Consider the following 288,358-nt stretch of genomic DNA (forward strand, 5'->3'; position numbering starts at 1 on the left):
GTTTAGCTAACAATTTACTTTTGCTCTTGATGTTAATGAGCTATGTTTGCTATAAAGCTAAAAATTAAAACATGAATCAATAGCTATTATGTTATGCATACATATTTGTAATGCCATCGGTCGACCTTCACCTGGCAAATTCCATTTTTAAAATTTTCACACTGATTTTCCCCAGCTAAAACCCAAATATAAAGTTTCGCACCAGTCTGAATATCCTATATATTAAGTTTCATGTCTGTACACCAAAAACTGACAAGGGAGTTTAGGAGGGAAAACTTTTTAAACAGATATACGCATACATAAATATATATAGAAATAGGTTTGTGTTTACTATAACCTTTTTATGCGAATATTACGCAAGTATAAATCATATAGAATATCTGCACAAATATAATTACACATAATTAACTAAAGATAGTCATTCCATAAGATGATAAAAAAAAAATCGGAAATTAATTAAAATGAATGTTTTAAAAATATGCAAATTAGCTAGATCTTTGGCAGATGACTGCAATTCCATGACCCATATGTAACAAAGTTGTATTTTCTTTTTAAATAAATAGAAACAAGTCGCGCATGCGTGGTCCTCCTCTAGTGCTGCTTATGAGATGATGCCACAAAAAATAGTGAAGAAATGACGAATGTGAGCAGTGTGAAGAGCCAATGTTGCCTTCACATTTTCGCCAAGTTTCAGAAAAATCTAATGGATTGGGCAAAAGTGTAAATTTTTGCAATTTGGGGCATTTGTGACCCTTTTTGAGCAACTGGGGACACCAAATCCCAGTCTAAATGAATAATGGTGCAGTTTCACGCCTTAAGACATGTATATTTGAATTCAGTACCATGGAAAACCACTATATAGGCATACATATAAAGTTTTTTGAGTAATATGAAAAAAGAGCTCAAAAAAAGGCATGTTTTTTTAGCCTTAAAAGTCCCAGACGGATGGGAACAAGAATTTTGCCAGGGTCACCCATACTGGATTTATATTAAGAACAATGGGCTCCACATTTTGACCAAGTTTCAGAAAAATCTAATGGATGGATCAAAACTTATGGAGCAAAACGTGTAATTTATGGCCATTTGAGGCACTTTTGAACTCTTGAGCTCCTAGAGACACAACGGGAATTTTCGCAAAAAGAAATTTTTTTTACTGTGCACATCTATTTAATGAAATACAATTTGTGGCAAAATTTCAGGAAAAACTAATGGACGGTTATCTGCCAATTGTTGAGACTAACGGATGCACGCAACTGAAAACAAAGGTCCCTCTCCAATAAAAAAGGGTTTTTAATAGGAATATTAATACAAAAAAAATTATAGGATTATAGATTTTGGTAAATAATTCATATCCAGTAAAAGAATAATTAGATAGCATACATTCTTGAAAAATAAGCGAAATCCATAACAACTGTGACGAGCATGTGCAAAAGTGCACAAAAAGTATGGGTTGTGTGTGCCTGCGTCGGGGAGCGAACCTGGGACCGTTAGATTACAAAGAAAAACGTTTGTGAGCAATACTTGCATTACTGCGACAATTGGGTTCGCCGACGGCTATAAAAAGTCAAGCCGAAACAAAGATTGCAAGTAGTTTCTTTTTTTTCGTCGATCAACGGTTGAAAAGAACTTGCTTGTGAAGAGTGCGACTTTTTTTTGGGTGGAAACATTTTAGATTTCACCGTTGCAAAACACGCTCGTTATTGATATTGAAAATTAACGTTTGTTTATTATTTAATTTGAAAACAATGATTTAGGCTTAATTATTTCGAAAGGAAAAACGAAAAAGACTTGTTTAAAATATATATTATATTTCAATCGTCTGCAGTGAATTTAAACATAATTGTTTTATCTTTTTTAATTTGTTTTTCTATTAGTTTGGTGCAAAAATAATTGCATTTTTTGACGTTCAAAAGAACGTCAAAAACATTATTTTTGCACCAACCTAATATTTCCCATCAAATTCTATTTGAAATTTTTATTAAAATATGGTAATACTCCAGTTTTATATTAAAACAACAAAAATATAGTCCATACAATTTTATTCTACACATTCTTTACGAAACATAACCACGTAAATTTTTAAGTTTTTCTACTTTATAAAAAATACTTTGCAGAAAATTAGTGTCAAATTTTAATTTCTTTTATTTTTATGGAGTAATTGTTTTTAAGCAGTGTTTTTCTCCTAAAATTAAAGTTTTAAAATCAGATAACCCACAAAGATTAATATGAGTAAATAAGGAAACTCCTTTAAAGGTTTTTCGCTATTTGTGCATCTATGTTATTGTGCTAAAATAACTTATTTAGAAAGCCATTCTTAATATGGGAAGGAGGTGGTATTGTAACTATTCTGTACTTTCACCTAAAAATTTAATAAACAAAAATTTCATAAAAATTGGCATTTCTTAGAAGTTAACTTAGAAAATTGGGCCCTTGAATCAAGGAAGATGGCTAACATAAGCCACAAGGTTAATGTGTTTATGCACCAGAGTTGTCTATCCTCAAACACTATGATAAATTAAATATTTTGGCCAAATTTATCATCCAAGTATATGCAGTTAGTTGGTTTGAGATCAAAACCGACAATATTTTTTTTTAACCAACAACGGTATATTTTAACATGATGCAGAGAACAAAACAGTTAACTGAAATCCAAATTACTGTTTTAAACAGTTCAAAATATAGTGCTTTTGTACTACTTCCGGAAAATATAATATCGATGATAAACTCAGATGAATTGGATGTGAGAGAAGAGGGCATTCAAACGATTTTGTCCATTAGGTAAATAAATATTTATCCATTAAATTTTATTAGTTTTCTTAATTTACTCAAACAATAGTTAGTTTTATTAATATTATATCGCAAAAATATTTAAAAAAAAAAAGTGTTTTCAAATAATTGTTTTGTTTTTTTGTGTTGTTTTTTCTAGAAATAGTGAACAACTCAAAAAGATTACTGCTATCTATTTTGCAGCCACACACTGGTCAAATTTGATTAATTTTTCTCAAAAAGTTGTATATGGGCAGGAAGCAAGACATAGACACATTACAAAGTCATCGTGCCCGCAAATTAGACCTTCATTTTCCACAAAAGGAAATTATACAGAACAATTTAGTTCTATAAGTTTATATTATTGCGTTTAATAAAAAAAGTAAAATACATGGTTCTGTAACTTGTATCAAGTTGTTATATTGTGAAAAACATCTCCACATATCTTTTTGAATTGTGAAATTTAAAAGACTTAGTTACTAATTAGCTTTTTTTACAATTTTTTTAATGCAGTAAAAGTTTATATATTTTGCTAGTTGTGATTCATAATTAAAATTATAATTCATGTATTTATTTTTCTTTCAATGTATTTCATATAAGTATATCAATTTTAATTGAATATTTTATAAAAATAGTGAAATTTCAAAGTCAGTGTTGTGAAAAATGTTATGAAAATGAAGGATTTTTCAGCATTTTTCTACACGATTTTTAAAATCAAATGCTCAGTTTTCTGTTCAAGATGGGAATCTAATTTTTGGTATATGTTCTTATCACATCAAATTCCAACTATCATCACCAGTGCCATGTCGATTTTCTGAAAAAAGTTGCAAATTGACCTGTCCTACTGCCCAGCATTGTCGTATGTGTTATCTCGAGATCAGGGAGGAGTGTGAGTGGCATGCGCAAAAGCGCACAAAAAGTATGAGTTGTGTGTGCCTGCGTCGGGGAGCGAACCTGGGACCGTTAAATTACAAAGAAAAACGTTTGTGAGCGATACTCGCATTACCGCAACAATTGGGTTCGTCGATGGCTATAAAAAGTCAAGCCAAAACAAAGATTGTGAATCATTTCTTTTTTTTTTTCGTCGGTCAACGGTTGAAAAGAACTTTCTTGTGAAGAGTGCGACGTTTGCAAGAAGAAAGAAGTCGAAAGAACTGATTCGTTCAACTTTGAAAAGAATTTCTGGCGTGTATATCGCTTAACATAAATTACTTAGCTTTCTCCTCCCTTGTGCTGCGACAACAACTTATAACTTTCGTACCTTATATACAAAAGCACCCACAAAGAACTTATTAAAGAATTAAATAATACTGTAGATCTATCTTTTGCAGGCCGTAAAGGTAAATATGCAGACTTTTCCAAATCAAAAGCCTTTTAATGTAAAACAAAAAAATGGTAAAACTAGTGTTTCCAAACAGTTTAAAAATACTAAAAGCCATCTTATTAAAGAACTATTTTCAAATAGGAAGTAAAATTTTACTTCAAACTATAGGCACTCCTAAGAGTTTAGATCCTGTACCTTTTTGAGTAAATGTTTATATACATATATATATATATATATATATATATACATATATATATATATATATATATATATATATGAATGGCAAAAGTCTACATTACAAATTTCATGATGTTGGATCATCTTACAATTTATTCCTTTAATTCAGTGGACACATACAATTCTTGACAGTATCTGTTTCATAGCACAAAATCAATCACTTAATTCTTATATTAATCAGTAAATCTATTTTACCCTTAACTCATTAGAAGGAAGAGCAACAATCAATCCACCAAAAAGGAAATAAAATGCGTTTGGACATGATTAAAAAATCTGAAAATTGGAAGAGAAGCTGCAATTATCTTATAGTTTTCTTATATTACGCCATTTTGAATTTGAATATACTCATATATGCCATCATTAATTAAAAAAATGTATATATCTAGAACATATGATTATCATTGTTGTTGGAGATTTATTGATGACCTTATATGTATAAATGACAATGAAGGATTTGATAAAAAATAAACATCTGATACATCCAAAAGAATTAGAATTAAATTGTGAACAGAGAAAAAAAAACTACATTTCTGGATTTAGATATAAAAATTGAGGATGGAATTTTTATCTATAAAATATTTGATAAAAAAAAATCTCATTCCCCTTTCAAATATTTCATATGCCACAAAAATAGCACATGTCCCATGTATATGCTTTACGGGAGCATTATGTCCAGATTTTTAAGAATAGTTTGTGTTAACTTAAAATTAATAGATTTTATAACCTCAGTCTCTAGCTTAGTAATAAGGATGATCAGCGAAGGTGGTGATAAGAGTAAAATATTTAAACAAATCATTTGCTCGATCTCCTGATGCTTTTAAATCATAAAACTAATCAAAGATTAATAGAAGAAATCCAAAACTACAATAAAAATCTTGTCTATGTATTTATATTTTTAATCTATATGTATTAGTTTTTAAAAATATATAAAGAGATTATGAGTAAGAATGTAAATATATAAATATGAATAATAAAAAAGGAGGTGATAAGTAGTATGTGTTCATCTGAACCATATAAATGAAGCAGATTTATAAATAAAAATACTCTTTTTTGGAGACAAGGATGAATGACAGTTAAGGAAGACTTGTTTTTTTATCATGATATGGTTATCGTAATTAATCCTGTGCAAAAAACTAGATCGAATATTCAGAACACTTTTTGTTCTTTTGTTTAAAGGAGGTGGTGTTTAATCAACACTGCTGGGAGGCATGATTTAATATACTGTTTTGTTTTTAAATCCCTGAAACAGTGTTTCATGGTAAACAACTGATGATCCCTGAAAACTTAGGACTATTGGTAATTCAAAAAAGCAAGTTGATTCAGTGATTGCACGAGATTAAACAACTTACTGACAATTTTCCAATGAAGGACTAAAAAATGAAATTTTAAATTATTTTTTATATAGTTTTCAAGGTTGAAAAAGTTCCAAGATTTATAGATTTATATATATATAAAGTTATAAAAATCAGGTTAGTTTGGACATACAAACATAAAATAAGGAAAGAAATCATTTTTTAATTGTTTTTATTAATAGAATTTTGTTATTTCCATATATCACCATGAAATAAGAATCCAATATTTTGAAATTATACAAGAAAATGACCACTGGTCAAATGTATAGCATAAAAAATATCAGTTCTGTATTTTCTTTTTATAAAATGTTAAAAAGTAGATACAACTAAATTATTAGTTATGAAAAGAAGAAAAAAAAGAAAATTTTACATATGTATGTATTAATATAAGGCCAATTCTTCAATGAAACGCTATATTAAAACACATTCATCATTAATAATACCAAGATTTGCCATGGACGTACCAAGAAGGTGGTTAGTTACAGACACAGAATACATAGACACACACACGTGTGTAAATAATTAGAAGTCAATACATTTTATTTTTACATGTACAAAGATGTACATCAATTCTATCAAGTAAAGCAATGTAAATTGCCCACCAATGAGAAGTGAAACCATTAGCAGAAACAGTATTAAGAATAGGCAAATCATTAAAAAAAAAAAAAAAAAAAAAATTCTTGATGGTATAAACATCAATATCATCCTGTCAGTCATACATAAATACTCCATTCTTTGTATTTTTATACATAAATTTCCCATGTGTGCATTCCAATAAAAAAATGTTTCAAGTGATTCACAGCTACAGCTTTGTATAAATAGCAACAACCTCAACCAATGGCTTTCGGTCAGAGGATCAACACTGCCAAGTTTTATTATCGTGTTAATAATTGTTCAGTACTTTGACACTATTCCATTTTTGAGCAAAAAAATTGTATATACAGGGCATAGAGGATAGTCTTTTGCAAATTTCAACTATTAATTTCATGCATTTTTTTTTTTTTTAATTTTATTGTTAGTCTGAACTCGTGATGTATTTTAATTTTTTTTTTTTTTTTTTTTTCCAGAATAATTGATCATGGATAATTTTGAATGTCAATATTTGTGAAAGAGACAATTCTTGGAATCTGCACTAGAAGGATAAATAAGGAGATTTCAGACTTTCAAACTTCTTCAGTATTAATAGTGGGATGGTAAAAAACTTCTTCAGTATTAATAGTGAGATGGTAAAAAAAACTTCAGTATTAATAGTGGGATGTAAAAAACTCAGAGAAAGGAACTGATAGATTGAGATTAACTAAGGTAGTGAAATCTTGGATTAACCAGGAAACTGCAAGTAATGTGTATCATCAAGACTGTTCTGCTGGAAAATCTAGACCTGGCTGTCAGAGAACTTTGTTACCTATACTTCACAATGGCCTCACAGTACATCTGACTGTAAGCTATTTGCCTTCTTTGTGTAGAGCGTAGTGGAAAGAAACCAACAGATCCAGCTGCAACACTAAGGACAAGCTAAAGGCCAGCTTCACTATAGCCTTTGGGGGCCTAAGTCAGGAGACTGTGACTAGTTCTGAAGTCATTTCGAAACTATCAAAACCAAACATGAGTGAAATTGACTAATAAATTATGAAGACAAACTGATGCAAGTTTGATGAATAAAACAAATGAAACTATTTTTGTTATTTTTTTCTTAATCATCATGCGAACAAATATTGTCTGCAATATAGAGAGGTCATCGAATGTCGGATACATCAATGTCTTTTAAGTAATGGTTATTTTCCATGCAAGTGTACGTAGAATCAGTCAAGGACAAGTCTGGCAGGATTAAAAAGATTACATTAGTTAAAATGTGAAAACGTAAGGAAGAAAAATGGAACCGGATGAGAAATGATATCAAGAAAGAATTGCTTTGTTATTAGGTAACAACTAGGAAGCAAGTTGTGAAAACGTACAAAAATGTGCTCTAAGCAAGAAGTAATAGTCTGGTCTCTCCCTTGTCGTTTCAACTTTGCTAGACACAGTAAAGAACAGTTTAGTGAAAAATTTACTTTTTGAATTTTATTAGTTTACAAGTTTGGTTGGGTTTCATTCAATTAGAAATTTTTTTTTAAATGATTGATATTTCAGCTTATAAAGTAGCTCAGTCTCATTGTATTTCCAAAACTCACTAGATGATCATATAATAGCCATCATCAGGATGAAGATATAACATCTTCAATCATGATCACATCTATTACATAAGACACACACACATTCTCTTGGTAGATTTCCTATATTCCTATTCCCATAGATGATAAACAGTTTAATTTATTAATGAAACTATCTACACAAACACAAATACAGGATACACATAAAACAGAAATGTAATCCATTGTGTACTTAATTACAAATTCATTGCATTTCGGATATTGATACAAATCTGAGGAGGAGATAGGTTTCATTAAAGTAAATAAACATTACCCAGGAAACAAGAGATTCAAGTTATCTGTAGAAATATGACTCGTTTGACTGTATGATCAATTGGGCAAGTGGTTAAACAGACATCAGATTTATGAGGTTTGCATCTTCATAGAAAGAGATTCTAATTCTGTTTCAACCTAATTTTCCTGTGGATTTATCATGCCAAAAAAAGTAATAATGGTATTACCTATGTAAACGAGCATGTTCAACAAAAAGCAGTACAAAAAAGAGAAATAAAATGTTGAAAATATATGTATCTATATATCAACACATATACTCTCCTATAAGTGGAGCACGTGATGGAAAAAAAAAAAAAAAAAAAATGAACGTTTCCCTTAAATGTAAAGTAAGATACTTCCATAAAAAGAATTGAATCCTTTTGCTTAATAGTATTATAAAAAAAATTGTACTTCCATTTAAAACAAAATTTCTTCCACTCCAAGCAATTAATTTAATGGCCCAGTTGAAAGGAGACACACACAACTTATAATATAAAACATTGTGTCTTAATCAAAATTTTATTTTATGAAACTTAAATTTAAATTGCAACATCTAAAAAAAAAAAAAAAAACTAAAAAATAAATAAATAAATAAAAAAACTAAAAAAACTGTATATTATGTTTTTGAATTTTTGAGATGAGGATTTATGATTTGGATTATTCAAACAACTGTTCTCATCTTGAATATTAATCACACAATGTTTTGAATGATGTAACCTACAACCTTCTTCAAGTGCATATTGTCAGGAATCTACATGGAATTTTGGACAGAACCTACGGAGATAGCATGCTCATTTCATCATTCAGAACCAGGTAGAGGTCTGTAGTAATTCCCAATTGTATTCTCAGTATCATCTGCACTGAAGATTGAACCATCAACCTCCAAAATTCATACTAGAATTGTCTACAAGGACCATAGCGTAATGGATCAAGTATTAGTTAAAATTCAGTTCTAAGTGAAACTTTTTCGGAGGTTGAAGATTCAATTTTCAGTGTGGGCGATATTGATTCTGATATAAATCAGAAACAATCAAAATTCAAGCAACATAGGAAAGTATTTAGATATAACATGAAAAATACAGATTTTTCTTATTAAGGAACTTCTGACAAATTCAACTCATTTGTCAATATAGAGAAAAAAAATTAAATTAAAAAAAATGAATTGTATCTATATATATATATAAGTGGCTTGGGAGTCACGTTTTTTGTTTAGTTGTTTTGCCATATCGATCTTTTGCATGTTATTTAATGCAGAATGCAATAAGTTTCCTAAACTTACTTAATTCCTAACTATTGAAATTACACTAGAACCTGCTCCACCCTGTGCTCCAAAAGGTATCACCAAAGTAATAAAACTTTGCAACAACCGCAATAGATTTGCCATCCAAACTGTCTACACATCTGAATTCTTATCCATCGCTTACATTGTCTTACAATGCACAGAAACTGGTTATCATCCTTCAACTCATCTGTAATTCCACTGCACTTCTCGTATTTAATCATTCGTAATTTCTAGATATTACTGACAAATCACTTGCTAACAATATTCTTAATAATTGTGATGCCATCATAGGATCTTAGTTACATGGTGTATGGCCTATTATGAGTACAACATTGATGTACATCTATTTAATTTAGACTTAACAGCTCTTGGAACTGCAATAAAATTACTCATTCAAATCAGCATTCTTTAAAATGTTTTTCTCTTCTAATTATAGAAGACCTGTACAGATTTTAAATCCTTTTTCTTAACTTGATAGGGAAGTGGCAGTAGCTAATGACACAGATTGACAAACTGGATGTGCCAAGTTCGAATCCAGTCAGTACCATAGCACCACATTCACCTATGACTGTTGGAAACCATCACATGGTCTCACCTGTGAGTAACTGATTCTAGAAAGAATTAGAAAAACCAGTGCCAATAACAAAATCAAACTGGTCAAAACAAAGTCATATCATGCTGGTTTACATAAAGTTACTTTATAACTTGATGCATTTAAAAATTTTTTTTTTATAAATGGAAAACCTATTTGCAGTATTTGTCAATGTGATTTATATATATATATATATATATATATATATATATATGAAGGACATACCAAATTTGTCAGTTTGTAATAAATTTAGTAAATGAATTCAAAAGTAGAGTAGATATAACAGAGTAGTATTGTAAATGACACACAGACAAGGTTTCTCTCATGCATTGTTTTCTATACGAAATCAGATATTTTTTTTAGATATGCTTATTGTTGTATGAATTATGTGTTGATTTGTGGAAAAGTTTGCAACTTGTGTTTGCTTTTGCCATTTTGCATGACAATGAGACATGGACCGCAAACACTTCTGATCTGCAGTGGCTTTGACTTAACGACCATAATCAGTTGAATGTGTGGCTGTAAACTGGAAGAAAGGATCTTTCCAATCTTCATCAGAAATTTGGTATTGGGGAGATTTAGGATGCCTTACATATTTGGTGTCTTCACTAGTTCAGACATATACATTGTGCAACTCCTACATCCACTCTATAACACACTGGCATATTGCTGGCATTAGGCATAAATGGGAGACCAAGGAAGACCTGACTTGAATTCATAAGAGATACGAGTGTATGCACTCTGACTGATGTCAACCCTTTGACCACATGCAGAGCAGACTTGAAACACTACCTGATGTTGCTCATCCCAAGGTTCAGGACACTCACAGCACACTAAAGTGGGTGATGATGATGATAAGATAGTAATCTTAAGATAGAAATAAGGTTAGGGGAAAAGAAAGATATGAGATGAAAATAAGTGGGTGAAGAGCGATTTCTAAAAGACAGATTGACCATCTCTAGGGCTAATCAATCTTTTATAGACTCTTTCCTTTTAATTGGTCCAATAACCTACCATCCTATGATTATATATAGAGGGCCAAATGTGTGTATTGCTCATAAGGGTTATCCTCTCCAGACATCCATCCTCTGATCTTCATAAATACATATCGCTGCAAGCCATATACAATCAATAATACATTATCACATGAAGAAATAGAAAAGATTTACACGAGACGTAAACAAAAGAAAACAGTTTAAAATAATAATGTAATCCTTTTCTCTTTTATTGTACACTTTAATCAACACTCAATCTCTAATCATGAAAAAAAAATTATTAGAAAGAGACGAGAACATTTTGGTAGCAAAAGTAACTAATGGTGCCTGTTTTTTGTTTCTTTCTTTACAATGTATCCAGAGAGAGACAGAGAGGGAGGAATTAAAAAAAAAAAAAATTAATTTTGTGATTTATGTGTGTGTGTGTGTGTGCATGCATGTGTGTGTGTGTGTGTGTGCATGTGTACATGCAAGTGAGAGAATATTGGTAGTTGAAAGTTAAATGGAACCATCAGAAGAGACAAGTATTGTAAGTAAATGCAAATGTACAGCCGGAAAGAGAGAAAAAACAGGGGTGGGGTTAGCGATCCTCTATCACAGTTTGGTGGATGTTTTTCCATCACAAATTCAAATACGATAGTATACCAGGAAAGACTTGAGGGCCAGCGGTAATGGCAACTGCTTTATTTTTTCCTGCAAATATTTACTTATAGTCTCTCTGGGTTTTTTATCTTCCTCGGTCTCGTTAATATTATCCACAGAGCCGTGCGACCAGGCACCACTGTCTGTACCAGGGGATTCTTTATTGCTATTAAGCCCGTCCTTCCCACTGTCTATATCAGAGTGGTCGCTCATCGTGCTAACGCCGGAGGTCTCAGATGTGTCAGCACTGGCTGTAGAAGAGCACCATACTTTCACTTTGGTGGTGACAGGAGGTAACGTACGTGCAGCAAACACGTTACGCTTCAACAGTTTTGGGTTGGTGAAGCCAAAATTCTCATCCTCAGAATCTGAATCCTCATCATCGTCATCAGAGATATTTTCGTTAGACTTTTTCCTTTCATTGTTTGAGTCTTTCTTGTTAGTAGCTGTGGTAGTGGACGAGGAAGCAGCGGCGGCAGCAGTAGGTGTACCTGCCTCTTCTTCATCTTTCTCCTCATTGGCACCCAAAGTTTGCCCAATCCGAAAACGGGTGCGATAGCGAGGCAGCTTTTTCACAGGTGTGGATGAGCTGTCACTCTGTTCATCGACCTCCATCTTTTCGTTTAAGCAATTTGATGATTTAGGGCAGGCGCGTCGCCGCACTCCACCAGGTACTGTTTGATCAGAAGATTCCTCCTCAGGTGTATCATGTTCAGAACTGCCGCTTTCTTCAGAACTTGAGGGCGATATGACACTTGGAAAATACTGGTCATCATCATCATCGTCATCCTCATCGTCATCATCACTATAGCAACGCTCAAGCATCATCATTTGGAACTGAATCCGCCGGTCTTTGGCGGCTTTGCTATTTTTACCATTTTTGCTAGCTTTGCGTTTCGTTCTGTGATTATTACACAGATTGGGATATTCTTTGAGGACATTGGCACGCAAGATGCTACGGATGGCAATACGAGCAACATCTTGAAGACTAGGCAGATGGACATCAGCTAAAAAAAAAAAAAAAAAAAAATATTCATTATAGTCAAAGAAGCATCAAAAACATCCTACATTTTGAAAGGATATAAAAAAAGATTTCTAAAAAGAATAGAAAAGTTATATTTTAATAATCAAGAATTTCATTTTCTTCATATTATTAGCTTTCAGTCGCTTTGTTAAAGTGTTTAAAAATTACAGATGGGATAGAGGTCTGATCAAAATGAGGGTTAAGAATGTGTTGCATGGATAGAATTGATATGAAAATAATTTAAAAAAGACAGACTAAGATTTGATAACCTTAGAGGAAGATTAAATCTGGACAGATTTGGAAGATGCATGCAGAACAGGAGACTTTGATGGTATGGTTATGTTGAAAGAATGAATGCAAGTACTTGGATTAGTTGAGGTAGCAAGGTCAGTTGGTGGGGAGAAACCCAAAGAAGATCTGCTATGAAGTGATAATTGATTTGAAAGAAAGAGAGATAAATAAATACCTTGCCTCAGATAGGTTAGTTTAGAAGTGAACAAGTGGATAGAGTAGGATCAAGAAATTTCTGACATTACGAGGTAGTTTTTTAGGTTAGTATGCACAGAACAGGTAGCAGGATCAATCCGCAGGGGTAAACACAGGAAAACAGGGGTGTAAGTCCTGGCCAGAAATAGGTCACTTTAAAAATGTCAATTTCTTAAAGTGACTTGCACGTTTAGTCAGTTGAGGCTTGAACTCCAAGGTGGACGGTTGGAGTTTGAACGCCACTGAAGACAGATCATGGCTTGGACCATGGCTTGGAACCCTTGAACTAAATCTACTAACTGAAGGAGACGGCCTTGACAGTAGATATAAATGTGGACCTCAGTATGTAGAGGGCAGTTTCACACACACCCAGATTCCAACTGATATGAAGTATCAGGGTCTGTTTTTCTTGTGTTTCTTTTATTTTTCTACTTGTGACCTCATGTACATCCTCTTCAACAGTTGCTAGTAAACAAGATGATATGGCCATAAGATGAACGAAAAATCCACGGCTCACACATTTGGGGTTGGTGGCCTGTCGGTAGGCAATGTGGGGTAACACACATACTAATTGTGGAAGATCTTTATGCCAACCATGTATATATTAAAAATAGATTAAACTGACAAAAATAGAAAAGAATGAATTTGAAATGCCATCAAATTAATCAAATACTAGCGGGACCTGTGGAAATTCCATAAGGGACTTATCCATATGTAATATATTGATGTTGGCATTCTTTAGATGTTCAGTGTAAAAAAAAAGACACTGATATTATTGTAGCTATTTTTGTTAAAACTGCAAAAGTATTTATCTAAGCTAGTACAAACGCCCAAAAAAGCCAGGTCATAAAGTATGCTTAAATATGATATTTTAATTCTTGCAGATTTCGTATATATTATTAGAGAGTTAATGTTCTATCAATTTTTATATATTATAAAAGATTTCAAAAATAAAAACTATATCTACATGACTTGGGTTCATTAGCTTAAATCGAAACCAAATCCCAAACTTATGAATATACATATATATAAACTTATGAAGAGTTCTTCATAAAATTATTTATAAAAAAAAATAGATTACTAAGGTGCTATCAGCTAAAATCAAAACCAAGACTTATGTAGAATTCTAAATAAAAGTGTTCTTAAAAAATAGATTATTGGAGTGCCATTAGCTATAATTGAAACTGAAACTCGAAGAATTTTTGGTAAAATTATTTATTACAAGAAATGGAAGTACATAACAATTAAACAACCTGGATATAAGCGCGACAGAAAATAACACACATGCTATCGTATTAATCTATCTACATATCTATAAAAGTGAAAGTGTGTGTGTGTGTGTACATTTCCCTATGCAATAACTGTCAATTTTAAGTCTACAGACTCGAAATTTGATATACAGGGTATTGAGATTTGGGAAAATCGATCACATCGATTTTCGGCCAGAAATTTGGCGATTAAGAAGTCAAAGTTCAACGATTTGACCTTTGAGTACTCTACCAAACTCTGACAATTTTCGGTATAAACACTTGAAATTTTAGATATAGGTTCAATGAACATGGATCTAACTTAACTTAATTTGAGCCCAAAACAATAAATTTTAAGGGGTCGTAATAGGGGTCAAAGTTAAAAAAATTGACCACTTTTTTTTGTTTTGCTCAACATACATCTCCAAATACCAAGGCAATGCCGGGCACCCATGCTAGTATATAGATAATAGTCTAAGTTTGCATAGTTGTATTTATAAACCAGAAAAAGTGTCTATATTTGCAACTTGCAGGATAATAAGGGAGGAATAGACAGATGAAGACAGAATTTTTTTTTAACCAATGGAAAGTTCTTTATAATGGAGTTATTGTCTGTAATAAAAACTTTCAAATTATGTATGGCTCTGATGTCCTTTAATAACAACAGTCACCATACAAAATTTCAGCCTGATAATAAAATAGTTTTCATAGTATAATTTTGGGATTACTTTATACAATATGGAGAAGTAAGACCCATATAAGAATTTGGTCAACCAATATATTATCAAGTTGATGTATGCAGTCTCACAGCTTATGTTCTTGTTTCATATTGAATTCAATAATTTTGCCAAACGGTTTCATGTAAAAGTTTTAAATATTTTCAAATATTTATTCATGGTGTTTACTTGAACTTGACCGATGTAACTGCTTGTGCATATGAGCACCAAATACATGCATGTCCTAAGCAAGACTGATTCTATATAATCCATAGATGAGATTCCAACAGATACTACCATTCCAAGTCAAAATTGACCTGGGAGTAATGCCAATTAGTGGGAGACTTCTTGATTAGAGCTTCACCATGGAATATATTTTAATCTCATACTCTGGATAACATCATTAAAACAAATGTGTAAAGTATTAACAAATATATAGAACAATAAATAATTTAAAAAGTGGCTTCTCTTATTTTAGTGTTGCTTCACGACAGAAGTGTGTTCACATCAGACACATCTGTATACATTTGAATACTAACACAAACTAGCCAGAATTGAATTTTAAAAGATTTCAAGAAAATAAAATGTAATGAAAAACGTAAAGTGAAAATGAAGTCAAGAAACAGAATGATTAAATTTTCGTTATATGATGTCTTTTTCTTCATTTCAGAATCATTTTTGTTTAGATTTTTGGTCTGATGAAATTTAACCATTTTGGTTAGTCAAAACATATGCATGTATGTATGTAACCAAAAATGTCTGTATAAATAAACAAATATACATACGAAAGCTGTTCCAAAACTAATACCTCCTATTTTTTTTTTTTATTCCACCTGAATATCGGAGGAGATTGCAAATTCCATTATTATGATGACTGAGCTTAATGCATTCATGATCTGAAAGTTTAATCTCTCTGTTGCAGATATTGATGGTGTGAGACTAAGAAAGCAACTGCTGTCATGGACGCACATCAGAAACAGAAATGTATCATTCAATTCCTGACAAAAGTGCATGGAGAATGGTGGTGATGATGGAGAGAAAAAAATCGCTATCTTTAATGGTACCACTCCCTACTTAGCTCTTCAATTTGCTGAGGTTGGAAAAAAAAATATAGGAGGCTTTATTTTTGGAATGCCCTTAGTATATTAGAGAAAGATTTGAAAAAATGTGATTAAATAGGGAAATAACACCATAATTTGAATATAAAATAAATTTCAATTCATACAAAGTACATTTCAGTTCATATAAGTATGCACATAAATACTCACGTAACTCAACAGTTTCATCCTGACTGCCTTTTGATGGCAGAACAAGAGATGCAAAGGAGACAGGAAGTACATTTTTGGTTTCCCAGCTGGTTTCACTTATTCGACGAATCTGTAATAACTGGAAAGGAAAAAAAAACAAAATTTATTGAATGAAATATTAAAAACTGACATAAGCTAAATTAGATTAGTCACTTAATCTCCTAGGCCATTTGTTGGCGCTTCTCAACTGGCAGATTTTATTTTGTTAAGAAAAAAAAAAAAATGAAAATACATTGGCAATTTATGCTACTATAATTTTTTTTTTTGTGCATTGATATTTATATTATAAACCCTTTTTTCTATTTATTTAAAAAGAAAATACAATTTTGTTGTATATGGGTCATGGAATTACATTCACCTGCAAAAGATCTAGCTAATTTGCATATTCTTTTAAACATTCATTTTAATTTCCTATTTTTTTTTTGTTTTCTTATGGGATGATTAACTATTATGTGTAATTATATTCATGCAGATATTCTACATGATTTATACTTGCGCAATATTTGCATAAAAAGGTTATAGTAAACACAAACCTCTTTCTGTATATATTTATGTATGTGTATATTTGTTTAAAAAATTTTGCCTACAAACTCCTGTCAGACATAACACTTAATATATAGAGTATCCAAACCTATGTGAAACTTTATATTTAGGTTTTAGCTGGGGAAAACTGGTGCCAAAGTGAAAATTAAAAAAAAAAAAAATGAAATTTGCCAGGTGATGGTTGAATGACAGCATTATGAATATGCATGCATAACGTAATAGCTATTGGTTCAGGTTTTAATTTTTAGCCTTGCAGCAAACATGTCTTCATAGCTTAGGCATTAAGGTCAAAGAAAAAAGTAAATCGTAAGCTAAACATTTTGGTTTTGATTCTCGGTGGCACAAAAGTTTTTTTTTTCTCTTTTTAACTTTTTAAAATCGTTACTATCTATTGAGTCCAATATAATGTAATAATACATACAAAATCTGCATTATCAAAATATCATATTTAAGCGTATTTTACGACTGGGCAATGCAGGGTGGCTTTCTAGTAAAAAACATTGTACTCTTCAATCTAAAATAATAATAGAACAACCAAGGTAATACTTAGGATCCATAACAGAGAGAGCTTGCAGGAAATTGAATTACTATTACTGAAAACTTTTGTTAGTTTTTTTTTTTTAATTTTAGAAAATAACTCATTCGTAATAATTAGTTGATTAGTTATACATAATAATCACCTGACAACAATAACAATGATTCACTTATACTCATAAATACAAATGGGAAAATGTGAGCGAGATGAAAAAAGTAACCTCCTCTAATAAAACTAAATTCATCAAAATCAAATACAACCAAAATTAAGGACATTTTTTAGATGCTAAAAATAAGTGAATTTGTTTATACTAATCAACTAAAGTATAGAAAATAAACTTGTATCCACTTATATGGCTATCCCTTTACTAGGCCAGGCAATCATACAACTGGGATCTTTTACTAAAAGGTGATGTAAATTTTCTAACATAATCGAGATAGCAGTTAAAAATATAGCATAGTGTTTGACTTCTGGATAGTTCAGTCACAAGGGGAAGGAGTTTTCTAACTAATCTGTACTTACACCTAACATTTTAATAAACAAATCAGATCATAAGAAATGGATTTAATCTGAAAATCCTATCTAAAAATCTATCACAATCTGTCTTTTGTATATGTAAGTACAGAATAGTTAACAAAGCCTCCCTCCCAAATAATGTTATTATTTCAACATGATCCATTGGCATGCAATTGAATGTGATCTTAAATGAAAGCCACAATAAAATTTCAGCATTAGAAATTTTATTTGTTTGAATAAAATTCACATCAGAACAAATTGACCAATCATTATCAATTTTGGAGCACAACTGCTAGGCGCAGAGGGGGGGGGTTGTTGTCTAAATATGATTTTTAATTACTTTGTCTTAGTATCATCAGAAAGAGGAGGAAACCCCTCTTAAAAATTTAGGATCTGTATTATTCAATTGCTTTATTTACAAATAAACACTTTTTTGTTTACTTTTATAGCCCCAGGAAATGCTAGGTAACCCTGCTAGTCCTTAATATTTCTTGAGATATTCAATGTCAAACTGTGCCTAAGACTTTTGGAATATCCTGTATTTTCATTTTAGAAACGTCATTTTATGCACATCAGAAATAGTTACCTAGTTTTATGATTTAAAAACCTTCAAAAAGAAAACTAACAATTCCTGAAAGTTTGATTAAAATTGGATGAAGTGAAGATGTAGTATTATACATTTTCAGAAATGTTTACTCCAGTTTTTATTCATATAAGTTTTCTTTAAATTTTTTTCAACCAAGTTTTCTTCCTTTCGTTTCAAAGAAAGACATGTTTTTCATAGTTTATTAATAGAGAAATATAATAAAGTCACATCAAACAAAATAATATCAATTAACACCTGTAATGTGTTACTGGCTATGTCAAGTTAACACCTTTCCCCATAAAATTGAGAATTCGTTTTGAAACAAAAATTAGGAAAAGAAACAATGGTTAAACATTTTTATTAATATCATGAAAAATTTTAATATTTTTGTGAATTTAAAAAAAATGTTAATGAACATGATGCATCTTTATAGAAAAGACATGAATGGCTGTATTATAAATGTGGATGTAAATTATTATTTTGCTTTCACAAAAACATTATATACAAGAAAATAAGGTATATAAATATGGATAATTTTGTTTAAAATGGTTGAGAGAACAAAAAGAACAGAAGACAAAGTAACAATAACATTTAGCAATCTTTTTCTCATGCGATATGTCGTTTTGAATGAAATAAGTTAGTTGGAATGAGTACCTACCAATGGAGATTTCCGAGAGTGTCCAAGAAATTCAATGGATCACAACTAAAAGTTTTATACTATTTTTTTTTTTATTTTAAAAACCAATTTTAACCATTCCTAATTACCTAAATTGACAAAGAACAAAGTTGTTTTTTCCTAAAATGAAAAATAATCCTAAACAAGAACATTATTTACACTTTATTTTGAAATTACTATTGACAGTTTTGAAACCTTTAAATTGATAGATAGAAGGTAATTTTTATCCAAATTAAAGTTTAGACAAAGGCTATGTATCGTGATTCATTTGTGCTCCTAGTTCAAAAGGGGCATTTTTTTTATCAGTATTTATATATCAAAATAGGCATGATATGGCGTTATGGAAGGAAGAAAAACCTGTAGCCTTTTAAGAAATCTTCAATGTTTCATTCCCATTTTCAGGAGACATTTAAGAAATAATAGTGATGATTGAGGAAATAAAATATACCATGATGAGCACAAAGACCTTCGAAAATGGGGACAAAACTTTGAAAATTTCCTAAAAGATTCATCCACACAAACGAGTCTGAAGAAAAATAAAATAGAAATGTGTAAAAGAAGATTGATCCAAACTTGAAAGTTTAAAGCTATATTCTTGGGCAATTTCTTTTCTGATTTCTTTGTTGGTTCAAAAGTTGTTGAAAGGAAAATGAGAAGTAAAAAGGAACAAAAACATAAGATTGAGATTAAAAAACAACAACAAATAAATTAACAAATAAAATAGTTACCTGGTCATTGAGAGGCATAACAAGAATACCACCAACACTAATGAGATTTCTCATGTAATTTTCATGTTCAGCCGGGCATGCTGCACCACAGTAGACACGGTCATAAAGGCGTACACCAGAATTCAACTGAAGACAATTGCCAGCCACAAATTTTGGTTCACAAAATTCAAATTCATCAAACATTTCTGATTTCAATTTAAACTCTTCAAGACGATCAAAGGCATACTGTACGCCATCATCGTGTAATTCAATGCCATGATTTATACCATAAGGACCTAGAATAAAAACAAATGTGGTCAATAACAAGATAATAAAATAGATTTTTACAGTGAATCTACATTATTTATCAACTCCAAGTTTAGATCATAATTCTCATAACATTAAATAGTTTTGTGCTAAACAAGTCAGATTTGAATGTTGGGGATTTTCTAAGTACTTTGAGAGAAGTGATATCATTTAGTTTTATGTTTTGCATGCTAGCATGTATTGAACAGCTTTTAGAAATTGGCTATAAAACTAACTAAACTCTGGTCAGATTTTTATCTCTCTCAACTCCATCTCTACCACTTATTCCTGTTTTCTTTGGTTTTACCCTGTGAACTGAACCTGCAATTGTTCCATATCTACTAACCCAACTAACTAACATCTATTCATTCAATGTGACCAAATCAACATGCCTGGTAAACTCTACCCTTGATAAACAATTACAAAAGTTCCCTGAACTTACTCCATCCACTCTAACAAGTGTTAGCTGTTTGTAGAAGTTGAATACTATTTTTCAAAATATAGTGCTGAGAGTAAAAGATTTCAGGATATATCCAACTCATGTGAGGCCTGGATTGATCCTGTTCATAAAAAAACGAGGCAAGTGAACACACTAGGATGCAGATGACTAGACAAATCCAATTTACCAACCCGATAATATTTTCTACCCATTGTTTTTACCAAGACTTAAACTGAAAATGTTCAGTTCAAAAATTCTAACATACAAAACTTTGTAACTTTGTATAATAGTGCAGAAACAGCTGATAAAGACTTTTGTAAAACTTTTTTTTTTTCATTAAATAGAGGATATATGTAAATATTAACCTTTTTTTCTTTAAAAAGATGGTTGAGTGGGCAACAGATTTATTGGTGCAGTGATGCTGATTCCCCCAGAGAATGCAATGAATTCCCAACTATAGTTTCTTCATAAATTCTAGTGTTAAAAAGGTTGGGTTCCAGACTTAATTTATTATCCATTTGAAATGTTGGCTTGTATTAAGTAGCTTCCAAACCAACCAATCTCTGGCCAGGTCTTTATTACTCTTTCTCTAAAATTACTTTCTATGTTTAACTGACCCTGTTACTTCAACTGTTCTATATTTAACCCAAGAACTCTCTCTTATTCATTCTTTCAATATGACCATACCATTAAAGTCTCTGGTTCTGTACATTTACAGCTATACTATTCAGATTTAATATCATCTGAGGTCATCAGATCTAATCCCTCCTTAAGACACGTTACACATCCATCATATTCTTGCATAATTTTTCTCCATGCAATAAATACAATTAACCAGAAATGAGAGAAGCTAATGGCAAAAAAGCTTAAAGACAAGTTTCAAAACCTGAGAGAGAGGAGTATGCCTTCCCTGTCATGAATTTGCGTTTGAACATTTGCAATTGCATGATGGTTGTTCATTTTAGACTTATTCTTAGACAAATCTCGTGGGCAAAATTTTGTGGAAAACTGTTTTTCATGCCAAACTCAAGTAGGCGAAATATTTTTCTCAATGAAATCTTGTGAAAGCATGACGTGTTGTCTGTTAGATCATGAAATATTCCAATTCAACATTAACAGCAAGCTAGGAACTCAAGCGCTGTTATCCCAATATGGAAACTTTTTATATTTCAGTTTGGAAACTTACTTGGACTATTTCTAGCATATGATTTGTTATGATAACCAAGCAAGGTTTATTAATGATTCGAAAATAATCCTTCCTCAGTCTAGAAGGATTATTTCTCCTCTGATAAGGGAACTTGGATTGTTATTTCTCCCTCGTTAGGCAACATTACTCAATAATGCTCAAATAACTGTCATGGATAAAATTGAACATTTCAACTTCCTGCAAAAGAAATCAATATCAACAACCCTCCCCTCACCAACGTTGAAGGGAACTAAGAAAAAAAAAAGAAAAAAAAAAAAAGAAAAAAAAAAAAAAAGAAAAAAGAAGGCCACTTAACAGATTTGAAGGATCGAAGCTAAACTTGCCAAAATTTTTGCAAACATCCTGAAAGTTACAACTTCAAAGTAAGTGTTCACTTTAAAAATTTGAGCCTTCATGATACTTTTCAGTTGAGAATGACCAAATCCCCACATCCCTATAGAGTGTTGTTTTTTTTCCTAAGCAACTCTAAACTAAAAAGATGAAAATTAAGGAGGATACCGAGTGTAAGGGAAAGAGACAGGATGTCATGCTTTGATAAAACAAATGTTAGCCAACTTTTCTACTCCTTTCATGAATTATTTGAAATATTCACCTTCACAGAACGATTAATATTTTCAGTTTTCAAAGAGAACAGGAAAACAAGGAAAGCAAGACAGAAAAAGATAAAAGCAAATAAAATTCAATCAAATAGTGCAAAAATAAAAGTAAGGCTTTAGTGATTTGGCAGAAATCAGTTTTCTTATTTCTTATTAAAAAAGAAAAAAAAAAAATAGAAAAGAATGAAAAAAGAAAAAAAAAGAAGCAGACTACTCACATCCATGAGATGCTCTAACAATATAAATTGAAATCTAGATTTTTCTGGATTAAAAATAGAAGAGAACACATTTCTCTCAACTCATTATCCAGGTTTCACTTGGAATACATCACTCAACTTCTAGTTTATGTAAAAATTAAAACCTTTCTTAAGGGATCTTAAAATTTGAATTCAAACTAATTATCCATAAATGTTAGTTGCTTTTACAGATTTAAAAGCAATTATTTTTTATAGCAATTTAAAGTAAAACCATTTTTTCTAGTACAGTCTGTAATAAAAATGAAGATCTTTTTAAATGAGTAAAAAGGTTTTATTCAACATAAAATACAACCAGTAGGGATACATAATAAATGGATTACAAACAGAACGAACACGCCAATTTCCAACGTTATTTTCAAGTCTATATGCCGCATGTGTACTCACGCTACCCATTACATCATAACACTCAACATGTAGAAATGGAAAATCTGGGAAAGTCAGATAGACAGGTATTATAGGTAATAATGGAATAAAAATGCAAGTTGAACAAACCTAGAATGAGACCAGCCATGGTACTAAGGTAACCAGTACCACTTCCAAGATTTAGAAACGAGAGCCCTGGTTCCAGTTTGAGAGATTCCATAACCTCAGAATAGATACAAGGTGCCGACAAGTGTAAGTGTCCATGTTTCCAGGCAACATCTTTATAAGCATTGTCACGGTGTTCGGGTAGATAGTAATTGGCCCTGTCAACAGCACGAAATACCTTCTCGATCAATGGAGTACTGATGTAGTTGCCGTTCACTAAATTGTCAACCAGTTCATCGTTGTCGTCACCTGTACTCACGACTCCACCCATTGTGAATCGGATGCTTCTGCAAAAGCAAAAATAATTTTGTGTTTTATTTTTACAAAATTTTCAAAGCATTAAGCTGATATATACAAGGTGCCTTCAATAAGTTTCCAGACTCAGTATCTACGTATTCCTTGTATTTGTAAGATGATTATGTCCAAAAATTACGAAACTCGATAAAGGTAGAAAATTATTTATTAAAGAAAACGATTGTAAAACACAAGAGAATTCAAAAGGGTGGTAATTTTTCGTTTTGGTTTAAAACAAGATGGCGACAATTTTTTTTACTTGCTAACACAATTAAAGCTGTTTTCTTTAATAATTCAGTAATATTTGGGTAATTTTAACTGCATAATTTGGAAGCTACGATTATAACTTATTAGAATTGACAAAAAAAATCAGTTGAAATCATTGTTTTTTATCTGAAAACTCCATTGTTTAAAACAAAATTTTTTATTTATTTAAAAAAAAAATTTTTTTTTTTTATTACATTTTCACCCCAAACAAGGCACATTGCCACTTTGGTGTAGGGGGCTACAATCAGGGGCAACAACTACTGGGGTACTATGTATGGATTTGGGCAGCAAGATGTTGGTTCACGTTGCACTTGAACTTCTGCACATCAGTACAGTTGGGGAAGCAGGGACCTGGAATGGAATTCCAAAGTCTAGCGGTTCTGGGGAAGAAACTACTGGAGTAGAAAGATCTTTTACATCTAGGGATCTCGACAGTGTGGGGGTGGGATTTTGCAGCCTGTTGGGTCTGTCAAGGGTGTTCACGTCGTGGGGGCACAAGTGCTTGCAGTTCGTCAGAGCATTCACCATTAAAATACTTGTAGAACAGGCAGAGGGATGCAACGTTTCGTTGATGGGACAGAGGCTGAAGCTTAGATGCCAGTTCAGGGCCTATCAGATTTGCGACTCTTTTGAACCTTGTCAAGGAGCAAGAGACTAGTAGCCGATGCACCAACCCAAATATGACAGCAATACTCCATACATGGGCGAATGGTTGCCTTATAGAGGTACAGGATACTTTCGGGTGTTAGTAGTTTTCTAGCATGGTAGAGAGAGCCGACCTTCCTTGCAGCGGCCCTGTTAAAACTAAAGCATATTGGCTGATATTTAAAGAATTTTATTTGAAAATCAGGTAATTAAAATTTCATTTAACTTAATGAAACATTAAATGACATAAGTAAAACAAGTAAAAACAAAGAAACACCTTTTTAATAAAATAAATTAACTGGTTATATTTAGTCGAAAAACTATAAATTAGAAATTATTAGAAAGCATTTGTTCTCTACAATGTCAAAAAAAGAAATTATGGTACAATATGTTTTCAATTTCTAAACTATTACAAAATTATATCTTCTACGTAAAATAAAAAACAAAAGAACAAAAGATTATTGGTTCTTCTTATTGTAGTGAAATTCAAAAATTGAAACATTGAATTTCAAGTGAATTAATTGTCATGTCACAGTAATATATATATATATATATATATATATATATATATATATATATATATATATATATATATATATATATATAAATATAAAAAAGGCAAAACATGAGTTTTTGCATGTCCAGCAAAAGCTTTTTTTGGGGGGGGGGGTTACTATCGCTTAGAACTTCTTATATACCGTGTAGATCATAATATGTACAAATTGCAAACGCGCATCTAGATTTATTTACGTCAACTTTTACAAAATTATTGCTATTTCGGCTTCTCACGTGTTGCTTGGGCTTTTTTGTACAAAAGAAAAACTGATGTGAAACTAAGGCACAGTTCTCGGCCTATGGGCCAGGAGCGTCCAGAAAGCAATGGATGTTTGATCAATATCTGTGAAAACAGTCATATCAGACAATTGCTTTCATTTGGACACTCCCCTAATAAAGGGGAACTGGTTTTCCCCAACGTGTTGTGGAAACAAAACCAGATAAAGTTGGGTAAAAAACAAACCCAAAAGAACTACCCTGCAGTTAAAATTAAGTGCGGAACTTAATTTCCTTTGACCTAATTAAATTTTTGCTTTTTGCAACGAAGAACGAAAATTTGTGTTGTATTTTTAATTTTTTGCCACTGTCTTGGAGCAAAATTGGGCGAGAAGAAATATCTCACATTATTAATGAAAATAGTTTTTGAAGACTATTAGTGAAAATTAAGTTTCGCAAAAAGAAACCGGAGTGTTCTAATTGTAACAAAAGGAGGTAAATATTTTCTTAAAACTGAAAATCTTTTGCCAATTTAGCAAAACTAAATTTTCACTAATTGTCTTTGAAAACTGTTTCCAGTCAGTGAAAGTGTGATCCAATCCGATATTGCACTAGGTTTTTGTGTGTAGTTGTTTCATATGCCCACAAATATATTAATCTTATAATTATAGGTAGCTGGAGATGGGACCTCTGGAAAAAAGTGCCATAGTGCAAGGAGGTCCAGTATCTATTGACCATTACTGCACCTCCGGCCGAAACTATCAATTATGTTTTGTTGTTTCAAGATACACTTTTGCCAACATTTTGTGTATCTCCTCTGTACCCAGCAGCTGGCTTTTCTGAGAAAACACGAGGACCGTTTCCAGAAACTTATAATTCCAGACCGGAAGTGTTCATTTTCCTTCCTTGTCACAAGACTTTTTGCTTGAAACGTAATGATACCCATTCCGTTCTTTCACTTTTCTTTGAAGTACAATGAAACTATTTCCTTCCTTTCTTTTTTATTTCCAATTTTTTGCCGTCTGTTCGCGTCTCTTTTTGCTCACTCAGTATAATCTGGTGGTTTTCATCATTTGCCAGGAAAATGGGATTTAAACTGCAGAAATACCTGCATTTGTTTTGTTTTTTAACTAAAAGTTACGCAAAACTTTCAGATCGGGTCTTCTTGAATTGTCTTCCCTTAAAGAAGTTAGTCAAAAATGGAAAGTCCAAAAACTAATTCCCAAAAGAGTATTTTTCGATGGCACCACTATTCTAGCAAAGAACCTGACTTCTGCTTTAAACTTTGCTTAAATAAATCATGATAATAAAAATATGTGGGCCATTTTTAATATTTTTATATTACAAATAGTTGAAAGTAATTTTAAAGTCTTTAAAGGTGCCAATCAGAAAGTAACTTCTTAACTTTCTTTTTCTATGCCAAATTCAGTAGAAAAAGGAATAATATTGGGGGGAGGGAAAAAAAAAATAAACGAGAATATAATATATTTCTGGTTTCTAAAAAATTTCAGAAAAATTTTTTTGGAAAAAACAAAACGCAAGTTTCAAATTAGAATCCACTGTCCCTAATGTTGACTTGTTAATGTTAGTAACGGATAATATTAAGAGTATGTGTTTACAATGCCTCCCCACGAGGGCAAAGTTAGACACCGGGGTCATTTTTTAATGTGGAGAAAGGAACAAAAGAGTAACAGCATATTAAAAGAGCGTCAAAATCCTATGGGGAAAAAAAATATTTGCCAGAGGACCGAGATAAAAAAAAAAAAAAAAAAAAAAAAAATACATAAACATAATTACGAGCAAATGTATTTTTAGAGTATGGGAAAGACATAGAGGGGAGGAAACAAAACCAAGCAAAAATTTATTTTGTGTTTTAAATATATAGTATAAACATTTAAATAACAGCGTTTCTTTTATTACTTAAGTATCAAAGATTTTTTTTATGATCAAACTTTGTTTAAGCATCAATTCTAGCGTTTTGAAAAACTTCCTGCACCCCCCCCTCCAAACTTTCGATATTTTGGTTTCAGAGGACAAATCTAATAAAATCGTATTCCTTTCTGTCTGTTCACAATTTCATATTAAAAAAATAGTTTCACAAAATTTTCATATTGAAACTGACTTTTACACTGTTAGTTTTATTTCATAATTTTTATATATACTATTTATTCAAAGGAAATCTACACTAAAGTAGTTGAGTAGTTGCCTAATTTACATATTGCATTAAAGAAAATATATTTTAATAATTAGCTTTGTTAGTAATTGATTTTTGTTTAGGAATATTATTGGAAATTGATTTATTTATTTTTAATTATTTGCTAAAGTCGATATAAATAAAGCTTACTTCGGTTTCAAAACGTAAATAACGTAAGACATGTATATTTGAATTCAGTACCATGGAAAACCACTATATAAACATACATATCAAGTTTTGGAGTAATAAGAAAAAAGAGCTCCAAAAAAGTGTTTTTATTAGCGCTAAAAGTCTCAGAAGGATGTGAACCAGATTTTGCCATAGTCACCCATACTGGATTTATATTAAGAATAATGGCCTCCACATTCTGGCAAAATTTCAGGAAAATCTAATGAACGGATCAAACGCTATGGGGCAAAAAGTGTCATTTTGGCCACTTTTGACCTCTTTTGAGACCCTGTGGACGCCAAATCCCAGAGTAAATGGATAATGGTGCAATTTCAGACCTTAACACATGTATATTTGAGTCGACCACCATAAAAAAATCACTATATAGTCAGACATATCAAGTTTTTGTTGAGAAATATGAAAAAAGAGCCACGAAAGGAGGCGTTTCAGCACTGAAAGTCCCCGGGAACACAAACCAGAATTTTGCCAGGGTCACCCATACTAGATTTATATTAGGAACAATGGGCTCCACATTTTGGCCAAGTTTCAGAAAAATCTAATGGATGGATCAAAAGTTATGGAGCAAAAACGTGTCATTTTTGGCCTCTTGAGGCCCTCGGGACGCAACGAGAATTTTTACAAAATAATTTTTTTTACTGTGCACATCTATTTAATGAAATAAAATTTGTGGCAAAATTTTAGAAAAAAATAATGGACAATCATCCGGACTAACCGACACACGGAAGCACGGACGCCACTGAAAACATAGGTTCCTCTCCGATAAATGGGGGGGGGGGGACCCAAAAAATATTTATGAATGCATTTCTTCAAACTTAATTCAGCAAAACACAGCTCACCTGTTAACAGAGGCACATTTAAAGAGGAACACAAAAATGTGCGTGTGTGTAAATTATAATAGACAAAAACCCCAGAAAAACTATGTGGTCTTTATTCTGAAACTGCCAGTCAACATAGCTAGGTCAATCTTTGAATATTGTTAAACTGGACTTTGAATTTAGTCAGCTAAGTTCTATTTCAATCACGTAAAGAACAAACTGGATTCTGCTATCAACTTAGTCAAAAAAAATAACGCACTAAATTATAAGTTTCATCATAAATATTTTATAATGCATTTGGTTTAAAAATTGAATTTTGTACATTCTACAAAAATCTCTTCGTTATTTGAGAGGTACGTATAATTGTACCAGTACCAAAATATTAATTTTTATAGATTTTCATAGGATATTAAAAATTCAAAATAGGTTTACAATTTATATTTTTATGCCTTTTAAAAGGGTCTTATGGCTGAAGGGGTTAAAAACCAACTTTTTGTTTCATTGAAAACTAAATTTAGAGTTTTTTTTTAAAATCTTTTTTACACAACTTCAATATTACATTCAAAAATTATATTGCAAAAATGTTGTATAGTTTAAAAAAGAGAAGAGACAAAAATGAAAGTAAAGATTCCCAAGCAGTGTCGACTCAATATACTAAGTATTGTGAGAAATTCTACAATTATAAGCAAGCCCCTCATTGGCTGATTGGCCACCCATTACCTTTGTTAAGACTAATCAGATTGGTCGAGATTTTAATCACTAAGTGATGAGCTTGGCAGGTTTTTGTATACCTTTTCTTTCAGTTCCTGATACAGCAGCCGTAGAAGAAACATGGAACTCAACTCTCTCTGGATATGAGGCATTTGGGCGCCTCTACCCCTCGTCTCCTTGAGACTATTTTTTAAGCCTTAATGATTAGGCTAAGTTATTATTGTATACGTTTCCCCAGAGACTTTTTAAGGTCAAAATTATTGACCTGTCTTTAATGACAATTCCTTCAAATGAACATGCTGATGTAAACTAGTTGAAAATTGAATCCATTATCAGAAGGCATCATACCAACCCCTTCAAACGGCTGTAATTAATCTGATCTTCAAACAGTTCTGAACCCAAATTCCAGTTCCTGCTGAAGATAAATGCTGTTACCAGCTCTGCTCAGAGGCAAAAATAGGCATTTCTTTTTTCAACGAAGAACAAATAAAATTTGTGTCAAACTTGTAATTGTTAATTTTTTGCCACTGTCTTGGAGCTAAAACAGGTGGGAAGAAAATTCTTACAGTATATCAGGTGTGTTCAAACGCAATGCCGGGCATCCTTGCTAGTTTATTAATAAAATCACATGATCATTTCTCATGTGTACGTGTACTCCTCTCTTGTACGAGACTTACACTTTTTAAATAGTACTTCTGCAGTTTAAAGACTATCTAGGATGTTCAAGTTAAATTCAATTTTATGGTATTTTTCGTTTATTAAATTTTAGGTGAAGGTACAGAATAGTTAACAAATCTCTCCTCCCAATGTTAAGATAGTTTCTATAAAATATGAAAGTATCTTTTTATCCTTATCTTAACCATTTATTGAAAAGACTTTAAAACGAACTAAACCACGACAAACCGTCATATTCCTCAAGGTAAGTTATGCTACTATGCAAACAATATGTAAACAGGTTTAAATAAGCAGAATGTCTTTATCAAAAATAAATAACTTTAAAAAATACTTTTTTTTTTTTTTTTTTTTAAATTTTAAATATATACAGGACTTGTTTTAAAAAATTTAATATGATCACACATTTAATTAATAATTATTAATTTATGATTATTTATTTATTTGAAAGAATGTTACTTTTTAAAGTTATAACCGAGAGCGTTCGAAAAAAAAAAAAATAAAATAAAAAAAAAATAAAAAAAATAATGGCCGAAATCACCTGGTAAATCAAAATTGTGAAATATGAAACGTCGGGCATATGAAACGAAACATGTTCCTGCTATTGAAAGAGAATCGTTCATTTAACAACTGGAATTTGAATAAAAATAGCAAATATATAAAATCGACTTTTTTTTTTCATTGTAAATCTTTTTTCATCCGATTATTTATTACGTACGAAGAAGTGGTAAAAAAGAAAAAGAAAAAGAAGCAAACATATAACAAATAAATGTTATCAAAGGCCAGATAAGTTACTCTTCTACCTTGTCGGAAATTTATCCTCTTTCAGATAAATTCGACGTGAAAATAACTAGCCTGCAAAAAAAAATAAAAGCATGAAATAAAAGGGGGGGGGATAAAGAATAAAATATAATGGTCTTGTTTCAAAACAAAGAGATTTTATTTACAATTACGTTGGTTGCAAATTTTTCCCTTTCCAGGCATTAAATTCAAAAATAAAGAACGCCAAGGTAACAACATATAATGAAAAAAAAAAAAAAAAAAAAAAAAAAAATCGCTGGTTCTTATATTGAAGATGTCGTATCCATGAACGAATACAATATAATTCAAATAGTAGTTCCTAATCTCTCATAAGCAATAAATTTTAGGAACGTACTCACAAATTGATGGCGTCAGGCATGTGCCTTTTTCTTTTTTTCTCATTTTAAAGTCCTTTTAAAATTTCTCTCCTTCCATTTACGTGCAAACCGTAGCCACATAAATAAGTCCTTAGAAGTTCGGGTATTCTTGCTGGGCATTCTTCTTCGAAGGAGGCTTGTCAAAATAACAGCACCGGGCAATGAAACCATGTCCAATATCCTCGTTGCCGGAACCAAAAAGAGGCTTAATTTCGCGCTGGGCTCGTGACGTCATCAAGGAGCTAGCATTGCTCTTTTCTTTAAATTAAAGGGAGTTTCGTACGAACCCAAAATATACGAAACTAAGAATCATAAAGGATACGAAATACAGAAAATCAAATATAAGAACCAGAATAAAAATATAAATGTAAACAGCGGGATGCACTATTGGTACAAAAATTCCAATAACCTATCTGAACAAGTTTTTAGTGTTTTTACTTTATGGCCAACAAATGGTCGCTACTGGACACTTTACGTACACAATTATTTTTTAATCTAAATCTTTGTTATTCTGACTAATAAAATAAATAAAATTAACTTTTTTTTTACCGAAATATTTTGCATTTAACAAAAAGTTAAAACATTGCAAACGAAAAGGAAGTTATGATTAGACTCGTTCGTTTAATTTAAATTAAAATTTTTGTGAGATAGTATTTATTTAAATTTTTTTTATTAGTTTTTCTATGGGTTACATTTATTCCAAAAAAGTAGTTTCAAAAAGCCAAATAAAAAAACAAACAAAACAAAGCATTTAAATGGTGTCTTTTTGAAATAATATATTCGTCTTTCACAAGATTTTTTTGTCATAAATGGGTGTTGTAAAAAAACTTTTTTAAATTTGTATAAAAATAATGCAGGAAGTTTCGGTTCCATAATTCAATTAAAATGAGCTATTTTGCTTTATGATACACTAGCATTGATGCCCAGCGTTGCCTGGGTGTTTGGAGGTGTGTTGAGCAAGAGAAAAAAAATAAAAAAAGTGGTAGAAGGCAGCAAGCTTGAACCTGTACCGCGAAGGAGAAAAAAGAATGTGAAAAAACAAAAAAAACGTAACGTCTTTGCTGTTGCGCCCATCGCCAAACTGGAAGTGGTGAAGGTTTAAATTAAGGCTAGACAATCAAAAAGAGATGACTTCCGAAAATATCGGCAAAAAAAGCGATCCCTCATAGAAAAGTGCCTAGTTGAGGGTGAAGGAATTAATGTTTTTAGCCAATTCTTTGATATTTGTCGCTCGAACGGAGCTTCAAGATGATACCGATCCCGTGAGGATCCGTCGCCTATGTTGAAAGTTTTAGGTAGACACACATACATACATACATTTAAACAGACAGGTGAGATACATATTATAGACTAGCGGGGGGTACCCAGCGTTGCCCGGGGTGTTTAGAGGTGTGTGTGCTCGGGCAGGGGGGTGGGTAAATCAAAACAAAAGAATATGGTAAAACTTCTTAAAAAATCGACCCCCCCCCCCCCAAAAAAAAAAAACAAACGTAATGCAAAAACAAAACAAAAACGATGTTAAAATTTCTTAAAATCGGAAAAACAAAAAGAAAACGCGAAAGTGATAGTGATGGAATAAAAACAAAAAAACGAACGTGATGCAAAACGAACGATGTTAAAGCTTCTGAAAAAAATCCGAAAAAAAAAAAATAAAAATAAATAAATAAAACAGCAACCGTGAAAAATGGCATAAATAAGCCTGTTTCAATATTAAAATTTAAAAATTGAGAGAAAAAAAAGAAAGGCATCTCACATCATGATTTGAACTTATGACGCCGCGCTTTAATCAACTGAGCTACGAGGACGTTGACAAAATTGGGTCGTTTTTTTTTTTTAATATTTAAAAGAATTCAAGTTCTGACATCATTTGCATATGCGTAGAAGCTATCTTGTCATGAGGGAACATTTTTTTGCTATCCCTCCCTGTACAAAATCTGTCGCCTCTGTCGAAAGTTTTTGTGAGACATACAAACACACACAACCACATTTTGGCTTTTATATATATAGACTAGCGGGGGCACCCGACGTTGACCGGGTGTTTGGAAGTGTATGTATAGTGGGGGGGGGTAAAGAAGAAGAGAAGTAATAACCGTTTAAATGTAAAAAAAAGAATCGGAAAAAACAAAAACAAAACAAAAACAGCAAACGGATGTAAAACTTCTTTAAAAAAATCGGATAGACAAAAAAAAAATGGTATAAATAGCTTTGTTTCAATATTAAAAGTTTAAAAAAAAAATATATATATATTTGATAACTCGGATTGATCCTGCAATCTTAAGATAACGACACTGTCACTTAATCCATGGTGCCATGGATGCGTGAGCGAATGTAGGTCAGTTTTTATAATATTTAAACGAATTCAAGGTAGTCTTTTATGTGTGTTGACGCATGCATAGAAGCCATGTTGTCATGAAGAGACAATTTTTTTTCCCCCACCCCTTCCTGTAAAAAAGCGAGCCATTGAGGATGAAGGAATGAATGTTTTTGGCCAATTTTTCGATATTTGTCGTGTGAAGGTTAGAGCTTGAAAATGATACCTATCTGGCGAAAATCCGTGGCCTCTGTCGAAAGTTTTTGCGAGATATACAAACACACTCACACACACACACACACACACACATTTTGGCTTATATATATATATATATATATATATATATATATATATATACTAGTGGAGGGTACCCGGCGTTGACCGGGTGTTTGGAGGTGTGCATGTTAAAAAAAAAAAACGTTGGCCGGGTGTTTGGAGGTGTAAAAGAAAAAAAAAAAGTTTTAGTAGGAAGGTAGGGTTGAGCCTTGATGCGAAGGTGAAAACGAAAGGAAAAAAAAAAAGCCAACCACCTAACCATCTCAGCCGCGAGGGGAGAGAAATTGATAAGCATTAAGAGTTAAAAAGCGAGTCAAGTCAAAGAGGTTTGATTGTCAGGTGGCCGCTTAATGAGGTCATGGCGGGAGCGTTAGGATGACATGGCAGTTTTTTTTATATACTGCGGGGTAGTTTTTGGGGTTTGTTTACTTTGTTTCAATGCGAGGCAGTTTTGGTTTCCCCAGCTCCTCTTTTAAAGGGGATTGTCCAAATGTAATAGCAATTGTCTGATATAAGGAGAAACTCTGCATTGATCAAAGCTGATTGCTTTTGGACGTTCCTGGCGATCGCAACCGGAACAATGATGCCTCCGAATTAGTTTTGCTTTTATTATACGAAAAAAACGAATTCACACGCAGCGATCCAAAAATGTAGAATATTTAGCTTTTCAAAGTCGGGCAAATTAAATAGACAGGCGACCCCCGTTGTTAACTCATAGATATTATGATTTCGACGTGATATAAAAAGTTTTAAGAATGAGCGACAGCCTCGAGAACCTGCCGGAAAAAAGCCTTTTGCAGACATACACAAAAAGTGAACATACATACATACATACACACACACATTTTCGCTTATATATATATATATATATATATATATATATATATATATATACTAGCGGGGGGTACCCGGCGATGCTCGGGTGTCTTGAGGTAAATCAAAACTCCGGGGGAGGGGGGGGTTAAATAATTTAAAAAAATGTTTTGGTAGGTGAGTATGAGAATCGAACCTGTACCCTTGAGTTGGAAATTAATGTGTGAAAAAAAAAAAAAAAAAAAAAAAAAAAAAAAAAAAACGAGCGACGTTAACCATTAGGCCACCGCGACATCCACCATACACAGGTTTGAATTTATTTATTTCACTATAAAAACAGGCGTGCGCAATAAAAGTTAACTCTGCTGCTTCCATTTGACCTAATTAAGAAGGTCAAATAGAAGTTGTTTACCCAAATTTGACTGTATTTTTCTCCAACAGATGTTGGGGAGAGGGAAACCAGCTCCCAATTGTCCAGATTGAATAGCAATTGTTTGATGTACAACATTGATCCAAGCTGATTGCTTCTGGACATTTCCCGGCGCAATGCCGAGGACTTGTTAACTTTGAATTAGTTTCGCTTTTTATACGAAAAAGTCTCATCAACACGCGAGAAGCCAAAATAGCAATAATTTTGTAAAAGTTGACGTAAATAAATCTAGATGCAACGCGCTTTCCCAAATCGTACATATTATTTAGGACCCATATAAACAGTTGTAAGCGATCGTAACGACCCCGGAACCGTGTGCGAGAAAAGCCTTTTGAAGACATACACGAAATGGTCACACACATTTTGCCTATATATATATATATATATATATATATATATATATATATATATATATATATAGATAGATAGATAGATAGGTAGGTTACTGTTCATTTAGTGTATGTGTGTGTGTTTTTTTGTTTTACTAATACGTTAGCGAAACTTTAACGCTTTGAATTGTCTCCCCTTAAAAGTCTTCAAAAAAAGCGTGTGCTCTATCCCAACTATCATCAATGGACCTGAGGTAATCTCGTCAGCATCAGACAAAGCCAAACTCCTTGCCAAGAACTTTGCAGCTAATTTTACCCTTTGGGACCAAGGCCGCCAATATTTCCTCCTGTATCAGAAAACACGCTATGTGATATACATATATCTGTACGTGATGTTGCCAAGCTAATCAAAAACCTTGATTTCAGTAAAGCAACTGGCCCTGACGGTATTCCAATTATAGTACTCAAAAAAACTTCAACCAGAACTAGCGCCCATACTTACAAAACTGTTTAAACATTGTCTTAAGGAGAATTGCTTCCCATCACCCTGGAAAATCTCATCAGTATGCCCTGTATTTAAGAATTCAGGTGATCGCTCATCCCCCTCTCAATACAGGCCAATAAGTCTCCTGTGCGTCATGAGTAAGTTGCTGAAATCTGTTAAATAGAGAAGTAATCAACCATCTCAGCAAAAATAACCTTAGTTACACACAATATGGTTTCCGTTCTGCTAGATCTACAGCAGATGTGCTTACAGTTATATCTCATAGGATTAGCGAATCTCTCGACAGAGGCAACCTTTCTAGGGCAATTGCTCTTGATATATCAAAGGCCTTTGATAGGGTATGGCATAAAGGTTTACTTCACAAGATCTCCAGCTATGGTATAGCTGGAAATGTCTTAATTATTAAATCATTTCTCTCTGATAGGTTCATAATAGTAGTTGATAGGCAAAAATCAGAAGCTCACAGTATAAATGCTGGAGCCCCTCAGGGGTCCATCCTGGGCCCAACTCTTTTCCTGATCTACATTAATGATCTTCCAAATCACATCCTTACATCATTTGTAGACATTTTTGCTGACGACACTACCATCTATGGTAGCACATCTAAGACAGTAAACGACCAAGTTCTCTCCGATTCTCTCTCCTCTGATCTTGATCACGTTGTACAATGGGGAAAGGAGTGGCTGGTTACTTTTAATGCATCTAAAACCAAGCTTCTATCTTTACATCATCAACATTCTGATCCTCATCTGGCACCATTAAAATGAATGGCTCTCATTTTGGGGAGGCCTCAAGTTTTGACAGGCTTCTGGGCTTGACCTTTACTCCTGATCTTAAATGGAATATGTACATCAAATCTGTTGCCAAGGCCGCTGGAAAAATGGTCGGATCCTTCTATCGATCCAGTAGATATCTCACTGCTGATGCATTTCTCTATCTATATAAGAGCCAAATACGTCCAAGGATGGAATACTGTTGCCACATATGGTCAGGAGCTGCTAGAAAAGACTTGTCCTGCCTTGATAGGGTTCAAAATAGACTTCGTGGCCTGGTGGGAGATGTCCTTTCCTCTTCGCTGCAACCTCTATCTCACAGAAGAGACGTTGCGAGTTTGCTTTATCGTTATTTTCATGGAAAGTGTTCGACTGAGCTTCAATCTATGGTCCCCCTCGCCAAACTTTCACAAAAAACATTCGACTAGCTGAAAACATTATCAATAATTTTCCACACTCTTTATCTGTGCCTAAACCTAAACATAGATTCCATGATCAAAGCTTCTTTCTTAGAGCTGCACGCCTGTGGAATTGTCTTCCGTTTTCCTACTTTCCAGCTGTCTATAATATGGTTGTCTTCAAGTCTAACGTGAACAAGTTTCTGATGAGCCGTTCCACTTAAGTTAACAAATTTACCGAACTTCCATTACTATCGATTACTATATTGTCCTTTTGACTACTGTACACTCTTTAACCCTTATCCTTGAGTGGCCTATCGGCCTTGATAAGTGGTGATGCCTATGTAATAAAAAAAAAAAAAACCCACTTCATAGATATGGATGACCTTTAGCTGTTTCCAAAAAGCAAAAACAGAGCTGGAAAAGCTGATAAACCCAACTAGAATATTCAGCCAAGACACTGAAATGGAAAAGTGTGCACTACTGGAGATGAAAAGAAAAAACTAGAAATATCACAGGGCATCCAAATTGCTCAACCAAGAGAAGAGTGTTTGGTGAAGGTGACAGGTATTTGGATATTCTGAAAGCAGACACCATCAAATCTACAGAAATGAAAGATTGGAAAATAGTACCTGAAAAGAACAAGGAAACTCTTAGAAACAAAATCATACAGTAGAAATCTAATTAAAGTTATAAACACATGGGCAGTATTGCTAATAAGGTACTCTAGATCATTCATAGGCTGAATCAAAGAAGGACTTAGGCATCATGATCAGATGAAAAAAAAAAAAAATAATGAAGATAGTTTTGGTTGATATCACAAAATTATTATGAAGAGTCAAGGAGGATAGAGTGCAAAGAGGATTGGGACCTTAGGAAGTTTTATTGGCACTCAAATCCCAGTGAAAAGCAATGGTCACTGCTAGCAAGACATCAAGGGAAAGTGGCTGATGTGATAATGCAAAGTCATTTGTAAAGGTTATTGCAAGCAGTGAAGCATACTGGAAATCTTGGGAGACTTGTTACCCAGACTCCAGGGAACATCACTAGTTATTATCAGCGAGTAATCAATCTCTGGTAATGTAAATGTGCGAGAATTCAGGTGTATATATATATATATATATATATATATATATATATATATATATATAAAACAAAACAAAAACACTATGACCAAAAATAATCCGAAACAATTTGTTTTAAGCTATTAAAAAAAAAAAAAAAAATGTTTTCTGGAGTTATTTAAAAAAATTGTAAAAAGTCATGTGTACAGTATACATTTTAAATTGTGGAGTTTTATTTTTTACAATTAAAAAGATATACATAAAACTAATAAAATGTCTGCACGGATGAAAAAGATAAAAACAAAACAAAAAATACAATGCAAAAAAGTTTAAAAAATGCAATATTTCAGCATTTTTTAGTGTGCTTTTCATTTCAGGAACTAAGGTTTCATTTTGTGTAGTTGCCTTTCCACTGTAGTAACTTATTGCTATGATTTACTGAATCAATATAAGCCATGGAAATTGATCTATCTAAACACCAAAATAATAGTAATCTTTTCGAGTACAAAAAAAAAAAAAAAAATCATGGAAACGATGAAGGAGAGGGGTGATGGTAGAAATTAAGCAAATGTCTCATTTATGTTGGAGAGCTCATGCAGCTGTTACCCCCCCCCCAACACACACCTTATTTTTCTATTTGTATGATTTAATGATGTGAATAAAACTGATTTATAACTTTTAGAACAAGGAGTTATTTTTAGTTTTTAATTTTGGCCGATGTACCCCCTGACATTCAAGTTTCTATTATTCATCTCCAGTTCGGTTAGGATCAAAGTGCAGTATCTATTCTATCTAAAAAGGCCATATTATCTATGGATGTGTACGTGCGTTATGTGTTTAACTACGTACATCTCTGAAAAACATCAACAAAAGTCAAAAATGATATATCTGTCAACGTTTTTGTCTTTGTATAACACTTTCTATGATAACTGATTCCAAGAAACACAGAAGTCAAAATTTGAAAATATAACACGAAAAGGTTTTGATTGTTATTTTCAAAATGAAACCGACGTTAAAATTCAAACTATGCGGTACATTTTATAAAGTTGAATGAATATATATTTTATATGTTAAGTTTTTGTTGAGAATGTATTGTAAAATAGCTAACCTGCATCTAAATTCAAGTTCTATTTAGTATTAGTTTGCTGATTTAAAAGATAAATTGGAGCCATTATATCGTTTAATCGTGTTAAAATTTATTGAGTGATGATTCAAGTCTTTGCCAAGATTTCTTTGAAATAAATTTAATGAATATATCTTGTTTAAAGTTAAATGAATGATCCTATTGTAATGTGAGATTAGTGCATTTAGGAAATTGTTATTTTTCATATATCATCAAGTTTTTCCTTAAGCTTTTGTTGACTGACCAACATACCCCATTGCAATTATGGGGTAGTATATATATTTCTTCTGCTTTAGATGTGGGTGTCTTAAAAAAAAAAAAAAATTGTTTTCTGTGTTTGTTTTATGGTTCGTGATGTAGTTAGTGTTAGAATTTCTAACTGAAACTAACTAATTGAAATGGATGGCTCTCATCTAGGAGAAGCCCCATGTTTTGACAAGCTTCTGGGTTTGACCTTTACTCCTGATCTGAAATGGAACACGTACATCAAGTCTGTTGCCAAGGTCGCTGGAAAGATGGTGGGATCTTTCTACCGCCCCAGAAGATATCTCACTACTGATGCAATTCTCTATCTATATAAAAGCCAAGTACGTCCAAGGATGGAATACTGCTGCCATATCTGGGCAGGAGCTGCTAAACACAGCCTATTCTGCCTTGACAGAGTACAAAATAGACTTTGTGGCTTAGTGGGGGATGCCCTTTTCTCTACCTTGCAACCTCTCTCCTACATAAGAGATGTTGCGAGGCTATATTTGTTTTATCGTTATTTCCATGGCAGGTGCTCGCCTGAACTCCAATCTCTGGTCCCCCCTCGCCAATCTTTCACGAAAAACACCTGTCTAGCTGAATCCACTGTGAAAAATTTTTCCCACTCTTTATCTGTGCCTAAATCAAAACATGGATTCCATGAACAAAGCTTCTTTCTTAGAACTGCACGCCTGTGGAACTGTTCCGTCTGCCTGCTTCCCACCTGACTACAACTTGGATGTCTTCAAGTCCAACGTTAACAAATTCCTAATGAACCACCCCCTTAAGTAGACACTTCATCAAATCTCCACACTAACGTACTGTACTTGCAATAACCCTTATCCCTGAGTGGCTTCCGGGCCTTGATAAGTGGTGACCACCGTGTAAAAAAAAAAAAAAAAAAAAAAAAATTATTTAGAGTGTTTGAGTTATTGTATTAACTGTGTGGGTAAGTAAGTATTCAAGTTTTACTTATTGCTTCTGAAAAAAAAAAAAAAAAAAAAAAAAAAAAAAAAAAAAAGAACTTTTTTTGCATTTAATATGAAATATGTACAGTCTTAGAATGTTTTGATATGTATGTGCATGCATGCGTGTCAGCTGTCATTTACTGTTAGAAGGAAAGCAACAGCAATGAGCAAAATCAATTGTTAATGCAGGAATATATCTATTTCGTTAGTTCTAAAAATAAATCTGAAAATTCTACGTTCTTTCGTACTTTTCCTTCAATTAATTTCAAGTTTGTGTTTCATTTCCTTCCAGATCATTGCTTTAAAATATAAATAAAATGGAGGGCTCACATCCCTGATAATTTATATCACATCATTGCTAACAAAAATTGCCTTAAAGAGAAATATAAATGTAAACAAAGATGCCTCATACTAAAGTATTTGCATTCATGGTAGGAGATGCAAAATAGGATGGAAGACTTGCAATGGAAATATTAAGAAACCATTACATTGGAAATGGCAAGTCAAGAATTGTAGCAGTGTACACAGAACAGACACCATTAAAAATGAAGCTAAATTACACCATTACAGATTATATAAACGGCTGAGAATGCTGTAGCATCAGTTAAAACGGTTGGTGAGAACATAATGAACAGTTTATTAATTGTAACGTTTTTTTTTTTTTAAAAAGGGTCGCAAGAAGTCTTTAAAACTTTTTTCTATGGTGTGAAGAGAAATGAAATTTAATGAATTTAAGTAACGAGGAGACAGAAAAATGTCAGAAGACAGGCATATTGGAGAGCACATAAACGAAAATATCCATATAATGTAAAAACAAAAAGTACTATAACTAGAAAAACCGGGCATTAAGCTTTTGAATGTAAAAATAAAAACATCTAAATTTAAAAGAGGATGGTGTTAACATTGTAAGACAGGGATTTATGATATAGAATATTGTAGAAGAGATAATGCAACTAATCGATGAAAGACACAAAACAACTTATTTTTATTTGTAATAACTATCAGTGTAAACTGCTCACATAAATCCAAATTTGTTTTAAATTGATAATTTCGATGAATCAAAGCTTATTAATTTAGCTGATGAAATGTGCAGCATTCATTGACTAAAAGAACCATTGAATTTTATCCCAGACGATAATGGCAAAAAATGTAATAAAAAAAATGTTATACTCCTTCATATAGACAGAATAATTTTTCAGTAGAACCACCGACTGAAAATGACACCTCAATCTATTTTTTCCAAAATAGTATCAATTTAAAGATCTCGCACAGAAGTACATACTATTTAAAAAAGGAAACCTTTCTCAAAGGTATAAAACATCAAACATTATCAGGGATGACATGAAATTTTAGGACATTATTTTAAATTTAGAAAAAGCTTAAAGGCATGAAGATAAATGAAAAATATTTTTATGAAATCTGTGTCAAGGCTGTTATGGGTGTAATAATTAAGAATACAGAACGCGACTGATAACCTGTAATTGAGGCTTTATTCATCAAGAAACACAGGTATGTAGGCTGTAATAGAAAAACAGGAAACTGGTAAAAGTTTACATACTGTAAACAATGTTGTTAATGACATTCGTGCCGAGTGGAAAGTGTTCAGGGTGAGGTTATGGAATGATACACAACGTTCAAGCATTTGTTTCTTAGATGATAGGAATAGACACGTTTAAGAATGAGTTCTGAAAGGTTTTTATCAGGCGTTATATCAGTATGTGAAGTTCCACGAGGTTCATCAAATACACCAGGTTCAAATAAGGCACCCGTTTGTGGAGATTGAGCTTCTGATGAGATAACGGTCATTAACATTGGGTGACATATCTTGTGGTTTGGGGGCAAGTTGTAGCAGCAACACTGTTTCCTTCTTTCCAGTTGAAGTCTAACATGGCATATTGAGTATTGCATTCTAGCAACTCTACTTCGTCGACAAATGGTTTGTATTTAGACCACCATAGGTTACGCTCCATCAGGAGCGAGCCTGGATTCAAAAGCCATCATGGAAGAGAGGTGACAGATGTTGATTTCCGACTGTACTGGAATATCTGCTTATGAGTTGCAGTATTAGTGACAGTATATAATAACGAACAAATGGAATGTAAGGCATCATGCAGAAACCGTTTCCAATGTGACTTGAATGTCAGACATTGTTTTCTATAAGGCGGCATTTAGTCATTCTACCTGACCGTTTCCCTGCAGGTTATATAGGTGGTTGTGCAGCTCATTACTATTCTCTTTCTATGCAAAAAATCTTAAGTTCCACCGAAAGGAACAATAGACCTCTGTCAGAGTGGATAAAAGAAGGTATACCAAATAGCGAAAATAGTTGACAGAAACAATTTATGACCGAGATCATATCTTGACAAGGAAAGGCAAAAGGGAAGCATGAATATTCGTTGATAATTGTTAATAGATATTTGTTTCAACTTTTAGATAGCAAGGGAACTTTAAAATCAACACAATTAACTTTTAATTTTGTTTTTCAGAGTGTTCACATGTAATCGCCTAAGAGTATTATCTCATTTTTTGGGGGAAGGGGGTACTTTTTAATGGAGATATAATTTATCCTTAATTGACAAACTTTTTAATGGTTTCCCTTTATATGTATAGTATTCAAGATTTTTCATCTATATTTTTCCTTTGTGCCATTTTTTCCTCTTCATCCACTTACAGCATTTTTACCCAAATTTGCATACTTCAACCAATAATTTGGACGGACACTATTTTGAGGAGTTAATTTGGAATGAAGAAATAGAAGGAATATGAAATACATCAACAAGTCTCATTTATTATTCCATTCATAAAATTGAGAATCGTAAAGTAATAACTGTTACTTTTGACAGAATAAGCCAAGCATATGGGGTCCCCTCCATGAGTGAAAAATTTTCTTTCATCATGATTAATGTTTGTGCAAAATTAAAAAAAAAAAAAATCCAAGGCATGGTTATTGAGAAAATTTCGAAAAAAAAAAAAAAAAAATATAAATGATTTGAGGGCAATTTTATTCCTATAATGCTCCCTGGGAGGAGGGAGGGGGCAACCAGAGTTATCCTGAAAAATCCGTTCTGGCAAAAATTTACTTTCACCATGACTAATGTTTGTGCCAAATTTCAAAAAATTCAAGGAGTAGTTAATGAGAAAAATGCTAACAAACAAACGGGAGTGAATTACTAGGTTCAACCCCTCCTTTTTCGGGGGGGGGGGGAGACTAATAAAGCATGTGTGCGTGTTCACATAGCAGTTATCAATGATTGATTATGGTGCAAGAAAATTACTCTGAATAATTTTAAACTGCCACAAAGGAAATAAAAGTAGTAAAGCACATTTGGGTCGAATGACTAAAAACACATTTCAAATTTCAAAGGGGCCAGCTATCTGACACCTATTAACAATGATTGTCTCCAACTTAATTGATGTAGACTAAGATATGTTAGATTAACCATGAAGAATTATTTCAAACATCAACTAGAAGTTATCTTCTTTGTTGCTTAGCACATGGTTTTTTTGTTTTTTTTTCATCAGACCTTGAGTCAAGAAATAAATTAAATATCTGGATTTCTGCCAGATCTGAACTCCATTATGATTTTTATTCTTATTTTTTTTTAATTCATAAAATTAAGTAAAAAAATCTTTGCTATTTATAAACGTCTGGTATGAACAGAACAGTTAGCTCCTCCAATACATTAAATTAAGTTTTAAGTATATTTCATATTTCATTGAATAACTAGCGGGGGTACCCGGCATTGCCCGGGTGTTTGGAGGTGTGTGTGGTGTTAAATACAAAAGAAACTGGGGGGGAAGTTGGTAGGATCGAACCCGAAGTCCTGAGGCAAAGTTTGAAAATAAAATCGGTCAGTCAGAATGAGTTACTGAAAGATGTTTGAATTTATTTAAGTAAGAACCAAATTGACAGGTGCGCGTACGGAAGTCGTGGGGAGGGGTAGTTAATAAAAACATCAGACCCCCCCACCCCCAAAAAAACTAACGTAAGGCAAATGAACGATGTTAAATGTAAAAAAGAAATGGCTTAAATAAGCCTGTTTCGATATTAAAATTTAAAAAAAATTGGTGGGTACCCGGGTGTTTTGGGTGTGTGGTCGGGGGTGGATAAGCAAAGTAAAAAAAAAAACAAAAAAAAAACAGAAAAACGACCGTTACGTGTAAAATGGCTTAAATAACACTGGTTCAATATTTAAATTTAAAAAAAATCGAAAAAAAAAAAGAAAAAAAAAAGACATCTCACACCACGATTCGAACCCAAAATGTTTAGATAACAAACGCGTTAACCAACTGACCTAACGCGACGTACTTGAAATTTGTTCAGTTTTTCAAGTATTTAAAGTAAATCAGGTCATGACATCTGACGCATGCGTAGAACCGGTCGTCGTCGCGAGAGGACCGTTTTTGTTGACCGCCCCCTGTCGAAAATTGTCAATTTCGGGGTGAAAAAAAATGAACGCTTTTGGCCAATTTTTCGATATTTTTCGAGCGAAGGATGGAGCTTCGATATGATACGGAGTTTGTGAATTTTCGTTGTCTGTCGAAAGTTTTTAGCGGACACACAAACACACAAACATACACACATTTTCGCTTTTATATTTATAGACTAGCGGGGGTACCCAGCGTTGCCCGGGTGTTTGGAGGTGTGTGTGGTGTTAAATAAAAAAGAAACATTGAAAAAAAAACAAAAAAAATCTAAAGTAAGGCAAACGAACGATGTTGAAAACAGAAAAGCGAACACATGAAAAATGGCTTAAATAAGCCTGTTTCGATATTAAAATAAAAAAAAAAAAAAAAAAAATCGGTGGGTACCCGGGTGTTTTTGGGTGTGTGGTCGGGGTGGATAAGCGAAGTAAAAAAAAACAAAAAAAAAAACAGAAAAACAACAGTTACGTGTAAAATGGCTTAAATAACACTGGTTCAATATTTAAATTTAAAAAAAATCGGGGGGGGGGGGGAAAGAAAAAAAAAAAAAGAAAAGACATCTCACACCACGATTCGAACCCAAAACGTTTATATAATGAACAATGCGCTAACCAACTGACCTAACGCGACGTACATGAAATTTAGTCAGTTTTTCAACTATTTAAAGTAAATCAGGTCATGACGTCATCTGACAAATGGGAAACATGAATCAGCAATTTTTGCTGTAGTTATCAGTCAGTTTTTTCTCCTCAGCAGACTCTCTCACCTTATGCAAGTCATTCAGTCATTTTAGAAAGGAAAAATTATTTAAATTACTTTATAATTAAAATTATATTGCAGGGCAAGGTAGGATTTTTAAACCTATATAAAAGAAGTCGCACATACGATACATAAAAAGCATCCTATAAACCCTTTTTATGCTTTTCTAATGATGCATCCATTAAATTTGCACATTTAATGACGAAAATACTATTTCAAACTTAAATGTGGCAGAATAACAGCAGACAGTGGACTATGTGGATGCAATTAAAAAACTTGAATATAACCGATGTTACAAATGGCTGTGAAGTGTCGCACAAGGATATGCATTATTGCCAGATACAATTTTCCAAATTTAAATAGAAATAAAACATTCATTCCAAAAGTTGATTTTAGAGAAGATATTGATAAACACAGTATATCTGCTAAAGAAACAACAATGACAAAAAGAATATATGATTTATTAACAATACTAATAAAAATAAAATAACACTTGAAATTTTAGATATAGGTTCCTTGGATATGGATCTAACTTAATAACTTGATTTGAGCCCAAAACAAATGTTAAGGGGTCATAATAGGGGTCAAAGCTAAAAAAAATTGACTTTTTTTTTGTTTTTTTTGCTCAGCATACACCTCCATACACCTGGGCAACGCCGGGCCGAACTGCTATTCAGTCTGTTTCTTTACCACAATACCTTTCTTCAGAGAAAAGTCAATGTTTGATTTGGGTTTGTCAGTTTTTCCTATGGATCATTGCAGGATGTTAAGAATAAAATTTCATTTGATTTAATTCCTTCCAGAAAATATTTCATTTTTAGGGAGAAACAGGAACTACTTCCTCTAAAGATGCTGTGATTGTGAAGGTGTTGCTCCTAGAATGAAATGTAAGATTTTATTAAAACGATTAAATGTGTCTAAAGTATCATTCTAAAGTTACATAAGATAGTGGCTAATAGTCTAGGCATAACCTAACCTACGGTACTTTAGTCCAGAGGAGAATTTCTGCAATCAAAATATATATATGGAGACGAGTCCGGTTGCTTCTATAATTACTGAAATACTCTGAAGTATATCCCACATTGATATTAATGCCCCAAAACCATGTGGTAGGTCACGTTAAGATATGAATGGAATCAGTTGATTTGACCTCATCATGGAGAGTGACTCAAGCAAAACGGCAACAGACAAGGGAAGTTGACAGTTACAAAACTAATCTCGACATAAAAAACTTAAAATAACCATTTTTAAAGTAAGTATCAATGTTTTGAAAACACGAAAATCAATGATCATCTAAAAAACTATAACAAGTAAAATGAAGATATAAAAAGATCAATTGTCTTAGAATCACTTTCACTAATTTTTGGGGTAGGTATGAATCGATATATCTTTAGTTCACCACCTCGCAAAAGCAAATCTTATCTCTGACAAACAGTATGGATTCAGGCAATGTCGTTCTACTGCAGATATTTTAACAGTCATCTCTGAACGCATTTAACATGTACTGGATAAGGCGGACGAAGCCAGGGCTGTAGCCCTTGGTATATCCAAGGCCTTTGACAAGGTTCGGCATAAAGAGCTGCTAATGAAAATTAAATCGTATGTTATAACTGGACGTATACTAAATATAATTAGATCCATCTTAGACAATAGAAGCATACAGGTTGTCATTGACGGATGTACATCCAAGCAGCATAACATTAATGTGGGAGTACCTCAGGGGTTGATCCTTGGACCATTATTATTCCTGATATTCATAAACGACCTCCCTAATAAATATTGTGTCCGAGATGGGTATATTTGCTGATGATACAATGCTCTATAACATGCATTCGGGAAGAACAGATGTACATAAATCTAAGACAATGGCAGAATTGTTAGAAAATGACCTCCAGACTATAGTGGTATGGGGCCGTAAATGGATGGTAACATTTAATGCTAGTAAAACTAAGCTGCTCTCCTTTAACAATTACAAGACACCTCTCCAACCCTCTATCTATGGCAAATAACATCCTACCTGGAAATTCTACCTTCAAACTTCTCAGCCTAACATTTGCGGGCAATATGAACTGGAACATATACATAGAGGACATTGCAAAGGCTGCTGCAAAGAAGGTTGGTTCCCTCTATTGAGCTAGAAGACTACTCACACCTTTACAAGGCCACCATTCGCCCATGCATGGAGTATTGTTGCTACATCTGGGCTGGTGCATCTACCACTAGTCTCTCCCTCCTACATAAAGTTCAAAAAAGAGTTGTCAATCTAATTGGTCCCACTTAATCAACTAAGCTCCAGCCCCTGTCTCATCGTTGCAATGTTGCATCACTGTGCCTGTTTTACAAATATTTTAATGAAATGTGTTCTGATGAACTTGTTTCACTTGTACCCCCTCGACATACATATCCCCGACAAACTCGCTTAGCAATAAGATCTCACCCCTTCATTGTTGTTGTCCCTAAATGCCAGAAAGCGGTCTATTCTAATAGTTTCTTCCCTCAAACAGCTAGACTTGGAATTCCCTTCCTGCTGCTTGCTTCTCTAGCTGTACTGATATGCAGAAATTTAAATGTAACATAAACAAATATCTTGTTAATCTTTCCTAGACGTGGCCCCAAATGGTAGCCCCTTACGTCCAAGTGGTGATATGCTTTGTAAGGGAGTGAACATGAGTAAAAAAAAAAAAAAAAAAAAACCTTCCCTCCAGCTATGGATTTAATAATAGAAATCTTTCTGTTTATTCTGACACGGTTTGCAGTCATCCTAAACTTCTTGCTACTGAATTCATGTAATGTCGGTTCAGAAGTCATGGAGTTAGTGATTGTGTGACTTTTGCTCGACTATAAAAGTCTGGAGACTGAAAGGAAGTCAATATATAATTTATAAACTTTGACATTGGGTAATAATGTTTTTACTTGAAAATAGATGACGTCATAAAGACATTCTTTGACAACTTTTAAAGAAATACAGCTCATTTGAAGTCCTGATCCTATGCATTATGCATTATCAAATATTTATGGCAAATAACATGGGCTCATTACAATTTCTTTTGCAAACTATGATTCTCACTACTTCTCTTATTCACCTTTATTTACATTATTTTTTTTTGACGAGCAAAATCAATTTCTTATAGTATACTAGATTTGAAGGACCTAGATGATCCATCTAATATATAGATATATGTCACTGTCCACAGAATTCTTATTCAAAGGGTCAGAAGTCGTCTAAGTTACTTCAGTTATATTCCTTCACTTATGATGTAATAAAGGATCTCCTTTTAATGAATGACGTCACAAAAGGATGAAATCAATTTACATTATCAGAAAAGTTTTCCTGAGATCTTCCACTTGATTTCTGATGTCATCCAGTGTGCACTTGGAAGGAAACTTTTTTTTTTTTTTTTATATAGAAATCACTCCAGGCAATGCATGAAGCCACTTGATGTAAGATTAAAAAAATAAAAATAAAAAACCTACTTCAAGATCAAAAACTTGCCAACAATAAGTGTTAAATGGAATAAATTCTGATCCAGAAAACATACAAGATAATAAACAAGATTCACAGAATTTTCATAGTATATAGACATGTCAGCAATTATGGCTGCTACAGCTGCTTTCAAACAATTATACTTGCCCACAGACATTATACATATACACTCTGTACTTAGTCAACACTTGTTTGGAATGCAGTGAAGTCATTTAAATATTTTTTATTTGTTTGCACATTTTAAAAATATATACAGACATAAAAAAAAGCGCATCGAAGCACAAAAAATAGGAACTCGAGACTTCTGGAAAATCTACAACAGTGTAGTAAATAATGGGCAATCAACAATTCCCCCACTAACCAACAATCACGAGGTTGTCTCCTCAGCAACTGACAAGGCTAACATGCTTGCCAGTCGGTTTGCCTCAAACTCCACACTGGACCCTTCCAACCACCCCTACCTGACTTTCCTATGCGGACAGACGCCACACTAGACGATCTGAAAACCACCCCTGCTCAGGTGCAGCTATCATAAAAAACCTTGACACCTCAAAAGCATGTGGACCCGATCTTATCCCAGCTGTGCTATTAAAAAAGTGCTCAGCCGAAGTAGCTCCAGTTCTCTCCAAACTCTACAACAAATGCCTTAATGAAGCTTGCTTTCCGGGCTGTTGGAAAACTGCTTCTGTGGTACCAGTATTCAAGAATTCTGGCGAAAGGACAGACCCATCAAATTATCGCCCCATTAGCCTCCTCCCACTTTTTGCCAAAATATTTGAGACCATAATTAACCATGCTCTAGTCCATCATCTTACAGATGCTAAACTACTGACTGACAAACAATATGGATTTAGACAAGCCCGTTCAACAGCAGACATCCTGTGGTCTCTGAACGTATATACCATTCACTGGACAAAGCGGGGGAGGGCAGAGCGGTAGCTCTAGATATATCTAAGGCTTTTGACAGGGTATGGCATGAGGGTCTCCTCAGTAAAATCAGATCATACGGTATCACTGGTAGAATACTTAACATAATTAAATCCTTCTTAGATAAGAGAAAAATCCAGGTTGTCCTCGACGGTCGTACATCTAAACAATATGATATAAATGCGGGGGTGCCCCAGGGTTCTATCCTTGGACCTCTATTGTTCCTGATATTCATAAATGACCTCCCCGACAACATTGCCTCTGAGATGGGTATATATGCTGATGACACTACACTCTATGGCAGGCATGACAGGAAGACGAATGAACACATTTCTAAAGAAATGGCAGAAACACTAGAGGAAGACCTCCAATCTGTAGTGGAATGGGGACAAAAGTGGTTGGTCGCGTTCAATGCTGCCAAGACTAAACTAGTTTCATTCAATAATTACAAGAAACCCTCTCTACCACCCATAGCAATGGCCAACGACTCTTTATCTGAGAGTCCATCTTTCAAACTCCTTGGCCTAGCGTTCACAGGAAACATGAGTTGGAACAATTACATTGAAGGCATTGCCAGGGCCGCTGCAAGAAAGGTGGGCTCTCTCTACCGTGCTAGAAAACTACTAACACCCGAAAGTATCCTGTACCTCTATAAGGCCACCATTCGCCCATGTATAGAGTATTGCTGCCACATCTGGGCTGGTGCATCTGCTACTAGTCTCTCGCTCCTTGACAAGGTTCAAAAGAGAGTCGCAAACCTGATAGGCCCTGAACTGGCATCTAAGCTTCAGCCTCTGTCCCATCGACGAAATGTTGCATCCCTCTGCCTTTTCTACAAGTATTTTAGTGGTGAATACTCTGACGAACTGCAATCACTTGTGCCCCCACGACGTGAGCACCCTCGACAAACCCGACAGGCTGCTAAATCCCACCCCCACACTGTAGAGATCCCTAGATGTAAAAGATCTTTTTACTCCAATAGTTTCTTCCCCAGAACCGCTAGACTCTGGAATTCCATTCCAGGTCCCTGCTTCCCCAACAGTACTGACGTGCAGAAGTTCAAGTGTAATATGAACCGACACCTTGCTGCCCAAATCCCTACATAGTACTCCAGTAGTTGTTGCCCCTGATAGTAGCCCCCTACACCAAAGTGGCAATTTGCCTTGTTTGGGGTGAAAATGTAAAAAAAAAAAAAAAATTTAGTTATAAGGGGACTGCTATATTATTTAATGAATTAAAATACAAGTTACTCCCCTTGCTGATTTTTGGTTTTGGTAATTAGTTAAAAAAATGCTTCATATTATCAGCTGTCTGGGCCAGAGGAAGTTATTTAAAAAATAAATTGTAGCAAAGTATGTTATAGTATTATATTATAAACTAGCAGGACCCATGTACCAACATTGCCTGGTGGAAATCTGACCCAAAGCCAGAACAGCTATGGTGAAGCCCTCTCCCCTAAAACTATATATATATATATATAAATATATATACATATGATTATCTAGTACATTATCAAACAACTAAAAGAATAACACTAAAAGATGGCAGTAGTTCAATGAAGAAAATTTGCAGACAGTACCCAAAATAAAAGCATCTGGCTCCTACTGTTGTGCATTGTCTGGCAGTGGCAGCTAGCAAAATCCACTGGCTGTCATTGTTGGCACTGGTGGTTACTGTTGCTTTTAGAGTTGCTACTTGCCTTTACAACTATCACCGTCGTACATAGCACTGTCAGTTGTTGCTATATTGAGGTGGTTACTTGTGGGCACTGAATGCCTTAACAACTCTTTGTCACCGTCATTAAGTGCCAGAGAATGGTGGCCATGATCTTCATAGTGTTCGCTGCATTGGTGTAGATGTTATAGCGCAAATGTTTTGTGTGTATGCATAATACGGATCCTGCTATGTTTTACATAATGTTCAAGTAAAATCAAAGTGTATGGTAGATATTGTTTTTAGAATTGTTAGGTGCCTCTCATGTTGAGAGTGGGTCAATAAATAACATTATTTTAGCACGGTCTGTAATCTGCATAAGTACACATGTTAAATGTTAAAAGTGATCAGACATTTAAACCGATTGTATTCCTAAACATCTGAAAATCTGCAATAACTGTAAAAGTATATGCCCTATAATAAACAAATAATCACATCTAGCAATTTTTTTTTATAACACTCAATTATGTTCCGTGAATGAACATGAATACCTGCACAAGCTAGTCATGTTATTAAGCAATCAGTAAACTGTTTCTATAATACATATCCATGTCCTTAATTTGTTTTGACTAGTTTTAATGTTTTTTTTTGATAATGTTCAGAGGTAAAATTGAATGGAATATTGAAGTTGAATCAAAAGATGTTTCTGAAAAACCCTATAATCAATCATTAGCATGGCGTTTCAGCTGCACTGTAAGAAATTGTTTAGAAGGAAAATAATAAAAATAAGAAAAAACAAAACAAAAAGTATAAAAAACAAAAAAAGAAAAAGAAAAAGTAAAAGAAATAAAAGATGAAAGTAAAAAAGATAGTTAAGAATGACTGGTTATAATACCAAGATATTTGTCCGAGTGCCATTTTGTCATTCTGCTGAACTCAGAACTGAAAGGGATCATTTCGCATTCTGTAATGTTATGCCAATGTAATATGTATGAAACTAATGTATTTAGTAAGTGGAATAATTGCCCGGTGTCTTATAGCAAAGTTTTACTTTTAATAAAAAGAACCAATGATTTAGAGCTTTGTAGGAGGAATAAAATTAAATAGGGAGAAATATCTGCTACTAGAATTATGAGATTATGTTAGAGAGTAAGTCAAGGAGGAGAAAATATAACTTATGGAAAGATGAGGAAATATGCATAGTCTTGTATGAAAACATGCTGCAGTATGAGTTTGGAATGATGAATGTAGAAGCTTTGCATAGGAATTGCCTTGTTAGGTTCCTTACAATGAAAAATAAATCATTTTATTATATTAGAAGAGAATTGGCTTATTGGGAGCAAAGTTTGATCTGCCAACTTTAAAGGCTATTTGGATTCATTTAAAAACATCTGACAAGATAACTTTGCTAAATCTTGTGTAAAATTGAGCAATGTTGTGCCACTGTTGTTCTATTTGTTTCAGAGTAGTATATTAATTAAACTTATTTATATTCAAAAAAAAAATCAATTTTAAATTTAATACACATGAAAACAGAATAGTAACACTTTCTAGCTCTGTGGTAAGGTTTTTGTTTTGTTAGAGGAATGGAAAATGAGTTCAAATGCATTTAACTGATGCGAAATTAATGTTAACAATATTTTGTAGTAAAGCATCTTAAATGAATTACAATCTGAAAATTTTAATTGTAATTTATTACAACTAATTCAGTAGATCTGATCAAAGTGCCACCAGAAGTCAACCACATACACACACTCTTTCAATTGAAAACTTTAACACTGAGTCATGAAGTGCACTGTCGTTTGTTTAAAATATTGCTCCATTGCAATTTTCATTCAATACATTCGAAACTGAATAGAAGAGTAATGCTTAATGAAGAATGTTTAAAGATTTAAATAATTAAATTTGTTTGGATTTATTTGAAATCATTCGCTGTTTTGTATGTGGGGAATATAGTGAAGGACTTCAAATCAAAACAAATATATTTAATTATTTAAACCTTTAAACACTAAAAATTAAGTGACTTTTATGAAAATTTAATTTTGAGCATGCAACATAAAGAGTAATGTTTTATTCGACTTACCCTGCCAAGCTCAATTTGGTTTTCAATTTTGACTCCCCTTAGCAGCAATTTTTGCCAGCTAAAAGCCAAATCCAAATTGTGCTACAGGCCCAAATATCCTATATATCAAATTTCATCTCTAGACTAAATATATTCAGAGAGCAGCTTGGTAGAGTTTTTGCACACACACTGACAAGATCACTTTATATATACAAAATTTCCATATGCTAAAATGTTTTCATTTTAAATTCAATGCAATTATGCAGTAAACAATATGCATGAATAGAATTCAGCATAGGTGAAATCAATCATCTAATAAAAAAACAAAAATAATTAACGCTCGTTTTCCAAAGGAATATGCAAATTAAGTAATCTTCATGTAGTTGCTTGCATATGACCGAGTAGATTAAGTTCGTTTTAATAATATTTAAGTAGAAAAAGTAGGCTTTTAATATCAAAGTGAGAAAACACAACTACACACACACACACAAAATGAACTGGTTGTCCACTTTCTCATCTAATGCAGGCCTTAAACCCATACAAAAAAAAAAAAAAAAAAAAAAAAAAATTATTTGTATAAATGTGAAAAAAAAAAAAATTACCTTGAAACTTTTCAAATAAACGGGGCTAATAGTGTGTGTGTGTATAAGTATTGAATAATAATTTTATATATAGATTTACCGTCATATGCAAAGAAACGATGAAAATCTTAATTTACAAAGCTTTAGTGTTACATATCCAGTCCAAATTAAAATTATTAAGTGCTAGATGGGTGACTTTCTTCTATATATAACACATACACACGATGATATAGTCAGTTAACCTTTGCTCCTAAAACATGTAACTTCTGACCTTCACATGCATCTTTACAAATTTAGGAACCTAATAGTTTCGCTTGGAAATCTTTTAGAACTTTGGAACCTGGACAGAATTTTGTGTTCTTATTATGTCAGCCATGACCAGGTAGAAGTGTTAGCTGACAAAATGACAACACATCTATTGACATGGATTAAATAAAAGGTTCTGTTTGACATTCTTTAAAAAATTCTGATGTCCAAAAAGATGTACTTGAAGGTCAAAGGTTACATCATCCAAAATGCCTGAATATAAAAATCAGGATGAGAATAGTAGTCCAAATTATTAATCTTTGTCTTGAAAAATGTAAAAACATAAGTTATTTTGAGTATTTTCAAAATTTGTCTCAAATCGGAAGATAACTTACATAACCTTGTTTCAAAGTCCAGGAAAATTAAATTAGAAATAAATACAAATTGTGTGTATAAGAAATACTTTCAAAATCGAACATGAATGCAATATGAAAATAGTTTAAAAGACATCACAAAAAATTTTAACCAAACACAACTCAAAAACGTTATGACCTACTTTATAAAGAACATCTATAGAAATGAAATAAATTGATATTTCAGTGTTTGTTGAAATACATACATTTTTACTGCTAAAATAAACAATGAAAACGTTCTCTTGTAACCTTAAGCTCAAAGTTCATTGCATATAAGATAGATGGTAAACAAGAAAATGTGGTCATTTAATTGGTGCTTTTGTGATGAAAATTTAAGCGTGACAAACTGACCGACAGAGGTTCTTATAGTAGATATTCCAAACTAAAATTTTGGTATCACTACATTGAAAAACGTTTAATGTGACCACATATGTATTTGTAAAACAATGGTTTCAAACTTATTTTGTTAGCACAATTAACCACCAAATTATGAGCATTCAAATTTGTTAAATACAATTTTATGTCTTCTGTGTTATTGGTCCAGAAGCCACATTTTAGTGTACAAGTAAAAATTAAAGCTTCAGACAAGTGAAAAAAAAAAAATCCTTACAAATGTAATGTGATATAACTGAAAATTAATCATAATGGAAGCAATAATCAAATAAGTCAGCAACATCCCATTACCTCTTTCAAAAAAAAAAAAAAAAAAAAAAAAAAGAGGAAATATTGAAGGCTGCTCCTTTCTCTCCAAATAAAAGACATGTCAAAAGAAGGACTCTTCGCAGACCAAAGCAAGTTGAATTCGATCAAATATTGTACGAGTGGTTTGTAGTAAAATGGAATGAAGGTGTAGCAATATCTGGGCCCATGTTAATTGCTAAAGCAAAATCTCTTAAGGAAGAGATGAATATCGCAGAAGATATGAAGTTCAGTGAAGGCTGGCTTAGGAGCTTTAAGAGTAGACATGGTATAAGACAATTAACAATGTCAGGCAAACAACGGTTTGCTGATACACACATAGCATCAAATTATTGTGACAAATTCAAGACGATAATTGCCGATTATGGTTTAACACCAGAGGAGGTTTACAACGCTGATGAAAGTGGCATAAATTGGAAGTGCTTACCTACAAAAACATTAGCCGGATCCGAGGAGCAGAAAATAAAAGGATTCAAATTAAATAAAGAAAGACTAACAGTGATGGTATGCGCTAATGCTTCTGGAACTCAAACTTAAGCTTCTTGTCACCAGCAAATCAAAGTGTCCCCGAGCATTGAAAGGAGTTTCGCCTTTGCCAGTATCCTATTATTCTTCACGAAATGGATGGATGAATCAACAGTTGTTTAAAAAATGTTTTTTGCAAGAATTTGTGCCAGTTGTCCAGAGGCGTTTTCTTGAATTAGGTAAACCTGATTCAAAGTGCTTGCTTCTGTTGGACAATTGTAGAGCACATCCTCCTGAGTCAAAACTAGTGTCATCTTGCGGGAATATTTTTGTGTGCTACTTACCACCTAATGTGACTTCTCTCATCCAACGTATGGATCGAGGGATTATTTGGAACTTAAAATGTTTCTACAGAAATGATTTCATGATGAATATGATAAATAATACCGTGAGTATAAGCAATTTTCAGCGCCATTTTACTATCAAAGATGCCATATTTTCTCTCGCAAGGGGATGGAATCAAGTTCGAGCAAGCACATCAACAAAAGCATGGGGTAAATTATGCTCAGCGCCAAAGGCTTCTGAATTGAAAGAATCAGAGAATACATCTGGTCTAAAAAAAAAAAATCTTGAAAGCAAACGTTACCAACCAACCACGCTGTTCTTAAATCACTTAATGCAAATGATGTTGAAATGTGGGTCCAACAAGATGAGGAAACTACTGATCAATATCCTGAAGGCAGTAATGGTTGAAAATAGCGACAGCTCCCATTCTCTTGACCCTAATGTAAATAACCCAAGAACACTGATGAAGCAATATCATGGGATGATGCAGAAAAGTCTATGGAGACGGTTATAAAATTTCTAGAAAAAAGTCCTTACTTTAGTGACAACTATGTTTTGCAAGCAATGTCACTCCGAAGAGATATAATCATAAAGAAGCTACAGAACCAATTGTAGATTTTCGTGATCGCTTACGGAATACAATGGCAGCGTCGGAGAGCTCAAGCGATGAAAATAGAAACTGCAATGAAACTCATTCAATGAATAATAAAAAAACAAAAACAAAAAAAAAAACTGTATTTTACATAAATGTATGATTTCTGTAGATGATAACTTAGGTAATAAATACCTAACAAGTAAGAGTAGATTTAATTTATTTTCAATGTTTTTGTTCCTGGTAATAATATTTAACAATTCTTACTTGCAATATATCGTAAACTCAACTTAATATACACTTGAAGTATCATATAGCAATGAATTTCATTTACTATTTCTTAATTCTTAGAAAATTAAAGTTAACTGCAGCACATTTTTTTTTTTATCACAAAACTTGAACAGCATCCTCTAATTTGAACGAAGTGGATGTTCAAATTATAGGAGTAAAACTGTACCTTAATTCCTGATACAATCCTCTATCTATAAAGGTTTGATACACTAAGAATTTTTGCTGTCTTGACATAATATAATATCGACCTTGCAATCTTGTGGGAGATGATATCTTCTTACAGCTATTTTCTCACATTTTCCATAGTAGTGTTAAATTAAAATAACAAAAAGTCAGATGTTTGTAATAATTTGAAGGAAATTAATTATTGATTATAATTTAATAATTAAAAAAAACAAAACAAAAAAAAAGACAAGTAAAAAAAATCATATATTTAAAAATGAAATAAAAATCAACATTTAAGATGAAATAGATCAAGCAATGATGGAAGTTAAACTTTTTTTTTAATAACAAACAGAATTTTTTTTTTAAACTTAAGCTAAGGAACAGAAAGTCGGATGTGTGTAGTAATTTGAAGGAAATCAAAAATTGATTTTAAAACTGAAAAGAAAGTCAGAAAAAGAAAGAATTGGATGTTTAATAATGAAATGAAAGTGATCACTCATCTATTGAATTATGACAGAGCAAATAGAATGTTTTTTTAAAAAGTTTTTGTATTTAAAAAATTATATCTTTAGATAATTAGTAAAGAGTGTCTTCGTAGTGCCAATCCTGAATTGGAATAGGTATTCCTTTTTAAACCAAATTCTAATGAAGTGCAACATGGCACAACAATAACAAACGAAATTGGCTAATCAGAACCAAAGTTTGATTTTCCAGCTTGAATCCTACATAGGTGCAACTTAAAATCTGATAAAATAACTTTGCATGTTAGAAAAGAGATGTACTCAACCAAGTTTGCGAAGATAGAAGGAAGGTATAAGGTCCAGCTGATTCCTAAATTCTAAAGTGTTTGGCTCTGAATTTTATAAATCTAATATTCAGTGATAATCAGAGTCAAATTAAAAAAAATCTAGTACCCACTCCTAGCATTCTTATGAATCTGATCGACTTCTTTGAAAACGTCCAACTACTCAGATTTTACAAACCTGAACTCAATTATATCAATCTGGAATTGACTCATGAAAAATGAACTCAATTTCCTTTTTAATTTTTTCTTATGCAGCTAAAATTTATACTGATGAATTTGAGAGTCTCTAATTTACTTGCCTTTCCACATGAGACAGACAAAACATCAGTTTAAAGGCACATTTTCTTACAAAGTACTATTTTTCTTTAATAATTATCTTTGCTAACTGAAAAACGTTTATCATTATCTACAATAATTGGAGTCTGAGTTTGTTGCGTTAGGATCACAGTCAAACCTTTTAGAGCTAAGTATTTAGTTTACAGACTTTGCAACCCTGTTTTCATCGTGCATAACATAAAAGTTATAAATACACATAAATACACATAGATGCTGATAGCTATACATCCTACAGGGACATATAAAAACAAAGAACAAATAAAATCTCATCCATGTATCCCAAAGCATACATGTTAAATTTTTTCCAAATAAAAACAAGATGCACAGTGTTGTTTATTTTATAGGAAGTTTATAGCTACATATTTTTTATTTCCCTACCATTTCAAGGTAACTGTAAAGTCAGTTGACCCAAACTTAGTACCATTTTTGTTTTGTAACAGAAAAATTGTGTGAGAAAAACCAGTGAAATACGTTAAAAAAATTTCTTTAAAATAATACACTGGGTGGGCATAATATCATTTTAACTTGTTTTAGCCTAGTTTACAGAAAAAAAGGTAAATATGAGGTGCCTTAAATACGTTTCCAGACTTTTTTGTACAAGCATTTAAAATTCTTGTAGATTCTTGAAAATCCAGTGTGTATTATTGCCATACATTTTATGAGATGACTGACCAATTTTTATGATTTCAGGTTCAAATGAACAGCTACAGTAGAAATTGGAATACATCCTACTAAAGCCTAATTGTCACAGTGAATTTCAAAAATGCAATCTGGAGGTGAGGACACTTTAAAAGAACAATATTCAATAAAATTATTTTAAATTTGGAAAAATGCCACAGAAATGTATGGAATGCTTCAGGTTGCTTTTGGACTATCTTGCATGAATCAACCATCAATTTTTGAGTGGCATAAGAAATTTAAGAAAGGCAAAGAGTCTGTGAGGTGTGAGAAGATTTAGGAAATCAGAATACCAGAGTTGATTAGCCAAATAAAGAATTTCATCAATAAGGACTTGTGTATCTATAGAGACAATAAGTGCACAGTGTGGAAGATTTGTGTGAATTTTGTCCCAAGAGTGCTCAGAGAAGATCAGAAAAAAAAAAAAAAAACGTCATGGGCATTTAAGACCGTTCTTCCCCCTCTCTATAGTCAAGACCTTGCTTTTTTAAAAAAATTTTTTTTTTACATAGGCATCACCACATTATCAAGGCCAAGAGGCCACTCAAGGATAAGGGTTAAAGAGTGTACAGTAGAAATTGGACAATAGAGTAATCAGTAGTAATGAAAATTTGGTAAATTTGATAATTTATATGGAACGGTTCATCAAGAACTTATTTACGTTAGACTTGAACACAACCATATTGTAGTCAGCCGGAAAGCAGGAAAACGGAAGACAATTCCACAGGCGTGCAGTTCTAAGAAAGAAGCTTTGTTCATGGAATCTACGTTTAGGTTTAGGCACAGATAAAGAGTGGGGGGAATTATTGATAGTGTGTACAGCTAGACGAGTGTTTCTTGTGAAAGTTTGGCGAGGGGGGACCATAGATTGAAGCTCAGTCGAACACTTTCCATGAAAATAACGATACATCAGAGACAAACTCGCAACATCTCTTCTGTGAGATAGAGGTTGCAAGGAGGAGAAAAGGACATCTCCTACGAGGCTACGAAGTCTATTTTGAACTCTATTAAGGCAGGACAAGTCCTTTCTAGCAGCTCCTGCCCAGATGTGGCAACAGTATTCCATCCTTGGACGTACCTGGCTTTTATATAGATAGAGAATAGCATCAGCAGTGAGATATTTACCGGATTGATAGAAAGATCCCACCATTTTTCCAGCGGCCTTGACAACAGATTTGATGTACGTGTTCCATTTAAGATCAGGAGTAATGGTCAAGCCCAGAAGCTTGTCAAAACTTGAGGCCTCCTGAAGACGAGAGCTATTCATTTCAATTGATGCCAGATGTGGATTAGAATGTTGATGATGTAAAGAGAGAAGCTTGGTTTTAGATGCATTAGAAGTAACCAGCCACTCCTTTCCCCATTGTACTACGTGCTCAAGATCAGAGGAGAGAGAATTGGAGAGAACTTGGTTGTTTACTGTCTTAGATGTGCTACCATAGATGGTAGTGTCGTCAGCATAAATGTCTACAAATGATGTAAGGATGTGATTTGGAAGATCATTAATGTAGATCAAGAAAAGAGTTGGGCCCAGGATGGACCCCTGAGGGACACCGGCATTAATACTGTGAGCTTCTGATTTTTGCCCCTCAACTACTACTCTTATGAACCTATCAGAAAGAAATGATTTAATAATTGAGAAGACACTTCCAGCAATACCATAGCTAGAGATCTTATGAAGTAAACCTTTATGCCATACCCTATCAAAGGCCTTAGATATGTCAAGAGCAATTGCCCTAGAAAGGTTGCCTCCGTCGAGAGATTTGCTAATCCTGTGAGATATAATTGTAAGCACATCTGCTGTAGATCTAGCAGAACGGAAACCATATTGAGTGTCACTAAGGAGGTTATTTTTGTTGAGATGGTTGATTACTTCTGTATTTAACACAGATTCTAGCAACTTACTCATGACGCACAGGAGACTTATTGGCCTGTATTGAGAGGGGGATGAGCGATCACCTGAATTCTTAAATACAGGGCATACTGATGAAATTTTCCAGGGAGATGGGAAACTATTCTCCTTAAGACAACGTTTAAACAGTTTTGTAAGTATGGGCGCTAGTTCAGGTTGAAGTTTTTTGAGTACTATAATTGGAATACCGTCAGAGCCAGTTGCTTTACTGGAATCAAGGTTTTTGATTAGCTTGGCAACATCACGTACAGATATACGTATATCACATAGCGTGTTTTCTGATACAGGAGGAAATATTGGGGGTTGGCGGCCTTGGTCGCAAAGGGTAGAATTAGCTGCAAAGTTCTTGACAAAGAGTTTGGCTTTGTCTGATGCTGACGAGATTACCTCAGGTCCATTGATAATAGTTGGGATGGAGCACACGCTTCTGTTCAGGATTCTGTTTGCTATTTGCCAAAACTGGTGGGAACCAAGCCGCTGCTCAGCTACTTTGGACTTAACAGATTGAGCATACAACTCTCTTGCGTTCTTTATTACTTTCTTACAATGGTTGCTGGCAGTCCTGAAAGCGGCTTTAGTTTCCATACATCTATTACGTTTGAAGCAGTGGAAAAAGTGATTTCTGTGCGCAATGGCAGCAGCACATTCTGGAGAGAACCATGGCTGGCTGTTAGGTTTTTGCTGAAACTTTTTAGAGGGTATAAAACGGTCAATACCTACAATTAACCATTCCGTCAGGTCTAATACTATAGATGACACATCCTTTTTAAACATGGAATGCAGAGGTAGATCAGATATAAATGTACGGAAGCTATCCCAGTCAGCCTTAGTGTATCGATAAATGTACGATGGAGAGGTACGTCTGGGGACTTATTACATTTCATTTTTATCTTAATTGATACAACAGAGTGGTCGGAAGATCCAAGAGGCGACAGAACAGAAACTGAACATAGTTCAGGGCAAGTTGTGAGAAAAAGGTCTAGTAGGCTCACATACTGGCCGTCATTGTTGGGCACACGGGTGGGTTCCTGAACAATCTGAGTGAGGTCATAGGCAATAGAGAAATCATGACAGAACCTCCCCTCATCATCGGTCTTATTTGAGTGGGTTAACCATTCGACGTTGTGAACATTGAAGTCTCCACATACGTGAATGTTAGCTGAAGGATAAGCAGATAGGACTTGGTCAATTTTCTCAGATATGCTTTGAAAGATAGTAACTCCGCTGTTGTGGGGGCGATAGAGAGTAAATATAAATGCAGTAGTGTGAGCTAAAGCAACCTGGAAGCATATATAGGGTAAGTTAGGATCTTCCCTGGAGATGTCCCTACCACATGGAAAGCTATCTTTAATATAGGCACATATTCCATGCCCATGGCGATTTTGGGGGTCAGATTTAGAAGTTAAGTTAGAGTATCCTGTAATTGCAAATTCTTCTAGGGAAATAGCCTGTCCAATGCCAGTTTCACTTAAAAATAAAAGGTCTGGTTTAGTCTCCTGTAATTGGGTTTCAACCTCTGGAAGGTTAGAACGTAGACCCCTGATGTTGGAGAACGAGACATGGTAGTAGGGGTCTAAGTTGGAAGTTGGAGAACCGGGTTTAATCGTGTATTTTTTCTTGAAACTTGTCATGATGAAATTTTGGAATTTGTGGACTAGGTCGTCAGATTTACTTAGAGCAGAACAGAGAGGGGAAACTAAGAGAGAAAAAGAAACGAAGAATTTTTTTTTTTTTTTTTTGTAGCTAATGATAAGGTAAAGCCGTAACAATTACCCACTAGTATGGCATCAAGAGGCCCCACCAGAAGCTACTGCATGGTCCAGAATCCATTCACCAAATGGCAATACAGCAGCCCCAGTACTTTGCACCTGCTGATAGGACAGCCTCCTTAGTGGTTAATCCAAGGTTCGGGTCCCTGACTATCAGGCGGATAACGTCAGCCCAGACAAAACGTTTACCTCCAGCACCCTTACTAGTGACATGGCTACAAGGATAGACATAGAAAATTTCCACCATCTCTGCCAACTGTTCGCGCAAAATACTGCCAACCTAGAAAACAGCTTTTTCTTCTCCCTTTATCAGAAAAATCACTCATTAAAAAATGAGGACTGAGGGACAAATAAGAAGAAGCGAGAGTAACAGGAGCTGCCGATAACGCATCCACAATGCGTTTTCTACTCTCCATTAAAAAAAAACCCAGAGGAGATTACTTCAAAGGGGACTAGAGTTTTATGTGTATACTATCAATAAAAGTGCCTATGCGAAAAAAGTCTGGAAACTTATTGAAAGCACCTATTTCAGGGGTCAAAATGTTTATACATTTTAGGGATTGTTCATTTTGCACATACCTAATTACAATTTTTACCACATTTGAAAAATACACAGATTAAGAAAAATTTTCAATTTTAATTCTTACCTATACCCTCTGAAATTTTTCTTAGAAATCGCAAATTAGCTGTAAGAACATGATTATAATCCATTTCACTTTGAATCCTTTTCCTTTCCTCACCTGCATGCCCATAGATTTAATTAAACCTTACAAGTAATGATCAAAATAATGGTTTAAAAATATTCATATCTCAGCCGTTTTTATCAAATAGAATTTCATATTTGAATCTCAAAGAAAAATAAATAATAACAAATGAAGGTATTAACGATGAGGCTCTTATTTTATCATACAATTTAACCTTTATTTAACCTTGTTTTCAAAGGACTTGGACCAGATTAGACAATTTATGTGTGGATACAAAAATTTTGAGATACAAAACCCAAACAAGCCAGAACCAATTAATTTCATATCTAGAGGTTTCACTGCACTTATTTTGCAATAAATATCAAGAGTTCAGTCATGACCATTTTTTAATTTTTTTTTTTTTTTAATGGATTTTGATTGAATTTCATTTGAAAATAATGAACAGACGATCTTTTTTGTTCACACTAGATGATTGTATTCGTGCCATTTCATTGATTGATTTGAATCACGTGACAGTTTTAAACTGTAAACACTGGCAGACAACAATTTTACAAGTGTTGGGAAATTGATTCTGACTTGTCAAAATCTTAATTTTTCATCTCCATAGATACAATTTACTTATGTTATGAAAATTGTATTTACATAAATTATTTTTCTTTTATGATAACTCGATATAAGAATGTTAAGATGAATGCACTTTATCATACCGTATAAATATAGAGAAGTTGAGACAATTGATCTTTAGTAGTTATGTCATTGTAACTTTAAAAATCATATTTTGGGCTGCAGATAATTTGTGTGAAATCGAACAATTTATTTCTTGAGAAATATCCGAGAATTAACAAAAAAAAAAAACAAAAACAAAAAAAAACATGTTGACAGAGTCAATATTTAATTTTGTAAAGTGAAGATACTTCAAAGTTATTTTCTTGGAAAGGATTCGAGAATATAAAAAGATTGTGGCAAAAAGTAATTATTAAAGTTATATTTGGAAAAAAATCCAAATAATTTTATTCAAAGGAAAAAGATAACAAATGTCAATTAATGAAGATTGTATTTGGAAAATATGAGATAGAAACATATCCAATATTGAAAATATCCGAATGTTTTGTACTTTAGGCAGAATGACTAATAGGTACCTCTAACGTGCGCCACAGTTTTAACACCCCCCCATATGTAATATGATGTAACTGTAATTTAATATTATCATCCTAACTTTTTGACCATTTAAAAGAAGCTTCAAACAAACTAATATTTAAAAAATTTTTTTACAGTATACAAAAATAATGAAAATGCAAGACTAAAATCGTGTCTAAAAATAACGCTTTAAAACAACGTTCCTATGTAGTGATGATTTTGAAGCCGTAAACATACTTGTTTTAAAAATCTAGCAAAAATCAAACATTTTCCTGAAATTTTCGATACTTATTCATTTTTAAAAGAACTTGCAGAATGAAAGAAATTTTTTTTTTTTAAAGTGTTCTACCCCCACTATATTTCATGTTACGAAAACTAAAAATAAATGTAGGTCCATAAAAATTTCCACACTTTAAAACTGAAAAGATCAAATAATTAAAAAATACTTATTTATATAAAATCCCATTTATTTCACTTATCTTAAAGTTGTAAGTAAAATTGGACATAAAATCAATATTATGTTAAAAAAAACAAAACACTTGATAATTTTTTTTCTTCAATATAATTATTTCGAATTACAACAAAAATCAGAATTCTAAAAAAATATTTTTAAAAAGCTTTAAATGATATTAATTCCAATATTCTGTTATATGAAGTTAAGGATTTTTTTTAAAATAGACTTCCAATATTAAAAAAAATATTTATAATAGAATATATGACTTGATATAATAAAAATCAGAAATCCAAAATTGGCCTAAAAATAAGAATTTGTTTTGATTTGATTATTTGAATTGATAGAGTGCAAACTTTATTTTTTTTCCAAAAACGTATGAAAACTTTTAAACAATATTATCATATATAAGTGTCACCAGAAGACAAAATTAATTTTATTAACTTGTCTGTGTAGTTTACTTATATTTAAATAGATTTTTTTTTAACAAACGAGACAACCTATTTTTTTCTTGTTTGTTTGAAATACACTTTCAATGCAATTGTTAAAAAAGAAAAACTAATGAAAATAAGTTTCATTTTGCAGATGATAGAATACATTTATTTATTGTATAGGGAAAATATAAGCCAAATGGATTAATAAATACATAAATATTCGATTATTAATTTTTCTAAATCAATATAATATATGAAAATTCAATAGCAAAATAAAAAAAAAAGTTACTTTCTAATCCATTATAGCACCAATGCCCATCCATAGAAATTGACACAGAAAATAGTAAACACACGAAATGATAACGTTGCTGTTAATGTGTACAATGCTGACGTTTTACACAAAGCTGTGGAGGTGCCTAGTGACTAATTATTTAAAAGTGTCATTGAATTAAATTCGTTTATCCAAATGATAAATGAATAAAGAAAAATATCTTTATACATTTAATTTAATGTCTGCAGCCCAGAAATTCTTATTTCTTTATCAAAAAAGAAAAAGGAGAAATTATTTTAAGAAAATTAATATATTAGAATTAGGTTAGTTTATAAATATTCTATTTATTACTTGTGAAAAAAGAAACAAGGAAAGAGAAGAAACATGAACCAGAGAGTTGCCCAATATTTCAACCAACTCTTTCAATTAACTATTTTCTTTAAATTTGTCCCCAGTCGTACAAAATTAAAACAAACTATTTCTTAACATTTTTGTCTTCAATTGTGAAAGATTTGCAAAAGAATTAAATTAAAAAAATACTTATCTGGCAATGAGAACCTTTAAATGAACTTTATAAAAAACAAAAACTAGACAAAGACAATTTTTTTCTCTCTTGTTTTTGGATTTTTACAAAGTCACCATTTATCAAGGTTTGGAGGCCATTCAAGGATAAGGATTAATGAATGTACGGAAGTCAATGGGAAAATATCGTAATCCTTAGTAGTTAAAATTTGGTAAATTGGATTACTTAAGGGGACGGCTCATCAGGAACTTGTTCAAGTTGGATTTGAAGACAACCATATTGTAGTCAGTTGAAAAGCAGGAAAATGGAACAGAGTTTCACACTCGTGCAGTTCTAAGAAAGAAGCTATGTTTATGGAATCTACATTTAGGTTTAGGCACAGATAAAGAGTGGGGGAAATTATTGATAGTGGTTTCAGGTAGACAAGTGTTTTTCGTGAAAGTCAGAACAAAGGGAATATGAGACTGGAGCTCAGACGAGCACTTGCCATGAAAATAACAATAAAGCAGAGACAGGCTCGCAACATTTCTTCTATGGAAAAGAGGGTGCAGGAAAGAGAAAAATGCATCCCCACAAGACTACGAAATTTTGAACTCTGTCAAGGCAAGATAAACTAGCATCTCCTACCCAGATGTGGCAACAGTACTCCATCCTTGGACCTTATACAGGTAGAGAATTGCATCAGCAGTGAGATATCTACTGAAGCAGTAGAATGATCCCACTATTTTTCCAGCAGCCTTGGCAACAGATTTGATGTATGTGTTCCATCTAAGATTAGGAGAGGTCAGACCTAGAAGCTTGTCAAAACATTGAGCTTCCAAGACGAGAGCCATTCGTCTTGATGGATGCCAGACAGGAATCAGAGTGTTGATGATGTAAATATAGATGCTTGGTTTTAGATGCATTAAAATAAACTAGCCACCTCTTTCCCCATTGCACCATATGCTCAAGATCAGAGGAGAGAAGAGAGAATCAGACAACTTGGTCGTTTATGGCCTTTGAAGTGTTGCCATAGATGGTAGTATCGTTAGCATAAATGTCTATGAATCATCTTAGGATGTGATTTGGGAAATTATTGATGTAGACCAGGAAGAGAGTTAGGCCCAGGATAGACCCTTGAGGGACTCTGGCATTAATACTGTGAGCTTCTGATTTCTGTTCATCAACTACTACTCCTATGAACCTATCAGAGAGAAATGATTTAATAATTGAAAATTGGAGATTTTGTGGACTAGACTATTATGACCTTTCAAAGGCCTTTGAAATGTCAAGACCAGTTACCCTAGAAAGGAAGCCTCCATTGAGATTCACTAATCCTATGAGATATAACTGTTAGCACATCTGCTGTAGATCTAGCAGAATGGAAACCATATTGCATGTCACCGAGATTATTTTTACTGAGGGGATTGACTATTTCTCTATTTAACAGATTCCAGCAACTTACTCATGACGCGCAGTAAATTGATTGGTCTGTACTGAGAGGCAGATGCCCAGTCACCTGAATTTTTAAGTATGGGACATACTGATGAGGTTTTCCTGGGTGTTGGGAAGCATTTTTCCTTAAGACAATGCTTAAACAGTTTTATAAGTATGGGAGAGAGAATTCTGGTTGAAGCTTTTTCAACACTATAATAGGAATGCCGTTAGGGCCAGTTGCTTTACTGGAATCAAGGTTTTTGATTAGCTTGGCAACCAAGATATTTGTATGTCACCTAGCATGTTTTCAACCACAGAAAGAAATACAGGTTGGCAGCCCTGATCGTGTCGGGTAAAATTTGCTGCAGAGTTCTTGGCAAGAGTTTGGTTTTGTCTGATGCTGATGAGATTACCTCAGGTCCATTGATGATGATTGGGATAGAGCACACGCTTCTATTCAGGACCCTGTTTGTTATTTGCCAAAACTGGTGAGAACCAAGCCGCTGCTTAGCTACTTTGGACTTAACAGATTGGGCACACAACTCTTGCGTTTTTCATTACTCTTTTACAGTGGTTGGTGGTAATCATAAAGGTGGCTTTAGTCTCAGTACATCTACTACGATGGAAGTAATGGAAATAGTGATTTCTCTGCGCAATGGCAAAAACACATTCTTAATAAAGCTATATGTAATTGTAAAATTTCAACTGAGTATTCCATTACCTTTTTCTATTTTTGAATGACGTGAGCAAATATACATTGTCCATCCACTTTTAAAATTTTCAATAAATTTCTAGTTATTTATGTACAAGCTATTTCGTCCATTTTTATTTTAAATTGTTACCGAGAAAAACAGTGTACAAGACAGACACGTTATACTACATTAATTTTTTTGTGATAAACTTCGGAAATTCTGTACAGGTTCCTAAGTTTGAAAGATCTTGAACAGAATCGGAGGTTACATCGACCGAAATCTATATATAGAAAAGGCAAAATGTGTGTGACCATTTCGTGTATGTCTCGCAAAGGCTTCTTTTGCACACGCTCCCGGGGGGGGGTACTATTGCTTAGAACTGTTTATATACCCCCTATATAATAATATCTACGATTTGGGAACGTGTGTAGCGTATAAATTTATTTGCGTCGACTTTTACAAAAAAATTGCTATTTTGGCTTCTCACGTGTTGATTCGGTTTTTTCATATAAAAAGCGAAACTAATTCAAAGTTAACAGCCTTCTCGGCATCGCGACGGGAAACGTCCAGAAGCAATCAGCTTTGATCAATCTTGTATATCATACAATTGCTCTTCAATCTGGACAATTGGGAGCTGCTTTCTCCTCCCCAACATCTGTTGGGGGGAAAAAACAGTCAAATTTGGGTAAACAAAACCAAACGTTACGTAACTTCTATTAACCTTCTTAATTAGGTCAAATGGAAGCAGCAGAGTTAACTTTTATTACGCATGCCTGTTTTTATAGTTAAATAAATAAATTCAAATCTGTCTACGTTGTATGTCGTGGTGCCCAATGGTTAACGTCGCACGTTATTTTTTTTTTTTTTTTTCACACATTAATTTGCAACTCAAGGGTACGGGTTCGATCCTCATACTCACCTACCAAAACTTTTTTTTTATTATTTAACCCTCCTGAAGTTTTGATTTACCTCAAGACACCCGGGCATAGACACCAGTCTGTGTGACCATTTCGTGTATGTCTCGCAAAGGCTTCTTTCGCACAAGCTCCCAGGGTCGTTACTATCGCTTAGAACTGTTTATATATCCCCTATATAATAATATCTAGGATTTGGCAACACGTGTAGCGTCTAGATTTACTTACAGCGACTTTTACAAAATTATTGCTATTTTGGCTTCTCACATGTTGATTCGGCTTTTTTGTATAAAAAGCGAAACTAATTCAAAGCTAACAGTGTTCTCGGCATCGTGCTGGGAACGTCCACAAGCAATCACCTTTGATCAATTTGGGGCTAAACTCCTTATATCAAACAATTGCTAATCACCTTTCATTTGGGGAGCCCCCCCCCCCCACCATCATCTTGGGAAGCGAAAACTTCCCCCGCATTGAAACAAAGTAAACAAACCCAAAAAAGCTGTCCCCGCATTAAATAAAATACTGCTACGTCACCTCGTAACGCTCCCGCGATGACCTCATTTAGCGGCTATCTGTCAATCAAACCTCTTTCACTCGATTTATAAGCCTTATTTTGACACTAATAAATTCCTCTTACTCCTGGCCTAGCCGGTTAAGTGGTTGGCATTTGTTTAACCTCCGCGTCAAGGCTTCCGGGTTCAATCCCGCCTCCCGACCAAAAATATTTTTTTTTTCTTTTACATCTTAGGCAACGTTTTTTTTTTTTTTTTTTTTTTTTTTACTTCGCTTATTCTTTAGATTACCCCCCCTTCCTATATACACAGCGTTTTTTTGTTTTTTTTTCCGCTGTTTTTTTGTTTGGGTTTTGGTTTTTCCGTTTTTTTAAGATCGTTTCAGGGTTATTATTTACCCCCCCCATACACACCTAAAAACACCCAGGAACGCCGGGTACCCCCCGCTATTGTGAATATAAACAACAAAGATGAAGTAATCCGAATAAGTCAATTTGAATATAAATTCTCAAAGTTATATAAAATACTAATTTTGCAATAAGCATCGAGATTAGTGAGAAAGCTTCACAAGTAGTTTTTCCTTAATGACCTTGTTTAATGTTTATTTAATGGAAAACATAATCCAACAGAAAGAAATCGATGATCAAGAATAACAAAACTTGAATAGCACGATTTTTTAAATTTTGTTTTGAAGTCATCTAAAAAAAAACAAAAACAAAAAGTTTAAACTCCCAAGTTGTTTATCTTTTAACTATATTAAAGATTCATACTGCGAAAATGTAATAGTAAACTTTGTCAATGTTGTTGCTAGTGCAATTTCTACTAGTTTAGAGGGAAGATGAATACTGTCAGTGGGAGAAGAGAGCAGTTTAATTGAATCTTAAAAGCAATCCTCCTAACGTTCGTTCTGGTTGAGAAAGGGGAGCGATCGAGACGGTGGGGGTGGGGGTTATTTAACATAAAAAAAAATTCAATGATTTATACAATAAAATATCGCACCCATTTAGCTTAGGCATGAAGCCGCAATCGTTTAAGGAAGGGGGTCGGTATTATGAAGTTTTGCTAAAAGCTTACATCCACTGACAATCCTACTTAAAAAAAAAAAATATTAAAAACAAACAAAAAAACGACACGGTATACTTTAAAATATTTTTTTTTTTTTTTACAGATTTATTTCAATCCAGTTTGTAAACTGCACAAAAGTCGATATTTACAAAATTATGTGCGGTGAACGAGGGGGGGGGGGCGCTAGTAGCGACAAAAATCACTTTCTTCCGTAAACATACAACTTTTATCCGCGGCATATTTTAGAAATGAACTATTTTTTTTTTACTCAGTGAATTTGTGTGAAAGTCAGAATCCTTTAACCATCTATCATAGAAATTTTGTTCAAATTAGTTTCTGGAATAAAATAGAAAGCAGACAATAAAACAAAATATAAATTTGACATACAGAAGACAATACTGACAAAGAAACGCTAAAGACTGGAAATGAAAATTTCATTGTGCGTGTAAGAGAGGGTAAATATTTAAAAACAGTACAAAATAGAGGGAGGAGACAAAATATGTCCAAAAAAAAAAAAATCGGAAGGTGTCAATAAGTCAACATAATGAATAAAACTATTTTCATTAGGCATTTTATTTAACAGATTTTATAAGGTAAAATTTAACAAAATTAACAAGAACTAAAATGTGATTTTCATTTCATAATCTACGCATGATTTTGTGTTCATTACTGAAATCTTCTGAAACACTAATTTTGTGTTGTAAATAAGAATCCAGGGTACTGAATATTTTTCGGTGGTTGTACAGTTTACAAAACGTGCCACTTTTAAAAAAATTTTTTTTTTTTTAGATAGGATTTTCAGGTTAAATCCAATTTTTACTGTATCTTTCGTTCATTAAATTATGTGAAACTACAGAATAGCTTAAAAAAAAACTAATGTTAAGAATAGCTTTCTAAATAACGTTATTATTTCAACACGACTCTGCACAAGTACCTTTTTTTCTAAAGAAATTAAAATGATATTTGACGCAATGATGTACACTGAATAACTTTTTTGGTTTCAGTTTAAAGAGCGCACATCAGCGGGAGATAACCGGGAGAATCGAAAATCTCAAAAATACAATAACAAAATAAAACATTAATTATCTGAACATTTATTGAATTAAAATAAAATCAAGTTTTATCTCGTTTTTAAACAAAACAAATGCAAGTTATCAAAATGTATGGCTTATAATTTATAGTTATTAAAGGGATGTGTATGCTTTTTTGAGAAATTTTTTTCAAACATTGCCAAACAATCTACTTCATGAGTAGTGTTGAGTTCGAAATCCCGTCCACGTTCTATTTCTTAAAGATGCCGAAATGTTGTACTATAGTAATGTTCAATTCAGTTTACAAAACTAATATATATATTATTTGAGATTAATGTACTATTTTTCGATGCTTTATGCTAAAGAGAGTAGTGTAGTCTGTTGTGTTGCCTTTCCAGATATTAGCCCCTCCTTTAGGCAGATAGATTATGTCAACAACAAATTATCACAATCGGTTATTCATCAGCTAATAAGATAGGAGATTGTGCAAATCAACAAAACGACCACCAAGGAAAATAGTAAAAAAAAAAAAAAAAAAAAAAAAAAAAAAAAAAAAAATACAAAAAATAAATGTACCATAGTCAATAAAACCAACTCGTAAAAAGTGAATATTTGTGATGAAATTCAAACTACTTAACACAAAAATGAGCCAGGTAGGAAAGTAACTTTTGATTATATTGACATTTATTTTTTTGTATTTTGGACTTTTTTTTTTTTTAAACATGTTTTTAGTTTGTTAGCTTCACTACACAATCCCCACAAGATATGTTAGTAAAAATGTAAAGTAAAAGTGTTTAAGCATAAGCAATTTGTTTCTTTGATGTATAAGAGTGAAGATAAATTGAGGGTTTGTTTTACAATCCACAGAAATTCGAAAAAGTGATTAAAAATCAAATAAATAAAAGTTACCAAATGCAAAATAAGTTACTCTTCTGCTAAGCTGGATAAGTTTTTAGTGTTTTTACTGAAAGTAAAATGTATACCTGGCTTGAAAAACAATGGTCAATTAACAAATACATTGCGGTTATTTTTCTTTGTGCTCGTATACAAGTTGACATTAGTTGTTTTTCGAGCCAAATAAACATTTTACATTAAGTAAAAACACTAAAAACCTATCCAACTAGGTATAAGAGTTACTTATCTTGCCATTGGTAACATTTGTTATATATTTGAAATTTTGACTACTTTTTAGAATCTTTGTCGATTGTAAAACAAACCCTAAATTGTATGTCACATCACAAAATTTCTATGATAGATGGTTAAAGGATTCTGACTTTCACACAAATTCACTCTGAGTAAAAAAAGAAAAGAAAAAAAGTTCACTTCTAAAATATGCCCCGGATAAAATTTATTATAAAACTTTTCGGTGCGTCGAAATAGAGGTCGCAGCAGCATTTTGAGGAAATTTCCTTAAATGTCATTTAGTTATCTCCCCTTTTCCGAAGGGGAAAACACACACACACACACACACACACACACACTAGTTGTTTGCGAATACTATAAGTTACATAAAATAGAAATTTATCGACTTAATTATGCAAACCAAGTGGAATTGTCTACAACTCTACAATTGAACCACGAAAGTGATGGAGAGAAAAACGACAGAAGCACTTTTTTTAAAAATTTTAACTGAATAGTGAATAACAATAGATCAAAGTGTAGTATCTGTTCTTCAGATGCCGCATTGCCGCACTTCAATTTTTTGTTCTGTCAGTGGAGGAGAAATCCTTCACGACTGAGACAATTTTTATTTTTGTTCCTTTTCTCCACGTTAAAAAAACGACCCTGGTGTCTAACTCTGTCCCGTGGGGAAGCATTATAAATAGGAACAATTTAAATGTACAATGATTAAGATTAGATTTGATTGAACGAAAAGGGTGACAGGAAAACACGAACTTTTGAGTAAGTAGAATAAGGCACGAAAACGAAATAAGGGAACAATTAAATCGGCCTATAAACAAAACAAGTGTTCACGCACGCACACAGATCACCCAGTCGTAGATGGTGTGGAACAACAGATATTTAAAGGACACCAGTCAGCTTGAAACGGGAAGTCTATCTTCATGCGTACTTGTGACAATAAAACAATTCAGATTAGTTTACAGCATTACAAAAGATATCGATATTTAAAATCGGCAAACCAGAATATAACTCGATCATCTTGACTTCCAGCTTCGTAATACTTTGAAGGAAATGGTGAAATGTCACGTGTATTTTAAATCAACAAAATTAGAAATGTTTTGTAATTGCTAATTTAGAATTGTACTTTAGGGTAGTTTTAAACAAATTGTTAATAAAAAAAAAATCAAATCAGATATTTATTTTGAGTGTATGAAAATACAATAAAATATTTTTTGTAATGAAATTAATTTTAAACAAGTGCTGTTTCTGTTATATTGATTTAAAATATTTTGCAGACAATTTTTAGTGTTTATTTAAAATATGTAATTTGTATGTTTTTAGTGGATATTGTTTTTACAAAAAATAAATAAATAAAATAATAAATAATCAAATAGTTTGATTTTTTTAAAAAAATACATCGAAGCATTTTCTTTTTGATGAAAATATATTGTTTTACAAGTAATTGTTTTTAAGTTTATCATGCAAAATACTATACACATATACATTCAAATCAAAACTCGGAACGTATCGAATAAATATTACCGAAGATTTTTTTTTTTTAATAAGTTCTTTGATTCTACCCATAGTTTATTATTTGAACCCGTTGGATGTAAAATAAAACAGAATTTAGTGCTTTTGCAATTTGCGCACCGGATCTGTAATGTTGATTCGGGCTCGACCGGCAGCTGACGTAAACCGTCGAAATATGCCTAACGTCAATAAAACGCCCCCCCCCCCCAACATTTATCGGATACTACATAATTACAATGAAATAATAAAAAATACAATAAATTAAAATATTGCAATTTACTGTAAGTGTCAAAAAAAAAAAAAATAAATAAATTTTTTTAAATATATATAAACATTTAGGTTTTATACATAGACTACCAAAAAAGCATGCCTGTTCTATGAAAAATGACGTCACGTTATCATAGCGACATCTAGGTAATTTATTTTTTTTGTGCGTGATGAAAAACTAATTTTTTTTTCTCCCAATTTATTAAAAGTTGTTTACTTTGATTTTTATTGGCTAAGCGCATTTTTTTCAATAGCTTTTCATTGGCTAATCAACTTGATCAGCACTCAGCATATTCCGGCAGTTTACTTCAGCTGCTGGTCGAGCCAGAGCCAACATTTACTGAAGTCCGGTCAACAAAGTGCAAAAGTACCAACAATTTGACCGTTAACTGCTGAAATATTTCTAAACAGAAGTTAACGATGATTTATATCTCGCTTTGTCTTGATAGCGATATAAAAGTTGAAGTAAGATTTGGGAAAAGTGACAGGAATGACTCTTTCAAGCAAAACTACTAAGCTTCACAATATTTGTAAAATCTTATTTGTGAGATACTTACCGACTTGTTAGTTTATCCGCGTGTACGTGAGGGTGTGAGGCTTTGTTTTTAATTTACAATTCAACGAAAAAATAAAATTGCAGACTTATTTAAGAACTAGCAGGGCTATCTGGCATTGCTCGGGACAAAAATGTAACAAGTTTCTATTAAAACTTCCCTCGTTCTTTCTCCCGCATTACTCCTCCCAATCCCCTTCACCGCTCAACCCATTTCTCTAACTCAACACACACACACTTATATAATAGATTCCTATTTAAGAATGAGCAGGCGTTTTCTTCCCAAATTAGCCCATGATAACACTGAAAAACCACCAACGAAACTTGGCCCAGTTGATCCAAAGAAGGTACTTTTGCAGTTAGTGACCCAGTTTTCCATGATGTTGCCAATCATGTAAAAAGGAAATACAATAAATTAAAATATAATAACCTACCGTAAGTTTTATGAATTAATATCAAAGTTGTAAAAATTTGTTTTTGTGTGAGAGGGTGGGTGGGTGTAAAAATGTTTTCTTTTAGGTTATTTTTTTGAGGAGGAAACTCTTATAGGACAAGAAATTTCCTTAGGAATATTTTCGGTAAGTGGTGGAATAGGTGTGTCAGAATTTTTTGGGAATTTGACATCCCTAACACAAAACTGCAAATAAAATATAAAAAACTCGTAATTTCTCTTTTTAAAGTGGGTTGTTTATGTTCTTTGTCGAATTTGCTTCCAAAATAAACTCCTAAAGTTGTTTAAAAAATAGAAATAATTTTTATTTTTTTAAAAACAGTGTTTATATTTATGCAGCCATTTTATTTTTTACATAATGAAATCAATTTAATTTTACGAGTTAAATTTTTTTTTCAATTTTTAAACTTTAAATATCTATCCAAATTTTTCTAATGGTTCAATGTGAAATTTTATGCTCTTTCCAATAAACCGAATACAATATTCTAGATAAGCGTTTTTTTTTTTAAATTCACCCCCCCCATTTTGAAATGTCTATTCATTTAACAATGAAGAATGGAAGTACTCATTGATTAGTATTTTTTTTTTTTTAAAGGCAAGTGATTTTTTGGAATTTATGTTTATTATATTCGAAGTAAGTTAAAATAATTAATTTTCTCACTTCAAATTTATATATCACAAATTGAAGATAAAAAAATCAATAAATAAAATAATCTAATTTAAAACAAACAAACAAAAAAAAGAATAGTTTTGTGCAAATTTATCTGCAAAGTCAAAAGTTTAAAAGTTTTTTTTTAAACCACGTTGAATTTTTAAGTGAAACCTCATATTTTTTTACATTTTGTCCTGAAAAGATTGAATAGCTACAATTTTTTCTGCTTCATTCAATGTTCTTTTTTTTTTTTAAATTAAAAAAAAAAAAATCACTTCATAAACAAGAAATAGAAATGTATTAAATCAAAAACTCATGCATTTCATTAAGAGAATTAAAAAAAAAAAAAAAGGAAAATTCGAGTAGTTTTTTGTTTTTACGGCAAAAACTGATAAGTGAAATGTGGTCATTTTTCAGGTACAATGGCCCAATTTTTGTTTACAGCAAACACATGCCAGAAATAGCAAATGAGATTAATTCTAGCGCTTACAGGCCACCATAGTCCTCAACTTTAAGAAAGGGAGACGGTTATGTCCCCTTTTTTCCATTCGTGATGAGCTGAGTTTGCAGTATTTTTGAATCATTGCTTAAAAAAAATTATTTAAAAAGTACATTGAATATAAAATATAAATATGGATAAATTCTTAACAATGAAGAATGGAAGTACCCATTGATTAGTATTTTTTTATAGGCAAGTGATTTTTTTGGAATTTATATATGTTTATTATATTCCAAGTAAGTTAAAATTCGTTGATTTTCTTGAAATCTTTTTTAAAGAAAACCAATTAAAAAAAAACAAACAAATATTACATATTTTGCTATTAAACCTGTTATTTTAAAATTTGCTCTTTGCTCCTTTTATTAAAAAAAATTAGGGTTTAAATTACATTTTTCAAGTAGTTATAAGCTTTGAAAGACAGTAAGTCTAAATATTCAAGTGTTTACCACAAGTTTTTAATGATTTCTGACACTGCTAGTGGTGGAACCCTTCTCCTCTAACTTTTCTGTAGGCGTTTCAACAATTGGATATGATCATGGGCCCCAGGGAGGGGGAGGGGCAGGAACAGAAAGCTCTTTATTAGAGGAAGAAGTGTTTCAGCGTTACAGTTTGGTGCAACCACCAACTAACCCTCCTTCTGTGGTCTCATATGCTCCAAAGATCCAGAGTGATTAGAGGAGCCTACCAATTTTGTTTATTCTTTTAAACAAAGATTTATCAATTTTCACTGTGTCCTAAGCCGCTGATCTGTCGAGAGTTCTTAAGAAAATAATCATGGCAAATGTCTCAAAATTTTTCCAGATGGTAACTATCTTCTGATCCCATACCACATTTTCCCTGCAAATTTTTTGGTCATTGCTATGTTGCGACTACAAGTATATTATTTTAATAATGGTAGCTTCCAAATTATGCAGTTGAAATTACCTGATGAATATTACCGAATTATTAAACAAAATTTTAATTGGGTTAGCAGGTGAAAAATGGCCACCATCTTGTTTAAATCAAAACGGAAATTACCTCCCTTTTGAACAGTATTTTATGATAATTTTCATCAAATTCTATTTTTTATTTTCTTTAATAAGTAATTTTCTACTTTATCGCTTTTCGTAATTGTTGGATATAATCATCTTAAAAATACAAGGAATATGTAGATACCATCGTTTTCATGTGAAATTCAGTATTACGATTTCCAAAATTTCGTCCCAATAGTGTAGAAGTGCCAAATAAACTTATGGTAAAATTTGCAGAGAACGCTCTATTTAGGTAGGGCAAAATGAATGCTGACGCTCAAAATGTATAAACATTTTGACCCCTTCCTTTACTTAAAAGTACACCAAAAATCAAGAAATTAACCAATTTTAATAAATTTTCAGCATTTATCAAATAATGATCGGGGAATATAACAAACTAATTATTTTTATTTAAATCTTAGTGGAAATGTATTATTTTATTTAAACAAAAAATACTTTTACTAAAGTTATGGTTTTCAGTAGTAAATAAAAAATGCAATTTATTTTTGCTTTTTTTTTATATAAATAAAGTATCATAATTTGTAACAATAAAAATAAAATAATTTTTTACAGGAACATTACGAAAAAAGCCCCTAAAGTCCGTATTAATGAATTCGATATAACTCGAAAAAAATATGAATTTCTCGAGCTACCGATATTACCATTGAATTAAGCATTGTTTATTTAATATGTTCACAAAAAGAAAAAAAAAAAAAAAGACAAAAAAAAAAAAATTATAATAGCAAAAATATTTCTACCTTTTCTTTAAAATTAGATTTTGCATAATTTTTATATGCAAGATTTTAATAATTTCCCTGCTCGCAAGAATGTGAAACTTTCAGCGTAACATAATTTTTATATAATACTGGCCAATAATTAAAAAAAAAAAAAAAAAAAAAAAAAATTTAAACAGGAACATAGAAAAATAATTAAATTAAAAAATGTTAAAATTTATACAAACATTTACAATAGAAATGTACGGATGCCTGTCGGGGGGGGGGGGGGGCAGCACTCCTTCCTTTTAATTACATGACGTCATTCTCAGATTTTGGGCCTCCGTATATTCCGTATTTCCAAAACTATGGTTTGTTGTGGTGTTGTGAATGGCAAAAACACTCGGGGCAGCTATTTTTTTTTATTTATTTTCATTTAATTCAATATCTTAGGACTTTACTAATTATCTTTGAAATAGACCCAGAAAACTAATATTTATCTCTAAAAGGATTTTTACAATGTATTTAACTTCAAAATTTAGCTGAATTGGTTAGCTTGCGAAGAAAACATTTTTCATAACTTTTTTTTTTCACCTGTACAAATATTTATTTTTTTTTTTGGGGGGGGGATTAAGTTTAGTCCTTAATCTTTCAAATACAATCAAAAAGTATTTGAAAATCTACAAAAAAATTATGATAAATCGGCTTTCAAAACTAGGTCCACCCCCCATCCTTATTCGTTTATTTTTGCACATACCTAGCTCTATTTTACGGTTGTTTTAAAAATGGAAGGGAAATTTTAATTTCGTTCCGTTTTAATTTTAGTGTGGAAAAATCGATTGTCTGCCCCCTTTCTGGTCTTATATTCCAAACATTCCCAATAGGTGTCGCTAGCAGTGTGTATCATTCAAAAACAAGATGGCGTGAAGTTTTTCTTCGATAAAATGTCTCATAATATTTGATTTTCTTAAATAAAAAGAAAGCTACTTGCTCGATTTACGTGATTTTTGGAATATGACATTTTCAAGCAGTGACAAGTACGTACATTATAAAGATTTTTTTTCAGATTTTTATAGTAAAAAAAGATTACTTGTGGACATTTATAGACTTGCACCGAAAAACTTTCCTAGTGTTTTCATTAATTAAATGGAAACATTTCCAATTAAACAATTACGGATATGTGTTCTTTCACTTTATTTACTTTTTTTTTTATAGTTCTTTCCGGAAGTAATTGATATCTAGTTTAAGTTTTTTGTTATTTATATCATACTTCGGCCATAGTTCAAAATACTGATTTGTCCCCGATTCTAATGACAGGTGCCCGAAAAAAGAAAAGAAAAGAAAAAAAAAAAGGCGTCTCCACTTTTGGCGATAAACTGTAGAAGTACGAATTTTATTTTCATAAAAATTTTCGTTTTATTTTTATATATAAAAAGTACGATTGGTAAATGTTATTCTTTCGATTACTTTCGATTAAAAAAAAAACAAAACAAAAAAAAAAACCTGAAGAAGTTTAAATTTCTGTTCCCCTTTTAAAACAACAGTAAAATAGAGCGTTCTCCGCAAGTTTTTACCCATGATAGGACAGGAAATGCTAAAATTAAAATAAACTTTTGAAATAAAATATTTCGGGTTTGTATTACTGTACACAGATTCGAAAAAGTCGTCAAAAAACAAATATAGAACAAATAAATGTTATCAAAGGCAATATAAGTTACTTTTCTACCTAACTGGATATATTTTTTGTGTTTTTATTCAGTGTAACATGTTTATTCAGCTCGAAAAACATGCAGTGTTTACCGATGTATTGGAAAATTCAAAATGGCAGCCGACTCTCTCGGAGAGGGTACGTTTGGGAAAAGGTATTATAAATAATAAACTAGACAAAATACTGTTAGAAATTCGCTCAATATATGTTACCGTGACATAAGTTGACATGTATTCGGTTGTTTTCTAACAGTATTTTGTCTAGTTTATTATTTATAATACCTTTTCCCAAAGTACCCTCTCCGAGAGAGAGTCGGCTGCCATTTTGAATTTTCCAATACATCGGTAAACACTGCATGTTTTTCGAGCTGAATAAACATGTTACACTGAATAAAAACACAAAAAATATACCCAGTTAGGTAGAAAAGTAACTTATCTTACCTTTGATAACATTTATTTGTTCTATTTTTTTTTTTTGACGACTTTTTCGAATCTATGTGTACAGTAATACAAACCCAATATTTCTATATGGTTTCGTATTGCGTTTTACTGACTTTCGTTTCGTATTTCTCAATTGTATCCATTTCCGCCGTCTTAATTTTGGAAACGTAAATAGCACAATATAGTTACACAACTACCCCCCCCCCCCAAACGAGTTTCTAAATAATAACGTTATTATTTGAGTACGATAACTTCTTTGCATAAGCACCTAATGACATTATTTTAGCATGGTCCGTATTCTCAGAATACTAGGTACCTCCACAGCGATGTGTAAAACGTCAGTAGTACACATTTTAATAGTGACGTCATTATTTCGTGTGTTTGTGTTAATTTCTATGGATAAGCGTTCGCGTTATAATTATTAATGGAATAAGTTTTTTTTTTTTTTTTTTTTTTGCTATGGATAAAAAAAATATAAACCTTACCTTTTGTAAAACAAATACATTTTTATTAACGAACTACACAGACTAGAGTTAATAAAATTGATTTTAACGTATTCTGTTGACACATTTATTTAAAAATAATGTTCTTTACAAGCCTCCGTACATTTTTGAGAAAAAGCGCCAAACATAAGGACCACCCTCTATCAATTTAAATAATAAAATCCAAACGAATTTTTTAAAGGTTGATTTTGGATTTACAATTTTTATTATCTCAATAGTCTTATGTTCTTTTATATGAATACATTTTTTATTATTGGAAACCCGTTATTAAAAAAATCCATTTAAACTTCATATCGCGTAATATTTGAATTTAATATCATTTAAAGCTTTTTAAAAATAATTATTTTTTAGAATTGTTTTTTTTTGTTGTAATTCGAATAATTATATTACCGAGAAAAGAAAATTATCCAGAAATTTTTTTTTTTTTTTTTTTTTTTAAAAACATAATATTGAATTTATGCCCAATTTTATTTACAACTTTGAGGTAAGTGAAATAACAGGATTATATATATATATATTATATATTTATATATATTATATATAAATTACTATTTAATTATTTGATCTTTTCAGCTTTAAAAACTGTTGAAACTTTTAAAAGTTTCAACAGTTTTTCAACAGCTTTTATCAACCCACATTTATTTTGCTTAGTTTTCGGACCATGAAATATGGGGGGGGGGGACACCTAAAAAAAAATATTTCCGCTAATATATTTAACGAAACCTACTTTTATTATGTAAGTTTATTTAATAATGATTGAATATCAAAAACTTCAGGAAGATATGACTATTATTTAAATTTTCCTAGATTTTTAAAACATGGGTATGTGAACGGTTTAAAAACGTCACTACATAGGAACGTTGTTTTAAAGCGTCGATAATGTAAACACGATTTTTGTCTCGCATTTTCATTATTTTTGTATGCTGTAAAAAATTTTTTTAAAAATATTTGAAGCTTTTTCTATTAAAATGGTAAAAAAGTTAGGATGATAATATTAAATTAAATTACAATTACATCGTGTTACATATAGGAGAGGGGGTTAAAACTGCGGCGCGCGTTGGAGGTACCTACAGAATACACATGCTATTATTCTGCATAAATACTAAATCATTCGATGTAACTTACTTTCAGTCATTTAATACATGAGGATTTGCTTAGAATTTTAAAGACCGTTTATGACTTTCTAATCGACAGTTTTGGAGGCTTTAAAAGTTTACAAGTTTCAAAGGTTTACAAAATAATTGGCACTTCTGCATTATGCAGACGGCGGCAATTTTGTTTTTGCGCGTTTCACTAAACTGTCGCCAGATGGCGCTTCTCGGTCCAACAACAGGGGACAATTTTACAATGTTCGGCAAAAAAAAAAAAAAAATCCAATGTTGCTTTAATTCAGAAAAATGTTTCATTTGTTTATTTGTTAATAAAAAATAAAAATACAAACAAACAAAATTTTACTTTATAAAAATCCAGTGTTTGCACTGTTGCTTTCATTACAAAATTGGGTAAATATGAAAAATTACTCCACCCTAAAAAATTCCTTTAAAATTACCACTCTTATAGGTTTTCGGGGTCGCTGAAAACGAAAATAACACTTAAAATTACGGCAAACGAGTAGTTTCCAATATATAAAGAAATGTTAGTTCTAAAAAAGTGGGGGATCACTTTTCTATAATAATAATATATAATGACCACCCACTTTATGGCCACGATTTTTTTTTGGGGGGGGGGGGGGGGCTTTCTTTCCACCCTCGGAAAATCCTTTAAAATTACCACTAACGTTTAAAATTCCAAAGAACAAGTAGTTTCCAAGATATAAAGAAATGCACTCACTTTATGGTCACGACTGCCGGTTTGTTTATCGTTCTTTTTTTGGAGGGGGATATTCAATTATAGAACGTATAGTTTTTTTATAGGTCCTTATGCAGTTTAAACCGTTTTAACGTAAGTAACGTGCCGATATTAACAGAACAGAAGAACTGTTTAATATTTAAAAAAAGATTCTGTTTACATTTGGTGAGAGGCGGTGGAGGGGCGGCCGCCAAAACACCTCCCACCAAATGTAAACAGGTAATTTCAAAGGATTTTCCGAGGGTGGAAAGAAAGCCCCCCCCCCAATCATGGCCACAAAGTGGGTGATTACTTTAGGTTAAGTTAAAGTGATCCCCCACTTTTTTAGAACTAACATTTCTTCATATCTTGGAAATTACTCGTTTGCCGTAATTTTAAACATTATTTTCGTTTTCAGCGACCTCGTAAATCGTCAAAAGTGGTAATTTTAAAGGAATTTTTGAGGGTGGGGTAATTCTTCATATTTACCTAAAATTGTTTTAGGTACACTTGTACAGTTTAACCAAGACATTAAAAAAAATGAAAATATCGAAAAAAGGTTATATTGTACGTATTCGTTATGGACGAAGTTCTCCGAAAAAAAAATTTCACTTAATTTCTAAAGTAATTTTTATTTTAGGTACTAGTGCAGACTGCAGAGTAGAGTGATCCGGACGTAAATAATAACGTTATTTAAAAAGACATTCTTAACATGGGGAGGGGAGGGTGTTTTGTACCTATTCTATACTTCAACCTTACAATTGAATAAAAATCATATAAAACTTTAATTAAACGTGGAAATACGATTTAAAAAAATAGCGCGGATCGGATCACTCTCTGCAGCTGCACTAGCACCTTTACAGCGAAAAAACAATTTGTTATGATACCGAGCAAAAAGTTCGATCTTTAGGAAGAAAAGTTAGTAATAAAGATGGGGAGGGAGTGTCGGCGCTTTAACTGGAGTTATCTCCCAGTGGCGTGTTTAACAAATTTCATAATGGCTGACTTCAACGCGCTCCCATAAAAACGTGTTTTTCTGCTGTAAAATAAAAATACTTGATCAAATTAAATGAATTTTTTTTTCGGAGATCCTCAGTCCAAAACGGATGCGTACGAACCTTTTTTTTTCGATATTTTCATTTAATGTCTTGATTAAACTGTACAAGTACCAATAAATGTTTTGGTTTTCAAATATTTTTCCGTTCGAAAAAATAAAATAATTCTGATTTGTTACTTATTTGCCGTGTTATTTGACCAAGAAGAAATTAGAGTTATCGCCCCCCCCCCCAACAATGACCACCGTCCGCATACTGTAAAAGTGCCATAAAATTATTTTTTTTTTGTACTCATACAGAGAGTGATCCATGCTGAAATAACGAAAAGAAAAAGACATTCTTAACATGGGGAGGGGAGGGTGTTTTGTACCTATTCTATACTTCAACTTTACAAAAAATCATATAAAACTTTAATTAAACGTGGAAATACGATTTAAAAAATAGCGCGAATCACTCTGCACGAATTTTTTTTTAACCAGTAACACAAAATTAAAATGGCTGACTTGTTTACGCTAAGAAACAACAAAAAAAAAACAAAAAAAAAAACGGAAATGCATTCTAGTGGATTTAATTTCATAATAGCTAATGCAATTAAAAAGTCCGTTTCAGTACTTACACTATTGCATTTTGGATTCCAATAGATAATCAATTAATAAAATTGGCTGATGGTAATGAATAATTAACAAAACCACACTTCCTCCTAATGTTAATTATCGTTTTCTAAATAGTAAAGTTATTGAGAAACTTCTTATCTATTCTGTTCCAGCCTACAACTAGAATAAAAAAATAATGTTGAAGAGAAATACAAACACACGCGAGAAATCGTCAATTTTATCAACATGGAGATTGATAAAAAAAAAAAAAAAAGGCCGATTTGTTTACTATGGTCATCCACGAAATAGCAAGTTTAAAGCCCAAATTTAAGACAGAAACACAGTGACTAGAGTTTAAAGGGAATCATATAGTTCATTTGTGGGGAAACAGTTTTATAACGAATAAAACTAAAACTAAACATTTAAAAAACAAATCATTTTCAAGGTCTCGACTTTCCTCGGTTGTAATAATGTATTGCGACCGAATAAAAGAAAAGTTTATATATAAGAAAACAGAACAGAGTTTAATTATTCAAGTCATGCAGCAAGATTAGGTGCGCACAAAGATCACGCAGATAAACAATTTTCCGAAAATAAGCACAAGAAGATATTTTATGCCTAAAAAAAAAAAAAAAAATGAGTGTGAAAAAAAAAAAAATTCCATAACACCACTAACTTTTTGAAAAACTGTTGTTTTTTTCTTTTTTGTTTAATTTTTAGAACAAAACAATAAGAGCACATTAAAAAGGTGCCTATCAAAAGATGCAGAGTTTTTATGCTAATGTAATCGTGCATTTTCGATTGATAAAAGATAGAAAGATAAAATACAATTCTATTTTCATTCATCCTCCCTTTGAGCAAGGAGAGAAGCCATTGCATTGCTAGGACAGTTTGCACAACACATCATTAAACAGGACAGCGTGTCGAACAATGTGTCTGGCTTTGTTTTTTGTTCTTGACAAAAACTCACCATTAGAAACAATAAGACGAAAGAACAAATGTAGTAAATGCAAAAGACACTTACCTCTAAAGCAACAATCGTTATACGGAAACGAAGATAATGTATATTTCGATAAAACAAAATCAGGAGAATCCAAAATAAAAACAACAACACAGGGTCGACGTGACGTCACCATAACAATGAGATGCATCATGGGAAAACTAAAACTATATTATTTTTCTTCATGAATACAAAAATAAGTCTCATCTACGTTATCCCTTTTTAATATTTATTTTTTAATTTGATTTAATTTTATATTTATATATATAGCATATAACTATGTAAAAAAAAAAAGGTAAGCTAAACAAATCAGGTAAAATCCGAACATGATTTCGGTTTATTCCGCCTATGATCGAAAATGTTTTAGACGCATTTTGTTTTCATTTCATTTTTCATATGAATTGAATTTAAATTTAAATGAAACCTAATGCATTAAAAGTAAAAACAATTTTAACAAATTCACATATTTCTTTTAGCTTTATTTATAAATAGATAAATTAAAAACAATAAAAATAATTAATTAAAATTAATATTTTCAACATATTTAAAAGATGTGAAATCATTGATTTCACATCTTTTAAATATGTTGAATATAATGAAAGTAAATATTAAAAAGAACTCCCTGGGAGATCTTTCTTGAAAACTAGATTTTAATACAAAATTTAAGAAAAGTGTAAAGATACATAAAAAAAGCTATAATTTTAGTGAAAAATAAACAAAGACTGCCAACGGCAAATACGATAGTGGCTATAATTTATTTAAAAAAGTTGGAAATTTTAATTCTATATTTTTTAATCTAAGAAAAAAAAAGAGGGTGAAAAATGACGCTATAGCATTTTGGTCGAGTTACGAATGTAGTCTTAAAATTTTTAATTCATAATGTTTCGCTTCTTAAAATTTAGTTCGTAATAAATATTGAGAGAAAAAGTTTATTATGGGAAATTTTTACAAGCATTATTTTATTTATTGTCAATTTGTTTTTATCCGCTGATTAAATTCAACACGTCTCACTCCCGCGTCCGCCCCTACGTGATGAAGGGGCAGTAGTTAAGGGTGACTTCAATTACCGTAACGGCAATTTCTTGCACGCATTGGCTGTTCCAGTGGCCGCCCCCTGCTATTTTTTTTAATGCGTTTATCTCAATCAGCTCAAATATACAACTTCGATGGCGTATTAACGAAGAAAAACTGTATGTAGACAGACTTATTTGTTAATTTTATCGCCGACAACTTTGTTTAATTGTTTTGTTTTTCATTTGCATTTTGAAAACTATGTTTGTTATTCACTTTTATTTAGTCATCGAATATATCTCGTTTTGTTTTTTGTGCATGTTTTCATCTTTTCCAGTCGCGACAAAGCGAGCGAGCGCCCTTCTCTTTTTGCTGGTTTTTGGAGATCAAGTTTTTTTTTCCTTTTTGGGGGAAAAATAGAAAGTCGCACCAAAACAAAACCAGACGGAATTAAAACAATAGAAAATTCCGAATGGTTTATTGCGAGCCTTCAGCGCCTTTTCTGATATTTTCCGCAAAAAACAGGGGGGGGGGGGGGAAATAGCTTGACAGATTTTAAACTCACAACATGTACACTAGCTAAAAGTAAAGAGATGTATTAAACTCGCTTTTTCTACTTTTCTTTTAATGCATTTAATTTAAAAGTTAAACTTAAAAGCGTAAAGTATTTAAATAAAATGAAACGTATGTTAAAGATAAATATTGTAAAGGCACAATTAAAATCTATATGGTGACCATTCGCCGACCGCTTTTTCTTTGCTAGCATTAGTTTTTCTTTTCTTTTTTTTTGCCGGTCGTCCAATTAAAAAGTACTTAAAAAGATTTCAATAAATAAATTAATCGCATTTTTACCTTCAATTATTGAAGGGAATTCTTATTTTTTGTATGTTTTGCTGATTTTAATTTTGTACTCAAAGAATGTAAATGCCTACACATTTTCTTTCCTTTTTATATTCTTTTTACTAAACTAAATAAAGCCTCTTAGAAAATAGCGGGTATTTTTTTGGTATTCGCATATATTTTTAAGTTGAATAAATTTAATGATTTCAAATAAATTTTAAAATCATGTTTTGTTTATTTTAAAAAAATAAAAAATAAAGTTTAAATCGAAATAATTTTCTTTTCTCTTGCTACATGAGTGTTTTGCGCGAATCTTACATCGAAGCTGTTTAGTTAAAATTTTCGATTTTCAAATCGAAAACGAGGCGAAAAAGTAGCAAAAGGGACAAGTCGTAAAAATTTTGTTTTTTGGTTGTTTTTTTAAGATGAGGAAGGAATCCAACCAAAAAAAAAAAAAAAAATACAACAGTTAATTTATTGAAAAAAAAAAAAAAAGAAAGAAAATAAAGGAACTTAAGTGAGTTGGAATTTTATATTTATTTTGTTTAATATTTCTTTTTCGGAACTCTTTGAGAAGTAGATTTGGAAACCAGTTCCTTTATTTTCAACTGATGATTACTACTAGGGAAGGAACAAATGTACCCCTCCCCCCCCTTTATTATTTTTTTTCGCTTTAGATATTTGCCGATTTTATAATAGTTTTTTCCTTTCGGTTTACGTTTTAACAAATATTGGTAATCTTATCATTCCTACCTTCATAAAAGCCTGATTTTAAAGAAAATCATTAAAAAAAAATAGAATTAAAGTTATTTTATTTTTGCTATTTTCTTCAGAGATTATTCGCAATATTAAAATAGCTCGAAATATATTACATATCTGTAAATTTTGTAAATATTTTAATAAAATCTCTCATCTATTAGAACAAAAATTGAAATAGATTTGTTAATTTTTATTTTCGTATAGAAGAAAAAGAGTTGTTTTTTTTTAAACAAATACTTAATTACTTAATTCAAATTTTAGAAATTTATTAAAAAAGTTTCCTCTTTAAGGGCTTACGGAGAAAAAACATTTAAGTAAGTTGACACTTGTTTTATTTTTTCCTTTTTTTTTTACTTTTTGTTTGTAGAACGCACTTTGACTTTAGTTGTGATTACTGCAAGGAAAAGAAAAACGAAGTATTGGGATTGTTTAAGAAAATAAAAATATGAAGTAATTATATTTAGAAATATATAATTGAGTGACATCATAAAATAATAAAAAATACAGGAGATTTTTTTTAATACAGTGGAAAAATAAAACTGTTTTTGTTAGGTCATATTACTTCGTTGAAGTCTGAAAATTTTTATGCGCTCTTTTTGTGTTATATTGTGGAGTGAGAGAAAATGCGAATAAAAGCGATCGTTTTTAATCGTTTAAAGCAAACGATATTTGCATTTGTTTATTATCACAATTATTATTTCCCTATGTTAGTTTTAGTTTAAGATCGGTTTTAAAATTTTATTTTTACTGAATATTTTTGCGACGTTTGTTTGTTGCGGATATAATTTCCTCTTTTTCTTTACGACGCCATGCTAGTCAAACAAAACGGATTTTTTTTTATCCCAATAATATTTTTTTGCATTTTACGCCGATAATATTTAACTTAAAATTAACATTTCTTAATTGTTTTATCATATTGTAAGTATATCATGGGTATGTTTTTTTTTCTTTTTGTTTTAATTTTTCCTTTTTTTTTTTTTTTTTTTTTTTCAATTTTTTTGTTTTTAATTATCTAAACCACTTTTATAAGTTTGGATGACCACCGAATATGAATTTCATATGAAAAAGAAAGAAAAATAAACACAAAAAACTAATGAATAAACTTTTTGTTTGTTTTTAGTTTCTTCGTTTCTGTATAATTTTCATCCGTAAATAATATTTCGGACTGACGATATAAATCGGATGATTGAGACGCTTGCAAAAGGAATTGATTTTTAAAGCGAAAAACGATTATGCAACTTAGCGCGCAATACGACAGATCGAGTGTGATCCCCATCACTTATTGTTTATGCTTTGTTTATCTTTTTTTTTTTTTCCCAACAGCCAACATTTATTACAATGGTGAAGCTGAGAAAAAAAAAAAAAAAAAAAAAAAAGAAGGGACGTAAGCTTTTTTCCTGTAAAAGGGCGACATGGTTAGAGATCTGTAAAGAGCCTGTTGTTGTTGATGATGATGGTGATTCACATTATTTCATTATTGATAACTCAGCATTTTATTTCACTATTTTACAGCGTGCATACTGCATAGCATAGTATGTATGCTCTAAAACAATAAGTAAAACATTTAAAGATTGCAAATTTTTTATTTACCTTATTTACATAATATTTTCAAAAGTATACCACTTAATTTTAGTAGTACAATAAAGTTTGTTGATGTTGCAGCTAGCAGAAATTCTATCAAAAAAAGTAAAGGGAAAACTAAAAAAAATAATTTAAAATATAATTACGTAATTAAAAATTTTAGTTTTCACTTATTTTTTTATTTATTATTATGCTTAATAATTAAAAAAAATAAAAACATTCAATGTGTATTGATCAAAGTTACGTGTAGGCGAAGAAACACAGACGCGAAATCTTGTCAAATAGTTTTACAGAGATGATGAAACGTTTCTTGAAAGTCGCATTATAAAATCGAAATTTATAACGTGCGTGCGTTCAGTTTTATGTGATAAAAATAGATGTTTACATTTTTATATAAGGTTTTTAGAAATCTGTTCTAATTTATCCTCTATTTAATTTTTGACTTTAATGCATCTGTGTGTATTTATCAAAGTTACATAGAAGCGAGGGACATAAGCAATCTGTGAGTTTTATTGAATAGAGATTAGTTCTACTAACAACTTATTGTATAGTTGTTTGACCCCGAGGTCATTATCATTCAATAATGATGCGTGTTTTATCCCCCCCCCTTATTACTTTCCATTTCTTATATTTTCATTTGTATGTCCCACCCCACGCAGGTGTGTGTGACAGTGAGTGAGAGATTGCGTAGGGGTTCACTTTAAAAGTGAACATATTATGTCTAATATTTATTGCTTTTAAAATTAGGTTTGTATAACATAGAAACTGCTATTCTCTCACGTCTTAGCGAGCCTATGTTTTTTATTTTATTTTATTTTTTTATAACGTATCAAACAATAATCGAACAAGAGAATGGACCGAGAATTTTATGATTCGGGAAAACATGCATTGACAAGTATGTTTTTTTTTTTTTTTTTTTTTTCATATTTATTATTATTTTTTTTAAGAACATAAAATATCAAATGATAAGGAAATTCCTATGTTATAGATTTAATTGAAATTGCCGTTTTAAAGTAAATACAGTAAGGAGAAACCAATACATTTTTAGTAGATTTTTTTTCTTCTCGGATAGTAATGTTTATTTTGGGAGGTCAAGTCATTTTGACGACTTCATCGAAAAACACAAAAATCTTAGTACGCCCAAACTTAACACGTGTGGTTTTCGTACTGTTTTTTAGATTAGAAATAGAGGAAAAAAAAAAACTTATTTATTTGTCGTGTAGATAAGCTTTTAAAAGTTTTAATTACTAACCAGATATGTATTCGGAGTTGTCCTAGAGTTTTTTTTTTTTTTTTGCACGTTTATATATGAAGCTTGAATTTAACCTGAAAAACTATTAAAAAATAGCGCGGTGGCAAAAGTAGACAAGCACAATTTTTTTTTTTTTAAAGGATTAAAAACTTAATTTATTTGACCATTCAATTTATTAACTAAATTGTTATAAGACCAAAACTGATTTTTCTGGTAATGGTTTAATGTTTATTTATAAAATTATTAGATTAATTAATGCCCAAACTTATATGCTATTTAAATTTTTGGGTCAATGTTAAGTTTCTGTCCAACTCCTCCAAAAACATAAAAATGACGACTTGAAAGGTTTTCGGTGGTGCTGAAAACGAATATAACATTAAAATTTGGGGCAGATAAGTAGTTTTCATGATATGAAGAAATTACTTCTTCAAAAAGTGGGGGATCACTTTCCTATATAACTTTAACGTAAAATGAGCACACACTTTCTGGCCACCTAGTAATTTCTCCATATAAAAAATTTAACTGATATTCGTTTTCAGCACCCCCGAAAACCGGCGCTGTTTATTTACTAAGAGATTCGTGCATTTTTTCATTTCATAATTTAGGACGCTGTCAGTAAACTTACTGACAGCATTATTTACTGCGGTTTACAAAAACATTGTTTTTCGTTCCTTTTTTAGAGGGAGTATTCAATTATAGAACTTGTATAATTTTTAACAGGTGCTTCTGTAGTTTAATTAACCGTTTTTCCGTAAGTATGGTGCCGACATTAACCGAGCAGAAGAACCGTTTAATATTTCACAAAAGTTCTGTTTACATTAGGGGGGAGCGGTGGAAGGGCAAGGGGTGTTGTGGCGGCCGCCACCGCTCCCCCTAATGTAAACAGAATTTTTGTGAAATGTTAAACTGCAGAAGCAAAGCAAAGCACATGTTAAAAACTATACAAGTTCTATAATGTAAAAAAAAAAAAAAAAAAAAAAACCCGAAAAACGAAAGTATGTTCGTGTAAACTTACTGACAGCATTATTAGCGTCCTAAATTTGGAGATGAAAAATGAACGAATCTCTTAGTAAAATAACAGCGCCGGTTTTCGGTGGTGCTGAAAACGAATATCACAGTTAAATTTATTTATAAAGAAATTACTAGATGGCCAGAAAGCGGATGCTCATTTTACGTTAATTTATATAGGAAAGTGATCCCCCACTTTTTGAAAAAGCAATTTCTTCATATCATGAAAACTACTTATCTGCCCCAAATTTAAATGTGATATTCTGTTTAGCAGCACCAGCACCACCGAAAATCTATAAAAGTCATCATTTTAAAGTTTTTTGGGGGAGTTGGAAAGAAATTTGACATTGACCCAAAAATTTAAATATCATATAAGTTTAGGCATTAATTAATCTAATAATTTTAAAAATAAAGATTAAACCATCGCTCAATCTTAAAAATAAATAAAAACTTACAATGATGTAAGTTATGTAGAAACGAGGAAACAGTAAACACAAACTCGAAAAGAAAATTGAGAAACGGCAGCTTACCCCCCCCCTAAAAACACCCACACACACTTGTGTGAAATTCAAATGATTTTAATATTTAGATTGCTATTCTTATTATTATGGTTGCTATATTCACAACGTTTCGGTCGATGTAATTTCCGACTTTCTTCCCGTGGATATTTTCATGCATAAAAGTTCTCAGTCGGGTTTTACATCGGCCGAAGCGTAGTAAATATAGCTACCAAGATGAAAATAGTAGTTCGAATAATACAAATTATCAGTCCTCGGCAACATGTGAAAATCTTATTAGTCACGAACCCAAAATAATTGAATAAATAATAATAAAACATTTATTTTCATTTATTGACGCCCGTAAATAATAAAGTAATTAATTTCCAATAAAGTGCGTGGTTTTAGCAGCAGCAACAGTAGCAGAATAATCACTACTATTAATTATCTAGTAGTAGTCGTAGTGTGTTTTTAAGAAATCATGTTTTCTTGTAAATAACTAGTGTTATTTTTAAGCGCATTTTAATGTTAAAAATTGATGGAAAAGAAATAACAATTTCTTTGTGCTTTTAAACGACAAGTTTGTAATAACTCAAAAAAGATTATAAATGCTTCCACTTAAATTTTGTGTATAGCAATTTACAACTTATTTCTCAACTAAAAAAAAAAAAAAAAAAAAAAATAAGTGGGAACCTTTTTATTCATTTACTACATTATATTTTGATTTTTCTCAACAGTTTTAGTCATTTCAAAATGAATATTTATTCATGTGAGTGTCGTTTTCGCTTTGGGGGAGATTCCCCTAGTGTTGTTGTGGTGGGTGTACAATAATTTTGAGGATAGCGAATATTTTCTTTTTTAAGAATTTTTTTTCTATTCATGACCTTTTCTTGACATAAAAATAATGCGAAATTTGTCATTCTTCTTTTTTCAGTGTAATTTTTTGTAATGTTCAAATAAAATAAATAAATCACAGTTTAAAATGAGATTTTTCTTTTCGTACATGTCTTGTCTACAACTTATGATCTAGTGATCACGTGATTTCATGAAACCTGGATTATTAATTGGGATTTTTTTAAATAAAATTCTCCAACCACTTCTCGTGTGTATTTCACGCCTTCTTCATCATCATCATCATCATCATTTATTATTGATGAAATCGAAAAAATGCAATAACTTAAATTACTAAAAGCGCATTGTATAACATTATTATAAAAAATAATTTAATTGCGGAATTAAATTCGCCACACAGCATTTCTGTTTAACAAGTCAGCCATTTTATTTATTTCAGTTTATTTTTTAAAAGGAGAAAAAAATGAATTAATTCGTGACCATTTGAAATTTAACTTAAAATTCTTAGCAAATATTAAAAGATTTTGAAAAATTAAAAAGTTTTGAAAGCTATTTAAATTTAATCCAATAATTTTATAAGTAGACATTAAAAACGGTAAATGTTTACTTTAACTACAACAGAACACCAACCAATAAAATTTATTTTTTTGATAGGTTTTCGGCGTCGGTGACAACGAATCTGATATTCAAACCCGTCGCAAATTTACCGTTTGCATGGTATTAACCCCTGAACCCTCGCACTATTTTGTGCCAACTCACCACCATCGTTTATGCTTTTCTTACATGATGCATTCGCGCACGGACGCGCGTAATGTGTCACATCGCGGAAGAATTTTTTAGCAGACATTTGGAACAAGAAAGTTTTCAAAAACAAAAATGTGGTTCATTTTTCTGTGTTACGTAGTTTTTGATGCTTTTTAATTGATCTAAAAAAATTAAGTTTTCATGAGCGATTTGCAAAAACATTTTTATTTTTCGTTTTTTCAATTTTTTTTTTTTAGAGGGGATGTGGTTAAGACTTGTACAACATTTAACAGGTTGCGTCTACAGTTTAATTTACCGTTTTTCTGTAAGTAACGCGCCGACATACACCGAGCCACAAAAATTCTGTTTACATTGGGGGTAGGGCGGTGAAGGGGCAGGGAAAGGGGGGGGGACAGGTGGTGCCGTGCCCTCCACCGCCCTACCCCCCATATAAACAGAATTTTTGTGAAAAATTGAACAGTTCTTCTGCTCGGTGTGTCGGCGCGGTAAAACGGTGGGGTGGAGGGGGGGGGAAACGGTAAATTAAACTGTAGAATCACTTAAATGTTGTACAAGTTCTATAATTGAATAACCCCCCTCAAAAAAAAAAACGAAAAATAAAAATGCTTTTGTAGACCGCTCGTGAAAACCAATTTTTTTTTAGATCAATTAAAAACGCATCAAAAACTACGTAAACACAGAAAAATGAACCACATTTTGTTGTTTTTGAAAACTTGTCTGCTTAAAAATTCTTCCGCGATGTGACAAGTCACCTTACTACGCACGTCCATGCGCGAATGCATCATGTAAGAATAGCATAAACGATGGCGGTTAGTTAGTTGTCACAAAATAGTGCGAGGGTTTAGAGGTTAATACCATGCTAACAGTATATTTGCGACGGGTTTGAATATCAGATTCCTTGTCGGCGACCCTGAAAACCTATAAAAAAATCAAATTTTATTGGTCGATGTTCTGTTGTAGTTAAAGTAAACATTTACCTTAAAACTATCTTTTTTAACAAAATTATAACAATTTAGCTTAATAATTTCATGACCAAACGATTTATCAATTTGATCTTATTAATTTGGTATCCCCCCCCCAAAAAAAAACTCACAAATGAAAGTAAAAAGAATCCCGGGCAACGCCAGGTCAGTATAGGAGCTAGTTTAATATTACAGATGGTAGTTTTGTTTGTAAAATTATTTGTGAATTATTTTTTGGCGTACAAAAATGAAATATTAAAAAAAAAATCAATGCATGAATATTTATATAACATAACATAAATTGCGAAAATTTTAATTTTGTAAAATTTACCCTTTTTTATGCGCTAAATCCACGTTTATTTTACAAATTAAGTTATTTGATTTTTAAGAATTCGTGCTTTTTTTTCATATTTTATAATATAAAATTTTTCTCAACTGTTAGTGAAATAGAAGTGTTCTTTTTGAAATTTCTTGAATTAAATTTCAAAAAGTGGATTTTTTAAAAATTAAAATAAATTCGGTACTCCTTGGTTGTTGAGTTCCATGGCGACCAGCATAAAAAAAACAAGCGTCGCTCCCTTCCTGACGCAAGCACACATAACATTTTTTTATTTACTGACGTTGTTGTCGTAGTAACTAAACGATTATTTGTCATATTATTTATTTGTTTATTTTTTTTTTACAGATATTTGTTTTTTAAATGACGACTTTTATCGACTTTTTTTTTAATAGCATTTGCGGATGGGTAAAAAACGAAAAAAAAAATAACTAAACCATTTACTGAAAATTTCTCAGCATCTTAACTTTGATAACATTTATTTGTTAAAAATATTTGTAAAAGTGAGAAATTATCAGTAAATGGTTTAGTTATTTTTTTTTTGTTTTTTACCCATCATCCGCAAATGCTATTAAAAAAAAGTCGATAAAAAGCTGTCATTTAAAAAGAAATTAAAAAACAAATGTCTGTAAAAGTGAGACATTATTAATAAATGTTTAGTAACTCTTTTTTTAATATTCATAAAGTGTAAAACTTTTTCAAAATAAATAAATAATGTGACAAATAATCGTTTAGTTTTACTACAACGTCAGTAAATAAAAAAAAATGTTACGTGTGTTTGCGTCAGGAAGGGAGCGCTCAGCGCCGCTTGTTTTTTTATACTGGTCGCCATGGAACTCAACGCCCAAGGAGTACTATAAATTCGTTCGAACACATTGAACGTAAAAATAAATTAATTCAGAATTAGTTTTCTTCTATTTCGGAACTTACATCGGAGGTTACATTGGTTACAGTCAAGATGCAAATCCAAATAAATGAATTCAAAATTATTGTTTACTTAACTTTTAAACAGTTCTTTTGGAAATATGATTTCATTTCAAATAATTTTTTTTAGGTTTTAAATAGTTTTGTCAACTATTACTACTGTACGTTAAAATTTATTTTCATTATTTAATTGATTTATTTTATTTTAACCTATATTTACATTTTATGGTTCATATGTGTAGTGAGTGCTTAGTTAAAACTTGAAAACAAATGTAACGTAAAACGATTATCTCTTCTTTTTCTCAAATACAATTTCACTTCTGACTTACACTTTTTATTTACTAGTAATCGCATATTTATTGAAAAAAAAAATGCAATGAGATAAAAAGTACTAAATGAAAAAAATATTGAGTTTAAAAATAATTACGAAATTGCATTTTTGTTTCTCTGTAAAAATGCCAATCATTTGAATATGTTGTTAATAATTGAAAAAAAAAAAAAGAAATTACTTCGCGAAAGTGCTAGTGCATTTACTGATCCACGCTATTTTTTAAATCGTATTTTCAAGTTTAAGTAAAGTTTTATGATATCTGTTTTTATTAAATTGTGAGGTTAAAGTACAGACTAGGTACAAACCACCCTCCCCTCCCATGTTAAGAATGGTTTTCTAAATAATAACGTTATTATTTCAGCACTGGTACCAAAATATCCAATTTAAATTGGCTTTAAAATTCTTAGCAAATCTTCATGTATTAAAAGTTTGGGAAGCTTTTTTACATCCAATAATTTTACCTAAACTAAAACATTACTTAAATTAGAATTATTTGATTCAATTAGTACTCTGTTGTTGTTGTTGTTATTATTATTATTATTATTATTATTATTATAATAATAATAATTATTAAAAAAATATTTACCTTTCAAGATCCTATTATTAATAATAATAATTTGATTAAAAATAAAAACAAGCAAACATGGTTTTGAAAAAAAAAAAAAAAAAAAAAAAAAAGGAAGAAAAGTGAAACAAATATGAAATTAAAATAACTCCCGGTCAACACCAGGTAGGTTCAGTTCAATATTTTAATTTGATAATTTCCGAGTTAAATCACAGTCTTCTTTCTGGTTAGATTATTTCTTTAAAATGTAATTTGATTAAAACAGAAAAAAACAGCATCATACTGATGACACTTTTTTTTTTTTTTTTTAGTTTAATGTATGCAGGAATTACTTTTCAATGCAATGGATGGAATTCTAACGATCTATGCATTAAAAAAAATGCTTGGAAACATTGTTTTTTTAAGAGTAATTTTAAAATGAATTTTAAGAAAATCTCGTCTAGATTTAATTTTCTATATCGGCATTGCCCGGGTTGTTTTCTTTTTTTTTTTTTTTTTTTTTTTTTTTTTTAAAGTTATTTTGGTATTTAACGTGGCAGTTGTGTGTTTTAGCATTTTTGTTTTCGTTTTAGAAGAGTTCCGTTTGTGGCAAGGAAAAACTAACAAAACACTTCATATTAAGAATGGCTTTCTAAATTTTCACAGGAATGTTAAAATGCACAAATGCTTTTTACGCTATTGTAATTTTTATTTAAATAATTCATTATTAGTAAAATGTATTAATAATTTATTATTTACTAAGTAAATATTAAAAACAATGTAAGTCGCGCAGAGATGAGAAACAGTAAACACGCATAAACAGAAGTCGTTTGTTTATTGTTTCGTTTCATAATTCTATTAAAGTAGAGATGAAAATAACTTTTATTTTATCGTATGCATTTTTTAACAAACATGATTGTTTTTAATCTTCTGTAATTTTAATTTTCAGTGTTGTAAATTTAAATCTAGTATTTTGAATTCGAAATAACTTGTTGACAAGATCCTACTGCAAAGCACCTTTAACATTACCAAACGATTAAACAATAATTTTGGCGAAATTGGGAATCGTTTTCAAGAAAATTAGATTCATTAATAAAAAAACAACACCCAAACAAATATATATTTAAAAAAATCTTTCTAAAATATTTTGTGATTTGAAATGAGAATTGATTATTTGTATTTACTATTATTTTCATTTTGGTTGTTATCTTGGTTTCAGCCGATGTAACCTCCGACCTTCTTCGGGTAAGTCTTTCGAATGAGAACGTCTCCAAGTTCCCAAAGGCGCATCTCAAGAAGATCGGAGATTAAATCGGTCGAAACTAAGATTAGAATAAGTGACCGACTAAATTGAAATAATACTCCTAAAAGTAGTTTTAGTATTTCTATATGGCCACTTTATTTTCATGTCCTCGTAATCATCTTATAATACCCCCCTCCAAGAGAAAACGAACAACAAAAAATGCCAAGTTTTTTCCCATTCTTCAAGAAATGAAAATGTCTGAGGAGAGGGTACATTTTCATGTAGACGATTTCTTTTTTTATTTTCTTTATTTTTATTTTAAATATTTCTTTTTCTGTTTATAATTTTCATTTCCATTTCATATGAATATTTTATCCTAAAAATATTCTGAAATGTAACAAAAGAATCATATTTGCATTACAAACCAGAAAAAAACACTTTGTTTAATGTTTTTCCCCTTTTCCTAAGAACAAAAAATTCTACATTTAAGGAGAGACAGAGGAAGGATCATTGTATTATTTAAAAAAAAAAAAAAAAAAAAAAAAATGGCAAGTGCTTTCCCCGTCTGTGGTTGTGGGTAGTAGCTGCATAGCTTATATCGATGTTAGGTAATGGTGGTGGTGATGATGATGATGATGATGAATGCAGTTATCTAAGTTGCCTGGTGTGAAGCTTCCCAGATATACGAGAACAAAACTACTGCTACCAGCATCACCATCATAATCATGATCAGTAGCAAATGGCAATAGATTTCGGAAACTTGTAGCAAATCTATATGTATTTGCCTCATTTCCTAGGTTCACTTTCTTGGAATCATCACTCTCTCATTTATAATATTCGTTTCACTCTTGAAGCAGTACTGATATTTAACATTTAGAACTTAGTAAAAGCTTAGCAAACAATACGATTTTTTAAAAATTAATTATTTTTTTTACTTTAAAAACTTAAACGTTTTGACATAAGATTTATGTCAAATTAATATTAAAAAAAAATTTTGTTTGGCTTTCAAGAATTTCTAAATGTTTTAAATATATAAAACGTATTGCTATAAAATATGCTTATGGCAAGTCACCTACACAGAAGTGTTTTTCATTTCTGAGAGAAGCATCTTAGGAATTCGTGTATGTTTATATATTTATACAGTATTCACTCTTAAACTAATTAACTGATCATCATGAATTTTGGAAAACAGCTACTAGACTTAAGGTCAGATAATGTTGACTATTTAGTTTTCATGCAAAGGGGAAAAGAGGGAATGGAAACCCTTTGTGAAAATTCAGAATATTCTGATTTTTTTTTTTTAATTATAACAAGATATTATACATCAATCAACAAATATTCTCCAAATTTCAGTATCTATGGAGCATTGTAAAGAGTAGTTAGAGGGTATAATATGGACACAATGTTCCATTTAAAAATTTAATATTTCAGATTTGGATTCATTTTGATCCATAATCATTTAACACCAATTAAACAAGATTCCATGAATTTAAATTTCTTTTTAAGGCACATTAAACTTAAGCCTTAAATTTTCAAGAATCAAAATCATGTAAGATATAAACAAATGAATGCTAAATTTAAATGATCACTAAGCACCCATATATAACTTTAAAGACAGTTTTGTATATACACAAACAGTGTGTGTGTGTATGTATATATGTATATATGTATTAATACTTGAAGCAAAGAATGCATGTCGTTTCATTATGATGAAATGACATGCATTAATCTTGACAATACCTATGTGTTGATTTTTACATCTTGGAGTGACTTCACTTTAAAGTGTTGTATGATATTGACTTCACTTTAAAGTGTTGTATGATATTGACTTCACTTTAAAGTGTTGTATGATATTGACTTCACTTTAAAGTGTTGTATGATATTGACTTCACTTTAAAGTGTTGTATGATATTGAGAATCGTTTTGTGATTCTAAAATTGTGAATTAAAAAAAACAACAAAATATATATATATATTTTTTTTTTAAATTTTTTTTTTCATAATAACTAAATTTTAAAATCAAACAAAACTTCAGATTTTTTTTTTTTTACTTTCATTCCTATCATGTGTCATCTGAAGGATTCTGATTAGGTTTATTTTAACCTCGATAAGTGACTATCATATAGAATTGATCATTTAACACCTTTGACTGTTAGACCATGTATATATATCTGACAGAATAAGAAAAAATCAACCTTTGTGGATTAAATAAAAAAAAAAAACAGTTTTCAATTTTGTACATGAAAGCAGAAAGTGAACCATGGCATCCTTATAACTTTGTTTCCCCTCTTTTTTTTTTGTCTTTACTTGTCACATAGCATTGCTTTTTTTCCTAATTGCCAATGTAGCTCAATCGGTTAACATATTGTATAGGGGTTGTGAGTTCGAATCTCACTGAGGGCATAAGTATTTTTACTCTGATTATGCCCTAAAACAAACTTTAACATTTAAAATTGTAATGTTAAGATTTATATTATATTTTTGGATGTTACTTTCACATTTTGGTTGATTGTAACCTAATCTTGTTCTTGTGTATCTGTTGAACTCAAGAATTTTTCTGTTAAACTCGTGGTGTAATGGATAAAGTGCTAAAGTATTCTGGAGGTTGAAGGTGCAGATGATAGCCAGAATATTGCTACAAATTACAAAAAACTTGTATCTGGTCATGGCTGATAGAACGAGAGAAAATTACTTGTTCAAAATTCTGTACAAATTCCTGAGTTTGACGAGATACACCTAAAGGTCAAAGGTTAAAAATGGTCTAAAATGTGTGAATAATATCCAAGATGAGAATAGTGATACCTATAATCCAAATCCTAAGCCCTCATCTCAAAAAATAATATCAAGCATATAGGTTTTTTTGCTTTTATTTTGTTTTGTAATTTATGAAAATTAGGAGCCTGCTGGTAAGAGATAAGATTGAGAAATAATGAATACAAACTATTTCAAATTTGAAAAGCTGATTTGTTTTAATAGTTCTTGCAGAAATTGATCTTTTGAGTCATCTTGTTAGAATGAATATTGTATCAGGCGAAATTTTTTTTTTTTTTACCTCATTTTCTAGTTTTTATCTAAAAAAAAAAAAAAAAATCTATGTAAATAAGAGTAATCATGTTTGTTTTTGCAAACAATTTTGACAAAAGAATCTTAAATTACTGTGGATATAACCTTGATCAGGACTGTCCGCAAAGACCACTATGCTGACATCATACTATGTTTGCAACGTCCATAATGTTGACTTAATTAGATATATACAAGATGTTCGTATTATTTGAATTCTTTGTATTACTGTTCTCATCTTGAATGTTATTTTAACGTTTTGGTTGACCTTTTTCAAATGTACTTTGTCGAACTTGTGAATTTGCACAGAATTTCAAATGGAACCCTTTATTTAATCAATGGGAACCGCATTCTCTCGTTTTGTTAGCCATGACTGGGTAGAAGTCCTTAGTAATTTGTATTTGTATTTTGAGTGTCGCTTGCACTGAAGATTGTACCTTCAACCTCCAGAAGAGTGTAACTTATAATTGAATTTAACCAAGTATTTAATGCACTAACTTATGGGTCTTTACGAATTACTTACCCAGTCATGGCTGACAGAACAAAAACATGTTACCACCTTGTATTAGAGAAAAGATTCCATTCAAAATTCTGTCCAGATTTCTGTGTTTAACAGAAAAAATCTTGAATTTGACAGAAAGACAACAAGATGTATTCGAAAAAGATTGGAGTTTATATTAACTGAAATGTGGAAATGATACCCAAGATAAAAACAGTATCCGAACAATCTAAATAATACAAAAATCAATCCTCATCTCAAAAATTCAGAAACATATGAGGCGTGTCTGAAAATTAATGCAACTGAAGGTGTTATGTGAGCTGTGGTCGAAAAATAAATGAATAGCGTAATATCTTGAGAGGATATAGATTTCTACTTTTGTTTGATTTTGTTAACGTCTCTTTTTCGCTACAACAATGCTCATAATATTCTGAGCACCCTGCAGTTTCTTGTAGAGGATAATATTGCTATGCTGGAACAACATTCCTGTTTGCCTAAGTTTGCTTGGTGTGACTTTCCTTTACTCAAGATGAATCGGGTCATTAAAGAGATCTCCACAGTAGACATGAAGAGGGCAAAGATGAGAGACATTGCAGAAAAATCCTTTCATTGAATGACAGAAAAATAGGAAAGTCCGTTTAACACAACAGTGTGAAAAGATACTTTTAATGAAAAACCATGTAGTTTGCTGTTTAGAAATAAAATAAATTGTGAATTTTCAAACATTGTTATAATTAGCCAATCTTTGAACACCTTTCATTGTAGATCGACAAGGAACTTTTTGTCTTTTTTTTTTTTAATAACTTTTTGTTTGTTCTCATTGGTACTGATTTCATATCAATGGAATACATAAAATATACAATTGATATTTTATTTTTTAAACATTTTCGCCCATTCAAGTAGCCGTTCTCAAGAAATCCTGTAACATTAATTTTGAATAATATAATAAGAACAGAAAAATATTGCAAATATCTATTTGATTTTCATCCATATGATGACTAACACAGCATAGCCATTTTTTTAATTATTGTGTTACACAGAGACAAGACTCCTAATGTTGATATAACAAGACTGAAAATATGGCATATAAAAAGCTTTTCAATTGATTAAATGGCTCAATTTGTAGTAATCAACAAAAATCAAAGAAAAGCAAGTTTGATGTTTGACAAAAGCGTATATCAACAAAGTTTAGAAATACTTTAAAAAAAAAAAAATGGGCACATTTTCATTTTTGGACAAGTTATACTAAAAAAAAAATATTTTTTTTAGTTCTCTCTTAATATTTTCAGGGTCAATGTGAAATTTTATGCTCTTTCCAATAAACCGAATATAATATTTTAGACAAACATTTTTTTTTAAATTCGCCCCCCCCCCATTTTCAAGTGTCTATTAAAAAGTAAATAATTAATTTACTCACCAAAGTTTTATATATCATAAATTGAAGAGAAATAGTCAATAAATAAATAATATATTCAAATTTAAAACAAAAAACAAGTAGTGTTTTTTAGAAATTTACCTGTAAAGTCCGAAGTTTAAAACACGTTTTTTTTTTTTTTTTTTTTTTTTTTTAAATGAAACCTTGGTCCTTACTCCTTTAATTGAAAAATAAAATTATGGCTTGAATTACATTTTTCGAGGAGTTATAAGCTTGGAAAGATGGGGTGGAATTATTCACTATTTTTCACGAAATTTCTGACACACCTAGTGCACTTGTGTCAAAAAATGTAATGAATCTGAAATAATAATTTTGATAATCTTTGTAAACTTTATTCAGCGAGTTATTTTTTTTCTCACATGTACAGGAGAAGAAATAGTTATTTCACTATGATATTGTAGTAAGACGTTTTTTTTAAATGGCAAAAAGGAATCATAGTGACCGTTTGGAAGCATTAATAATAAACAATGTATGTGCTGGATTCCTATTCTTGTTTGCAGGTGGTACAATGAAGCTAAGATGGAACTGTTGATCCAAACAGAATTATGTTGGGCTCAGCATGCTATAGTGTTTTGTAAAAAGGAAGGAAAAATAACTGTCTTAAATGTAATGGATCTGAATAAGTCAGTAGTAGGCTTCATACTTCGTAACCAATATTTGACCTTAGGTCATGCCGTGACTGCGGTTTTAGATTTTGTACCCCCACCTCTTGCTCCTTAAAAAAAAAGCAACAACAAATAAAAAACGGATCAAATCTTTTACCAATAGGCACCCGTTGATACTGATAATCATACCTCAGTTTGTGGACTCTAATTGCATGACGTTTTAAAGATGTCGCCTTGGTAAGAAAAAAATAAATGTACAAAAATAATTTCACAAGAGGATCAATTGCATGTTATCACCTTGATATTTTTTTTCTTTTAGTTATGGTAAAAGAAAACATTGATAGTTTTATAAAATTGTTTCTCTGTTACTTTTTTGTCATGTATTAAAAAATAATAAAATCTTGTCTGAGAAAAGTACTTAAGTTTCTTAGCATAATGACTGGGTTTTTCTTTTATTGAATGATTTACTGATAATTATGGTGCTTAGATTTGTTCAAACCTGTATCTTATTTTGTTAGAATCAATAAGGATTGCTGCCAACAATTGGAAATGTTTTTTCTGTGTTCATCCCAAACAAGACGTATCGCCACTTAGAGGTAAGGGGCTAGTATTTGGGATCATATTTAGGGGAGATGAATGAGATGTCAGTTTACATTGCATTTAAACTTCTGCACGTCAGTACAGTCAGGGAAGCAGATAACAGGAAGGCAATTTCAAAATCTAACAGAGGAGGGGATTTAGAGCAGAAGGCTTTTCAGCATTTAGGGACCTCCACAATGAAGGGGTGTGAATTTGTTGCTAAACGGGTTTATCAGGAGTGTGCACGTCAAGGAGGCGCACATGCAAGTAAGTAAATATTTGTAAAACAAGGATGCAATATTGTGGCGATAAAACAGAGGTTGGAGCTTTGACAGTGCAGAACTTATTAGACAGGATATTCTGGTTTGGACCCTGGCAGTAGATGCACCAGCCCAGATGTGGCAACAATACTCCACGAATGGGTGAATGGTGGCTTTGTAGAGATACAGGATACCCTCATGCTTTGAAGTTTCTGTAGGAAGGTCTGATATCTGAACAGTTTTGATTGAAATTGATTTCAATATTTTTTGCCATGTTGCCAGTTTTAAATTTATTTAGGAAGATTTCTTTATTTTTTAACTTTTTTTTAAAGATGTTTTTTCATCTTCTCCATTTCTGATCTGTTATATTTCTTTTTTTTTTTACTTTTACTTTTCTTTATTATCCCCTTCATTTCTTTATTTTAGGTTTCTTTTTTCTTTTCTTTTTTTTTTTTTTTAATTTCCGTATCTTTAAAATTCTTCACATTTTTCGCCAATGTTTTATCTTTTTAATCTGTAGTGTCATTTATTCATTATTTTATTTTTTAAATTTTTTTTCACAAGTTTTCTTGCCTCACATTCCTAATCCTCCTTTTATGTTCAATTTGGAATTCGTTTAAAATTTCTCTTTGTTAGAAACATCTTACAAGAATGAATTAGGGGAGTAGTTTATCTGATAGTATGTGTTTATGTAAATATCTACGATGGCGTTAAAAAGTTGATAACCAAATAATTTTCTTGAAAAGGCAAATTATAATAAAAATACAAAAAATGTAAAATCTTGGCATTAAATAAAGTTTAAGTTATTAGAGTGTAATTAAAACGTTCGCATTTTTTTTTCACACAACAAAAATAAAGTTTTATTGCTCAATTTTTAGAGAAAGGACTTTTTTTTTTTTTTTAGAGTTCCGATGAATCAAAGAACCATTTTACTGTGGACATACATAAAATTTGAAAACCAAAGCTATATATATATATATATATATATATATATATATATATATATATATATATATATATATATATATATATATATATATATATATATATATATATATAATATGCTCAAATAAATGCAGTCCAAGCAAATTTATTTCCTTAGGAGTCAATAAAAATTGTCAGATTCCAATTTAAAAAAAAAAAAACTTACATGATGAAAGATCCTCATCATAAAAAATGGGTATTACGAAGTCACAATTTTGAACAATTAATAGCAGAATGGGGGAGGGGTTTACTTTCGAAAAAATAAAAGCTTTTCATGTTGCAAGAAGCGGATACACAACTAGCAACTTTTCAACATAGACATTTATTTCTTTTTACAAAACATTTTTTCTTAATTTTTTGAATATGTCATCAAATTAATGTTTTTTGAAAACAAAAGCTTAAAAATGCGTAATAGCAAACAAAAAAAGGGGTGTGTTATAGGAGAACGGTTGAGAGTACAGTGTGGAAACCACCGCAGGAGGGGGGATCCAGATAGATTGAATTTCCCGTTCATGCGTTCTAATTTTGCAATCTTCATTATTTAAATTATTAGCAACAGGTCCTGGTTGTAGTTGTTTTCCGCAGTCTATGAGGATTTCATCTTCACTGACTTAGGACAGAATAAAGTATAATATTAGAATAAAGTATAATATTAAAACAGATACAAAACTTAAATGTTAGTCTATATTGAAAAGTAAAAAAAAAAAAAAAAAAAAATGAATAAAACGAAATCGTAAAAAAAGTTAAAAAAATTTTCTTAGCAGACAAAAAAATGGGACCGGTTTTCTTTATTATTATCATTTTAATATTCATAGCAGACGATTTTTGGAATAAATGCCCTTGATTGGTTAATTTGAGTCACGTGATACAAATCTTTGTGAAATCCGGGAAAGAATATAAAGTATTGTCGGTTGCAAGGCTGTTCTCCGCCAGAGGAAAGAAATGCCATTGCTTATAACCGTTACTACAATCGATAATAACTAAGAATAATATAAAATCAATATTTTTAAAATAAAGGTTTCAATTCTAAACTCTGTACAGTTTCAAGTTCGAAATGATGCGTGAAGGTTAGATATTACATTGGTGAAAACGTGAATACAACAGTTATCAAGATGATAGTCATAAAATTCTAATTATCAATCGTTAAAAAATACGAATGTAACTGAATATTATACAAGCTAATTTCCTGTTTAATATATTTTACGACACATTTTCATCGATTGAAATTGTTTATTGATCTGGGTTTCCGCCGTTGAATCATTACAATGAATACAAACGATGTAATTTTTTCTACTTTTGTTTGTGTTACGCACGCATGCACGTGTTAAGAAGTCGAAAGAAAATGATTATCGCTATTCGTAGGTTTTCAGAGAGAGAGAGAGAGAGAGAGAGAGAGAGAGAGAGACAGAGAGAGAGACAGAGACAGAGAGAGAGACAGAGACACACACAGAGGGAGAGAGAGACACACACAGAGGGAGGGGGGGAGGAGTGTGAGTTCTGTGTCATAGAAATAAATCCGTGCGCGCAAGGGCACTTCTTATGAATAGAAGACATACAAATTGTCGAAATATAAATTAAAGTTTAAAAACAAAGGCCAATAATACAAAAGGTCAAGTACTTGCTATACCCCCCCCCCACACTTTAAGCCAAAAGAAAAACTACATTTTTACGCCGCGATGTCGCATAAAATCTTGTCTATGTAAATAAAGTAAAGAAATAGGTGGCGAAATTGGAGACGCACCTGCTGTCCAAATCCAGGAGAGAAATCATTATATTATAAACTATGGCCGAAGCATGAAATAAAAAAAAAAAAAAAAAAAAAAAAAACTAAACTGGCGAACGATTGCTTCCGGAAAGGGAAAGAATAAATTTACCTAAAATTAACATTATATTGACCCTTCAAAGTTGCTTTAATTAAAAAAATGTATAAAATTATTTGTTCGACCCCCCCTCCACCCAAAAAAAAACACACACACAAACAAAAGTAAACAAACAAACAAAAAACTATTTTATAAAAATCCAGTTTTGCTTTCATTACAAAATCGTTTTATTAAAATTATATTTTTTACGCAAACCTTTCAATAAATGTTTTTCCAATTATATTTTGGTAAATTTTTATACAATAAATGTTTTGGCTTTGTTTTGGTTTTTAAATGACGCTCGCTCAGTTTAAACCATTATGAATATGTCATTTGATTTTTAATTAAAAAAAAAAAAAATGTTCCATGAAAAACTTTCTCGTTCTCATTAATTAAATCGAAACATTTCCAATTAAACATTTACGGATATATATGTTATCTTTCACTTTCTTTATTTACTTTTTTTCATAGTTCTTTCCGGAAGTTTAATTTTTTTGTTATTTATTTCATGCTTCGGTCATAGTTTAATATAATGATTTCTCCCCTAAATTTGGACAGCAGGTGCGTGAAATAAAATGGCGTCTCCAATTTCGGCAATAAAGTGTAGAACCACCAAAAAATAAGTTTGTAGAATTGTTTTAGCATTCAAATTTAAAAGATTGAATGATCTGTATGCACTTTTCCCTTGTAAATACTATTTAAAAATTGTTGGGAGGGGGGGGGGTCAAGGAAAATTATATGCAACTTTCTTCTTTGACTAATTTGGACCAATCAAAATTCTCTTTTAAGAGTTGCTTCCCTTGGCTTGTTATTATTTTATTATATTTTTTTTCTCAAGTCTCGTCTTATATTTCTAGCAATTAAGTCCAAAACGATAAACATTTTTGTTTGTTTGATACCAGTTGATATATATATATATATATATATATATATATATATATATATATATATATATATATATATATATATATATATATATATATATTAACTTTTATTAAATTTGTTAAACATATTGGAAACGATTGTTTAAGCAGGGGGGGGGGCGTAAACGTAAACTTTACGTTCGCAGCAATCATCCATAGTATTTTTAACCTTTGAACCAACCACTTTATCTTTGAAATTAATTAAGGTTATCAAATCAGTTTGAGAATCAACGTCAACGGATGTAATTCACTAATTCACATGCACGCACACACACACACACACACACAGTTATTGAAGATGTTTGCTCCCAAAATAACTGTCAAATTTTATCGACTAATTTTGTCCGTTTTTCGCAGCTGTAACAGAAAATTAATCCACCGTATTGTCTGATTTTGTAGATTTTTCTTTCTTTCTTTTTTTTTTTTTTTTTTTTTTTTTTTTTTTTTTGAAATATCAATTGCTCTGGCGGCGTCATATATATATATATTCGTTTATTTTTGACTTCCGTTTAGCGGAAAATTTGCGGTGAGGAAAAATCCTAGTTACGGACAAAAATAGGGGGACCTAGTTTTGAAAGCCGATTTATCATTTTTTTGTAGGTTTCCGACTACTTTTTGATTGTATTTGAAAGATTAGAGATTAAAGTTAATTTCCTAAAAGAAAAAAGTATTTGTACATGTGAAAAAAAAAGTTATGAAAAATGTTTTACGGCGAAATTTTGAAGTTGGTAAATGTTTACTTGAACTACAACAGAACACCGACCAATAAAATTTGTTTTATGTGTCGCTGACAATGAATCTGGTATTCAAACACGTCGCAAATTTACCGTTTGCATGGTATTAACCCCTGAACCATCGCACTATTTTGTGCCAATTCACAACACCACCATCGTTTATGCTTTTCTTACATGATGCATTCGCGCATGGACGCGCGTAATAAGGTGACTTGTCACATCGCGGAAGAATTTTTAGCAGGCATTTGGAACAAGAAAGTTTTCAAAAACAAAAAAATGTGGTTCATTTTTCTGTGTTACATAGTTTTTGATGCTCTAAAAAAAATTAAGTTTTCATGAGTGATTTGCAAAAACATTTTTATTTTTCGTTTTTTTAATTTTTTTTTATAGGGGGGGGGTTAAGACTTGTACAACATTTAACAGGTGCGTCTGCAGTTTAATTTACCGTTTTTCTGTAAGTAACGCGCCGACATACACCGAGCAGAAGAACTGTTTAATTTTTCACAAAAATTCTGTTTACATTGGGGGGTAGGGCGGTGGAGGGCATGGTACCACCCGTCCACCCTGCCCCTCATGTAAGAAAAGCATAAACGATGGTGGTGAGTTGGTACAAAATAGTGCGAGGGTTCAGGGGTTAATACTATGCAAACGGTAAATTTGCGACGGGTTTGAATATCAGATTCGTTGTCAGCGACCCCGAAAACCTATAAAAACCAAATTTTATTGGTTGGTGTTTTAAAGTAAATATTTATTTACCTTGAAGGTGAATAAATTCATTGTAAAAATCCTTTTAGAGATAAATATTAGTTTTCTGGGTCTATTTCAAAGATTATTAGTAAAGTAAAATCCTAAGATATTGAATTAAATAAATAAAATAAAAAAACACCTTGTTTGTGCAAAAATAGCCCTCAAAAAACAAGTAATTTACCATTCGCCAAAAACGCAACAAACTAAAATTTTGTAAACCCGATTATAAGGAAGCCCTAAATTACATACAGCCAATCGAAACGCTGTTTCAAAATGAAGTCATGATAGTAAAAGGAGGTAGGGGTATCAGATTTCTTTTATTTTTTTTTTCCCAGACGTGCATCCATACATTCCTATTCTGAACATTTGTATCAATTTTTATCATTTTTTAAATTTAATTATTTTTTATGTTCCTGTTTTTAAATTAATTTTTTTTTAAATTATTGTTCGAGATTATATAAAAATTATGGTACGGCGAAAGTTTTACATTCTTGCGAGCAAGGAAATTATTAAAATCTTGCATATAAAAATTATGCGAAATCTGTAATTTAAAAAAAAAGTAGAAATATTTTTGCTATTATAATTTTTTTTGTGTGAAAATATTAAATAAACAATGCTTAATTCAATGGTAATATTGGTAGTTCGAGAAATTCATTTTTCTTCAAGTTATATCGAATTCAGTAATACGGAGTTCAGGGGCTTTTTTCGTAATGTACTTGTAAAAAAATTTTTTTTTTTTTATTGCTACAAACTACGATGCTTTATTTATATAAAAAAGCAAAAATAAACTCTTGCGTTTTTTTTTTATTTACTACTGAAAACAATAACTTTAATAAAGGTATTTTTTGTTTAAACAAAAAAATACATTTCCACTCAGATTTAAATAAAAATAATTAGTTCATTATATTCCGCGATCATTAGTTGATAAATACTGAAAATTTATTAAAATTGGTTAATTTCCTGATTTTTGGTGAATTTTTAAGTAAAGAGAAGGGTTAAAATGTTTATTCATTTTGCCCGTACTTAAAAAATCCTTCATATTTTATTAAAAAAAATTTTTTTTTTAGTTCTTAAAGTTTTAATCAGAAGGGACATCCCCTGCAAGACTTGACATGACTTCCGCTAAACAGAAAGTGGAAGTCTAAAAATAGCAGTGTTAACATACCCAAATTTTTTAAGCAATATTCGATATACAGTACATTGTTTGTTTTAAAACAAAACATGTCTGCCCTTTATGCTACTACAATCCCTAAGTCTAAATATCAACAGATTAATATTTATGAAAACAAATTATATTTGCACAAATTAGCACTGAATTAATTTGCATCGTCGTTGCTGAGAGAAACGGACATAACTAAAATTTTGCAGCCATTTTGGGAGCTAACCGCTTCAATATACCCCCTTTTTTTTTTACTAACTGTATTTATCTCGTGTTGCCCAGCTGTAAGTAATAAAGTAATGCAAAATTAATAATGTTTCAATGTTTTATTTTTAAAATTTTCACTTATTTTACTTTTGATTTACATAAATATTCGATAATATTAAAAAAATATTTTGTATTTATCAAAGTTACTTATAGATCTCTCCGGAAGGTTATTATCAGCCATGGTAACAATGGTTGGAAAGGTTTCTTAGAATTAAAAAGTAGAAAGTGAACCTTGAGTTGACTTTCAGGAGCTTCATAACTCTTTTCCTTATTTTGTTTGTTAGTCTTCACATTTCATAAGCAATATTTCTGACAAAGATGGAAGAATTATTTTTTAAGTTGGAATCTATCCATCATTTATCATTGGCTAGTTTTTGACCTTCATGTTTTTTTATTATTATTATTATTATTTTTTTTTTTTTTTAGCTCATTACATTAAGTGGCTTCATGTCTTGTCTGGAGTCATTTTCATTTAAATAAATAAATGAAAAAGATGAGCAGCACACAAACACATGAGGTTATCTGCGTTTTATTAAAACAGATTAATATTAAGTGCTCTCGGACTAGTCAAACGGACAATCACAGACATAATTCATATATATATATATATATATATAATAAGAAAATGTTCTTTTACTTCAAAATTATTCCCTTTAAAAGAGTTTTAGTTTTAAAGGTTGCTATTAAAAAAATCTGGCCAAAATTAAGGACAATTCTTAAAAAAAGACGCTATATAAGTAGGGAAGTGGGTTACTACCCAGAAGTGGGTGATGATTTTACATTAAATTTATATGTGAAAGTGATCCATCATTATAAAACTTTGTTTTTTTTTTTTTAAATTTCTTTTTGTTGCCAACCTTTTTAATCTAACGATCACCTAAAACAGTACAATTTTGTTATTTTTTGGAGAATAAGCAGAAGGAGTCAGTCTCCATAAATACCAAAATATGTTAGTTTATTTCACTTGCATTTGTCACTATAAGAATGTCGAAAATATTGAATTATCTCCCTTTAACAATAAATAAATGTAGATAAATAAGTGTATTTTTAGTTATGTTTTTAAAATGGACTCTTTTAGTTTGAAGTTAAATAAAGTAATCTGTATAATTTGGATATTATTCTCATATCATTTCGAAGAATGTAAGCTCAAAAAAAGTTCCAATTTCAAGTGTATCTTTTCAAACTTTAGAATATATATGTAATTTTAAACTCAACCCTTTATTTAATGTGTGAGAATAGATTGTTCTTGTCCCATCATCCATGACTGAATAAGTTGATTAATTTTTATTTTACTCTTAGTTAATATTGCTTGTAGTGAGAATTGAATCTTCAACATCAATGGACACCTGATACATTGTATTGAATAAAAATGAGTTCGAAGTGACACTCTTCTGAAGGTTAAAAGTTCAATCCTCAGTGCAAGTTACACAAAGCATAAAATATAATTACTCAATACTTGTACCTAATCATGGTTGACAAAACAAGAACAATGTTAATTAAAAGGTTCTGTTCAAAATTCTGTATAGTCCTGAGTTAAAAAAGATACACCTGAAGAAGGTCAGAGGTTACATTATCCAAAACATTGTGAGAATAATATCCCAGATTAGAATTACTTACTATCGGTACATTGTTTAATCCTGAGCAATGCCTAGTTAGGGACAACTACTTTTTACTCATTTTTTCTTTTCACTTGATGTGTAATCGATTTCATTTTTATTTTAGAATTTCCGTGACCAGAAGAAGAGAGCAGGCTCAATATGAGTGCCCCTGTTAGCCAGCAGGCCAACGCCCCTCTTGCCCCTGCTGCTGCCGTTTCCCCTGCTGCCGTTGTGAAGAAGTTTGCACCTGCTGATGGGGGTGATGCCACCAAGACTGTCCTACCCTTACATCCAATTGCTACTTCCCAGGCTTTCCCAGGAGGTATTAGTCTTACAATTTCCAATGGTGAGTTTAATTATCATTCTTTAATTCTCTTTACAAAAGGACTTTTGGAATACTTACAAAAATAAAAATGAAAAATAAAATAGGAAGCTTTATTGTCAAACAGAAGGTTTCGAATATTTTGACTTTTGTCCATGGTTGGTAATTTAATGCATCATCATTTTCTTTTGCATTTATCCTGTGCACTGAGGTGAATGTTTCTCCACATTACAAGGTTGCAGGTTTGGCCAGGATGAAGTCTAGCTGTCTTGAGATCTTGGTGTAGAGTATCTAATCACCTTTGTTTCAGCCATTCATTTGTGCAACACTATTGTTGATTTCTGATTTTTTTGATGAAAATTGATAATTTATATTGTTTTATCTACTGTTCTCATTTTGAGTTCTTTTCACAATATTTTGGTTGATGTAACCTCTACAAAGACCCACAGATAAAGTACAAAGTAAAATTCAATTCCAAGTGAAACTGTTCTAGAGGTTGAAGGTTCAGTCTTCAGTGCAGACATTACTAAGAATACAATTGCAAATTATTTAAAACTTCTACTCGCTCATGGCTGATGGAATGAGAGCATACTATCTGTGTGGATTAAATGAAGGATTCCCTTTAAAATTCCGTGCAGATTTCAGAGTTTGACAAGAGATACCTGAGGAAGGTCGGAGGTGACATTAGTTGAAACATTGAGAATAACATTCAATATGAGAACAGTAGTTTGCATAATCCAAACTACTGCTTATTATGCATGTTCATATCAGCGTAAGCAATTTTCCTTCATTTGTCTGGGATTGGCATAGCATCATAACCATGGTAAATATCGACATGGTTAGTAATTTAAGTATTTATTAAAAATGAAACAAACATGTAACCATAAACACACATGAAAAAGACATTTTTTTTCTATTTTTGCATAAATTTACATTTTTATGCGTGTTTTTATAGTTAATCCATGCCTACTCTAGTTACTAATTAGTCTTTGCTTCATTATCCTACTGCTTATTTTTTCTCCGGCCAATGGGTATCATTCCCTTCTTTAAAAGAGATTTTCTAACTTAAAGTTTTTATAAGCCACAAGAAGAAAAGAGAAAGATAATTTTCTAATTAGATTAATGGAAAGCTAATTAAATTATGAGTAACTGTAATTTCTATTGAGATAAAGATATAATTTAATCAAACACAATTTAGAAAATATAAACAAAAATTAATACAAAATCTCGCTTAAAATTATAACATGTGAAGTCTACCACAAAGAAGGTAGATTCTCTTTACTAGGCTAGAAAATTTCTCACATGTGATGGTATCCTATATTTCTTAAAATCATAATTTTCTCATGCATGTACTATTGTTGTTATACCTAGGCTATCTTCTCCCTCTTGGAAAAGGAACAAAAAAGAATTTCTAATTTAATAAGTCCTGTAGTGTCTGCCAAATTTCATCCCCTGTCACATCGCAGTGTCGCATCTGTATGATAATTTTACAAGTACCTCCATGTAATGCCTGCTGATGAATGTAGTGCACTTATACACTCGCAATGTAAATATCTTTTATCCACATGACTAACACCAAAATGAGGTAGATCTCCCGATATTCTGGGAGATTTTCTACTTTGAGAACTTGCACCGCTTACTTTTGGAAAATTTAAATGTGATATGAGCAAAGCTTGCTGTTCCAATCTTGCCCCCCCCCCTCCTTCGATTAAAAAAAAAACAAACAAAACAAAAAAACAAAAAAAAAACGATGTCCCTTTCTCAGTTGCTCTTTACTCTTCAGTGACAATATGCCTTGTTTGGTGACAAAAAACAAAAAAAATTTTTTTAATCCAACAACAATTTTACATGATGTGACATAATAACAGCAAAGGATAAACAATTTAAATAAAAGAATAAAATCTTAGTGTAACACTTCATGCGAACTGTCAATCCGATATCATGCCACATATGATTTCCTATGCATGACTGTTCATGAATTGAAAAATCAGCAGCAAAATAGTCACATCGTTGGATACAGGATACAGCAGTTTACAAAATAGAAATCAACAGTTTATATTCATTAAGTTGGACCATTTCTTGCACTAACTGTGCGATTTAAAATGCCAAATTCATATTAAAGGTAGAACAATAACTTTTTGTAATGAAGTTACTGATACTTATGTAGCAGTGTTGTCATTTAACGTACACAAATGACCAAGCTGTGGCATGAGTTGATGTTGCAACAAAGGAAGAGAAGAGAAAGAAAAAGCAAAGAGAGTTTTGAAAACGTGGCAGCGACAACAACTTGGAAGCATGTGTTGGTGTGAGAAGAACTTTGCAAACAAGATGCAATCTGAACTTTTAACCATTAATAAATGCTTTTGTTTCAATTGAAGAAAACTTGAGTCAGATTTCTTCCTTTGCGACTGTCTCTGCATGCAATGTGTTGGGTCCGAGTGAAAATGTAATGACCATGTCAGGTTTTAAATTCATTGATCATGTGCCTGCGATCAACGTCCTATCCTTGACTAATTTGCAAAAGGAACATTTTATTAATTTGTTCTTATTGTTTTCAAATTCAATAATTTTTATCATTTCATAAGTCATAGTTCTATTTACACATATTTTGGTTTTATGGGTTAGTTAACCTTCTCTGGTAAGGACCCCCCCCCCCCAAGATTCTACTTTTCTAAGCGATTATGTGAATAACCTGAAAAACCTGGCAGAAAGAAATATTGGGATGGAGGTGGGGATGCATATAAATTTAACTTAAAATCATCCCCCATTTTCAATCACTTGATTCTTTAGGGCAGTTAATTTTATTTTATTTTCACTTTGGGAGAAATTCTGATCGTCTTTTAGGAGAAATTGTTTTAGGTGATTACATGGTTTATGATTTTTTTTTTTTTTTTAACAGCTTTGTCACTCAGACGTAGAGTTACTGATAATTTTTAGGGTGAAGGGGCTTTGTTAACTTTTTAGCATGTTATTTTTTTTATTTGGTAGTTCTGTAGTTTATGTACCATGCTATTTTTTTGATAGGATTTAAAATTTTTACAGTATCTTTTGTTTATTAAATTGTTAGGTGAAAATACAAAATAATTAATAAGCCCCCCCCCCCTCCCCGTTAAGAATGGGTTTCTAAATAACGTAATTATTTTAGCACAGGGCATAAACTGCAAAAGTACCCTCTTCAACCGATCTTAAGTTTCTGTTTTCATTTCTGATTTCAATAAATATTTGATTAATCTGTCTTCTCTGTTCATAAAGTTGACTCGTTTATTACGCTGATAGTGAGAGTAAAATGCCAAATTCATATTAAAAATAGAGCAATAACTTTTGAATTCATTGATCATGTATATATGATTGATATTCTTTGCTTGGCTAATTTGCAAAAGGAATGTTTGATTAATTCACTATTTGTTCTTATTGCTTTCAAATCCAATTACTGTTTTTATTTTATTATAACTCCTAGTTCTATTTACATATATTTTGGTATTATAGATAAACACTGTTGTGAAAGCCCACTCCTCTCTCCTTCCCAACGAGATTCTACTTTTCTAAACGATTATGTGTGAACAACCTGAAAAACCTGGGGGAAAGAAATATTGGGATTGGGAGAGAAAGGCTGTTTTGCATATAAATTTAATGTAAAATCATCCCCCGTTTCCAGTCTTTTAGTGAATTTTCTTTTATTTGTTATTTAAAAAAAAAAAAAATTGCTTGGGAGATAAATTCTATGCATGTTTTTTTATTTATTTTTTATTTTAGCTGATTATTATGCCAAATTTATATTCAATATAGAAGAGCAATGAATTTCTAATATACTGATCATATGTTCTAACTAATTTGCATATTGATTGGCAAGAGGATATCTCAATAATTCACTATGTGTTCTAATTTTTTTTTCATTTTATTATAACGCATAGTTCTATTTCGTAAATAGAAATTTATCATTTTGGGTGAATAGAGATTTTCCGATCTTTTTCTGATCAATTTACTTCTAGGTCAGTTGTACATTATAAAAACACAAACACCCAAACACTGACTGAGCAAAATTTAATACCCCATTAATGCGTTTTTGTTCTTTCATACTTTCATAAACAAGTTAGTAATTTCCCTTGATACATTGCAAAAAAAATAAATAAATAAAAAAAAACAAAACCTTCCTTCTTCCAAAAAACACACACACAGTTGCCTTACAAATAAGTCAGTGAATATCCTCCCTAACTTTCTACAGACATTTTGGTTTTGGAGGTGATGGGGGGTTGTAATTCTTAATTTTCTCGATTTTCCTGAGCAATGCTAAAACAAGTTGTGCCAGTATTGAATATGGGAAAGTGTTATATAATATAACGAAAGGAACATAGGACTTTTAGATGTAAGCATGCAAACATGTATTCACATATATTACAGGCAAGGTGAGTTGAGCAATACCATTCCTCAACTGTCGGGCGTTTGCACACAACCTCCTTGGCCGCGTACCAATCTCTGCCTGCCGGGCACTGGTACTTGTTACCGGAAGTGACGTCACCAGAGGGAGTGACGTCATGAGATAGTCCATTAATCCCATGGAAGGGCGTCTCCAACACCCTACTCCCAAGCTTTTTGTTCGTAAAAGCTGTCAGTACCTCTTCCTTTTAGGGTTTACCATCAATGGCTCGGTAAACTTTCTCTTAAGGAACGACCGCTGTAGTTCAAGTGTTGGTTGATGAGGTTCAAAATCAAAAGTTTCAAAGACAGTGTCTATCGGCTCATCTTCAATGGTGAACTGTCACTGGTTTCAACTGATCGACATCTTCTGCACCTCAATACCTCAGGCCACTTGCTGTAACTATCGACTATGATTAAGTAATAATTGTCCTCGAGCAGACCCGCAAAATCGATGTGCACCCTAGACCATGGCTGGTCAGTCTTTGGGCAAGGTGATTTAGCCGCAAGGGCACAGCCTGTGCACGAATCTATCCTCTCATTGATGTCGTTGTTCATTTTAGGCCAGTAGACATTTGGGAATTACCACTCTTTCGCCATATATAGTAAAACCTCATCGCAAAGGGAAAATACTTCTAGAACATCACCGTTTATGTAGGTATCCCAAACTGGCCTAGTTTAGGTGCGAAAACTAGTAAATAAAGTAAAATTTCCCTCAACTTCAACTTGCGATATCTCGTTTGTTTTTTTGGGTTATTTTGATATGGTTTTGATTTAAATAAAATTTAATCTTTTGTCTTTATAGATATATAATTCTTTTTCTTGTGTCTTTAATAGTTTTTTTTTCAGGATTTTTCAAGTTATGCCTCTAATTTTGGTAAATGTCGCTTTATTTTTTACACAAAAAAAATGTTGATGTTTTTCAAATTTGTTGCGCTTCAGCTTCATATTGTGAGTCTCTAAGTATATAAAAATGGTATCATTTTAAAGAAAGAAGGTCACTTAATAACATGGTGAGGTTATTAAAAGGTTATAAGTGGTTTTTCTAAAAAAAAATCCAACTTGAAAACTTCAGTGAAAGAAACATGAAAGAAATTTTATAGTAAGAATTCCGGAAAAAGGCACTAGAGGAATATCTCCTCTTTAATAATCTGTTGGTGTCATGTTTATGGCCCCATAAATCAAGGGCGTACACTAATAAAAGTTGGGGTACCTACAGAGATTTTCAACTTAATGCCAGAGAAACCAATTATCAACTGTCAGCTAGCCAGTAGCCACACAGCAGCACAATGTACTGACTGACTGAACAGAAAAACATAAACAAACAACTCGTTTCACTATGGACTTACCAAAGTTCTTAAGTGAGTTTGTTTTTTCTTTATTATTTAAAAGTTATAGAAAGATATTTTTTTAATTAATATTTTTAGAACGTCATTAAAAAAAATGAAAATTTACAATTTAAAAAATAATGCCAGTTTATTTTCTATAGCTTTTTTCAAACTTTCATATGTTCTTTCATCGCTTTCTCCTTCGGTTACGGTTGGATAAACTTCAGCATTGTTAGATTATTTTAATTAAATTAATTAATAAAACCGTGTACAAAACACTTTTAGTTGTGTGGGACTGACGGAAAATTTTATTTTTTTCGGTTGGATAAACTTTAGCATTGTTAAATTATTTTAATTAAATTCCATAAACAAAACGTTCGGCTAGTGACTTATAACAATAAAGTATATGTTTTTGTTATTGTTCAGAAACATAAGTTTTTTTAATTATGAAAAAAAAAGAGAATTAAAAAAAATTATTTAAAATAAATTACTTAAAATAAGCATTATTTGGGTTTGTATTACTGTACACATAGATTCGAAAAAGTTGTCAAAAAACAAATATATAACAAATAAATGTTATCAAAGGCAACATAAGTTACTTTTCTACCAAACTGGATATATTTTTTGTGTTTTTATTCAATGTAACATATTTATTCAGCTTGAAAAACATACAGTGTTTACCGATGTATTCGAAAATTCAAGATGGCGTCTCACACCCTCTTTAACACCGTAAGTTTGGAAAAAGGTGTTATAAATAAAAAACTATACAAAATACTATTAAAAACCCGCCGAATATATGTCAACCTATGTCACGGTAACATATATTGAGCGAGTTTTTAACAGTATTTTATCCGGTTTTTTATTTATAACATCTTTTCCCAAACTTACCTTGTTAAAGAGAGAATCAGACTCCATCTTGAATGTTCCAATACATCGGTAAACACTGTATGATTTTCGAACTGAATAAACATGTTACCTTGAATAAAAACACGAAAAATATATCCAGTTTGGTAGAAAAGTAACTTATCTTGCCTTTGATAACATTTATTTGTTATATATTTGTTCTTTGACAACTTTTTCGAATCTATGTGTACAGTAATACAAACCCCATTATTTATTTACTAATTTTTTGTTTCTTTGTTTTGGATTCGTAAAACATGTCAACATTTACGCTTTGTAGAAAAAAACTGACTAAATATAAAAACTCAGATCCAAGGCTATATATTAGCAAATATATTAAATTATTTTGTCCTAAAATTTGAAAATAATTACATAAAAACTTTTTATGTCAGCATTAACAGAAATTGTGACAGAACGCATATTAATTTTATTTTGTCGTCACCCGTACATACACTCATAAACAATAAAAGTGGTTGCAGGACAGAATGGCTGGCATTCTGCAGCAAAGAAGGGTGCCAATCTCAAATCACAAGTTACCGGGCAAATAGGTTTAATTCTCTATTTGAAAATGCCCTGGCAATATATCACCATAAAGAGCACATAAAATTATTTTCATCTGTGTTTGCAACATCTTGCAATATGAAATTACAGAGTGTTTTGGCTGACATTTCTGATGAGAGACTACATTCCCTACTTGCTGCAGTTGGTTTGCTGAACATTAATTTGACCAAACCTTTCTGGAAACTTGTTAACAGCACTGTTCAGTATGTTGACTTCCATCACTATATACAGAAAATGGCTCTAAGTTTAGAATGCTTAGAATGTTTAGAATCCCCAGTTGTTATTAAAATCTGATTGTAAAGGTGTATTTAATGGGGAATTCTTTGAGGAAGGCAATGTGTCTCTCTGTATTAGTCTCACAGCCCCTGAACTTGTTTTAGAATGTTTGCGCAAGATACTCAGTTCCTCATTGTCACTAAGCACCAGTTGCATGACTTTTTAGAAGGAGGTGCTTTTGGAAAAGATGTAGATCAGGAGACGAGAGATGCCTTGAAGAGCTGCCCTTTAACAAATCTGTCAGGTGAGCATGCCTTTGGAGATTTAGATTTTAGCAATAAAGAGGCAATCCATTCTGAGCATCTCCAGAAAACATGCAAAACATTTGCGACAAAAACATGCACAACAAGAAGCCCTTGTGAAACTTCGTGTCCAAGAAAAAATTGCACAAAATGAAAGATTAAAGAAGGAAAAAGAACGTCAAGCTGCTGCTGAGAAAGAGAGAATTATTAACTCTTATTAAGCATGGTGGTTCAGTGAAGTCTGATAAACAGCTAAAAAAAATTTCAGAAAGTGGTTTGGAAACACTCAAAGACCAATTGAGATACCTCAAGGTTGTTTTAGGTGTCAAAATCAACACCAGTGGAAATAAAGTTCAACTGGAAGCTGCTCTCTCTGACTACTTGAAAAGAAATCCAATTGATTCATCTCCACCTCCACCAAAGCAACAAAAAATGTCTTCCCTAAGTGAATCTGCTGAACATTCAAATAACTTCTGCAGTTGTGATGAAGATCCATCTTAGGATATCTTCAGTTATGAACATCAAGGACAATGGGTAGCTGTCTACTATGACACCAACTTTTACATTGGCCAAGTCATTGATATTATATCTGCATCCAGCGCTGTAGTAAAATTTTTAATGCAAACAAAAAGTAGAAAAGATTATTTTCGATGGCCTTTATCAGATGACATTGCACAAGTAGAGTCAGCATTTGTCTACAGATGGGATTTTGAGGTAATGCCAGTTTCAAGTGATGGTAGGATTTGGAGGGTTCCTGAGATATCTACCATAGCAGAAGCCTATGAAAGAATTCTGAGAGAAGATCGATAAGAAAGGAATTGTAGTAAGACCTAAAATATCTTTCTTACTTGTTTTTTGAGTTGAAAGTTTTTCAATGTTTAAAAAAAATGATTTGTCTTTTTTTTGTATAAAAAATTTCTAAATATTATTGTCGTCGGTGCTTTTTTGGCGAGTTTAAATTTCCCAAAGTAAAAGTATTTCTGTGGCAAAAAGTTTTGTTATTAGAAACAAGGCAACCATTTTTTTGAATTCCTCACCCCAAAATTAGTAAAGTTGCAAAGTTTCAAGCTTCTAATTTCAATGGTTACATTTTTACAGCAATTTCAGTAACGTATACTTTTGACTCATTTTTTTTTACCTTTTTTGCCCTTTTTACAAAATTTTCTGTTTGACTGCTTTTACATGGTCTACAATTGAGTGGTTTTATCAATTTATAATTAAAAGAAAGAATTATCTCGATCTCTAATGTGTTTTGAATCATACTAAGAAGATTCAATACATTAGCTATTAAAATGAAATTGATATGAACAGTTAAAGTTGCGTTTCCGTGTCGTATTTTCACTGTTTTCGCGTTGATAGAGGGATTTTGCCTAGTGTTTAAATTGGGTTCATCTAATATTTATTGCCTAAATTTGTATTAATTTTCATCTACTACAAGATGACATTACATTTATAAGGATTTTTCACTTGTTAGTAGCTTACATTTTTAGTTATAGACTATGAAATTTGGCTTCTCGGCCACGATAGCAAATTTCAACTTTCCGACAAACTTTGAATGATCATAACTTGATGGCTAATTGACCTACCAAAATAAATTTGGTATTTTTGTAAATGGTTTACAAAAATCTACATGCCCACATTACTTTTTTTTAGATATGATAAAAATAAAATTTTGGTTTGGGATACCTACTTTATGGCAATCTTATTTTTAGGTCACAGATGAAGTCATCCTTGTCTGCTTCCCTTTTAATCTCCGGTAGAGACACCGGGAGTTCTCTGATTGTGTTGCCCATCATCGTTTTTATTTCCCTGTCCATCCGAAGAGTGGCAATGATGGAATCTTCAAACGGATCCCTTTTCAATGATATCAGCCTATCCGCATCGCTAATTTGTTTCGAAGACAAGTACTCCAGGGTGAAATCATAATTCAGTAATAATGTACCCCATCTCAACAGTCTATTAGTTGTATATGTCAGTAAGCCTTTTTTGGAACCAAAAATCGTTAGCAGCGGCTTATGATCCCTCTGCAATGTAAATTTTTTGCCGTGTAAATACCTATGAAACTTTGTCACAGCAAATATAATACTCAAGGCTTCTTTTTCAATTTGAGAGTACTGTCTTTCGGCTGTTAGTAGAATTCTTGACGCATGTACGATCGGTTTCCTGGTACCATCAGTATGCAAGCTCCCACACCAAATGAGCTTGCGTCACACGCTACTATTATTCTCAACCTTGGATCATAGTGTGTCAAAAAAGATCTGAAGTTAACGTCTCTGATCTTCTCAAGTGCATCCTGGTGTCCAGTCCTAGGCTTTCTCTTCAGCAGTTCATTTAGTGGTGCACGCAAATCATGCATATTCTTTATGAAGGCTTGGTAGAAATTATCCAGGCTCAGAAAGCTTTGTAGTGCTTGCACGTTATTGGGAGTAGGCATGTTCTTTATGGCTTCCGCCCTCTCCGTATCGGGGTGTCTACCATCTTCATCAATAATGTGACATAAGTAACGTATTTCCTTCATCAGGAAGTCACACTTCTGCTTCTTTTGCTTTCAAACTGAAACTTTGAATTCTTTCAAAAACTTCATGTATGTGTTTTCGGTGCTCATCTGTGAATTTACTGGCTATGACAATATCATCCAAGTAGGCGCAAGCGAAATTGAGACCACCCAGCATGGTGTCCATGATCTTCTGGAAAATCGCAGGTGCTACCTTGACTCCGAAAGCTAACCTTTCAAACTTGTAGAGTCCCCTGTGTGTATTTATACAGAGGAGTTTTGAACATTCTGCCTCAACGGGGATCTGCAAATATGCATCGCTCAAATTCACCATAGAAAATACTTTACCACCGTTTAATTTATTGAATATCTCCTCTGGTGTGGGGAGTGGATAGTGGTAATCTTTGAGGGCTGCGTTCAGACCTATGGAGAAATCTGCACATACACAAATTTGGTTTGATTTCTTGGTCATATGCACGGTAGGGGCTGCCCAATCACTGCTGCTTACTTTCAATAGTATTCCGGCTTCTTCTAGCTGATCCAATTCCTTGTTGATTTTCTCTGTTGCTGCAAATGGGATGTTTCTTTTCTTCTTTTGAATCTTGCTATAGCCTTTGTACATTTTCCTAGTTCTGGTGAGAATACTTCTGGAAATTCCACTTTTAACTCATCCTTCAGTTGTTGCGCCTCCGTAGATGAGTCTTCTACCCTATGACAGAATTGATTCATAGGTTGGTCCCAGAATTCGAATCGCTCCATTCAGTCAGTACCGAAGAGGTTTTTGGATGTCCTATGTACATACACTTTCACTTTTTTTAGTAACACCAATTAAGGTAACCGAGAGTGTGAGCTCTCCCTCAAATTCCACTTTATCGCTTGTCACAGCTCGAGCTGATTTGTTCGTCTTCCGCATCGTGGATTTCCTTAGCCTTTTCCACGTCTTAAGGTTAATGATGGACAGGTCTGATCCGAAATCCAATTGCAGATGCACAGTTTTATTTGCGATGTTAACTGTGACATATTTGTGCTGGTTCTTATCGGAGCTAGTCTGTTGGACGCTGTTCTTGTCCTTGTTCTTCTTGCACTGGATCGCTTTGTAGCCCTTCCTGCCACATTCGTTGAAGTACTTATCTTTGTAAAAACATTGACTCGACCCATGTTTCCCGCCGCAGCGATAGCACGGGCTTGTAGAGGATCTGGGTCTTGTGACTGGGTGGTACTTATTAGGTATAGCCTGAGTATTCTTACTGCCAGCTTTACTATTTGGGGTTGAGAATTTTTCTGGTCTGAAGGTCGTCCTTCTAATGAATGTTGCGTGTCTCAAGTTGTTCCTTATGCAGACTACCCGTAAACAATCCTCGGCCAACTTCTGGAGGGTGAGGCCCTATTTACTCTCAAGTCTAGAGAGAACATGTCTAATCTCAGTATTTTTGGATGAGACTAGACCCTGCACAAAAATTTAACACTTGAAGTCATCTGCCGATAAGTCAGACAGACGGAAATCATTGCAGTGTTTATTTTCTATGGACGCGAAGGTCAGGTAATCATCGTCGCCATTTTTTTGCAGGTTAAAGCACTTCCATCTTTTATGAAAGAGCGTAGTATTCAGGCTGAACAGTTCGGATAAAAGTATCACCGCTTAAGAGAATTCCAATTCACTCGTCTTCCTGGGGAGAATATAATTCACAAACTTGCTATGTTCTGTGGTCCCTAATTTCCTCAAAAGTAGGCGGACTTTTTTAGTGTTGCTCCACTTTTGACAGTCCACGGTGAATAGGTCATCATATCTCTGATAGAAAGCGTCACAGTCTCATCCAACTCCGGTTGGTAGTTGAACGATTCTATAGCATTCCATATTGTACTTTGGGAAAAAGCAAAGCTGTCATCCCTGTATTCCGTTCTATCAAACATTTTTAACAATAGCTCTTCTTGTCTCTGTTGTTGGAGTAGCATTCTCTCCTCCAACGCTTGTTGCCTCTCTTGAAATTGTAACTGGAGCTGTTTATCACTTTCTTTTAAATTTTCCTCAGCCTTCTGCTGCTGGTCCATCCGGGCCTTGACTAGCTGTATTAATATTGCTTTAACCTCCTCCATCTTGTAATGGCTTTTCCAAGCGCACAAAAAAAAATCTGTTTTTGACTGGAGAAGAGAGATAAAATAATAAAGAAAAAAGAAAATGTCCTTTCCTTGAGTGTGTGCATATGAGGAGGGAGCAATGTATCCCTTGCTTCTTGGTAAAAACCTTAGAGATAACCTAATATGAGGATGGACAAAAAAAATTTTAAAAAATATACTGTGATACAATACAGTTTTTTTTTTGTTTTTTTTTATATAGGCATCACCACTTATCAAGGTCAAGAGGCCACTCGAGGATAAGGGTTAAAGAGTGTACAGTAGAAATTGGACAATATAGTAATCGTTAGTAAATGTAAATTCGGCAAATTTGTTAACAAGTGGAACGGCTCATCAAGAACTTGTTTACGTTAGACTTGAAGACAACCATATTGTAGTCAGCTGGAAAGCAGGAAAACGGAAGACAATTCCACAGATGTGCAGTTCTAAGAAAGAAGCTTTGTTCATGAAATCTACGTTTAGGTTTAGGCACAGATAAAAAGTGGGGGGAATTATTAATAGTGTTTTCAGCTAAACGAGTGTTTGTTGTGAAAGTTTGGTGAGGGGGGACCATAGACTGAAGGTCAGTTGAACACTTTTCATGAAAATAACGATACAGCAGAGACAAACTAGCAACATCTCTTCTGTGAGATAGAGGTTGCAGGGAAGAGAAAAGGACATCTCCTACGAGACTACGAAGTCTATTTTAAACTCTATTAAGGCAGGACAAATCCTTTCTAGCAGCTCCTGCCCAGATGTGGCAACAGTATTCCATCCTTTGACGTACCTGGCTCTTATATAGATAGAGAATTGCATTAGCAGTGAGATATCTACTGGATAGATAGAAAGATCCCACCATTTTTCCAGCGGCCTTGGCAACAGCTTTGATGTACATATTCCATTTAAGATCAGGTGTAAAGGTCAAGCCCAGAAGCTTGTCAAAACTTGAGGCCTGCTCAAGATGAGAGCCATTCATTTCAATTGATGCCAGATGGGGATCAGAACGTTGATGATGTAAAGAGAGAAGCTTGGTTTTAGATGCATTAAAAGTAACTAGCCACTCCTTTCCCCATTGTACCACGTGCTCAAGATCAGCGGAAAGAGAATCGGAGAGAACTTGGTCGTTTACTGTTTTAGATGTGCTACCATAAATGGTAATGTCATCAGCATAAATGTCTACAAATGATGTAATGATGTGATTTGGAAGATCATTAATGTACATCAGGAAAAGAGTTGGGCCCAGGAGGAACCCCTGAGGGACTCCAGCATTAATACTGTGAGCTTCTGATTTTTGCCCATCAACTACTACTCTTATTAACCTATCAGAAAGAAATGATTTAAAAATTGAGAAGACATTTCCAGCTATACCATAGCTAGAGATCTTATGACGTAAACCTTTATGCCATACCCTATCAAAAGCCTTAGATATGTTAAGAGCAATTGCCCTAGAAAGGTTGCCTCTGTCGAGAGATTTGCTAATTCTATGAGATATAACTGTAAGCACATCTGTAAATCTAGCAGAATGGAAACCATATTGTGTGTAACTAAGAAGGTTATTTTTGTTGAGATGGTTGATTACTTCTGTATTTAACACAGATTCCAGCAACTTACTCATGACGCACAGGAGACTTATTGGCCTGTACTGAGAGGGGGATGAGCGATCAACTGAATTCTTAAATACAGGGCATACTGATGAGATTTTCCAGGGTGATGGGAAGCAATTCTCCTTAAGACAACGTTTAAACAGTTTTGTAAGTATGGGCGCTAGTTCTGGTGGAAGTTTTTTGAGTACTATAATTGGAATACCGTCAGGGCCAGTTGCTTTACTGGAATCAAGGTTTTTGATTAGCTTGGCAACATCACGTACAGATATATTTATATCACATAGCGTGTTTTCTGATACAGGAGGAAATATTGGGGGTTGGCGGCCTTGGTCCCAAAGGGTAAAATTAGCTGCAAAGTTCTTGACAAAGAGTTTGGCTTTGTCTGATGCTGACGAGATTACCTCAGGTCCATTGATGATACTTGGGATAGAGCACACGCTTCTATTCAGGATTCTGTTTGCTATTTGCCAAAACTGATGGGAACCAAGCCGCTGCTCAGCTACTTTTGACTTGACGAACTGAGCATACAACTCTCTTGCATTCTTTATTACTTTCTTACAATGGTTGCTCGCAGTCCTGAAAGCAGCTTTAGTTTCCATACATCTATTGCGTTGAAAGCAGTGATTTCTGTGTGCAATGGTTGGCTGTTAGGTTTTTTGCTGGAACTTTTTCGAGGGTATGAAATGGTCTATACCTACAATTAACCATTCTGTCAGGTCTGATACTATAGAGGACACATCCTTTTTAAACATGGAACGCAGAGGTAGATCCAATATAAATGTACAGAAGCTATCCCAGTCAGCATTAGTGTATCGATATACTGTACGATGGAGAGGTACGTCTGGGGACTTATTACATTTCATTTTTATCTTAATTGATACAACAGAGTGGTTGGAAGATCCAAGAGGAGACAAAACAGAAACTGAACATAGTTCAGGGCAAGTTGTGAGAAAAAGGCCTAGTAGACTCGCATACTGGCCGTCATTGTCGGGCACACGGACGAGTTCGTGAACAATCTGATTGAGGTCATAAGCAATGGAGAAATCATGATAGAACCTCCCCTCATCATCGGTCTTGTTTGAGTGGGTCAACCATTCTAAATTGTGAACATTAAAGTCTCCACATATGTGAATATTAGCTGAAGCATAAGCAGATAGAACTTAGTCAATTTTCGCAGATATGCTTTTAAAGATAGTAACTCCGCTGTTGTGGGGGGCGATAGAGAGTAAATATAAATGCAGTAGTGTGAGCTAGTGCAACCCGGAAGCACATATAGGGTAAGTTAGGATCTTCTCTGGAGATGTCTCTACCACATGCAAAGCCACCTTTAATATAGGCACATATTCCATGCCCATGGTGATTTTGAGGGTCAGATTTAGAAGTTAAGTTAGAGTATCCTTTAATTGCGAACTCATCTGGGGAAATAGCCTGTCCACTGCCAGTTTGACTTAAAAATAAAAGGTCTAGTTTAGTCTCCTGTAATTGGGTTTCAACCTCTGGAAGGTTAGAATGTAGATCCCTGATGTTGGAGAAGGAGACATGGTAGTGGGAGTCTACGTTGGAAGTTGGAGATCCGGGTTTAATCATGTATTTTTTCTTGAAACTTGTCATGATGGAATTTTGGAATTTGTGGACTCGGTTGTGAGATTTGCTTAGAGCAGAACAGAGAGGGGAAACTAAGAGAGAAAAAGAAACAAAGACATTTTTTTTTTTTTTTTTTTTTGTAGAACATAAGGTAAAGCCATAACAATTACCCACTAGTATGGCATCGAGAGGCTCCATCAGAAGCTACTGCATGGTCCAGAATCCATTCACCAAATGGCAATACGGCAGCCCCAGTACTTTGCACCTTGTGATAAGACAGCCTCCTTAGTGGTTAATCTAAGGTTCAGGTCCCTGAATATCAGGCGGATAGCGTCAGCCCAGAATAAAACATTTACCTTCAGCACCCTTATTAGTGACATGGCTACAAGGATAGACATAGAAACAGAAAATTTCCTCCATCTCTACCGACTGTTCATGCAAAATACTGCCAACCTAGAATACAGCTTTTTCTTCTCCCTTTGTCAGTAAAATCACTCATTTAAAAAATGAGGACTGAGGGACAAATATAGAGAAGCGAGAGTAATGGGAGCTGCCGATAATGCACCCGCAATGCATTTTCTACTCTCCATTAAAAAAAAAAAAATTATTAAGTATTGTACTTATAAAAGTCCAACTGGCGTGTTTAAGGGAAAGTATGGTGATATATTCCCCTCTCACAAATTAAAAATGAATACAATTACCTAATCTATTTTTGCAATCAGCTTGGTTGATAAATAAACAACATTTATGGATGAGAAAAACGCTAGCATTAAATAAAGTAATCAGAAAATAAGTATATAGATTAAATACTGAAATAAAATGTAGTTATTAATATTTAAATCTAAAGATAAAAAGTAGGATTAATATAGAAGTCATTTATCTCCAAAATACATTTCCGTCTCCAAAAATGGAAACTGTAGAAGAGAATTTTAGCTTTAATAGCAGCAATACAGGTGCAAAAATTGAAATTAATTGTGTAACTGTCCGGAAGTTAACCAAAATGGCTAGGTTTTTTTATTTATTTATTTTTTTTGTGTGTGTCTGTGTGTGTGTGTGTGGGAGGGGGGGGATTGCCCTCACAAGGAAAAAAAAAAGTTTTTCACTTTAGAACCGATAGTTAAAAATAGAATATTTCAGAAAATTCCACTCAATGAAAAAGTCCAAGTAAAACAAAAGGGGAAATAAAATTTGCATAAAGTTAGCAGCAAAAAGCAAAGGCAAAAAAAACAACTTTTCTCTTCATTTGAAAAATGTCCAAATTTGCATAAGAATAAACAGTAGACAAGTTACAATTAAAATTGTTTTGCGGTGAATTTGGGTCAACATTTTTCTCTTTTTTTTCAATAAGCAACCAAATTGATTTTTAAGGCATTAACAAAAATGCGTTTGGTGCAGTTCTTTTCAGTTTATATATAGAGACAAAAAGATTACTTACAATTGAGTCGAGAGCTTTGCCTTCGTTTCTTTTTTTTTTGTTTATAAAATTTTGTTTTTAGAAAGTAATTGCCAGCCAAATTCTTAGCTTATTAATTCGAAATTCTTTTGAAGTGAAATTAATTTCCTTTTTTATGGAGTTAACCCATGTGAAAGTCATCCGTTCGTTGCCAGTTGTTATGGTGTTAAATGGTAATAAAACGAAAGGAACACAGAACTTTTAGAAACAAATATGTATTCACATATATTACAGACAAGGTGGGTTGAGCAATACCATTCCTCAACTGTTGGGCGTTTGCACACAACCTCCTTGGCCGCGTACCAATCTCTGACAGCCGGGCACCGGTACTCGTTACCGAAAGTTACGTCACCAGAAAGTGACGTCATGAGATAGTCCATTAATCCCATGGAGGGCCGTCTCCAATAGAAAGATATTTTATAATCTTTAATATTAAAGGAACTAAAATGAGTTTAAAAAAGTCCACTTTCCTTTTCATTTTAAAAAAAAAAATTTTTTTCCTTTGAAGATTGTAACTTTGCCCTGCTTTTTATTAAAACCAACCAAGAGGTCTTTTTAGTATCCTCGTTGTTCCCTTGTGCAATTGTCTGGATCTCTTTTGCACTTGGTTCACCAGGAATATTAGTTAGGTAGGACTTCAGGTTCTTCTTCATAAGCCATGTGGCACCTATAATAACTGGTATGATTGATATCTCTTTAAGATTCCAGTTCCTTTTCATAGTGTATATTTTCTTGTAGTACTTTCTGAGACGTAAAATCTTTTTTGACCATTAGATTTTGCTGAAAATTGCCCAAAAGCAAGACCATATGGATATATATCTGGAAACGTAATATTTGACCTTGGGAAAATTCTGGGGCTTGAGCCTCAGTGTGTTTTAGGAGTGAAAAACACATTTCGGGGCTAATTTTTATTTCTCTCCTAAAATTCAAGGCATCAGTCTGAGGACCATGTGGTCTTTGGCTTGTTTTTCTTGCAACTTTTCTGCCATGTAAATTCTTCAAATACAGATCCAAGTGAGATCTAAAATCAATCATTAATTCCATAACTCATTTATGCTGATTTCGAAGGCTTTCTTTTGTTTGTATATTGTAACATATGCGATAAAAGGTGGGAGAATTAAGTAACAAATAAATGTAGGGGTATGAAAGGAAACTTACGATTAAAACAAATATCGTTTATCTTTGTAACACGTAACAAAAAGGGGGGGTATAAGAGAATTTATGAGGAAGCAAAACCGAAGTATTTTATGGCACATGTAACACGGGTAAAAGAAAAAGAAGACACGGGGAAACAAACATGACAAAAACGCGAGAAGAAATGAAACAAAACACCAGTGATAATATTTTCGAAATTAAATTTTATTATGAAACACTAAACTACGATAGGGAGGGGATAATGAGATTAAGTAAAAATAAAAAAAAAATCAATTATAAAGATGGGGAGGGATATCTTTGTATACTATTCAAAGATGCCAACGAGAAATACATCAATATAAGAAAATATATCAGTCCAAACGAAACAATGGCAATATGAACTTGTTGACTTAAATACATGAGAGAGGTAACTCACGTTTTTTTTTTTTGCTTTTCTCTTATTTTTTTTTTTTCTTTCAAATTTCAAAATGAACTTTAACCTTCATTTTATTTGCGTCGAGCGACAACTCATAGCACGCTGTATTCCTATCGTATCCATTCAATATTTCAGTTATCTGAGTATCCTGTCTCCTGTGTTCATGAAATTCACATCCTGTATTCCGACAACGCCAGCTTGTTCTCCCAAGCATTATTTCTCTCCTTTCGCTGTTGATATGGAGTTTCTCCCAGGCATTACTTTGTTTCTTTTGCTGTTGATGGAGGGGGGGTATCCACATCTTCGTTCATCTGTTGCTGGGTGAAGCGGTGGAAAATTTTCCATGTGCGCACGCCTTGGTGCGCCGGCGAAGCAGTCACTGTCCTGTACCAAAAGGTCTTTCTTCCTCTTTTTTTTCCCTCTCTCTCTCTCTCTCTCTCTCTCTCTCTCTCTCTCTCTCTCTCTCTCTCTCTCTCTCCCCCTCTTCTCTTCTTAGTACATTTCTTAACCCTTTCTTTCCTTTATTCTTTGTTGCCTAGCAACCCGCAGTGGTCAATGGGTTTCTGAGGAAATGACCCGGTCATCGGCCACCTGCAAGTCTGTGTAATAGATGACTCTCCCATCTCTCCCCTTCTCTTTTATACTCACTGTCTCTTTCTCTTTCTCTCTCTTTTTGGTTTAGCCTCTCCCTCTTTTTTTCTATACTCTCTTTTTCTCTCTCTCTTGGAAACTATGTTCATTTGCCTTTGGTAAAATGATAAAATAACAAGAAAAATGATACATTTCTCGTTGGCCTGAAATTAAATATTTCAATTTTTAATTGATCATGTAATCCAATTTATGGCTTACGTCACATTTCATATATGACATAATCATGTTGACACACAGGTTCTTGTTAGATCACTGAAGTTAAGCAACATTGAACCTGGCCAGTATTAGATGAGTGACCATTTGGGAATACCGGGTGCTGTATGTGACAGGATGGCGATATTTCCCTGTAAAGACAATTTGACAGTGGAAGCCAGATGAGTTCATTTGAGCCATGGTCACCAGTGCTTGCTATTTTCCAAGGTCAACCGTAGTTCAATTTGTTTACAGGGGCAGTGATCCTTCTTTGCCTTTTTGTCATACTTCCACCGGGCAACTCCAGTTCATGGGTCCTGCTAGTTATATAAATTATGAAGCTCTTAACTCAATTTAAAAGAATCTAGCATAGTAATTAACATTCATAAATGTCTTATGCCACATGTGAAATCCATGTGTGACACAAAATATTTAAACCAACTGTTATTAACATTTCCATGGACTACTATCCACAAAGGATTTTATATTGATTTACACAATGAAAAAAAAAAAAAAATTTCAGCATCTGAAAAAGCCTGCATTATGTTTTAAATTTCTTTAGATGAGGATTGATAATTTATATTATTTGGACTATTGTTTTCATTTTGCATCTTATTTTCGCACAATATTTCTTAATATCACCCATACTGAGGATTGAACCTTCAACCGCCACATAACTTTGACTTAGATTTGATTATTACTTAGCACTTTTTATGCATTGCACAACTAGTCTTTGCTAATAATCCTTGTATAAACTTTAAAAGACTTCAACTTATTCTTGTTTTAGATGTGTAAGCCACCTCTTGGGTTGAACACTTTCATTATATTGCCTGCTATTTTCTTGGCGTAATGCAAAACTCTTTGTAAACAAATAAATGGAGCACTTTAAAAGTAGCAGTCAATTTTGGAGACATGATTTATGTGCACTGATCCTGTGACTTAATGGTAGAACTGCCGATTATCAACTAGATGGTTGTAGATTCGGTCCCTAGCTTGGGATAATTGCTAGTCTAGTCACACCTAAGAGCTGTGATATTTTAATCTATTATTTATAATTAATATATTGTATTAAATTTTATGCAAGGACTAGGAGACTATTGTCACCCAACATATGTGATGCTTCTTTGAGGCGTCATGGCCTACTATACATACAGCCCCGTATGTTACATGAGAGGCCACGTTTCTAAGAGGCCATTGTTTTTATTATGGAAAACTGTAAGCTTGAACCGCATACAACGTTGAAAATTTCAAAGGGAAGTAACTCCAAAGTAATTTATATTAACTCTTGAAATAATGAGTAATAAACTTTTATTTAAATATTTTTATATTATTTTATTCTTAAAATACATGTTTTTATCCATATAAAATGTTTTTCACCGCTTTTATTCATGTTAATTTACAGAACAAAAGTACAATAGAGTAACCTCCCTTGATTTTTTTTCAAAGACGTAAGCGATCTTTATGCTTACAACCATTTTTGCGATCTCTACTTGTTGAATTTTTTCTACCTGTTTTAAATATTGTAAAAAATATATATTATCTTATCTTTTTTAAAATATTGTTTAAGTTTTGTTATAATTTGCTTAACAAAAAGGTGAACAAATGCATTGCATTTGGCTGCAAAACTGGTTATAAAATCACGAAAATCTATCAACTTTTCATTTTCCACAAGTGACTGTTACTGGTGACTGGCTCTCTCAGGAGAAAATTGCATGCATTGTACAGCTTTTAAATGCAGGATTTAATATAAGGGCTGTAGTTGCAGACAACCATTCTGCAAATGTAAATGCCTTTAAAATTTCATTAAACAAATTTGAAGGAAATAAAAAAACATTTTATTACTTATCCAGATTCTCCAAACAAAACTTTTTTCTTTTTTGACACTGTTCATTTGTTGAAGAATATTCGAAACAGTTTACTAAACAAAAGCAAGTTTGTGTTTTCTTCTTTCAATTTCAATATTTTGGACCTTCATTTGTGTTCCCAGTCAGGAGTTTTATCTTGGTCTGATATAAAATATATGACAAGGACAGGGGTTTTGAATGCTACATTATGAAAAGCACCAAAACTAACTTTCAAGGCATTACATCCCGGTGACAATAAGCAAAGTGTCAATTTGGCTATTGCTGTATTCCACAAGACAACAATTGCTGCTTGTAAAAGCTACTTTCCAGAACGGACCAACATTGCAAATTTTCTTAAATTGATATGGTACTGGTGGACTATAGCGAATTCTAATCAAAGATTTACCCCTAATTATTTTAATAATGTTACTGCAAGTGATGATAAAATCAACTTTTCTCAAACATTTTCTAACTGGGTTGAGTCTTGGTCAAAAATGTCTGACTTTTGCCTCACTGCACAGACTAGCAAAGCATATCTCACAACTTTGAAAGCACAAGCAATGCTTATGAAAGAACTGCTAAATGATGGGCATGAATATATTTTCACTCGTAGATTTCAAAGTTATTTTCACAGTTATCGTCGAATGAGCGGAGGGAGATTTTTAGTGGGTCTTTGTGAGATTTATAGCAGTGAAAAGATTTTAATTTGTAGATCCCTTTTAAAAGAAAATATTAACATTTGGCAGGAAAACCTCAATCCATTGTCAAAGAATGAAAATTATAATCTTCTGGATATTTTGTCCAAACATGAGTCAGAAATAAATGAACTTTGTTTATCACCTGACAGCAAAGAAGTAGCATATTCAATTGCTAGTTATGTTGCAAAAAAACTTTTGAAGCGCTTTAACTGTGATATTTGTTCTACTTTTATGGTTGGCAATGATACGGAGTTCACTGAGAATCATTATCTTAATTTATTATCTCGAGGAGGTTTGACAATTCCATCCACTCAGATTGCTGAATTTATTTGTTCTTGCTTTGCAATTTGGATTTTTCTTCTCAATTCATTGAAAAACGTGGTCAGTCTAAAACTAGGAAGTCTGCAGAAATAATTTTAAAAACTTATTTGCCAAAGTATGTATTTACATGTGAAAAAGTACATAAATTTACAAGAAAAATTGTTATAAATATATTGTATAACAACAAGCAAAAACTTTCTTCAGATGAAATTAAAAAAGATTCATTAAACATTTTTTAAAAACGGCAACGATCAAAATAAAAGTGAAATTTACTGTTGGACATTTACCTTTATTTACAATTTTTATTGAATTTCTTGTGCTTTGTAAAGATACTTTAAAATTCCTCTTGTAAGAAAGATAGCAGTTAATGATTTGATAATTTTGCAATGTTTATATTCATGTGCTTTGTAAATATTTTGATATTCTTAAAAAAAAGATATTCTAATAAAATCTTTACAAAACAAATAACCTGTTGTAGTCAAAGCAAATTTTTTTTTTTTTTTCATATTTATAAACAACAAAATTATTGGAAAGGTCAGGGGAGACAACTCAAAATGAATTTGTTTTGTTTTGTTGTGTATTATAAAGAAATAAAATGGACAAATACATCTAATTAATGGAAACATTTTACTTTGGACAGGATAACAGTAAAATATGTAAGTAGAATTCATTTAAGCATTATTTCAAATATTAAAACCTGAAATAATTATTTAATTATCTAAGCATTAACATCTGAAATAATGTTTGACTAAAAACAATTTCTGAGTTACCTCCCTTTGTCTTAGTTTCAATGGCCTCTTAGAAAATTGCCTCTCAATGTGACATACACAGCCGTATTATTATAGTAGGCCATGGAGGCGTCTTACTCTCTACCTTTCTTTTCTGTCTATAATTTTTACTTCATTTCAAAAGGGTAGATGATTTCCTTTTTTACTTGTTTCATTTTACTTGAGTCAAATTTCTCAGAAACTGACGGGTCCCTTTCCGGGAGCTAACACTTGATCTCTATATGAAATACATAGATATTTGAATATTCCAGTAATGTTCTCCTTTACCTATGAAATACCGATTTAGTAAAGAAGTTGGGATATAATTTCCCTCTCCCTAATCGACCATATGTGATCAACTGTAATATTGAAAAGTCTTGTATAGCTGACTACATATGGAGGAAAAGGGGACTATTTTTCTTCCAAAACTTATTTTTCAGTAATAATGCTGTTAATAAAATCTGAGATAGTGGAAAATATTTTAATATTTTAGAAGAAACTCTTCCCATCTCATAAAACATTCTTTCTGTTTACAGAAAAGAAACTTCCTAAAATGGCTGTTTCCTAATAGATACCAGGTTAACAGAAAATATAGGTTCAGTAGAATTTATGAAATATTTTATTTCTTTTTTAATTCAAAATTAGTGAAATATTTTTGTTCGTTTTATTTTATTATTTTAATTAGTTAATAAAGGTCAGGTATCTCTCATACGTGTTTCACGGTTTCCAGATGATAAATTATTCAATTAATAAAAAGGAGGATTAAAGGTGATAACACACTATGAACATCAAATCATTAGTATATAGATATGCTAATTTAATTTTCGTATATGTTATCACCTTCTATCCTACTCTACTTTTTAATAAATAGGATCTCCTGATCACTGAAAACATTATGTAAAAAAAAAAAAAAAAAAAATGTTGCTTAAGTGAAACTAAAATATACCTTCTTGGACTTCAAGAGTAGTATCTGTTCTGTCTAAAGATGATATAATGATATCATAGGGCTTCCGTTTGCATTGATGTAATGGAAATATATCATAAATTCCTATAAGGGTATTATATTATGTATGAAAGATGCCGCTGTGGAAAGAATTATAATATTTTACATGTTTTTATTTTATTTATTTAGTTATAAACTTTAAACTTTTAACAAAGATTAGTAATGGGTGAATTTTGAAGCAGGTTTCATAAATGGGTAAAGGGAGATAACTATAACCTTTGGAAACTTTCAGGAAGGGAATACATGGCTTAATCTCAAGATGCTTAGTTTTCCACGAAGAAGTAATCAGCAGAAAATTAGTATTTTATTTTAAATATTCTTTGTCTATTTTGTTCAATTATTGCATTGTAGGGTTATATTTTTATATTATTTTTTTCATTAATGTATATTTTTAATTTAGCAATTTATTCACTTTTTAATTGTAATTTTCATCAAATTCTTAAACAAATTTTAATTTAATTTTTATATATTTATAATATTTATATATAGTATTTAAAAACTTGGTATAAATTTTCATTTTGGAAATTATTATATTCATATGATTTGAATTCATTGGACGACTGTTCTCATCTTAAATGTAACCTCTGACCTTCTTCAGGTATATCTTGTTGGACTCAGGAATGTTTCTGTCAAACTCGGGGAATTTGGACAGAATTTCCAACGGAACTGTTTATTTATTTCATGTGGGTAGCATACTTCTGTTCTGTCAGCCAAGTAATTTGCAATTATATTTTTTGGTTGCCCACACTGAGAATTGAAACTTCAATCTTCAGGAGAATATTTTTACAATTGATTTTTCTAACCACTGCGCCACGGGTCTTTGCGAAATTCTGTCCAAATTCCCGAGTTCAACAGAAACATACCCAAGTTCAACAAGATACACCTAAAGAAGGTCGGAGGTTACATTGACTGAAACATTGTGAAAATGACTCAAGATGAGAACAGTAGTCTGATGAATCCGAATAATACAAATAACAGATCCTCATCTGAAAATTTTTTTTTTTTTTATGACGATATCTATTTTATAATAATCTTTTGGAGTTGAGTTGATTTTATACTTATATTTAGTTTAATATTTAAAATTATAACAAGTGAATATTTTATAATGTAAAAGAAGTTTTTATTCATTTTATGAAATGAACTAAAGGGATGGCAAAGCATTGTAAACATGGGTGCTCCACACTTAATGATAAATGTATAATGCTAAATAATATACACAATTTTTAATTATGTTATTTGTGCTTAGGATAATTTCTTGCATATATTGTTCTATTTCTTTGATTATTGAGATTTATTTTTGATATATATTGCTTATATTCCTTCAGTGGCAAGAATATTGACTCAGATATTCTGCTGTGTGTTACCTCATTAGGGCATGTGTTTAAAGAAGGAGGATATGTGGTATTCACATGCTTTTTAATGCACTGCTTAAATGGTCCTATGGTTCTTCCCATGTAGAAATTATTTCAGCACATTGCAGATGGTTGTGAACTATATGGGTGTGATGGTAGATCTGTGTTGGAAATTTGGTAATTAGTACCAGTGCAAGGGTTTAAGGTGTGTTTCCTAATATCTGAGTTGATGTGGTTAAGTTGAACATCTAAGTTTTCTTTATCTATTGCTTTACAAACTGCATATGTGATTTTGTCACTAATGAAATAGTTTCAGGCAGCAGGTGTTGGAAAGAGTGTTTTCTGTGTCTTTTAGTGTCATTGAGCCAATCTTTGGTGGATGTGGGATTACAATTCATGCTTGTTTTTTTTTTTTTTTTTTTTTGTCAGCGATTGTGGAGCATTTGTTTTGTATGCAAGAGATCTCACTATGCATATCCTATATATATATATATGTATGTATGTATGCATATATATATATATATATATATATATATATATATATATATATATATATATAATGCATGCACACAATAAAATGATCTTGCTTTTTTTTCTCTCAATTATACGAAAATAACTGAACACTTCATGTGCACATCTTTTCCACTCAACACCAGCATCATTTCTTAGTGTGTTTCAGGAAAATATTTCTACATTTTTACTTATTACAATTTATTCCATAATAATCTTCTAAATAGAGAATAGTAACCATATTGCCTCCCTATTAAATATCTACCAACGCTACACAGGATAATTATTTTACATATAAGAAATGTTACTGCACCACCAGATTCTATGATTTTGTTTTTCTATTCTTTAATTCTGGCTGCTTGATAATTATGCGTTTTTGATAATCACTTTCAGTTTAAAACCTCTGATGCCCGCCATCTTTCAGTTAACAGGCAAGTACAGTATAGACATTGTTTTTTTTTTAATTTCTATTTTTCGTAGTAATGCTTGTACAGACTTTTATTAATAAAATGAATAGCTCAAAATTAATTAGTTATGCAATAATTTAACTAATACATATTTTTCATATAATATTAATTGTATTCTTATTATGCAGTTTGCTTTTTAACAAAAGATTTTTAATTGGAAAATAATTATTAATACTTAGAAAAAAACATGTAACCAATAAATATGGTTATATGTAATAAACATGTGACACACCAATAAAAATGTAAATTTATGATTTTTAAAAACACATCTAGGAAATAACATCACTAGGAAATTATAAAGCACTTTTATCGTCCTTCAGCAATTACAGTCCGTGGTTGTATTAATGAGGGTAGGGTGGGAGTTAAAAATAATGAAACAAATGAAGCATGCATGGTCTCCCGTGAGTGCACAGTGAACGAGGCATAAAAATTGACTAAGTTCAGCATTTGTGCCCCCCCCCCATCTAGCCCCAAAAGTCCCCAAGGGACGTCAAATCCTGGTGAAAATTAACAAACGGTGCAGTTTTAGGCCTTAACATATGTAAATTTGAGTTCTGCACCATGCAAAAAAAAGAAAGTTCATCCTTTGCCCCCCTCCCTCTCTACAGTTAGCCCCAAAAGTCCCCAAGGCCATAACATATTTAAATTTGAGTTCAGCACCATGCAAAACTGCTAAATAGACATACACAGAAAAGTTTTGGACAAATATGGTAAAAATAGTTCCAAAAATGGAGTGTTTTTATTAGCCCTAAAAGAACCCCTGGAGCACACCCAAGAGTTATTGCGAAGTATAGACAAACAAAATTATAAAGAAAGTTAGTTACAACTTTTTAGAAAGTTTTATAAAAATCTAAGGCATCAATTTTTTTTTTAATAACCACAAAAGTGTCAATTTTAACCATTTTAACCCGAAAGGCACCCCCAGGGGGGAGGTGCAACTGGAGTTTCCCGGGAAAATCCATTCTATTACTTTTTTACTCATATCATGTTTAATGTTTGTGTGAAATGTCAAAAGATTCAGAGACATAGTTATTGAGAAAAGTGCAGACAGACGAATGGATGAACGGGCAAAAGTGAATTTACAGGTCCACTCTCCTTTTGTCAGGGGACCAAATAAGGTGGGAGTAAAAAAATAATGAAAAAATAAGAAGTGGGAGTAAAAAATAGAAGGGCAGCTTTGTAACTCTTCTTTCTCTCCTATTTTGTCCTTTTAGTCTTCACATTCCATGACTGATGTTTCTGACAAAGTAGAAAAAGTTATTTTTGGGTTGGTTGTTTGAATGAGTGAAGGTTTTTTGTCCTTTCTAGTATTCATTATCATTCAGCTGTTCAACTATCCATTTACTTGAGTGTTTTTTTAGCCATGATGAGTGACTTATTATTAAGAAAAAAGTTCTTTGTAATATTTGGTCTCCATCGAATACTGGTGCTCATATTGAATTCTAAATAGAACTGCATGCTATACATTTTCTGATCATATTTACGTTTTGTAAGAATTATATTTCAGTTATATGAGCATTTAACAATAGGGAGTTACTTTCCAATCACCCTGCAGATATGGAGGGGGACAAGGAAGGTCTTTTTTCTTCTCATTTTCATTTATTTAATTTTCATTTATTTAATTTATAATTTTGTTAATTTCTTTATTAATTATTTATCCAATCATATCTTTTTGCTAGTATATATATAAGTGAAATAGTTTTTAAATTTTAATAAATAAACAATTATAACATTTTTTGTTGTTGTTGTATACTCTCCCTTCTTTCATCCTCCCACCTTCAGTAAGGGGCTAATGTCTGGAAGTGTGATCTTATAACAACAGATACTTCATTACTCCAAAAGGAGAAAGTAATGCCTGGGAGAATGGGATTATGATCACAGACTAGATACTACACTACTCCATTGAATTAAGCATTCAACAATAATACATTAATTGAAGTAATAGTTCAGCTTCAGTCAGACATATAACAAATCTCTATTAATAGTAAATTATAGTAACATTCTTTTTTTTTGTTTTCTTTTTTGTATGACGATAATAATTACTTAAAAATTTACAAACGTTTTGACATCACTTGTTTCCAGTTCTTGTAAAGCTATCCATATTTTGATTTTTTTTTTTGTTTTGTTTTTGTTTTTGTTTTCCAACATATTTCTCAACAATTTATTTCTCAACAACATATTTCTCAACAATTTATTTCTCAACAATTTATTTCTCAACAATTTAGTCCGTTGCTTGTTATTACCAGTTTGGGCCATATTGATTTGATATGCTTGACTTGATTGCTGATTTATGGCATTTCCTGTTAAAACTCACCAATCCTAACCTTGGATTTCTTCTGTTTCTGTATTGTGAGCATTTTTTATTATAAACATGACTCAGTTGTAAAGCATGAGTGATATTTATTTTTTTTTTTCGGCCCAAACTAACACACCTGTTATATAAGCAGAGATTGGCAAGGATGAATTTAATTACTTTGAGAAAAAGAAATTAATGGTTGACCTCATTGAAACATCCAAGCTACCAAATGGTTATATTCATGACCATTTGGAAGTATGGAAGTAGATCCAAAGAAATTTTTTATTCATTGTCGTGGCATTTATGATTTTCATAAATGCCATGACAATGAATAAAAAATTTCAACAACAAAAAAACACTGGTGCTACCAGATCAGGCTGTCTATTGGCTTCCTGAGACGAAATGCACCTACATTGATGTTCCTTTTTGTTTTTCTATTCTCTTTTGTAAAACTTAATTATGTTCTACAAAATCAAAAAACAAAAACAACAGCCCCTTTCCTCTCCCCCCGCTTTTTTTTTCCCTCCACTTCCTCCCTTCGCCCTGTCGGTGGGGCTTTAGAATACACCAGCTACCCCCCTGCAGAGAGTAAAAGTCCCTCAATGGGGCCACCAGTTTGCCGTGGGTGGCGTCTCGTGACACCTTGGAATGGAATCCTGGTGGTTGAGGGTTGCGGAGGATAGAAATGGTTTCCTCCCCTTCCCAACACACCACTTTCACCCTTACCTCGGCTAGACGGGCGGTCGGAGAGGCCCGCTCCGATCGGCTGGTCACGCCTAGCCCTAAATCAGACAAACACAACAAGAAAACACGCTCGCGCTCCCCACATTAGGCAATAAACTGATTTAGTAAGCGGTGGCTGAAGGATCAATCAACTTGCTGAGTATGGACGAAACATGGCTGGAAAACCAACATCCCTTCCAAAAATAAGGCACTTGGAGAGGACGAAGGAAACACAGGTGCTGGAATCCAACAGTAAGAAGAGTATACTTCTGCTGTATCCCTGTTGTGTTTGGGGCGAATGGGTTTCTCCCCCCCCCCCAAACACTTCCCACATAGGGCTCCGAGGCGGGTGGGGAGCAGCAGAAATGAAAAATAACCAAAAATAGAAATGGAAAAAAAGAAAGAGCCTCCCAAAAGAAATCACACGGAAATATCGGATATTTCCAGCTCAGAGGAAGAAGATTTACAAAAACAAAACTTTCCAAGATTTATTATCCTGGAAGCTGAAGATGACAACCCCCTGACAAGACTGTCCCCATTCTTGATACAGAAAGAAAATACTGCGAGAATATCACCCAAAGCGGTTAAGAATTTAAGAAATGGAACAATTCTAGTAGAAGTGAATAAAAAAAAAAGATGCCAATATCCTCTTAAAAATGGAAAATTTCCATAATAAAAAGATCAAAGCATATCCCCACGGTAAAATGAATTCATCAAAAGGCGTTATAAGAAGCAAAGAACTATCATACTGTTCGATTGACAAAATAAAAATCGAACTAAAATCCCAAGGACTAACAGACATAAAAAGAATATCCATTAAAAAAAATGGGAACCCAATTTTAAACAACACCTATATCATAACGTTTAACACACCAAAGGCCCCAACAGAAATAAAAATCGGTTATACAAACGTAAAAGTTGAACTATTCATACCAAACCTACTTAGATGTCAAAAATGTCAAAAATTCGGACACCATGAGGATGTATGCTACAATCAACCTGTATGTGGCAAATGTAACCAAAGAAACCCAGACAACAATTCAAATGAGTGTACAAACAGATGCAAATGTGCAAACTGCAGAGAGGACCACCCAGCCTATGCAAGAAGCTGCGACATATGGAAAAAAGAAAAAGAAATCATAACAGTAAAACAAAAGCAAAATATCTCATTCCCCGAAGCAAGGAAAATTGTAGACAGATATATGACTGAGAAAAGTTATGCACAAATTACCAAAAAGGAAATTACAGAAAAAAAAGATAAATACGATATACTCGTTGAAAAATTAAGAAAACTTGGACCAAACGACTGGCAAAAATTCATAACTGAAATAAAACCAATAATTACAGATACCACAAAAACGAGCACATACTCTGAAATAAACCAAAACAAAAAAAGAAAAACCAATTAATAAAAACACCAAATCAAACAGAAATAGAATCCGCACAAACCCCTAGCACATCCAGAATCAAAGAATTACCAAATGCAAGAAAGAATTAACAAAAAAGAGAACGAAATAAAGCAAGAACTAAAACCCACCTACAGAACACCACAATCACGATCATGAACAAAAACAAAAAAGCCCTAGCTCACAAACCAAAGATAAAGACAAACAAAAAAACACTATGCCACCAGGACTCGAAAGCCATGAAGTCATGGAGATTGAGGAATCCAACAACCCAAAACAAAAGAAAGAAAATATAAACCATGGCTAACAAAATCCTACAGTGGAACATAAGAGGATTAAAAATTAATATAGAAGAAATACAAATACTTATCAAATCCCTATGTCCTGCAATAATTTGCCTACAGGAAACACACTTAAAAGAAAATGACAAAATAAACATAAAACACGACTCAATATACAACCACATAAACAAATTATCATGTAAAGCCACCGGTGGATCATCAATACTGAAAAACGAAAACATTCCACACAGCAAAGTGAACTTAAAAACAAATATGCAAGCTGTTGCAATAACTGCAACACTACACAAAACAGTAACCCTGTGTTCATTATATATATCACCAAACGAAACAGAATTAAACAATATAATCAAACAACTACCTAAACCTTTTCTACTACTGGGAGACTTCAATAGTCACAATATATGGTGGAACAGTAAAAAAAACAACAAAAGAGGCCAAACCATAGAAAAAATAATTAACCAAAATGATCTATGCCTACTCTACTAAAGAGAATACATACATGCACCCACCAACGGGAACCCTATCAGCAATCGATATAACACTGTGACCCAACTATATACATGGATTATAGCTGGAGAACACATAAGGATACATGCGGAAGTGACCACTTCTCAATCATAATAGAAAACGAGAATCCCAAACTAGAAGACAAAACACCTCGCTGGAATTTACAAAAGGCAAATTGGGAAAATTTCCAAAATACATGTCAACACAGATTAATACCTGAAGCGAATCTTAACTTAGAACACATCACATATTTCAGCAACACCCTACTCACAATAGCCGAGGAGAACATACCAAAAATTTCCACTACTACAAAATGTAACAAACCCTGGTACAATAAAGAATGCAAAGAAGCTATAAGAGCCAGATGAGGAAATTCAAAAACAGTCCAACGAAAGAAAATTTGGACACATATAAAAACAGTAAAGCCAAAGCACGGAAAACTATCAAAGAATCAAAACGGAACATGGAAAGACTATGTAACAAAAATTAATCAAAACACAAAACCCAAAAAAGTATGGGAGATGGTCAGAAAAATAGCAGGAAAAAATACAAAGAACCCTATTAAACATCTTATATGCAACAACACGAAGATTACCGACAAACAAAATATCGCAAATAAATTAGCAGAACAATTCTCAATGAACTCATCATCAAAAAATCAAAATAAAAAATTCCAAGCTATAAAGAAAAATGAAGAAAAAATAAAAATAAACTTCAAATCAAAAAATGGAGAAAACTACAATCAATTATTCAACAGCGCAGAACTAGAGGAAGCAATAAACAAATCTCACGATACAGCAGTCGGCCCCGACGAGATCCATTATCAATTCCTCAAAAATCTACCAAAACCATCACTAGACTACTTATTACAAATTTACAATGAGATATGGATAACTAACAACATCCCAAAAAACTGGAAGCAGGCAACAGTAATCCCAATACCTAAACCAAAAAAAGATCATACAAACCCAACAAACTACCGACCCATTGCACTCACTAGTTGTTTGTGCAAAACTTTTGAGAGAATGATTAACGAAAGGTTAAATTGGTACTTGGAAAGCAAAAATCTAATTACAGAAAGCCAGTCGGGTTTCAGGAAAAATAGAAGCCCCACCGACCACTTAATAAAACTGGAAACACGCATAAGAGAAGCATTTGCAAAAAAAGAACATCTAATAGCAATTTTTTTTGACATGCAAAAGGTGTATGACACCGCTTGGAAATACGGAATCCAAAAAGACCTGTATGAACTAGGACTTAGGGGCAGAACGCAAACTACAGTTCTGTCTGAATAAAATAAACAAATGGGCCATAGAAAATGGATTTACATTCTCAGAGGAAAAAACTAAATGCGTCTACTTTTGCAAATTACGAAAATTCCACCATGACCCCAACCTGAAACTGGATAACAAGAACATCCCACTCACCGACCAACACAAATATTTAGGTATTATATTCGATAAAAAATTGACTTTCATACCACATATAAAATATTTAAAAGCAAAATGCCAAAAGACAATGCAATTGATCAAAGTCCTAGCACACACCGATTGGGGTGCAGACAAAGTCACATTATTGAAACTATACCAAACTCTAATCAGATCTAAAATGGACTATGGGTGCTTCATCTATGGAGCAGCAAGGAAGTCCTACATAAAAGAACTAAATACAATCTATCATCAAGGATTAAGATTGGCCTTGGGAGCATTTAGAACCTCTCCAGTAGAAAGCCTCTATATAGAGGCCCATGAGCCTCCACTGATTCTAAGACGACAGAAGTTAGCGCTACAATATTACCTAAAGCTGGTATCGTGTCCAACAAATCCTGCATACCAATGTACCCTCCACCCACAATACACACATCTCTTCAACAAGAAAGAAAATATCATCAAGCCCTATAGCCTCCGGATAAAAAACCTTCTCACAAAAGCCCAAATGGACACTACAAAAATACATAAATATAACAAATCAAAAACTCCACCCTGGATGATCAAACAACCACACATTATATTAAAATTAAATAAATATCCCAAAACGAAAACCCACCCATCAACCTTCCATGAAAAACTACTTATCATCCAGAATACATACAAAGAATATACACAAATTTACACTGACAGATCAAAAGATGGAGATAAAGTAGGATGCGCAGCCAAAAAAAATAAAACTAAAGAAAAGGCTCCCAAACGAATCTTCTATTTTCAGCGCAGAAGCAACAGCCATAGATTTGGCATTAAATATAATAACCAATGATGACCATCAAAAATATATCATATTTACTGACTCACTTTCAATACTCATATCTCTAAAAGAAAAAAAAATGACAAACCCACTTATTACAAAATTGCTAAACAAAATAGATGCCATAACCATGGAAAAAAACATTATCTTTTGCTGGATACCAAGCCATATCGGCATCTACATGAATGAACAAGCAGATAAGGCAGCAAAAGAAACTCTGCAACAAAACCACATAAGTGGAAAAATCCCCTATACAGACCTAAAGACTAAAATAAACACATATTTGAAGAGAAAATGGCAAGAAAACTGGAGCTCATGCACCAAAAACAAATTATTCCAAATAACACCAAATATTGGAACAAGGGACACCAAAAAGTTAACCAGAAAGGAAGAAGTAATAATGACCAGACTGCGAATAGGTCACACTCACATCACCCACTCACATCTACTAAAAGGGGAGGAGACACCAAACTGTATAACGTGTCAAGAACCCTACACAATACATCATATACTGACAAACTGCATTGACCTTGAACAAATCCGAACAAAATATTACCAAGAAAAAAATCTAAAAACAATATTAAACAAGATTGATCCCCAAAAAATTATCAATTTTCTGAAAGAGATTAAAATATCCACAAAAATATAAGGAAAGACCCCCCCCCCAAAAAAAAAAACCTTAAGAACAAACCAATATTTAACACAACATGACTAACCTTTCGGCATTAAATGACCCCAAAGTGGTTGATATGCCGTAAAACAGAACAAACAAACAAACAAAAAAACAAAACAAAAAAAAAGCGTCAAAAAAAAAAAAAAAATAAATATACAACAAATAAATGTTACCAAACACAAGATGTTACTCTTTTATCTACTTACATATTTATAGTTTTAAGCCCTCTATGAACCACAATCTAAAAAATATCCAAATATACACAATAATATATGAGGTGCCTTAATAAGTTTCCTAACTTTTTTGTATGGGCACTTTTATTGATAGTACACACATAAAACTTAAGTTCTTTGAAGTAATCTTCTGCAGCTGCAATACATGTGTTGTACCATTCCAACAACTTCTGGAAGGCCCATGGAAGTCCTCTTTTTTTTTTTTTTTTTTTTATTCAATTTTCACCCCAAACAAGGCACAGTGCCACTTTGAAGCAGGGGGCTACTATCAGGGACTTAATTAGCGGGGTCATTATGAAGGGAGATGAGTAGAAAGATGTTTGTTAACATTACACTTGAACTTCTGCATATCATTGCAGTTGGGAAAGCAGAATCTCGGAAGGGAGTTCCAAAGACCCGCAGTTCTGGGGAAGAAACTATTGGTTTGACTGTGTCAATGATCCTCATCATAGCCTCTTTCATCTCCTCAACTGTCTCATAATAACAGCCTCTAAGATTTTCCTTGAGCTTAGTGGATAATCAATAGTCACAGGGAAGCAGGTGTGGACTGTAAGGTGAAGAACTGTCTTGATGCCCATCTTGGTCAAAATGTCGGTGACAAGAATGGAGTTGTAACCTGCACCCTTGGAACAAACTTTGTGCAAATCTTCCGTATCTTCAATTCCTTGTGGATAATTGTGTATACAGTTCCCACATTGGCATCAAACTGTGCACTTATTGTCTTTATAGACATGCAACGGTCCTTATCCATGAAATTCTTTATTTGGCCAATCAACTCTGGTGTTCTGGGCTGTTTTTTGCAAAGAGGGGTCGGTTTTTGTATCAACATTTTTGATAGTCATTCATGCCTTGCAATCTCAACGTACGTTTAAAACCATTATTTCAACGTGATATTACAAGTGTGCCGTTGCCAAGGCAGTTAACACGTTTACTTTTTTTCACCTCCTTTTCCTCTTTTGCACTACAGGTTCAAGCCTGGCTACTGTGATTAATTTTCTTTTTTTTAGTCACACGGGCTCTCGCTATTATTTTTTTATTTTTTTTACGGCTTGACTGCTCAATAGCCTTACTATACCACTTCTCCACACCCAGGCAACGCCGAGTACTTATGCTAGTCTATATATATAAAAGCGAAAATGTGTGTATGTATGTATGTTTGTTTGTATGTATGCGTGTTTGTGTGTCCGCTAAAAACTTTCGAAAGACACAATGAAAATTCACAAACTCGGTATCATATTGAAGCTCCATCCTTCGCTCGAAAAATATCGAAAAATTGGCCGAAAACATTTTTTTCACCCCGGAATCGACAATTTTCGACAGGGAAGCAAACGTCCTCTCGTGACGACCGGTTCTAGTAGTTCAGATGACGTCATGACCTGATTTACTTTAAATAGTTGAAAAACTGACTAAACTTCATGTTAGCTCAGTTGATTAGCGCATTGGTTTGTTATCTAAATGTTTTGGGTTCGAATCGTGGTGTGAGATGTCTGTCTTCTTTTTTCTTCGATTTTTTAAATATAAATATTGAACCAGTGTTATTTAAGCCATTTTTTACGTAACGTTCGTTTTTCTGTTTTTTTTTTTTACTTCGCTTATCCACCCCCGACCACACACCCAAAAACACCCGGGTACCCACCGATTTTTTTCACGTGTTCGGTTTTCTGTTTTGTTTTTTCGATTTTTACATTTAACATCGTTCGTTTGCCTTATGTTAGTTTTTTTTCTCGATATTTTGATTCTCCCCCCCCCCCCCCCCCCCGCTTAAGTTTTAACATTCGTTTTTATGTTTTCTTTTTTACTTCCCTTATAACGAACCTGGTCATTGACCTCATTTGCTGAATAGCTTCTGTCGTCGTCGTAACGCTCGACGACTTCCGTGCGCTAGTCTATATATAAAAAGGAAAAAGTTTGTATGTCGGCAAAAACTTTTGACAGACACATTAGACCGTGACAAAACTATCTTTACAAAGGTCAAGTTATCCTCATCTTTTTTATTAGTTGTTTGTTAGTTATTAGTTGTTTGTTAGTTATTAGTTGTTTGTTAGTTAATAGTTGTTTGTTAGTTATTAGTTGTTTGTTAGTTATTAGTTGTTTGTTAGTTAATAGTTGTTTGTTAGTTATTAGTTATCAGTTGTTTCACCAACTAATAAAAAAGATGAGGATAATTGTCCGCAATAAATAAAAATTAATAAATAATACTCATCTCAATGAATTCCAATTAAATAAAAGGTCAATCTCTCGGACAAAAAATATGTAAAAATTGTCCGAAAAGATCAATTCCCTCTAGGTGGACTGGACCGTTTCTTGCAAGGAGAGGTCACTTTTTGCATCAAGATTTTTGCAAGTCATACGCTTAGCAATCTCAATGTATATTTAAAAAGTGTTATTTCGACCATGACGTCATAAGTCATTGTGGCCGTGACAGCTAGTGCGTTAGCTTTTTTCACCTCCTTTTCCTCTTTTGCGTTACAGGTTCGAGCCTGCCTACTGCGGCTAATTTTTTTTTTTTTTTGTGGTCACACAGGCTCTCACTGCGATTTTGATTGAAACAAAAGTTCATTTTTTTTTTTAGGGCTGGGGGTTGCTTAATATCCTTAGTATAGCACTTCTCTCCACCCGGGCAACACCGGGTATCCATGCTAGTTTAATATATAAAGGCAAAATGTGTGTGTGTCTGTGTGTGTTTGTATGTCTGCCAAAAACTTTTGACTGACACATCAAACTCTGACAAAATTGGAATCGTTAGAAAGATCGATCTCTCTGTGACAAATATGTAAAATATGTAAAAAAAAAAAAGATTAACTAGGTCGGTTTTTGCAAGGAGGGATCAATTTTTAATGCTAACATTTTTGCAAAGTCATACGCTTAGTGATCTCAGCGTATGTTTAAAAGATGTTATTTCGAAGGCCTGTGACGTCATAAGTTGCCACGGCCGAGGTGGCTAATGCGTTAGCTTTTTCCATCTTTTTTCTTCTTCATGTTACAGGGTCAAGCTTGATTACTGCGGCTAATTTTTTTTCTTTTTTTTTTTTTTTTTTGCGCTCGCATGTGTACTCACTGTTATTTTGATTGAAACAAAAGTTGCTTTTTTTTTTTTTTTTCTGGGGGTTGATTGCTCAATAGCCTTAGTATAGCACCTCTCTCAATGCTGGGTATCCATGCTAGTCTATTATATAAAAAGGAAAATCTGTGTTTCTGTGTGTGCTTGTATGTCTGCCAAAAACTTTTGACACATGCTACGAACACTAAATTTGGTATCGTTAAAAAGATCGATATCTTGGATGATAAATATCTAAAAATTGGCCCAAAAAATTAAGTCTGTGCTGGTCAACTGGAGGAGAGGTCGGTTTTTGCGTCGTCATTTTTGCAAGTCATTTTTTTTTTTTGATTGACTATGCTTAATTTTGACACTCTCGACTTCCAGTCGCGCGATAGAGACATCAACTAAGACGTCACATTTTTTTCCTCCTCCTTCGTGTTTGAACCTGCCTACTGACACATTTTTAACACCTCTCTCCAGATTGTTTTTTAATTTTTTTTTTTTGTTGAAAGTTTTAACCTTTATATGATTTTTTCCGTTTGCTTCTTCTTTCTCTTTTTTTGTGCGTCGCCCTTGCTCAGTATCCTTACTACACCACCTCTACACATCCGGGCAATGTCGGGTACCCTCGCTAGTCTATTATATAAATTTTAAACATGAGTTTGTGTGTGTGTGTTTGTATGATGTCTGGTAAAAACTTTTTACAGCATCACTGGACCACCATGAAATTAATATCGTTAGAAAGAGCAAAGTCTCAGATGAAAAATATATAAAAATTGGCCAAAAAGATTAATTCTACGACAGTCAACTGGACAGTTTTTTTACAGCTTTTTTTACTCCAGATTTCCAATGTTATTTAATTTAATTTAAAAGAATTCAATGTATTTCAGGTAAATTTGAAAAAATGCTAACTTATGCTACTGGAAATGACGTCATCTTTCTTTAATGGTGCTTTTATTACACAACAAAACTGAGTGGTTCTAGACTATAAACCCCCCAAAAATACTTATTTTCAAGTTAAAAAAATTGGTACCTACGTAATTGTCACGTGTCAAATAGTAAAATATCCAAGAATCACAGAAAACAATGAGGTAGAAAAAAAATTATCAATGAAAATATGTATCGATAAGAACAAAAGTTTGTTTTCAAAACAAAACAATGTAAAAATTGAAAACTACTGAATTATTTTACTGGAAATGACGTCATGCTACCATTCCTCTGTTTATGGGAGGGGGAGATCAGGTCGCAGAAATGATAACAGCCAGAACACCAAGTAACCAAGTAGATCCTACCAAGCATTATCTCCTTAAAAAATAAAAAAAACAAAAATACAAAAAATTGAAACCATATATTTTGTCCTTACTTGTCATATTCCAAAAATGATGTAAGTAGTGCCCATTTTGCTTTCATAAGGCAATTGTCCCAAGCATTACCCCCATTTTTTTTTTTTTTTTTTTTTTTTTTTTTAAATGTGATTTTCATTCGTACTGTCTTAATGGCAGTAATTGCCAAAACTCTTTTAAAGGGAAGTGGGGGGGGATGAAGTCACTGGAATACTGAGAACAGATACTACACTTTAATCTTAGCCAAAGGATTAAGTAATCGTATTATATAGTGTAGTTTCCCCCCAAACATTATCTTCTATTAAAAAAAAATGCATAAAAAATCTTTATGATGTACAACACGGACAATAGATGTCATATTCCAAAAATCACATGGAAAAACTGCTGATTCCAAAAAGCAAATAAATTGATCAAGTTACGCTAACTGCTTATTTATCACATTCCAAAAAGATCAAGTAACACTGAGTTCTTAGTTGTCACATTCCAAAAATCACGTAAACTGATCAAGTAATACTAAGTGCTTAATTGTTACATTCCAAAACTCACATACATTGATCAAGTTATGCTGATTTCTTGTCTCATATTCTAAAAAGCAGATAAACTGATCAAGTAATGACTGCTTATTTTTCACATTCTAAAAATCAAGTAAACTGATCAAGTAATGCTGAGTGTTTATTTGTCACATCCTAAAAACCATGTACATTGATCAAGTAGTGTGTGTGTGTGTGTGTGTGTGTGTGTGTGTGTGTGTATATATAAATAAATTAAATAATAGTTATTAATGTAGACTTACATACACTAGTGTTTCATGATTACGCAGTCATCAGTGTAAGATAACAATTACTGCCAGTAATGTGTGTGTGTGTATGTGTATATATATACACGTTTTATTTAATTATATAATCCTGTATATAATATTTTGATTGCAGAAATTCCCCTCTGGACTAAAGTACTATAGGTTTGTAACAACAGATGCTACATACAAATTTATCATATCTAGACTATTATCTCTCTCTCTCTATATATATATATATATATATATGTATAATTGCATATGTGAAATATTCACATTTTAAAACTGTTAAACTAACTATTTTCATACTTAACTAGATTTTGTTTACTTTTTTGTACAACACTTATAATAAAAATTATACAAATATGTAAAATCTCTCTATCTCTCTCTCTCTCTCTCTCTCTCCCTCTCTCTCTCTCTCTCTCTATATATATATATATATATATATATATATATATATATATATATATATTTTAGTTTTTTATCGCATATCTTTGCAGATAACTAATTTCTTTAAGTTATTATCTACTTTCTTGCACCACCATTATAATACAAAGATATAAAAATCTATAAATATAAAAGCGAAAATGTGTGTATGTATGTATGTATGTATGTGTGTATGTTGTATGTGTGTTTGTGTGTCTGCTAAATCTTTCAACAGACAGAACAAAAATTCACAAACTTGGTATCATATTGAAGCTCCATCCTTCACCCGAAAAATTGGCCAAGAACGTTAATTTTTTCACCCTGAAATCAACAATTTTCTACAGGGGGGGGGCAACAAAAACCGTCCTCTCATGACGAGATCGGTTCTACGCACGCGTCAGATGACGTCATGACCTGATTTAGTTTAAATAGTTGAAGAACTGACTAAATTTCATGCACGTCGTGTTAGCTCAGTTGGTTAGAGCGTTGGATCATTATCTAAACGTTTTGGGTTTGAATCGTGGTGTGAGATGTCTTCTTTTTTTTTTTGATTTTTTAAATTTAAATATTGAAGCAGGGTTATTCAAGTCATTTTCACATAACATTCGTTTTTCTGTTTGTTTTTTTTACTTTGCTTATTCTAAGGGTTTCATTAACACCCCACCCCGACCACACACCCAAAAACACCCGGGTACCCACCGATTTTTTAAATTTTAATATCGAAACAGGCTTATTTAAGCCATTTTTCACGTGTTTTTTTTTTTTTTTTTGCCTTACGTTAGTTTTTTTTGTTTTTTTCTCGATGTTTTGATTACCCCCCCCCCCACTTAAGTTTTAACGTTCGTTTTTATGTTTTCTTTTTTTACTTTGCTTATTCTTAGGTTTTCATTAATAACCACGCACACACCTCCAAACACTCAGGCAACGCCGCGTACCCCCCCCCCCCCAAGCTAAGCAGGGTTTTTTAGCATTCGTTTTTTTGTTTTTTTTACTTCGCTTATTCTTAGGTTTTCATTAACACCCCCACCCCATCCGACTATACACACCGAAAAACACCCGGGCAATGCCGGATACCCCTCGCTAGTATATATATAAAATATAAAAATTTTGCATCCATTGATTTTTTTTTTTTTATTGCATTTCTTTGCAAAGTTCTACTTAAATTAAAAACTTTACTCAAAAGTCTGTTTAAACTTCATTTTATGGAATATAGGAATTTTATTTTATTTAAATCTTTTTAAATTAATTATTTTTTTAGAATTCTTGTTTTTCGTTGTAATTTTACTAATTATAATATATATTACTGAGAAAAAAAAACGAAGTTTGTTAAAACCTAATATTTTTTTATGTCTATTTTTTTATTTACAACTTCAAGGTAACTAAATTTTGTAATGGTTTTATATATATATATATATATATATATATATATATATATATATATATATATATATATATATACGTTTTATTTTTTATTACCGTATCTTTCTGTTAAGTTACCTTATTGTTTCAGCTACCCGGCCGTTTTTTTGGCCGTCTGTAGCTTCCTCAGACTTTTACAGATGTTCGTTATTGTAAAAGTCTGAGGAAGCTACAGACGACCAAAAAAACGGCCGGGTAACTGAAACAATAATGTAACTTAACAGAAAGATATTTGCTCTACAACAGTATTGAGCACTTTCTTCAGTTTTTATTTATTACCATTTCCACTATATATATATATATCTTGATTATTTAGACATTTCAGCTTTATAAAAGACTGCAATTTTTATGGACCTAAATTTATTTTGTTTAGTTTTTGTAGTACCTAAAAAAAATATTTTGTAGTACCTAAAAAAAATATTTTGTAGTACCTAAAAAAAATATTTTGTAGTACCTAAAAAAAATATTTCCCTCATATATTTGACGAAACCTACTTTTAATACATAAGTTAAACTAAAAATGAATAAGTATCGAAAATTTTATGAAAATGACCATTAATTGATTTTTCCTAGATTTTTTTAAACATGGATATATTTACAGCTTCAAAATGATCATTATATAGAGGCATTGATAATGTAAACACGATTCTAGTCTCGCATTTTCATTATTTGTCGTATGCTTTTAAAAATTAAAAAAAAAAACTAGCAGTTTATTTGAAACTTAAAAGTTAGGATGATAATATTAAATTAAATTCCAGTTACATCGTATTACACATATATGAAATCTGTGGCATGTGTTGGATGTACCTAGAAAATAAGTTTACAATTTCACAGCAAAATATATCCAAGAAGAAAAAGATGAAGATGTAATCATTGTAAAAACATCAGTCAACATTTTGTTTTTATGCATTGCAAAAAAAAAAAAAATGACAAAGAAGATGATTGATCGTTACTTGATGTCGTTGTTGAGCAGGTTTCCCCCCATTTTCTACTCCCTGCAGGTGTGATCAACGTGAAAGCTGCAAACGTCCCAGGAGAAAACCAAGCGGCTGCAGCTGCTGCTGCCGCCGCTGCTCTTGGAATTCGACCTTCTGCTGCAAACACTTTACCAGCCACCGTCACCATGATGAAGGGTAATGATCATTCAGAATCCTCCTCCTCCTACTCTCTCTATTTACATTTTATTTTTTTCTTAGGATTCGTTGACGCTTTTACACTCTGCTTTTATTTTCCTCCCTACACACACTGCTTTCTTTTTCTTTCCATATTCTTGTGTGCATCATTTTTTTTTTTTGCATGTGTGTATTTCAATCAAGGTAATACCTAATAAAGGCCTGGCAGCCATACAATTCTGATCCATGACTGGAGCTGGAATATTGGAACATAAATTACAATGTTTGAGAATATTGTTAACAAGTGACTTAGTATTATTAACAAACCACTAGCTAATTAATTAATTACTGGATAATAGTCAGTAATTAGTTAATTAGAAACTATACCTACAGGTTGTTTGAGACAAATTTGACAGGAAAGAAACAAAAACCTGTATTGGCCAATAATTGATGTATTCTTAAAATTCAATGTGTCTATTAGCATATTTTTTTTGCTGTCAAAAAACACTATCATGTATCTACATCACAGCCTTCAGTCAGGACTTGGACTGGAGCACATGGCCATTGCATGTTCTTTTAGAGACATCTAAACACTAATTTGATCCTGTCTATCAGTTCATCCTAGGTGTTGCAGACGATCCAAATGGTGTCTTTTCCATGGAATTACAATCAGGTATGTTGGTGGGCAGGATGTTGTAGATGTTGCAATTGATGAAGTTGTGGAAGTTCTCAGAACTATTTCTTGGCACATTCTATGGAAAGTGGTCCAAAATCAGAGAATTTTAAATCCAATACTTTCTAGCATTGTTTTTTTTTTCTGAAAGACAACACTCTAAACTATAAAAAAATTAAAAATTTCAATTCTGATTTTTTTCTGTGTTGTCTGCGCTGAGGCTATAAACATCAGCTATTTATTCTAGTCAGAAAATGAAGAAATTGCCTAATTTCAGGCATTCCTTTTTACTAATAAATAACAGAATTATGTTTACTTATATTTTTCATGATTGAGATATATATAGATTTCAAAATAATTGAGGCCCTGAGTTTCTGTTGTTAATCATTTTGACATTAAATTTTCATAAAGTTAGCCACATGATGCTTAATCAAATTTTTTTTTTCTCATTCTTCAGTAAAACTCCTGAGGAAAAAATCCTTTCTGGTTATAAGCTAGTATATTACTGCAAACAAAATAATAGCAAAAAAAAAAACTAGCTATTTTTTTTTCTTCTTGAAAGAGCACTTTGAATTTGTGTAACACACATGACGTTACATGCCAAAATATCACTTCAAAATCTTCAATAATCAATGGATTTAAATATAATAAATAACATACTCATACAATGCTATAAAATAGATTTATTTATTGAGAAATTTCAGGTTGGAAATGATAAAGTACATCCTGATTTCTTTCAATATCTACCATTCCTATTGGAACTGATGGACTAAGTTTTCTGATCACATTCTCGGGCCGGTATGCAATTATATCAGCGTTATCTGGCCAGTACCATTGGCCTTTTCTGAAATACTTCATTACTGATACATAATTGATAAAACTTCACCAGAGACTAAGGCGCAATCACATACATTGAATTTCTCCCTTCTGTCCACATCCTCATCTTCATATTCAATAGTTGATGATGGATCCTTAAATTTGTCTTAAACATTTCTATAGTTGAACCATCACAACTAACAACACACATCTTACTGATGCCTGAGGCATCTTTAATATTTTCCCAGGGTTTCTTTTTTTATCAACTCTGAAATTTGTTCTTTACTGATATGAAGAACAATTACTCCCTTCATGTCATCTTTTGCTACTTTGTAAAAATCAAGAGTTTTGTACAATTACAGCGTTGCTCTTTTTCTCACTAGAGATTTGGCTGAGCCACCAATTTCATCAACAACACCTTTTTCATGTGATCCAGCAAAATATTTCCAGGAAACTTTGCATTTGAATTTTTTGGTAACATAGATACCAGTTTAACAATGTTTCTATTTTTAAATTCTGATGATATCCCATCTGAGTAGATTATGAGCATGTCCCTTTTTTTAAATTGAATGTTGTCTGTCAAAGCATTTATAAAGCTAAAGGCAGAATTTTTTCCTTTGTCTTTGCTATCTGTGATGATCAGGACTGATCAGGAAAACTTGGCTCTTGCTATACAGAGCAGCAGTAAATAAATGAATGGACTTTTGAGATCACAAAGCAATTTGGACTTCATTTTGATATTCACTACTGTAAGCTATTGCAAAGTCACACTGTAAAACATGGCAGTCACTCCTCTTTTTGTCTTCAGTAAATTCTGTAGACTGAATCCATTTAATTCTCGATTGTTCTTTGAAAAAAAAAAAAGTTGCTGAAAAGATCTTTTAATTCACCTACACACTCTTGTTTTTGGTCTATTCGTAGATGTCTATTTTCAGTTTTTATCCATTCTTTTTAAAAAACTTTGTCAGCATCGCTTTTCTCTATTGTGAACTTATTTTTCAATTGGCAATTAACACAAATACCTCTCCAACAAGGAAAAGTTAAATCAAGACTATCATCATAAAGTGTTTATCATAGGTAATTCCTAGACCTTTAATTTTAAGAATAAAATTTTCATAAATTTCACATTTGCACGAGCAACAACACATTCACTGGCCTCAGGAATGCTAATTTACTGAACCCTTCAGTAATGTCAGGGTAGAACTGTTTAAACAGCTCATAAACCTCCTTTAAAAACATGATTAAATAATATTTTCTGAGTTTTGATTTGATCCCATTTTCCCAAACTGTCATTTCATCATGCCATTTATTTTTGAAGATACGAGGCGGCATGACATGGAAAAAAACCCAAAGACCATTACAGTTTAAAGAGATTTTGTCTATTTTATGCAAACTGTAGGCTAGCTACCTGTCTTGACTGGGTATTTGATCTAGTTGAGTAGTTTATTGGCTTTCATAAGGCAGTTTTTTGGGTTTTGGCAGTGAGTAGTTGACCCTTGCGATTCTTGTACGAGAAGTAGTGGCCACTCTGAGGTCCATCTCTCTTGTAAAAGTCTGCATTACCTTACCCGGATAATGTTTCTACAAATTTTGTTGTGTGCACATAGTCAGAATGCTTGCTATGTATGATCCACTGTTTCTATGTCTCTGTTGAAATTCTGCAGTCCACATTTAAAGTATTCAAGGAACTGCAACACAGATTTTAAAATTTTCTTAATCCTATGTAAATCATGATGCAGATAATTCTCTTAAAATATTCTAGCAGTTTCCAGTCAACCCTAATCTTCAGCTCTCTCCCAAACCCACCAAACGTACACAGAAAAAGCTAGATATTTAGATGTTTCTGCTATTAAATACTTCAATTAGTTCTGAAATTAAAGAATATGAAAAGTTTATCAAATTTTCCTTATCATAATAATACAAGTATTGTTACAAAGAATTTGACAATTCTAACAATTGTTCAATCAGGAGAGTACAAATGGGAAAACTCTTTACATAAAATAATGAACTCCAGCAAAGTTCTTAAAATTCATCAGAAAGCAGGAACATTTTTAGGTGATATGTCAGCATTATTGAATCAATTTATTTGTACAAAAACACAGCATGCAACAGATTGAGAAAGCAAGTTTGACCTCTGACAAAATTGTATACTCAGAAAGTTTGGAAATAATTTATAGAAATAGTTCTAAAACCAGGAATACAATTGATAGGTAACTATCCAGCTAATCCTTATACTGGTGAAGAAAGCATTAGAATTATGAACATTTGTTCAAAATATTGTAGATATATAAGCTCAATGGAAGTGGAGTTAAATCTTAAATAGAACAAATATGTGATAAATAAAATGAATCTATGGTCATTTACATGTTTCAAGAATTCAAACAATAAATTAGATTTGTGTATAATTGTTTCAGAGATGATATTAGCTTTATTAATAGACAACCTTATCATTAGTACATTTTTTTTTTTCAATGACGGATTTCAAAGAAGAAAAGATAAGTCAGTTTGTCATACAGAAGTGGTTGAACAACTCTTCCACATTAAAATATATCGTAAAACTTTTTGATTCGATAATTAAATAAGAGCATCATAATCAATGGAGTTATACATTAAAACTCAAGTAATTGGAACAATAAATGGAAAAAAACATAGCAGTCACCTTTAAAGGAAACATTTTGGGGGAAGAATCAATAAATGTAGATCAATGATCTATTTATTTGGGGGATATATAAAAATAAAAAAAATATTTATTGTCATACACATTGTTAAAAATGTTATTATTCTAGAAAGGTTCTTAAAAGGATTACATAATATTGTTACAAAGTTTAATGCGGAGAATTACTGAATGTATTAGAAGCAGTTTACTTATACTACTCATGAGATTATTTTAAGAAGAAATTAAAGACAAAATCTATTAAAAAAAATTAACGAGTTTAAACTTTACTTAAGTAAAAGTTTAATTAAATTAAATTAAATATGTGCTTCTTTATTATTAGAACGAAATCCGAAATATTGAAGTTCAAGTAAAACCAATTGTATCTACTTAATTAACATGTCACAATAATTAAAACATCTAAAAATTACGAAAAACATTTTCTAAAATAATTAGTGAAAATTGAGTTTTGCTGGATTGGCCAAAGATTTTAAGTTTTCAGAAAATAATTACCACCCTTGTTACAACTAGAACTCTCCTTTTTGTTTTTTAGCCAAACTCAATTTTCACTAATTGCTTGTAATTTTTAGATATTTTCATAATAGAACCATAGCGATGAAAAGTAATATTAACTAAGAGAATAAAAAATACTAAAGATTATGTTAAGAAATGAAACAACAATGTTAATACTAATATTAATAACAGTAAGACTAATAAGCGTAATAGTAATTATAACAGTAATACAGCCGATAGTAAAAATAATCAGATTAATCATAATAGAACGAAAAAAGATATTAATAAGACTGCTACTACTACTAAATAAAAATAATAACAACTAAAAATAGGAAAAAACATAGAAAAGCAAAATATTACTATTAGTAAAAATATTAACAATAATAACAATACTAAAATCAACAATAAAGTTAGTTTCAGTATCAATGGACACCACACTAAATAATAGTTATTAATGGTATGTTTTTGTTGAATTGTTAGGTGAAAGTACAAAATAGTTTTAAAAAGCCTGGTTTGTATTCTGCAGAAAATACCTGTTAATATTAAGAAGCTCTGTTCGTAGCAATAATAACAGTACTAAAATCACCACCACCAACAACAACAACGATAAAGCCCAATCGGTATTCAGCAAAAGTACTTGTTACTGCTGTTATATTTTCTTTTTATCAAATTCTTAGGTTAAAGAAGATACCTTTAAAATAAATAAAACTGTAAATGTTTTTGAGTCTAAATAAAAAAACACAAAACGTGCTCTTATATCTTATTAAATTGTTAGGTTAAAGTACAGAATAGTATTAAGATGTCCTATCTGTATCAACTGTAGCAATAACAATATTTAAATCACCCCCCTCACACACACACAACACTAACAATAACAATAAAGCCTGACCTGTATTCTGCAGAAGTACCTCTTAATGTTATATTTTTTAGTATAGATATAAAAAAGATGAACCATGCTATTTCTAAACATGATTTTCATTTTTTAATTCAATGTTTTATGTAAAAATTAAAAAAAAAAGTTCTTTTTAATAATTGGGGATGGTGATATTATTATCACGTTGGCATATTATTTCCATAATTTTCATTATATATAATTTGTAGTTTGTTTAATATTCTATGATATTTAATGCATTAAAAATCATTCTGAAGTTTCTAGTTTTAAATTCTGAAGAATATTTTCAACGTAAATGTATGTCCTAATTTAAGTTTTTAAAACAATCTTTTGAAATTTAAAAATATCTAAATTTGCAGTTTATTTAAAATTTTATACTAATATTTGGAATAAGATATTACCTGAATTCATAATTTTTATTTTCTAAAGAACATTGTTTTCATTTTCTTAATTTGTATATATTCAAAATTTTAAATAATATTTGATATATTTATTTTTTTATATTTAAAAGGCAGTTATTTTCATCAGCTCTTGTTCTAATTTTTATTTTGTTTTATTCTACAGGCCAAATTAATAATATAGGAAACCTAATTAGTCCTGTTGGGGCAACTCTTTCCTCCAGCGTACTTTCCTCCAGTGTACCTTTGAAGATTCCAGGTACCCAAACCCTTCAATTCCGTGCCCCTGCCAGCATTGTATCGACTAACACACTCGGGGTAAAACCTGGTCAGACTCTAGCTGTCAGCATGACCGCAAATCGGCAAGCATTGACTGCCCAGCATGGTGCTCGCCCAATCCAAATCCAACCCGATATGTCTGGAGTGAACCATGCTACCCATACCCTTGTACCTGCCATGATGCAGTCGGTAAATTCTGTTTCTCAGCCGACTGTGAATACTAACCTCATACAGGCCATGACGGCATCCTCTCACAAAGCAACAGCAGATTCTGCTGCTACTAAAGACACAAAGTTCCAAGAATTGACCAAAGGCACTGCAACCAATATGCTTCCTACCACAGTGACCTCTGTCCCCATCCAGATGACGTCTAAACATCTGGTGTCCAGCAGCAACAGCTTACCAATACAAAAATTGTCAAATGTCAATACAGCAACAGTTCATATGGTCCCCAGTTGCACAATGGCCACTGGTCAGAAACCACCCTCCACGACTTTGCCTCATATGCACATGATCCCCACCCCTATCACCAACACAACATCCATCCATATGGTTCCCGTGAGCAGCGCCACACAGTTTTCCTTTGGCACAACAAATGCATCATCAATACGAATGATTGGTCCCACTGTCAATACTCCAATGCAGATGGTGACTACTTTATCATCTACATGTCCCATGCAAAGGGTAACTGCTTTGTCGACCACGGCACCATCATCAACAATTGCACACAACAAAAAGTTATCAACTCTGGCATCGCTGCAGGCAGTCAACTCCGCTCCGTTCCAAATGGTTCATGCTGGATCCCCAGCTGTACCTGTACAGCTGGTCACCACCGTCTCAAGCGCCCCAATTGTATCAGTGTCAGCACCAGTCCAGCCTCAACCAGATACAACCTCCGATGCGCCAAAAACCCTCAGCACAACCACAACCAACTGTGACCTGACAAAAGATCTAACTGCTGATGCGGAATTAAAAATTGAACCATCATCTACAATTGCTGATAATGATCCTGTTAATATTTTAACTTGGGAGAATGGAATCGGAACACTTCCAGGAAGCAACTTGAAGGTTATTTCTCTCTCTCTCTTTCACAATATATATTCATGAAAGTTGCATCATTATTTCAAGACTTCATCAGGATGATTGATTTGAAGAAATATATACAAGTACTTGTATTATATTTTTTCAAATCCATCACTCTGAGAAAATATTGAAATAAAGACAAAATGTTGATTAATATATAAATAATTTAAAATTTTTTCCATAACGTGATATTATTTCCATAATTTTCATTATATATATGATTGATTGAGTTCCAGTATATTCTTTACATGAACTAAACACCACTATTTTTTCACAAGAGCTTAATACATGCTTAGAGCTTATAAATAAATAAAACTATATAAAATTTTGTAAGGAATCTGTGCAGATCAATCAACATTTCAATATCTCATCAAGACTCCAAATGAATCATGCAGTCAGAAAATAACTTCAGAATAAAATCTTCCCAGGTTTCAATCAAAAATACAAAGAGAAGAATGTGCAGTTTCATTTTTTTTTTTTTTTTTTTTTTTTTTTTTTTTTTGTAGGCACTAACCTTGTCGATTGTGTGGCCAAACATATCTATTTGGGCTTACCATTCACCTTTGGAGTTCTGACAAGACATGGAAATATTGAAATGTTAATCAATTTATATAGACTCCTTACAATGTTTATATAATTTTGTATATATGTCTTGTCATGCTCAACGTTCGGGACTATAGTATCATGCATGTAATAGTGGTAAAAAAAAAAGTTTCTGGGATTGGCCTGTAGGTCCCTGGGTTCCATTGTTAATAACAGAACACGGGGAAAGGGAAATCTTTAGTTTAAGACATCATGTATAGAAAGAGAAAATAGAACAAGCGAACGAGAGACAGCACAAAACCACCATGATATATTATAGAAATTAAACAGCAAATAATTAGAGGTGAATATTATACAGAACAACAAAAAGAAAAAAAAAAACAGAGTGAGATATGAAGGGGTCGAAACGAACAGAAGAAGAAAAACAGTTTCATTCAATCTTGGAAAACTGTACAAAAGAAAGGAGTCAACTTAAACAATGTTGATGGTGATATAAGGAGTAAATCTGGAATAAAGTTCAATAAGGAGGTGTATGAGTTCTAGTGAAAGGGTCAACACTGTATAATCTTTGGGTAGTTTTGCTTGTGATAGAAATATATTCAGGATCCAAATTTGTGATGGCCAGAATTTATACCGTAGTGTTGTCTTCAACAGTTAAGGACATTTTCTTTTTTTTTTTTTTATTCTTGTGTTCATGAACTTTTCTTCTTTTGCACTGTCCTACTAATCTTCCACTTTTCTTTTGCACTAAGTCCTACTAACCTTCAGCCAACTAGCTTTGCTTAGTATATATAAATTGTCAGAGGAGGAGCCTTTAGCAAGCAGCTATGTGCCTTTCGCTTCCCCAACAAAACTCTTTACAAACTGTCTAACAAAAATAGGTCTGACGAAATATCTCTCTTGCACATATAAAAATAGAATTGATGAAATGTTTTTCATCCTGCTCATTTGAGGGGAGGGGCTTAAAATGGCCTTTAATATTCTAACTTGCTTGCTACTCATATGCGATACCTCCCCACTAAAAGAACAAAAAAGGATTTCTTGTTATTCTTCTTCGGAATAGTTAAATGTTCTAATTAGTCTATTTCTAACCTATGTTCGTACTAATGGTTTTTCGAAAGGTTTAATATATTAAAATCTATTAGCCAGTGGCAATGTACATATATCAATAAAAATTAAGCCAGGTAAATTGACTAAAATATATTAATATTATTATTCATTCCATTTCCTTCTTACCGTGTAAAAATTGCCAAAGTTGATACGCGACATGTTACAAGAAAATCTTTTACTTACATTCTAAATTATTAAGAATATATGGTGACTTAATTATTACAAACTGATATAATTTTGATTTAACTATGATCTTTAGAAAACGTTCTATTAATATATCGCAAGCAATTCTCAATATTATTGCGAAATAAGGGGTTAGCACATGTTGTCAGTGTTTCGAATGTCGGATATCAAGGTTGTATTGCTGTAGAACAGACTTTTCTATTTTTACTCTTAAATCGATGTAGAAATGCCAGAGAGTTTGGGTCAGTGAATATGATAGTGGGTTGACCTGACGATGATACATGTACATCAAAGTGCTGTAGACTGAAGATGAGGGCTAATGTTTCCTTTCGAAAGTAAAGTAGTTTTTTGACACATGTTGGAATTGTGAGAGAAATAACTGTCAGTGCTCAATACCAGTTGGATCAGTTTGAAGTAGGACTGAACCAATGCCATGGTCACTAGCATTTACAGCTAAGCAGAAAGATTGTTGAAAATCAGGAGCTTTCAGCATGGAGTCAGAGCATAACAGCGATCTGATCTGTTCAAAAGATTTTTAGCAAGAAGTTCAGGTAAATTTGGACTTTTTAGACAACAGCTAAAAAAGGTGACACATCATCAGAAAAGTTCTGGCAAAACTTTCAATAGTAGCTCAGCATATCAGTGAATCGCCTTAGGTTTCTAACATGGATCTGGGCCAGGATGTCTAAGATGCTTTGGATCTTGATAATGATGGGGGATATTTTCCCGTATCCAATAGTATGCTCCAGATATGTTACTTTGGCCTTTCCTAACTCGCTTTTCAATAGTGAATAGTGAAGTGGGCCTGTAAGAGCCGATCAAACACTTTCCTCAAAGGCGTGATATTGTCGGGCCAATTGTCATTATATTTGACAATGACACCAATGTAAGTTTCAATGTTGAGTAAATCCCTCGGGCAGTTGTCATCATTCTTTGGAACATGGCCTAGAAATTCTTCATACCAAATGGTATAACCCGATACTGATAAAGTTCTTGTGGGGTAACAAATGTAGAGATCTTGGCACACTCGGTTAGGGGTACAGTATCCTTTTAATATGTCCAGTGTAGTTAAGTTGCCCTTCCCACTCGATCAATGCAATTATCCATCCTTGTGATAGGATGGGAGTTTGTCCAAGTGACGGAATTCACCTTATGGTAATCTGTAGAAAATTAGATCAAGCTGTCAGGCTTAATGACCAAGAGATATGGTGATGATCAACTGCTTTGGCTTGATTCAATAATTCCATGGTCGAGTATGTATTCTACATCTTGCCGTATCACTTCTGCTTTTTGCAGGTCGGGGGGACGCAATCGGGATGTTGTTTGACAGTTAGAATTCGATACATTCACATCATGTTGAGTAATGGTCACTTGTTTGGGCATATCTAGGAACCACTCACAGAAATCCCAAATAATATTTGTCACAAAAATCCCAAATGATATTCTTGTCGTAGGTCAAATGAATGACCGCAGGTGAGAGGTCGATGAGAATTTCTGAATTCTGTTATCTCCAAGGATCATCAATTTTTTCCACAGATTTCTTAGAGGTATTTGTCTGGTGGTGCTCATGTCATACCTAGTAGCAGCTAGGACATGGTTTGCCTTGTCCCTCTCATGTTAAGGCTTAATCATATTTATGTGGCACATCTGTATGGCCTTGTGATGGTGTGGCGTATTTATAACGTAATTAAGATCGCTAGCTTTTCATGCAATTTCATACGGACAGTGAAGTCTGGCTTTTAGGGGTTGACCCAAACTACAGGCATACTGCTTATAAGATATTGTCCTCAACTTTGAAGGTCCAAGAGAAGATGTTCCAATTATATTGCCTCTACATCTTGCCTAATTTGAGCTTTTCTTCAGCTATCTTGCTCGTCTCTTGCAATCATGGCCAGAAACGTGATACATAGTCGAGCAGAGATTTATTCTCATGACGCTCCTACATCCATTTATCCTTCAGCTGGGACAGGAAATCATGCACCGAATGGCTGAAAATGGGCTCAAATGGACTGAATCACAGCAACAAGAGTTGCATCCAGTAATGCGAACATTAAGAATGGGAAACCCTCATTCCCGTCGTTGTGATGTTCGAAGTAGTATGCCCCCACCATGTTTTTAAGGTTGAATGGAGGTGGTCTAGGGCTCTCTGATATTGGGGTGGTAAGTCATGGATTTTACAGTCATAATACCCAAGATACTCATAGCTTGCTAGAACATTTAATCTCTGGCTGGATTACACTACCTTTGACAGTCCAGCTTTGGAGGAGGTGATCAAAAATTTTGTGATTTTTCCCAGACGATATATTCCTGCGAATATTGCTTCAAGGAATTGGGTTGATGCACACATAATTTTTAATGTGTTCATTCCCACATTTAGTCTTCAGAAGTGGACTAACGCAATCAACGAGGATCCGTCAGAATAGCTCCTCAAATGTTGGAATTGGATAGAGGGGAGCATTGATTTGCTGTTTGAGACAAAAGGTTTGTATTCCTCTCAGATCTCATTTGTGTTTGCTTTTGCAATGCTTCTCCGTGATGCAGCAAAACAGTGCAGTTTATTGAGGGCACGCATCTGTTTACCGCATCTTTCTTTCTTGCCAAACAATTTGCTGCTATATGCCCTATAGTGACTGTAGTGAGATAGTTTTTCATCTCTCCACCTCTAGCTGTTTGGAGAATGGGTTTTGTTTCTTGGCTTGTCCAGTTGGTTGTAACTGCCTGTCTGAATCGACCTCATACTCTGATCAGCGCTAGTTTACATTCTGGGGCTAGTGACGCTTCTATCAGCAAATGAGTCATTCCACTTGTTCTTGTATCAATACATATTCATCTGCAGGCGTTGCCATCTCATACGCTGTGTTGACTTTTCTCTTGTTAAAATAAAACGCTTTTAATCCATTAACATTGTGACATATATAACAAACATAAGTTGATTTATCAACAAGCCTAAGCCAAATTTTTACTTCAATGATAAAAATATCACCATGTCTTAAAGCATAGAAAGTGGACCATAGGTTTACATTTGGCAGCCTTGTAACTCTTTGTTTCTTTATTTTGTCCATTAGTCCTCACAATCTATGAGTGAAATAGGTGCAAGAAATGCACCTAACATAGGTGCAAGAAATGCTGTTTTCTGGGTCAGAATCTATCCATTTAATATTTATTGTTCGTTAAATTCCTTAAAGTAGTATTTTTTATTTTGCTTTTGTTTATTTAGGTCTTTACATCAAGTGACTTCATACCTTGTCTGGAGCAATTTCCATAACAATAACAAACTATTTTTATAATTGAGATCTTTTATTTCTGTTTAGTCACTTTTCACTGTATGCCTTCTCCAGTTACATTACCTAGCTACTTATGCGCTCGATGGAGTAAACATCTTTTTAATTGCACTATTAATTTGTTTCATGTTCTTGCAGTTCCAGATGAATGAATTCGGCATGGTAGAAATGATAAAAGACAATGAAATGATAGAAGCTTGCAGTGATCCGAGCAGTGCTGACAGCATCCACACAGATACAAGCAGCAAACCAGATTCTAGTACAACGAACCCAGATAATCAAGGTTAGATTTTTAAATTCCAATATTTTAAGAAAATATAAATATATTTTTGACTATTTTTTATTTATTTTGCAAAGTTATTCTGTTCCTGTCCAGAATTCAACCTAATAAAAAAATAAAACTACAGAAGAATCTATGATGTACGTACCTATCACATTCATATTCCAAAATCATGTAAATAGATCAAGTAGTTCTTTTTTAAGCAAGAAAATCAAATTTTATGAGGAAGCAAGGATGGTGTGTCTCTGTCTGTCATACGTAATAAATTAAAAAGGCAACTTAATTTGGACTATCGAAACAGAAATAGAGATCAAAATTAGACTTGTAATGCCTACAGATTACTATTTTGCCTAAAAATCATAAAAAAAGGTTTTCTCTATATATAAAAGAAACCACTTGATCAATTTACATAATTTTTGAAGTATGACATTTTCATTTGGTGATGAATGCGTTCATCATAAAGATTTTTCTGTATTTTGTGTTTTTTAATTAGATTGCATTCTAGGCAACAACTAATTATTATTATCTCACAAAATTTTCACAGAAATCATTATCAACGATTGCTCATTGTCAATAATTGGTATTCCTTAGTGACACTAAACTTCTCCAGATTTCTCAGCACTCCACGTTTTTTTCAATAACTGTTGCAAATCACTTTGTTAATGCAACAGCTATTTACCATTGATTTTTACTAGCAACAACCATTAATCTTCTGGAATTTGAGTGGCAATAAGTTTCTCCAAGATTTCACCACTTTGAACTCCTTCCAGTGGAAGCCTGAGGTTGTGAAGAATCAAATGGATGGATACCCTACCTTCATCCTCTTAACTCTTCAGGATCATCCTTTCTGTGATACCAACATCAGTTAGTGATGCTGTCATATTTAAAATTTACCTGAAGTCTCGCACATTAAATCATGAACCCATCCTGGACAGAGATCCTACTCTGACATTAAGAGCCAAAGGAAAACAACTCCAAGATTAGTCTTATATCTGGATTGGCTCTTGAACTTAAACAATGTCTTTGTTGCTTTCTTGCTTATCTATTTGCAATCGTCATCAATTACATCCACTACTTTCAAAGCAAAATTTTGTAGAAAAATAATTAAATTGGTAAACAAATTACTTTGGCATAATATAGTAAATGTTCGATTTAACATATTTACTTTTATCGTGGATTAAATTAGTATGATACAATCGTTTACCAGGGGAAGTAACTTGATGTGTCTGTGTCCTGGTTATGTCTCTGGAAGAGTTGTTATGTACTAGCATGGCACACCAACTTCCCAGGTGTTAAATTAGCAATACACATGAAAAAATTGAAATAGCTTAAAGTATTTCAATATTGGTATACATAGAAAGAGTTTGATGAGCTAAGAAAGAATCTTTTTAAATTTTAAAAATCTGATTAAAATTAAGGAAGTTATGACTATTTTTGTGCCTCACACGTTTGGATATTTTTCCCTCTTTAAGACCATATGCGTTTTGTCACATTTTTTACACTACTTTTTCAGTAAAAGTGTCATATCTTTGTTAAAACACAAGACTAAGCAATGAAATTTACCTATAAGTGTATTTTTGTACAAGGAATCAGAATATGCAACTGAAAATATCCAAAAGTCCATGGTTTCCAAATAATCTGCAGTAAATGTGCATAAATATGCTGCAATTCCTTAAAAATGCCATGTATCCATAAATAGAAAAGAAGTTGGAGAACTCAAAGTTGAATTGTAATGTGCATTACGTACAAATCTAAACATAGGACCATTTAAAAATGAATATATTACAATATTTCTTTGGTATTATTGTTGATTAACACCTTTTGTTTAACCCCACCCTTTAATGAAAGATAAACAAATTATTTTAGAATTTAATGTAAAATAATTCCCCATTACAGGTCATTCTAGCGTTTTAGGGCAGTTAACTGTTTTTTTTTTTTTATGGGAGATAAATCCTGTATGCTTTTTGTTTTATTTTTTTTAAGACAATTATGTGTGGTTTTAAGAGGGTTTCTATGCAATGAGAATATGGGGAGGGTTGCCATTCGGACTTTGAATTAATTGTAGGACTAAGGAAAATTATGTGGAAACATACTGAAGACTTGACAGAAACAAAAACAATATTAGAGGGGGGGGGCGGTTAGTTTCACAAAAATGTAATGTAAAATAATTCACCATTTCCAGCATTTTAGGGCAGTTAACCAATTTATTTTTTATGTGCATTTTTCTTTAAGGAAGGATCTATTTTTTGTTTGTTTGTTTTAAACGCTTGTATGTGGCTTACAGAGGTATTTTGTTGGGGGGGGGTTGCCACTCGAACTTAGTGTTATTGTTAGGGTTAAAGAGTGTTTTAGGAGGAGACTTGCCACACATAACTTTAGTAGGTGGGTTGCTAACAGTATTTTGTTTTACTATTTATTTTTAAGTCGTTACCAAGACTTCAAATATTTAAGTGTCAACTGACATTTGTCTTGTTCTCTGGAAATGCTCAACAGTTAACACTATTTGTGCGTTTGTATTACTTGCCACAAAGGTCGAAAACGTTGTCCAAAAAAATAAAAAATAAAAAAATAAAATTATAACAAATAAATGTTATGCAAAGCATGCTTTTATTTAATGTAACATGTTTATTCAGCTCTAAAACCATACAGTGCTTACCGATGTATTGGAAAGTTAAAAATGGCGACCGACTATCTCTTTCACACGGTAAGTTTGGGAAAATGAGTTAAAAATAAAAAACTAGATAAAATATTGTTAAAAACCCGCCAAATAGTTTTTAACAGTATTTTGTCTATTTTTTTTTTTTTATTTATTACTCATTTTCCCAAACTTACCGCCTCAAAGAGAGAGTCGGCCGCCATTTTAAATTTTCGAATACATCGGTAAACTATGTTTTTCGAGCTGAATAAACATGTTACATTAAATATAAACACTAAAAACATATCTAGTTAGGTAGAAAAGTAACTTATCTTGCCTTTGATAACATTTATTTGTTATATATTTGTTTTTTGACAACTTTTTCAAATCTATGTGTATAGTAGTACAAACGAGATTTTCATACATCTTTTGATTTTGAAAAAAAACATTTGTGGCTGTTCGCAGTAAAACATTGTTTTAATTCGCTGTTCAAAACTAATGCAATGAATAAAAGTGCATGCAAGCTATATATCTACAAAAGTTTACTTTGTTTTTTTTTAACCATGTTTTTAAATTTGACCAGAAATGTGAGAAATTATAATGGATTCATAATGCCGAATTGGTTGGGATTGTTATTATACATTCTGAAAACCGAATAATTCTAAACTAATGTTATTCTGATAACATTCTCTAATTAAACATATCAGATCATTTATATTCATATTTTCATGCTTTTCTTAATTCGTTCGTGAATAAAAATTAAAGAACGCGTGTTGTTTATACTGTGCTATGACTAATACTACAACTGCTGCAGTGCTGCTGCTGCTACTAATACTAACTTAATTTGACCAAACTCGAAAAATAAACATTTTTTTTGGGTAGGTCCTTTTAAATTATTATCAATTACCGCGGTCCTACTCAACATAAAATAATACTTCTAATTGATAAAGATAGTAAAAAGAATGATTTATTTACTAGTAAGTGTCCGATTAAATTTTTTTTCAAAATGTTCGATACTCGTCATATTAAAGTCTTATTTTTAACACAACAAAAAAAGAAATGGTCAAAAATATTTCAGACACTTGACAGTATTAAGATTAACACCTCTTCTGATTGGTTTCCAAATTTCATAACGAAATTCTTCATATAATCATGGTACGAGCCTTTAGAAAACAGGGAGGGCCATTATAAAACCTTACCCAAAACGCCATTTTATGACGTTCACATTTTTATCACTTTATTTGCTTAAAACTCTTAAAATATATAATGTACATCCATATTTATTAATTCATTTGAAAGTATATTCATTTCCGAACAAAACAGTAGTAATTTGAAGACTTGAAGTGCTTTGGTTTGAAAAATATGGCTATTTTAGTAGAACTACCTTGAAATCTGTAATTATCCAAAGCGTTTTTTTCGTCCGTGTGTATTACTAGTTAAATACAATAAAAACTATATATGCTGGGCACATCCCCTTGAGACTAAGGAGTTGATATCTTGTTGACTACGTCTACTTGATGGGTCTTCACTCCAAGTTTTCAGCATCATTAATGGCAGAGTTGGAACCTTTGGTGCTGGAATTGAATGCTGCATGTAATGATTGAACAGCGCATGATTTTTTTTTTGATAAAATATAATTCTTTTATCTTTACAATTGAAGAAACATTTTAAGAAGTTGAACTGACATATGATTGTCCATGGCGAACTACACTTCCAAACTGAATTATAAATCTTCTCTTGCGGTGAAACATGAGAGAGATAGAAAGGGTCATAAAAACAATAAGACTGAGAAATGTTATATTGTTTTACAATCTTGGTGTTGGCCAAGTAGATCTGATCTTTTCATGTGTCCATCTCAATTGTATAGACAACGTGGCTTGCTGATGTGTGCTGATATTTCGAAATGATAATAGTACCAGCTTGATTTTACTGGTATTCCCTCTAGAACAAGGAAATATGGGCAGAAAGCTTTTAAATATAAAGAGCTCAAGAATTCACTCAGAAAGAGTTCTTTATTATTGTGTCACATTAGTTTTGTAGGTGAAAAAAAAAACTTTTAACAATTTAAGAATACATTACATTGCATCATGTACATTAGCATCAATACGTTGGATGGACTTACTAATCTTCTCGACAAAATTTTGCCTATAATGTCTTTTACAATACTGAATGTTGTTGCAACATGATTAATAGCATCACACTCCAGCTGATGCTTACAAGGTTGCTATTTTTTCTGAGTTTGCTAATTTGTGATTTTTACATCATTGTTTACATTTTAACAATATTTTCAACTTCAATTTCCATTTTATATCATTGTGCTTATTCTGAAAAAGATCCTTAAATATCTTCTGATAAATACAGTCGTGTTTTTATTTATCAAAGAATATTGAATAAAGACCGGATCATCAACCTCCAAAAGACTGTCATTTAAAACTGATACTAAATCAATGTGTTTAACCGTTACATTATGGGTCAAAATATAATGGTTCAAATAATCGATTCTTGGCTTGAAAATTCTAAAATATAAATTATTCTCGTTTTGAATTACAGATCTGATGAAATGTTTAAAAAAAGATGGCAATGAAAACTGTTCATGCTCCAGTTGTAACCAGTAAGTATATTTATCTATTAAGTATTTTGTCATAGAACCTTACTTCAAACATATCTCTATCATAATTGATTCAATTTCTGCATTTTTTTTTTTGTGTGTTTTTGAAATGGCACCTCATAGTCTACTCTTTGTTAACACACTATTGAGAACGTGTTAAACTTGTTTTTGTTTCTGAATTTTGGAGTTCAGGATTAATAATGCATATTATTTGGATTATTCAAACTACTGTTCTCATATTGAGTGTTACTTTCACTGTTGATGTCACCTCTGACCTTCTACAGGTGTATTTTGTTGAACTCAGGATCTGCACAGAATTTTAAACGGAAATCTTTATTTATCTAATCCAATGAAGTTGCATGCTCTTGTTCCATTGGCCATGACAGGGTAGAAGTCCTCAGTAATTTGCAGTTGTATTTTAAAGTCACCTGCCACTGATGTTTGAACCTACAACCTCTAGAAGACTTATTTTTAATATAGGAATTACCACTTATCAAGGCCATTCGCCCACTCGAGGATAAGGGTTATTGAATGTATAGTAGTCAGTGGGATAATATCGTAGTAATTGTTAGTAGTGGGAATTTGGTAAATTGGATTACTTAATGGGACGGTTCATCAAGAATTTGCTTACGTTGGACTTGTAGACTACTAAATTGTAGTCAGCTGGAAAACTGAAAAAGAAAAGAGTTCTACAGGCATGCAGTTCTAAGATTGAGTGAATTTTATTAAGTACTTTATCCATTATGCCACAAGTCCTTGTGGACAATGAAACTGGAAGAAGGTTTGAGGTTACATTGACTGAAATGTGCTTCTGGGTTTGACCTTTACTCCTGATCTGAAGTGGAACACATACATCAAGTCTGTTGCCAAGGTCGCTGAGAAAATGGTGGGGTCCTTCTACCGCTCCAGAAGATATCTCACTACTGATGCAATTCTCTGTCTATATAAAAGTCAAGTACGTCCAAGGATAGAGTACTGCTGTCACACCTGAGCAGGAGCTGCTAAAAACAGCCTATCCTGCCTTTACAGAGTGCAAAATAGATTTTGTGGCTTAGTGGGGGATGCCCTTTTCTCTTCCCTGCAACCTCTCTCCCACAGAAGAGACGTTGCGAGCCTGTCTTTGTTTTATCGTTATTTCCATGGCAGGTGCTCGTCTGAACTCCAATCTCAGGTCCCCCCTCGCCAATCTTTCATAATAAACACCCATCTAGCTGAAACCACTGTCAATAATTTTTCCCATTCTTTATCTGTGCCTAAATCAAAATGTAGATTTCATGAACAAAGCTTCTTTCTTAGAAGTGCACAGCTGTGGAACTCTGTTCCGTTTGCCTGTTTCCCACCTGACTACAACTTGGATGTCTTCAAGTCCAACATAAACAAATTCCTGATGAACTGCCCCCTTAAGTAAGACACTTTATCAAATCTCCAATACTAACGATTACTACGATACTATCCCATTGATTACTGTACACGCAATAACCTTTATCCCTGAGTGGCTTCCGGGCCTTGATAAGTGGTGACCTCCATGTAAAAAAAAACAAAATAAAACAAAAAAACACTCAGGATGAGAACAATAGTCCGAATAATCAAACAATACGAACCTTGTATTTGTTTTTAATTTCTATCCCAAATTTCCTTCTATTTACAGGAAATTGCTGAAACGTTCTTTGTCTGAGAAAGATGATGTAATTCAAAAAAAAAAGAAACGTAAGATGGTATTGAACCAGAACAATAAATGTGATAATAAACCAATGCTTATCAAACAGGAGAAGATGGATGATGATTTCAAGAAGTCTTCTTCAAACATTCCTGGTGAGATTTTTTTAATTTGAAAAAAATCTTCCTGCTTCTTCATATGCTGTTACAGACAACTTTAATTTATTTTACTGTAACTCTTGAATATGTGTCATATTAAAGACTTTTTAAATATGTTTTACATGTATAAAGTTAGCTATGTGTATATTTGTATGTGTGTGTATATATATATATATATATATATATATATATATAGTTTTATATATATTTGAATGTATATTTATATGTAGATGATTAATTTTTAAACTAAAGCATTGATCATAATGAATTTTGAACACAGTTGCTACATGTCATGGTGGGTCATGAAGGCTATATTTCAATTGAGTTTTATGCAAAAGTGTGGAAACGCTTTGTTAAAATTTCGATACCTCTGATTGTTGTGAAATTTTAACAATAAGTATTAGATATCAATCAATAAGTATTCTCCAAATTTTTGTTTCATTTAAGAATTTTTACTGATGTATAATATGGGCACGATCTCCTATTGTAAAATCAAAATATATCACATCTGCATTGAATTTGATCCATAGTTATCAGACACCAATTTAGCAAGATTTCTTGAATTTCAATTTCTTAAGACACCTTAAGAAAGTTAGATATTTTTTAAAATTAACATCATGTAATAGATTTTGATCAAAATTTGAATAATGATTCTAGAAATAAAGTTTAGTGCGTGTGTGTGTGTGTGCATATATATATATATATATATATATATATATATATATATATATATATGTATATATCTAAAATGTACATGTATGTGCAATATGCTCTTGACACAGCTGCTATACAACTTACACTGAATGTAGAGGGGAACAGCTTGCGATGTTATCAGAGGCAACAATTCACAAAATTTCGCACAACCTAACTTCACCCTTGTGTATTTACTGAGTTTCCACCATCTGCACTCTGCATATCTCATAGGTAGCAGAAAGAGTTTACTATCTCAAGGTTATTGTCATCCAATATCATCTTTTTGCAGAGCTGACCATCAGTAAGGTGCATCTGCACTATGTATTTCCTTTTAGGGGTTCGGGGCTTACTTACCGTTCAGGTCACTGCACTTTTCGTGGACCCACATTAGGTACAGATTACATTATATCACATTGCCTCTAACTCACTTCCGGCGCACAAAACAAGAATAGTAATTAGAGTCTCTAAGGGATTATTAACCAGAGCCACACAGCATCACTTTGATTTGATATTTGAGAAATATGTAACAGAATTTGATCTGTACAATGATGTTATTAATGTTATTTGACAATTTTTGATGGGTTGAATTGAGAAGATCCTTAGAAAGGGAGTCCAATAATTTCCTTTCTCTACATAGATGTTTATTTTCAAGGGTTCTGTTGATCTTATATAGTTTTTTTTTTTTTTTTTGAAATATTAAAATCTGTTTTGTTATTCTAATTTAAAGAAAGAAAATAATTCTTTTTCACAGTTATAGTAAAGAAAGGAAAAACCTTTACATGGGCACAATATCTGGACCAAGAAAATGCGGTTGGAGCACCAACAAAATTGTTTAAAGAGGTAAATTTTATTTACTTTTTTTTCACATTGTTATATGCAAAGATTAAATAGAACACAGATTTATATATTTTAATCAACTTAAAAACCATGTACCACACTGACAGTATAAAACTAAACAAAGGGGGAAGGGCAATGCAGTTTTAAAATTTAGGTAAATAGCATTTTATTAATTACTAGATGACATTTGACATATTGGGTTAATATTTGTTACATATAGAATTTATTAACTTTGACATTAGTTGGTAATTATCTTTTCTCAAATATTACAAAATCAGAATACATTGTGACGTCATAATAGACAGTTTCTCTTTTCGGACATCAGTCAGCATATATAATAGACACTCTGTTGTCTTTCTCTTCTCTTTTTCCCCTCTCTTTGCTCCTCTCTATTTCTTCCTGCTCTTATTTCCCACTCTTCTCTGTCTACTGCTCTCTTCTACCTGTATTTGTTTTTCACCCCTTCTCTCTTTCATCCTTCTTTCTTTCTCCTACCCCCTGTCTCCCTCTTCTCTTTCTCTGTTCACTCTTTCACCCTTTTCTGTCCTCTCTTTCTTCCATCTACTCTCTCTCTCTTTCTCTTTCTTCCACCTCCCTCTTTTTCTTCTCACTGCTATCCCCTCTCTTCCATGCCTTCTTTCTCTCCCCACTCCTATCTCTCTCTTCTACCCCTCTATCACTAATCCTTCAGTCATCTTTCTGTCCCCCTTTTCCTCTCTCTTTTTCTCACTCTGTTTTTCCCCATCTTCCCCTTTTTATATTCCCTTCTCTTTTTACTTTCTCTTCATACTAAATCAAAATATATTAAGTCTGAAAATTTACAGCTTCTTCACCGGCAACACATGAAAGTATGGTTTTTCTTTATATATTTTATTTTCATACTTGATTATATATAATTTTTACTTTATTGTATATTATATATTTTTATTTTATATACTTTTGCTTTTTATATATTTTATAATTTATTATATATTCTACTTTTAACTTTATCATATATATATATTTTACTTTATTATCTTATAAATATTTTTTTAACCAAAATTTTTATACAGGGTGTTTCAAAAGTCTTGGGAACATAACGATTTTTAATAACTCATAATGTTCCCAAGACTTTTGAAACACCCTGTATATTAAAATTTGGTAATGTTTATATACTAATAAAATCAAAATCAATATTAATTGACTCCATTAATTATGTTTCATGATTATCGGGTTTCATAATCAAGCATGCGTATAATATTTTTGCAAAAATCAAGACAACAAAATATAAAATAAGAACATCATATTGTGTATTTTCTTATGTGTTAAAATTGTAGAGTATCTATTTTTGGAATATTTTTAAATCATGTAATGTTTAAATTTGCCAAATGGTTACGAAACAATTGTAACACATAAGGAAATACACCAGATAATGTTCTTATTTTATATTATACTTTACTTTATTATATATATATATATATATATATATATATATTACTTTATTATATATATATTACTTTATTATATATATGTATTACTTGGTTATATATATATTACTTTATCATATATATATATATATATATATATATATTTTACTTTACTATATATATATATATATATATATATATATATATTACTTTATTATATAACTTATATGTATATATTTTACTTAATTATATATTTAATTTTCAGACCTCATTATATATTTGTTTTTTACTTTATTTGAAAACATTTTAGCCATTTCCATCAACGAAAAACAATTTTAGAACTGGAATGAAACTGGAAGGTATTGACCCCAAACATCAGTCCCTCTTCTGTGTGATGACTGTTGCTGAAGTTCATGGATTTCGTTTACGTTTGCACTTTGATGGCTATTCAGAATGTTATGACTTCTGGGTCAATGCAGATTCTCCTTTCATATTCCCTGTTGGTTGGTGTGAAAAGAATAATAAAACCTTACAACCACCCAAAGGTAATAATGGTTCCTCTTTGCTTAATTATTTTTCTAATCTTTCTTGTTAAACTGACATTAGTGTTGGTCAACTATGTTATAGATTCAACTAGCTGCATCTACCTGAACAAACTTGTGCGATAGGCAAATTGTATCTACTCCTTAATCAAATTTAGCTTTGCAAACCGAATATTTTGTTTGAGTCTCCAGCTCTAAAAAGGCTGTCAACCAGGACTAAGTCAACCACACTACTGATTGGTTATGTACCAAAATGTTTGAAATCAGTACCCAAGTTTTACAAAGTTTTCGTAGATGTTTGATTTGACTAGATTTACAAGTCCATTTCACTGAGAGAGTAATCTGAGCACTATGCCAATTATTTCTATGCTTCAACAGGAAGAAAAAGTTTCTACTTAAAATAAGTTTTTGTGCCTCTTCCAGAGACAATAGGAGAACTGAGGATATGTTTCCCTCTCATGATAGTTAGAGGCAAATTTAAGAGCTTTCCAATGTGATTTTTTTTCATTTATTCTCACAGGTCATTGGGTGCATGGAAGGTGAAATATGGATAAGAATAAATGTAGAACAGGAACAAAATCTTAAACATTTAAAAATCAGAAACCGTAAAAAGGAAAGAAAAATAGAGATGAAAAATTTTAACTAGTTAAAGCGAATTTTCAATCTTGCCTTTCACACTTAGCAACCAGCAGCTATGACTGCGAGTATCTTAACTTAATTGATACAATCTCTTTATGTAGGAAAAGGACAATGTCTTGGCATAAAGGCTTTTATTTATTTATTTATTTATTTTTCTCTCTCAAAGAACAGAACTCTTGTTAATGTTTTTCCACCTCGCAACAGATTTTTTAAACAATCGTCTGACTATTCCTAAGCTGAAGAGCACCATAAAAGACAAAATCAGGGAAGTGCAAAGAGACCAGTGTGTTATAGTTATTGACAATTTTGCAAGTTGTATCTAGATGTGCTTAGAATTGAACAGCGATAAAATACTTTCATAACTGAAACTTAGTGAAGCTTAGGTTGAAGTTTATTAGTATTAAATATAACTTGATTGCAAAAAGGATTGTAAATTCTATTAATGATTTCATGTCTGGGGAGGTCATCCTATAAATATATCAATAGGGAAATCACATTTTTGTAATTTAATTAATTTTTTTATTATGAAATAAAGTTTATGCATATATTTTTTAGCAATTCATTATTTTCAAAGTATTAACTTTTTTGTAGGTATCAGTGCAGAATCATTTACCTGGTCAAATTACCTGAAAGCTAGAAAATCTCAGGCTGCACCAAAACATTTATTTTTCAATTCTTCTGCACAGGTAAATAAATAATACATTTGTTAATCTAGTGTGTTCGTTTTTGTTTATTAAATTCTTTTTCTCATGCAATAAAGGAATTTAAATAACATTTTTAGATTTTTTTATGAATTTTACATCTTTTAGATTTGTTATGGATTTTATTTTTTTGTAGATCTTTCATGAACTTTATGTATTTTGCATCATCCGCAATTAATAAATTACTAATCCCCTTTATTAGACACTATTAGCCCAGCATACATAATAAAATTCTGGAGAGCTCAATAAAATAAAATTCTAATATCTCCAGCCACATCATAAACAATTTCAACTATACACCAATGTACAGATAAAAATATTTTTAATTTATTTATTGTGGACTATTATCTTCATCTTTTTTAGTTGCTGTTTCATGACGTTTCAGCCAACTATTCCTCTGACCTTTGTCAGGTGGTAACCGTGACGGGATAGAAACTCTGAATCTCCTAACTGCATCCTTAGCAATTACTGCCTTCCATAGTTGCTGTCGTCTCTCCACGTTTTGGCCAAGTAAGTCGGCTGGTTTTGGGGAGGATTGAAACCGCTATCTTCAGACAATTCTCCCCTTGAACTGTAGAGATTCAACATCTCTATCGACTGGCCGAAACGTTGTGAAACAACAACTAAGAAAAATGAGGATAATAGTCCGCAGTAAATAAATTAATAAATACTCATCTCAATAATTCCAATTAAATAATATAAAAATATTTTTTTTCAGTCTTTCAAACATCTCTCTATCTCCTTGTAAGCATCATCGATAACTGCAAAGCATCACTTCTTCAAATTCAATGATAATTACTGACAAAAGCTTGGTTTGCTCACATTTAACCCTTTAAGTGGTGTCCTGGCCTACTTAGTTTTAGAATTTCTAAAAACAGAACCATATAAGCATAGACTCAAACAAACACCACATTTATATGTATATATTTCTTCAAAACCTCTGGCCTTGATGAAGGAAGGACTAAAACTTGCTACTATAGTTTCAAATGATCTGAAATAACAGCAAGGGGAAACTTGACTCCAAATATTTCTGGTAGTTTTGCAGTTTAAAGGTCGTCTTTCGATGACTCTTCCTCAGCAATGCCCGGCGAATAATGGAAACTGCCGGATTATACCAAGTGAGCAAAAAGAGATACAACCGAGCAGACGGTAAAAAGTGGAAGAAAACAAAAGAAAGAAAAGGAAAGCGCTTAAAAGGGAGGGGAAAAAAAGAAAGGGTAGAGTATCATTGTGCTTCTTCAAGCAACAAGTCTTTTGACAAGGAAGGAAAATAAATAATTCCAGGCTAGAATTTATTTGTAAGTCACCGGAAACGGTCTTCGCGTTTGGTCAGGAAAACTGGCTGCTGGCAACGGAGATATATTTTTTACACCCTGCCTCAGCGTAGTATAAACACTCCTCAACCTCCCCACGTTAAGAACGACTTATAAACACGTTTCTTTTATTGACTTCACTTGTATATATTCCAGCGATTTCCGTCGTCCGCCAAGTGTTGCTGAGCAAGACTCACGAAAAAATGGGCTTTACACTGCAGAAGTACCATACTTCTCATATGTTATATCTTCCCTCTTTTGGAAATAGGGTATGATTATCAATATCTCCAGTATCAAATAATCCTTATACACCTTGAAATTTACTTTATGTATGAAAACCAAAGAGGAGAGACATACCATGAGAAATATTTGGAATCAAGTCTCCCATTGCTGTTATTTCAGATCATTTGAAATCATAGCAGCAAATTTTAGTCTCCCCTCCATCAAGGCCAGAGGTTTTGGGGAAATATCAGGTATTTTCTAATTCATATGCAAAACTAGGAAAACAAATGACTATGATTGAAACATTTTATGGCTGTAAAAAATTGCCAAAAATAGGTTCTAGATGATGGATGATCCCCTTAATGTACGACCTTAAGGACAAATTTCACATAGCCCATTGCATAATGCAGGTCATTACCTTTCCAACAAGCCTTCATTAGTTAAATTCTGATCAATAGTTGCTGAGATTGGGAATTTATAAAATTGCCAAAAACGGTGCTTATATATATATATATATATATATATATATATATATATATATATATATATACTAGTAGCCAAATTGAATATTCAAATGCACATATCTTTGGTTTTATGGGACAAAAGTACATGAAAATATGCAGTCTTTGGTTAAAATTTTATGACAAAAGAACCTATATTTTTAAACTAATAAAATAATATGGCCGAATTTACCTATATATATATATATATATATATATATATATATATATATATATATATATATATATATGCATATGTATATGTTTGTCCTGGCAGGTCAGTTTTACTGCTTTGGGATGAATTTTGCTTAGGGTTTCTTTTGCTTGGTTGTCTCCTGTGGCCTTGCCAAGCCACTAATATACACACATATATATATATATATATATATATATATATATATATAATTAATTCCAGGTTAATATTTTTCAGAGGTAAAGCAACCAATGAAGTTTTAATGAGATTGATGCAAGAGTGCTCAATACCAAAATAGGGCAAGATATGCTTTTTATTTGTTTTACATAAGTATTAATCCGTGAGATTAAACTTTTATAAAAGCAATGTTGTCTAAAGAGGTCTCTAGTTATTAGTAACTGGCTAACTGAAATATTAATGCTTATGTGAAACAAATAAGAAGTATATTAGTGGCCTGGCAAGGCCACAGGGGAGACAACCAAAGAGTGCTAATGGGCTGAGAGACTGGAGTTCAGTCCTTGGTCAAGTCTAACTTAAAACCTAAAAAATGGTTCTTGATTACCCCTTGCTAAATCCTTAGCTTTATAAGGGGAGGATCAAGGTCAAATGAAATAATTAGAATAAGAGTAGCGCCCTGCCTTACACCTCTGGTAGCAGTTAATGAAAAGAGTCTTTGGGTTGTCCTTGACTATAATTGGCCCTTATCTTCTTTAATCTAAAAAATTTCTTTTTTTTTTTTTTTCAATTTCTTTATTATTTTTTAAAATGTTTTCAGTTTTTATTTTTTAAAGAAATTTATATTTACATTTTTTTGTAATAAATTATTCTTTGTTTTTATTAAAAAAAAACAACTTTTTTTCTCTTAAAGCAACCTGTTGTTCCAACTCTATTTCGTGTGGGGATGAAGCTTGAGGCAGTAGATAAAAAAAACACCAGCCTCATTTGTGTGGCAACTGTAGCTGATGTTCTTGGAGATCGTTTGCTTGTCCGTTTTGATGGCTGGGAAGATACATATGACTATTGGTGTGACGCAACTTCTCCATATATTCATCCAGTTGGATGGTGCAAAGAAAACTTTGAAGCAGTCTCGCCTCCTTGTGGTAAGAATTTTTCACTATTTAAACACTATTAATACTTTTTTAATGGAAAAACTCAGTCTTTTAAAATACAGGGTGACCTCGAAAAAATTTAATCACCAATAAAATTTACAATCATTTCTGCAATTCAACCATATTTGATATAAAAAAACTTCTTTCTATGCCTGACTTGTCCAACAAGTTTCAATCATGAAAGTCTTTGTTGTATCACCGTTCAATGATATGGTCAGACATATACTAAAGTTTATTTTTACTGAATATGATTGGATTGTAGAAAGGAAAGTGGATTTTATTAACAATTCCATGAGTGGCATTATTTTGGGATCAGCCTGTAACAATGCAGTAAAGTTAACAGATCACATTAGAAAATTAGTGATCATTTTGTAAAGATGAAGCTAGTTTCCTTTAGTTAAATAAAAAAAAAGTGTTAGAACTGTATGAACACACAGAAAGATCAAAAGTTGGTGTGAGTAGGGTATGTCTGGAAGGACTGGTGGAAGGGTACAGAAAAAGGAGTAAACTGCTGAGAAGATTGTGTGATAACATTGGTTCCTTCACTTAATGATCAATCATTCAAAGTGTTGAGAGACAGTTAAGATGTGACTGATCTTCATTCTGTGGAGAAAAAATTTGATGAACATTTTAAAGTATAGACTTTAAACTAAAGATCAGGAATTAGAAATGAATTATCCAAGGAAGGATAAATCTAAGATTATCTTTTCATACAAGGAAATCACTTCAGACAAGCCATCAAGTCACTTCCTTGTAAGGAACTGAAAAGAATGAAAGCTAATACAAAGACTGGGGATGCCTATTGGTATCAGCCGGAAGAGAGTTTCACAAATCTGTTCTTGGAAAGAAGCAACTGGAATAGGAAGCTGTATTATAACATGATAACTGAATAGTGAATTGATAGGAACTACTAGACCAAAGAGCTGGAACAATTCTGAAGAACACATGCCATAACATTGTAGAAGAGACTGAGATCAGCAACATTATGTCACTGAGAGAGAGACCCAAATTACAGATATGCTTCTAAACCTTATCAAGAACTTTAAAATGAAACAAATTCATCAGCACAAAATAGACAACAGTATTCCATACAAAGATCAAAGATTTATAAAGATAAAGTATGGTTTCATATGCGAGAAAACATGTTTGGAGTGATAGAGATAACTGGTTTCATGAGAAGCAGAAAGAGGACACTAGTTTTATTTAATTTCTAGATTAGAAAACATGTATATAGGTATATCTTTACATACTAAAAATAAAAAGTACAAACCAGATACCCACCTTAAAACAACCAATTTGCTTCCTCCCTTGAAATTTGCATTCGCAAATATCTAAGGACTTAGCAGTGACAAGGCAAATTAGATCCTTCACTTTTATTCTTCAGTATTTGTATGGTGAAATGATTTATTGAAATATTAGAAAAGGGCATTATTGGAAAGTATACAATAAAAATTAAAAAAATTATAAAAAGATAAAATAGTACAATTAGTCTTTATTTGCCCTTTAAATAACAAAATTAAAAAAAAAAAAGTTTTTATTTTATTTGAAATTTTATGAGAAATATCTTTATGAAATTATAAAAATAAAATTTTATGCACAGTTCTGTGACTGGCATGGTTCTGTAAATTAAATAGTTCAAGATTTTTTAACATGTTTTCAATAATTCTTTAAAAAAAATAAAACTAATTTCAATAATTCTTAATTAAAATAATACAAAAAACTTTTCAATGATTATTAAATAAAAAAAAGAATGGAAAAATGTAATAAAAAGTACTTGTACAGAGGAGATATTGGCATGCGAGAAAAGAGCAAAGTTACTGATTTGTCTTATCACCTCTTCCGGTAGAAGACACACTGGAAGTTTAAAAGTATGTTAGCTGACTATTACTGAATCATTTCTACTAGTAAACTCTCTGAACATCCTAGCACTAAACAAAATTATTTTACACTTTTCAATCTCTTATAATTGCTTTGATATGACTGGATACCTCTCAGTCTGCTGTAAAAACTCAAACAAGCATGACTAAAAGTCTAGATTCATTATACCTTCCTCTTGACTAGAGAACATAGGCTAGAATCAGATGAAAAGGCCTGCATGTGCTTTGAATTAAGTTATCAACACGGTGTATTTAATCCAGGACTGTACCCTGCTAAACTGTGTCTCTGATGGCATTGATGCAGCTCTTTCTTTAGATCTGAGCACCCAAATACCTGTATTTGGTATTTTTATATTCACCAAAGTAATTTGTTTGGTTTCTAAGTTTATACAAACACAACTAGTAAAAGTAATGCATAGTTTCTCTATATCTCATTCCCTTCATATCATGAGGATCAGCAAGCCTTACTTCTTGATCTATTCCTGACCATACTGCCTGGGGCTTGTGTAACGAATGCCTAAAGCCTGCTTGAGAATGTGATAGTGGTAGATTTTCACCCTAAAATTTTGACACCAGACTGAAGAGCCATTGGTCAAAATGATGAGATACTTCAAAAGGGTTCATTGGGAATCTATCAGAGATCACATTGGAAATGCTCTCTTGGGTAAAACCTTTTCTGTCTCTGCTGAACAGTATGCAAATGAGATAACCGAATGGGTCAATGCTGGTATAGAAACACATGTTCCCATGTAAAAATTCTATAGCAAACCATACTCTCCACAATAGTTTTCATCAATCTGTACCAAGATGCTATTGAGCATAGGGAGCAAGCATTTTGTGAATTCAACTGTCATACGTGTTTCAGATATTAGGAAAAATTATAATAGTGTGGTGAATGTGTAATCAACAATTCCCACACTATCCAACCACCATAATATCACTTGCATAAAAATAACGATAGACCAGCAATGTCTTTTCTGTGAGAAAATATTTGTAAGGAAGAGAAGAGATCCTTTGTTATGAAAAGTTGATTTTGCACTTTGTCAAAGCAAGAAGGAATGCTCTGAGTAGCACCTCCCCATATGTGGCAGCATTACCAAACATTACACTGAGGTTGTCATTTATGCCAGTTGGATTTTCTGGACAATGTGTTGTTTCTGTTGCTATTTCTCAACAATGTGTACTTAATTGTGTCTCCCAAACATAAGTAACTTGGCAGTGTTCCTAAGAAAAGCCATTAAAGTGAAATTAGAAATTGTGAAATGTGCAAACACCTACGAACATTGGCAATCCCTAAGCAAAAACTTTTCAACTATGGTCACTATTATTAAATTATATAGCATATTTACCTAAATTTATTGGTCTACTTAAAAAAAAAAATTCAATCGATTTCAACAATTATATCTTTTTATAACAGATACTTCCCCAGATCCAGCATTAATTTTATTGGATAATCAATAAGTATACTTAATGAAATCGCCCCATTTGTTAAAATTGCAAATGATGTCATACTTCTCAGGGTAAGGTTTTCATATTATTTCATTAATATAGACAATCATTTTGTTCAAATTACTAAACTTAAAACACGTTATGAATAAGGATGAAAAATTGTCATTAAATTCTCCAAAATAAAAACTTCCTAAACAAAACTTTGAAATCGTCTTATATAGATTTCTTATTTCATCTTTGTTGGTAAAATTGTATTCTGAAATAACTTATTGAAAATTTATTAAAGAGTACACACCAATTATTCAGAACTAGCAAGGTTACCTACTGTTGTTATGCATGAGTTTAATGTTACTCTAAAATTGAAACAACTTACAAGAAACAACAAATATGCAAGTTCAATTTCAGTTAATGAACAAATATGTGAATAAATTTTTACAAAAAATAAATATGCAAGATCAGTTTTACTTTAAAAAAAAAAATGAACTAAATCACTCCCTCTGAATCTGCATATGAATCATCTGTGTATCCATAGGTTAATTTGTATTTTAATCAGAAAAAATACTAAGAACCAGAGAATGTCTTTGTGTCTATTAAAAGTGAAAGAAATTTTTTTCTTTATTTTTTTATTATCAGTTATTGAGCATCTCTTACTTTGCTTATAAAAAATAAATTTGCATAGGCGATTATTTTTTCTTTTTTCTTATCTATTATAAAAATTAAGCTTTCTTTTATGTGCTTGTAAAAATAAATTTGCATAGGTGATTATTGTTGTGAAATGGACAAGCGTACATCACTTTTATTATATAAATGTAAAACTTTGTATAAAATACTACAAAAATAATAGTTTTAATCTACTTTTAAAAAATGAGTTCAAAATGCAACAAGTTTTTTCGCACAACTGAGGAGAATTTCTAAAATAAAAAAAATTTTAACAAAAAAAAACAATATCTTCTTTTTTAATCATCTTAGAATGCTTTTAAGGAGCATTGTGCATTTTTCGCTTTCAGATTGGAAAGATCCAGTGAATTTTACTTGGGACTGTTATCTTTCAGAAAAAAATTGCACTGCAGTTCCAGTCCGAGCATTCCGACCTGTAAGTTGAATTTTTAAAAATTTTGTAATGCTTGATCCCAGCTTTTTTTTCTAAAATTGAATTTATCGCTGCAGAATAATACACTTGATTTACACTTGATCAAAGCTATTTAGTAATTAACTTCATATATCCAGATGTATTTCATTTGAGCAGGGGTGTGAGTGGTTTTTCGCTTAAATTACTATTTGGATAAAATCTTTTTTTTTTCCTACCAAACTACTAGAGCCCTTCTTAGGTTATTTATTTAGCTAGATTTTCTTTTGCTTTTTCTTTCCTCCTCTCTAGTTTTATCTTTCTTTTTCTGTTTTTCTCTTTCTCTTTGGTCTTCTTTTTTTTTTCCTTTTCTCTCTTATAACAGTTTATGAAAACTAAAGATGTTAATTTTTCTGTGAAAGCTAAGACTTCAAACAATGGGGGTGGGGGTTGCTTCATCAAACAATGATTTCCTGTTCAACACATGCACATATACATGTCTCTTTGATTATGACTTTCTCATTTGAAACTTTTTGGAGTTATTTTTTGGCTAAGATTGTGTATTTTTTGGCTTGTTGGGAAATTTGTCTCAAATTTAGCCTTTTTTTTGCCATTAGCCACTCACACCCCTGTATGATGCAATATGCATTTGTTTCAGTGAACTATTAATCCTTCTGGAGCATTGGTTCTCAACCTTTTTCCACTTATTTTTCAACTTCTTCATACATTTTATTTTCTTTCTTCTCTCCCCATTCTATACTCCTTTCTTTTCTTCATGCCTGCTACTGCACATGATATGACTAATCAACAGCGAAACCAATCTAAAAAAGCTTTCTCCTTTACTCACTTTTTTATCTTCCCATCCAGCTACCCATAATTATATAAAATTTCTGTTTTTTTCTCAAATCTGCGCTTCTGCTGCTTTTTGATTTTCTTTTCGGGTTGAGGTTACTCGTAAGTATGCAGAACTTGTTTTCTTTGTGACAATTATACAACTATAAGGAAACAAATGACAGCCATGAAAAAGTTATTAAAATTTAAAAGCTGTTCTCTGATACAACCATATTTGATACAAATAAACTTCAATCTATGCCTGACTTGACCACCAAGTTTCAGTCATGAATGTTCAACAGTCTTTGTTTGATCGTCATAAGTATGCTCAAAATGTGCGAAGCCCATCCAGTATTGTACCCCCTACTGTTGAAATGACGACTAAAGTTTTTTGAAAGGTGGGAGTTGTATCCTTAACCTTAACTAACCCTAACCCACCTGAAGCTTCTCTGCATTGTATGAATTAAGCTATAAAAACATTGGTCCTTATTGGTTTGAGGATGACAATGGATGGTCAGTTGTGATCGATATCGAGCACAACCTATTGGTCGTTAAAGTCTTGATTAAATAAAGAGGTTAAATTATTTATTGCGGACTATTATCCTCATCTTTTTTTTTTGTTGATGATGTAAGATAATAGTCCGCAATTAATAAATTAATAAATAATACTCATCTCAATAATGAATTCCAATTAAAAATAATATAAATGAAGAGAAGTGTTGTGAAATCGGAATGTGGCAAAAGAGTAATGTGTTAGGATTATTGACACTTTGTCGCATGCAGATGTGTTTGCAAAACAGAAATGTACGTTTGGAATATGATTGAATGGCAATAAAACAAAAACTATTGACATTTATGACGAACCTTGTTCGATAGATCTAACAGAGATTGAAGTTTAATTGCATCAAATCTGGTTGGATTGCAGAAAGGATTGTGAATTTTATTAATTATTCTATCAATGGACTGTAAAATTTTTTTTCTTTTTGAAATTGAATATTGTTATAATTGTCAAATGCCTCCTAGTAATATACATAGTTGCTAATTATATTAACAAAATTTAATTCAGTTGTGGATTCTATGCATGACTGCCAAGCCTCTTATAGTTATCATCTTTCATTACTAGCATGAAGTGAATGCAATAGTAATTTGATTACTATTGCATTCACTTACTTCGTTTACTGCTTCCATTCTCAGTGTTGACAACTAATTTTTAAATGAAAATCGCTTATGCGTGTATTTGAAAGTATTTAATCACCATATGTCATATGGATTTATAAGAGCTTGTTTATTTAATAATGCATTATTTTATTTCACTGTTATGTCACATTGTATTTTGTAATTTTTGAGATGAGGGTTGATAATTTGTATTTGCATTGTTCTAACCACTGTTCTCATCTTCACTGTTATTCTCACAACATTTTGGCTCACGAACCTCCGACCTTCAGGTGTAATTTTTTGAATTTGGAAATTTCCACAGAATTCTGAACCATTTAATCCATGAAGGTAGATTGTCTTTGTTATGTCAGTTATAACCAAGTAGAAAATCATAACTTAGAGATGATCATTACTTAGCTGTTTATCTATTGCACCACGAGTTTGACCAGATATGCCCAAGAAAGGTCACAGGTCACATCAGCTGAAATATTAGAATAACATCCGAGATGAGAATAGTAATCAAAATAATACAAAGACTATATCATTGATAACGTCTTAACACAGCTCGATAGGGTTACCAAGATGTTGCTGTAAACAGGCACATGAAGGTAATGAATCTTATTTACATGGACATTGTTATTCTAGATTCAACAGTTGATGAGATTCAATCTACACTCAAGCTGTGACCATGGCAGATTTGAATGCAGATTCAATCAAATACAAGGTTTTGTCATCATTTATTTCACTAAGGTTGAGCACCACATTAGTATTTTAATATCTACTTTTGCACGGCAATGCATGTTGGCAGGTAAGAAATTTTGTTGGCCATTGATGAACTTATCTATCAGGCAACGGTCCAGACCATCCTCCTCTGTGGCTCTGAAATCTGGTCAATAAGGGTTGTCAACAAATGGAAACTCGAAGTAGCACCTTACATTGCCGTCACATTGATCAATTTTTAGAAATCAGCCTGTGCTAATGACTGAATTTGTAAACACTACTCTGCACTATTGCAGTAACACTTTTGGTGGTTTGGTCATGCTGTGTGTTGTCAAGCAAAAGAATTTATCCAAGACATTTTTCTCCTACTTCCGTTACTCATATGCTGTAAATGCATTGGTGGGCAACTATAAACCTGGCCAAATAGCATCAAAATCTTTAACCTACAAGTTGTTCTTCATCAATTGAATGGAAACCTGTTTACCATCTCAGTAGAACTAATGTAAAAAAATGTCACCTTGTCTCCAATCCCACATCTTGGTAAAAATAAACTTCAATTGTTCACTCTCTTATTCACCAAATTTCAGACATGAGTAGCCAACAGTCTTTGTTTAATCACCATACAATAAACACATCTGGATATGACATGAAGAATTGTCAATAACTCTGACACACTTCTCTCTTGGCACCGCTCTATTCTTTTATTTGATGGTACAGTTGTGAACAGTATTTGTCAGGAATAGTCTAGGGTTCGTTTGATAGACATTTTCTTTCAGAAAACCTTACAGATCAAAAATTGTGGAGCAGAAGTAAGGTCTGGTAAGTGTGAAGGATCATATCTACTGATGAGATGATCACCAAAGTATCACCACATATCATTGAACATTGATATAACAAAGACTTAGTGAACAAGTTTGGTCATATGGTTGGAGTTTAAACAAAAATGTTTGTTAATGATTCCATCCGTAGCATTTTATTTTTTTAGTCACTCTATACTTAGAACGATTTAGGAATGTTTTTAATATCTTTGTTCCTTTTTCTAACACAGGAAAGGTGCACACTTAAGAAAGGGAAGAAGATGAGGCAGAAACAATATGTATGGATCACTATTCTTGTTTGTCAATCGTGGGTGATATTTTTTCCCTGCGTTTAATTCATCCTGTTGTTAGCAGTATTTTTCAGAATTATGTGGTTGCTTGGCAAAAGCTCATAATACAGAATTCCTTTCAAATTCCACCAGACAAAGCATAACTTTCTTGGAGTGAAGAGTTGCTTTTGGGGTTACTATGGGTGGCTCATCTCATTTACCTTATCACAGCATTATCCTATGATGGTTTTCTTACATTGTGGTAAATGATCAATTTCTCATTATCTGTAATAATTTCCTTTAAAAATGGTGCATTTTCATTCCATTTATAAAGCAAATCCCAGATTGAAATGCCATCCAAAAGGTTCTTTTCACTCGAGTCATGTGACACTCAAACACAAGTTCATGAATGGTGGATTTTGATATCTTAAGCCTTTCTGCTATTTCTTGTTACAGTTTTGCCAACTTAAGCGTTTTCACCATACATTGCACATATCTTGTTTGTGTGCAAGCCATTTTTTTTTTTTTCCTTTTTGAGAATTATTCAGACAATATGAAGTTGTCAGGCCCAGATAAGACTTTGGCCCATTCACATATTGTCAGCCTCACAATTAACTTATGCATTATATATATATATTTTTAGCGTCCACCTGTTGGTTTTGAAACTGGCATGAAAGTTGAAGTGGTTGACAAACGAAACCCGATACTTATTCGAGTGGCCACCATTGCTGCAATTGATAAACATCGTGTGAAAATTCATTTTGATGGCTGGTCAGAAATATATGATTATTGGCTTGATGATGACTGTCCAGATATTCACCCACCCGGCTGGTGTCACAGAACAGGACACACTCTTCAATCTCCTATTGGTAAGGTCACTTTTAATTCTTTTTTTCTTCTGTCTTCTTTTTCTAAAACATCTAATTTTCACGATACTTGTCATCATTGGTTACATGTTAATAAATGACCATCTGTTAACAGTGGAATTTCCTGCTCTAAGGGCACTGAACTAGAATTTTTGGTGCTTCTGCAGAATAGTGAAATTTAAAACATGCATTTCAGGTAAAAACACAATTACGTACTTGTGTGCCATGTCCAAATTAATATAAATTCAAAAAAATTACGAAAAATGATCCAGTAAAAGATGTGCTAGATCTAGTTTTTACAAGAAAAAAATCATACATACTACGGCTCGCACATATATTTTGAAATAGTGGATTTTATTTGAAAGCAAGGGAGATAAGTCAGTGTCAGAAAAAATTGGTCTGAAAAAACTGTTCCCCATAATATAAAACTCGATAAATTTTATTTTTTACTTTATTTTTCTAATGGATCATTTTTCATAATTTTGGGAATTTATTCTAATTTCCACATGACACGTAAGTATGTAATAGTGTTTTTACATAAAATATATTCATTCCAACATTCTGTAGAAGTATCAAATTTAAAATTTTTCTACTTTTCTACTTTAATAAATAAATTAGATAAACAAGTTTTTAAATATAAGGTGCGGAGGATATTTGTTTGCAAGATTACTATCTAGAAAGAAATAACAAAATATTTTTTTTAGATTTATTCATCTAACTTTGGTCAGTTTTTCTTGGAAGGCCAGATCCAGATCCAGATGCAGATAAAGTATAGTTAATGGAGTTCTCTAAAAAGCTAAGCCTAGGTCTTCTGGCTGGTTTGGCATAGTATTGATTCTTTTACCAGACGTACAGCCTATCTACAACAACCTGGTCGATCCAGTTTCATTACTCAGAATGTGGATGTAGCCATTCGTGTTCAACCAGAGGGCTCCAGGAAAAGAAATGGGGTGCTATGATGCTACCTTATTTTTACTGACACATACTTAGCAGAAATTTTGTGTATAAAAGCAAATAAATCAACCATAGTTAAAAGACAATCTGAAGACTTCTTGTCCATTTGCTACTACACTAAGATGTAGGGGAGGGCATCACTCCTTTACTTGAATTGCTCTACTTTTGTTTCTCACTTTATAATGCTGAGTATTTAGCAAGAGGTATCAAGTACCATTTTCTTTTTTTTTTTTTTTTTGAGTTTTTGGTATTACTCAATCAAGGATTGAATCCTGGCTCATTAATAAACGCTTTAATCATTAAGCTATTTATAATAATATTTTATAAATATATGTTGTTTTTACCTACAGACACTAATGTTTCATACTTATATAATTATAAGTATTAGAAGTGCTAATTATGATAATTACTGCCACCTTTGATTTTATAATATATATATGATTGTTGAGCTGGATTAAATCCGATGATATGAAATAAAATGGAGGTGGAAGGACCTGGATACTCAACGTACATTCGTGAACTTGCAATACCCTCAACAGTTTTTGGCAAATACAAAAAGAAAAGTACTAAACATTTACCATAACCGAAACCGAGACCATTCCCTAAATAGCCAGACACACAACAGACAATTAACATTACCAACTAATAAAAACAACGACACAATCTATAAGAACCTAAATAAGACAGGCATTCAAATAACAAAACTAAACTCTTTAACAATTAGGGATCTAACACGTAAAATTATAACTAATACCAACATTAACACCAAAGCCGGAATATATTCCATACCCTGCCTTGATTGTGGAAGAATACGTCGGAGAAACTAATTTAAATAAAAGAATATATGAACACTAAAGAGATGTAAAAAACAACAATACACTCAACGCCATATTTTGTCACATCATGGAAAACGACCACCATTTTGATTTTAACAAAGTAACTTTCCTTAAACACATACATAACAGATCCACACGACGTTTAATTGAGTCAGCTATAATCTCCCATTCCAGCAATATAATTAAGCAAAGAAAAGGTTTTTTCCACATTGCTCCCTTTCTGTCGAAAATAATTATTAAAGAGAACAACTTAGACACCGGTTAAACGCGATATAAAAAAAAAAAAAAAAAAAATAAATAAATAAAAATAATAAAAAAGAAATTCGTAATTTCACTTAATTTTATTATTTTTATTTTACTTATTTACTGTATTTTATTTTATCATTATCTATTTTTAGACTCCATTTTATCACCTTCTATTCTTATTTTTAGACATCATCTTTTAAGTTACTACGCTATTTTATCCCAATTCAATTATTTCTAATTTAAAAAAAAAAAAAAATTCTTTCGTAATCTTGTCATTTTATTTATTTAATCTATCACCGCTATATTTCCAAACACAATTTTTTTAATCTCTACGATATTTTAACTTTTAGACGTAATCCACTACACTAATTTACTCTAATTTATTTATTTTTTCTCTCATAAAATGTATATATATGTATATATGATATCTAATTTACATAAGGAAAACACGTTGCTCTCCCCCATCATTATATATAGCCCCAATCCTCCGACTCTTTCGTCAATGACCATCCCTCTTGAAGAAGCCCGCATAAATCGGGTGAAACGTTGAGTATCCAGGTCCTTCCACCTCCATTTTATTCAAAATATATATATATATATATATATATATATATACGTGCTTTGCACGGGACTTTGCTGCATGCTCGAGTACCTGCGTCACAGACACCTTTGCAGTAAGTGGATATTGTAAGAGCAACTATTACTTAAGGTGTTTAAAAAACATTTTTAATTCCTGCAGCGACTGAAATCCAAGTATGAACTTTAAAGCAAATAGGTTATATCAATGTTGACACTTATATTGTTACACATGAAAATTGAAATAATTATAAAGAATCGCAATGTTTAATTTGTTGAGTGGATAGGGTTGGGCGAGGGTGATCTGATTCAAATTCACAAAGAAGTCGGCCAGCGCCATGCTGACGGCCCCTGGGATGGTGACGAACCCCAATTGGTGTGCACGATCCCTAGGTGGGGGATGAAGAGCTGCACTAAATATGACCTTAACCTTTGACCTTGAAAAATGGTGTGCACCATCCCTAGGTCATTTCAGGTTTGGTCATGACCGATCCAGTGGTGTGGGCTGTAGGAGAGTATATATATACATAGCTATGACATTGACATTTAAGCTTAACCTTGAAAAATGGTGTGTACCATTCCTAAGTGGGGAAGCATCATCATCTCAGGTTTAGTCATGATTGGTCCAGTGATGTTGGCTATAGGAGAGTTGTGCACATACACACACACACACACACACACATGAATGTTACTACTTTATATATATAGATGGTGTGCTTCATCCCTAGATATGGGACCATTATCATGTCAGGTTTAGTCATGATTGGTCCAGTGGTGTCAACTGTAGGAGCTTTGTACATACAGACATACACACATACACATGAATTCTACTACTTTATATATATAAATATTTAAAATTTCAATTGGCACAACATAGTGTATTAACCTATCAAAACATTAACTGAAGAATCAGTTATATTTAGTAACTTTAACTCTGTGGACTGAGTTTCCTGTGTTTTCATGAAATTAAAGATATTTATGAAAGATCAAACTAATGTATACTGTCAGTTGGAATATATATATATATATATATATATATATATAGGTGTGCACCCTCACACACGAAACAACAAAAAAGCACAACAAGGCACGCACACACTTTCGCGAGTGCGCGCGCCCATACCCAGTACAGTACCATTTCTCTTAAACAAACAAACAACTAGAAATTAAACGTATGTATGTGCGCGCGTGTGTGCGTGTGTATATGTGTGTGTGCGTGGGTGTGCACATATGATTGTGTATGCGTGTGTGTATAATTATATATCATCTGTTATCTATGCTACATCTTGTTTGTATGTATACGTGCACTTATGTTTGAGTGACCGAATCCATGTATGCATATGTGCATGGATTGGAAAGGAAACTTCAACCAATATATACATAAGGTGGAATGTATGAATATGTGTATATATATCTTCTACCTATTCTCCATCTTACTTGTGTGTGTGTGAGTGCGTGTACGTATGTCGGAATGATTAAGCGCATATATACATGCGTGTTTTGGTGGGAAAAAAAAAAAAAAAAAAAAAGTGTATATATATATATATATATATATATATATATATATATATAAAATAAAAAATAATAAAAAAATAAAAATAATTGTTAGCGGTGGATGTATGCGAGTACGTGTGTGAGTGTGTAGGTGGGTATGTATATGTGTATATATGTATGCGAGTACGTGTGTGAGTGTGTAGGTGGGTATGTATATGTGTATATATGTATGCTCCTACATATATTTCTATGTACGTGTGTGTGTGCCTGCGTACGTGTGCGTGTGCATGTGTACATGTACATGAATGTATATGTATGCGTATGTGATTGTGTGTGAGTGTATGCTATACATGGGGAAAGAAAGTCTTTAAAAAGAACCCTAAAAGCCATAAAAACCTTCACCATATGGACTAAAAAACACTCTTTGAAACTAACTTTGACCGGTCACTGTGAACACTTAAAGTTGGAGACAGAACGTCTGAATACTGAACACACGCATCGCATCACTATGAAAAACATATTTAATATCAGCGGAGGCATATCTACAAACTCTCATTTTAAAGAAAAACTTTTTACGAAAATATCTGAAGAGAGCATCAATGAATATCTCCAACTGATGTTTCAGAATCTTATGTCTACACAGGCTAGGTCGAGAGTTGTTAATAACTAACGCCTCAATGATATTGAGATGCTAGTTCGACCTAGCACTGTATAAAACAGAAAACCACCCATCGGAATATTGATCGGCACACCTATTTATACTCAACAGGTGATTGCCAATGGCGGACTCATGAGCTTGGGAGTGCCCGGATGTTCTCGAAACCTGGTGTAGTCGAATATCCCGAGGGATATGTTGGGATATTCTCATTTCTAATCTTTGGGATGTTTTGCCAACGTAGTCAGCTCCACACTGACAAACGAATTTATAAACAACAGAGTTCTTTTGAATGGTTGGCAAAACATCTTTACGAAAAGAAGAGAAAAAGGTTCGAGTTGTGTAAACTACTCTAAGCATAGTAGCTGGAAAACAACGTTGAGTAGCAGAAGAAATCCTTTCAACAATATGAAGGCCAACAGGACCCAACCATGGTAATTTTAGATAAATGGGACAACGTGATGGACCAATATGTTTACCACTATTAAATGTAGTAATTTTACGTTCAATAGTAGATTTTATTATATTAATGGGATATCCATTATTAAGAAAAATATTTGTAATTTCACCAAGTTCCGTATCAAGACGGTTTGGTGAACAAATCATAAGTGCACGATGCGTAAGAGTGCTAATGAGGTTTATTTTTCTAGACTGAGGGGCAAAAGAAAACCAATTAAGATAGAGCCCTGTAAATGTAGGTTTTCTATAAACAGAGGTCTCAAACGTAGTACCAACTTTAGAAACACGAACGTCGAGGAATGGGAGAGAGCTACAGTCTTCAACCTCCATAGTAAATTGTAAAGATGGATGCAGGTTGCAAAGAAGACGAAGAAACTGTTCAGCTTCGCTCCGAGAGGGAAAGCATGCAAAAGTATCATCAACGTAGCGTGTGTAGAATGCTGGCTTAGTAATTTTGGAAAATAATTCGTTTTCCAAAAATCCAACGAAAATGTTGGCTAACGAAGGACCAAGAGGGCTACCCATAGATATTCCATCAATTTGACGGTACATAATGTTGTTGAAACTAAAGGAGACTGATTTAGTAGCAAGTTCCATCAGTTCAACGAAAATTCGTTCAGAAAATTGTGGAGATTTTAAGGGGCCACGGTATAGATAGTCAGCACAAATACCAATGGTTTCATCCAAAGGTATATTAGTAAAAAGACTATTAATGTCAAAGGAAGCCAAGAACTCGGTATTTTTAGATAAAGGTAATTTTTGTATCTGAGATACGAATTGAAAAGAATCAGAGATACAATGGACCGAATAAAAAGAAAGCACAGGTTTAAGAAGATCAACCAGCCATTTACCAAGTTCGTGTTGTGCAGAACCCAACATAGATAAAATGGGTCGCAAAGGAATGTTGGGTTTATGGACCTTGGGTAAACCGTACATTCTAGGCCTTTGAGAACCGATGGGTCGGATTCTATCATAAATCTCCTTAGAAATAAATCCGCTTTTATGAAGTTGAAGAAATCTTTTCTGGATTTTTATTTCCATACGAAAAGTATCATCATGGCTTAAATCACCCAAACGGAGAAATTTACTTTTATCGTCCAAGATTTGTAACATTTTGGGGATATAATCCGTTTTGTTAAGTATATATATATACTCTTGCACAAGTAATTGAACTCTCCGATGATTTCTCCCATAACACTAAATTACACATGAACATATATATGAATGTTAATTTGTCCCCTTATTTTTAGGTCCTGGAGATTTAGCTCCAGTTCAAGGTCAGAGTGGATGTCCAACTCCTGGTTGCAAAGGTATCGGTCACATCAAAGGTGCTAAATATGCTGGCCATTACAGGTAAGTCACTTTGTGTGATGAGATTATAACTATACATCTATTTATTCAGACCATATAGTTCTCCGACTATTAAACTATCCTCTCTCCTGTGGATCTTACATAGTTAATCCATTGAACAGTTTAGGCTTAAGAATGATGTGTATATAAAAGAGGAAACATGATATTTTATATTATTTAATTGAAATTCATTATTGAGATGATTATTATTTATTAATTTATTTATTGCGGACTATTATCCTCATCTTTTTTTAGTTGTTTCACAACGTTTCAGCCAACTATTCCTCTGGCCTTTGTCAAATGGTAACCGCGACGGGATAAGAGCTCCGAATCTCCTAACTTTATCCTTAGCAATTACTGCCTTCCATAGTTGTTGTTGTCTCACATTTTTGGTTGCGGTTACCACCTGGTGAAGGCCAGAGGAATAGTTCTTCCTATTCATTCATTTTTAGTTTTTAACTGTTATGTCATTCTCTGATGATTCTTTTGAAAAGGATCAGACGAAAACTGCCTTTAAGAAAATTTTTATTAGTTTTATATTTTTTTTTCTTAAATTCATCCTTCCTTTTTGTTGCGGTCCTGGATATGACCTTAAACTATATCCAGTGGTGAGGCCCCAGCTTGTGGGCTTTGGGGAGTGTGGAGCCACCCTTTAATTACCATTGCTCCTAGGTCCACTCTGACCCGGAGTGGTAGTACCTGTTAGGGTTCCAACTATGGGTTAAATAGAAACCGACTTGAAAACAACAAATATATTCTATTAAAAATTTTTTCTTCAAAATCTTTGGATTCAGCATTAAAAGGGTTGATATGCTGTAAAACAAAAAAGGGTTGATATGCTGTAAAACAAAAGCAACCAACCAACCAATCCTTTTTGTTGCACCAAAAATCTTATATATAAGTACATATATATTTTCAAAATGTGAGATGATATAACTATTTTCAGTCAAACAACATCACAGCTCACAAGCTGTTGTGACATTGTTTGACTGTGGAAAAATATATATATATATATATATATATATATATATATATATATATATATATATATATATATATAATTATAAAAGTCTGGACCTGGCTTGCTTGCATCTTGTCTTCGACGATTGGGCGATTCCATCTTTTACAAAACATGACAGCTACACACTCACTCATTCACACACACACGCCATTCTTAACATGGGGAGGTTGGGATGTTTATTCTAAACGCTGTTCTTAACATGACAATACTCTAAGAAGTGAAGTGAAAAACTCGTAATTGTTTTGTTTACACGTAAAAAAAAAAAAAAGGCAACATAAAACTGGAATTTACTTTAATACTATTGGTGGAAGAGTTGAAAAGAAGAGGAAGACTTGAACAACAAACGGAAACAGCTAGGACTGCTAGGACTGATTTTGATCACTCTAAACATTCCATATACAGTGAGAATTCCTAATCTCTAAATCTTCTGTTTATACTTTCCATCATTATTCGAATGGACCAGTTTTCCGTAATTTTATCTATCCATACTGATTTACAAATTTCCTTAATTACTTTTTGTACATTCAAAAAGTACCTGCATGTTATCGGCCCAAACCATCACTACTCGCCAGTGAAAGCCAGATTATTTCATTTCAGCCATGACCGCCATTGTCTGCATTTGTTTAGGAACGTGGTGGCCACCAACAACAGCCGTAGTTTACTTTTTTGTGAGGGGGGGGGGGGGTAGACCTCCACCGGGCAATGCCAGATAATGGGTCCTCCTAGTATAATAATATGGTTGTGGCACAGAGACTAAGAAATGAGGGTGGGAAGTTGTATGTTTTGGTTTCAATTCTAACTGATGGCACCCAAGTCATATATATATTTTTAGTTTGTATCTCACTAATATATATTTGGTTCAATATAGCAATTGATAAAGAATTGTCTCTATAATAATAAATACTTAATCGGCATGAATTAAAATATCATATCTTTTTTGTTTTCTCTTAGTGCTTCTGGCTGTTCATATTCTCAGTCAAATATGAATAAAGAAACTCCACTGCAGGACCGTTTGGGTTCAACTCGCAATGAAGAAGGGACAAGTGCTGTACCTGTTGGGCAAAAGTCAGTCCGACCAATCGAATCACCTGTTGTAACATCAGAAAATTCGTAAGTCATTAATTTTTTTAATTTTATTTATTTTTGAAAATTTTTTTCAATACCTCATCTCTTTTAATTAACAAATAGTTTATAAGATTCATTACTGTTATATTATCTACAATATTAATGATGAGAAAAAAATTACATCACACAAGTGAATGGAAATGATTTTTCATTATTTTGTAATTTACTTGACAATGGAGTTGGAAACCTACACTCTTTCACCTGCTGAACACTATCAAAACCATAAATTCAGCCTCACCTCATTTTACAGTTGAGATGATTACATTGAACGGACGTAGATTCTGATAATAGTATAACAACATGTGCTTCAGTGCAAGAACACACAGTGCCTCATTTTTTTAGTAATTCCTGTATCCCTGCTCATTCTTCTCTTTCACTTCTTTTTCTCTTCTTTTTTTGCTCCCTTTCTTATTCTCTCTTCTCTGCCAAGAAACTTAAATGTGACGTACATCTCTTCATTCAATATCTGCCTACTTATCTCTCCAGTCTGTCTTATTCTTTAATAGTTATTTGAAAACTAGTCAGTTCTGCCAAAAAATTTATCGTTTCTCCATACACTTAGAATTTGTACTTTGGTTTTTCTCAAATAGTCAATAAAGTATGTACTACATTGTGGCCTTTTTACTTTGAGTAGATGCATTGAATGTTTTTTAATAATATTCATACCGGCATAATAAATAATGTTTTTAAATACTAAATCCAAGTCTGCACAAATCAACAGTTGTAATAATAAATCCGTGATGAGTCAGAAATACTTTCACATAAAACGTAATTTTTAAAGAAAGAAAAATGCAATAGAAAATCAGTCACACTACTAAGTGATGTAACAGCCATTGTAACACTACTAAGTGATGTAACAGCCATTGTAACACTACTAAGTGATGTAACAGCCATTGCTCTCAAACTACTTTAAAACAGTTTAAAAGTAATATAAACTACACTAGACACATCCACAATGCTGGCATTTTCTTATTTGTCATTGCTTTAGACAATAATATCTAATTAAACAAGATTAATTTGTTGGAGCAGAATTCAGGGGGAGGTGATATATTCAGCAACATTTTAATGTTATTATGTAGCAATTTGGAAAATATTAAATCTAGATATTATTTAACATTTTTAAAGGTTCTCGTTGGACTATTATCCTTATCAAGTTATTTCTCTTTGGATTATTGTGAGAGACTTGGGGCAAGAAGGGGACAAGAAACTCTGAATAGCTTAATTGTTTTGTTATAGTGTATTGTATTAAACAGGATACTTTGTGTTGTCCAGAAAAAATAATAGTAATGATACATTTGGTAAATGTGCTTTATTATAAAACTGTATACTAAACAACGCACTGAGCATTCAAGGAGACATATGAAAAGTGGTGAAGGGGGATAGCAAGAGAGGTAGTGGGAGATAAATTTTTTGTTGTTTATGATGTTAATGCCAGATAGCCTGGCAAGTCTAATATAAATTAAATCCGTCAAATTTTTTTTCTATATACCAGTGTAATGTACAGATATTTAGTTCAGATTAGATTTTTTTTCTATGTTCTTTGTTTGAATATAATGTCTCGGTTAAGTTTCTTTCTGAAAATAATTATTCTGGGTAGGAATGATTATAAACTAGAGATATTCCTCCTTATTGATGTAATCAGTCTGTGTTTAATAATGCAAAAGGTTTGCCATTTTGTTATCAATTTCATATATCAGACAAGTTTTTACTGTTACTAGACCAGAAAAATGAAAAATTTCTGCCCAGAATTCCTAGATAGTATCTTCCCTTTTTTTTCTTCACCCAAAGCACTAGATACCAACTATGGGGAGAGGATTAACCCTAAAGAAATACTCTTAATCTGCTGTCCTTCTGGACATGTGCGAATATATAATAAATGTGTTTTGCTGCTGTTTCAGGCTCAAGTGTCCTACCCCTGGGTGTTATGGGCAGGGTCATGCGACCGGCAAATTTACTTCACATCATAAACTCTCTGGGTGTCCTTATACTGAGAAGAATTTACAGAAGATGTCCCCAGCAGAAGTGAATGAGAAGTTAGTGGAGGAGGAGGAAGAGGAGGAGAAGAAGAAGAAAGATGAGTCAAATAGTTCTGAAGACCCCCCAACTTCAACAAAGCCCGTATCCCCTGCAATTACTAAGAAGTATGTCATTAAATGTCCATCTATGTACATATACATATATATATATATATATATGTGTATATATATATAACAAGAACTGAGGATGTTGTTTGGTATCTTGTTTGCTTGTTACCGTGTATACTTCATGTGTGCATGAGTGCTTTAGATGGTGGGAGGAGTGTTGAAGGATGAGAAAAATGAAATAATGTAAATAATTAAGAGAAGGAAAGAGGGTGTATTATGATATCTATATACCTCACACACACACACACATATATAATTATTTATTTTTACTATAATAATTAAATACCTACAGACACTAGTGTTTCATCCTTTTGGGAATCTTCAGTGCAGGTTGTCACGATTAACACCAGTCGAACGATTCGAACTTGGCAACACGAGACATCTCTGGCTCGATTAGCAAAGACCGTATCTATTCGGCTACCATTAACCGCGTGAAATAACGTTGAATTTAAACATTTTTTAATTTTAAATGTTTTTTTACGTCAGTCAGACAGTGATCTAATCGTTATACGATGATCTATGCATAAGAGCTAAATTGACGGACTTTAATTCAACTGAAAGTGCTCAACGATAAACGAATTTCTTAAAGGGGCTGACATAATTAGTTTTTTTTACTATAATAATTAAATACCTACAGACACTAGTGTTTCGTCCTTTCGGGAATCTTCAGTGCAGGGTGTCGCGATTAACACCATTCGAACGATTTGAACTCGGCAACATGTGACATCTCTGGCTCGATTAGCAAAGACCGAATCCATTCGGCTACCATTAACCATGTGAAAGTGAAATAATGTTGAATTTAATTTATATATATATATATATCTATATATATATATATATATATATATATATATATATATATATATATATATATATTTATTTATTTATTTATGCAGCATTCTTTCCTTTAAGGATGTTTCTTCAAATAATATTGACAATTCCTGTTTACATAGTTTGGTTCTGATCCTTTTTAGTTTTCTTAGTTTTTTCCAGAAACAAGAAAACTAATGTCTGTCAGATGCATCCATAGCAATCTTCAGGGATAGTTAATTGTAAAGATGTCAGGATATTTTGATTGCTGATGACACGACCCTCTATTCTGGTATTGCTTCTCGCTCATCTTCATTGGATCGGTTGAAATATGCAGTTGATCTACAAGTTGATTTGGATTCTATTATGGATTGGTGTAAGAAATGGCTTGATTCGCTTAATCCTGTTTAGATTCAGCTATTCTTTCAATCGCAGGCATGTTCCTTTTCTTCCTGAGATGCTTATAAATGGCTCTGCTCTTGATGTGAAATCGACTCTAAAACTTAGATTTGATGAGAAAGAAAAACCTTCTTGAGGTCCATATATTAAACCGATTGCTCTTTCTGCTTCTTGTAAAATTCATTCCTTCTATTGCTCTAAACAATTTTTCACACCTGGAGCTATTCTCTATCTCTATAAATCTACTATCAGACCATGTATGGAATACTGCTGTCATATTTGAGCTGATGAATCTGTGTCCCATTTGAAGTTTCTTGATAAATTGCAGAAACATATCTGTAATTTGATTGATCCCATCATTTGTTCTTCACTGCAACCTCTTTTTCACGTGATGTTGCTAGTCTCAGTCTTTTCTACAAGTATTATTATGGCATGTGTTCCTCACAATTGTCTGATTTATTCCCTGCTTTTTTTGTTCCAGATCATTTGACTTGTTGATCTAGAGATCTCCATCAATTTGTTGTTTTAATACCTTATTGTAATACAATATTCCAGTAGCTTCTTTCCAAGAACTGCAAGGTTGTGGAACTCTCTTCCTGCTCACTGTTTTCCATCTACCCATAAAGCCTTGGTCTTTTCAAAACTAAGGTCAATAGGCATCTCCTGTCTTTGTAATAATCATTTCTCATTCTTGTTAGCTCCTTACATCACCAGCTTCAATAACAGTTTAAATATACTTGTAGTACGCCATCTTTACATTAAGTACTACAATTCTTGTTCTCTATATAATCTGTTTTGCTCTAAATATAAATATCTTTCTTAACTATATCTGTGTCTGAACCTTTCTTACTGACATTTCCGGTCTGCAACATAAAGAAATATATCTGTTTTTATAACAATTAAAAAAAAAAATTAAATGTATCGTACCAACCTTCATTTAATTTTTTACTATTTTAAAGATACATTTCACACTCTATGTGACTCTCTACGATATGTTTGGATGTCTGCTAAAAACTTTTGACAGACGCGACGAAAATTTACAAACTCGGTATCACATCGAAGCTCCATTCTTTGCTCGAAAAATATTGAAAAATTGGCCAAAAACGTTAACTTTTTCACCCCGAAATTGACAATTTTCGACAGGTGGGTGGGGGGGGCAACAAAAACGGTCCTCTTGTGACAATGACCAATTCTACGCATGCGTCAGATGATGTCGTGACCTGATTTACTTTAAATAGTTGAAAAACCGAATAAATTTCATGTACGTCGCGTTAGCTCAGTTCGTTAAGGCCTTGGTTCATTATCTAAACGTTTTGGGTTTGAATCGTGGTGTGAGATGGTTTTTTTTTTTTTTTTTTTAATTTAAATATTGAACCAGTGTTATTTAAGCCATTTTTCACGTAACGTTCGTTTTTCTGCTTTTTTTTTTTTTTTTTTTTACTTCGCTTATTCTTAGTGACACCCAAAAACACCCGGGTACCCACCGATTTTTTAAATTTTAATATCAGAACAGGCTTATTTAAGCCATTTTTCACATGTTCGTTTTCTGTTTTCATCGTTCGTTTGCCTTACGTTAGTTTTTTTTTGTGTTTTTTTTTATTGTTTGATTGCCGCATAGCGGGGAAAACAGAAACTGGCTTCTGCAACTTCACGTTGTCGCACCTGCTAATTTCGGTTTATAAACGTCAACTTAACACACTTATCAATTCATCTGTTCCTGCGGTCGAGATGGTTAGGACGCAGGGTTTTTTTTTTCCATTTCCTTTCCACTTCCGCGTCAAACGTTCGGCCTACCTTTATACTAAAACTATTTTTTTTCTTTTACACCTCCAAACAACCGGCCAAGGTTTTTTTTTTTTTTTAATAGGGTTGTTTTAATCTCCCCCTCCCCCACCACCACCAACACACACCTCCAAACACCCGGGCAATGCCGGGTACCCCTGCTAGTTCAATATATATTGTTGAATATATTTTAATTTAATATATATTGTTGAACATACTTTAATTCAATATATATTGTTGAATATATTTTTAATTCAATATATATTGTTGAATATATTTTAATTTAATATATATTGTTGAACATACTTTAATTCAATATATATTGTTGAATATATTTTAATTTAATATATATTGTTGAACATACTTTAATTCAATATATATTGTTGAATATATTTTAATTTAATATATATTGTTGAATATATTTTAATTTAATATATATTGTTGAACATACTTTAATTCAATATATATTGTTGAATATATTTTTAATTCAATATATATTGTTGAATATATTTTAATTCAATATATATTGTTGAATATATTTTAATTCAATATATATTGTTGAATATATTTTTAATTACATATATATATTGTTGAATATATTTTAATTCAATATATATTGTTGAATATATTTTTAATTCAATATATATTGTTGAATATATTTTTAATTCAATATATATTGTTGAATATATTTTTAATTCAATATATATTGTTGAATATATTTTTAATTCAATATATATTGTTGAATATATTTAAGTACCTTTCTTTGAATTAGTAAAACTTAATGATATTTTTATATCTGATCTTTTTGACGGTATATTTTTAGTTATTTTTAAACAAATAATTTACTTTGGGTCTTCACTGTAATCAGTGAAATTGGTGTTTCACATGTTTAGTGTGAAGTGTTGACACCAAATATCAACCCACAATTCTACCCCCACCCTTTTTGACCAGGGGTGGGGTAAAGTTTGAATTTTAAAATTTCAATTTAACTAAATTTACTAATCATTGAGAAAATTTTGGTCACAGCAAGATAATGCCATGTTATATATGTATGGTATTGATTGGTTATATTTTTAATATATATATATATACATATATAATTTAATATATTTTAAATTCAATTAAATTTAATTTAACTAAATTTACTAATCATTGAGAAAATTTTGGTCACAGCAAGATAATGCCATGTTATATATGTATGGTATTGATTGGTTATATTTTTAATATATATATATATATACATATATAATTTAATATATTTTAAATTCAATTAAATTTAATTTAACTAAATTTACTAATCATTGAGAAAATTTTGGTCACAGCAAGATAATGCCATGTTATATATGTATGGTATTGATTGGTTATATTTTTAATATATATATATATATATACATATAATTTAATATATTTTAAATTCAATTAAATTTAATTTAACTAAATTTACTAATCATTGAGAAAATTTTGGTCACAGCAAGATAATGCCATGTTATATATGTATGGTATTGATTGGTTATATTTTTAATATAATTTAATATATTTTAAATTCAATTAAATTTAATTTAACTAAATTTACTAATCATTGAGAAAATTTTGGTCACAGCAAGATAATGCCATGTTATATATGTATGGTATTGATTGGTTATATTTTTAATATATATATATATATACATATATAATTTAATATATTTTAAATTCAATTAAATTTAATTTAACTAAATTTACTAATCATTGAGAAAATTTTGGTCACAGCAAGATAATGCCATGTTATATATGTATGGTATTGATTGGTTATATTTTTAATATATATATATATATATATATATATATATATATATATATATATAATTTAATATATTTTAAATTCAATTAAATTTAATTTAACTAAATTTACTAATCATTGAGAAAATTTTGGTCACAGCAAGATAATGCCATGTTATATATGTATGGTATTGATTGGTTATATTTTTAATATATATATATATATATATATATATACATATATAATTTAATATATTTTAAATTCAATTAAATTTAATTTAACTAAATTTACTAATCATTGAGAAAATTTTGGTCACAGCAAGATAATGCCATGTTATATATGTATGGTATTGATTGGTTATATTTTTAGTTTAATTTTTGGCTAATATTCCTGCTGCTTGTTGTGTACTTTCTACCTTCTAACTTACTTGCCAAAGTGTTTTTTTCTTTTGTCCGCTTACTGACTTTAGTTTTGGTAATGTTGTTCACTATTGCTACTATTGGTACCAGTTATTGATACTAATAAATATAGATTCGCTACAAAAGTTAAGTTTACTTTAAATTCAAATAAATTTATTGAATAAAATAAAAAAATTAATTTAGATATTTAAACTTTATCACCTAAAAAGATAAAGGATTTAAGATTTAAAGTTAAAATTCAAATTTGATACAAAATGATGAATCTGAATTACCATATATTTCGGCATATAAGACGCCCCTTAAAGTTTAAAAAAAATAATCTTTAAAAACCAATATTTCATAAGATCCCAGGTGTTGCCTAGGCTAAACAAACATGGTTTAGCAGTCGTTTTATATAACCGATATATGGTAAATTAATTAAAATTTGCTTTACTTTTGTACCTCATCTTACTGACAATCGCCTTATATGCTGAAAGAGATGGTATATCAATAAATGTATAAAAAAAGATTTTATTTATAATTAAATACATTTTTAAATAAAACTTTTATTTATATCAAAGGTAAAAAATCATAATCATTTATATTTATAAAAAGTTAGGTATGTGTAGATATTTATATATCTGAATGTACAGGATCCACTCCCAAACTTATTAACTGATCTTTATGAATTATTTTTAACACAGCTGCTAGGTGTGTGGATGAGTAATATGGACTATATTTAGTTTTATCTAAAAGGAGTAAAAAGGGGTGAAAGCACTTTATGAACATTCAGGTACTCCAAATTTTGTAAAATTTTAACAATATTTATTAGATTTCAATTAATAAATACTGAATCAAAATTGGAAGTGCAGTCATATCTAACAATATCACATTACAAAAACGCCTTCCAGACAGCAATTCAATTTTTAGTGCTGAAACAACAGCTTTATAATTAGCCTTGAACATTACCCTTAAAACCAACTCAAACAAATACATAATCCACTGACTCATTATCAGTTTAGTAAACAAAAACTTACACCGCCTCCAATCATCAATCTATATTATTATACTATATATTATTATACTATATTATTATAAATAATTAATTGTATCTCCCAAAACACAAATCATTTTCTACTGGATTCCCAGCCACATCGGACCCAAAGGAAATGAAAAAGTTGACACAGCTGCAAAAAAAAAATCACTAAAAATGAACACTAGGATACAAAAGTATCCTATTACAGACCCCTACTCAACAAATATATCTAAATGGAAAGAGTCCTGGAATTCCTGCAAAAACAACAAACTATTAAATAAATTTTTACTTAAAAAAAACAAAACAAAACAAAATCTTTAATAAAAAGATGACAAGAAGAGAGGAAGAAGAAATAGCAAGATTTGAAACAGGACACACTGCTATCACACTTTATACTGTAGAACATCTATAATATAAATCTCACCTGTCTGTTTAAATGTTTCTATGTATGCATGTATGTTTGCATATCTGCCTAAAACTTTCGACAGAGGCGATGAAGTTTCACGAGATCAGTATTGTTTTGAAGCTCAACCTTTCGACCAACAAATATAGAAAAATTGGCTAAAAACATCAATTTCTTCACCCTCATCTGGGCACTTTTCTCCGAGGGATCGCTTTTTTCGCCAGTATCTTTTTTTCACATTCTTTTTCTCCTTCGCAGTATGGGTTCAAGCCTGCCTGCCTGCTTTTTTTTTTTTCTGCTCAACACCCACCTTCAAACACCTGGGCAATGACGGGCAACCAGGCTAGTATTCTAATAAATTGTAAAGATCTCCAACAAACTTGAAAAAAATATCACCAAGAAAACAGTCTAAAAGACCTCTTCCACAAAGTATACCCTAACAATCTAATATAGTTTTTAAAAGCAACAAACCTATATAATAAAATATAATTGGAAAAAGAAAGCACCCTCAAAATACATAACATATAACTAACATCTATTAAACTGCAATAATCATATCTCAAAAAATATATATAAAGAAAAAAAACACTGATATGCTGGTAAAATAAACCATCAAATCAATCAATCAATCAATAAATATTCTCGAAATTTCAGTTTCTTTGAAGTGTTTTTTAAGAAGTATTTTAAAGAGGTTTGAGGAGGCATAATATTAGCACAACCTCCCAATTGAAAATAATAACATATTGAATTTGCATTGCATTGATCCAGCAAGACTCACTGAATTTTATTTAATTCTTGAGACTCATTAAATTTTAAGCATTACATGGAATCAAAATCATTTTTACACAAGTCATTATCAAAATCATGTAATGGGTTTTGATAATGTCTTGTGTAAAAATTTCTTCTAAGTAAATAATGATCTTCTATCGTCTCCTATCTTCTTTTTTTATTCAATCTTTTTTCATTCGATTTTTTTTATTTCATTCAATCTTTTTTTATTCAAACTCCTTTTTTTCATTCGAAATCCTTTTTTTCATTCAAACTTCTTTTTTTTTCATTCGGACTCCTTTTTTTTTCATTCGGACTCCTTTTTTTTTCATTCGGACTCCTTTTTTTTTTTTTCATTCGGACTCCTTTTTTTTTTTTTTTTTCCATTCGGACTCCTTTTTTTTTTTGCCATTCGGACTCCTTTTTTGCCATTCGGACTCCTTTTTTTTTTTATTCTGTCTCACTTTTTTCATTCTGTCTCACTTCTTTTCTTTGTCTTTTTCTCCTCTATCTTCTATATTTGTTTTTACCTTCTATCTTATCTTTCTTCTATCTAATAAAATACAGCTGTACAGTTTGCAATTTTTGTCATTGAGAGCTTTGAGTTTGACAAATCGCTATTTCACTCTAACTGTCCATTTTCTTTTGTTACATGTTCTTAAGAACAATAAAATGTAATTCAAGTTAATTCAGTCCTGAATATAATTTATTCAAATAAAATTCAAAATTCTATTATTAATCTCAATATGTGGTCAAATGATTTCATGTGGAAACAAGAGACTAAGAATGTCTCTTGAACAATTCTTTGCAATAATCAATGATTTGCTTTCCTATTACAGGAACTATTATTTTCAAGTCTTATCTTATACATATTTTCATAGATATGTTTCTTTTTCTAATTTCAGTTACAAATACCTCTTCCCTGTTAAGGTAAAACAGGAAAAAGATGAGAAAATTGGTGAGTTCATTGCTTTGCATTATTTATTGATGAATAGACGATTGCTTGTGATAGTTTATATAAAATGTGTGTTGCTATTAATGTGTTGAAAAAGTTTGATCACGCACACGAGTGCTTCTAAGTTGCTTAGAATTTTATTTTATGCTTAAGTAGGAAATAAATGCACAAAAGTTACATAATGGAATTAAAAAAAAATATATATAATATTAATATAACTAGCAGAGTTACCCGGTGTTACTCTGGGCCATAAAAGTAAACAAAAAAGTGCTTATTTTTTAAAAGCAATTGGATAATATGGTAAATATCCTAAATTTTTGAGGGCTTCTACCTATTTCTTGTGATATTAATGGAAAGTAATTATAGATCATATTTAAATGTATTCCCTGCACCTATTCAAACAAATATAAAACATTTAATGCTGGAATTTTACCGTGGCTTTATTTAAGATCGCATTCAATTTTATGCTGATGAACCATGCTGAAATACTAACATTATTTGGGAGGGAGACTTTAACTATTCTGTACTTGCATATGTTATGGGGGACTTATGCAGAAGACAAACCGTAATATTTTTTGCACAAACTATAATAAGAACCATTAGCAAAGAGAGAGGGGGAGGATTAACCCTTTTTACATACACTGTGGACCCTGTAGAATACTACAGAACAGCAGTCCAACAGCTAGAAAGCCACTTAGAATGATTTGTATTGTATGTTTGCACACACACACACACACACACACACACACACACACACACACACACACACACACACACACACCCCCCTGTAATGAACTTGATGTCGGGTGAAATAATGTCCCTTATTGATGCCATAATTGGATTTGAGTAATCGTTCGTTTATATAGCAAAAAAATGGATTCTGGAATATGAGAACTGTTCAGAGCTCAGACAATCAGAATCGACAAAATTTATTATTTATGAATCGGAAATTAGAAAGATTATGTTAGGTCTATGTATGTATGAGCCAGTTACGGTCGGTGCAATCACAGAATCTGGAACGTGTAGAATTCTTCCCAGTGACAACTGGTAGCAATGGTAGGACTAAATATTGAAAGGGAAAAATAGGGACTCCTTCCTTTAACGATGTTGCAATTGTGATGGTGTTGCTTGTAAGATGTAATGTATTTTATTATCACGACTGAATGTGTCTAAAATGGTGTTCAAAAGCTACATAAGATAGTGGCTATTAGCCTAGATCTATTGAATTTGTATGTGGCATCTTTTTGCAGACCTATGATACTTTTGTCCAGAGGGAAATTCCTGTGGCTATTTTATTAATATAGAGAAAATAATAAATATTTAATGATTTTATTAATAAACAAAAAATATCAATAAACATTGAGAATTTTTTTTTTATTAGATGACTTTTGTCTTTTAAATCTAAACTGTTTGTCATCTGCCTCATTACTACAGATGTTTACTGAATTTTTACAAAAATTCTTTTGATTACTGTCAATTAAAGATCAATGAAAAAAATTTACTTAACTTAATGATTCTATGGCTGGAATTTTTTTTAATTTATTTTTTTCAGAGACAGGAGGTTCTCCCTATATTTTTTTTTTATCATTTAAAAAATATTCCAGACAAGAAAAAAATCTATAGTAAAAAATTAGGGAATCAATCCCACTTTGGTTCTTTAGATGATAACTTTCTACAAAAAAAAAAAAAAAAATCAATAAAAATAAACTTAGTAGGAAAGGAAAGTACCATCCATATTCATGAAAATTTATTTTCAAAAATTAATGCTAAATTAAATTCAGTGTTTCTTATTTGTGTTTTTATTTACCTTAAAAATAAATGTCATTTATAAGATATCATGTTTAATATTTTAACAATTTCATGAAATGGAATTAAAACATAAATGAATTGAACGATGAAATTTACATGCATAAAAACAAATATAATATATCTCTGTAATAGCACTAGTAATAATCCTTGAAATGCTAAAAGTATGTTTTTTTCGCACTTGACATTTCCAGAAAAAAGCATGAAATTTTATCCTTAAATTTCAATAATTGCCATTAATTTAAAACAATTTATTTTTATAACTTTAATGTTCATAAGTTGAAAAAAAAACCTTGTGCAAATAAATGAGAGAATATAGATGCTATTGCAGTGTATAATTTACTGGATTTAACTAAAAGCAGTTTTTGTAATTGCTTTCTTTAAATTACAAATTTATGAAATTATGATATAAATCGTGAAACCTAATTGTTGCATTTTCTCGCATCTTCAGACCTTGACATTGTCTTATTCTGTACATTGACCCTCCATAACCTCCAACCGCCCACAATCATGCATTCTTTTGATTTGTTCTTGAAATCCTGACAAAAGAATAATTAAAAAAAACAAAACAAACATTGCTTGATTGATTTGTTTGAGAAATGTAATGTTTCTCTTTGTAATTTTTGGTTAAATAAGTTTTTTTTTTTTTTTTTTTTTTTTTACTAGTCGAGGAAAATTTAAATAACTGTTATAACAATAACGAAGCTACTTCAAGCAACCTCCACCATGGTGTCCATAAGTCTGTATTTATGTCCAACATGATCCCGACTCCGTCAAGAGATTTGCCGCTCTGTTGGGAACAACATTCCAAACTGCTGCCTGGAGTTGACAAAATATGTGGCGATGATGTCGCCCAGTGGAAAGTGGATGATGTAGCTAATTTTATCAGAACCTTACCCGGTTGTGTTGACCTTTCGAAAATATTTCGTGATGAGGTAAGTTAACAATTACGATAATACTTAATTGTTCAAAAACAAATATTGTATAAGATTTATATCTTATTAGTTTTACTTATCTGGCGTTGCTTAAGATGCAGTTCAAGTAACTTTCGTTTTTAATTCTATTTGTTTGCACATTTTCTTAATGTATACACAAAAAGAAAAAAAAAGAAACAAAATTTTAGTTGTAAGGGAAGCAACTCTTATATATTTTGGTGCTTGTTAAGATATAGTTGACAAATCGATTTTTTAAGTATATCGTTTGAAGCAAAAACAATATTATGTACCTAATTGTTCTGTCGAAAATAGTAATATATCAAAAAATTATGAAAATTCATCAAGTAAACCAATTGCTATTGTTTTTTAATTTTAATAAACGTCTATCACTATAAACAATGAATATTGCAGCCATGAAGAAGCAATCTAAAAATTTGTCTACCTTATAACATTTAAAAAAAAAAACGCGATTTTACCCAATGTTCCGTAAAAATTACTTGGGATGACTATTAAGTACGTAATATTGTTTTTGCTTAAGACGACATATTAAAAAAATCGATCTGTTGACTGTATCTTAACAAACACCGATTTTTTTTTTTTTTTTTTTTTGAAAAATTTTTTTTTCAAATGAAAATATTTGATTTTGATTTTCCAATCATATTTGTAAAATCTTTCTGTACGAACAGTTGTCTGGATGCGACTACATAATTTAAAAAAAGGACTTTAATGGAGGATATTATTATAGTGCCAATAACATCATACAACAGTAACAAAAGAAAATTTTCTAGTCAAAATGAAAGTTTAATAAGTCAGCATGAATGCTATTTAGGTTCAACTGTTCAAATCTCATAAGATAACTTTGTTTTAGATTGTTACTTGTGAAAGAGATTTAAAATTCAGGGATTCAGAATTGGATCTTTTAAAATTTCAGGAATCCGAGTACGGCATTTAGGTTTCTCATGGTTACAAACATATGCCAACATTGGTTCATATTAGACAGTTTGGAAAATAATGGCAGATTTCACATTACCAATTCACTTCAAATGGTCGGCACTTGAAATACTGTTGAAATACTGACAAATTTTTTATTCTAATTGCTGATTAATTTACAAGCTATTCTAATTAAAATTCTTTGCTATTCGATATTATATTTCTCTTAGTATGTTTGTCCGTTCCACTTTTTTTGTTGGAAGCTGGCTGAAATTTTGTATGGGCCTTTCTTATGATAAAGTGCAGCAAAATGAGTATTATGGTATTTGTTCGATGTACAGTTAGGGATTAATAGGGATTAGTATTTAATGCACAAATGTAACCATATTTAACCATCAATTTGACAAAAAATTTCTTCTACGTCAGCAGGCTATAACTTATGCTGGTTAAAAACGCATAAAAAGCTTAGTTCTTTTATAATTTTCTATGCTATTTCTTGACTCTATTTTCATATGTTTTGCTACAACTTACCATTTGTGTTAATCATGTGATTAAGTAAACATCATTCAGGGCAATTGTTTAGTTACAATGATGGTGACATTTTGTTTCCATGTTTCTTACGCTTTCATTTTCTCTTATGTTTAATAGCACATTGATGGAGAAGCGTTTCTAATGCTGAGTCAGACTGATATAGTCAAGATTCTCAAATGTAAACTTGGACCTGCCCTGAAGATCTTTAACAGTATTCTCATGTTCAAGAACACTGCTGAAATGGATTGATGAAGGCAAAAATCTAGAGATTCAACCATGACATATTCACCGGTATCCAAGACTAGTAAGCATTCTTGAACAACTTGGACATTCCTCTATTATGTTGGGGGAAACAAAAAAAAAATGATTTTCCCTAATAATAACACACGAAAAAGGAAGGAAAAAAGTTTGTTTTTTTCCTTTCTTGATTCACAAAAGTCTTAATACTTTTTGTACATAACATTTGTATATAGAATGAGTATCTATGTAATCTAACAGAGTGTGTGTTTGTTTTTAGTGTACATAATCTGTGTACAAGCACTTATTACATGATGACGAATATATATATATATATATATATATATATATACTCTTGTCTGTAAATTCTAAAAAAAGAAAAAAGAAAACAATGATAAAGAAAGTTCCACAGTTCTGTGATATAGCATTTATATAAAATAACTTTTAAGGCCAAAAACCTTATTTCCATTTTTTTTTTTTCATTTTTGATTTGTATTTTTTAATTTAAAAAAAAATCTTTATGTTGTATTTCCTTAAGACATTAAAATTTTGTTATACGAATATGGTTCAGTTTGGGAATCAGATTTTCCAAAATCTTCTTTTTTTTTTTTTTTTTTTAAATAGCCAATAAAAGTTTATTTGATTAAAAATCTTCTTTTGACTATCATTAATCAGACGAATAATGTCAGAATTTAAGCGGAGTTTCACATGACAACAAGATCATGCATTCAATTAAATCAATGTTTATAAAAGATTCCGGCTACATAACAAAGGTTATTGACAGTAAATGTAAATCGCCTCCCAAAATTTAAATTCAAAAACTGAATGATCATACAAGTAAATTTTATTCCCCAGTGGATTTGTTTTAATTTCAAATTTTGTTAATATCAATATTCAAGTCTGCGCTGACCACGACACAGACAACTCCTTTAAAATATATTCTGTATATTTAAAAGTTTTGGAGGCAATTTATTTATTCTTTATTCTCTTTTTATCAGAATTTTTCTTTTTTTTTTTTTTTAAATGACTAGAACTTAACATAAATGTGAATTCTCTGATTTTGGGTCGAAATCTGTTTTTCTTTTTGATAAGAAAACGCTCATTTTAGCTAAATCACTTGAACATCAACACCTCATTTTCTATCGCTAATTGCCTGGATTATATTTCTTTTTCTCTTGCTTTCTCTCTTTCATTTTATATTTCTTTCTCTTTTACTATTTTTTCTGTTTTCTTCTTTCTCTATCTGGCCTTCATTTTCCCTCTTATGACAATTCTGAAAATGTTAATATTGTTGTGAAGACAAAGACTTCAAATGATTAATGATAGGAGTAAGGGAGACTTATTTCTTCAAAGAATGACTTCCTGTCCCCTCTATACATGCACACACGAGCATTCAGTGTCTTTTTTTTTAAAATCTTAACTTCCTTGTTTATCACAATTAGATATTAGATGCTTTTAATGTGTGTGTTTACTATTTATGACTAGCATATCATTCAAGCTTAATCTTTGGGAAATTCATCTTGTTTTTTTGCTTTTGCCATTGGTCATTCACATCCATGATTCTTTTAATCTTTTAAGAACGTTATAAGGATTTGATTGAATGTTGCTGCTTAGTCCATTTAAATTCTTACTCGTCTGAATGTTAGTGGAAAGGAGATCTCCTAAGGGAGACAATTTACTAAAATTAATTTTTGTTGGCTATTTAAAAAAAACTTTTTTTTTTTTTTTTCAACTAAAGAGTAATCTCTTACAAACAAAAAAGAATAAAAAAAAAGTCTTGGTTCAACATAAGAAATACAAAATACATTTTATTTTTAAAAGTCTCTGTTTTAAGGGATTTCATTTTCTTTTCTTTTTTTATACAAATTTTTAGTATTAAGAAAGAACGTTTGTAAAGCCATTATCTGTTTAAGTATTCGTGTGTACATGAATCTCGACTGTAAATGAGTGTGGGTGGGTCTCTTCCTGGTCTCTACCTTCAATACAGACTTCACTTTGATATCCTGTGCTTTGTAGAAAGGCAAAACCCTTTTGTTGTGGTTGCTTGTTTATGAGTCCCACCAATATTGCATGTAAATAAAGATATCAAAACAAAGATATCATATGGCTTACAATTGTCTACCCCCACACATTGATTTTTTTATTATTTGTAAATCTCAACAAATTATAAGAATTGAAAATAAAAAAGAAAAGTTAAAAAAAAAAATACAAACATAGCTTTTGTTAAAGAAGAGAAAAAGAATTTGTAAAAAAAGAACAAAACATTTTTCTGTGTCTTTTTTCATTTAAAAATGATTTTTGTCATAAAGAAACAGAAAAATTTATTAATAATTTTCAATTTTTTGTTACAATTTTTTTTATTTAAAATTTCTTTTCTTATTTAAATATTTTTTTAATTAAAACATTTTTTGAAATTTTGAAAAAGAAAATTTACAAACATTTTATTTTCTATTTACAGAATTAATTTTCGTTTAATTCAGATTTTTTTTTTCTGTTTACTATAAAACAATTATTTTCTAATTTAATTTTTTTTTTTTTTTACAAAAATAAAGATTTAGAGAAAAAATGTTGCTTTAAAAAAATTTCCATTTACTTACACTCATATTTTTATTTTATTTTATTTTCTCTCCCTGCTTCCCATCGTATTTTTCAGTGTGTATGAGTGGATGTTGCTGGATATTTTCTGCTGGGGCCATTTGAAATTAGTGATTGTGTCAGACATAGAAACGTTTTTAATTTGTCATCTGTGATAATTTTTGTGATAAATATACACACTTCCACTTCGTTTTTTTTTTTTTTTTTTTTTTTTTTTATCTTAAAAAAAAAAATGTTTTTTTTTTAAAAATCAATCGTTCCTTTATTTGTTTATAAACCTCTTTGAAGTTGCTTTCTAAAATCCCTTCTCTTAATCGGCTTCCATTATTCTCCCTTTCCAAATAAAAAGCAACTCAATTTATTCCCAAAATAATCAAATAATTTGCTACCAGGAAGTTAGTCATGAGCAGGAATGGCCTATTATATTTCTGAAATATGAAAAGTAATCTTTTAGTGCTTCTCCAGAATTCACCCTGTATTAAAAAACGAAAATAAAGAAAAATCTGTATGATGTACGTCCCCGTGACAAAACGAAAATATATGTGAAAAATCACGTAAATTGATTAAGTAGTTTTATTTTTATGAATAAAATTATTAAGTGATCAATGGGAATTTGTAGGCATTACTACAAAAATATCACAAGTTTGAATTATTTCTCTTTGTTTCTGATATATTTTTCAAAATAGTGTGTGAGGCAGTTGCTCCTTGGTTATAAAATTTGATTTTCTTATTTAAAAATCAAGCTACTTGCTTAATTTACATGATTTTTGGAATATGGTATTTTCTGTTTTGTTATAACTATGTACATCATGCAATTTTTCTGTTTTTGTTTTTTTTCTAATACAGAGGGGGCCAAAATAAGAATTTTTATTATTTATCATTTTATAAATTCAATTAGTGTTTTTTTTTTTATCTTTAAAACAATTTTATTTTCTGTTTCACATGAAAAAAGATCATTGTTGCAGTTGTTTGAAGTCCATTATGAAAGAACATTATTACATTTATGAACATTTATTACAATTTCCTATGTTATTTTATATGTCACTGCTATGGGAAACTTACCCACTGCTACCTATGATGCATTAAAGTCCTTTTAGTTTTTTCCACATTTTTTAAAACTTATACAGAAAAAGAAATAACATTTATGTAATGATAGAGACAAATCTCATTAGTATTTCAAGTTATTGTGTTGATTTTTATTTTTTTTGGTAATAAGTTAAAAATACTTCAGGAGATTGTTTTAAGTAGACTATGTAATTGTTATACAGTATATTATTATATCACCAATAACATAGTACAGCAATAGCAAATGAAAATTGACTTGTCAGAAGCAAAGTTTTATTTATAAGCTTAAAAAACTATTTGACTTTGAACAACAAAATAATTTTATATGCTAGATGTCAAAAAATAATAAAATGTTACTTTTATTTACATATACATCAATACTTACTTTTAATGTTTAATACACCAATACTTACTTTTAACTAGACTTTCGAACACAATAGTTAGATGACTCTCCTACTTATTTTCAGGTTTGATGTTTTAAAATGAACAGAATTTGTTAATTTTGTTTATATATCTGCTTTTTACATGCTAGAAATTATAATTATGAAAAAAAAAAGAACAAGACTAAAGTTCATATACTATTTTAGGCTGCACTACTATTACATCCATTAAAAACTTACCCAGTGTTGCTTGGCATGCAATGAAGTGCTTTTAAATTTTGCACATTTTAAAAAATTTATAAATAAGAAATAACATTTCTGTTACAAGGGAGACAAATCTTATATTATTCAAGTAAAACATGAGTTATTCCTCTTGATGATTTTTATTTTTTAATGACTAGTTAAAAATGTTTCATATCAAATATATCAGTTAATCTGTTGGTTCAGTAATATTATCAATACAGTAGTTATTCTGCACTCCCCCATCTTTAACTGTAATAGATATTTTAATAACAAGAAACATACTGTTTTATCAGTCATTCCTGGCAAATATTTGTTTGTTATAAAATAAATATGACAATATCTTTAATTACAGAGTAAAATTCTTTGAGATAACGCTCCTTACTAACTACAGTAAATATAATTTTAATTTTATGATATACAGGCTTATTTTTAGTATAGAAAAGTTATATTTCAAATTTTAGTAAAAACAATCAAGTCTTTGTAAATTGCTAACATTTTAAAATGTTTACATTTAGCATTTGTCTTTTTCAAATTTCACGAATATTTGTCTGTATACCAGTTATAGGGCAGTGGAATGTAGGTAAAGATGGAAATTGACACACTCAGATAACTCGGATAACTGTATTAACACCACTTTAATAGCTGTTTTAAATTAATAATAATAATATTTGTTTCTTAATTAAAAAAAAAAAAATGGAAAACATCTTTTTATTATTTAAATTTATTTATTTTTATTTTTAAGTTTTTTCTTTTCTGTATTCTATTACAATTTTTGTTCATTGCTTTTTCAAAATTTGAAAATGTGTGTTTTTATAAGACCCACCAATAAATTCAATGTAAAAATATTTGGACATTTTTTTTTAAAAAGATAAAATCAGTTTAACAAAAACATGTTTAACATAGTATTTTCAGAAATTTGCCATTGTAAAAATTTGTTTTTGTTCGTTTTAGGAAAATTAGCATTTAAAATGAATTTAGAACAAAATATTTGAGTAGATTAATAACTGTTTGAATGATGCAGATCAGCGTGGATGGGAACTTAGCAAAGTCAGAACAAAAAGGACCCCGCCCCATTCCTCTATTAACATTGTTAATATATTTATGCTATATCTTCTATTTCATTGTTTAATTTTATAAAAACAAAAGATTGAAAAATGTGGCCTGATTAGCAGGTGATATTTTGTTGAAGCGGAAGACTTCCTTACAGGTCGGAACTATAATGTGAGAAAACAAATTATGTGCAATACTCGTGCGGTGATAGTCACGACAACACATATGAAATCGGCAAGTTATGATATTTTTACTGGCTTAATTCTTGTGTTGGCATTAGTTTCTGAGATTCCTTTTTAGAATCAGATACTCACAACAGAGACCATATAAAGGTTGTCAGTATCCCCAAATTAAAGTAGTGCAATAATTCTGATAGGATGTGAACACGGAACATGAGTCAACAGGACGTTAGGATATTTATTAGTTACAATGTAATTTATTCACAAAAAATATTGCAGAAATATAATATCTATTACATAATTAGATTTTTTCATAATGGGGTAATATATTTTTGGAATAAATTGTTTAATCAAGTTAAATTGATTTTATTGTAATAATCTGGTGAAAAACAAAATAAATCATTAAAGTTGAATATTCCCCTTTCAACAGGTTTCTTTATCAATTAAAGTGCATTGCATATCTTTGCCAAACGAAAACATTTTTTTGAGGGAGGAGGATAAATGATTATTACTCCTGATTAAATTCACCTTTGAAGCATCATGACTTAAAAATACACAAAATAATTGAAGAAAAGGAGAAAGAAAGATGAATTTCAAATAAGTTTTTGTAGTTTTTATGTTTGTTGGAGTGAGCAAATTTTTCTTAGTATGGCATGGGATTGAACGTGGTCCTCAGTGATGTTCTAATCATTTGGTCATGTGCAAACATGTAACCCAGTTGTTGATTAATTACATTAGAAAGGAGTGATATCCTCTTCTACTTTCGAAAAGGGGAGATTTGGGGTCACCCTCGTCTCTGCCGATTATTTTTTTCTAATTGTTGGAATTTAATTTTTTTTTGATTTGGCAAATGTTTGAAAAATGTAGAGACATATTGGATATTTTCCAACATCAAATGAATGATTGGAATATCTTATTTCAAATTAAAAAGAAAAAAATTAAAGTGTACATTGAATAATATTAATTTAAAAATATGAAAAATTTAACCCACTTCCCATGCATAAACATTTTTTTATAAGTTTTGGTTGTGTTGAATAAATATTAAAGATTTGTCCTCATATTATTAAGACTTAATTTGTGCCACTGGCCCTTAGCACATTTCTATAATCAAATCGACACTTCCTTTCAGAAACCATTCATTGTTTTAAAAAAAACAGTTTTTCCATTATTATCAATTACAAACAAGCCCTTTCATGCATCCAAGTTATTTTGTGTTTTTTTATCTATTTTAAAATGAATTTTTTTTGATTTCCAATGACTTGGCAATGCCTCGAATCACTAAAACCATTAAAAAGAAATAAAAGCATCCACTCACATGTTAGCCTCATTTTCAAATCAAAAATTACCTATCATGCTATTTAGTCACTTCTTTACATGCTAGTAGGAAATTTAAGCAACTGATATCTAGGGCTGAAAAATAAGCATCAATGCTGCCACATTGCATTGACTTTTCCAAAATTTATTGTAGTAAATTCAAAATTTACCTTCATCTTGGGAAAGGAAGAAACTGTTTTGTTGCTTACCATGTATGAAGTGGGGGTCTAGAAAACATTTTTTTTCTAGCTATTTAGAGTTATTTTGTAGTTTGCTTGAAGCATTGTGCATAGTGTACAGATAGGTTTTAAAAGTCTGTGGTAATGCAAAGATATAAGGACCAGGTGAATTGAAAGATTGGGTGACAAACGGGGCGATAAAAATACACCTAAAGACAAAAATTTAACCAATTTTCCTTTTATTTCTTACTAATTGATCAATAATGTGTTCTACGGTGTTAAAGTTTTACTAATATTTTGAGGATATAACCTTTTCAAAGTGTCTTCATTTCAGAGCAGTGTTGAAATCATGTGCTGACTGGAGATACTCTGAAGATTGTTCTCAAAATTTTGACACTGTGTAACATGCTATTGATCAAATAGTAAGAAATAAAAATTATTATATATTGTCTTTTTGATTAAAAAGTCTGGTAATGGTCTCCAGTTTTCAAATTAGAAATTAGGAAGCGGTTTTTATCAATCAATCCCTCATAATTTTAGCAGAATTCTTAATCTCATCAGTAGTTTGTAACCATTTTACTAAAAGAGTTAACCAATTTTTTTTTTTCCCCCATTAACCCAAAAATTTGAGTGACAAGGTTGTAAAACCATATGTAATTTCCTAAAAAAGTAGAATTTATCTCTCTAGCAAAAAGTTTGATTTGATTATTTCTCGTAAAAAAAAAAAAATCCCATTATAAAAAAAAAAAGTTTGATTTGAGTGTTTTGTTATAAAGCTAAAAAAAATAGTGAAAGCAAATTATTAATTGCTAAAAACAAAACATTCGATCTATAATATAATGGTTTTTGATAGACCTATTTGTCAATTTCCGATTTTGAAACTGGAAGCTGTTATCAAGTACAGATTTTGACTTTAATCGTTTTTATATATTTTTGTCACGTTCATCATTTTTTCTTTGTTTGCCAGTGCTCATACCATAGCATTGCTTCAGCCTTTTAAAACGTAGAGTTGTAATGAACAAAATTGTGAGTCAATTCAAATCCTTATTTTCTACGTTTTATAGAGCAAAACTGTTTCAAAAAATTTTCTCATTTGTAGGGGCAAAACAATAATTTCTTTCCTTAACTTCATCCATTTAAAAAGAGATTTAATGCAAAACATTGTTTCTTTTTTAGAAACGTGCCACGTAATGGATTTATATTTATAGAATGAATACTCTAATTAGCCTTTAAATTATAATTAAAACTATTTCCTTAACTTTATGGATATACACCTCAAAGAGCTCACAGGATCTTCAAAAGGGATAAACAATTAAATTATACTTATCTAACACAGCTCAGTAAGTGTTCATGACAGGGATACGTCTTTGACAATCAGTCCAACATTGTAGTTTATTCTGTTTGTGTTTTGTCGAACTCGGGTATGATACTATTCAGTTTCAGACGGTCCACTTTCACAGGTTTTACCTTCTCTTTGAGACGTTAATTTATTGCTAATCACTTACCTGAAAATGCCAACGGGATTGCTCAGGCAATTTTTCAGGCTAGAGTGCACTAATCCTAGTATGTTAGCTTTTCAAAACAACACTTGACCTTGTGTCTAACCTTCTTAGAGGAAGTAAATAAATAAAGCCATCACTAGAGATAACTTTTTTTTGTCTAATAATTTTCAGATACATATCAATATTTTGTTCAGTATTGAGTTCTATATTTAATTAATTTTTTAAAGTTATGGGCTCAGCTAACACTAAATATAACCCATATGTCTTAAAGCAGATTCAAAACTTTGTGAATGTTTAAACTTGTATGATTAATAAATTAATGAATACCTTCACACATTATAGGATTGGCAATCCTGAGTTCAAATTCAATTGGATCCATCGTGAATATTTACATTGGAAAAAGTATGAACGCAAGGTTCCCCCCTCCAGATATGGGTAAAAATAGTACTTGTGTTCAATTAATAATATGCTATGAATCGTTTTGTCATGAAATAACCCTAAAAGAGTTGATATGCTGTGTAGCGGATGCACCAAAAACAGATTGCTATATATTGAAGATTATTAGGAAAATAGATACTTTTTAAAATGAAGTTATGAAGTTCTAAGGCATTGCTTGTGCATCGGATAATAATAAAAATATGTTAAAGTCTTTTTAAAATGCCATTAAAATGTATATAATTTATGAGAAGTAATGTATGTATGTATGCGTGCGTGCATTCTCCAACTGCTGATTTTTTTGTCAATTACAATGCAAGGGGAAGTCATTGTACCCTCTCTGCCACTGCTCAAAGTTATCTCCCCTCGTGGATTACATTTAAATTTTATGATTACAGTTGCAATATAAAGTGAATAGGCTGGATAGGAAGAAAGAAAAAAACAAAAAACTTCCACCTGCTACTCTTCATTATCATCATCATTATCATCATCATCATCATGGAAAATTAAAAAAAATTACAATCATCATAATACAGTCATAATAATAATCATTCTCACCATTGACAATGAATTAGGTCCTCTTTCTGCTGTCATGTGACAGAGTTGAGGAACTAATTTTGTGTATGTGTGTGTGCAAAGGGAATTGAAAGAGGATACATTTCTATTGTGTTTTTTGTTTTGAATATTAAAAGAATTATATGAAATTTTCTTTGTTTTAAGTTTTTTCTTAATTTTTTTTTTGTCTTGATTTTGTGGCTTTTTGCTATGCATGTTGCTTGATGGTTATTATCTGTGTGCCAATTAAAAGTCATCAAAAAAAAAAAATGAGAGAAAAAAAGTTTATGTATATTAATATAATTCTTGGTAGTTATTTAGAATTACAGAAAATACTGACAAATCTTTATGAAACAAAACTGTCATATTCCAAAGTAGATTTTTTTTTTTAACTAAGAATATAAAATTTTATTACGAAGCAAGTCATTTTTTAACAGCCATTTTTTAACAGTTTTCATAAATATTTTATAAGGGGAACACAACTCAATTCAAACTTTTAAGATACAAAACCTTTCAATGAATACAAATCGCTAAACATTATAAAAAATTGATTTTCTATATAAAAATACTTAATCAATTTATGTGATTTTTGGAATATGACCTCTTTATTTCATGATAAGAGAGGAAATAGATTTTTCTGTATTTTTTTAAAATGTAATTCTAAAAAAGTGCTCAATTCTTTAATTAAAAAAGACTCTTTTTTTAATTTCAAATAAAAAAAATTGGAACTGTTCAAACTTTTAGGGAAGCAAGCCAAAGAAACTATTGAAATTCCATGAACTGTTATATTCGAAAGCATTGCTCTTTGTAAATAATTCGACACTGACAATTACATATCTGTGATGCCAAATTCTGTGTTTTGTTATTATTTTCTGATATTTGTGCACTATTATAGTAAAAAAAAAAAAAAAAATCCTCAACAGCAGGAATGAGAGTTCGCTTAAATCGCTAGAGCTTCTTATGGATGCGAGTTCTGAGTGTTTGGGGCAAAGGTAAAATTCACATTTTTTTTATATTTAAATAAGAAAAATCTGGTTTCTGCCAAAAAACCTTACTTCCTTATTATTTTTATCGTTATTTGTCTAGATTTAATTTCTCTTTCTTTATCTCTCTTTCTTTATCTCTCTTTCTTTTCCTGTTTTTCTCTCTGTTTTATCTTGCCTGCGCCTTCCTTTTCCCTCTTGTAATAGTTCTCTCTGAAAATTGAAAATCTTGTGTTGTGAAGGCTAAGATTTCAAATGATTTATTTAGGAGAATAGAGGAGTTCGATGATTTTTGTCTTATCAATGAATGCCTTCCCCACATGTATATGCAGTGTCTTCCCCTTAATTTCGACTTTCTTAGTTGAAACTAATTAGAATTGTTCAAACTTGAAACTAATTAGAATTGTTTAAACTTGTAACTAATTAGAATTGTTTGAACTTGAAACTAATTAGAATTGTTTGAACTTGAAACTAATTAGAATTGTTTAAACTTGAAACTAATTAGAATTGTTTGAACTTGAAACTAATTAGAATTGTTTAAACTTGAAACTAATTAGAATTGTTTGAACTTGAAACTAATTAGAATTGTTTGAACTTAAAGCTAATTAGAATTGTTTAAACTTGAAACTAATTAGAATTGTTTAAACTTGAAACTAATTAGAATTGTTTGAACTTGAAACTAATTAGAATTGTTTAAACTTGAAGCTAATTAGAATTGTTTGAACTTGAAACTAATTACAATTGTTTAAACTTGAAACTAATTAGAATTTTTTAAACTTGAAACTAATTAGAATTGTTTGAACTTGAAACTAATTAGAATTGTTTAAACTTGAAACTAATTAGAATTGTTTGAACTTGAAACTAATTAGAATTGTTTAAACTTGAAACTAATTAGAATTGTTTAAACTTGAAACTAATTAGAATTGTTTAAACTTGAAACTAATTAGAATTGTTTAAACTTGAAACTAATTAGAATTGTTTAAACTTGAAACTAATTAGAATTGTTTGAACTTGAAACTAATTAGAATTGTTTGAACTTGAAGCTAATTAGAATTGTTTAAACTTGAAGCTAATTAGAATTGTTTAAACTTGAAGCTAATTAGAATTGTTTAAACTTGAAACTAATTAGAATTGTTTAAACTTGAAACTAATTAGAATTGTTTAAACTTGAAGCTAATTAGAATTGTTTAAACTTGAAGCTAATTAGAATTGTTTAAACTTGAAACTAATTAGAATTGTTTAAACTTGAAACTAATTAGAATTGTTTAAACTTGAAACTAATTAGAATTGTTTAAACTTGAAACTAATTAGAATTGTTTGAACTTGAAACTAATTAGAATTGTTTAAACTTGAAACTAATTAGAATTGTTTGAACTTGAAACTAATTAGAATTGTTTGAACTTGAAACTAATTAGAATTGTTTGAACTTGAAGCTAATTAGAATTGTTTAAACTTGAAGCTAATTAGAATTGTTTAAACTTGAAACTAATTAGAATTGTTTAAACTTGAAACTAATTAGAATTGTTTAAACTTGAAACTAATTAGAATTGTTTAAACTTGAAACTAATTAGAATTGTTTGAACTTGAAACTAATTAGAATTGTTTAAACTTGAAACTAATTAGAATTGCTTAAACTTGAAACTAATTAGAATTGTTTAAACTTGAAACTAATTAGAATTGTTTAAACTTGAAACTAATTAGAATTGTTTAAACTTGAAACTAATTAGAATTGTTTAAACTTGAAACTAATTAGAATTGTTTAAACTTGAAACTAATTAGAATTGTTTAAACTTGAAACTAATTAGAATTGTTTAAACTTGAAACTAATTAGAATTGTTTAAACTTGAAACTAATTAGAATTGTTTAAACTTGAAACTAATTAGAATTGTTTAAACTTGAAACTAATTAGAATTGTTTAAACTTGAAACTAATTAGAATTGTTTAAACTTGAAACTAATTAGAATTGTTTAAACTTGAAACTAATTAGAATTGTTTAAACTTGAAACTAATTAGAATTGTTTAAACTTGTAAACTTATTAGAATTGTTTAAGGGAAGAAGTTGTTTTTTGTGCTTTTTTAATTTTTTTTTTTACTAGCATTTTAGCCCGGCGTTGGACGTGTATGTTGAGTAATAAAAAAAAAAAAAAGCGGTCAATTTTTTAAAACTTTGACCCCTATTATGACCCCTTAAAAATTATTGTTTTGGGCTCAAATCAAGTTATTAAGTTAGATCCATGTCCAAGGAGCCTATATCTAAAATTTCAAGTGTTTAGGTCTAAAATTGTCGGAGGAGTTTGGTATAGTTCTCAAAGGTCAAATCGTTGAACTTTGACCCCTTAACAGCCAAATTTCTGGCCGTGAACGGATTACAAAGATTTTCCCAAATCTCAATACCCTGTATATTAAATTTTGAGTCTGTAGACTTAAAATTGACAGAGTTATTGTGTAGGGAAATGTACACAGACACACACATTCACTTATATATATGAGAATCAGAAAAGTTTATAAACACTTTTTTTTTTTTTTCCAAAAAAGGCCAAATCACTAGAGTCTTATATTTATTGTTTTGTGATTTGGCTTCCTTTCTCTTAATCTTTCGGTCTCTTTTCCTGATTTTCTTTTATATATATATATATATATATATATATATATTTCTCCTCATTTTTACACTTTGCCTTTGCATCCCTTCTTTTCTGTGAAAATGTTAATTTTGTCATACTTTCTTTTCTTTTTTTTAAATTCAATTTTCACCCCAAACAAAGCACAGTGCCATTTTGAAGTAGGGGGCTACTATCAGGGACATAAGTTGCAGGGGTATTATGAAGGGAGATGAGTAGCAAGATGTCTGTTCACATTACACTGGAACTTCTGCATGTCAGTACAGTTGGGAAAGCAGAATCCCAAAAGGGAGTTCCAAAGTCTAGCAGTTTTGGGGAAAAAACTATTGGAGTAGAATGCTTTCTTACACCTAGGGATCTCTGTGTAGGGGTGGGATTTAGCTGCTTGTCGGGTGTGACAGAGGTATTTACATTGAGGGAGTACCAGTGCTTGTAATTCGTCAGAGCATTCATCATTAAAGTACTTGTAGAACACGCAGAGAGATGCAACATTTCGTCAATGGGACAGAGGCTGAAGCCTAGATGACAGTTCAGGATCTATCAGGTTGGCGACTCTCTTTTGAACCCTGTTCAGGAGTTGGAGGCGAGTAGCAGATCCACCAGCCCAAATGTGACAACAGTACTCTATACATGGACGAATGATGGCCTTATAGAGGTACAGGATACTTTCAGGTGTAAGTAGCTGTTTAGCACGGTAGAGAGAGCCCACCTTTTTCGGAGCAGTCTTGGCAATGCTCTCTATATATCTATTCCAGTTCATGTTTCCTACGAACATTAGGCCGAGGAGTTTGAAGTAATGTGTTTTTAGCCATTGCTATTGGTGGTAAAGAAGGTTTCTTGTAATTATTGAAGGAAACAAGCTTAGGCTTGGCAGCATTGAATGTGACCATCCATTTTTGTCCCCATTCCACTACAGATTGGAGGTCTTCATCTAGTGCTTCTGCCATTTTCTTTAGATATGCGCTCATTTGTTTTCTCCTCGTGCCTGCTATAGAGAGTGGTGTCATCAGCAAATATACTCATCTCAGAAGCAATTTTATCAGGGACGTCATTTATGAATATTAGGAATAATAAAGGTCCAAGGATAGACAACCTGGATTTTATCCTGCTTAAGAAGGATTTAATTACACTATGTATTCTTCCAGTTATACCATATGATCTGATTTTCCTAGAAGACCTTCATGCCATACCCTGTCAAAAGCCTTAGATATATTGAGAGCTACCGTTCTACCCTCCCCTGCTTTGTCCAGTGAATGGGATATACGTTCAGAGATTACAGTTAGGATGTCTGCTGTAGAATGGGTTTGCCTAAATCCATATTGATTGTCGGTCAGAAGTTTAGCAGCTGTAAGGTGATGGACTAGAGTTTGATTAATTATGGTCTCAAATAAAAGCGGGACGAGGCTAATGGAGCGATAATTTAATGGGTCAGTTCTTTCGCGAGTATTCTTGAAAACTGGTACCACAAAAGCGGTTTTCCAGCAGTCAGGAAAGCAAGATTCGTTATGGCATTTGTTGTAAAGTTTGGAGAGAACCAAAGCAACCTCAGCAGAGCACTTTTTTGACAGTACTGCCACGATGAAATCGGGTCCACATGCTTTTGAGGTGTCTAAGTTTTTTTATGAAATGTCTTCCTGTCATTTTTAAACCATATCTATCAGTTCTTTCAGTAAGAAAAATAAAAAAAGAGGTATTGTAGATTAATACCTTATGCTAAATCACATCTCTCCAGAGAAAAAACAACAAACTGATTCTACTTCCTTTAATTAATTATGAGTGAACGCACTCAAATTACTGGGGTATCAGTTTCACATATTAATTTAATGTAAAATGGTCTCTCATTTCTGGGTCATTCTAATATTTTAGAGCAGTTAACATTTTTTTTTTTTTTTTCTTGCTATGGGAGATTAATTCTGTATTTTTTTGGTGAGGGGGATTTTACTTTAACTTTAGGAGATGAAGTGTGGTTTGACTCGGTTTTTGTTTGATTAAAGGGTCATGTCACTCTAACTTAGGGTTAGTAATAGTTAAAGAAGGACTGTTTCTTTTTTGCATAACCATAGCATACACGTTTTTGTTTAACTGTTCAGAAATCTAGAATGTCTTAGAAATAGAATAATCTGACATAAAATTTCATACATGTAGAGGTGGTGGGGAGCATAGCCATCTAGGTTGGGAAATTGGTAGTTTGAGGGGTGGGGTCATGGCATCAATCAGGTTGTGTAATTCATCTTGAATTCCGATTTTTTGGACCATTGGCTACTCACATCTCAGCAACAGTAATGTCAACCAATTGCTAAAAGTAGTAGGGTTGCATATCAATCACATTCGATTTTTGGTTACTGGACTAATTGTAATCCCATGAAAGATTAGATGTTGGTTGCACTGGTTATGTCTGGGTGGTGATAGTCATCATCTGATAGTAAAAACTCAAACTTGTTATCCAATACTTATGATTAAAATTACACAAAATTCAGGAGGATCTCAATTTTCATGAATGACCTCCACCTCTTTTTATTTCCCTTCTATAAAACTAAATCAAACTAAATATAGCCCAAATTTTAGGCATTTACACCTAGCAGCCTTGTTCTAAACTTCATAATAATCAGTTAATTAGTTTATGAGTAAATTCTGTACACACAAATATATAAACATACTCAATTTTATGAAGACACAAAACTGTTGCAATGTTTTATAAAATAATTAACAAATTCAGTTTTCATGAAGTGAATAAAGGCTTTTACAAAAATTAGTTTAATAAACTTTATTGGAAGTAAATTGCTGAGTTTAAAAAATTATTTTTAATCTTATTTGATACTTTGAAAGAGTAACAACCTTGGTCAACATGAAACTCTTTACACATCACAACTGTTACAAAACCATTCACACGTTTTTATTTTCATTCATCATAGTTAAAGCTGATCACTTTGTGTTAATGTTTCTACCCTAAGCTGAGGAGCCGTTTTCAAAGGACTGATTGGGAATCTATCAGTGATCACATCAAAGACACGCCATTTTTTTTCTCCTTTGCTGAACAGTGACAAATGAGATAAATGAATGGTTCGAATTAGGTGTCAAAACACATATCTACATGAAAATTTTACAGCAAGCCTCACTCTTCACAATGGTTCACTTCGACATGTGCAGTTGCTATTGCACATAGGCAGCAACCATTCCACTGGTTCAACTGTCATAAGTAATGCAAATAGACAAAAACATTACAGCATTAAGAAATGCAAGAATATAATAGCTGCAGCTAAGGGTAGGCATACTGAGATAACCAGAAAATGTATTGAGCTCTGGAAAATATATAATAGTGTGGTGACTAATAGGCAATCAGTTTCCCTGCTATCCAACCACTGTTGGCTGCATGACATCTAATAAGGCTGAACTACTTGTCCAATGATTTGAACCGCTCCCTCTCAAAATTCCCACTGCAGACCAAAGCCATATTAGATGATTTGATCATTACCGCTTTCGAATGCCCAAGCTTTGTCCTACTTATGTCATTTGAATACTATGCTGCACTTTCCTGCGAGATTTGACCTCTCACTCGTGACTATACACTCTTGCATTTTTTCTTTGTATCCTTTTTTAATGGACACCTTCGTCTATCTTCATCCTTTACATCTGTTACATCATTCTCACTTTCCTCCATGTTTTTTTCAGTTTCATGTTTCTCTTGCTCAGTTTCTTTTTGTTCCTCTTTGGCCATTTTGATATCTTCAGGCTCAACTCTGGTTCTAAATTGGTCAGCATGAGCTAATATTGGTTGCTCTTTTTTTCTTGTATAGCTGTGTTCTATCCTTTTCGTATAATAAACTGCTCTCTGCCTTTTTCTTTCTATCACACTTTCTCTTTTCTCGCTAATGACATAATAATTATTGGGGCTCTGATTTGTCTGCTCCCTAATTCTGATGGTCTTTGCTTTCTATCCACATGAGGAACCGTTCGATAATTTGTGTAAATTGGTGATTTTCTAGGACTATATAAGTCAAATGTATATACTTATCAATATATTGAACAATTCATCAAGAAATTGCTGTAATTCCACATGAAATGATCTGTTGAGTTATGAACAACTTAACGTATTTAACAGCGTGTGAATAATGATAGCAAACATTTGACGGATGTAATTTTAAAAACTAGATAGCTTCACATGTAACTTTTGAAAATAAAAGTGCATTTTTTCATTATTCCAACACAAGTTGCAGTTAAAAGTAATACTCAGGTCCCGCGTTCATCAAAAGATTTCTTGATAAAGAGGACGTGAATACTGAATATTTCTTCCCCAAATGCACTTGTCTAGATCATTTACCATTAGTTGCTGCATTGTATCCAGGTTTGATTGCCAGATAGGTTTATAGAGTTCATGTGTAGAAGGACCATTTTATTCAAGGTTACAAATGGGCACTTTATCAAGACCAAAAACCATTGAGGATACATCTTAATGAGATAAAATGATTGTCAGGACCAAGTTCGAATACTTGTAGGTACAGCTCAGAGTGAGTATATTAACTTTAGATTTGAAAATAACTAAGTTGTAATCTACAGGGAAGCAGTATCATGGCAATATGATCCACAGATGGAAACCCCCTATGGAGAAGCTTTGTTCATGGAAATTCCTCCTAACATACAGAAGAAGAGAATTTTTTTTTCCATTGTGATAGAAAACGAGTTTTGGCTGCAAATGCCTTACAAGGAAAAACCAGAGATTTATCCTCATGTGTTTTGCCAGATCTGCAAACAATCAATAGTACCATTACATTCTGTCTGACTTTATTTAAGCTTCAGCAAATCTTCATACAATTTGACATTCTTGAAATTTTAATTTCTGATGTCAAACCTTCTTTCACGTTAGGAAACTTTTCTGTTTTCTGCAAACATAATGATATTCAGTATACAGTAGACATGATCACCAGTTTTTCATCAAACACACCAAATGTTTTGTGGTCTCATTTAAGAGAACACTCTTACAACTCAAAGGAGAGTTAACTAAACCAGAAATCATTGAAATCTTTCTAGCCAGTAACAGGACCACACCAACTCATAATGTAACATTATTGGGCCAGGATGAGAATTAGAAACCTGGATGTCAGCAGATGGATTTAAGATCAAAATAGAGAAACGAGGAAAAGAAATGTCTTCGATTGAAATGATAGCAGAAACTGTGGTTAAATAGTGAAGAGTTAACTATTCTACACTTTCCAAGTAACAATTTCTGGAGTTAAATTTGACATTCTGCTGTCAAAATTTGTTATACCAATATCCAATACTGTTCTGTCCAAACCCGCAACTTCAAAATTTGACACACTGCTGTCAAAATTTGCTATACCATTATCCAAATCCAAAGTGAATGAGCCTCTGAAAAATCGAGTGTTTTTTATTCAAAACCGGAAACATTTCATTTACATATTAGGTGACAAGATCGCAAACGTTTAAAGAGAAGCAGCAGACATTTTCTTTTCTTTTTGTCTACCAACAGACACTACAGGCGGTATAAAAGCAGGTTTGTACCAGTTTTTTAAAGCATTTAATCACAGAAACATTCCTTTACCCATGACGTAAATTGAATTGTAAAACATTCGAAATAAAGTGGATTTTAAAGAGAAATATGGGTGGAAAGGGAATTGAGTTTAAGTTGGTGATAAATTCAGTCATGAACTGATGATGATATCAACTTATGTGCCTGAAACTTTGTATTCAAGCACTGGATAATGATTGGTTTAGTGATCATGTTACACTATTACACTTCTTAATAGTTCACTCGCTGAAGCTCAAATAAATTCTTGTGTATTTAATGAAGGAATGCTCACAGTAAAAAAAAAAGAGAAAAGTTTTTCATATGATTTATCCTTTAGAAATAACTTTTTATTGAGTTCAGAAAATTTAAATAAAAATAAAAAATGTTCATCTATTTTTTTTAAGTAAAGTCGTCTTTCTTTTCTTTCCCTTTCTTGATGATAGAAAATTCTTTGTTCATATTTATTCCTCCACAAAATCTCCATTGTTTTCCTCATCAAAACTCATCTTGTCCATTCTTCTCTTTTCATAATTAAAACCTATTGTAGATTTGTGCATCAGAGATATGATTACAGCAGAACCAATAGCATAATTAGAAAGTCTTTTCTGACAAATTTATATGATGGACCCTCCTGTCAATTTTAATGTATGAGTTCTGCCACAACAACATAAGTTGCTCAGAAATCCACGCATGATTTGTTTATAGTGGTGAAGACTTTGTGCAGAACCAAGCACACTTTTTGGTACAACTACTAATCTTTGTCGGTGCAATGGCTGCCACAAAGCAGACAGTAGACCTCAGGTTTTACACCAGAGTTTTCCTTCTCCTAAATGCATGTCTTAATGAATACTGGGGGTGCATCTCTCCTTGGTAAATTAAATGTGCTTTCAGATACCAACCTGGAAATTTCTATGTTTCATCGCGATACATACAGCACCTAGACTTTCCAAGTGGTGCCAGACTCATTGTTGCTTAATTTTGGTGATCTGGCAAGAACTGGTGTGTCAACATGATTGTGCTGTATACACACACACACACACACACACACAATTTAGAGAAGGGTATTAACAATGTGGAAATATGTAAGGTTATTAGAAGAGGAACTAAAAACAAGATGAAAATGAAAATAAGTTTCTTTGTTTAAACTTATTTTTTCTTTTTTATCTTTTTACAAAGATTGTTATAAATAAATCTTTCAGTTTCACTCATTTCACTGGAAATTTTTCCTTCTCGAGTATTACTTTTTGTTTAACTCAAATTTTTCTCAGCATGCAACAATGGTGGCTGAGATGTGTGTGAGAGTCAAGTCTACAGTCCGGCCAACAGGTGGAGCCCTCCTTGATATAAAGGGCCGCATCATTAGAATTATCATCACTTTCTCCTTCATCGATATATTCATCATCACTAGCATTACCCATGATCAAATTCACCTTTGTCTAAATCAGAATTTGTCATTTTATCCAACACTTATTGCACCGTGAATCTTCTTTATCTCGCTCTTTTACCTGTCAAAGTGCTTGGTTCGTCACTAGTTCGCTTTATGGCTACTTTAGTCTACGAAACAACTCTGCCAAAACAAAGGAAGCCATTTGCAGAACATTAGGCTTGCACTAAATTGAGGCTAAGCAGCGATTGGGTAGCTATTTTTACCTCCCTGACAATGCAAAAACATGTGGTCGGAAAAATACCAGTTTAGCAGTAATTCAGTCTATAGCATTTTCTGAAATTACTGGTATATTGATAACTTGGTCTGGTAGGGTTAAATATTAAGATAGGAGATGCATTCAAACGGCCAACCTTTGAGTTATGAATGATTCATTTTTTGAGCTCCATACAAGGTGCTTATTTGTCAGTGAACTCGGAATGTCATTAACGTTCACATAATTTTTTGGCCAGTTGAAGTGGTTGGAGATGTGCCGTTTGGTTTGTTTGACGATTATATTTTGTAAAATTTTAGATTATCATAAAAATGAGAATATCAACAGCATCCTGTTCAAACTTTCACTCAACACTTTTTTCTATTTTGAAAAAACGGAACCATTTTTTATTTTGAAAAAAACTGTACCATTTTCCCTCAAATTTTATCTATGTTCCAAGTAAAAGGAAGTAACATTGTGTTGATGAATATCTTTTATTCATAAGATAGCGCTTGTATGAAAATAATTCTGATGTTGTCAAAGTATTTTCTGGGAGGAATTAAAGTGAATAATACTTTATGGTTTTTAACAATATGCTACAATGCTCCATAAGTAAAACTGATCAACCAGAATCAAATATCGATTTTCTAGGAAAAAGCTATCAATGACAAAACTGGAGAAAGAGACTAACTTTATTCTACATATTAGATTGTAACAAAGTATCAAGGACTTATGTATGATATGAAACGAAATTGGAAATTAAAAGACGTTTCAATTATACCAGTCATCATAGGAGCAACTGGGCTTATGAAAAAGAACTTTAAAAAGTACATAGCAAGCATACCCGGTGAACCAAGTGCAAGTGAAATACAAACGATTGCACTGAAAGGGACGGCTAGAATACTGAAAAGATCTCTTGGTTGGATTCACTAAAATAGGGGTAAATGTCAGACATCTAGTTGGTTGTCCCATCCCCTAGAAGAAAAAGTTTAAGAAAAATGAAAAAAAAAAGTGAAAATCTGAAATTTGAACTGCTGACATTGGCACCAAAAATTTTTTTATATTTAAACTGATGTTTTTAGAAATTTAAGCAGTAAATATTAGTTGAAAAAATACATATTTACAACAGATAAAAATATTTGAGCTTAATTAGTTCAAATATGAAAAATGAGTATAACTTGACAGCATCATAACAATCAACATCATTAAATGATATAACACTAACATAAAAGCTGACAACATTAACCAGCCAGAAATCATTGTCTAAAGATCGTACCATGAGGATGAATCGTTATGTGGGCAAAGCATTTCAAAGATATGCTTTGAAATTTTATCTCAATTACAGTATAGTATGTATTATGCTATTTTATTGTTTGTTTGCATAGATTATGTTACTAAATAAACAATTGTTTAGTCCATGGGACTGGAAATAAGCAACAAATGAAAATTGAGACTCAAACAGGATACGAACCTGTGTCTCAGCAAAGAGACTGCCTAACATGGGCATTGTGTTAGATCAAATGACTAATTAGCTATACGTCCAGAGAAAGATGAGATCATACGAACAATAACACCATCACCACCACCAGCAACACTTTAATACATAAGATACTGAATATTGTTGAAAATAAATTTCCAATATTAAAAATGTATAATAACATCTAAATTAACAGTTTCAATTGAGGTATTTTGGGGAAACCAACAAGACAATGCTCTGAATGCTAAAAGTCAAATGAATGTCTGTGTGTAAATAGATCAACACCGATATTTGCATGCTTAACTGCCATCCTGGACTTAGGGTTAGTGTATGTTTTCATCCACGCCATTTTCAAGTAAATTGCAGTGTAATCATATTTTGTCACATGTTAAAATGGCTGCTCCTTATAAACTTGTGTAAAAAAGATAAGGAAATTTGGAAATCTTAAATAAAAAAATAACTTGTTGGAATAATAATTCTCAATACAACAAGTCTATTATGTTTCCAAATTTTTTAAATAAGCATTGATTATTTGTATTATTTGAATTCGCAACAACTGGTGGTGTAGGGGATAAAGTACTTGCTAAATTCAGTTGTACAGTTATTATATTACAATCTTCTGGCAGTTGAAGATTCAATTCTCAACGTGGACGATACTTAAAGTTCAATTGCAAATTACTTAGGATTTCTACCCAGTCATGGCTGACGGAGCAAGAAAATGCTACACTCTTTTGAAATTCCATGCAGACTCCTGAGTTCAACTGAAATATTCCAAAGTTCAACAAAAAATTTCCTGAGTTCGACAAGATACACCTGGAGAAGGTCGACTGAAACGTTGTGAAAATAACACTCAAGATGGGAACAGTTGTTTAAAGAATCCAAATAATATGAATAACAAGTGTGCAAAACATAAAGTTAGAATCTTATTACAAATGTTCAAAGTGATTGCCAGTTCCGGAAGCGTTGACGTTGCGACACAAAGAATTTGTACATTTATGAGGATTTATAAATATGATTTGACAGTTGATAACACTTGTTCAATATAAAAGTTAAGATCAGTTCCACTACTTCAAAGATGGTAATGAGGCTGGCACCAAGAAAGAGACCCATCTGACCTCCAAATTGACCTGTAAAAACAGAGAAAGAAAATAATTCAATTGTACAGCTTTATTTAATTCAATTAATCCTATGTCTGTAAATCATCCTTCTTTTTTATTGTACAGGAACCAGCAGGAGTTATTACCCTTTAATAAACAACAACAATATGATAATGATAATAATAATAATTTTCCTATATGCTATTAAACTAATGATCTTAATGGAATATGACTAGTTAACAAAAGAGGAATAGGCAGAGTACACATTACTAAAGCAGTAGTTTTTACAATGTCAATACAAGAGTTTGAATTTCACTTAGTCTAAAAGATTTTTAAATCTGGATATGTGTTTTATAAATTTAAATAAATTAACATAACAGAATAATATAAAAAAACACATTACATAAATATTTATTTTAAAATTATTAAACTTTTTTTGTTAATCTGCAAAAATAAAATAGAGATAAAGGCATTTGACATTAGTTTAAAGCAAATTTTTTTAATGTCAATAAAATCAATACATTCATCATGGTTACTTACTCTCTAATGCAAATACTAAATAAATAATTTTTTCCATCAAATTTCATAAACATTTTTTCTTCATACTATGATGTGGTAGAAGTTAGATTAAAGATGGAAATTGACATACTCAGATACTCTAGCAATGCTAAAGAGTATTTATAAACTAGTAATAATCATAATAATGATGATGCACTTGTTGTATGGAGTGCTAAAGCGCTCTGCAACTCATCGAAAATGAATGTACATGTGTGCACGTGTATGGAGAGGGGCATCAGACATAGTTTTGGTGAAAATCAGTAAAGTTTTAAAGGGTGCGATATCTCGGGAGTCAACAACTGATGCAGACAGTTTGTTCTAGGTTTTGGTTGTTCTAAGTGTGGAAAAATGTTGTTTTTTTATTACATTTTCACCCCAAACAAGACACATTGCCACTTTGATGTAGGGGGCTACAATCAGGAACATAAGCATCAGGGGTACTGTGTAGGGAGTTGGGCAGCAAGATGTCGGTTCACGTTACACTTGAACTTCTGCATGTCAGTACAGTTGGGGAAGCAGGGACCTGGAAGGGAATTCCAAAGTCTAGCGGTTCTGGGGAAGAAACTACTGGAATAGAAGGCTCTCTTACATCTAGGGATCGCTACTCTGAAGGGGTGGGATTTAGCTGCTTGTCGGGTTTGTCGGGGGTATTTACATTGAGGGGGCACAAGTGCTTGCAGTTCGTCAGAACATTCACCGTTAAGTACTTGTAGAACAGGCAGAGGGATGCAAGATTTCATCGATGGGACAGAGGCTGAAGCTTAGATGACAGTTCAGGACCTATCAGATTGGCGACTCTCTTTTGAACCTTGTCTAGGAGCGAAAGACTAGTGGCAGATTCACCAGCCCAAATATGACAACAATATTCCATACATGGGCGAATGGTGGCCTTATAAAGGTATAGGATACTTTCAGGCGTTAGTAGCTTTCTAGCACGGTAGAGAGGACCTACCTTCTTTGCAGCGGTCCTGGCAATACTCTCAATGTAATTGTTCCAGCTCATGTTTCCTGTGAACGTTAGGCCAAGGAGTTTAAAAGATGTACTTTCAGATAAAGAGTCATTGCCGATTGCTATTGGTGGTAGAGAAGGTTTCTTGTAATTATTGAAGGAAACAAGTTTAGTCTTGGCAGCATTGAATGTGACCATCCATTTTTGTCCACATTCCACTACAGATTGGATGTCATCCTCTAGTGTTTCTGCCATTTCTTTAGATATGTGTTTATCTGTTTTCTTGTCATGTCTGTTATAGAGCGTGGTGTCATTAGCATAAATATCCATCTCACAGACAATTTTGTCAGGGAGATCATTTATGAATATTAGGAATAATAGAGGTCCAAGGATAGACCAGACCCGTGAGGCACTCCTGCATTTATATCATATTATTTCGATGTACGACCGTCAAGGACAACCTGGATTTTTCTCTTATCTAAGAAGGATTTAATTATGTTATGTATTCTCCCGTATGATCTGATTTTCCTGGAAGACCTTCATGCCATACCCTGTCAAAAGCCTTAGATATATCTAGAGCTACTGCTCTACCTTCCTCTGTTTTGTCCAGTGAATGGTATATACGTTCTGAGATTACAGTTAGAATGTCTGCTGTGGAACAGGCTTGCCTAAATCTATATTGTTGGTCAGTCAGAAGTTTAGCATCTGTAAGGTGATGGACTAGAGCTTGGTTAATTATGGTCTTAAATATTTTAGCAAAAAGTGGGAGGAGGCTAATGGAGCGATAGTTTACTGGGTCAGTTCTTTCGCCAGAATTCTTGACAACTGGTACTACAGAAGCAGTTTTCCAGCAGGAATACTTTTTTAATAGCACAGCCGGGATGAGATCAGGTGCACATGCTTTTGCAGTGTACCTGAGAAGAGGTGATTTTCAGATCGTCTAGTGTGGCGTCTGTGTACAAAGGAAAGTCAGGGAGGGGGTGGTTAGCAGGGTCCAGTGTGGAGTTGGAGGCAAACCGTCTGGCAAGTATGTTAGCCTTCTCAGTTACAGAGCAAACAACCTCGTGATTGTTGGTTAGTGAGGGAATTGTTGATTGCCCATTATTTATTACACTGTTGTAGATTTTCCAGAAGTCACGAGTTTCTAATTTCTGTGCTTCAAAGTGTTTTTTGGTTTCAGTAAATTCTGTAGCTATTTCTTTCTTACATTTATATACTTCTGTCTGTTTGAACTGGACTTATGTTGGCTAAATTTGCGGTACGCATACTGCCTTTGCGCTATGGCAGTTGCACAAGTAGAAGTAAACCATTGGGGAGAGTGGGCCTTGCTATAAAATTTGCGCATGGGAACATGTGCTTCAGTTTGCCGTTTTGAACCATTCATTCATACGATTAGATTGTGACTGTGGTCAGAGGTTTGAGTCATGCGACATGCAAAACGATTCTATATAGCCACACTGATGATTGTTAATAAACATCAAACATATTTCTATGGATATTAAGAATGATATTTATTAAGAAATTATTAATAATTTTTTTATATCTCTTTCTATATAAAGTTAGGTATGTGTATATATTTATATGCTTGTAAACTAATAAACACAGTAGCTAAGCACAAGATGGTTAATGTGGGCTATATTTAGTTTACTTTAGTTTTGTGCTAGACAGAAAATGGATTGCAAATCTCTTGAAAATTTAGATGCCTCCATTTTTTTGTGAAATTTAGCAATAGGTATTAGAGATCAATTAATAGATATTTGCTAAATTTCTGTTCATTGGAATATTTTGAGGGTTTTAGTGGGCATAATATAGACACATCGTCCCATTTGAAAATTCAAATATGATTTGCACCGACAACAATAAAGCAAGATTTCCTAAATTTCAATTTTTTCTTAAGATTATTACTCAGACATTTCTTGAATGAAAATCATGTAATGGATTTTGATCACAATTAGAATAAGGATTCTAGATATTCCTTTTCTATGCATTCACAGAATATTAATATTTTACATCTGGAGGATGTATCTATTTGCACATGACATGTCAAATGCATTTCACTCACCTAGGATTGCATCTCTTTCATATTTTGGCACTTCTGATACTTCTTTTAAGACAAAACTTTCATAATAGATCCGAACTTCAAAATCTGTTGGGCTTTAAAAGAAAAAAAAAGAGAAGGCATTTTTTATACTCATAAGTCCCCCCCCACACACACACACTTAAAAAAAAGAAACACAAACAAACTTTTATACTAAAAAATTCCAGGAAAATATTTGTGAACTCTGGAAATATCTTCATTTTTTACACCCAAGGAGCGTATTCTCTAGCTTCAGTCCTAGCAATGCGTGTCTTTATTGCATTGGGAAATTAATCTATTCTTTCCTTAGCAATTAGGTCTGTGATTTTATCCCTTTGTGTATATTATTAAATACCAGCTTACATGTTTTTTACTCTTATTTTATGTTTGTTATCAACAAACTTTATGTGAGAATAATTGTATTTGTGTGTACAAGCTGATTGGGCTACATGTGATAATTTTATTTATATTTTTTTCTTTCTGAAACATTTGATGTATTTAATATCAGTAAAGTGCAACAGATGGCTGTTTCTATGTTTTATTAGTTGGTTTGAGAGCTAGAGTCAATGGACGGCTGGAAAATATTATAATATTTGAAGAGATTTACCTGCATTATAATTTGCAACAGATTAAAAAAAATTCGGATTTTTAGATCATTGCTCTTTAAATATGTGGAAGTAATGGTTAGCAGAATCATAGCAAGCGTTCTGACAAAAAACGATAAAAAAAAAATGCAACAAGATCCGTGCAAATCAATACAAACCTTGACGAGAGAAATGAAATTGGAATGGTGACTATGAAGAAAGCACCAAATGAAGATCTTTTCTTATTCTCATATAAGAGTTTCAAGGGGGAAGTGCTCACTGGCAAGGCAAAATAGAATTGCCTTATGAAAATCAAGATATGCCTTAACAAGGTTAAACCAAACATACTCTTCTTGTCAGACAAGAAAAACTTCTGCTAGGACGAGTTACACAGCGCATAAAACAATAGTTAGTTAGTCTAAAACCATGAAAACCAAATTCTTTAAAACTTCTTTGGGTACGTTTCCAGCAAAATTCAGTTCACATCTTTGAAAAAGAACTCAGAATCATTTCAGATATATTGAGTTGCTTTTCACTGTTGTCAGGTGGAAAGGGTATGGGAAAACCGTATGTGTGGCATTAGGACCCAGCTCCATTTCACACCTTGGGAAAATGTGGAAGTGGCTGTTTGAGAACTTCTAAGGTTTCCCAATATCTGGCCTCCTAATTCAGCTAATTGCAACCCATGTGTGGGGTGTAGTTGAGAAAGACACCAAGCATGCCGTTTGCAACACAAAGGACAAACTGATTGCCAGAATCAAACTGTCGTTCACATGCCTCTTGAATGACACCATAAAAACTGTGTGCTTCATATTCATGTCATCTGTAAGGTGGCTTTTCCAAGGGAGCAACATCTGCCAAAAGATCCTCTAAGAGATGCATTTAGAATTTTGAGAAAACATCAATTATTGGTCCAAATATTTTTTTTCTGTCCTTTCCAAAGTCGTCGTCGTCATCATCATCATCTGTTTGATATCTATTTTACATTCTGGCATTTCTTGGACGGCATTTAGAAATTGATTTCTACACTAATCTATCTCCGGCCAATCTTTATTTATTAGCAGGATCTGTGGAAATTGCTGCTGGGCATTCTGTGGACGTTCAGCGTGAATGGAGACCCTGCGATATTATTGTAGCCCTTTTGTTAAAACTGTAAAAGTATTTATTGAAGTAATCTGGTTAATGCAGTGTCAGGATATATCTGGTTATTATGGCTTATCTCTAATATCCTTATAGGAGTCTGTGACATATTTGCATTGTATGGACGCTCAGCATAAACGGAAACCTCATGATATCATTATACCATCCTTAGATAGAACAGATACTACCCTTGGATCATAGTCAGAAGACCAAGAAGGTATATTTTAGTTTTATGTCCAGCCTAAAAGTGACATCATCTTTTAAAAATTTTATTTTATTTATTTTTTTTCTTTTCATATTGCATCTTTGGTGATTGGGAGATCCTATTTATTAAAAAGAAGGATGATAGAAGGTGATAACATTAAATTATTGTATCTATATATTAATTATTTAATATTTGTTGTATGTTATCCCCTTCTATCCTCCTTTTTAATAAATAGGATCTCCTGATCGAATAATTTATAATCTGGAAACAATGACATGTACATACATATGTTAAAGGTATTACAAAAAACAAAAAAAAAAAAAAAACAAAAAAACCCAAAGCAAAATTCACCCCAAAGCAGTAAAACTGAAGCTGGCCTGCCACAACACTATATATACAAATTTGGGCATATTTTATTGGTTTGAAAATATAGGTCCTTTTTTACCAATTGTCATAAAATTTTAACTATAGAATAGTATTACAACCTTCAAAAAGCCTGCAAATTAGCATGTGGTTTCGTCTGAATTGTGTAGAGAGCTATGTGACCTTTGCCCTTAAGGTCGCACATGAAGAGGATCCTCCATAATCCATATTTTTGGAACTTTTTGGAGCCATAAAATGTTTTAATCATAGTCATTTGTTTTCCTAGTTTTGCATATGAGTTACATGATATCTGATATTTCCCCCCCAAACCTCTGGCTTTGATAGAGGGGAGACTAAAACTTGTTGCTATGATTTCAAATGATCTGAAATAACAGCAAGGGAAGACATGATTCCAAATATTTCTCATATGTTATATCTCCTCTCTTTGGTTTTCATACATGAAGTAAATTTCACAGTCTCTAAAGATTATTTGATTCTAGAGATATTCATAATCGTATGGCTAAAAGAGGGGAGATATAACATATGAGAAATATTTGGAATCAAGTCTCCCCTTGCTGTTATTTCCAATCATTTGAAACCATAGCAGCAAGTTTTAGTCTCCACTCCATCAAGGCCAGAGATTTAGGGTTATATATATATATCTTCTATACTCCTATAAATTCGTTTTTCTTTTGTGTGTATTGATATCCGTATTAAAAACCCTCTTTTCTATTTATTTAAAAAGAAAATACAATTTTCTTATATATGGGTTGTGGAATTGCATTCACTAGCAAAAGATCTAGCTAATTTGCATATTCTTTTAAACATTCATTTTAATTAAATCCCTAATAGTTGGTTCGGTTTCCTAATGGGATAATCATCTTTAGTTAACTATTACGTGTAATTATATTCATGCAGATATTCTACATGATTTATACTTGCATAATATTTGCGTAAAAAGTTTATAGTAAATACAAAATTGTTTCCATATATATTTATGTATACGTATATATTTTTGTTTAACAAATTTTGCCTACCAATCTCCCCTTGAGTTTTTGGTCTACAGACAGGAAACTTTATATATAAGGCATTTGAATCCATGCAAAACTTTACATTTGGGGTTTAGCACGGAAAAATCGGTGCAAAAGTGTGAAAATTTAAAAAAATTAAATTTTCCAAGTGATGGTCGAATGCTTAACGTAGTATGTATTGGTTCATGTTTTAATTTTTAGCCTTGCAGTAAACATGTTTTCATAGCCCAGTCATTCACGGCAGAGGCAAAATAAATCGTGAGCTGGACGTTTTGGTTTTGATTCTCGGTGGTGGTGCATGAGTCTTTTTTTTTAAATACTTTTTAATCATTACTATATATTGCATCCAATCTATCTATCTATCTATCTATATATATATATATATATATATATATATATATATATATAAAAGTGAAAATATCTGTTTGTCTGTTCTCTATGGTAGTTAAGGAAGACTATTATACAGAAAGGCATTACTTTACATATTCACACTTTTTAATATATACATATGCACATAAAGTTATGAACAGTACATAGGGCCTGGGCAAAGCCGGGCGGAACTGCTAGTATATATATACTAGCATTTCCGCCCGGCTTTGCTTGGGCCCTATATATATATATATATATATATATATACCATACTTTGGGGTAATTGTGCCAAGTCTGGGATAATTGCGCCAACTAGCTAAAAGTGCTCTTTTGGCAACCACGCATATAAAGAGCACTTTTTTTCAGTTGGCGCAATTATCCTGAATTTGATGCAATTACCTCAAAGTATGATATATATATATATATATATATATATATATATATATATATATATATATATATATATACTACAATACAAGTTCCATAAAAAAATATTTTTTATATCACATAAAAATATATGTATCTCTTGAAACAATGAACTATTTAGATATTTATAATCGATATGAAGGGGGGAAAAATGTGCACATATCCAAATTAATCACAGAAACCTTAAAAGACAATGTTCAGTCGTTAGTGGAATGGCTCGTAAATGGAGGATAATATTTAATGCTACTAAGACTAAGCTTCTTTCCTTTAAAAATTACAAGAAGATTCTCAACCACTGATTGCCATGACTAATAACATCCGACATCAGAGTTCATCGTTCAAACTCTTTCTTCAGCTTAACATTCACAGGCAATATGAATTGGAACAAATTCATTGAGAACATTGTCCAAGTTGCTGTAAAGAAGGTGGTCTTCTTGTACCATGTTTGAAAGTTGTTTATGCCTGAGAGTATCCTGTATCTTTACAAAACCACTATTCGCCCATGCATGGAGCATTGTTACCACATCTGAGCTGGTCTCACCCTTTTAGACAAAAAAGGGTTATAAAAGAGTCTCCAATCTAATAGGGGAAACCCTTCATACAAATCTGAACTATTAACCAAGCTCTTGTCTCATCGCTGCAATGTTGCATCTCTGTACCTGTTTAACAAGTACTTTAATGAATGTGCTATGGTGAACTTATAGCACTTGTGCCCACTTCATGTACATACCTACAACTAACTTGACAAGCGTCAACAACCACTACTTCACTATTGAGATCCCTAGATGCCGGAAAGCCTTCTATTCTTCCCTCAGACTGCTATCCTGTAGAATTCCTTCCCTGTTTTCTGCTTCCCTGACCATAATAACATGCAGAAGTTTAAATGAAATGTGAACAAGCATCTTTCTATTCAACTCCTTACATTTAGACATGGTCCTAAAAAGTAGTCTCTTATCCCCCAGTAATATATCCCTTGTTTGGGATGAATAAGAGTAAAAAAAAAAAGTCATACTCATAAAAATTAGCTCCGTTCCAATGACAGTTTATTGCTGTCATTTATTCACTACTAGCAAGCCGCCCAGCATTGTCCAGTCGTTAATGTGATATTTTGATTAATGGAAATTTCGTATTTATTATTATATTATATTGGACCAAATATATAGTAATGATTTAAAAAATTGCCACCACTGAGAATCGAAACCAAAACGTTTAGCTCACAATTTACTTTTTCCTTTGACGTTAATGCCTGAGTTATGAAGACATGTTTGCTGCAAGGCTAAAAATTAAAACATGAACCAATAGCTATTATGTTACACATGCATATTCGTAATGCCATTGTTCGACCGTCACCTGGCGAATTTCATTTGATTAATTTTCACATTTTTGCAGCGATTTTCCTTAGCTAAAACCCAAATATAAAGTTTCACATCAGTTCAAATGCCCTATATATTAAGTTTCATGTCTGTAGACCAAAAACTGACAGAGGAGTTTCGAAGGCAAAATTTTTTAAACAAATATATATACACACATACATAAATATATATAGAAAGAGGTTTGTGTTTCCTATAACCTTTTTATATATTATGCAAGTATAAATTATGTTGAATATCTGCATGAATATAATTACACGTAATAGTTAACTAAAGATGATCATCCCATAAGATAACTGAAAAAAAACTAATAGGGAATGAATTAAAGTGAATGTTTAAAAAAATATGCAAATTAGCTAGATCTTCTGTAGATGAATGCAATTCCACGATCCATATATACCAAAGTTGTATTTTTCTTTTTAAATAAACAGAAAAAAGGTTCGCATTTTTTCTTCTTGGCCTTCGAGCCAAGATCCTTTTTTCTGTTATCAAAGTATAATATCTGTTCAGGCAGATACTGCAATCAAAGACCATATGTGGGGTTGCCCCCACATATCAGACCATTGCTCTTGAAGCAGAAAACAGGGAAGGAATTCTACAGGATAGCAGTCTGAGGGAAGAATAGTAGGGGAAACCCTTCATACCAATTGTTACTATCCAGTTCCCTCTTGGGAGAACTGGTCCCCCTCCCCTCACTCTCCACATTAAAAAACGGTCTTGTGCCTAATTTGCTCAGTGGGGAAGCAAATAAATAACTAAATAAATAGAAAAAAGAGTTTTTAATATGAATATCAACACACACACACACACACACACACACACACACACACACACACACACACACACACACACACACACACACACACACACACACACACACAAACAAAAAGAAATTATGGGAATATAGATTAAGCGACTACAAACAATTCTCATTTTTTTAATATAATATTTTGCATCAACTGCTGCTGAGGGTATATATGGAATTATCTCCCTTAGTTATGCAATATTTAAAAATATATTTGAAACATATATTAAAAGAGAAACACGTTTCGTTCTAAATTTTAATAATTCATGAATCATTAATGCTTCATTCATTGATTTACACAAAGCATCAGTGAATTGCAAAACGTACTCACTTCAGTCCACTTTGTTTGTAATATGCTGTTGATGTCCTTGTGGTATATTTGATATGAGAACAACTTTGAAAACAATTGCAGTTCTTCAGAGCAGATTTATTCCGGTTAAATTCCACTAGAAGAAAAAAAATAAAAAAATGAACAAAACAAATTCTTATATCTGGCCATGCATCTTTTGAAGAAGCCCTTCCTGTTATTTTATAGATTAGCATGTCACGTTTAACTTTGAAATGGCGTTTTCATCTCGGACTAGATGAAATCAGTTGCAAAGAAACAAATATACACAAGTACACAGTGACCCTCTCAAAATGCCACCCATGCAATCGTCAATAAAATTCACAATCATTTCTAAAATCTAACCATATTTGGTACAAATAAAGTTCAATCTATCCCTGACTTGTCCACTAAATTTCAATCAAGAATAACGAACAGTATTTGTTTTAGTGCTGTTCGATGATATTAGAGGGTAACTTTGATGATCGCCTTTTCAGTAGGAGGTGTGTTTCACAGTCATTAGACCATAACCTCACCATATTTTTTATCTGTGAGGTTATCTCACAGATAATGTTAACAAAACAATTCCAAGATTATTCCTAAAACCATAACAACCCAAATTAGGACGAAAGGATTGTGATAAAACAAAGACTGTTGGAGATTCATGACAGGAACTTCATAGACAAGTCAGGCATAGATTGAAATTGATTTGTACCAAATATAGTTAGATTGCAGAAAGGATTTGGAATTTTATTAACAATTACAAGAGTAAAAGTTTTGGTGGTCATTGTATATCGCATCTAATTTTAGCCTTAAACTGATACATAATAAAAATAAGTTTATTAAATCCTTCCCTTCATCTATACGTCAGTCAGTCTGTTGCAAATAAGTTTGAAATCGCCTTTTCATCACAAAATATGCAAATTAAATGAAAGCAGTGATATAGAGGCGAATGTAAGTGTTTTCTTAGAAATGTGTACATATTTTACTGTGCACTAGAAAGAATGCTGTATGCTGATACTTGCCTGTGAAACGATAGGTTTTCTTATTCAGTTGAAGAATTGGGGAAATGTTATAGAAAGTAAAAGTTTGAGAGTGAGTGTTACCATGACAAACTGATGATCAGTGATTATAGTGTTGGAAACCCCCAGAAAAAGGAAACTTCTCAGGCATTGTTTGGGGAAAAAGAAGTAGGTACCATTCAAGTTTTTGTGGTACTTGAATAAGCATTGGGTACACAAGAAGTGCAGTGGAATTAATGGTAGGTTGAGAGATGATAACCAATTTGTATACAAAAAATGTAAGATAGTGAAGATGGATGAAAACTCAGATGTGGATATAATATATCTGGATGGTGAAGCTATTGAGGTTGTCGGAAAGTTTTGTTATCTTGGTTATACTATCGGAGCAAAGGGAGGAGCAACTTAAAAAGATATTTCCACTGACAGGGGACAGAATAGACTAAGTGTAGCATCAAAGCATATGCTACACTTTGTTTCTAGTCAAAAAGCTTTGTTGGTTTTGAACTTATCAGAATTCAAATGAATGCCAAATTGTTTCATTTTAAAATGAATGCAATAATGCAGTTTTATATTATGGAGATGTTTTGTCTTTTAGGAGACAGAAACCGGCCTGTGTATAACAATATATAGTCACATAATCCTTAAATTAGATTATGTGTTTTAAGAAGAAAATTTCAACTTTTAATTTTAAGCCGACAAAGGGTGTATCGGTTTTTTTGTTTTGTTTTAATTATTACCGAAACGAGAGAAAGAGAGATTGTTGGAGAAAGAGAGAGGAGGAGAGAGTTCAACAGATACCAGCACCACCTCCACCCCTTAAGGATGAGTCAGCGAGTTGGCGAGATCATTCAGTCAACACACTTTCTGGCCGCTTTTAGTTCCGAGTGCCAAGCGACAAAAGTGAACAAAGAAAGAAGGAGAGTGACAGGCAAAGTACGACGAAGAAGAGAGAGAGAGAGAGAGGGGGGGAAGAGAAAAAAAGAGATATTCTTGTGGACACTCTCGGCCAAGCCGCTGCGCTGAGCGGATGTGGAAAACTCTCATCTGGACAGCGAAAGAGGAAGGAAAATGACGTGATACCATTGAAGGAGAGAATGTTAACAAAGCAAATACGAGAGAACACAGTGAACCTTACAAATCAACATTTGAGTTATGGACCAGCATAGAGACAGACGTTGAAGATATTTTTTTTTCAATCAACCGCTCGAAATGAAAAAAAAAAAAGCAAAAACTGTAAGTCCTCTCTATATATATCTCTCTCGAGTGATGAATTGGTGATTACTTTATTTTGCAATTTTGTTTTCTGTTGTTATCTATTGATATATTTTTCATCAGCATTTTTAGATATTACAGTAAGATACCCCTCCCACATCTTCATAATTTGTTTTTTTTTTATTAAATCTCATTCCTCCTCCTACCATAGTCTGTTTTTGTAATAAAATTGATTGAAACTTTACCATTTGTGTTCGTGTTTTCATTGCTGTCATACCCTGCTCGTTTGTCTATTTTACATTTTTCTGGTTTCGAAAGAGTCTCCCTATTATCTCTTGTTCGGCAAGATATATCGAACCCAGGGATCATTTGTTTATTGTGAATTTCCTTCTACATTTGTTTCCTATTTGTAATAATATATATATATATATATATATATATATATATATATATATATATATATATATATATTGGTATATTTGGGCAGCATTTTTTGTCCTATACATGTTTTATTGAACAACAGGGATGATTCTTGTTTATTTCTCTTGTGATCTGTCTTTTTCTTTTCATTTGGTGGGCCAAGGTTCGAACGTTTTGTTCGACTGTAAAATGAAATTCGCTATTGCCACAAGCATTTTTCAACTCCCATGAGTTGTTGTCTTGCATTAAAAAATTGTGTTAAGTGAATTTATTGAAAAAATTTATAACAATCGTTTAAAAGCATTTAAGCTTAAACTTAATGGTAAAAACAGATTGCAAGAGAAACAAACAGAATTATCCCCGTTTTTTAACGATATATATATATATATATATATATATATATATATATATATATATATATATATATATATATATATATATATATATACTAGCAGAAGTACCCGTCAAAAACAGCATACAGAAAATTGCCTGTGATTGGTGAAAGTATGATGGTTTATGAAAAGGAGGAGGTTGTAAAGAGATAGGTTTTGATACTCAAAAATTTTACCCGAAGCAAAATATGATGAAAGTAAAGATAATTTTCGCAAAAATATATTTTTTTAATATCAACTTTGTTTCCATTTGTAGCCAAGAATGACCAACAAAATGATGTTTCCTTACAAAGAGAAAATGTTATATATATAATAATATAAATATACAAAAAATAAATGTTACCATTGTCAATAAAAGTTACTTTTATGGTAGAAAAGTTCATAGGTTTGCATTTTTAAGTAGTTTGTAAAAAAATTTTTTTTTAATTCACAAACCGGTTTAAAACAAAATCAAAATGGTAGCGACTTTGAAATGGAGAGCCCCGTTTTCAATTTGAAGGAGGGGCACCTGAGCATTCTGTGTTAACAATTTAAGAGAGTTCCGTCAACGTAAGGAATATTTATAAACATATTTTAATGTTTTCCGTTATTTTGTGCTTGAGGAATGTTCAATTACGGCATGTGTAGTTTATATAAAAAGTCATTTAAGTAGTTACTGCCTCAAATTTCGTTTTAATTTCGGTTCCTGAAATTATTTTAAGTAAAGAGCATTAAAAACTATTTCAAAACAAAAAAAAACATGAACTGAACTTTTATTGACTATGATAACATTTACTTCTTGCATATTTATTTTTTCGGCTAGTCGTTTGTTGGATTTTCTGCTAAACACTCTTACTAAATAATATCGACGAAATATCGAAAAACAAAGAAACAAAAACAGTTTTGAAAAATAATGAAGCTTTACTTACTTTAGGAAAATAATCCGAAACAGCAAAATGGGATATTAAAAAAGTAAACACGTAATTACTTTAGTTTTTTAAAGAAAAGAACCGATATAAATATGAATAAGAAGAAAATGGCGCCCTTTTCAAGAAGAACAGCTTTGTTTCAGTTTTACAGTATTGAACGGTGTAGTATTGCGCCGTCGGATTCAGGGTTGTACTATTATAATGTAAAGAATGTGCAGAAAGGGTTGTAATCAACGGAATTCCTTCTAGTACATTGACAAAAAAAGCTTAAACAGATATATAAATAAAAATAAAAAGGTTATGTAAATGTTTTTAAAAAGACACGTAATCACGTGAGCAGGATTTTTTTCCTTCTTTTGACACGATAACAAGTAACGTTCTTATTTTTTATTATTTATCTATTTATCTATTTACGAAAGCGTGCCACGTGCAAGTGGAGAAGGAGAAAAACAGAGTTATGCAAAATTTGTGTCGAGAATTGTCTAAAGTTCCGACTTTTTTTGGCTTTCACTATAATAAGAACGTGAATTTATGAGGTGAATTTATTTGATACAATATGATTCAACTCAAAAAAATAAATAAAAGCTAACGTGAATTAAGATTAAAGTTAAGGTGTTATTGTGGACCTTCACCCCTTTTAAAAAACCTTGTTAAACTTTGTGACATATTTACATTCTATGGAGGTCAGGCACGAACGAACACCCAATAATTTTATTATACTATATTTCTTCAAAGGGAAACATAATTATCAAAGTATACTTACGCAAACAGATATGAAAAGTCTTTGTTAAAGTTTGTGCCATATTTCCATGGAGTAGAGGCGCGAACGCAGACCCCACAATTTTATTATACCATCCCTATTTAAGTTGAAACATACTTATCAAAGTATTCTTATGTACATCTATATTAAAAACCCTGGTAAACGTTTTTTTTTCATTTTTTATTTCCATACTTTGGGGGCCAGGCGCGAATGCAGACCCCACAATTTTTATGAACCACCGTTCTGCCAGATCAAACATACCCAGTCCTGATCCTCAATACATCTTCTATCATTATATGTAATTAGTTTTTAAAATAGTCAACCATATAGGAGCCTATTCGTGACCACACACACACACACACACACACACACACACACACACACACACACAGACGTTCAGCTTTATATATATATATATATATATATATATATATATATATATATATATATATATAACTGAAATTTTAAAGTAATATTCGCACACAAGCGTAAATTTTCCTAGTGTGCGTTGAGGTGGAGTATTAAAGTTGACATTATAATCTGTTTATATTGAGAATATTGTTTAGTATTAGCAGGCATAGTTTAATAGTGTTTAGTATTAGTAGACATAGTTTAATATTGTTTAGTATTAATAGGCATAGTTTAATATTGTTTAGTATTAATAGGCATAGTTTAATATTGTTTAGTATTAGCAGATAAAGTTTAATATTGTTTAGTATTAGTAGACATAGTTTAATATTGTTTAGTATTAGCAGATAAAGTTTAATATTGTTTAGTATTAGTAGACATAGTTTAATATTGTTTAGTATTAGTAGACATAGTTTAATATTGTTTAGTATTAGTAGACATAGTTTAATATTGTTTAGTATTAGCAGATATAGTTTAATATTGTTTAGTATTAGCAGACATAGTTTAATATTGTTTAGTATTAGTAGACATAGTTTAATAGTGTTTAGTATTAGCAGATAAAGTTTAATATTGTTTAGTATTAGTAGACATAGTTTAATATTGTTTAGTATTAGCAGATAAAGTTTAATATTGTTTAGTATTAGTAGACATAGTTTAATATTGTTTAGTATTAGTAGACATAGTTTAATATTGTTTAGTATTAGTAGACATAGTTTAATATTGTTTAGTATTAGCAAACATAGTTTAATATTGTTTAGTATTAGTAGACATAGTTTAATATTGTTTAGTATTAGCAAACATAGTTTAATATTGTTTAGTATTAGTAGACATAGTTTAATATTGTTTAGTGTTAGTAGACATAGTTTAATATTGTTTAGTATTAGCAAACATAGTTTAATATTGTTTAGTATTAGCAGATAAAGTTTAATATTGTTTAGTATTAGTAGACATAGTTTAATATTGTTTAGTATTAGTAGACATAGTTTAATATTGTTTAGTATTAGCAGATATAGTTTAATATTATTTAGTATTAGTAGACATAGTTTAATATTGTTTAGTATTAGCAGATATAGTTTAATATTGTTTAGTATTAGTAGACATAGTTTAATATTGTTTAGTATTAGCAGACATAGTTTAATATTGTTTAGTATTAGTAGACATAGTTTAATATTGTTTAGTATTAGCAGACATAGTTTAATATTGTTTAGTATTAGTAGGCATAGTTTAATATTGTTTAGTATTAGTAGACATAGTTTAATATTGTTTAGTATTAGTAGACATAGTTTAATATTGTTTAGTATTAGTAGACATAGTTTAATATTGTTTAGTATTAGCAGATATAGTTTAATATTATTTAGTATTAGTAGACATAGTTTAATATTGTTTAGTATTAGCAGATATAGTTTAATATTATTTAGTATTAGTAGACATAGTTTAATATTGTTTAGTATTAGTAGACATAGTTTAATATTGTTTAGTATTAGTAGACATAGTTTAATATTGTTTAGTATTAGTAGACATAATTTAATATTGTTTAGTATTAGCAGATAAAGTTTAATATTGTTTAGTATTAGCAGACATAATTTAATATTGTTTAGTATTAGCAGATAAAGTTTAATATTGTTTAGTATTAGTAGACATAATTTAATATTGTTTAGTATTAGCAGATAAAGTTTAATATTGTTTAGTATTAGCAGACATAATTTAATATTGTTTAGTATTAGCAGATAAAGTTTAATATTAGTATTAGTAGACATAGTTTAATATTGTTTAGTATTAGTAGACATAGTTTAATATTGTTTAGTATTAGTAGACATAGTTTAATATTGTTTAGTATTAGTAGACATAATAGTGTAAAACTTACTACTTGCTCTTTTTCCACATACAAAAACATCACGGTAAGAACATTTTCTTCTGTTTCCTGAAAGAAATAAAATTGATTTCATTTGTCTTATCTTCAATCATTTGAACTTCAATATGGAAAAATATGAATACTTATAATCAAACTAAAGAGCAATAGGAATATACAGATCAAATTCTATTATATATATATATATATATATATATATATATATATATATATATATATATATATATATATATATATTTTCTTTTCCTTATAAGGGAAATGGTTTCCATAATGTTTTATTATTAAAGTGTTTTTTTATCCAATAAGTCTGAAGAAAGGCTGTTATTGTGAAAATTTTCAAACGACATAATGTTTTAATTTGTCCGAATAGTCTTGAAACAATTGTAATTAACGATGAAATACACTATTTGTTGCTATCAACCCATTCTTGGATGTCTTGGTTTTTGTTAAAACATTATATATATATATATATATATATATATATATATATATATATATATATATATATATATATATATATATATATATATATATATATATATATATATATTATAAAATAAATAAGTCGACTAAAAAAAAATCACGAATTGTAATAATAAAACCCAAAGCGCTTTTCGTCAGACAAACCTTTCAAGTATATATGTCTGAAAGAAGGAAAAAACTTTTTTTCTGTAGAAATACTAATACGAAAGGGATAGAAATGAAAAAAAAAAACTTACATGGAATGGAACTATTTGGGGGGACACATTCCATGTAAATTATTCTTTTTTTCGTTTTTATCCCTTTCAACAGAAAAAAAGTGTGTCGGCGTTGAAACTGTCACATACGAGTAAAGCAAGCTAGAATATTAAAAGCCATTTAAGGCTCTTCTTCAAACGAGCATAGGCAAGCATTTAATCATTTTTATTTTTGGAATGACAGTGTGTGAGAGGCCCCTACACCCAGAAGGAATCATTTCATAAAGTCTATTTTTAGATCACAGTGTGCAAGGGAATATTTTTTCGCCGTTTAAACCAAAAGAAACCACTCATCAAAAAAAGATCCCAATTCAGAACATAAACATCACAGCCGACGACCCTTCGACAAGTACATCGACGTGAATAATTATCCCGTGCAACAGGAACACTGTAATAGTACAATTCCCGCTAGAATAATATTCACAACTTTCTCAGCTTCAATTTGATTTGACTCATGAATATAAACCTCAAACAGATGCATCCCTACAGCATGTTAAAGCACAAAAAAAACAAACACAAATCAAATAAAAAAATGACGACCAGCGTTAAAAGCTGCTTTGTCTATAACTACATCTGCCGGATGAGTATAAATAAAGCGTTTTTTTTTCAACACGTAGTCAGTCGTAGCTAGATCGCCGAACGGCGAGGTTGGGCCCGTCAGTGGCATAATCCAACACAGCAGCAGCAGTTATGCCCACACAGAACGAGTTAGACTACCTCCCCACGGCAATAGCAGCAGCACCAGCCACTCGCCGTCAACTCACTCGATTTCCAGGAGCCCAGCATCTCAAGTCAGCGCATATTTCCTGTAGCCACTGGCGACGATCTAATAGCTGTATCAGTTCAAACACCAGCTGGACTCCAAACCTCAGCTTAAGACCTCCTACCACCATTCAGTTTCTTTTTGGAAAATAAACCTGAACGGATTTATATTTGTTCACAAGGGTACCCAGTGCATTTGTCATCTCTTCTTTGCCATTGTCTTTTTGTTGCCTGTGTTGTCTTTTAGTTGTGGGGTTGATTGCCATCGACATCCTGCCCCTAAACAAGTGATGACCAAGGCGTGATCTTAGGCACAGGCAAACGGCTGACAGAAAAGATGGCAGAAACCTCAGACAGAAAGTGGATCAACGTATCAGCTTCCCTGATTCAGTTGCCCACGTTCAATCATGACTATCAAACGTCTCGACAAACTCAACCCAGAACCAACAACGAGCTTTTGACTTCATACGAAATTTACAAAAAGCCAAGCTCCGTAAATATCAACAACCTCATTCATGGCCTTCAAACTTTCTCCGACGACTGATTCACCAAACCTGGATCCTCATGGATATTTTGTCAAGCACATAAAATCCATGGACATCAATAACAACCACGATGGAAGAAAGTCGCACTAACGAGTTAAACTGCAACATACACATAAAAAAACTCAATAACTGGCTGTCGTGGAAGAAGTCACACCAGTTCAAAACGAATTAAGCTGCAACACGCACATGAAAAAAATTCAACAACAAGGGTCTCCTCCTGGATAATTGATTGCAATTCAATTACCAAAGAAGCAATATTGAAGGTATCTGCAAATGTTTTCGAATGTAGTTGCGAGGATTGTCAGGATGATGAGTGCGAGTGAGTCTGCACGATTGTTTGCGTTCTTAGTCTGCAAGCACGTCTGCAGAGTTCAAGGGATAACTGCTCGTAAGTCTGCACTTGTTGACTGCATCATCTGTGATATGGGGATATTGATAGTGCACTCTGGTTGAAGTCAGATACACAAAGGCTTGCAAGCAAGTCTGCAATGGCAGATACAAACGAGTTTGTACTCGTGTTGGTGTGCATCGTTCGTGTTGATCGGGTCCCCTATGTGTGGGTTGAATCAACGAATGGCCAGTCGTTGAGTTTTTTTAATGTGCGTATTGCAGCTTAACTCGTTTTAAACTGGTGTGATTTCTTGGATATTAAACATTCTCCTGTCACGGCCAAAATACCCGAAGACTGTATTGCACCAACTCATCCATCTAGACTTATATTCTATTGTTTCATCGAACTTTAATCTGGATTACCCCCCCCCCCCTTCATGTCACGCATCGGTCGTGCAAGTTAAACCTTATTTTGCACACTGTTTTTTCGAAGTTAAATGAAACTGTTTTTCTTCCTCTGTTCGTTTTGGTATAAGCTATGAGCCATATCTCAGCTTTATCATTTAAAATTTTTTTATTATCATACGCTATCATCGACCCCAATAAAAGCCGAGTGTGACAACACAGACAGCGGAAGTCGTCTAGACGGGAGTAAAGGCACGATGTGACTGAAATTTAAGATCTAACCTTGCGATTTTTTGTGACATTCTCGGCGACTGCAAGCAGATTTTTATATTCTTTTAAGTTACATTGAATTTCTTTTCCAATCGGATTGTTTTTCACTCTACAATTTACTAGCTCGTTTTGGCTGACATTGAAATTCTGATTATTTGTTTTAAAAAAAAACTTTCTTCGCTTCTTGGTTTTACCATCGAGTGAGTCTTTATGCATTCTGGACCTTCTATATTCGGTTTGTTTCCCCCCCCCCATTTTCACATGTTTTGACCGATATGAACATTTCTTTTTGCATTTTATGACAGATCATCAGAAAGTGCTGTTTCATTTAATGTCATAACCAGCAAATTCTTAGCTCAGCTATACTAATAATTTGATAATATCTATCTTTCTTCTGAAGATTCTTTGAAACTCTGTGGAATAATGATTTCTTGAAAATTGGTGTATTCTGTCGAACAATAAATTTCCTTGTAAATTTTAATATACAGTCTTGATTTCTTTTTCTTATATATATATATATATATATATATATATATATATATATATATATATATATGTGTGTGTGTGTGTGTGTGTGTGTGTGTGTGTGTGTGCGCGTGTGTGTGTGTGTGTGTGCGTATTGTTTTAAAGTTTTATTCCAGAGCATGTATAAATAAGCAACAGAATTCATCTCTTCACTGACAAATAAAGATTTGGTCACTGGAATTGGAATTCTATTGTTTATATGTATTCTTATTATAAACTAATATATTCTTAGAAGCTCATATATTCTGATCAGAGGCTTATATTTTTTTACAGGATTTTATATTTTAGAATCTTGAAGCAAGGGAGCAGACTACATGGTAGATAATTTTAACCACAAGCTGATGCACAATAAAATACTAAAAATCTTTAGATAACTAAACCATGAATAGTGATCTTCGTTTGTACAAAACTATTCTAAGCTAAATAAACGCAATAAGTACTTTCACTCTCTGCACTTACCTTTAGTAAACGGATACAAACAATTACATTCACTGACAATGTAATTTGACCGACATTCCAGTTTACAATTTACTTGGCTGTAAGCACTGAAAGTCTCTTTATTTTCGACGCAGTCGCCCTCTTTTGGATGATAAGGATAACCAAGAAGGCTTATCTAGTTAGAATAAAGAAAACAATAGAATTAAAAACTCTTTTCATGTATATGGTTTGATATGTCTTTTTAATTTTGGTAAATGTTACCTTACGCTACAACAGAACACTGATCACGCTAATTTGTTTTTTAGGTCGTTGACAACGAATCTGATAATCAAACCTGCTGCAAATTTACCGTTTGCATGGTATGAACCCCTAGACCTTGGGACTATTTTGTGCCATTTCACCACCTTCGGTAGTGTTTTCCTACATGATACGTTCACCGCCCCCCTGCCCCTCTCCAATGTAAACAGAATTTTTGTAAAATGGTAAATGTCGGCGCGTTACTTATGGAAAAACGGTTAATTATTAAACTGCAGAAGCACCTGTTAAACTACACGTCCTATAATTGAATACCCCCACTCCCAAAAAAGAACGAAAAACATAAAAATATGTTTGGTGCTTATGTTTTTGTAAACCGCTCGTGAAAACTTTTTTTTCTAGATCAATTAAAAGCATTAAAACTACATTAAAAAAAAAAATAAATAAAATAAATAAACCACATATTTTTTTAAACTTCCGAATCCAAGTTGAGGAGCCGTTGCTTAAAATGAGAAGCTATTACAAAAAGGCTGATTGGGAAGCCATCAGTGAATACATTCGAGATGCCCCATGGGCTCATATCTTTTCTCTTCCTTCTGAACAGTGTGTCAATGAGACAACTGAATGGTGCAAAGCAGGCATTGAAGCATATATTCACGGAAATACTATAGAAAGCCCCACTCTCCCCAATGGTTCACTTTAAATTGTGCAGTTACCATTGCACAAAGGAAGCAGGCATTCTGCCGATTTATTCGTCATAAGTCAAGTACAAATATGCAGAAATATATAGATACTCGAAATCATCGTAAGAGTGAAATAGCCAACAGAAGGCATACAGAAATAACCAGAAAATGCAGAGTTATAGAAGGTAGGAACTCACAATTTTTGTAAAATTTATAATAGTGTAGTAAATAAAAAAAAAAACACCAGTGATTCGTCTACTATCCAACAACCAGGTGCTTGCTTGCATGACGATCGAGAAGGCCGAACTGCTTGCCTGGCGATTTGCCTCCAACTCCACCTTAGACCTCACAAACAATTCGCTCCCAAATTTCCCTATGCAGACTGAAGCCACACTTGATGATCTGGTAATCACTTTTTCTCTTGTCCATGATATCATGAAAACTTAGACACCTTCAAGTCATATGGGCCTGATCTCATCCCTGCTGTACTAATTAAGAAATACTTAGCTAAGCTAGCCCTTGTACTTTTCAAACTCTACAACAAATGCTTTGCAGAATTTTCCTGGAAAATTACCTCTGTGGTACCAGTTTATAGTCGAAATTCCATCAAGATTTCGATCATAACCAAAATTTGGAAAAATCGGAAGTTGAAATTCTGTCAAAAATGACCGAAGTTGTTTAGGTCAAAGGTAAGTATCATATAAGATGAAGCCTTCATTGGCTACAATATGAGCCAAGTAGTAAGTCTATGATAAACAGAACCGAAATTATCAATAAATGTGATTTTCACCTTTTCTGTAACCTTGCACTTAAATTTAGAACTAAATATCCCAAAATTAAATCAACTTTTAATTATAACATGAATGATATTTTCGAAAAGTTTGGTAATGATTGGTCAAGTCATGTAAATGCTGGAGAACAAACAAACAAACAAACAAACAAACAAACAAACAAGTGATAAACCAACAGATAAATGCAACCGAAAACATCACCTCCTTCGCAGAGGTGGTGGTGGTGGTAACAACAACAACAACAACAACAACAACAACAACAACAACAACAACAACAACAACAACAACAACAACAACAACACTAGGGAACAATTTTTTACTTTGTGAATGTTGTCTAGATTTCTACAATTGATTTAGGGTATTTTTGTACTGTTGAATCAGGAAATGGCATCGTTTCTCTCCATCAGGTTATATTTTTGTGCTAAGTTTATTTATTTATTTATTTTTTTTTACATGGAGGTCACCACTTATCACGGCTAGAAGCCACTCGGGGATACGGGTTATTGTGTGTACAGTAATCAATGGGATAGTATCGTAGTAATAGTTAGTATCGGAGATTTGATAAAGTATCACTACTTAAGGGGGCGGTGCATCAAGAATTTATTTATGTCGGACTTGAAGACATCCAAGTTGAAGTCAGGAGAGAAACAGGCAAGCGGCAGAGAGTTCCACAGGTGTGCAGTTCTAAGAAAGAAGCTTTGTTCATGGAATCTACGTTTTGATTTTGGTACAGATAAAGAGTGGGTAAAATTATTGACAGTGGTTTCAGCTAAACGGGTGTTTTTCGAGAAAAATTGGCGAGGGGGGACCAGAGATTGGAGCTCAGACGAGCACTTGCCATGGAAATAATAATAAAACAAAGATAGGCTCGCAACGTCTCTTCTGTGGGAGAGAGGTTGCAGTGAAAAGAAAAGAGCATCCCCCACTCAGCCACGAAGTCTATTTTGTACTCTGTCTAGGCAGGATAGGCTGTTTTTAGCAGCTCCTGCCCAGATGTGGCAACAGTATTCCATCCTTGGACGTACTTGGCTTTTATATAGATAGAGAATTGCATCATTAGTGAGATATCTTCTGGAGCGGTAGAAGGATCCCACCATTTTCCCAGCGACCTTGGCCACAGACTTGATGTATGTGTTCCATTTCAGATCAGGAGTGAAGGTCAAACCCAGAAGCTTATCAAAACATGGGGGCTCCCTTAGATGAAACCCATCCATTTCCATTTCAATCGATGCCAGATGAGGATCAGAGCGTTTATGATGTAAAGATAGGGGCTTGGTTTTAGATGCATTAAAGGTAACCAGCCACCTCTTACCCCATTGTACCATGCGCTCAAGATCAGAGGAGAGAGAATCAGAGAGAACATCATCATTTACGGCCTTTGATGTGTTGCCATAGATGGTCATGTCATCAACATATATGCCAACGAATGATTTAAGTATGTGTTTTGGGAGATCATTGATGTAGATCAGGAAGAGAGTTGGACCCAGGATGGACCCCTGAGGGACTCCAGCATTAATACTGTGGGCCTCTGATTTCTGCCCATCAACCACTACTCTTATGAGCCTATCAGAGAGAAATGATTTAATGATTGAGAAAACATTTCCAGTTATACCGTAGCTGGAAATCTTGTGAAGTAGGCCTTTATGCCATACCTTATCGAAGGCTTTTGATATGTCAAGAGCAATTGCCCTAGAAAGGAAGTCTTTGTCGAGAGATTCACTAATCCTATGGGATATAACTGTTAGCACATCATCTGTAGATCTAGCAGAACGGAAACCATATTGCATGTCACTAAGAAGGTTGTTTCTGTTGAGGTGGTTGACTACTTCTCTATTTAATATGGATTCCAGTAACTTACTCATGACACACAAGAAACTTATTGGTCTGTATTGAGAGGGAGATGACTTATCACCTGAGTTCTTAAATACAGGGCATACTGATGAAGTTTTTCAGGGTGTTGGAAGCACTTCTCCTTAAGGCAGCGCTTAAACAGTTTTGTAAGTATAGGGGCAAGTTCTGGTTTAAGTTTTTCAACACTATAATTAGAATGCCGTCTGGGCCAGCTGCTTTACTGGAATCAAGGTTCTTGATTATTTTGGCAACCTCACACACAGATATTTATATGTTGGATAGTGTGTTGCCTGTTGTAGGAGAAAATACGGGGAGTTGATGGCCTTCGTCGCATAGGGTAGAGTTTGCTGCAAAGTTCTTGACAAATAGTTTGGCTTTGTCTGATGCTGACGAGATGATCTCTGGCCCATTGATAATGGTTGGGATAGAACGTACGCTTCTGTTTAGGATCCTATTTGCTATTTGCCAGAACTGGTGGGAACCAAGCCGCTGCTCAGCTACTTTGGATTTAACGGATTGAGCATATAGCTCTCTTGCATTTTTTATTACTCTTTTACAGTGGTTGCTGGCGGTCCTGAAAGCAGCTTTAGTCTCAGTGCATCTATTACGTTGGTAGCTATGGAAAAAGTGATTTCTGTGCATGATGGCAGCAGCATATTCTGGGGAGAACCATGGCTGGTTGTTAGGTTTTTGTTTGAATTTTTTGGATAGTATGAATCGGTCTATGCCTACAATTAACCATTCGGTCAGGTCTGATACTATAGAGGACACATCCTTTTTAAACATGGAATGCAGAGGTAGATCAGATATGAATGTACGGAAGCTATCCCAGTCAGCCATTATTTGAAATAAATCAGATCTTGTGACTAAATCGATTATATTTTTGTGGCATTATCAGCTAATTTTTGTCAATGCATATCATCCTAAATATATTTTTAAGAAATAAGATATGTTTTGCCCACAACATATATTGATTACTTGGTAAAAACATTGATTACTGTAAACTGAATTGTGGGCATTGATAAAGATGTCCACGTAAATTGTATGTTGCTTCACCATTGTTCAAACTTCAGGGCTTGAACTTCTGTCCCTTTGAACTCTTAGAATACTCAGTGGCAAGGAGGTCTCTCTTCAGATTCCAACAGTAGTCAGTCATCATAACTGTGTCCCAATGACCCTGTGCTTCCATCTCTTTCAGATGATGATGCAATCTTTCCTTCTGCTCGTCTCAGGAAACCAGTCCATATATGAAAATAGTGCATCTTGACGCTCATGTTACAACCCAAGTTTCTGAAAGCAGTCTGCATAGTTTCTGGCTTTATTGTTGCTAAGAAAATTATTCACTACCAGAACAAATGCCTTCCATGCTGTCAGTTTCTCTTCATTCAGTGAATTCTCAAACTGTTCATCTCTGAACTGCTGGATCTGAGGACCCCCAAATATGCCAGCTTTCAACTTCTTCATAGTCAATCATAAAAAAGCCTGGCACAAGTGAAGCAGTCACCACTATTATGAAGTGGTTGATTAAGCCAAGCTTGATGTGCAGTGGTGGGAAGGTATTCTTTCTCTACCCACCAGAGGGCCATCAATGACGTTCCTTTCTATGCAAGACACCAATTCCTTCTGCACAGGCCAGTCCTTCTTCATGTATGCTGAGCACTAATTTTTGGAAGATTTTTAGGTTTTCTGACTTCAAAGTGATCCCTTTTCAGCATAATCTCCAAGAACTATTGAATACTTTTTATCATTAAAATAATAATTTCCAATTAAAACAATTATTCGACATGGTATTTTACTCCTACCAACTTCTCTAAAATACTCCACGCATGCATACATGTTTTTTTTTAATTTTTTTTTTTTATTACATTTTCACCCCAAACAAGGCACATTGCCACTTTGGTGTAGGGGGCTACTATCAGGGGAAACATCTACTGGGGTACTATGTAGGGATTAGGGCAGCGAGATGTTGGTTCACGTTGCACTTGAACTTATGCATGTCAGTACAGTTGGGGAAGCAGTGACCTGGAATGGAATTCCAAAGTCTAGCAGTTCTGGGGAAGAAACTACTGGAGTAGAAAGATCTTTTACATCTAGGGATCTCTACAGTGTGGGGGTGGGATTTTGCAGCTTGTCGGGTCTGTCGAGGGTGTTCACGTCGTGGGGGCACAAGTGCTTGCAGTTCTTCAGAGCATTCACCATTATAATACTTGTAGAACAGGCAGAGGGATGCAACGTTTCGACGATGGGACAGAGGCTGAAGTTTAGATGCCAGTTTAGGGCCTATCAGATTTGCGACTCTCTTTTGAACCCTGTCAAGGAGCGAGAGACTAGTAGCCGATGCACCGGCCCAAATATGACAGCAATACTCCATACATGGGCGAATAGTGGCCTTATAGAGGTACAGGATACTTTCAGGTGTTAGAAGTTTTCTAGCACGGTAGAGAGAGCCCACCTTCCTTGCAGCGGCCCTGGCAATGCCCTCGATGTAATTGTTCCAACTCATGTTTCCTGTGAACGTTAGGCCAAGGAGCTTGAGAGACGTACTCTCAGATAAAGAGTCGTTGGCCATTGCTATAGGTGGTAGAGAAGGTTTCTTGTAATTATTGAATGAAACCAGTTTTGTCTTGGTGGCATTGAACGTTACCATCCATTTTTGTCCCCATTCCACTACTGATTGGAGGTCATCCTCTAGTGTTTCTGCCATTACCTTAGATATATGTTCATTTGTTTTCCTGTCGTGCCTGCTATAGAGTGTGGTGTCATCAGTATATATACCCATCTCAGAGGCAATTTTGTCGGGGAGGTCATTTATGAATATCAGGAACAGCAGAGGTCCAAGGATAGATCCCTGGGGCACTCCCGCATCTATATCATATTGTTTAGATGTACGACCATCGAGGACAACCTGGATTTTTCTCTTATCTAAGAAGGATTTAATTATGTTAAGTATTCTACCAGTGATACCGTAAGATCTAATCTTCCTGAGGAGACCCTCATGCCATACCCTGTCAAAAGCCTTAGATATATCTAGAGCTACCGCTCTGCCCTCTCCCGCTTTGTCCAGTGAATGGTATATGCGCTCAGAGATTACAGTGAGGATGTCTGCCGTGGAACGGGCTTGTCTAAATCCATATTGATGGTCGGTCAGAAGTTTAGCATCTGTAAGGTGCTGGACTAGAGCATGGTTAATTAAGGTCTCAAATATTTTGGCAAAAAGTGGGAGGAGGCTAATAGGGCGATAATTTAATGGGTCAGTTCTTTAGCCAGAATTCTTGACAACTGGTACTACAGAAGCAGTTTTCCAACAGCTTGGAAAGCAAGATTCATTAAGGCATTTGTTGTAGAGTTTGGAGAGAACTGGAGCTACTTCGGCTGAGCACTTTTTTAATAGCACAGCTGGGATGAGGTCGGGTCCACATGCTTTGGAAGTGTCAAGGTTTTTATGATAGCATGCACCTGAGAAGGGGTGATTATCAGATCGTCTAGCGTGGCGTCTGTCCGCATAGGAAATTGAGGTAGGGGGTGGTTTAGAGGGTCCAGTGTGGAGTTTGAGGCAAACCGACTGGCAAGCATGTTAGCCTTCTCGGTTGCTGAGCAAAGAACCTCGTGATTGTTGGTTAGTGGGGGAATTGTTGATTGCCCATTATTTACTACACTGTTGTAGATTTTCCAGAAGTCACGAGTTCCTAGTTTTTGTGCTTCGATGCGTTTTTTAGTGGTTTCCATAAATTCCCTCTTAGCTGTCGCTATTTCTTTCTTAACGTTACTTCTAGCTTCTATGTACTTCTGTCTGTTTGAACTGGACTTATGTCGGTTAAACCTGCGGAATGCATGCTGCCTTTGAGCAATGGCAGTTGCGCAAGTCGAAGTAAACCATTGGGGAGAGTGGGGCTTGCTATAGAATTTCCGCATGGGAACATGCGCTTCGATTGCAGTTTTGAACCATTCAGTGGTCTCGGTTGCACACTGTTCAGCAGGAAGAGAAAAAATATTTCCCCATGGGGCGTCTCTGATAAGATCTCTGATAGCTTCCCAGTCAGCCTTTTTATAATATCTCGTTGTTTTGAGCATTGGCTCTTCAGTTTTGGGTCTAGAGTTTAGGGCGATTTCAACCATTATCACCGCATGATCAGCGTTCCCAAGTGGGCTGTCGGCTTTCGTTACACAATCATCAGGAACTGTGGTCAAAAAAAGATCTAATAGTGATGCGTGTTGTTCTTCCTGATCAGGGAAGCGGGTTGGAAAAGTAACAATTTGCGATAGGGAGTGAGATACAGAGAAACTATGAGTTGCGCTGCCTGCTGCATCTGTGTAAATAGAGAATCCAAGCCAGTTTTTGTGATGGACATTAAAGTCGCCAAATACATGTACTTGGGCGCTAGTGTCGAAGGAGAGTGCTGTGTCTATGCTGTCAGATACTTTGTTTATTATGGTGCAGTCTTGGGTCGAGGGAGAGCGGTAGAGAAAGTAAAAGTAGCTAATGTTGTGTTGCATGATTAGTCTAAAGCACATAAAGGCTTGATCATCCGTTTCTAGGTTTGTTTCTCTAGTCAAGGGAAGGGTATTACGAATGTAAACTCTAAGTCCGTGCATATGTCTGTCAGAGTCCTTACGGCAGAACAAAAATGTAAAAAAATGACATCAAATTCGTCCTAAATCAGCCGAAAAACCACAGACAACAAATTTGTTGTTGTTGAGAAGTGAATAATAATAAAACTACAGAGTGTTCAGGATAAATTTGACAGAATAACATTTGATTTTTTTTCCAGATTTGAAAAATTTATTCAAATTAACTAGGCTTGATTTTAAAGTTTAAACCTACCTTAAATTATATACAGATTGACTGTAAAAGAGAATAACTTGTGTAACGAAGCCGGGCGACACCGGATAACCTTGCTTCCTAGGTTGAGGGTGAGTGGGATGGAGCTGGGCGAGAGGTCTCAGTCCCATCTCGTGAGAAACCAACGAATTGTCATCGGGTGACAAGTAAATTATTTGGAGTTCAAAAGGGCCAGATTAAAGATAAGCCAGATGTCGGGTTGGCGAGGAAAACGCAAGGAGGTCTGGGAAGGGTCGACGAGTAAAGTCGACGATCCGAGTGTAAATGATAACATGATTCACTTAAACCAACAAGTTGGAGGTGATGAGAGAGAAAGAACAAACCCCGAAAACAATTGAATTAGTCATTCTAATTTTAAGGGAACAAATTGGTTAAATGCCTAGACAGATAACTAATTCTCGGAATTGAATCGACAGGGGGTCGGTTGGGAAGGAGAGAGAGAGAGAGAGAGAAAGAATTATGATTACCCGTCGAATAGAGAGATTGGGTCGACTACAGAAGGAAGGGGAGGATGACGTTTAATAAAACTACTGCGGAAATAGACGACAAGAGAGAATCGGACAGTCTGTCGAACAGAGAAGTTGGGAAGCCACGCGGCCGCTAGCCTCTTCTAATTGAGATGAAGAGAACTAACAAGACGGCCACTTAGAGTTTTTGTTTAAATACACTGTGGGGGTTGCATTCCAAGCCTGACGAAAGTATAAGTGACGAGCCGAGCCTTAATGTATACCGAATAACTAAATGAACAGCCTAAAACTATCCTCATCGTTGTTGATTGTTGCCATTTATACTTGTGAAGACTGCCCTTCGATTTCAGCATAACCAAACTTGACTTTCCAGCCGTCGCAGACAGAGAGAGACGGCCACCGACGAGAAGACGATCACGACAGAAATTACCAAGAATTCCCGATTGGGCGTTACAACACTAGACGGCCAGATACCAACGTCCAATTCGGAGAGACTCAGTAGCAGAGGGAGAGAGATGGATGCTTGTGCGGGGTCCAAGGCTCGAAGGAGCGAAAATATAGCCAACCGTCCTTAGGGTTAGTGCGCGTCGTTTTTCACCGTGCGCGTGCGACCCCTGCGAGGGAGAAAGGGTTATACTTGTATCTTGATGGTTTTCATCGATCATCAAAATAAGGAGTTTATGGTCGGTGCTCAATACTCCTTGAACACTGTAAAAACAATCTGGCATGAACCAGAGAATTGCAATGGAAACTATGAGGTTGTGGCTAAAAGAAAGCAACATGGCATAAGATCTGATTGCTCTCGCACAGCAGAATTTTTTGAAACATCTGCAGAAAAAAGTGTTGGAGAACCCTGGCATTAGAATTCAGGCTTTGCTCACGAATTGAATGTCTCATAGATACAACATTCTCCTTCGATACTAGTTCACCCATCACAGTAATTGGCTTGGATTCTCTACTTACACAGACGCAGCTAGTAGCATAACACAGCTTCTCTATATCTCATTCCCAATCACAGACGGTAACGTTTCCGACACATTTCCCAGATCATCATGATCACCATGCCTCACTTCTAGATCTATTTCTTACCACAGTTCCCAACAGTCTATATTAGAAATATTATCCCCGTTACTAGAAAAACAAAACAAGAGTCAGAGGACAAAGCTTTTATGTGCTTTAGACTTAACATGCAACATAACATTAGCGACTTATATTTTTTCTACTGCTCTTCCTTGATCCAGGACTGCACCCTAATCAAGCAATTCTCTGACAGCATAGATACAGCACTCTCCCTCGATACTAGTGCACAAGTACATGTATTTGATGACTTCAATGTCCACCAAAGTAACTGGCTTGGATTCTATACTTATGCAGACAGCTGGTAGCACAACACATCGCTTCTCTATATCTCATTCCCTATCACAGATGGTTACATTTCCGACACATTTCCAAGACCAGCAAGATCAGCATGCCTCACTTCTAGATCTATTTCTAACTACAGCTTCCAATGATATGTAATGAATGACCACAGCTCACTCGGGAATGCTGATCATGCTGTGATAATGGTAGAAATCGCCCTAAATTCTCGACCCAAAACTGAAAACCCACTGCTCAAAACAACAAGGTATTACAAAAAAGCTGACTGGGGAGCCACCAAGGATCCCATCGGAGATGCCCCATGGGGAAATATCTTTTCTCTTCCTGCTGAAAAGTGCGCAAATGAGACCATTGAATGATTCAAAACTGCATGTTCCCACATGGAAATTCTATATCACACCCCCACTCTCCCCAATCATTTACAGCTGCCATTACTCAAAGTCAGCAGGCATACCACAGATTTAACCGACATAAGTTCAGTTCAAACAGACAGAAGTAATTGTAAGAGAGAAATAACGACAGCTAAGAAAGAATATACTGAAACCACCGGAAAATGCATCGAAATTAGGAACCCGTGATTTTTGGAAAATCTACAATAGTGTAGTAAATAATGGGCAGTCAACAATTCCCCCACTATCAAACAATCATGAGGTTGTTTGCATGGCGACTGAGAAGGCTAACATGCTTGCCAGTCGGTTTGCCTCAAAGTCCACATTGGCCCCAGCAAACCACTCCCTCCCTAACTTTCCTTTGTGTACAGATAATCTGAAAATCACTCCTTCTCAGGTGCATAGTATCATAAAATTCCTAGACACCTCAAAAGGATGTGGACCTGATCTCGTCCCGGCTGTGCTATTAAAAAAATGCCCCGCTAAGGTTGCTCCAGTTCTCTCCAACCTTTACAACAAATGCCTTAACGAATCTTGCTTTCTTGACTGCTGGAAAACTGCTTCTGTGGTACCAGTTTTTAAGAATTCTGGCAAAAGAACTAACCAATTAAATTATCGCCCCATTAACCTCCTCCCACCTTTTGCTAAAATATTTGAGTCCATAATTAATCAAGCTCTAATCCATCACCTTACAGTTACTAAACTTCTGACTTACCATCAATATGGATTTAGGCAAGCCCGTTCCATAGCAGATATCCTAACTGCAATCTCTGAATGTATATACCATTCACTAGACAAAGCCGAGGAGGGTAAAGTGGTAGTCTTAGATATATTTTGACAGTATTTTATTTTGAGCATATGGCATGATGGTCTTCTCAGGAAAAGCAGATCATATGGTATCACTGGACGAATATATAACATAATTAAATCCTTCTTAAGTAAGAGAAAAATCCAGGTTGTCCTTGACGGTCGTACATCTAAACAATATGATATAAATGTGGGAGTACCCGTGGGGTCTATCCTTGGACCTTTATTATTCCTAATATTCATAAATGACCTCCCTGATAAAATTGTCTCTGAAATGGGTATAATTGCTGATGACACCAATCTCTATAACATGCATAAGGGGGGAAAAAAATGAACACATATCTAAGGAAATGGCAAAAACACTAGAGGATCATCTCCAATCTGTAGTGGAATGGGGACAAAAATGGATGGTCACATTCAATGCTGCCAAGACTAAGCTTGTTTTCTTTAATAATTACAAGAAATCTTCTCTACCATCAATAGCAATGGTCAAAAACACATGACCTGAAAGTACTTCCTTCAAACTCCTCGGCCTAACGTTCACAGAGAGCATGAGTTGGAACAGATACATTGAGAGCATTGCCAAGGCTGCTGTGAAGAAAGTGGGTTCTCTCTACCATGCTAGAAAGCTACTTATGCCTGAAAGTATCCTGTACCTCTATAAGGCCACCATTTTCCTATGGCGTACTGTTATCACATTTGAGCTGGTGCATCTGCTACTAGTCTCTCACTCCTGGACAGGGTTCAAAAGAGAGTCACCAACCTGATAGGTCCTGAACTGTCATCTAGGCTTCAGCCTCTGTCCCTTCGACGAAATATTGCATCCCTCTGCCTGATCTACAAGTATTTTAATGGTGAATGCTCTGACGAACTAGAAGCACTTTTGCCCCCTCAATGTAAATACTCCCGACAAACCCGCCAGCAGCTAAATCTCACCCCTACACAGTAGAGATCCCTGGGTGTACTTCAATAGTTTCTTCCCCAGAAACTGCTAGACTTTGGAACTGCTTTCTGGGATTCTGCTTTCCCAACTGTACTGACACGCAGAAGTTCAAGTGTAATGTGAAAAGACATCTTGCTGCTCAACTCCTTACATAGTATCCCTGCAACTTATGTCCCTAATAGTAGCCCCCTACTTCAAAGTGGCATTGTGCCTTGTTTGGCTTGAAAATTGAATTGAAAAAAAAAAACAACAAAAAACCAAAAAAAACATAACTGGACTGAGTTTTGTAGCTGAAAACTGCTTCAAATTTATGCTGCTATATATATAATCTTCAAGATATTGTATCACAAAAGCAGTTAACTATACAATCAGGTGAGAGAAAAGAAAAATTATTTTTTCCTCACACTTTCTGGTTGAATGACAGCAAATGTGGTCAGGCCAGGTCCGGCATAAAAACTAGAATCAAGCTCATCTGCATCTCTTAAGGGATCATGAAGAAAAATCTGGAAATAATAAATTAGATGAATTAATTCAATAATCATGAATCACGTGTAGCTTCAGTACACCTATTGTTTCTATAGCTGAAAGCAACAAGTTTAACATATAATAACCCACTGACTACACATTTTTACAAATGGAAAAAACACGTTTGACATTTTTTTTCAGAAATTAAACTTCAAACTATTATATTTGATACATGCATATTCACACACACACACACACACACACACACACACACACACACACACACACACACACACACACACACACACACACACACACATATAAGTGACATTGTCTCTCTGTCTGTCTTAGGAACAGTCTTTACCAAATTCCTTCATAAAATTTTGGTCTAAAGACTTGAAACATGATATACAGGGGATTTTGACCTAGGGAACAAATATGGTCTTTAGCCGCTAAGGGGTCAAAATTGAAAAAATGATAAATTGGCAAGGTTAAATCGACTTAAAATTCTGTTATACACATTATATACATTTATACGTTTGTTCATTTTTAACTATTACTCATCACTCTGACGATAGCTCAAATATAGCTCAAGTGCAAAATGTTTTGATTTCGATTCTAGCTGATGGCACCCAAGTCATATATATTTAAAACTTTTAAAATGGCTGCTATATATTGGATACCATAGAGTATTGGCTCTGTAAAAATAAATATGAAATCTGCATGAATGTATGATGATGATCTGACAATGAATTGATAACACTTGTGATACTATGGAATATTCATGAATCATTTTGATTTCTAAACAAGAAGAATCATTAGGAGAATCAAAAAATAAAAAAGGGCACATTCAAGCAAATGAATTCTGTTGTGTTTAGATTATAAAAAAATTATTTGATTGTTTGTAAGAAAAAATATTCCAATTAAAAATGTTTTATTTAATTATGTTCAATAAAACAGTAAACATTTCAAATTACAAATAGCAGTTTTATTTTGATATTTAGTAACATTAAAGAATGATTAAAACAAATTATTAATTGCACTTCAAATACATTCGACTTCTAATAGGTATTAGTTTTTTGATAAACACTGATTGTCAACTCCCGAGTCCAAAACCGGGAGCCACCATTAAATAGGTTTCTAGTTTTTAATTTGATTTAAATGGTATCAAGACCATTAAAAAAATCAATTTTGCCAATTTTCTCTACAATAACGTTTAAAAACAAAAAGTAAAAAATCTTTTACTTAAAATTACTGCCAGCGATTAAATCATCGAATTAAATTTCCATTTTCAAAACTTAAAAATAAATCGAATTTAGATAAATATAGCAGTGGTAAAATGTCAGTTAGGCTTTTTTCAGATTATTATATTTTTATTATAAAATAATTATTAAATTAAACCTTATAATTATTGTTTTTGGTGTTTCTAACTCACTAAACCGGCTTTTTCCAAACTAAACCTAAACTTAAATTAGGGTTAGTTTACGGCTGTTTATAGTTGGGATTAAAAAGAACAGTTTGGTTTATTTACAAATGTCTTTTTTTCGTATTATTTGGATTCTTCAGAGAAAGAAGATTGCGGATGTTTGTTTATTAATTATAATCTGGAAATTCTTATTTGGTATAGTGATTGATATGGAATGCGTAGACACATGGTGTAATACGAAAAAAATGACTCTTATTGAATTTCTACCATTTTTACATGTTTTTGTTTGAAAGATGGGGGTCTACAGACTTGAAAACATGATAGCGTGTGTATTGGGACGGAGTAGTCATCCCTGCATTCATGTTGAAATTACTGATCAAAGAAAAATCATATAAGAAAATGAGATATAAACTCGTCAAATTCAAACAAATTTTTTAAAAGCACGTATTAATAAGCAGTTGAAATGCATAGAAATCAGAATTCTAGATGTAGTTTTTCTTTACAGAATTATTTCAGTCAATTAAATAAGAGAAAATCTCACTTTAATTTATGCATAATATAAGATGTGCTCCTATTTTTTTTAGGTTGGTGCAAAAACAATATCGTTTTTTCACATATGTTATGTTTTCATATATGATTTCTGAATTAATTCTATTGATATATATATATATATATATATATATATATATATATATATATATATATATATATATATATATATATATATAGCCATGTTATATATCATCTGGAAGTGCGTTTTTTGCTCTGTCGAATTATGTTATTCGTTACAGTTCTCAATCTCCTCATTCATTTTTTTGCATGCTTTTCGGCAGCATGGACAAAATTCAAATTCACACAATTTTCTTGTTCCAGTGCAAACTAGGCTGAAAAGCTGCCGAAACAGCTCATAATATCAATGATTCGTTTGACCCAGGAACCACTAACGAATGTATGACACAATGGTGGTTCAAGAAATTTTGCAATAGTGACGAGAGCCTCGCAGATGAAGATGGTCGTGGCCGGCCGGCTGTGGTTGATAACAAACATTTGGAAGCCTTAATTTAAGCCGATCTTTGCAAAACCACACGAGAAGTTGCTGTTGAACTCGAGGTCGACCACTCAACAGTTGCAAAGACAATGTTTTTTTTATCGATTAGTTAAATGCACAAGTAAATCTACTGAAAAAAAAAAACTGCATTTGAATGGCAAAAAGAAAACAAACAAACAAGCAAAAAAGAAGCTACTCACACGGACGCCAGAGGTGTGCCAGTCGGAGAGTTGATTAAAGGAGAGTTTCAAGATGAGTCCGTGGTCACTCCCAGTTATGTTACTTTCTATCGGTTCGGAAACATTGAATGAGATGCAGTTATAAGGATACATATTGATCAGCATGTATGTATTTGTCCAATAATCATTGCACGAATAATGACGGTTGAAGAGGCAGGAAAAGTTTTCATAGCTTGTGTAGAATAAATATGAGTAGATGGTTTCAGCCTCCACCGAAAAGACTGGGTGGCTGAAATTATTTGTCAGAATTCCAGCAGCTAAGATTCTGGAGAGCGTTATGTTATTAGTTTCAACTTCATTTAGGTTGCAGATGGTAATGCCTGGGAAAATCATAGAATCTTTCACTGTTGCTGTATACTGTTTGATGTAGGGATACGTGTAATAGTCAAGAGTGAGCAAGAGGAGGGATTTCCCCAAAAGGAATGTGAAAAGAATCACCATCGCCATATAAAGAAACCTGGAAGCAAAAAATAGATTCAATCCTTACAAATTTATAATACAAATTTATAGTACTTATGTTTTTGCTGTTTTTCTGACCTTCTTTTCAAGGACGCAATTTGAAACAAAGCCCTGTAACAAAATCATAAATAATTTTGGAGCAATTATGAATTAAGAACCCCAGAAGCCAAAAGATTCAAACGGGACACATTCCAATCGACACCGATTGTCTACCAACGCACGTGTCATGTTTAAACAAACATAAACAACCTGAATTGTTTCATTCGTTGATTTTTAATATATAAAAAGATTTAAAGAAAAGTGGAGGGAATATATATAATTACTTATCGATAAGTAATTATTCTAACTAGAAAACAAAATATAACAGCATGCCAAAAGATAGACTGACTAAAATTGAAACAAATTTTATAATGGAGATAAAAAAGGAATATCTGCCTTACACACGACTAAAATGCTAGTTTTATTTTGGTGTTTTTAACTGCTCCCCCCCCCCCTATTTTTGATGATGAGGAGACTTTGTTATTAAAGGACAAAACTTTTGTCAAATAATTGTCAATATTCATTGTCAATTTAAATGTTAAACGATGGTACAATCTAGCATAATGAGCACTGTTTTCTTTTAATAGTATTAATGCATTTACTAGTGCATTAAAATAAACTCGGCTCTTTAGACTCCAGGTCTAATTCCCTCAAAAAAAAAAAAAAAAAAAAAAAAAAAAAAAATATATATATATATATATATATGTACGTGCACACACGTTTTTTATTCATTTGGAATTGATTAAAATAAAGAATATTACAGAGTTAGTTATTAAGTTTTGTTATATAACGGTGCATATTCTTTACTGTTTAAATTCATAATATACTTCCTCTTTCCCTTCTTTCTTTCTTTCTTTCTTATTTCTTTTTCCTTTTCTTCTTTTTTCCCATGCATGTTTTCCTTTTCTTCATTATTTCTTAACCTCTTCACTAATGTGTGTAGAAATGATAGTGGTGGGGCGGGGATGTACAAGAGGGCAACATAAGTCGTATATTTTCTGACCCATCAAAATTCTAGTCAAATTAAAAGCATTTTTATGACTGAATAACCCTGATTAAATCTGAAACCCCTTTTAGCATAGATATGTCGAATCTGCATTTCCCTACTGTTTGAACCTATACACTCTAGTATGTTTAAGATTTGGGGTGGCTATCACACGCTCATATAAATGCCTTTATTTCTAGTTTTCCATTACCTCTATGTCGATGCTTAACTCCCATCTTTCTCATTTATTCTCATATCTAAACACAGACTCAAATCTGCACGCCTATTGGGTCTTATTTACATACAACCAAATCTTATTTTTTATATTTGACAGAACCTCCTGATATTAATTCCCTGTGATAAGGAAGACCTGATAGTTTCATTGCAAACTTTGCTTTCGTATAAGCTGTATTGGCTGAAGAGATTTTTAGTTCTGGTAACTAGCTGACCGAAAAATACTCATAAATGTGTAGCAACATAATACTACTTATGTAAAAACAAATAAATAGTATAACTTGCTCTACTTCGGTATTGCGCACTCTTGTATTAACCTTGTTAAACTTCATTGGTTACTTTACCTCTGGAAAACAATAACCTCAGATTATATATATATATATATATATATATATATATATATATATATATATATATATATATATATATATATTCAGTGTAATATAGAAGAAATAATACGACTGTGCAAGAACCTGCACACATGCGCATATATATGTAAATCGAAATTTAGCACAAATAAGCTTCGTTCTACTCCTGATTTATCCACCAAGTTTCAGTCATGAATATTCAACAGCTTTTGTTTTATCGATTTTCAATATGCTTCACACTCAATTTAATTGCAATATTTTTATTTGCGATGATCACCAAGATAATGTCAAAATAATTTCAAAACAATTCCTAAACTGAATAATGTCACCATAGCCCAAATCAAGGCAGTGACGAAAGATGAGTGTCTCAGTTATTGACAAGTTTGCACATCATATCCAGATGTGTTTATCATTGAACGATAATAAAACAAAGACTGTTGAACATTATGACTGAAACTTGGTGGACAAGTCAACCAAAGGCTGAAGTTTATTTGTGCCAAATGTGGTTAGCTTGCAGAAATGTATTATTGTGGAGCATTTTGGAGGTCATCCTATATATATACTAGTAGAGAGATCTGACGTTGGCTGAGATTGAATGATATTTTTATTGTCATCAAAATCGATGAAATTTTTCAATCAAATCGATTGATTGCTTGCTTTAGTTAGGAACCGATCGAGGTGCACCAGGAGGAAGCTTCACATGCCTTCTCGCAGCGACTTAGTCCACAATATATTGTAGTCTACATTGCACTGTAGAGAACCTAATTTTGATTTTATAAAATTATTTTTTATATATAATAACTTGAATAAAAGTTTAAAATGCAAAAGGCAAGTGGCATGCTTCAGTTCTGCTCTAAACATAAACATTCATTTCGAATGCGCCCCTGTCATATTAAAGAACCAACTTTTAAATTTATATGCCTGGTGGTAATAATAGCTTGAATTTTTAAAGCTTAAAATTAAAAAAATCAAGTATCATGGTGCAATTGTGGTTTAAATAAACATTCATTTCAGACGTGCCCCTGTCATATCAAAGAACCTACTGCCATATATATGTCGGGCCTTTCAGGTTATGTGGTAATAAAACTTCTCAAATGCACTTGTGATGTTAGGCTGTATTTGGTCAAAATCGTCTGTTCCTTCTCTCATCGGGTTATTTTTGATTATTGATTATCGATACTTATCGAAGACTTTCTGATACAAAACCTATATAAGAGCACTGCCAGGCACATCAAGTACCTTCGTGTGAAATTTCATGAAAATCGCCTCAGACGTTTTCGAGGCTATAGGGAACTCACACACATGCACACACAAAGTTCCTTATATATAATAGTAGAGATATTAAAAAGGCACAATAAAGTGGAGATAATTATGGAAGTCTCTAATACAAGTATGAACGAAGTATAGCAAAGGTGAGATAATTAAGACAGTATTTAATACCTCACTCTTGGAAACAAGGGTAGAGTTGGAATAAGCATAAAAACTAGTAATTAAGAGTTAACATTTTGTTTACCTACCTGCGTGTTTTGTTCTGACTGTAAGCTACCGTCTTGATTCCATGAATCGTAGTTTCTTGGAAGAATGCAGACAATTTCTCCTTTAAATAATTATTTAATTTTTTATTTTTTTCGATTAGCAATTCTTCCGTTTCCGCGATGTGATACCTGCGTCCGCAAGCCTTGCATAGCAACTTATCGTTAGAATCTGATTGGTAGACATTAAACATTTGCACAATCCAAGACCCTGGCGGTTTACCCAGTAAATATCCACAGTGATAACATTTCCGACCTTCATATTCGTGTTGTTCCAACAAGTCTTTTAGTTCCTTCTTTTGGAATCGAGACAGAAGTCGGAAATTATTGAAGAAATTCATTTTTTTTTTAAATTGTTGATTTCGATATCATTAATATTTTGAAAAACAGTTAAAAAATTTTTAATTAAAAACAAATAAAAAATATCTAGAAAAAATCATAAATAATCGACCGATTTGACATAAGAGGTAGAGTGTTTATTTATAGGCCGGGAGACCAGTGTTCAATTCTCAGCTGAGTCATAAAGACCTAAAATATAATAACTGATGCCCTCTTAAACATTAAGCATTATAAGGTGTGGCTAAAGGATAAGTAAAGTAACACAGAAAAAAGGAATAGGTTTTATTGTAGTAGCCAATGAAATACGAGCCTTCGGATCTCCAAGCGATAAGTCGTTAGGGGTTACTTATTTTTTTTTTCAAAGTATTCATTTATTATTTGAGTCATAAAAATTATTTCTAATTTTATTTAATTTACACATTTTTTAATTATTTTTAATTTATTCAGTCCCAAGTATATATTTTTATTTTATTTTATAGTGAGTTTTAAGAAAATGAGTTTGTTTATTTTAATCAATGTAAACATTTTTTAAAAAATATGTTTCAATTAGATTTATTGGTATAGATACATTTTGTTTAGGAAAATATGAAAATATAAATCAAATTTATATACATCCGATTGATTCACAAAATAGTTGAATTTCATTTACAAAAAATCATGCTCAATATTTATCATTAAATAGAGCTTATTGATATTTTTATTTCAAGAATTATTATTATATCATTGTATAATAATTTATACCCAAAGCTAAACATCGAATTAACAACTGTTTAAAAAATCTTTGTTAGTAAACAGAAAATCAATGCAGATTACCATAAAAGCAGATTCTTTTTTTATCAGCGAAAATTGGGGTTGGTCAACTGGAATAAAGGTGGAAAAAGATCCGAAAAACAATGATTCAGAAAAACTTTTCATAATTCATCCCAAAAGAAATTATGGCAAAAGTAAAGTGGGAAAAATTGGTCAATAAAGTTTATTTCCAACATGACGCCAGAGAATACGTTTTTGCGACACTGATTTTTAGTGAAATAAATCCCCTTAACAGCCAAAATGTTGTTATAAGATATTCCAATTTAAACCAAGAACATGCATACATATTCCAAGATATTTTTAGTGTCAACTAATAATTAATAATAACTAAAATAAATAAGAAAAAAAAAAAAAAATAAAATATGATATTTTTGGGTCACCCACTGAGTTCGGGTTAAATTGTTTAAATCAGGAAAAAGTAAGATTGCAAAGCTAATTAAATTAAAGGAAAAAAAATAATGAAAAGACAAAATAAAAAAATTAATCTCTTTCAGCTCATTATACATCTCCTTCTCTCTCTTTTGCTATACAGCTACGAGTATTATATAGTATTACTACTTGTGGTAATATTCTCGTTTTGTTTATAATGGATTATTCCAATCTTTTTATTCTTTCTTTGATTTGAACGAGAGAGAGAGAGAGAGAGAGAGAGAGAGAGAGAGAGAGAGAGACGATAGAGATAGATACTGTATAAAATAAGAACACATGTGATCAAACAATATATAGTGAGAAAAAAAGAGAGGGTGAGAGTGATAGATAGAAATTTAGTAAGAGGTGTGTTACTCGGTGAGATAATTGCCAAATTATGCTTAATTAGAACAATGAGGAATATTATAGCATGTATTTTGTGTGATAAAATTATATATGGGAATTTTTTTTTTTTACAAAAGTTGATTAACTCAGTTTTAGTATAATAATAGATTAGTTTGATTTTTGATGTAATTGTTATATATTCATACGTTGTGTTGAGATAGTTTGATGTAATTGTTATATATTCATACGTTGTGTTGAGATAGTTTGATGTAATTGTTATATATTCATACGTTGTGTTGAGATAGTTTGATGTAATTGTTATATATTCATACGTTGTGTTGAGATAGTTTGATGTAATTGTTATATATTCATACGTTGTGTTGAGATAGTGTCCAGGTGCATGTTTAATGCCGTTTTAAGATATTTCCATTAGATTTAGTCATAATATCTACATAATAATATGCTAAGTCAATTTCATGTTCGTGCATACGCTATCGCCCTCCACGCCGCTTTTAAAAGATGGAATCGTTCAATCGTCGAAAAATGCAATGCAAAAAATATTAAAAAACAAATTCATCTGATGTTGCTGTTGTGTTGAGCGTGAAAATCGAAATAAAAGATACTTTCTTGGCTAGAATAAAAGTGTAGTAATTATTATGTCGAAAGATAGTACAGTGATATTGTGTGGTGTGCATTCACGCGGGATATCCATAGAATGGAAATATGTCATAAACTCTTTTAAGTGTTTTGTAGATAGACTTCCATAACCATATTTCATATTTCATATTCTGAAACTACACTATCCAGAGATGAATATGTTTCAGTTTAAACAAAGCTTGTACAATAATATTGTGGGGGCTGCATTCACGTTGGCATAATAGCAATATCCAACAGATGAAAGATACAACTGTGGAATTTCCATCGGTCCAACTAGTGATTTAATAATTCAAGATGTTGTTTTGAAGTATTTTCATTTCAAACAAACATGTTCGTTGCAAGATATTTTTTAAAAGTATTTTCAATGATCCATTGGCTATGTTGTTGTTTTTTTGGTCAAAGAACCATATTTAAGAAGCCAAACTGGATCCTGTACTTCTGAAATTGTTTTTTCTAAATCTGTCGATCCGTTGAATGTTTTAAAGTTTTTTTTTTTAATTCACTCAACTCTGTTAAATTATGCAAATTGAGTTTTAGAGAAATGGCCATATTTTAAAGGCAAAACGAGGTCTAAATCCTTTCAAGATATTTCTATTCAATCCACTATTTTGGCTTAGTTTTAAGAATATTTCTTTTTTTTTTTAAGGGGGAGTATGATTTGACAATAGTTCGTCTGATAAAATCTGCTGCTTCCGTAGATTGAAGAAGAAAATCTTTCTCAAATACCGGAACGAAATGAACCACTTTTCAAAAATCATCTTCATATAAAAACTCTTAAAATGGTCGCAGTCTTTCTTCTAATATACGGATTCCATTGATTATCATCCATTTCACATTTTTTTCCACGTGACTGCCTTTTCTTTTTTGTGGCATTCATTGAAAACGCCCCAACCCCACTAATTGATGGTTAGCTTTCAACAAGAAGAAACATAAAAGTTTTTATGCGGTCGCTATTGACACAAGCAACCGTTTTTTGTTATTGTCGTCCGACCGCAAGTCTTAATTTAAGAATCATTGACCAATGTCCATTTGTGAAAGATCAATGCAACCTATTCTGAAATGTTAATCTCCTTGGCACACACGACAGGAATGGAACAACAAACCCATAAAAAATACGAAGCGAATAATGTCCATTAAGAAAAAAAGAAAGAAAACTCCTTTTTTTTATTTGCACAATGAAATGTTGTTGGTTTTGTCTTGAGTAAATATACACAGCAGTTAAGAGCTATTTGTGTAACATGTGTTCAATTAACACGGAACCAATGTGTCCAATGACCGCATAATATAAAGTGGCTTTTAAGGAATTGTTAAGGTGATAGAAATGATAATCATTGAAGTATCAATAAAGCTTCAATAAGCAATGTCAGCAGGGAAGAGCGCCGAATGAAATTATTTTTGGATTATTTGGATTATTCAGACGACTATTCTCATCTTAAGTGTTATTCAAACAATGTTTCGGTCTATGTACCTCAGACCTTCTTCAGGTGTATCTTGTCAAACTTGGAAATCTTTTTGTTGAACTCGGAATCTTAACAGAGTTTCGAACGGAACCTTTTATTTAATCCATAGTTTTGTTCCGTTAGTGATGACCGGGTTGACGCCTTAAGTCATTCGCAATTGCATTCTTTGTATCGCCCTCACTGAGGATTGAACCTTCAACCTCCAGAAGAGTGTAACTTAGAACTGAATTTGACCTAGTGCTATATCTGTTTCACCACGTGCCTTCCAAGTGCAGGCGATCCAGAAATTTTTTTCTCTTATCTTGGCATGCTGAATTTAATCCGTCTCTTTTATGCCAAGTTATTTATATTGTTCCTGCTCTTCTAGGTTTTTGATATCAATAACTTCGTTAATTAATCGACGATGGAAATGTCATTGAAATTTGTTAATTTCCTTAATTTTTGGTCAATTTTTAAGTGAAGGTTTAGTTGTTTTTTTTTTTTTTTTTTTTTTTTTTTTACGGCATATCAACCCTTGTCAGGTTATTTAATGTCGAATCCAGTAATTTGTTTGGAAACAGTTTTTATGCTTCAAGTTCTTTATATCTTTAAATATTTATTTGTAGAGCTTGGTTTGGTTGTTTTACGGCATATCAGCCCCTTTTTGGGTTATTTAATGTCGAATCCAATTATTTTGGAAATAGTATTCATGTTGCATCCAGTTATTTTGTAGAAGGATTTTATTCTTCAAGCTTTTTGTATCTTCAATCGCTAGTTTGTAGTGTTTGGTTTGGTTGTTTTATTGTGGATTTTATCGGTTTTGTTTCCTGCAGAACATGAATGAGTTTTGCAATGAAAGAGGGAAAATGGTTACAGTATTAATGTTTGCTACATTTTAAGTTAGGAAACCAGTCAGGAAGTGGGGGAGATAGAAAGAGAAAGGGGAAATGGGAAGAAGGAAAAGGGGGGGGGAAAGATGGTTGTTTTTGTTTTTGTTTTTTGAAGAACATAATTAAGTTTTGTAAAAAGAAGTAAAAAAACAAAAAGCATCTAATGTTAGGTGCATTTCGTCTCAAGAAGCCAATATCTTTAGATAGCCTGATCTGGTAGCACCAGCATTTTTAAGTGAGGGAAGGGACCAAAATGTTTATATATTTGCACATACCTAATACATACTCTTTTTTTGCTGTAATTTTCTCATCATTTTGTTTTTGCTGGGATGGAGAATTCTACCGGATGCCAGACATTCACTCACTATTTCAGTCACTCCAACCGAGATATCTTTTTAAGATTCTAACTGTTCTTTTGAGCGTAATTGCGTGTATTTCTCTTGCACTTGGTTCACCGGATATATTCCCCAGATATTTTTGAAATCCTTTTCATGAGTTCGGTTGCTCCTATAATTATTGGAATGATGGAGAGCTTCCTAAGATTCCAGTTTCTTTTCATTTCATATAAAGATGTATTTTGTATTTCGTTATCTTCTCCCTTTAAACATTGTTAAGGTCAGCATCATTAGGGATTCTTATCAACTAGAGTTGCTACTTTCTTCCCTCTTATCCCATATCACTATATCAGGTATAACAGCACCAGTTTCTAGGTACGTAGCTGTAGGAATCATAATGGATGGTGTATGACTTATTTCCAACTGTTCTTTCTGGTAAACATGTTCTAATGATTTGCTGTTACACTGGAGATTCAGCGATTTACAGATTTTCCAGTGAAGATATTTACACGCTTCATTGTGTCGCATTGTATAATAACTGTCCCCCAGTAGAACTTTACAACTGGATGTCAGATGACTCCCACCCTCAACTTCTGTGTGGTAGAACCTGCACTTGTTATCATTGCTGAGATCACTTATCTTTTTAAAAGCATTAGTCATTGGTCATCAAGCTTTCATCTTGAGCAGCCATTATCATTTTCTCCTGACTATAGTGAAGCTGTCCTCTTTTTAGCCACTCTAACAGAACCATTGTTATTTCTATATTTCTATGATAGTTAATTCCGGAAATACTTGGCACGCTATTGTCGTCCCATTCTTCCAGTTTTTTGCAATAGAAGGTCTTTGTGTATTTCTGGGCTATTTCTGTTGCAGGCTTGTTTCATTTGTAAGACAGTCTTTTCCAAAATGTTTGGCGAGTTTTCTGATGAAGAGAGTTCCACTGGCTCGTGTTACTTGGTGTTCATATGCTATCTTAAGGTTTGGATTCTGGGAGCTCATTAGATATTGCCCGGTGCTCACAATAGCGTCTTGATATTAGTGGTCAATTTCTGAGAGACCAATACCATCTACTCCTTTGGACAGATACAGCCTTGGTAGACACTGGTTTCTGTACATTACTCTCTACAGTTGCAACATTTTTCTTGTTTTAATATCTAACCTGTCCTTTTTTCATCAATAATACCAAAGCTTTATGTTACTACTTCTAGGGCAAACTGATTAATGGCAGTTACTTTGTTTTTATTTGTGAGCTGTGTTTTGCAAATTAAAAAAAAAAATTTTCTTCCAATTTTCTTATTAGTTTGTCCAGCATGTGATGGAGGATCTACTGGATGCTATCTTATATATTCCAATCGAGAGATCGTTTTAAGATTTTGTCCCTTCAAGTACAATTGTTTGAATCTCTTTTGCACTTGATTCACCGGGTATATTTGTCAGGTAGTTTTTAAAATTATTTTTCATGAGTCCAGTTGTCCTTATAATTACTGGAATGATGGAGATCTTTCTAAGATTTCAGTTCTTTTCATGTCATGCATAAGACCTTGGTGTTTTATCTTTTTTCTTTCAGCTCTGTTTAACCCAGCATCATCAGAGACAGTAACTTTTACTAAGGTTGCTTCTTTCTGCTTTTTGTCTTGCATCACTATGTCAGAGTTTATGGTTCCGTTTTCTAGGTATGTAGCTGTAAGAACTGCATAATCATAATGGATGGTGAATGACTTATTTCCAACTGTCAATTCTGGTATATGTTCCCAGAGCTTGCTGCTACATTCGACATTCAACTTTTTACAGATCGTCCAGTGAAGATATTTACATACTCCATTTTGTCATGTCGTATAGTAGCTGTCCTCCAGTAGAACCTTACAACTGGATGTCAGGCGGCTCAAACACTCTACTTCTACGTCAGAACCACACTTGCTATCATTGTTGAAACCACTCATTTACATGTATACGTCTGTGTGTGCCAGCCTCAAATTTGCACAATATTTAAATTTGAACTTTTATTCCATTTTTATTTTTTTTTATCTTTATCTGACTGGTTGTATATGGATGCTTTTGTAAATTACAAAAGTATGTTAGCATTATTATTTCTTATGAATTATATTTTATTTTATTTTTATTAACTATATTTTGTCTTGTTTTTATAAATAACTTATATATATATTTTTAAAAAATTATATTCTATCTTTTATTCATTATATTTTATCTAAATGGTAATATCAATTTATATGTGTGCATTTGTAAAGCCCAAAAGTAATTGAGAAATAATAATCTTATGATTAAATTTTATTTTATTTTAATTAATTGAGATATAATAATCTTATGATTAAATTTTATTTTATTTTAATTAATTGAGATATAATAATATTATGATTAAATTTTATTTTATTTTAATTATTTGAGATATAATAATATTATGAATAAATTTTTACAAAATTTATTCATAATATTATTTCATTTATATTCTTTTTTGTTTTTTCTTTTATATTTTCCTTGCTTTGGTGTCTGCAAACATGCATGCATATGTTTGTTAGGAAATGTCTGATTTAAGTG

General features: G+C 32.3%; 3 protein-coding genes across 6 annotated transcripts; 1 reads left to right on the plus strand and 2 right to left on the minus strand.

The window, feature by feature from the left end:
- Positions 1-11,206: 11,206 nt before the first annotated feature.
- LOC145245979 (uncharacterized) lies at positions 11,207-86,158 on the minus strand. Its single transcript, XM_080107770.1, has 5 exons — positions 86,002-86,158; positions 23,290-23,612; positions 20,014-20,288; positions 16,391-16,508; positions 11,207-12,656 (listed from the first exon to the last, which is right to left on the minus strand). The coding sequence occupies exons 2-5, from the start codon at positions 23,594-23,596 to the stop codon at positions 11,635-11,637; spliced, it is 1,722 nt and encodes a 573-aa protein (XP_079963896.1). The 5' UTR covers positions 23,597-23,612; positions 86,002-86,158; the 3' UTR covers positions 11,207-11,634.
- Positions 86,159-86,979: 821 nt separating this feature from the next.
- Positions 86,980-226,995, plus strand: LOC145245978 (lethal(3)malignant brain tumor-like protein 3). Of its 4 annotated transcripts, none has more exons than XM_080107766.1 (19): positions 86,980-87,167; positions 113,716-113,937; positions 156,658-156,789; positions 162,880-164,060; positions 169,331-169,475; positions 174,658-174,718; positions 176,364-176,527; positions 177,975-178,063; positions 179,777-180,011; positions 181,239-181,333; positions 184,445-184,676; positions 189,019-189,104; positions 193,514-193,739; positions 200,207-200,309; positions 202,279-202,437; positions 204,351-204,593; positions 212,857-212,909; positions 215,379-215,647; positions 217,226-226,995. In XM_080107766.1, the coding sequence occupies exons 2-19, from the start codon at positions 113,751-113,753 to the stop codon at positions 217,355-217,357; spliced, it is 3,792 nt and encodes a 1,263-aa protein (XP_079963892.1). In that variant the 5' UTR covers positions 86,980-87,167; positions 113,716-113,750; the 3' UTR covers positions 217,358-226,995. The 4 variants fall into 4 exon arrangements, with proteins under 4 accessions (XP_079963892.1, XP_079963894.1, XP_079963895.1 ...); XM_080107768.1 differs by having other exon boundaries at positions 189,064-189,104; XM_080107767.1 differs by lacking the exon at positions 86,980-87,167 and adding an exon at positions 96,298-97,826.
- Positions 226,996-240,074: 13,079 nt separating this feature from the next.
- Positions 240,075-280,923, minus strand: LOC145245626 (acid-sensing ion channel 2-like). The gene is made up of 7 exons (XM_080107193.1): positions 280,568-280,923; positions 276,927-277,422; positions 274,192-274,290; positions 261,406-261,559; positions 250,387-250,501; positions 243,748-243,839; positions 240,075-240,208 (listed from the first exon to the last, which is right to left on the minus strand). The coding sequence occupies exons 1-7, from the start codon at positions 280,921-280,923 to the stop codon at positions 240,075-240,077; spliced, it is 1,446 nt and encodes a 481-aa protein (XP_079963319.1).
- Positions 280,924-288,358: the final 7,435 nt, after the last annotated feature.

This window comes from Euprymna scolopes, chromosome 23 (assembly GCF_053919585.1).
Source record: "Euprymna scolopes isolate OS-2025 chromosome 23, ASM5391958v1, whole genome shotgun sequence".
Lineage (NCBI taxonomy): Eukaryota > Metazoa > Mollusca > Cephalopoda > Sepiida > Sepiolidae > Euprymna > Euprymna scolopes.

Coding starts and splice junctions, on each gene's coding strand:
- LOC145245978 (XM_080107766.1), top strand. CDS start 113,751: ATGAGTGCCCCTGTTAGCCAGCAGGCCAACGCCCCTCTTGCCCCTGCT. Junction 176,528..177,974: donor GTCTTCTTCAAACATTCCTG/GTGAGATTTTTT, acceptor TCTTTTTCACAG/TTATAGTAAAGAAAGGAAAA. Junction 189,105..193,513: donor CAGTCCGAGCATTCCGACCT/GTAAGTTGAATT, acceptor ATATATTTTTAG/CGTCCACCTGTTGGTTTTGA.
- LOC145245626 (XM_080107193.1), bottom strand. CDS start 280,923: ATGAATTTCTTCAATAATTTCCGACTTCTGTCTCGATTCCAAAAGAAG. Junction 277,423..280,567: donor AGTCAGAACAAAACACGCAG/GTAGGTAAACAA, acceptor TTTTGCTTCCAG/GTTTCTTTATATGGCGATGG. Junction 240,209..243,747: donor TGAAAGAGATGCAATCCTAG/GTGAGTGAAATG, acceptor CTGTTTTTACAG/GTCAATTTGGAGGTCAGATG.
- LOC145245979 (XM_080107770.1), bottom strand. CDS start 23,596: ATGGGTGGAGTCGTGAGTACAGGTGACGACAACGATGAACTGGTTGAC. Junction 16,509..20,013: donor TTATGCCTCTCAATGACCAG/GTAACTATTTTA, acceptor TTTCCTTTCCAG/TTATTACAGATTCGTCGAAT. Junction 12,657..16,390: donor GGATGAAACTGTTGAGTTAC/GTGAGTATTTAT, acceptor TTTTTTTTTTAG/CTGATGTCCATCTGCCTAGT.